The sequence below is a fragment of the Dendrobates tinctorius genome, unplaced genomic scaffold (genome assembly GCF_039654945.1).
Source record: "Dendrobates tinctorius isolate UK_male_01 unplaced genomic scaffold, ASM3965494v1 ptg000001l, whole genome shotgun sequence".
Lineage (NCBI taxonomy): Eukaryota > Metazoa > Chordata > Amphibia > Anura > Dendrobatidae > Dendrobates > Dendrobates tinctorius.
In genome coordinates, this window is record NW_027361669.1 from 11748776 (window position 1) to 11981065 (window position 232290).

Here is a 232290-nt window from a genome sequence, read left to right on the forward strand (position 1 = left end):
CACTGGCTTCCGCTCCTCCTTCTGGGGGCGGCGTCTTCTTCCAACTCCTCCATACCAAGCCAGTATACGAACCCCTCGGGGGGTGGGCCATGTTGCTGTCGCATACAAGTTCAGACAGGTGAGGCCCAGGACAGTCCGCGCTCTTTTCTTAGGACCACCCATTGTGTCACGCCCTTCTTCACCGCGCTGGCGGCCATTTTTAGCATTCATTTTACAGTCTATTAAATTACGTCTTCTGCACATTTCCAAAGGTTTTAAGTCCAACAAATCTCAGGCACACAGAACCCGATGGCATCGGGTCTCGTCATCCTGTTCGTGACGCGAAGTTGGAGCGCCCTCACTCACCAGGGCCGTGGGGTACTCGGTACCGGGCCGGTTGATCTTCTCAACTGGGGGTCGTCACGGCAGCGGTGACCCGGTCCGTGGCCCTGGGGCTCCATTTCAAAGGGGGGTTGTTTCAGTGTGCTTATGGTGGTGAAAGTTTATAAGTGATTCATGACGCCACCTGTGGTGTTCGGCAATGAAGGTGTTAAGCCGACGCTGCAGACAAATCCTCTGGGACAGATGGTGTGGTGCAGCAGTGATGTTATAGCCCTCCACAGGCAGGGCTGTAGTCCCAGGGCAGTGTAGGTGAAGTGACACGTAGTTAGTTTAGTGTCAGGCGCACGGGATGCAGCAGTGCTGGGCAAGTTGGTGCCGGAATAAGTGGAGGACACCAGGGCATGTAGTTCCAAAGCTTTACTCACAGTCTGTTGCAGGTACAGGTGCCCGCCTCCGTGCCGTGTCCTCCGGGTCAGGAGCTCAGCCAACTTCTATGCAAGATGAAGTACTCCTTTCCAACACTCCGCCAACATATGTGTAAGGATTCCCAAGGGTGAACCCACTGGACCGCGGCAAGCGAACCTCCCCTGGGCGAGCGGACCAGGTGGACCACCCCCTATACAGGGAGCGTTTGGGACAGGCCCAGGGGAAACTACTCACCACGGCAGCTGGTACCCGAGGACGGAGGTGCACAGTAGAGGGTGCAGCGGGCAGGCGGAAGGATGAGCTGGACTGGAACCGGCAGGACTGGAGGCCAGGAACAGAGGCTGAAGGATACAGGCAGGCAAGGCTGGAACGGCAAGACATGGGTCAGACGCAGGGCACAGGCTGAACACGGAGACGAGATGGCGGGCACTGGGAGGAACACAAGGAACGGTTAGACTGGGAGGACGAGGAAAGGGTAAGAGCAGCAGGGAAAAAGGCAGGCAGGCTGGAGCCAGAGTCACAGAGAGAGGAAGTGACGATCAGGCGGTGAGCTGGAGGAAGAGGCTGCCTCTTATAGAGGCAGGAGTCTCCGGGTCAGGTCAGCAGGGTCAGGAGGGCGGGGAGAAGGCCTGGCTAGGCCTGTAGTGTGAGCTGGAGCGCAGGGTGCGCATGCGCCCCGGGCCGAATGCCGGGACAGAGCGCGGGGTGGAGGACAGGCGTGCAGGTGGGCGCGCGCCCGCCACGGGAGCACGCCGGAGGCGGCGGGCGCACCCAGCGCGGGGAGAGGCGGCAGCAGGAGCCGAGGACGCGGCGGGAGCGGCGAGCGTGGAGCCGGCGGTGAGCGTGACAGTACCCCCCCTTTTACGCCCCCTCTTCCCACGGCCGGAAAGAAACTTAGCTAAAATCTGGGGAGCTTGAATGTTCTCCCGGGGTTCCCAGGATCTCTCCTCAGGGCCAAAACCTTTCCAGTCAATTAAAAAGAAAGTTTTACCTCTAGATCGTTTCATAGCAAGAATTTCCTTAACCTCAAAGACATCCTGTGCGGAAACGGGCGCGGGAGCGCTGCCAGTAGAAGCATGAAACTGGTTGAGTATGACCGGTTTTAAGAGGGAAACGTGAAACGAATTAGGAATCCGCAGTGAAGCGGGGAGTTTTAGCTTGTAGGCAACGTCATTGATACGGGCTAGAACCTCAAAGGGACCGATGTAGCGGGGACCCAGTTTGTAGGAGGGAATTTTGAGACGAACAAATTTTGAGGATAGCCAAACTTTATCCCCAGGGTGGTACAGCGGAGAATCTAGGCGTTTCTTATCGGCGTGCTTCTTGAACCCGTCTCGTGCTCGCTTAAGTGCGGTTTTGGTCTCCTGCCAGACCCTGGAGAACTCCTTGGTCAGAAGATCGGCCGCCGGCACACCCGAGGTCGGGAGTACCGGCAGAGGTATATCAGGATGTTGACCGTAGACCGTAAAGAAAGGCGACTTGGCGGAGGATTCGCTGGTATGGTTGTTGAAAGCGAATTCGGCCCAAGGAAGCAAGTTGGACCAATTGTCTTGATGGCCGTTGGAAAAATGTCGGAGGTATGCTACGAGGATCTGGTTCGTGCGTTCCGCTTGACCGTTGGACTGAGGGTGATAAGCAGAGGAAAAGTCCAACGTTACCTCCATCAGCTTACATAGAGCCCTCCAGAAACGCGAGGTAAACTGAACCCCTCTGTCCGAGACAATGTGCTTGGGGAAGCCATGAATCCGGAAGACATGAGATATAAAAATTCTCGCCAGGTCAGGAGCGGAAGGAAGACCGGGCAGAGGGATGAAGTGGGCCATCTTGGAGAAGCGGTCCACGACCACCAGAATGACCGTGTGACCTGAGGAACGCGGTAGATCCGTAATAAAATCCATCGCGATATGCTGCCACGGAGCCGAGGGAACCGGAAGTGGATGCAGAAAACCGGAGGGTGGCTGACGTGGGACCTTGTTCTTGGCACACGATGGGCAGGAGAGGATGAAACTTCGGACATCTTGAGACAAAGAAGGCCACCAATAAAAACGAGAGATGAGGGAGAATGTCTTCTTGAGGCCGGCATGACCCGCTAACTTGGTAGCATGACCCCAATGTAGAACTCGCCTCCTGTCATCATCTTGGACAAAAGTCTTGCCGGGGGGCACGGAAGTCAGGTTAACAGGCGCGACTACGATGAGCTTGCTTGGCTCCACAATGTGTGAAAGCTCCTCCTCGTTGTCGGTGACCTGAGTAACGGACTCCCGCAGGGGTTGACCGTCGACCGAGCAATCTGCCGAGGGGTCTCCAGGGATCTGACAGGAATTCCAAGTCTCCTAACCGCCTCAAGTTGGATGAAGTTACCGGCCGCCCCAGAATCTATATAGGCCCATTCTGAAAAACGTTTAGAATCCAGGTGCAAAAGGACAGATAGGGTCAAGGGTAGAGAGGAGTCAAAATTACCTAGGAAGACCTCTCTTACCTGTCCTAGGCGGAGGCGTTTCCCGGACGAGTGGGGCAGGCACGAAGAAAGTGGGACGCACTCCCACAGTAGAAACAGAGCCCCTGTTCGACCCTCTCTCCGACGCTCCTCCACCGGTTTGAGGCGATCCACTTGCATGGGTTCCGGTAGCGGGAGCGTGGAGGCTGGAGTCGAGCGGGCTCGAGGTGGACTCCGAGCGGCCGGAGGAGCGCGGAGAGGTCTCCTGTCCCTAGCGAGCTCTCGGGAACGTTCTTGAAAGCGGAGGTCGATGCAGGTGGCCAAAGAGATTAAATCCTCCAAGGAGGTGGGGGTATCCCGTCCCGCCAGCTCGTCCTTGATCCGCCCCGAAAGGCCCCGCCAAAAGGCTCCCACCAAGGCCTCATTGTTCCAACCCAACTCTGAGGACAGGGTGCGAAACCGAATGGCGTACTGACCTACTGAAAGCGTGCCCTGATGCAGATTGAATAGTGCCTCGGTAGCGGAGGCAAGGCGACCGGGTTCATCAAACACCTTACGAAAGGTGTCTAGAAAAAAGGAGAGTTGAGTGACCACGGGATCGTCTTTCTCCCAGAGGGGGTTAACCCACGCTAGAGCCTCTCCTTCTAAGTGGGACACAATGAAGGCCACCTTGGCACGGTCAGTGGGGTACTGATGTGGCAGCAACTCAAAATGTAACTGGCATTGATTTAAAAACCCTCTACACATCTTGGGGTCGCCACTATAACGCGGGGGTTTAGCCAGCCGAGGGGAGGGGAGCGGAACCGCAGGCTGTGCCGGGGCTGCGGCCGCGGTCTGGAGGGCCAGCAGGCGGTTGTCCACCGAGGCCATGTAGTTCAGGATATGAGCCTGAGTGTCGCGCTGCTGGGCTAGCTCCTGTTGGAGGCCGGCGATCTGGGTGGTACTCCCTGGATCCGAGGCCTGTAGTGACGAGAGACGAGACTCCATGGATTTGAGGAACGACATGATCCTCGCTTGATTTTCCCGCAGGAACAGAAGTTCCTTTTGGGTCGGGGTAGAAGTACCAGCGGGGTCCATGGCCTGATCGTTCTGTAAGGATTCCCAAGGGTGAACCCACTGGACCGCGGCAAGCGAACCTCCCCTGGGCGAGCGGACCAGGTGGACCACCCCCTATACAGGGAGCGTTTGGGACAGGCCCAGGGGAAACTACTCACCACGGCAGCTGGTACCCGAGGACGGAGGTGCACAGTAGAGGGTGCAGCGGGCAGGCGGAAGGATGAGCTGGACTGGAACCGGCAGGACTGGAGGCCAGGAACGGAGGCTGAAGGATACAGGCAGGCAAGGCTGGAACGGCAAGACACGGGTCAGACGCAGGGCACAGGCTGAACACGGAGACGAGATGGCGGGCACTGGGAGGAACACAAGGAACGGTTAGACTGGGAGGACGAGGAAAGGGTAAGAGCAGCAGGGAAAAAGGCAGGCAGGCTGGAGCCAGAGTCACAGAGAGAGGAAGTGACGATCAGGCGGTGAGCTGGAGGAAGAGGCTGCCTCTTATAGAGGCAGGAGTCTCCGGGTCAGGTCAGCAGGGTCAGGAGGGCGGGGAGAAGGCCTGGCTAGCCCTGTAGTGTGAGCTGGAGCGCAGGGTGCGCATGCGCCCCGGGCCGAATGCCGGGACAGAGCGCGGGGTGGAGGACAGGCGTGCAGGTGGGCGCGCGCCCGCCACGGGAGCACGCCGGAGGCGGCGGGCGCACCCAGCGCGGGGAGAGGCGGCAGCAGGAGCCGAGGACGCGGCGGGAGCGGCGAGCGTGGAGCCGGCGGTGAGCGTGACAATATGTGCCTTTTCTGAACGTCTCCTCTTACAGCGCCTTTGAGTGAAGTACTCTCAGTACTGAGTTACACTGGAGTGCCTCCTGTCAGATGTTCCTATGAACTCTACTTGTACGGCAGACAGCTGTAACCTGCTTCGGGGACTCCTTGCTACTAAGTCCCGGCTCACTAATATGTTGCTGTTGTGCCCCCAAGTCTTGTGTGGGAATAAAGTGGTCACTACTTCCATTCCTCCGGTGTCTGCTGCAGGACCATTAGTATCCGTACAACCTCGGGGACCAGACCCCGGCCTTGCGCTTAGAACTTGAAAAGGGTTATCCTCTAACCCTGGTCCTTGTTCTCTTATTCTCCTCACGTTCCGTGCTAATCCTTCTTTCCAATGGAGAATCAAGCTTCCTTTCTCTGTCTCTTTCCTGTGCCAGCAGATCCAGATCACTGTGGCCTGCTGCAGCACTTCCTTTTTCCATCCCTCTCCCGGGGATCTTCTCTGTCTCACACTCCGTCAGTCTACATCCTCACTCTCTGACTGAGTGACTGGACTCACTGACTGAACTCAACTCTTCCCGCTCTTTTAGTTGAACTAAACTCCACCCACCTCCCAGCACGTTTCGTGTTCCAAGCAGGGAGCCACCAAGGGGTGCTATGCTACACTCCAAGCAGGGAGCCGCCGAAGGTGCTTTGCTACACTACTTTGTGGTGTGGGGTGCAGGTGTTGGAGCGTGGTCAGGAGTCTCCACCTTACCTGGATGGTGGGGTACCACACCTCAGGAGGAGGTGCAGTACCTCTGTGGCGACTGAACCCTCAGGGGCGCCATAGATACACTAGTGCTATTCGTATATTGATATTGCTTGCACAGGGCGGTGTGCCAGGCCGGGAGATGCTCTGTGAAGAATAACACATTGGTTTTCCTTTTATCTTCCTCACTAGATGTGAAGTCAGCATAGAGCGCCTCTGGGTTTTCTCTAATTGTGGCAGTTTTTATGGCTTTCTTTGTATGACTGCTCTTCTGCCCTTCAGGGTGTGTTATCTCCAGGATCTTAGACCCCCTGCTGCCTTGTGTCTCGGCTCTCTATCAGCATTTACTTTGTCCAGTTTCCCTTGTTCCAAATTAACATTTTCCATTTTTATAATTCTAATTCTAATTCTTTTTTCTGATAGTTTTAAGTTCTAGCAAGATTATGAGTGTGGTGAGGCTGAGGATGGTACTACCTGAGGGTGCTTGCTGTCCTCTGGATGTCAGACCTGGTGCTACCTGGTGGGTGCTGGCTGTCCCCCAGGAAATTCTTGTTTTGTCCTTTAGAACTTATTTTTCCTCCTTTTTCATAAAAGCTTTAGTCCGGCTCCGTCCTGCTCCGTCCTATATCTACAATAACATATACCTGACAGGAACCCATACAGTCTATATCTACAATAATATATACCTGACAGGAGCCCATACAGTCTATATCTACAATAATATATACCTGACAGGAGCCCATACAGTCTATATCTACAATAATATATACCTGACAGGAGCCCATACAGTCTATATCTACAATAATATATACCAGACAGGAGCCCATACAGTTTATATATACAATAATATATACCTGACAGGAGCCCATACAGTCTATATCTACAATAATATATACCTGACAGCAGCCCATACAGTCTGTATCTATAATAATATATACCTGACAGGAGACAGTCCAGTCTGTAACTACAATAATATATACCTGACAGGAGTCCATACAGTCTGTATCTACAGCAATATACACCTGACAGGAGCCCGTACAGTCTATATCTACAATAATATATACCTGACAGGAGCCTGTATAGTCTATATCTACAGTAATATGTACCTGACAGGAGCCCATACAGTCTGTATCTACAGTAATATATACCTGACAGGAGCCCATACAGTCTATATCTACAATAATATATACCTGACAGGAGCCCATACAGTCTGTATCTACAGTAATATATACCTGACAGGAGCCCATACAGTCTATATCTACAATAATATATACCTGACAGGAGCCTATACAGTCTATATCTAGAGTAATATATACCTGACAGGAGCCCGTAGAGTCTATATCTACAATAATATATACCTGACAGGAGCCCATACAGTCTATATCTACAATAACATATACCTGACAGGATCCCATACAGTCTATATCTACAATAATATATACCTGACAGGAGCCCATACAGTCTATATCTACAATAATATATACTGTACCTGACAGGAGCCCGTACAGTCTGTATCTACAATAATATATACCTGACAGGAGCCCATACAGTCTGTATCTACAATAATATATACCTGACAGGAGTCCATACAGTCTGTATCTACAATAATATATACCTGACAGGAGCCCATACAGTCTATATCTACAATAATATATACCTGACAGGAGCCCATACAGTCTATATCTACAATAATATATACCTGACAGGAGCCCGTACAGTCTGTATCTACAATAATATAAACCTGACAGGAGCCCGTACAGTCTATATCTACAATAATATATACCTGACAGGAGCACGTACAGTCTATATCTACAATAATATATACCTGACAGGCACGTACAGTCTATATCTACAATAATATGTACCTGGCAGGAGCCCATACAGTCTGTATCTACAATAATATATACCTGACATGAGCACGTACAGTCTATATCTACAATAATATATACCTGACAGGAGCCCATACAGTCTGTATCTACAATAATATATACCTGACAGGAGCCCATACGGTCTATATCTACAATAATATATACCTGACAGGAGCCCATACCGTCTATATCTACAATAATATATACCTGACAGGAGCCATACAGCCTATATCTACAATATTATATACCTGACAGGAGCCCATGCAGTCTATATCTACAAAAATATATACCTGACAGGAGCCCGTACAGTCTGTATCTACAATAATATATACCTGACAGGAGCCCGTACAGTCTGTATCTACAATAATATATACCTGACAGGAGCCCGTACAGTCTGTATCTACAATAATATATACCTGACAGGAGCCCGTACAGTCTGTATCTACAATAATATATACCTGACAGGAGTCCGTACAGTCTATATCTACAATAATATATACCTGACAGGAGCACGTACAGTCTATATCTACAATAATATATACCTGACAGGAGCCCGTACAGTCTGTATCTACAATAATATATACCTGACAGGAGCCGGTACAGTCTATATCTACAATAATATATACCTGTCAGGAGCCCATACAGTCTATATCTACAATAATATATACCTGACAGGAGCCCATACAGTCTATATCTACAATAATATAAACCTGACAGGAGCCATACAGCCTATATCTACAATAATATATACCTGACAGGAGCCCATGCAGTCTATATCTTCAAAAATATATACCTGACAAGAGCCCGTACAGTCTGTATCTACAATAATATATACCTGACAGGAGCCCGTACAGTCTGTATCTACAATAATATATACCTGACAGGAGCCCGTACAGTCTGTATCTACAATAATATATACCTGACAGGAGCCCGTACAGTCTATATCTACAATAATATATACCTGACAGGAGCACATACAGTCTATATCTACAATAATATATACTTGACAGGAGCCTGTACAGTCTATATCTACAATAATATATACCTGACAGGAGCCCATACAGTCTATATCTACAATAATATATACCTGACAGGAGCCCATACAGTCTATATCTACAATAATATATACCTGACAGGAGCCATACAGCCTATATCTACAATAATATATACCTGACAGGAGCCCATGCAGTCTATATCTTCAAAAATATATACCTGACAGGAGCCCGTACAGTCTGTATCTACAATAATATATACCTGACAGGAGCCCGTACAGTCTGTATCTACAATAATATATACCTGACAGGAGCCCGTACAGTCTGTATCTACAATAATATATACCTGACAGGAGCCCGTACAGTCTGTATCTACAATAATATATACCTGACAGGAGCCCGTACAGTCTATATCTACAATAATATATACCTGACAGGAGCACATACAGTCTATATCTACAATAATATGTACCTGACAGGAGCCCATATAGTCTATATCTACAATAATATATACCTGACAGGAGCCCATATAGTCTATATCTACAATAATATATACCTGACAGGAGCCCATACAGTCTGTATCTACAATAATATATACCTGACAGGAGCCCGTACAGTCTGTATCTACAATAATATATACCTGACAGGAGCCCATATAGTCTAAATCTACAATAATATATACTGTACCTGACAGGAGCCCGTACAGTCTGTATCTACAATAATATATACCTGACAGGACCCCATATAGTCTATATCTACAATAATATATACCTGACAGGAGCCATACGGTCTATATCTACTATAATATATACCTGACAGGAGCCCATACAGTCTATATCTACAGTAATATATACCTGACAGCAGCCCGTACAGTCTGTAGCTACAATAAATTCAAATTCAAAGAAGCTTTATTGGCCGGACCACATAAACATTAGTTTTGCCAAAGCATGTGTACAGTAGGGAATAGGGAGATGGGACGGTGGGGATAATGGGTGGGGACTGAGGGAATGATGGATGGGTCTCATCCTCCTGGGCCTCCAGGTCACAGTGTAGGCACAGTCTGTCTTCCCTGGGTTTGTAGCTCTGTCTGTGCTGGCCGAACTCGATGGCCAGATTGTGGGCACTGAGTCTATACAGCTCAGGATCTATCAGTCTCTGGGGTCTGAGAGTTTCTCCAGATACGGAGCCAGTCTGTAGTCTCTCTGTAGACTCTAGTACATGGTCAGTTTCTGAGAGCTGCTGATCTCGTTTTTCCAAACACTGACGTACCTCTCCTGCCCCTCATCTACTATCTTCCCGATTCTGGCTTTTGTCAGGTTGCTTTGGTTGACGGTTCGGTCAGGTTGGATTTGGGTGAACTGTTGCAGGGGTCCTGGTTTGTGGGGACCACCTACATGTAGCACGGCTTTGTGGTGATGGGAGTTTGGGTTGGTACTCTTTAGGTGAACCTAGAAGGACAGCGCCCTCTTCAGGACCGCTCGGTGCAGTGGGAATCTGCCCAGCTCAGCACGCCAGGCAAGCACTATTGGTGGTGCTCCGACGTACCTGGAGAAGTTGTTTACAGAAATCCAGGTGGAAGATTTCTGTTGGACTGGAATCCCACTTTGACCAGTCTGGGTATGCGTGAGGGCCTCAGACTTCACTGCCGTACAGGAGGATTGGGGTGATTATAGCACTGAAAATTTTTAGCCAGACCCTCACTGGCGGCTTCAGATAGTTGAGTTTCCTTTGGAATGCGTAGAAGGTTTTGCAGGCCTTGTACTTCAGGGTATCTATGGCTTGTTTGATGCTCCCTGACTGGTGAATTTCCAGGCGCAGGTAGATGTATTTGTCTGTTTCTGTAAGAACGCAGTTGTTTAGAACAAATGGAGGGTGCTAGTTTGATCTTGGCTTTCTCCTCTGGAACACCATGATGTTGGTTTTCTTTGCATTGATTGGTAGTGCCCATGAGGAGCTGAATTTCTCCAAGATTTTCAGGTTTTCTTGGAGACCTTTCTTAGTTGGTGACTGCAGCAGTAGGTTATCTGCATACAGCAGAAATTTCACCTTGGCGTCATGGAGTGTGAGACCTGGTGCTGTGGAAGATTCCAGAGCAGTGGCTAGCTCATTGATGTAAATATTGAAGAGTGTTGGGCTTAGGGTGCAGCCCTGTCTTACTCCGCAACCCTGCTGGAAATCAGCCGTTTTTCTACCACTCATGCTGCAGCGGTTCTCGGTGTAGGAGCTTTTGATGACATCATAGGTCTTTCCGCCTATTCTGCCCTCCAGCAGTTTCACTAACAGACCCGGGTGCCCCACTGAGTCAAAAGCTTTTATAAATGCCACAAAAAAAGCGTACTTCTTCCCGTGCTTTATGTTGTAGACGTGGCTCTGAATGAGGCTGTGCAAGGTGTAGAAGTGGTCGGTAGTGCGGTGGTTTGGCATGAACCCAGCTTGACTTTTGCTGAGGACGTTATGCTCAGTGAGGAAACTGAGGATCCTTTTGTTCAGGATGCTGTTGAACAGTTTCCCCAAGTTGCTACTAACACATATGCCTCTGTAGTTGGCAGGGTCGTACCTGTCCCCACTCTTGTGAATGGGTGAGTTGAGGCCTTGATTCCAGGTATGAGGGAAGTAGCCAGCACTCAGCGCAATATTGAACAGTTTAATTATTGCTGCCTGTATTTCCGGTGGGCTGTATTTCAGCATTTCTGGTGGGATTCCATCCGGGCCACTGGTTTTTCTACACCTTATGGAACAGATTCTCTCTGTAACTTCCTGTAGAGTGATTGGTGTATCTAGTGGGTTTTGGAAATGTTTGACTTTTTCCTCCATTGCTTTTAGTTTTTCCATTATGTTTTTCTGTTCTTGGTTTAGTTCTTCCTTCGGGATGTCTTTGTAGAGGTCTCCGAAGTACTGAAGCCAGATATTGCCATTTTAGATATGGATGTTGTTTTTCTTGTGTTTTGTGCCCATGTGGTTCCATAGTTCCCTGAAGGAGTTGTCTTGGTGGGCGTCTTGGAGTTGGTTAAGTTTGGTGGAGATGTAACTCTGCTTCTTCCTCTTGATGGTTTTGTATTGCCTTTGTATGGTGTTGTAGGCATCCCTCAGACCCGAATGGTTGGGGTCTCTGTGTTTCTTGTTTGAGGCTCTTCTCAGGGTCTTCTACACGGCTTTACTGTCACGGTCACGCGTGGCTGGACACAGCGCCTCCAGCAGGGCGGATTTAGAAGACATGCGTGACCCTGGATACACCGCCTCCAGTTGGGCGAATTTAAATAATAAAATGTGCAGCTGGATACGCCACCTCCAACAGGCGAATTTCGGAAATACACGTATGTCTGGAAACCCCGCCTCCAGTAAGGCAAATTTAAACAATGAAAGGGAAAACCTGGGTAACAATAACAATGGTGGACCTGCGATAGGGAAACGGGGAAGTGGAGACCTCCTGCACTCCCCTGAGTCAGTGTCTCTACACTCCTAACTTTCCCTAGTCCAGTTCTGCACCGGGCGCTGATCAGGAACCTAAAAACCCTGACTCGCCCTGCACCTAAACCCTCACTAGTGAAGTGGACGGTGCGGAAACTAATCCCACCACTGCACTAAAACACACATAAGGAAAAGAGACAAAACTGGGGAACACCACTTAGATTTGCTCTGTTGCTTACGCTCCCAGCAACAGAGCCCACCACCGGCGTGCATCTTTTCCTCCGACTGGATCCAACACCATAGTGCAGCCTTAGAGCAAACAGAGTCCACCACCTGCGTGCAGCTGTCCAGAAACATAGTCCAGCATATGAGCCCAGCTTTCCAGCAAAAAGAGTCCAGCATCTTGAGTCCAGCTTTCCAGCAACCGAGTCCAACATCATGAGTGCAGCTCTACAGCATAGCTGCCACTCCACCAAGCCATGCAAGAACTCCTTGCTGACACCATAGCTGCAACTCCACCAAGCCATGCCAGCCGTCCTCGCAGACAACATAGCTGCCACTCCAGGACTCTCACTGAGCTGCCCGGGACTCTCCTTCAGCTCCATCCTTCACCCAGGCTTGCTTGTAACTGAGGACTAATCACCAACAGTGATTACCACACCTGACACTCTTTTATAGAGCAATCACACCTGTTTTATAATTACGTGCACAAAACTAAAGTAACCAAAGTGCAATGACCCTAATGGCCACCGGGGGGAAACTAAAACTGAAACCACCACAGTGCAATGACCCTAATGGCCACCGGGGGCAAAAACCAAACCTTTGCACACAGCTAAAGGAAAAAAAAGGTTACTTGTGCATTTTCTCTGTCATATCCAACCTGGATCATGACAGTACCCTCCCCTTAATGAGGGGCCTCTGGACCCTCAAGACCGCTCCTCATTAGGGAACCACCTACAGCGGGCTTGCCCAGATCCAGAGTTCACTCCAACCACTATCTGACACTTCAGGTTAATGACAAACGCACCGCTGGTATGTTCGGTATGAGCTGGTAAGACTCCGCAACACACTTCCACGGGATGTTTTTTGGTGGCCACCCATACATGCTCGTTCACACACAGGTCCGGACCTGAACGTTTATTGCCACACATTCGTTTGTCATAATTCGGTGAGCTCATTCTGGGATCGACAACAGAGGCGTCCCCCTGTGTCACCACACTCACACCCCCGCTAATCAACAAGGGAACACCACCCTCCAACCCTTTACACCACGAGGTTTGCGCCTCCCAGGGTTGGCTAATGGCGAGGGTTGAGATTTGCCCCTACTCCCCCGCAGCGCACCTGCTGCTCACGCTGGAGAGGAAGGGGCCTGGGATATGGAGGAAAAATACACTCACTGTTCGCCTTCCTCCACACGACCAGGAGGGGGCGGCTTCTTCGGTGGTATGGAAGATTTGGTGTGAGCCCCACGGACTATAACACCAGTCTGCTCACTACCGGGACGTACCACTTCACCTTGGGGAACCCCAGACAGCACCATGGGGACACCAACTCCACCCACCTGTCTGGGTGCGTCCGCCAGTATGAGCAAGTCCCGCTCCCCAGCAGCGACTCTAGGGGGCTTCATTGCCAGCCGCTATGATTTCCTGGTTGAGCCAAACGTGAGGCCCCAGACCCTCATAATTGCTGCTTAACTTCTTCAACACCCCATGCAGCTCCTGTAGGGTTGGAGATAATGTCACGGTCATGCATGGCTGGACACAGCGCCTCCAGCAGGGCGGATTTAGATGACACGCGTGACCCTGGATACACCACCTCCAATTGGGCGAATTTAAATAATAAAACGTGCAGCTGGATATGCCGCCTCCAACAGGCGAATTTCGGAAATACACGTATGTCTGGAAACCCCACCTCCAGTAAGACGAATTTAAACAATAAAAGGGAGAACCTGGGTAACAATAACAATGGTGGCCCTGCGATAGGGAAATGGGGAAGTGGAGACCTCCTGCACTCCCCTGAGTCAGTGTCTCTACACTCCTAACGTTCCCTAGGCCGGTTCCGCACCGGGGGCGCTGATCAGGAACCTAAAAACCCTGACTCACCCTGCACCTAAACCCTCACTAGTGAAGTGGACGGTGCGGAAACTAATCCCACCACTGCACTAAAACACACATAAGGAAAAGAGACAAAACAGGGGAACACCACTTAGCTTTGCTCTGTTGCTTACGCTCCCAGCAACAGAGCCCACCACCTGCGTGCATCTTTTCCTCCGACCGGATCCAACACCATAGTGCAGCCTTAGAGCAAACAGAGTCCACCACCTGCGTGCAGCTGTCCAGAAGCAGAGTCCAGCATATAAGTCCAGCTTTCCAGCAAAAGAATCCAGCATTTTGAGTCCAGCTTTCCAGCAACCGAGTCCAGCATAATGAGTGCAGTGCTACACCATAGCTGCCACTCCACCAAGCCATGCAAGAACTCCTTGCTGACACCATAGCTGCAACTCCACCAAGCCATGCCAGCCCTCCTCGCAGACAACATAGCTGTCACTCCAGGACTCTCACTGTGCTGCCGGAGACTCTCCTTCAGCTCCATCCTTCACCCAGGCTTGCTTGTAACTGAGGACTAATCACCAATTGATTACTACACCTGACACTCTTTTTATAGAGCAATCACACCTGTTTTATAATTATGTGCACAAAACTAAAGTATCCAAAGTGCAATGACCCTAATGGCCACCGGGGGGAAGCTAAAACTGAAACCACCACAGTGCAATGACCCTAATGGCCACCGGGGGCAAAAACCAAACCTTTGCACACAGCTAAAGGAGAAAAAGGTTACTTGTGCATTTTCTCTGTCATATCCAACCTGGATCATGGCATTTACATTCTCTGTCAAACCAACCATTGGTCTGTTTTTCTTTTGGTCTTTTATAGTTCACTTTTTTAAGGTCGGACGATTCGGCCATGATGTAGAATATATCACTGAGGTCTTTTGTAGCTTGGTTCACTCCTTCTGGGTGAGGCTTGTACTCGTAGTTGTAGAAGTAGTTGAGCATCTCCTGTATTCTGGGTTTGCTGGGAGCCTCTTGATATTTTATTGATGACGTCTTGGACCATTTATAGGATGGAGGCAGGTTGAAGAGGCCACTCTGCTGAGGCTTTTGTGCCGATGGTTTTTTTGTAGATTTCATGTATAGGAGAAGTTGGCTGTGATCTGACAGGTGTGTTTGTGGGGTGACTATGAAGTCGCCGACATTTACCATGTCCATATCTGTAATAGCGTAGTCTACTACACTCCTTCCTACATGGAAAGCCATTAAGAATATGAAGTCCTAAACTTCTACGTAGGTTCAGGATCTTTTTGCCACTTTTGTTGACAGTACTGTCATAGCTGTTTCTCTCCATGTGTACTGAGTCAAAGTCTTTTTTTCTCCCAGTTCGTGCATTGAGGTCTCCAAAGATGAGAACTTTGCCCAGGGCTTGATAATGGGTGGCTTCTCCTAGTAAGATCTCAAAGCTCTCTGGATTGAAGTAGGGTGACTCTGGTGGTGGTATATAGGTGGCACAGATACAGACATCAGACTGAGCAGTGAGGATGGAGCTGCTGATTCTAAACCATATGTGGCTGTCTCCTCTCTTCATGGGTTTGATGTACTGGGGAAGCTCTTCTTTATGCCAGATCAATATTCCTCCTGAGCAGCGTCCCTGTTTAATGTTTTTATTTTTAGGGCAGGGACACAGATTTCCCTGTATCCGATGGGTACCAGGGATTCGTTTTCGGCCCTGGTCCATTTTTTGAGGATAATCTGAATGTTTAAGTTTTTCAGTCTTTGTATAAAATCTGGGTCATTTGTTTTACATCCAAAGGCTGAGGTGTTCAGGCCTTGGATGTTCCAGCTGCTTATAAGTGAAGTCATTTTTGTATATCACTTGTGTGTGTATACCTTGTAATGAGAGGGTCTGTGTAGGACACACCGGATCTCTGACTGGTTTATTAATGATGTTGGTTCCATCCAGTTGTATTAGTTTACTGCACACTGTGTTGAGTAGAGTCTTTATCTCCTCCTTATCTCTGCTCTGCGTATCTCTGCTCTGGATGCCCCTGTTTTTCATGTCTCTGTGTGAGGTCAGTGGTCTCCTCCATGGTGGTCTCCTCCTCTGATGGTCCAATTTTGGGTGAGGGTGTATGTTTCCTACTTCCTTTGATATAATTGTTTCTTGCATCTCATTGTTAGGGGTCTTTTCATGGGATTCTGGTTGGTGTTGGATCCAGGCCTAGGGTCCCTGTTTAGCACAATGTCCTTCAGATCTTTGGCCAGAAGGCTGACCCCTAGTTTGTTCAGGTGCTTACTGTCATAGAGGTGATGGTGAGTTATGGAGGGGTGTTGTGCCAGAATCGCTCCTGGCACAGATTTAATTCTTGTGGTTAGGTCCATATTGATTTTCTGGATGGTGTGGTTGGATATATCCTTTCTTGGGAGCAGAGATGACAGAAAGATTTTGCTGTCAGGGAATTTTAGTTGTGCTGTCTTTGCTAGTTGGGCCAGTTGTCCAGAGATCTGCTGGTGCAGGTCTGGCACATTGTTTGTGCTTGTGTGTATAATGATATGGTTCGGGTTGGTAAACTGTGGATTATTGATGACCGCTGTCACCTGTTCAATAGTTGCACAGCAGATTTTATTGACCCTTTTTCCTGGGATTAGCCGCCATGTATTCAGGTATTTGGGACACCCTCGTGCCAGGGCCGTGGGATACTCGGAGCCAGGCCCGGTGGGTTTCAATGGGAGATGTCACTGTAGCTGTAACCCGGTCCGTGGCCCTGGGCGTCCATTGTAAAAGGGGGTTTAAGGGTGATGGAATAAAGTTTATAAATTAAATTATTCGTGACGCCACCTGTGGTGTTCGGCAATGAAGATGTTAAGCCGACGCTGCAGACAGATCCTCTGGGACACATGGTGTGGTGCAGCAATGATGGTGTAGCCCTCCACAGGTAGGGCTGTAGTCCCAGGGTAGAGTAGATGAAGAAGATAGGTGTTAAGGAAGAGAGTGTAGTGTCCGGCACCGAGAAGTAGCAGTGCTGTGTGGGTTGGCGCAGTAATAAGCGGAGGACACCAGGGCTTGTAGTTCCAAAGCTTTACTCACAGTCTGCTGAGCATACAGGTGCCCGCCTCGGTGCCGTGTCCTCCAGGTCAGGGGCTCAGCCAACTTCCAGGCAAGATGAAGTACTCCATTCCAACACTCCGCCAACATATGTGCCTTTTCTGAACGTCTCCCTTTTGCGCCTATAGTGAAGTACTCTCAGTACTGAGTTACATTGGAGTTCCTCCTGTCAGATGTTCCTATGAACTCTACTTGTACGGCAGACAGCTGTAGCCTGCTTCGGGGACTCCTTACTACCAAGTCCCGGCTCACTATTGTTGCTGTTGTGCCCCCAAGTCTTGTGTGGGAATAAAGTGGTGACAACTTCTATTCCTCCGGTATCTGCTGCAGGACCATTAGTATCCATACAACCTCGGGGACCGGACCCCGGCCTTGCGCTGTGAACTTTGGGAAGGGTTCTGCTCTAACCCTAATCCTTAGTCCTCCTCTCCTTAGGTTCCGTACTAATCCTTCCTTCTTATGGAGAGAGTCATCAATGTCTCTTTCCTGTGCCAGCAGACCCAGGTCACTGAGGTCGGCTGCAGCACTTCCTTCATCCATCCCATTCAGGGGATCTTCACTCCTCCACTGACTCTGTCAGACTGACTAAATCCTAAACTCTTCCCACTCTTTTGGTGCCAACTAACTCCACCCGCCTCCCAGCACCCTTCGAGTTCCAAGCAGGGAGCCACCAAAGGGTGCTTTGCTACACTACTATGTTGTGTGGGATGCAGGTGTTGGAGTGTTGTCAGGTGTCTCCACCTTACCTGAATGGTGGTGTGGCGCCCCTGAGGCTCAGTCGCCACAGAGATACTGCACCTTCTCCTAAGGTGTAGTTCCCCACCAACTAGGTAAGTTGGGAACTCCATTCCACACTCCAACACCTGCACCCCACACACAGGATAGTTCAACACTGACCACATTGCGGCTCCATGCTTAGAGGGTAGCAGAGCATCATTCGTGGGTCCTTGCTTCGTAACACGATATGTGCTGGGAGGTGGGTGGAGTTGAGATATATGAAAGGTTGGGAAGGTTTAGAATTACAGGTTTAGTCTGACAGAGGGTCAGAGAGGAAGGAAGTCACTGAGATAGGAGTGAGGATCACTGGAAGAGGGATGGAGGAAGGAGTGCTGCAGCTGCCTCAGTGACCTGAGCCAGCTGGCACGGGAAAGGAACAGAAGGAGAAAGACATAGAACTGCAACCTAAGCTTCCATAAGAGAGAGAAGGAACAGCGCGGAATGAAGGAGTAGGAGAACAGAGAGGAGTTGTGGGTTGGAAGAGGAACCCTGCCTATAGGTTCTCAGTGCAAGGCCGGGGCCCGGTCCCCGAGGTTGTATGGACACTTATGGTTCTGCAGCAGACACCAGTGGAGTAGTTGGCTGTAAATGCACTACACCCATCCAAGACTTGGGGCACAGCAGAAACTGAATAGAGAGCCAGGATTCCGGAGAAGGGAGTCCCCGAGAGAGGCTACAGCTGTCTGTCATACAAGTAGAGTTGTTAGGAACAGCTGACAGGAGGAACTTCACAGTACCACGGTACTGGAGCTCTTCACACTAAAAGGCACAATAGAGGAGTCGTTCGGGAAAGGTACATGTTGGCGGAGTGTTGGAGAGGAGAACCCTGACTTGCCCGGGAGGTTGATTGAGTCTCTGCCCCGGAGGACACGGCACGGAGGCAGGCACCAGTGTGTACCACGAACTGTGAGTAAAGCTTTGGAACTGCAAGCCCTGGGGTCTTTCATTCCTTTGTGCGCCAACACCGTCAGCACTGCTACATCTGGGTACCAACATTCCTCACATCACCTGTGCCTATACACTGCCCTGGGGTTACAGCTTCACCTGTGGGGAGCTACACCATCTATGCTGCAACAGACCATCAGCCCCAGAGGATCTGCACTCAGCATTGGCTTAACATCTTGCTTGCCTAACACCACAGGTGGCGTCACAAACTATTCCATTCCACTTAAACTACATCACATCCCCGCCATCACTTGGGCGCCCAGGGCCACGGACCGGGTCACCGCTGCTGTGACACATTCCCCTGACACCGGCCCGGTAAGTACCCCACAGCCCTGGGAGGGCGACCCAGTGGGGTACCACACCTCAGAAGGAGGTGCAGTACCTCTGTAGCGACTGAACCCTCAGGGGCGCCACATATTTCCCATTTGAGTCCATTATGAGGACGGTATCAGGACTTTGTGACGCTGTTGGGATGTGGCTGCTGATGGGGGTCTGTGCTGGAGATTACGCTGTGGGGCAGGTTTTCTTCTCTCTTCTATGGATCTTATTTATGGCTCACCTTTATTAGGCTAGGTTCATACTGTGTTAAAGCAGCCCGTTCAACGCATAGCCTTGACGGGCTGCGTTAACGCTCTAGCATAACGCGATCGCGTTATGCTATACCGCTAGAGCAGATGCTTCGCGTCTGAGGCGCCATCACTGAATGACGGCACATCGCTAGCGCATGCCGCTTTATGGCATGCGTTGCGATGCGCCCGATAATGGGAGGGAATGGCAGCGTTAACTGTTATGAGCTCATTTTCTCCTTCACCTTTGATGTCCAATGAACTCCCTCTGCTGGTGAAAGGAGGTAGTGAAATTGATTTGGATGCGAAAAACCTGTCATCTGAACAGGTGGAGTGTGATTGGACATCCGGAGTCTCTGAGTGGATATAAGGCCGCCGATGCCCTGCTGGGTTGCTGGTGATCCTCTCTGCTCTGAGCTCTGGCCTCCAGTTTAATCCTGTCTACTAAAGCTAAGTTTTAGCTCTGCTATTGTTCCATGAGATTTTGTCTGGTTTACTTAGTGTTTGTGTTCAGCCAGCCCTGGTTGGGACTGGCTGAACTCCATTTTTGTCTCTGATCAGTTGATCTCTTTGCTCTGTTTTCAGAATATACCTGAGTGCTGATATAGTGATTTTGAAGTCTAGTGACTTCAGGGCTTTTTCTATCAGACGTGTTGGACATTATTTTTTGGCAGGGTTTTTGCGTGATTACAGACAGTTGCTTTTCTTTCCTGTCCTATCTAGTTATTGAGGGCCCCATAGTTTGTGCAGCCTGTCTTTCTGTCTGTGTTTGTGTTTTCATCTGTTTTCACCGTCAATACATGTTGGGGGCTGTCTATTGCTTTGGGGTCTGCTCTGGGGCAGTTTAAATTTCCCCTTTCTTTCTTTAGGTTTATTTAGCTCTCCGGCTGTGAACGAGGTGTCTAGGACCACCGTAGGAACACCCCACGGCTACTGTTAGTTGTTGTGAATAGGATCAGGGGTCTGCAATCCGCTAGCTACCAACCTCTCCGGTTTTCTGGACTTAGCTTGTATTATTGTTTTTTCCTCCTCCGGTGACTCATTCATAACAGAATCACCAGCCATACCGCAGATTCTAGGGTACTCAATAGCAGGAAAGAATTGTAAAAAAAAAAAGTGTCAGCATTTTTTTTTATGTATATTTTTTCCTCTTTTTCTCTGCGGCCGTAGGAGGAATTTTCTTAATGGAGATTAAGCAATTTTCTGATCGTGTGGAGCAGCTGGCTGCTGAAGTGCGGGGAATTTCAGCCTATCTTGCTGATTCACATGCTGCTGAACCAAAGATTCCTACTCCTGATGTGTTTTTTGGGGATCGGTCTAAATTTTTGAATTTTAAGAATAATTGTAAATTATTTCTTGCCTTGAAGCCTAACTCATCGGGGAGCAATCCCCAGGATTGGGGGTTTTCTTTGACACCTGATGATCCTATTCTAACTAATGTGAACGCATTTTTTCAAGCCTTGGGGTTGTTGTATGATGAACCTAATGCTATTGATCAAGCTGAGAAAGCCCTGTTGGCATTGACCCAGGGTCAAGATTCTGCAGAGTTATACTGTCAAAAATTCCGAAAGTGGGCGGTCCTTACTACCTGAAATGATGGTGTCTTGGCAGCTCTCTTTCGAAAGTGTTTGTCAGAAACCGTAAAAGATACTATGGTGGGATTCCCTGTTCCCTCTGGTCTTGACGATTCTATGCCATTAGCCAATCAAGTTGATCGGCGTTTACGTGAACGTAAAAGTACACGAGAAATGTTGCCACCTGTTGAACAAATGTCTGAACCTATGCAATGTGATAGAGTTTTGTCTAGGGCGCAACGTCAGGAGTTCAGAAGGCGCAATAAGCTGTGTTTTTTCTGTGGCGATGCCTCTCATATGATTTCTGTCTGCCCTAAATGAGAGAAACGTTTTGCACACACATTTGCTGTGGGTGGTGTTCAACCTAAGTTTCTTCTGGCAATTTCTCTGATCTGCTCCCTGTCCACATTTTCCGCTAAGGCTTTTGTGGATTCGGGAGCGGCTCTGAACCTGATGGACTTGGATTTTGCTAAACGTTGTGGGTTTCCTATGACACCTCTGCGGATGCCTATCCCTTTGAGGGGTATTGATGCTACTCCTTTGGTGAACAATAAACCTCAGTTTTGGACCCAGGTGGTAATGCGGGTCGCCCCAGACCATGAAGAAAATTGCAGATTTTTGATGTTGCATAATTTGCATGATACCATTGTTCTGGGATTTCCCTGGTTGCAAATCCATAATCCAGTTTTGGATTGGAAATCTGTGTCTGTGGTGAGTTGGGGTTGTCAGTGTGCTTTTAGTGACGCTCCTGTTTTCTCCACCTCTCTCCAGTCGCATGATGTTCCTGACTATTTGGCTGATTTTTATGATGTATTTAGTGAGAATAAGTCTGCGTCTTTGCCTCCTCATAGGAGTTATGACTGTGCAATTGAGTTGAGCCCTGGGTGTAAATTTCCCAAGGGTCGACTTTTCAATTTACCTGTACCCGAGCACGAGGCTATGCGATCTTATATTAAGGAGTCGTTGGAGAAGGGTCATATTAGACCATCCTCTTCACCCTTCGGTGCTGGGTTTTTTTTCGTGGCCAAGAAAGATGGTTCATTAAGGCCTTGTATTGACTATCGTTCCCTCAACAAAATTACTGTTAAATATCAGTATCCGTTACCCCTGATTTCTGATCTATTTTCCAGAGTTAAAGGTGCTTGCTGGTTTACCAAGCTTGACCTCAGGGGGCGTATAATCTTATTCGCATTAAGCATGGGGATGAATGGAAAACGGCGTTTAATACTCCGGAGGGACATTTTGAGTACCTGGTGATGCCTTTTGGGCTCACTAATGCCCCTTCTGTCTTCCAGTGCTTCATGAATGATATTTTACGGGACTTTGTGGATAAATTTTTGATCATCTATCTGGATGATATTTTGATCTCTTCCAGGGATTGGGACTCTCATGTGGAACTGTGTTCCGGATTTTGAGGGAGAATTCCCTGTATGTCAAGGGATCGAAATGCCTTTTTGGTGTACAGAGGATTTCATTTTTGGGATTTATTTTGTCTCCGTCAACTATTGAAATGGACCCGGCCAAGGTACAGGCCATTTATGATTGGGTTCAGCCCACTTCTTTGAAGGCCCTCCAGAAGTTTTTGGGTTTTGCTAATTTTTATCGTAAATTTATAGCTAATTTTTCTGGTATTGCCAAACCATTGACTGATTTGACTAAGAAGGGTGCTGATGTGCTGAATTGGTCTCCAGAGGCTGTTTCTTCCTTTCAGGAGCTGAAGAGGAGGTTCACTTCTGCTCCGGTTTTGCGGCAACCTGATGTCTCACTCCCGTTTCAGGTAGAGGTGGACACTTCTGAGATTGGTGCAGGAGCTGTTTTGTCCCAAAAAGATCGGGTAACATCTAAAATGAATCCCTGTGCTTTCTTTTCCCGAAAGTTCTCCCCATCCGAACACAACTATGATGTGAGGAATCGGGAACTGTTAGCCATGAAATGGGCATTTGAGGAGTGGAGACATTGGTTGGAGGGAGCTAAACATCAAGTCGTGGTCCTTGCTGACCACAAGAATTTGATTTACCTTGAGTCGGCCAAACGCTTGAATCCTAGACAGGCTAGGTGCGCCTTGTTTTTCACACGTTTTGATTTTGTGGTCTCTTTTCTTCCGGGCACTAAGAATGTCAAGGCAGACGCCGTCTCTAGGAGTTTCTTTGCTGATTCTCCTATTGTGAACAAGCCTGCTACCATCTTAGGTAAGGGGGTAGTTCTTTCTGCCATCTTGCCCGATTTGAGTCGTGCTCTGGAAGAGTTTCAGGAGGACAAACCTGAGCGTTGTCCCATTGGAAAATTGTATGTTCCTGACCAGTGGAGGAAGAGAGTAATGTCTGAAGTTCATTTCTTCGCATTGGATGGTCATCCAGGTATTTTTGGTACTAGAGATTTGGTGAGTCGGCCTTTTGGTGGCCCGCCTTGTCTCGTGATGTCAGGAATTTTGTGCAGTCCTGTGGGACTTGCTCCCGGTCTAAACCTTGTTCCCGCTCTAGTGGATTGTTGATGCCTTTGCCGGTGCCCAGGAGGCCATGGACCCATATTTCAATGGATTTTATTTCTGATATGCCTGTCTCTCAGAGAATGACTGTTATTTGGGTGATTTGTGATAGATTCTCTACGATGGTCCATCTTGTACCACTCCCTAAGTTGCCATCTTCCTCAGAGTTGGTGCCCTTGTTTTTGCAACAGGTGATTCGCTTGCATGGGATTCCTGAGAGCATTGTGTCTGACAGAGGAGTTCAGTTTGTTTCTAGATTTTGGAGGACTTTCTGTTCCAAGCTGGGAATTCAGTTGTCCTTCTCCTCTGCGTTTCACCCTCAGACCAATGGGCAGACGAAGAGAACAAACCAGACTTTGGAGTCTTATTTGAGATGTTTTATTTCTGCTGATCAGGATGATTGGGTTTCATTTTTGCCCTTGGCCGAATTTGCTTTAAATAATAGAGCTAGTTCTGCCACTTTGATGTCACCTTTTTTTTGTAACTTTGAGTTTCATCTTCGATTCTCTTCAGGGCAGGTGGAGTCTTTTGCCTGCCCAGGTGTTGACACTGTGGTGGAGAGAATGCACCAGATCTGGGACCAAGTGGTGGATAAATTGTCTCTCTCCCAGGAAAAGGCCCAGCGGTTTTTCAACCGGCATAGGACCATTGGTCCCCAGTTTAAGGTGGGTGATATGGTTTGGTTGTCATCAAAGAATATCTCTATGAAGGTGGCTTCTCCAAAGTTTAAACCTAGATTTATTGGACCTTACAAGATTTTGGAGATTCTTAATCCGGTCTCTTTTCGATTGGCTCTTCCTGTTACATTCAAGATCCATAACGTGTTTCATAAGTCTATGTTAAAGAGGTTTGTTGAGCCAGTAGTTCCTGTGGTGGCACCTCCTGACCCTGCATTGGTTGAAGGTAATGTGGAATATGAGGTTGAGAAGATACTGGATTCTCGTCTGGCTAGACGGAGACTCCAGTATTTGGTTAAGTGGAAGGGTTATGGCCAGGAGGATAATTCTTGGTCTCTGCATCCGATATTCATGCCGAAAGATTGGTTCGTGCTTTTCATCGGGCCCATCCTGATAGCCCTGGTGGAGTGGATGAGGGTTCGGTGACCCCTCCTCAAGGGGGAGGTACTGTTATGAGCTCATTTTCTCCTTCACCTTTGATGTCCGATGAACTCCCTCTGCTGGTGAAAGGAGGTAGTGAAATCGATTTGGATGGTAAAAACCTGTCATCTGAACAGGTGGAGTGTGATTGGACATCCGGAGTCTCTGAGTGGATATAAGGCCGCCGACGCCCTGCTGGGTTGCTGGTGATCCTCTCTGCTCTGAGCTCTGGCCTCCTGTTTAGTCCTGTCTACTAAAGCTAAGTTTTAGCTCTGCTATTGTTCCATGAGATTTTGTCTGGTTTACTTAGTGTTTGTGTTCAGCCAGCCCTGGTTGGGACTGGCTGAACTCCATTTTTGTGTCTGATCAGTTGATCTCTTTGCTCTGTTTTCAGAATATACCTGAGTGCTGATATAGTGATTTTGAAGTCTAGTGACTTCAGGGCTTTTTCTATCAGACGTGTTGGACATTATTTTTTGTCAGGGTTTTTGCGTGATTGCAGACAGTTGCTTTTCTTTCCTGTCCTATCTAGTTATTGAGGGCCCAATCATTTGCTCAGCCTGTCTTTCTGTCTGTGTTTGTGTTTTCATCTGTTTTCACTGTCAATACATGTTGGGGGCTGTCTATTGCTTTGGGGTCTGCTCTGGGGAAGTTTAGATTTCCCCTTTCATTCTTTAGGTTTATTTAGTTCTCCGGCTGTGAACGAGGTGTCTAGGACCACCGTAGGAACACCCCACGGCTACTGTTAGTTGTTGTGAATAGGATCAGGGGTCTGCAATCCGCTAGCTACCAACCTCTCCGGTTTTCTGGACTTAGCTTGTATTTTGGTTTTTTCCACCTCTGGTGACTCATTCATAACAGTTAACGGACTGCGTTACACCGCGTTATGCCTTTGTGTAACGCAATCCATCTAATGGACTGCCATAACGCAGTGTGACCCCAGCCTTATACTCTGGTTCCTCCAAATTGGGGTTTGGCCTCTCAGCCTCCTGGCCAGTGGAGGTCATGTCCTCTGCACACCTCATTTCCATGGCCCCCTCCTGGCTCAGATGTCCAGGTGTTGGTGGTTTCAGCTTTTCTATCTCCTGTCTCAGCCTGGCATTTTCTTTCTGCAGTTCACACATTGCGGCTCTTATTTCCTGCAGGGATGACCTGTATTCACATTTCAGTTTGCTTATCTCATTAATTGTGTTGTCATTAGCATTTCTGTCACCAGTGTTTCTCAGATGTTCTCCCTTAAATTGTACAAAGTCTCTTTCTAGTTTAGATTGACAGTCTCTGAGTGTCTGGGGTGAGGGGTGAGAAGCATTTGGGGCAGTGGTGTCTCTGGAGGTCTCTGTAGGGGTGCGGACATCAGAGGTGACTGGGGTTTGTTGTTGTTTGTGAGATTGGGCCTTGAGCTTAATATGAGGGAATGTGTCTTCAAATTGCCCCAGATTGTCCTCAGTCCCTTGCACCAGGACGGTGCCACTGTTGTACAGAGTGATGGTAAGTGAGCTGCACTCATCATCTTCATGGTTTCTGATTCTGATTTGCCGGCCATTATTGATATCAGACTTGGTTGTATATTTATATTGCTTGCACAGGGCGGTGTGCCGGGCCAGGAGATGCTCTGTGGAGAATAAGGCCGGGGTCACACTAACCGACGCAAAATACGGTTCGTAGTTTACATGCGTAATACGGATGAATGACCCCCAAATAGTGCTCCGTATATAATCCGTAAGCAAGGTGTGGTCGCGTATTTTGCGCATGTCAGCATCCATATGTAATCCGTATGGAATCCGTATTGCGAGATTTTCTCACAGGCTTGCAAAATGGACATTTAACGTTTTGAGGCCTGCAAACTATTTAAATCATTAGCCTGCATCCTATTTATTGCCTCAGGAACAGGTGGCAGCCTCCATTCTGTCCATTTGTGACCTTGCCTTCACTAGGTGTGTTGGTGTTGTATGTGCAACATGGCAGACAGTCTGAGTTTCAACATAATTGAGCAGGTTCTCTTCAACTGGCTTTTGTCACGTCGCTTTGGTCAACCATACCCAGTGATAGTGGATCCGCGGAGGAGGAGACGCATGTGGGTACATCCACTTTTGAGGCAACGACTCACAAGAGGTCATTTTCACTGCCTCTATTCTTCTCTGCGGAAGCATCCTGCAAAATTCTACCAATACTGTCGCATGAGCCTTGCAACATTTGATCGACTCTTGGAGACAGTGCGCCCTGGGATAACCTATCAGGACACAAGGATGCGCAAAGCTATATCTGCAGAGGAGCGACTTCTACTCACATATACTACACAACCACATTCTCTATGTTCATGATGTGTTGCCCAAAGTATGTATTTATTGCTTCATGGACTAATTTTAATGCCCTCATCTTATTCCAGATATGTTGAAACTTACAGACCAGAATGTTATGTGTAATATGTACTGAATATCACTTAGTCATTGTGCGACCAAATATGTGTGTGTTAGTAGATCTGAAATCCTAACAAGTTTGGTATGTAGGTACCTGTTTTTTGGTTAATTTGTGCATTCTAAAATGTTCATTTTCTGTTGTTCTTCAGCTTCCTGTCCACTGGCCTGTCTTATGCCGCCCTCCACCCTGAGTTTCTGATAGGAAGATCTACCATTTATGGCATAGTCAGGTCGACATGTAGTGAAATATGGTCAAGACTACATCAACTAATCATGCCCGAGCCCAGGATGGAAGACTGGTTGAGGATATCAAGGGACTTTGAGGAGGAATGCCAGTTTCCTAATTGTATTGGGGCCCTTGATGGCAAACATATCCGGGTGCGTAAGCCGCCGAACTCTGGCTCCCAATTCTTCAATTATAAACAATACTTTTCTGTTGTATTGTTGGCTCTGGTCGACCCTCAATACAAGTTTATAATTGTTGACATTGGGGCCTAAGGAAGGACGGGAGACTCTCGAGTCTTCAATACTTCCAATATGGTGCGGCGGCCACGCACCAACCAGTTGGATCTACCACCACCACGCCAGCTACCAGGCTCCACTCAAGAATCTGTCCCTTATGTCCTTGTGGCAGATGAGGCGTTTCAGTTAGTGTCATGGGAAGCCTAGGTAACTTTAGGCTGAAACCCCGGGGCCCCTGCTGTGTCCCTCAGACTAGGGGAAACCCTGTCTGTCCCTCAACCCAGGGTTTACACTGAAGGTGTGCCTGCCTGGGCCTCCACCCTGTCCTTGTCTCCTGTCCAGCCCTAAGCTGAACCCACCACCCTCCACCCAGTGAGGAGACCAAGCACCAAACCCCACAAATAAGTATGGACAGGGATAACGGAAATGCACCACACCGCGTACACACAGGGGAATACAGTAATGTGCAAGGGCAACCAAATAATACAACACAGGGAGACAAAATGGCAACAATGGAATATACTACACCAGCAACCGTATGCTCCTTAGACCACCACTCCAGACCGGTATCGCTTAGCACAAGGCAAGAGCTATAGTCGGCAACGCCCATAGTCACACAGGGCAATTTAAAGACAGAGGGCGTGGCTAAGCCCTCAGCCAGAATGACAGCCTGGTTAACCCAATCCAAGCTGGATCAGAAGACCAACCAGCGCCGCTGAGAACCATGTGGTAGGATGGGGTATTACCGCTGTCTGCCGGACACCCTGGTGCAAACAGTGTCCGACATGACAGTTAGCGCGCAATGCCATATCCCTGGCGCAACCTTGACCACCAGCGCAGAATTTTTAACTTGCGCCTATCACATGCTCGGCGACAGGTGGAGTGTTCCTTTGGCATTCTTTGTGCCAAATGGCGGGTACTCCAGTCTGCCATTCAGCTGAGTGAACAAAATGTTAATGAAGTAGTTAAAGCCTGTGTGGTTCTTCATAACTTCACCAGGATACATAATTGTTCCTCCTCTGCTGGTGTTGTGCGTGGGTTGGACAATGTGCGTAAGGCGAGACCACCTATCAACCCTCAACGTAGACCGCTCTCTGGCCTCAAAATGCGCGATATTTTCACAAATTACTTTATGTCACCTGAGGGTGAAACTTCTTGGCAAAAGCATGCTTTGTCTATGTTATAATTTTTTGGTTTATATGTGTCTAAATATATATATTTCTACCCCATCTGATTCTATGAGTGTTTAATTGCATTGGTAAGCGTATGTTAGTATGCTGATGTGGCGCCCCTGAGGCTTCAGTCGCCACATAGGTACTGCACCTTCTCCTAAGTTGTTGTTTCCCACCATCCAGGTAAGGTGGGAACTGCTGACCACATTCCAACACCTGCATCCCACACACAGCATAGTTCAGTGGGGCCACCTAACAGCTTCAGGCTGGGGGTTAGCAGAGCACCCCTCGTGGAACCCTGCTTCGTAACACGAGATGTGCTGGGAGGCGGGTGGAGTTAGATATAAAAGAGAGGGAAGGTGTAGAGTTGGAGAGTTAGTCAGAGAGGAGAGAAGAGAGAAGATGGGTGTCTGAAGGACGTGCTGCAGCAGGTCCCAGTGATCTGGGCTGCTGGCACAAGAAAGACAGAGAAAGAGACTGATAAGATTGATAACCTAACCTTCCATAAGAGAGATAGAACAGATTGGAATGAAGGAGAATAGAAGGACGGTGGGAAGCTGGTTGAAGAAAGATAGAGAACCCTTCCAGTCCAGAGCGCAAAGGCCGGGGCCCAGTCCCCGAGGTTGATTGGATCTTTATGTCCGGCAACAGACACCGGAGGAGTAGTGAGCCACTAACGCCTTGCTCCCATCATAGACTTGGGACACAACAGCAACCGATTTGCGAGCCAGGACTTTGAGAGGAGCCTGTAATGATTGAGTCACCGTAGGAGGCAAAAACAGAAATGCTAGCTAAGTCCAGAAAACCAGAGAAGTTGGCAGCTATCGGATTGCAGACCCCTGAACCTATCAACACAACTAGCAGTAGCCATGGGGGGTTCCTACGATGCCCTAGACCCCTCGATCACAGCCGGAGAAATAAATAGGCCTAAAGAAAGAAAGGGGAAATCTAAACTGCCCCAGAGCAGACCCCAAAGCAATAGGTAGCCCCCAACATATAATGACGGTGAAGCAAGATGAAAACACTAACACAGACAGAAAGATAGACTGAGCAAAGACGGGGCCCAAGCTAACTAGGTAGAAAAGGACAGGAAGGCTGCTGTCTGCAATCCGTGAAAAACCCTATGAAAATAAGAGCCAACAGACTGACAGTGAAAAAGGCCCTGAAGATGCTAGGCTTCAAAAAAGCTATGTCAGTACTCAGGAATATTCTGAAGACAGAGCTACAGGCAAAAGGAGATTCAGCTCACCCCAGCAGGGAATGGCAGAATACAGAAAAGCAAGGAAAACAAAAACAAAACACAAATGCTAACAGGCAAAGCAGAAAACTTAGCTTTAGAGGAGCAGGAAGCAGACTGGTGTCCTAGAAGTCCACAGAGAAATCACCCGCAGGGCAGAAGGGCGTCGGCAGCCTTATATCCAGTCCGTGACTCCACTCAGCCAGTCATCCTCATTAGGCTCAGGTGCCTGATAATCAGGCTCATTACCTTCCTTTACCAGAATAGGGAGTTCACCAGACCTCAGTGACGAAGGGGAAAATGAACTCACAACAGGAGTCCCCGATAGAGGCTACAGCTGTCTGTCATACAAGTAGAGACTAGGAACACCTAGAGAGAGGCATTCCAGGGTAACTAAGTACTAGAGTGCTTCGCACCTAAAGGTGCATTGGAGGAGTCGTTCAGGAAGGTACATGTTGGCGGAGTGTGGAAGGGAGAATCCTATCTGGCCTGGAGGTTGGCTGGAGCCCTGACCTGGAGAACACAGTATGGAGGCAGGCGTGTGTGTGAACTGCAAACAGTGAGTAAAGCCTTGGAACCGCACACCCTGGTGTCCTCCAGTTATTCCGCACCGTTACACCTGAGTACCTGTACCTACATCATCTACGCCTCCCCGCCATTACTTCATCTACACTGCGCTGGGACTACAGCTCCGCCTGTGGGGAGCTTTACCATCTAAGCTGCGTATACCATCAGTCCCAGAGGATCTGCCCGCAGCGTCGGCCTAACATCATACTTGCCGAGCACCACAGGTGGCGTCACGAACTATTCAAATAAACTTTAACACCATTAACATCACCACTATTGATATTGGGGCCCAGGGCCACGGACCGGGTCACCGCTGCTGTGACACATTCCCTTGACACCGTCCCGGTACCGAGTACCCCGCTGCCCTGGGTGTGAGAGGGCGACCCACTTCACTGTTTTTTAGAATTTTTGACAGAGACGTAAAATGTAGTAGACAAATGTTTACGTTTGCCTTTTTTTTTTGTTTTTTTAAAGCAAAACATATTATTGCCATATGAGAGCTGTGGCAATGGACCAAATTGGCCTTTTTGCAGTTGTGAACATTTTTTCCAAATAACATTTTCACACATACAAAAAAAAAAAAACATTATGCAATACCAAAATGGCTACATTATAAATTTTGGTAAGTTGGGGAAGGAGAAGGCGGAAGACCAGCCTGTGGTTGCTGCTGGCTACTTTGCCCAACATCGCCCTGTGTGGGGGCATACTGTTGCCCATGATGTGGGTAGTGTACTGCCTCCTGGGATTGTTGTGGGTACTGGCCAGAGTGAAAATGAAGAGGGGCATCTTGCTGGGTCTGGTAGGCCCGTGTCTCATACCCACCAATATATCCATGTCGTCCCCAACCAGGTTGGGACCAGCCTCCAACACTGGGTGGGAACAAGAGCCATATTGGTGAGGTTGGCTAGAGCCAGACATATGTGGCTGCTGTTGGGAAAGTTGGGTAGGGGGAGGAAGGGGGTGAGGTGTAGGCACACGTATTTGAGGATCCTCAGAGCCTGCTTGAGCAAGCTTGTGTGTGGGGTGTCTAAGGCGCATTAGATTCCTGGGTGAAAGCTGCCACCTTTCCAGATATTCAAATAGTTCATATGGGGTATTGTGGTGTGTGCAAGCATCAAGCAGGATCTGAAAACATCCTCGAATACGGAGCCTCACCTCACAGGAAAGGGCATGAAGATAAAGGGCCAGGCTGCGCGAGTATGCCTTCTCGCCATCATCATTATTGACTCTAGCCAAATAGTTGAGGACCCCAGTGTCCACATTTGTACGTGTGTCTTGGGCAGGGATCTGGCGCCTTCTTCTTCCTCGCCGGGATGGTCCAGCAGGCTGTGGGGAGCCCCGGATATGGGCAGTTGGGCTACTGCTCATGTTGCCCTGCTCCTCCTGTATGGCTGATGATGCAGCAGCAGACGGTCCTGGTTGTGGATGTGGTCCTGGTGGTGGGGTTTGTTGCGCAGGCACTGGGTTTTCCTGAGAGGATTCTTCACCCATGCTTCTTGTAGGGGGAGAAGATGGGTCAATGATGAGCTCTGTATCTGAGCCAGTTCCTCTCTCCGTAAGGTTGGACTGAGTTCTGTTATGAAATAGAACAGAGTCAAAAATAAATCAATATTTTTGTCCATGTAAAGTATCTGTGTAATGTGGTGTGAGGTATCTACTTACGGTCTCAGATCCAGAACAGAGGCGAGGAAGGAGAGGCGGTCATAATAGATGTATTTCCTCTTTAGGTGGCCCGCACCACCACTCCTGGACCGCTGCTGATGTTCGCGGATGCTGCGCCAGCGTCTCATCACATCTTCCACTGCAATGTGACAGGAAATTTTCTCAATTTCACATATTTGATATGTCAAATTTGCTACCAGTATCCTAGGCATGTGGCCTTCTGGGGTGTGCTTTCTACCCAGGGTGGCATATATAATTGGGGCATCCAGGCCAGGTACACAGGGTCACAGTAGATCATGTATCAAGTAGCTACACTTACTAACTTGGTAGGCTTAGAGGATGAGGAGCTTGTGGCCTGGGCCAAATGATGGCAGTGTAAAACCATGGGTCACATCAAAATCTACCCGCCTCATGATGAAAAAAGTACAAGCACAGGAAGGGGGGGGGGGGGCTGATTCTATATGCATTTTTTGATGTGAGGTAATTTTAAACAGTTTTTGGGTTGTACTTACTCAGTTGCTGCTGCTCCTCACGTGGCCGATCACCAAAATCGTGGAACATCTGGCGACATATGCGCCTCCATGATGCCTCCTTTCTCCCAGATTTCCGGTCGCTCCTGCACTAGTACAATCAACATCTCCACATTGAGGAAATATGGCGCCATGATGCTGCAGAACTCCGTGGAGGCGTACTTCCTGGATGTCTGGAGCGCTTTTTGAGCTCATTTGCATGTTTAAGCTTCCTGATGATGGATTGGCCCATTTCCTGTCACCTGCCAAAAGACCTGCGTATTTCTCGCAAGTCACACGTGTGTTCCGTGTGTAATCCGTATTTTTTGCGCACCCATAGACTTGCATTGGCGTACTACGGGCGTAGTACGCTGACAATCGCAGCATGCTGCGATTGGCACGGACCGTAGAATACGGGCGAGAATTATACGGCTGTTGGGAGCTGCCCCATAGAGAATCATTTGTTCGTGTGTAATGCGTGCTTTTTACGTCTCTCACTCGTCCGTATTCCTCTCTAGTGTGACCCTGGCCTAACACATTGTTTTTTCTTTTATCTTCCTCACTAGATGTAAAGTCAGCATAGAGGGTCTCTGGTTTTCTCTAATTGTGACAGTTTTTTTGCTTTATGGCTTTCTTTGCATGACTGTTCTTCTGCCCTTCAGGGTATGTGATCTCCAGGATCTTTGACCCCCTGCTGTCTTGTGTCTCCAGCTCTCTATCAGCATTTACTTTCTTCTGTTTTCTTGTTGCAAGTTTAAACTTTCCATTTTTATAATTCTAATTCTTATTTCTAGTAGTTTTAAGTTATAGCAAAACTATGAGTGTGGTGAGGCTGAGGATGGTCCTACCTGATGGTGCTTGCTGTCCTCTGTAAGTCAGACCTGGTGCTGCCTGGTGGTTGCTGTCTGTACTCCAGGAGATTCTTGTTTTGTCCTTTAAAACTTTAAAACTTATTTTTTCCCCTTTTTCATAAAAATCTTTAATCTTTATAATATATACCAGACAGCAACCCATACAGTCTATATCTACAATAATATATACCTGACAGCAGCCCATACAGTCTGTATCTACAATAATATATACCTGACATGAGCTCATACATTCTATATCTACAATAATATATACCTGACAGGAGCCCATACAGTCAAATTCAAATTCAAAGAAGCTTTATTGGCAGGACTAAAGTTTTGCCAAAGCAAGTGCACAGAAGGGAATAGGGATAGGATGTCTATATCTACAGTAATATATACCTGACAGCAGCCCATACAGTCTATATCTACAGTAATATACACCTGACAGGTGATGCACTGTCCCCATTGCTGTTCCGCATAGGCTTGAAGCCCCTCAGTCAGATAATTACAGAGTCTGACTATGGTTACAAGTTCAAGAGTGGAAGCACCATCAGCCACCTCCTCTACATAGATGACATCAAGCTGTATGCGAAAAACTAACGAGACATCGATTCACTTATCCACCTGACAAGGATCTACAGTGAAGACATCGGGATGTCCTTTGACCTAGAGAAGTGCGGCCGGTTGGTAATAAAGAGAGGCAAGGTAGTCAAGACCGATGGAGAGGAATTACCAGCAGGGCACATAGCAGATGTACAGACATGCTACAAGTATCTCGGCATCCCCCCCACAGGGATATGGTAACAATGATGAGGAGGCAAGGAAAGCAGCAACATCCAAATACCATCAAAGGGTAAGACAGGTCCTGAAGAGCCAGCTCAATGGGAAGAATAAAATCTGCGCCATCAATACATATGCCCTGCCAGTTATCAGATACCCTGCTGGCATCGTGTGCTGGCCAAAATGAGAGATGAAAGTGGGTCGCCCTCCCAGGGCAGTGGGGTACTCGGTACTGGGCCGGTGTCGGCGGGATGTGTCACAGCAGCGGTTACCCGGTCCGTGGCCCTGGGTGCCCAATTAATAGGGGAAGTTTGAATGGTGGAATGTAGTTGATTAAATGAATAGTTCGTGACGCCACCTGTGGTGTTCGGCAAGTGAGATGTTAAGCCGACGCTGCATGCACATCCTCTGGGACTGATGGTATGGTGCAGCAAAGATGTAAAAGCTCCCCACAGGTGAAGCTGTAGTCCCAGGGCAGTGTAGATGTGGTTGGCACGGGGATGTAGCAGTACCGGAAGGGTAGGAAGCAGACAAAGACACAGGAGGGTGCAATTTCTGTACCTTTACTTGATAAATGCAGTCCAGGGTCCTGATTACAGATGGTACCGAAGCAGGCTAGCCTGGAAGCAGCTCAGGATTCTCTCTCAGCAGATGGGCTGTGCAGTCTCCTTTCCTAGCGCTTATTTGAGTGAAGTACTCCTAGTACTGAGTTACACTGAAGTTCCTCCTAATTCTCTTCTACTAGCACTCCTCGTATGGCAGACAGATGTAGCCGCTATTCCTCTCTTGGCTCACTCCGTGCTGTTGTGCCTCCGAGTCTTAGATGGGGGTAGGGCATTTACAGCCTCCTACTCCTCTGGTGTCTGTTGCAGGACCATTAGTATCCGTTCAACCGTGGAGACCAGGCTCCAGTTCATGCGCTCTCACTGGGAGGGAGCTTTCTCTTTCCTCAGCTCAACTTCCAGCTTCTCTCCACGCATCTACACACGTGGCCCTCCTCACACTAACTGACCACTCCTTCCTCTTGGTCCTCAGAGAGCACTCCTCCCTTCAAATCTGGTTCAGAGTCCGCCCTGCTGGCCTGGAGTGGAACTGTGTTGCATGTATAGGTTAGAGACCCTTCACTGCTTCCAAGCCTGGCATTACCCTCCCTGGAGGAAGGCAAAGCCACTGTGGTGGCCATACTCCTGGGGGCACCACATTCCCCCCTAGTGCAAGTCAGCACTCCTGGGCTGATGAAAAAAACATAAAAACATACAACAAATGATAAATAAACAATTATGGAGGTTACAAGATTTGAAAAAGGGAAACATTTACAAAAACCACAAGCTCCAAAAATAGTCCTATGATAACAAGTCCAAGCATCAATGTCCATGGTCCATTCCTGGGCAAATGGTGAACTAACTACAAAGAAAGTTTTCGACCACACACAGTCCTGTGGTTCAGTGTCCATAAAACAAGGTAAAAACTGGAAAATTCAAAGGAAACTCTTACAGATTACCTGTAGGCACAAAACTTGAAAACAGTTACATATATATATACAATTTCAACATTCACATAAACTTAGCTATATACAATATCTGATGGGTGGTATACCTTGTGTAGTACGGGTAGACCTGTGTAATACTGGTGTAGTGTGTAATGTACTGAATACACTACTGGTGGTTCTGCTTGGCACAGGGATACTAGATTGTCTGCGAACTCTTAGACTCACCAGGGGCATAACAGGTTCACCACTGGCAGGTCGAGGGTTCTCTGGCTCCACTGCTGGTGTGGCATCTGCAGCCTGATTTTCCTGACCTTCAGGATTTTCTTGAGTCACTTCTTCCTGTGCTATCAGCTGGGGAAAGGTCAACACTGGCACCACTATTGCATCATTTACTTTAGTCCAATTTGCAGGGAATTCTCCAAGTATGGTGCTGACCTTTTCTTCTTCTTCTATGGGTTGGATGTTATCTTGTTCTTCCATTCTTTCTCTTAACTGGTCAGGGCATAATTTCAAATGATCTCTTGATCTTGCAGTTGAGGTTTCTCCTCCATCTTTACTAATAAGGCACACCTTGGTATTGTCAAAGTTTGAGGGTAGAATGGTGTAGGGTTCAGCTTCCCATTGGTCATCCAATTTATGCAGTCTTCTTTTCCTCTTGAGGACTTGTTCTCCTGGTGACAAGGGAACTGCAGGTGCATACTGATTGTAGTTCCTTTCTTGCTTTTGTCTTGCCTGAGCTAAACTCTTTTCCACACACTCTTGTACTCTTCTGTACTGCTGCTGCCTCTCTGTGTCCCAGTCAGCATCTGGTGACGTCACTTCAGGTGTAAGTACTCCCATGTCCAAATCAATAGGCAGCTTACCAGGCCTTGCTCTCATTAGGTAGGCTGGAGTGCTGTTGGTGGAATTCACAGGAATGTGGTTGTAGAGGTCTACCAGATCTGGCAACTTTTCTGTCCACAGATTCCTCTCCTCCAAAGCCAAGGTCTTCAGCAGGTCGATCACCACCTGGTTCATCTTCTCACATGCCATTGGTCTGTGGGTGGTACAGTGTTGTCCTGATCTTCTTACAACCATACAAGTTACAGAATTCCTGGAACACTTCTGCCTCAAAAGCGGGAACTTGATCTGTAAGCACTCACTCAGGATATCCATGTGGTCTACAGAAGTGCTGTTGAAAGGCTCTGGCTGCTGTCCTGGCTGTTTGATCTTTGACAGGCACAACTACCAGGAATCTTGAGTAGTGGTCCACGATGGTAAGAGCATAGATGTAGTCTGACCGGCTGGGAACCAGCTTCACATGGTCCAGGGCTACCAACTCGAGTGGCTGTTTGGTTACTATTGGCTGCAGAAGAGCTCTCTGGCTGTTTCGATCCTTTCTGCGCAGGTTACATTGTCCACACTCCCGGCATCACCTTTCAATGGCTTTCCTCATACCAGCCCAGTAGAACCTCTCCCAGAGCAAGGCTTCCAACTTTTTCCATCCGAAGTGGCCAGCTCCATTGTGGTATGCTTCCAGGACCATTGATGCCTCTCTCTTTGGGACTATCACCTGCCAAAGCAGCTCATGAGTGCGGGCATTGATACTCCTCCGACACAGCTTCCTTCATAAATGAACAGCCGGCCTCTTTCCTTCCACAACTGCTGGGTTTCTTCAGGAGCATCTGACTCTGAGCGTGAGTCAGCTTGTGACAGTAGCTCTTTCACCAGGCGAACTGCAGGGTCACTATCCTGAGTTTCTGCCCAGTCATGATGGGGCAATGGATTAAGGGTGACCTCTTTCAAGCCAGACCGTCTGTTTCTCACTCCTTGGGCACGTTGGGCCAGAAGTGGCCGATGGAAGGGAGGCAACTCTATTTCTTCAAGAGCCTCAGGGTCTTCTCCTGCATCTGGCAGATTAGGCATTCTGGACAGCGCATCAGCATTGGCATTCTTGTGCCCTGCCCGGTACTTGATGGTAAACTCATAGTTAGACAGCTGAGCCATCCATCGCTGTTCCAGTGCACCTAGTTTTGCAGTGTCCAAGTGAGTCAACGGGTTGTTGTCTGTGAAGATGGTAAACATGGCTGAAGCTAGGTAATGCTTGAATCTTTCAGTCACAGCCCAGACTATGGCGAGGAACTCCAGCTTGAAAGAACTGTAGTTGTCAGGGTTCCTTTCAGTGGGACGAACCTTCCTGCTGGTGTAGGAGATCACTCTTTCTTTGCCATTCTGTACCTGCGACAGTACTGCTCTCAGTCCCACGTTGATGGCATCCGTATACAACACAAACCATAATCTGGGTAGGCCAGAACTTCATCTCCTGTGAGAGCCATCTTCAGCCAGGTGAAGGACCTCTCCAACTCCTCAGTCCATTCAAATGTGGAACTCTTCTGTTTGGTTTTCTTGGACTGCCCCACCAGAAGATTTTGCATAGGAGTGGCTATTTCGGTGAAGCCTTTGATGAACCTTCGGTAGTAGCCTACCAACCCGAGGAATTGGCGGACTTCATGGAGGTTGTTGGGCTTTGGCCAGTCCCGGATGACTGTGACTTTGTCCAGATCTGGTGCCACACCTTCTGCACTCACTACATGACCGAGGTACTGTACCTTGGGCTTCAGGAGGTGGCATTTGGAAGGCTTCACCTTTAGGCCAAAATTGGACAAGGCTTCAAACACCTCAGCCAGGTGCTCCAGATGTTCTTCATAAGTCTTGGAGAAAACAATGACATCATCAAGGTACAACAGGACTGTCTCAAAGTTCATGTGTCCCAGGCAGCACTCCATCAGCCGTTGAAATGTTCCTGGGGCAGTGCAGAGCCCGAATGGCATATAGTTGAACTCACAGAGACCCATTGGATTGGTAAATGCTGTTTTCTCCTTGTCTGCCTCTGCCACGGGAACCTGCCAATACCCACTAGTGAGATCCAAGGTGGAAAAGTAGTTAGCAGTTTTAAGTGCAGCTAATGACTCTTCAATTCTGGGTAATGGGTAGGCATCTTTATGTGTAATGCTGTTAATTTTCCTGTAATCAACACACATTCTCATGGTACCATCTTTTTTCTTTACAAAAACTATTGGAGCTGCCCAGGGGCTACAACTGTCTCTGATGACCCCTGCTTCCTTCATCTCTCTCAATATACCTTTGGCATATTGGTACTGTGTTGGGGGTATACCTTTCTTTAATGGGTCGATGATCCCCTGTTGGGATATGATGTTGAACCCCTTTTGCCTGCCCAAAATCTAGTGGGTGTTAACTGAATATTCTTGTGTCACTCAGTAAACCCCAATTTTCTGGTATGAAGGTGTAGAGTCAGTCCCCACCTGCAGTTGCTGGCACCATTCCTCCATGTGCTTCACAGAGCCATTGTCCTCCACCTGCTCGGATGAGACCAAGGGCTCTGCTGTCTGCAAAGAGTTGTTATTAACAGTGAGCAGCTTAACTGTGGCATACCGAGGTATTGTGGCCTCTTCCTCCCCACAATTCAAAAGGCGTACAGGTACTCTCCCTTTAAGTACATCAACCACCCCCTGGCTGTCAGGACAGTGGGCCTGCTATCAGAATATACTGGTTCTACCAATGCCTGGTAATCCTTCCCTCTGAGGCCTATGGCTGCTCGACACCAAATCAACATTTCACATCTGGGGGGTATTGCAATGGGGAAAGCATCACTCACTCTGACACTACCAATTTCTCCGCCAGAGAGTTCTACCTGCAGTCTTTGCATCAGGGCCTTGATCTCCTTCTGCAGGACTCGTTCACTGGAACCAGCAGTCTCAGCCACCTGTTGCAACAAGACAATAACCTCGGAAAGACAATTTTCAATTACATTTGTACCAAGAGTCATCATGGGATTACATTCACTTCGATCAATATCCACAACTATCAGACCTTGAGATTTTAACTCCACCCTCCCCACTTTAACAGTAATTTCTTTACATCCCACTTGTGGTAAAGACTGACCATTACTGGCAACTACTGTTAATTCATCAGTTAAGCCCCCGTTACACACTGCGATATCGCTAGCAATATCGCTGTAAAGTCACCGATTTTGTGACGTTACAGCAATATTACTAGCGATATCGCTGCATGTGATACTTACCTCCGACCGGCTCCCCCGCTGGTTATCGCTGATCGTGCGAGAAGCTGCTGGATCATTCCTTGTCGTCCACTTCCTGCGGCGCTTCCTGCTGTGACGACGAGCGACGCGTGGAGCCAGGCGGGAGGACATCAGGATCGCCGTGTCTGACAGGTAAGTAGCGATCCCTGTCCCCAGCAATGTCGCTGGTGAGATCTGCCTGAGTGGCAGCTCACTAGCGACCACCCAGCGATTCACCAGCGATCCTGACCGCGTCATATCGCTGGTCGGGATCGCTGGTGAGTCGCTAGGTGTAACGGTACCCATAGGCCACGGGTGAGTTCAGAGTCAGTCCAATACCGCTTGTAGAGGATATAGGGAATAGTGGTCACCTGGGAGCCAGTGTCCAGCAAAGCGTTCATGGGGATGCCGTCAATCACCACAGGAAGGACCGGTCTCCCTCCGACATACTCGGATCGCAAGTTCCTTGGGCCTTGTAGTCCTACTCCTGGGGGTTGGCCCTCTGCCCCAGGGGTTGCTCGTTTAAAGGACAAAATCTTGCAAGATGACCTGCCTTGCAGCAGCGACGACAGATGGGACGTCCGTCCTGGTCATAGCGGTCGTTGTTCCTTCCTCGGAGTGGCGGGGTTCTCCTCCTCCGGAGCCACGGGACATCCTCTGGACTGGAAGCAAGCTGGATCTTCTCTTTGAAGGACACCTGCAGGGACTGCACGGTTTTAGTAAGTGCAGCCATACCCCTGGTCAATTCCTGGACATGAAGACGCAGCTTCTCAGTTGGATCTTTATCCAGAGTCTGTGCATCAGCCTCCACAGGGATGGAAGGAAAAGATGTTGCTTCCTGATGGTAGGTGATCGCTGGGCGCCTAGGGGGGCTTGACGGCTGTCAGTTGATTCCTGCAGGACCCGAATAGCCCTGTCCTTAAAATCAGCAAAGTCAAGATCAGGGTTTTGCAGGGTTATGATGCGCAACTGCCCCCTGTGGGTACTGGATAGGAGTCCTTCAATGAACTGCGCCTTTAACAGTTTATCTTCCTCCTTCACACTGTCAGGATCAACTTGCTTAACTGCTCGCAGCGCCTCCTGCAGGTTAAGAGCATAGTCCCTTATACTGTCCTGCGTTCTCTGCTTACATCCAAAGAATCGCATCTTGATTTCAGCTGCAGTGCGTGTGTCAAAGGTGCTTCTCAGCTTGGCTAGAATCTTTTTTACAGTCTCTTTGTCAGTGTCCTGTCAGGCTTTCACCTCTCTCTGTCCTGCACCCGTTAGCTGTCCAATAAGGGTGTTCACTTTCTGGCTTTCAGACAGAGGGTATACTTTAAACAAACTGCACAGTCTCTCTTTAAATTCACTCAGGGTATGTGACTCACCCAAGTTCTGCGGTAGCCAGACCGCTCCCGGGAGGTAGGGCATAGACAGCGGCATTATGGGGACCGCTGCGGCGGGTGCTACTCCTCGCGGCGCTGAGGGGTTGGCGACGGCGTCCGCCGCTGCATTGCTGCTTGGCACAGACATTCTCTTCCCCCCTACTTAACGTTAGCCAGGGCCGGGGGTTGAGTGAACTTACCGGTGGCCGCATTGCAGGCCCGATGCTCCGGGCTGTAGGCCTCAGCCCCTCTCCTTCCCGCGCGCTGTCCTCTCTTCCCACGCGGCACTTCACTTCCTCACGCTCTGCGGCAGGCTCCGCCCACGAAGGCTTGCCTCTTTTGGGTTCCCGTGCGCGCCAAGCAGCGCGGCAATGGTGGCAAATGGCGCCAACACAGTCTTTTACACAAACACAGTCTATGGCACACAGGACCCGGGGATACTGGGCTCCGTAATCCTGTTCGTGACACCAAGTTTGGGTCGCCCTCCCAGGGATGTGGTGTACTCGGTACCGGGCCGGTGTCGGCAGGATGTGTCACAGCAGCGGTGACCCGGTCCGTGGCCCTGAGCGCCCAATTAATAGGGGAAGTTTGAATGGTGGAATATAGTTGATTAAATGAATAGTTCGTGACTCCCCCTGTGGTGTTCGGCAAGTGAGATGTTAAGCCGACGCTGCATGCACATCCTCTGGGACTGATGGTAAGGTGCAGCAAAGATGTAAAAGCTCCCCACAGGTGAAGCTGTAGTACCAGGGCAGTGTAGATGTGGTTGGCACGGGGATGTAGCAGTGCCGGAAGGGTAGGAAGCAGACAAAGACACAGCAGGGTGCAATTTCTGTACCTTTACTTGATAAATGCAGTCGAGGGTCCTGATTACAGATGGTACCGGAGCAGGCTAGCCTGGAAGCAGCTCAGGATTCTCTCTCAGCAGAAGGGCTGTGCAGTCTCCTTTCCTAGCGCTTATTTGAGTGAAGTACTCCTAGTACTGAGTTACACTGAAGTTCCTCCTAATTCTCTTCTACTAGCACTCCTCGTATGGCAGACAGCTGTAGCTGCTATTCCTCTCTTGGCTCGCTCCGTGCTGTTGGGCCTCCGAGTCTTAGATGGGGGTAGGGCATTTACAGCCTCCTACTCCTCTGGTGTCTGTTGCAGGACCATTAGTATCCGTACAACTGTGGAGACCAGGCTCCAGTTCATGCGCTCTCACTGGGAGGGAGCGCTCTCTTTCCTCAACTCAACCTCCAGCTTCTCTCCACACGTCTACACACGTGGCCCTCCTCACACTAACTGACCACTCCTTCCTCTTGGCCCTCAGAGAGCACTCCTCCCTTCAAATCCGGTTCAGAGTCCCCCCTGCTGGCCTGGAGTGGAACAGTGTTGCATGTATAGGTTAACTGCGAGAGAGACCTTTAACTGCTTCCAAGCCTGGCATTACCATCCCTGGAGGAAGGCAAAGCCACTGTGGCGGCCATACTCCTGGGGGCGCCACAGAAGCTGCAGATGTGAAGACACGAAAGCTCCTCACAATGCATGGAGGTCTCCACCCTAAGGGCCCCGTCACACATAGCGACTCACCAGCAATCCCGACAACGATATGAACTTGTCAGGATCGCTGGTGTGTCACTACATGATCGCTGGTGAGCTGCCAAACAGGCAGCTTCACCTGCGATCAGCACCAGCGACGACGAGCGCGCGTGTCGCTGTGTACCTTAGTTACCAGCGCGCTGGTGCAGGGAGCTGGTAACCAAGCTGGTAACCAGCTCCTGCTCGCTGATCGCTGGTCTCCCGCCTGTGACACGCAGCGATGCGTGCTGGCCAGCGGGAGACCAGCAACCAAAAAAATGTCCAGAGGTTTCAACAACGATCAGCGATACCCGGCAGGAGGGCCGGTCGCTGATAGGTGTCACACACAGCGATCTTGCTGGTGAGATCGCTGTTGCATCACAAAACTTGTGACTCAACAGCGATCTCGCTAGTGAGATCGCTGTGTGTGATGGGGGCTTAAGTCTAGTACCCAAATATTGTATACCAACAGAAAGGAGGGTGGTCGAGGCTTGATAAACATCTAAGCCACCATCACGGATGAAATAAGGAGTATCCAGGAATACATCAGAAAAATGGCGCCAAAAGATGAGATGCTGAGAGAAAGCCTAAGGCAGCAACAACAACAGATCTGGAAGAAGAACAGGAAAGTGAAGTGCCATGGCAAGACAAGCCACTGCATTGGATGTACCATCGACAGATAATGGAGGTGGCCGACATGGAGAAATTCTACTAATGGCTGGAGAATGGACTCTGAGACAGCAAAGAGGCACTAATCATAGCACCACAAGAGCAAGAACTAAGTACCAGATCCATAGAAGCACGAATCTACCACACAAGACAACACATAGTGGCAGGATGCAAAATGCAAGCGGGAACAGCGTATACTGAACGCCACAACCAAGTAGCGGGATTTGTATACAGGAACATCTGCACAGCATATGGGCTAAATCCCCCTAAAGGCCCCGTTACACACAAAGATATTGTGAACGATATCATTGCAACGTCACCAGTTTGGTGAAGTTGCAGCGATATCGAAACGACATCGTTGCGTGTGACATGTAGCAACGATCAACGATCAGTTAGCTGATCGTTAATCGTTGCCTAATGGTCTGGGCCATAATTCTATCATTGGCCTCCCGCTGGGCAGCACACTTCGCTGCGTGTAACAGCGAGAGACCAACGATCAGCGACGCTGGGAGCTGGTATCCAGAGTAAACAGTGAGTAACTAAGAGCCACGCAGCTCTTAGTTACCCGCTGTTTACCTTGGATACGAGCTTGCTCGCTGGTCCTGATTGCTGGTGAGTCTGTCTATATGACAGCTCACCAGTAGTCTTGAGCATTCCGATACCGCAAGTATCGGGTATCGGCCGATATTAGCTGTATCGGAATTCCGATACTTAGTTCCGATACTTTTTTCATATCGAATACCGGAATCGGAAGTTCCCATAATGCTAGGAGCCCGCTCGATTTGATTCAGCCAATGGGGATCCTCAGAAGTGTGGGCACATCCTGTTAGGCATGTAGGCATGTTAACTACTGGCATGGCTGTGATTGGCTGCTGAAATGATGTCATGATGCACTATAAAAACCGCTGCAGCCGCCATTTCTGGTCACTCTGCTGTGAATTCAGTTAGGGACAGGCTGCTGTTGAAGACTGTGAGGGACAGTTAGAAATAGCGATTCTAAAAACAATATTGTGCTTTATCCAGGCTACATAAACCACCACTGTAGCTTTCTTTTGCCTAGCAGCAGTGTTCACAGCTGTCTGCAAGGGCTGTGTGAGTGCAGACCCAAGCTGTGTAGTGTGTCCTGCAGGCACATCTGCTTGTAGGCCGCCTAGCGTGTGTCTCTGCCTCATACACATTTTTCTTTTATTGCTGCTTTTTTTTCTCCTGTATAGTGTGCTTCCATACGTATCCATATACGTTGGTTGCAAACACTAAAGGAGTGGACAGCGGAGCCTTTCAGCAGCCTTTCAGTGCTATAGCCCATTTCTCTGCACTGTTTTTGGCTGTCTGATAGGTCTCTCTGTGTGTGAGTGCAGCTCACGTTGCAGTGTGTTCTACAGCCACTGCTAGCTGTAGTCCGCTCAGCGTGCGTCACTGCCTCATACATAGTCCTTTTTTTGCAGCTAATTTAGCCAGATTTTTGCTCCTATATTAGTGTGCTTCCAACCGCATCCATTGTCATTGGTTGGTTGCAAACACTATATAGGATTAGATAGAGGAGCCTTTTTGCTGGCTTGTGCCCTTCAGGGCCAGCCAGACTAGTATCACCCTATTTTTTGGAGCCTCATCAATTGCATTGTAGGTTAGCTTCCTGCATTGTAATCGCTACAAAAAGTTTGTGATACTATAGCTTTCAAACTTTGGTCACATCCTTTTCTTTTCCCCCCCCCAAAAAAAAAAGGAAATAAAGTTCACCAAACACTCCACTTTACAGTTGTCTAGGCCACATTAGATCATATTAAAGTGTAGTACACACACTCTTAGCCAAATTAGTGTTTCTTATACTGGTTAGCAGGTGTTCAGGAATAAGAACACTAAGCCACCCCTTTTTTACTTTTCTGCCTATCTTTATCAGTCTACCAAGATGAAGAAGGCAGGGAGTAAGGCACGTGGTCGTGGCCGTGGAGTTTCAGCAGGGAGAGGACGGGGGGATTCAGCAGGGAGAGGACGTGGGGATTTGGTGTCTGCTGCGGCCACCAGTGACCCGGCATCCCCCACTTTTACCAGGCAACAGTCCTTCATGCGCAGCTTTGTAGGACCTCGCCGTACCCCACTGCTGCGTGATGAACAAATTGAAGCCGATGTCGGATGGATGGCAGCTAACGCATCCACTTCAATGACTTCCGCATCCTCCCAAGGCCAGAGCACTGAAGAGCAGCCATCTGTCTCTTCACCACCTGCCAAATTGCCCAGGCAGTCTGAGAGCCCTGGACAGGAGCCATCTCAATCTTTACTTCTGTTCTCAGAATCTGTTGGCTTGGAAAGAGGTGGCCAGCCAAGCAGCATTCTAGAGCGTGAAGAAGAGGGAGTATGCAGTGATGCGCAACTGCTTTGTCCCTCTGAATCTGAAGAGGCGGGTGGGCCAGTGCCTATTGTCAGCACACCTCAGTGCTCATCTGATGATGATGAGACTCAGTTGCCAATTTCTGGTGCGTACGGTGCTGGCGAGACAACCCAGGACCAGCCGGTGCTTGAAGAGGGGAGTGGAGATGATGAGGTCCTTGACCCATCATGGCGTCAGCCACAGGAAGGTGGTGGGAGCAGCTCTGAGGAAGAGATTCCCCGAACGGCCAAAAGAGGAGGGAGAGGGCGGGGGCAGACTTGGTTGCCTGTAGCCTCCACTTTGGCACCCGTGAGGAGCAATCCTCTTCCAAAACACAAAACGGGCGCTCCCAGGACTTGCAGTGCGTGGTCTTTTTTGCAGTTGCAGATGACATTTGCTTTGTCAAATGCAAGCTGTGTCATCAGAAAGTGAAACGAGGGGAAAATGTGAGCAACCTCAATACCACAAATATGTGGAAACATGTGCGTACCAAGCACGAGGTGGAGTTACACAGACACACTGAAGATGTAGGCCAACCTTCAGCAGCACCTACCACCTCTTCAGCTCGTGTTGGGGCCTCTTCCTCCAGCTCACACACAGCTGGTTCGGCTTCCTCACTGGAACGCCATGGAAGAACCACTGCCACTGTTGTCCAGAGACCCAGTGAAATTCCACCCACTGAACCACATTCGCAGTCATCAGCACACTCCCAGGCCACTCACCAGCAATCGGTAGCACAGGCATGGGAGAAAAAGCGGCCATACTCGGCAAACCATCCCCGAGCACTGGCTCTGAATGCCGGCATTGCCAAACTACGGGCCCTTGAGATGCTGTCATTCAGGCTGGTGGAGACTGACACCTTCCGGAACTTTATGTCATTGGCAGTTCCACAATACAATGTGCCCAGCCGCTTTTATTTCAGCAGGCAAGCCGTCCCTGCCCTGCAAAAGCATGTGGAGGGAAAAATTAAAAATGTGCTACTAAATGCCGTCAGTAGCAAGGTCCACCTGACCACCGATGCGTGGACCAGTAGCCATGGACAGGGACGATACCTTTCCCTCACTGCCCATTGGGTCAATGTTGTGGAGCCGGGTACAGATCTGGAGAGTGGCTCTGTACGTATTCTGCCAACTCCAAGGATTGCAGGAATGCAGTCTGTACATATTGAGTCCTCCTCCTACTCTAGTTCCTCGGAATCAGCACTGCGTGAGCCTGTTAGGCCAGATATGAGCACAGGTGTGGCCAAACATCAACAGGCCGTCCTTAAATTAATTTCTTTGGGGAATCGGAGCCACACAGCACAGGAGCTCTGGAATGCCATCAAGCAGGAGAGCGATGTGTGGTTTGTGCCAGCGAATCTCCAGCCAGGTTTGGTAGTGAGTGACAATGGCCGAAATCTAGTGGCAGCTCTGGGCCTAGGCAACCTCACTCACATACCATGTCTGGCGCACGTGCTCAATTTGGTCGTGCAGAGCTTTCTGAGGGACTATCCGGATCTTGATGCACTGCTGCACAAGGTTCGCCTAGAGTGTGCTCACTTGCGGCGTTCCAGCATGGCAAGATCGAGCATTGCATCTCTGCAACGACGATTCCGCCTGCCAGAACATCGCATCATATGTGACCTCCCCACCAGGTGGAATTCAACGTTACATATGTTGGAGCGGTTGTGTGAGCAGCAGGCAGCAGTAATGGAGTACCAGCTGCATCAGGCGCAAACAAGTCGCACTGTGCGCCGGACACACTTCACCACCACTGAGTGGGCCACTATGAGGGACATCTGCCAAGTTTTGCGTGCCTTCGATGACTCCACGCGGATGGCCAGTGCAGATGATGCACTAATCAGCATGACTGTCCCCCTCATCTGTCTGCTTCAAAAAACCTTACAAGCACTAAGTGAGGAGGTTTTTGAAGAGGTCGAGGATGAGCAGTCAGAAATGCCATCTGCTTCTGGCAAATCTGCGCAACATGCTTCCACACAAAGGCCCAGGCAGGGGACACTTAGTGAGGAGGATGACGAGGAGTCAATGGAGGAGGAGGAACACATCTCTCCAGAGGAGGGAGGTACACAAGGCTCTAGTAGTCAGTGTGTACAGCGAGGGTGGGGTGATGCTGAGCAGGCAGAGATGCTGCCTCAAGCTGGGGACAGCGTTTCCGGTCCAGTTGGCAGTCTGCAGCACATGGTTGATTTCATGCTGCAGTGCTTGCTAAATGACCGCCGCATCGCCAACATTCTCCACACGGCTGATTATTGGGTGTACACCCTCCTAGATCCTCGCTACCGGGACAACTTACAAAGCCTCATACCACAGTTGAACCGGGAGCGAAAAATGCGGGAGTACCAAGAAACACTTGTGCAGGCCATTATGTTCTCCATTCCCCCCGCAAGTGTTGCTGGTAGTGCTTTTCAAAGCAGCCATGTGGGTAGAGGCAGTGGAGGAAGCTCTGCACAAAGAGGTAGCAGAGGCAGTGCCGCAGGACAAGGCAAGGCCAGTATGGCCCAAATGTGGAAAAGTTTTGTGGGACCGCCACAAACGGCTACACCATCACAGACGGCTCCAGTCAGCAGGAGGCAACGTTTCCGTCAGATGGTGACAGACTACTTGTCGTGCCCTGTTAGTGTTCTCCCAGACGGCTCTTCCCCGTTCAAGTATTGGGTCTCTAAGCTGGATACATGGCCAGAGCTTAGCCAGTATGCATTGGAGGTGCTGGCTTGCCCTGCTGCCAGTGTATTATCGGAACGTGTCTTTAGTGCTGCAGGTGGTGTGGTAACAGACAGTCGCACGCGACTATCCGCCGATAATGTTGACCGGCTTACTTTTGTGAAAATGAACAAGGCCTGGATCTCACCTGAATTTGCCAGTCCTCTTCCAGAATAATTGGCTGGCAACAGGATCCAGGTCTCCTGTTGTGTTCATGTTTCTATGACCTGAACTTTATTTCCTGGGCTACAGCAACGCCCGTTGTTGCTCAGAAGTGCTGTCCGCACAGACAAAACACTCGCTCATGTGTAAGTGGGGTTCGGTAACGTCAGCTGATCCCCTGCTGTGTGTATGGCAAAGTGTCCTGCTCCCTCCACAGTCAAACAACCTCAGATTTACACCTGGCTCCAAGTAGGCCTCGGCCTACTACCTGATTTTCCCTGGGCTCCGACACCGCCAGTTGGTGCTCAGAAGTGCTGTGCGCACAGACAAAACACTCGTTCATGTGTAAGTGGGGTTCGGTAACGTCAGCTGATCCCCTGCTGTGTGTACGGCAAACTCTCCTGCTGCCTACAACTTCTGACTACCTCTGATTTAATATGTTCTCTGATTTGCCTTCTGTCTCCACTCTGTTTTGAGTATTTCCTCCGGCCTACAACACCGCCTGTTTCTGCTCTCAAGTGCCGTCTGCACAATCCACACTTGTTCCTGTGTTACCTGGGTCCTGTAACATCTGCTCATCTCCAGAGGTGAGCACGGAAATGTCTCCTGCTTTGTCTACATTCCCACTACTTGTAGTGGAAATGTGGACAGAGCAGGAGACATTGCCTGACTCACCTCTAGGGAGAAGCTGGTGTTACAGAACCCCAGTAACACAGGAACAAGTGTGGGTTGTGCAGACGGCATTTCAGAGCAGCAACTGGCGTGGTTGGAAGCCAGAGGAAATACTCGAAACAGAGTGAAGACAGAGGCCTAATTGGAGTACGTTGACAGTTAGTAGTAGTCTAGAAACAATCGCAAACTGCCACCAAGTAGGCCTCGGCCTACTACCTGATTTTCCCTGGGCTCCGACACCGCCAGTTGGGCTCAGAAGTGCTGTCCGCACAGACAAAACACTCGCTCATGTGTAAGTGAGGTTCGGTAACGTCAGCTGATCCCCTGCTGTGTGGAGGGCAAACTGCTGCTGACTCCCAATTGTAACTAGTTCAGATTTAAACATTCTCTGATTTGGCCTCTGTCTCCACTCTGTCTCTAGTATTTCCCCTGACCTCCAACACCGCCAGTTCCTGCTCACAGTTGCCGTCCACGCATTCCACATGTGTTCCTGTGTTACTGGGGTTCTGTAACGTCAGCAGATCCCCCAATATGTGTCCGCCACTGTCTCCTGCGCTGTCCACCTTCCCACTGCAAGTGGTGGGAATGTGGACAGAGCAGGAGACAGTGGCAGACACACATCAGGGGATCTGCTGACATTACAGAACCCCAGTGACCCAGGAACACGTGTGGATTGGGCAGACGGCTGCTGTACGCATAAACTGGCGGTGTTGGTGGTCACGTGAAATCCTGGAAACAGAGTGGAGACAGATGCCTAATTGGAGCACGTTGACAGTCTGTTGTAGCCTACAAACAATCTAAAACTGCCACCAAGTAGGCCTCGGCCTACACCATAATTCTCCCTCGGCTCCAACAACGCTAGTTGGTGCTCGGAAGTGCTGTCCACACAGAAAAACACACTTGTTCATGTGAAAGTGGGGGTCGGTAACGTTGGCTGATCCCTTGCTGTGTGGAGGGCAAAGTGTCCTGCTCCCTCCAAAGTCAAAATACCTCAGCTTTACACCTGGCTCCTAGTAGGCCTCAGCCTGCACCCTGATTGTCCCTGGGTTCCAACAACGCTAGTTGGTGCTTGGAAGTGCTGTCCACACAGAAAAAAAACACTTGTTCATGTGAAAGTGGGGGTCGGTAACGTCGGCTGATCCCCTGCTGTGTGGAGGGCAAAGTGTCCTGCTCCCTCCAAAGTCAAACAACGTCTTATCTTAAACTGCCTCCAAGTAGGCCTCAGCCTACAAAATGACTATCCCTGGGCTCCAACATCGTCAGTTGTTGCTCGGAAGTGCTGTCCACACAGAAAAACACACTCGTTCATGTGAAAGTGGGGGTCGGTAACGTCAGCTGATCCCCTGCTGTGCGGAGGGCAAACTGCTGCTGACTCCAAATTCAAACAACGTCTGATCTTAAACTGCCTCCAAGTAGGCCTCAGCCTACAAAATGACTATCCCTGGGCTCCAACATCGTCAGTTGTTGCTCGGAAGTGCTGTCCACACAGAAAAAAACACTTGTTCATGTGAAAGTGGGGGTCGGTAACGTCGGCTGATCCCCTGCTGTGTGTATGGCAAAGTGTCCTGCTCCCTCCAAAGTCAAAATACCTCAGCTTTACACCTGGCTCCTAGTAGGCCTCGGCCTGCACCATGATTGTCCCTGGGCTCCAACAACGCCAGTTGGTGCTCGGAAGTGCTGTCCACACAGAAAAACACACTCGATCATGTGAAAGTGGGGTTCGGTAACGTCAGCTGATCCCCTGCTGTGTGGAGGGCAAACTGCTGCTGCCTCCAAATTGTAACTACTTCAGATTTAAACATTCTCTGATTTGGCCTCTGTCTCCACTCTGTCTCTAGTATTTCCCCTGACCTCCAACACCGCCAGTTCCTGCTCACAGTTGCCGTCCACGCATTCCACACTTGTTCCTGTGTTCCTGGTGTTCTGTAACGTGAGCTGATCCCCCAATGTGTGTCCGGCACTGTCTCCTGCGCTGTCCACCTTCCCACTGCAAGTGGTGGGAATGTGGACAGAGCAGGAGACATTGGCAGACAAACATCAGGGGATCTGCTGACATTACAGAACACCAGTAACACAGGAACACGTGTGGATTGGGCAGACGGCTACTGTACGCATAAACTGGCGGTGTTGGTGGTCACGTGAAATCCTGGAAACAGAGTGGAGACAGATGCCTAATTGGAGCACATTGACAGTCTGTTGTAGCCTACAAACAATCTAAAACTACCACCAAGTAGGCCTCGGCCTACACCATGATTGTCCCTGGGCTCCAACAGTGCCAGTTGGTGCTCGGCAGTGTCTTTGGCACGGGGACTCCCTGTTGCCCAGCCTGGTTCCAGCACGCCTGCTGTTTCCGGGTAGTGTCAAGGTCACTATGCCACCAATCCGTTGTCCCGTCGTCTTGCGGCCGGTTAGCCGACTCTACGGTGCCTGCAGTTTAGGTGACTCCTATGTGGGCTGCGGGAACTGGCACTGAAGGCAGGATCCGTAGTGCCAATGGGACATGGACCCCCTGTAGGACTGTGGGTTTTGGTAACTGCGCCTGGCTTGTGGCCTGGCTACTTTGCTTTGAATGGGTACCTTCTGCTACCCACCCGGGTTCCAGCACTGTCTGCTGGTTCTCGCCAGAGCCTTTGGCCTAGGTGCCTCCATCTCGGTATCCGAAGTCCAGCACCGTCAGCTGGTCCTTGGTAGTGCTTTCTAGCACAGGTACCTCCTGCCTAGTAACCGTGGTCCAGCACCGTCAGCTGTTCCTCGGTAGTGCCATTGGCTCTTGTAGCTTTTGCTACCCATCTGGGTTCCAGCACCGTCAGCTGGTTCTCAGCAGTGTCTTTGGCACGGGTACTCCCTGTTGCCCAGCCTGTTTTCAGCACGCCTGCTGTTTCCGGGTAGTGTCAAGGTCACTATGCCACCAATCCGTTGTCCTGTCATCTTGCGGCCGGGTTAGCCGACTCTACGGTGCCTGCAGTTTAGGTGACTCCTATGTGGGCTGCGGGAACTGGCACTGAAGGCTGGATCCGTAGTGCCAATGGGACATGGACCCCCTGTAGGACTGTGGGTTTCGGTAACTGTGGCCGGCTTGCGGCCTGGCTACTTTGCTTTGAATGGGTACCTTCTGCTACCAACCCGGGTTCCAGCACTGCCTGCTGGTTCTCGCCAGAGCCTTTGGCCTAGGTGCCTCCATCTCGGTATCCGAAGTCCAGCACCGTCAGCTGGTCCTTGGTAGTGCTTTTTAGCACAGGTACCTTCTGCTTAGTAACCGTGGTCCAGCACCGTCAGTTGGTCCTCGGTAGTGCCATTGGCTCTTGTTCCTTCTGCTACCCATCCGGGTGCCAGCACTGTCTGCTGGTTCTCGCCACAGCCTTTGGCCTAGGTGCCTCCATCTCGGTATCCGAGGTCCAGCACCGTCAGCTGGTCCTTGGTAGTGCTTTTTAGCACAGGTACCTTCTGCTTAGTAACCGTGGTCCAGCACCGTCAGTTGGTCCTCGGTAGTGCCATTGGCTCTTGTTCCTTCTGCTACCCATCCGGGTGCCAGCACTGTCTGCTGGTTCTCGCCACAGCCTTTGGCCTAGGTGCCTCCATCTCGGTATCCGAGGTCCAGCACCGTCAGCTGGTCCTTGGTAGTGCTTTTTAGCACAGGTACCTTCTGCTTAGTAACCGTGGTCCAGCACCGTCAGTTGGTCCTCGGTAGTGCCATTGGCTCTTGTTCCTTCTGCTACCCATCCGGGTGCCAGCACTGTCTGCTGGTTCTCGCCACAGCCTTTGGCCTAGGTGCCTCCATCTCGGTATCCGAGGTCCAGCACCGTCAGCTGGTCCTTGGTAGTGCTTTTTAGCACAGGTACCTTCTGCTTAGTAACCGTGGTCCAGCACCGTCAGTTGGTCCTCGGTAGTGCCATTGGCTCTTGTTCCTTCTGCTACCCATCCGGGTGCCAGCACTGTCTGCTGGTTCTCGCCAGTTTCTCAGCCTTCTTGTACCTTCTGCTACATTTCCAAGATCAAGCTTTTTGAAATTGTCTTTGGTAATCCTTATTGATCTCCATGACGACGACCCTGATGATGACGACCCTGAAGACCACACCAAAGAAGACCAGAAATATGACCCTAAATAATAAGACCAAGAGGACAAAGAACATGAAGACAACCACCAAGATACAGAACAAAAGACAGAAGAACAAGAAGCAGAAGAAGCAAAAGCAGAAGAACAGAAAGCAGAAGAACATTAAGCATAAGACTAAAAATCAGCATAGAAGAAATCAAAATTCTTAGCAGAAGAAGACTAAGCAGTAAATGGGGGTGAGTCCGTTCCTCCTCGTGGTGCCCCTGGAAAATGCCTGCTGCTGCAGGCCAAACTGAACGCGGACAAATCCTGTTGTAAATCTTTTGTGACAGGCAGAACGTAAGGTGTAATCTTATAACTTTTATAGATAAGTACTACAGGAATGCCTGTCACCATAAGAAAATGAAGACAAAGAAGAATAGGAAGAAGATGAAGAAATAGCATATTAAAATTAATAATAGCTGAATAAGAAGAATATGAAGAATGGAAAAAAAAATTAATGGGGAGAAGATGAAGAAGAAGAAGATGAATAAGGTGAAGAAAAAGTTGATGAAAAAAATGCTACTGCTGCGGATCATGAAGGAGAAAGTGTGGGAGAAGTACAAAAGGTGAAGAGCATGGAAGTTGTGAAACATACAGTACATATCTGACAAAATATAAAAAAGGTTAACATAGTCAATATCTTTTTAACTCCGAACGTATTGAAAAAAAAAATTGGAATTAATGCTATGCCATGTGATTTGAATAAACCACTATGCTTTTAATGTCTCCTCCACCTCCCACAATACATTCTACATGATTCTTATTTGTTTTCAATTATGTAGAATTAGCCAACAAGGAAATAAAGGGCTTTTTTTAATTCCGATACCGGAAGTCCCATTGACTTGAATGGGACTTCCGGTATCGGAATCGGCGATACCCGATATTTTTTTCATATCGGGCGATAACATCCGATACGATATTTTTGGGTATCGAACGGTATCGCTCAACACTACTCACCAGCGATCAGCTATGTCCCAGCGATCCCATTCACGTCGGATCGTTGGTGGGATCGCTGGGACATTGAAGCGTGTAACGGGCCCTAAGTCCAGGTGGGAGACCCCAGAGAAAGTGGTGGAGAATGAAAGGGCTAAAATCCTGTGGGACTTCAAGATCTAGACAGATAAGCAGGTGTTGGCTAACCAACCATTGTGATAGTAGAAAACGATCAGAAGACAGCATTGATAATTGATGTGGCAGTGCCAAGTGACAGCAACATCAGAAAGAAGAAATATGAGAAGCTGGAGAAATACCAGGGCCTCAAAGGAGAACTGGAGAAGATATGGAAGGTGAAGACAACAGTGATTCCAGTGGTGATAGGAGCACTTGGAGCAGTGACCCCTAAATTGGAAAAATGGCTACAACAGATCCCAGGAGCAACATCTGAGCTCTCTATCCAGAAAAGCGCAATGCTGGGAACAAATATGATCCTGCGCAGAACCCTCAAACCCCCAGGACCCGAGAATGAGAAAGGACAACAAAGACCACCCTCATGGGGGGGGGGTGAGAAGGAAGTTTTTAATATATATATGAAGAGATTGCCTTGGATAACTATGGTTAAATGACATAGAGAATTACTGTATGTAAAAGCTGACATTAAAATCGCATTGCAATCAGATGCTAGGTGATAGCAATCATGACACTCGTTCCACTTTTCAGGAACAATATTGGTCCTTTTTTTATAGTGATGAGTGTGAGCCCTAATGTGTAGACTGGGACCATGTCGTGGTAACTGGGGATACCGAACACAAATGGTGCATGTTTAAAGAGAAGATGCTACAATTTTTGTTTTGCATTAATAATTATTGATTGATTTTTACTTTAGCCACTGGGGGCTGCCATACTTTTGGGGGTATGTGAAAGTGTCTGAGCAGGACATTTACACACCTCACTTACGACAGACCATGGACATAAGAGACTGCAGTCCTAAAATGACCGCATCTTTTGCATTGAGGCTGCACCTCCTACCTCTAGCTGTGACCTGAGCTACCCAGGTCAAAGCTGTGGGAGGAGATTACAGCCATTTTGTAATTTTCCCCCAGTCATCGCACACATGACCTGTGACCTGGGCTGCTTAGTGTGTGCGATGATAGGAGCAGCTGGGGATAGAAAGTGTAGGGGAGTGGAAGACCCAGGTGAGTATCTTCGGCAGCGGGGAGCTGTGGTTACAGCCTGTCAATATTACTCTGCAGGCTGCGTTCACCACCCACCGCCGACCAGTTGAGACCACATTCATCGGGTGTGCTCTGAACAGACTGACAGAAGTGGACGCAGTGCTGTGTAGGAGCACAGGGAAGGTAAGTACAAGTGTTTATCTTTTTTTATGCATTGAATGGATGGAGGACATATACCAGGATGGGGAAGACATATACCAGGAGGGAGGGGCCATTTACCAGAAAGGGAGCATATAGCTGGATGGGGGAAACATATACAAGGATGAAGGGGCCATATACCAGGATGCACTATATGGGGCCATTATTCTGTGTAGTAATATGTGGGTAACATATAGTGTGGTGCATTATATGGGGCTATTATATTGTGGTGCACGATATGGGGTCATTATACTGTGGAGCACTATATGGGGCCATCATACTGTGGAGCACTATATGAGGCCATTATACTGTGGAGCACTATATGGGACATTATACTGTGTATTTAAGTTATAACCCAAACAAAAACAGACCTAAAAAATAGCTTTTATTTTATACCTCTAAAAAAGCTTAAAATCACACATATACACTCACTGGCCACTTTATTAGGTACACCTGTCCAACTGTGTGTTAAGACTTAATTTCTAATCAGCCAATCACATGGCGGCAACTCAGTGCATTTAGGCATGTAGACATGGTCAAGACAATCTCCTGCAGTTCAAACCGAGCATCAGTATGGGGAAGAAAGGTGATTTGAGTGCCTTTGAACGTGGCATGATTGTTGGTGCCAGAAGGGCTGGTCTGAGTATTTCAGAAACTGCTGATCTACTGGGATTTTCACGCACAACCATCTCTAGGGTTTACAGAGAATGGTCCGAAAAAGAAAAAAAATCCAGTGAGCGGCAGTTCTGTGGCCGGAAATGCCTTGTTGATGCCAGAGGTCAGAGGAGAATGGGCATACTGGTTCGAGCTGATAGAAAGGCAACAGTGACTCAAATTGCCACCCGTTACAACCAAGGTAGGCAGAAGAGCATCTCTGAACGCACAGTGCGTCGAACTTTGAGGCAGATGGGCTACAGCAGCAGAAGACCACACTGGGTACCACTCCTCTCAGCTAAGAACAGGCATCTGATGGCTACTTTCAGCAGGATAATGCGCCATGTCATAAAGCTCGAATCATCTCAGATTGGTTTCTTGAACATGACAATGAGTTCACTGTACTCAAATGGCCTCCTCAGTCACCAGATCTCAATCCAATAGAGCATCTTTGGGATGTGGTGGAACGGGAGATTCGCATCAGGGATGTGCAGCCGACAAATCTGCTCCAACTGTGTGATGCCATCATGTCAATATGGTCCAAAATCTCTGAGGAATGCTTCCAGCACCTTGTTGAATCTCTGCCACGAAGAATTGAGGCAGTTCTGAAGGCAAAAGGGGGTCCAACCCGTTACTAGCATGGTGTACCTAATAAAGTGGCCAGTGAGTGTATATTGATGAGTGGATCAAATATGGGTGTTATATATTGCAGAACCAGGTCAAAATATAGTAATTGTGAAGATAGTCTAGGCAGGGGAACAGAATACTGATACTCCATCTCCCTACCTGGCAGCGGAGGTTGGCACTCTAGTGGAAAGCGTTGTGGCGCCCCCACTCAACGTTGGCTAACCCTGTCAGACCCTAAAAGGAAATCCCTCACAAACCTATTACTATCACCCATATAGTGCTTAAGTGTTTTATAATAATGAACCTACTGTAATTGTAGTACTCATAGATAGCAATACTATACGTAAAGCAATGTTGTATTGTTTTATGCTCACTACTGCAGAGCATGGCAGATAATCAATAGAATGTGTCTGTATTGATTGGCTAGCGTGCATTAATCAATATCTATATATTTTTACATGGAATATACTCTTGATAGATCCCATCATATCCAATAGCAATCTGACAAAAAAATATACACAAAGAACACCTCTAACGAGAATGTAATGGACAGCCCGATTTGGGTGTTAAACCAAAAATTTATCAAATGCAAATAGACATCAGATAATTGGCTGGGGACATATCATCCCTCAATATCAACTTAGCCATACAGTTGCATAACAGGTTCAGCATCAGACTATCTTCACAATTACTATAGTTGTCCTGGCTCTGCAATATATTTAAACCCCATGTTTGATCCACTCACCGATATACACTCACTGGCCACTTTATTAGGTACACCATGCTAGTAACGGGTTGGACCCCCTTTTGCCTTCAGAACTGCCTCAATTCTTCGTGGCAGAGATTCAACAAGGTGCTGGAAGCATTCCTCAGAGATTTTGGACCATATTGACATGATGGCATCACACAGTTGGCGCAGATTTGTCGGCTGCACATCCCTGATGCGAATCTCCCGTTCCACCACATCCCAAAGATGCTCTATTGGATTGAGATCTGGTGACTGAGGAGGCCATTTGAGTACAGTGAACTCATTGTCATGTTCAAGAAACCAATCTGAGATGAATCGAGCTTTATGACATGGCGCATTATCCTGCTGAAAGTAGCCATCAGATGCCTGTTCTTAGCTGAGAGGAGTGGTACCCAGTGTGGTCTTCTGCTGCTGTAGCCCATCTGCCTCAAAGTTCGACGCACTGTGCGTTCAGAGATGCTCTTCTGCCTACCTTGGTTGTAACGGGTGGCAATTTGAGTCACTGTTGCCTTTCTATCAGCTCGAACCAGTATGCCCATTCTCCTCTGACCTCTGGCATCAACAAGGCATTTCCGGCCACAGAACTGCCGCTCACTGGATTTTTTTTCTTTTTCGGACCATTCTCTGTAAACCCTAGAGATGGTTGTGCGTGAAAATCCCAGTAGATCAGCAGTTTCTGAAATACTCAGACCAGCCCTTCTGGCACCAACAATCATGCCACGTTCAAAGGCACTCAAATCACCTTTCTTCCCCATACTGATGCTCGGTTTGAACTGCAGGAGATTGTCTTGACCATGTCTACATGCCTAAATGCACTGAGTTGCCGCCATGTGATTGGCTGATTAGAAATTAAGTCTTAACACACAGTTGGACAGGTGTACCTAATAAAGTGGCCAGTGAGTGTATATGTGTGATTTTAAGCTTTTTTTTAGCTGTATAAAATAAAAGCTATTTTTTAGTCTGTTTTTGTTTCGTTTATAACTTTGATACCAGACCAAGATTCATCTATTTGGCTTTCCGACATTATGCTGTGGAATAATATATAGGGCCATTATACTGTGGAGCACTATATGGGGCATTATACTGTGGAGAACTATGTGAGGCCATTATACTGTGGAGCACTATATGGGGCCATTATACTGTGGAGAACTATGTGAGGCCACTATACTGTGGAGCACTATATGGGGCCACTATACTGTGGAGAACTATGTGAGGCCATTATACTATGGAGCACTATATGGGGACATTATACTGTGGAGCACTATATGGGGCCACTATACTGTGGAGAACTATGTGAGGCCATTATACTGTGGAGCACTATATGGGGACATTATACTGTGGAGCACTATATGGGGACATTATACTGTGGAGCACTATATGGGGCCACTATACTGTGGAGAACCATGTGAGGCCATTATACTGTGGAGCACTATATGGGGACATTATACTGTGGATCACTATATGGGGCCACTATACTATGGAGAACTATGTGAGGCCATTATACTGTGGAGCACTATATGGGGCCATTATACTATGGTGCACTAGATGAGGCCTGGGGAGGAAGGGCTGGCTTCTTGGAGACGCTGCTAATAACTATCACCGCTTACCATCAACAGGTAATTATTATTACATCTATGCACTTTATTTATATGCTGGACATGTTCTTTATTAACATAGCTTTATTTATAAGTTATTAAATAGAAAATGGCAGCACACCAAATATGAAATATGTGAAATACGAATAGCAAAATGGCTTTAGTAATACATTTCATAATGGCTTTTATAAGGCATATCAAATATGAAATAAGTGAAATATGAATAGCATAATGGCTTTTGCAATCTTGAAAAACATATATGAGATACTTAGCACAAAATTTGGCCAAAAGATGTGAGCCCATTCACCAGCGACAAGGTGATCTCAGATTGAATGGGTCCCTATACTGACTGCCTGGTGTGAACTGACCTCTGGCTAGTAACATGATAAAGCCTGTATATATAGGACGATAGGAACCAAACATGTGATTGAATGCGATTAAAATCACCACTGGATGAAGGGCGGAGTGCTCAGTCAGAAAAATAGTATACAAGTAATAAAACAAACTGACGGCACGTCTAGAACTAGTCTGAATAGGTGCATACCAAAAGGCAACTTACATATTAAATAGAAAATGGCAGCACACCAAATATGAAATATGTGAAATACGAATAGCAAAATGGCTTTAGTAATACATTTCATAATGGCTTTTATAAGGCATATCAAATATGAAATAAGTGAAATATGAATAGCATAATGGCTTTTGCAATCTTGAAAAACATATGAGATACTTAGCACAAAATTTGGCCAAATTTGGTATGCACCTATTCAGACTAGTTCTAGATGTGCCGTCAGTTTGTTTTATTACTTTTATTTATAAGCGCATATATTCTCTCCCTGATTTATAGAGATATAAATGTATGCAGTGATTGCTCTCCTTTCTTTTGGCTGATACAGCCGGGCCCTGTGTAATATGAATCAGTGCCCATGAGTGCCCTTGTCTGCTCTGTGTAGGGTAGAATTGTATATCCACTAATGTTTTAACCCTCTATGTCCTTGTCTGCTTTTTCTGATTAATAAAGTATATGTTGTACAATACATGGACTTTGTTGATTGCAAGTTTGTTGGTTTCCTTCCCCTCTTTGTATGATTATTGACAATCTGTCCTATTAGTTCTATATTGGTAGTGGGGAACCAGAGCCATTATTTCTATTCAAATTCTTTGATACTCTGTTTTGGATTATATTGATGTATATCTATTTATTTATTTTGGCCAATGGTACCCCAGCTATTCTAATGTCTTTCATATATTACCTTATGGTGCACTAGATGAGGCCATTATACTGTGTGGGACATTATACTGTGGGATACTAAATGAGGCCATTATACGGTGGGGCATTATATGAGGCCATTATACTGTAGGGTACTGTATGAAGTAATTATACTTTGGGGGCATTATACTGTGGAGCACTTTATGGGGCTATTAAACTGTGGAGCACTATATGAGGGTATTATACTGTGGGGGCCATTATACAGTGGAGCACTGTATTGGTCCATTATACTGTGGAGTACTATATGGGGCCATTAAACTGTGGAGTACTATGTGAGGACATTATACTGTGGTGCACTAAATGAAGCCATTATACAGTGGAGCACTATACGTGGACATTATACTGTATGGAGCACTATATGGGGACATCATACTGTGGGGAACAACATGAGGCCATTATACTGTGGAGCACTATGTGAGGTCATTATACTGTGGAGCATTATAGACTATGTGTCACGCACAGTGTAGGACAGACTAATTGCAAGAATAAGGAAAGGGGAACCAAACACTAGGGAAGGGGGAAGTGGAGACCCCTAGACTGCTCTAACGTCACCCTGTCTGTCCTACCATGCCTATATAGGTTCAGCACCTATCACGGAACAGGATACCTAGTCTATGTGTGACCCTGGAGAAAAAGCCGTGCAACGGGAAGGACACGATAAACGCTAGTCAATCCCACTAACACTAATGATAGTAAAGATAAATGAAACCAGGTGGACACTTAGCTTGAGTAGAATCAGATAGAAACTCCGACGCTCTCCAAACTCAAAGAGGACGCTAGCAGATTGCTACAGCTCCAAGCTTCAACAGACAAGTGCAAACAGAAAAAAAAACATCCGCAATTCCCAACAGGAAGTTGGGAGTTATAAACACCCATATCCAGGTGACACCATTAGCACCGGGAAGGTGGCCATTAGTCTGCAAAGCAAATAACTGAGACCTTCTGCAGACTGATGCTGTGCAACGGTCTGCAGCCTCTGACACATCAGTGACAATATGGGGCTATTATACTGTGATACACTATATGGGGCAACTATACTATGGTGCACTAGATGAGGCCTGTAATAATTATAATGGATGACTCAGGAGTCTTTTTGTGTGGAGCAAGACACTACAGAACACAGTTTATAGGTGGTAAAGTCTATATTATCACACACGGTGTTTCAAACAAGTGCAGGGAAAACATCAAAGTCTATAAATACACAGTGTAGATATTGAATGCAACTTAATAAAGTTTGTAGGTAACCTCAGAGGAAAATGTACTCAATGGAGCAGTCTGTGAAGCACAGTTACACTTGAGGATGCTTGAAAACAAGTAGGATATATATCTTTGTACCGTGTTAGCCAGTAGATAGAAGAATATTTAGAATTGAGAGTCCTCAGTGGTTGATACCTTTTAATGGCTAACTGAAAAGATGGTAACAAATTGCAAGCTTTCGAGACTACGCAGGTCTCTTCATCAGGCTTGACAACAGTAGTACAAAATCTGAAGAATCACATATTTATACACAAGACAGCACAGAAATAACTCAATGGATAAGACAAGTGATGTGAAGCGGAATAGTCATTATGGGGGAGAGATAAGCATAAATATTGGAGCAGTTCATAGATAAGCAGTGTGAAGGTTTTATTGCCCTCTGATTGCCAGTCTGGTTCTGTGTTGTGATGACCCCAGAAAGTCTGAGGAGCAAATTCCTTAATTGATGTAAAAAGACATAAATCCATGCGACACATTAATACCTACACTGAATGTGTCGAAAGTTTTCATAAATTTGTACTCAGAGATTCTTCTCTCTCTCTGAGACTTGAAGTTACCTTTTAATACAAGTAATTTAATGTCCATCATGCTATGACCAGGGATACAAAAATGTTTTGCCACAGGTAGATCCATTCTTTTTTCTCTTATTGTGTGGCGATGAGAATTCATCCTTGTTCTCAGTTTTTGCCCGGTCTCCCCCACATACAGACCCCCAGTTGGACATTTAGTACACCACATTAGATGTGATGCAGCTGAACGTACCTGGGATCTTGTAGTCCTGATGTGAGTTGTGGATCTTTATCTTGTCCGTGGTCATTATAAATGGACAAGTTTTACATTTTTTCTGGTTGCAGGGAGGGCAGGGAGCTTCTGACAATTATGCTTCTTAAATTTGGGGGCTGCCTAAAACACAGCAGTTGGGGGGGTCTGGAAATATGGATTGTAATCAGGCATCTTTTTGCAGTAAAGGTTGTAATTTCCGTGCAGCTCCCCTTAGCACCTCCGGATTTGGATTGTAGGTGACCACTAGAGGCACCCAGTTATTCTCTTCTTTAGCTTTGTAATGTAGCAGGAGTTTCCTTGATATTCTGGTTGCCCTTGTACATTAATTTGGTTTTAAATCGTTCTTGGATGGTAGCCCTGATTCAAAAAGGTTTTTCTGAGGGGACCAAGGGGTTCATCTCTATCCATGGGGTTGGAACATATACGATTGTATCTGATGGCTTGGCTGTAGATAATAGAGTTCTTTATGTGTTTTGGATGGAAATTGTCCCATTTAAGGTATGTTGGACAGTCGATTGGCTTCTGATACAGGGATGTCTCTATTTCAGTTAATTTCAGTGTTGGAGTAGTTGAGTGTTAAGTTGATGGTGGAATGAAATTGATTAAACTGTTCGTGGAGCGTCTTTAGCTGTTGCTCAGACTCCGTCCAGATCAGGGGTGTAACTAGAACTGACTGGGCCCCATAGCAAACTTTTAAACGGGGCCCCCTCAAAGACACCCCCCCTCAAAGGCACACCCCCTTCAAGTCGCACCCCCTTCAAGTCGCACCCTCTTCAAGACGCACCCCCTTCAAGACGCACCCTCTTACCGATAATGCATACTAGAGTCACATTAAGTTAAAGAATTAGAATTCTGAGGGCGAGGCAAGAAATCATCAGGCTGTCTGAGTGGCTGGCATTAACTAAGCTGAGACAGTGAGGGCTGCCTGCCTTCCTCCGCACAAACCGACCTCCAGGAACTACATTTCCCAAAGGACCATGCGGCAGGCAGCTCTGCAGAGAGCTAATAGACAGTGAGGGCTCAGGGAGGGGGCGAGACTGAACTAGTCTGAAGCAATACACTGGCTGCAGGCAGGGAGGCGGGCCCAATATGTGCTTTGCTCCGCACAGCAGGCACAGAAATGCAGCGTAGGCTGCAAAATCATAGTGTACATTTTTTTCCGCCGGGGCCCCGGATCCCCTACACTACACGCACCAGGCCGGCGGGCCCCCAAGACAGCGTTTGACAAAGCACCCGCCGGAGCGCCGCAGTAATGTAACATATATACTCGTGTATAAGCCGACCCGTGTATAAGCCGACTCCCCTAATTTTGTCACAAAAAACTGGGAAAACTTATTGACTCGCGTATAAGCCTAGGGTGGAAAATGCCGAAGCTACTGGTAAATTTCAAAAATAAATTGGGCCCCATAAGATGCTCCATAAAGTTCATGATGGCCCCATATAATGCTCCATAAAGTTCATGATGGGTTCCATAAGATGCTCCATACAAAAATATGCCTAATAATGCTGCACAGTGAATAATAATGGCCCTATAACATGATCCATAATAACATATGCCCCATATAATGCTGCACAGTGATTGGTGGCCCCTTATAATGCTGCACAGTGATTTGTGGCCCCTTATAATGCTGCGCAGTGATTGGTGGCCCCTTATAATGCTGCAGTGATTGGTGGCCCCTTAAAATGCTGCACAGTGATTGGTGGCCCCTTGTAATGCTGCACAGTGATTTGTGGCCCCTTACAATGCTGCACAGTGATTAGTGGCCCCATATAATGCTGCACAGTGATTAGTGGCCCCTTGTAATGCTGCACAGTGATTATTGGCCCCTTGTAATGCTGCAGTGATTGGTGGCCCCTTATAATGCTGCACAGTGATTGGGCGAGGCCCTGGCCCTTGTAATGCTGCACAGTGATTAGTGGCCCCTTGTAATGCTGCACAGTGATTAGTGGCCCGGGCCCCTTACAATGCTGCTGCCGCTGCCTCAAAGAAAAAAAATATATACTCACCTCGGCTCGTCCCTGCTGCTGCAGCTGCTTCTCCTCAGCGTTGCCGGCTCTGCACAGTGACTGTTCAGGCAGAGGGTGCCTGCTAACTACGTCATGGCGCCCTCTGACCTGAACGTCATTGCCAGAGGAAGCAAGACAGCAGAGCGATGCGCAGCGGTGGAACGGGGGACAGGTGAATATGGTTCCCCTGAGCAGGGTCGGACTGGGGTGTCTGGGGCCCACCAGGGGAATGGACTCTAGGGGCCCACCCTACAGTTATATGCAAATATCTGTCAGTCGTTATCCCCATTATAGTGGAGCATCAGCTGTAAAACACAGGCGGCTCCTGCACATCTACTGTGAGCCCCTGGGATGTATAATTACAGTAGCTTACATTAATGGGGTTCTTTGGTTAAAACAAGTTATCACCGATCCATGGGCTCCACAGGATAGGTGATCGCTTTGGTCCGACCATTAGACACTGCACCGATTGGAAGAGTGAGGAAGTTTAATCCCTGCTAGGACACTTATCCCCATTTTAAAATGGAGTGGCAGGTGGGATATCTGACTGAAGCTCCATTCATTCTCTTTGGGGCTTTTATAAAAAAAACAAGTTCCGCCACTGAGGGAATGAATGGATCAGTGATCAAGTCAGACATGCCACTCCAGTCTAATGGGGATAAAAGCTCCACATTCTGCCGACTGGGCCCACATAGTCCGCCATACAATATTATGGGCAACCACATAGTCCACCATACAATATTATGGGCAACCACATAGTCCGCCATACAGTATTATGGTCACCACATAGTCCGTCATACAGTATTATGGGCACCTCATAGTCCAGTATACAGTATTATGGGCACCACATAGTCCACCATAGAGTATTATGGGAAATCACATAGTCTTCCATACAGTATTATGAGCACCCACATAGTCTGCCATACAGTATTATGTGCAACCACATAGTCCGCCATACAGTATTATTGGCACCTCATAGTCCACCATACAGTATTATCTGCCCCATATAATGCTCCTCCATACAGTATTATGGGGCACCTGCTCCTACATACAGTATTATGGGCCCCCTGCTCCTCCATGCAGCACATTATGGCCCCCCTGCTCCTCATGGCAGCACATTATGGCCCCCCAGCTCCTCCATGCAGCACATTATGGCCTCCCCTGCTCCTCCATGGAGCACATTATGGCCCCCCGTGCTCCTCCATGCAGAATACTATGGCCTCCTCTGCTCTGGCACAGCTTCCAGCGAGCATGGTGATGAGAATGATATACTATTAAACTGCGTAGGCGACAACCATGGACCCCCAGAAAGCTATTTTTCCTCTCAGTGGGACCCCATCAGGTAGCCGGCACTTCCAGGGAGGATGGTGACGTAGTATTAGCACAGCATAGGGGCGACCACCGTTGCGTGGGGCCCCAGAAACCTATTTTTCCTCTCATTGGGGCCCCATCCCCAGGGAGGGTGCAGAGACAGCAGAGCAGCTCACCACACCAGGCTAGCCAGCTCTGCACAGGGCAGGCCACAGGGCAGGAGTCAGACAGAGGGAGCCCGGCAGAGAGCACACAATCACACACCACCACAGAGCGGGGCCCGGGCCGGCACTGCAGGACAGTGGGAGTCGGGAGCCGGCAGAGCTGCATGACCGAGGAGGAGGACACTGGACACACTGAGCAGGCCGCAGGGCTGCAGGAGTCAGACAGGGAGCTTGGCAGAGAGCACACAACAGCACCACCACCACACAGCCGGGCCAGCACTGTAGGACAGCGGTAGTCGGGAGTCGGCAGAGCTGTATGACCGAGGAGGAGGACACTGGACACACTGAGCAGGTTGCAGGGCTGCAGGAGTCAGACAGGGAGCCTGGCAGAGTGCACACAACAGCACCACCACAACACAGCCGGGCCAGCACTGTAGGACAGCGGTAGTCGGGAGCCGGCAGAGCTGCATGACCGAGGAAGAGGACACTGGACGCACTGAGCAGGCCGCAGGGTTGCAGGAGTCAGACGTGGAGCCCGGCAGAGAGCACACAACACCACCGCCACACAGTCGGGCCGGCACTCTCCGGCACTGCAGGACAGCGGTAGTCGGGAGCCGGCAGAGCTGCATGACCGAGGAGGACGACACTGGACGCACTGAGCAGGCCGCAGGGCTGCCTGTAGGAGTCAGACAGGGAGCCCGGCAGAGAGTCCACCTCCACCACCACCACACAGCCGGCAGAGCAGAGAGAGTCCCCCACCCACCACCACACAGACACGGCCATCAGCCGAGGACATTGGACTAGTCTGTGTCACTGTGTGACTGTCTCCCGAGTCCCGGCCCTAGTGTTCCCTGCTGGACCCTTTCCCCTGCTATTTTATAGATTGATCGACTGACTAGTCACTAGTGTGACTCACTCACCGGACCCGCTGACAGGACGGCTCAGGGATTGCGGCAACACTACAGTCAGACAGACACGAGCGGGAGCAGCAGCACAGGATGAGCGCCGACAACGTCCTCTGCTCTGTGTGCTGGCGCTGGAGAGGAAAGAAACGCGGGACGGTGACTCACCGCCCGCACGAACCACTGCAGACAGCAGAAGGACCAGGTCAGGCGGCGGTCAGGGCCCAGGAGAGTGACTCACCGTCACGTGACCAGACACAAACAGTGACTGTCAGGAGCCGCCGCCGCTGGAGACAGCCAGCCAGGGAGCCGCCACCCGACCGCTCGCACAACCTAAAAAGTAAAGTGCACGCGCGCTCTTACATTTAAAGGGGCAGGATTCAGAAATCTAAAGGGCCCCCCGCGACCCTCAGGGCCCACTGGCACCGGGCATTTACCAGGTAGCCCGCCAGGCCAGACCGATCCTGCCCCTGAGCCTCCCTCCCCTCCGTTATACTCAGTCACCTCTCTCCAGTCTTTGTCTCTTGCAGCCCCCGGCCGGTGCTTGTTTCATCTTCTCAATCCATTCTCATCTCAGTGCTGTTCTACTTCTTCTTGCTTTCAGCATCCACGTGGTGCCGCTCATTACATATTAGCATATGTAATGAGCCGCTCATTACTTATGTGCATAGGTAATGAGCGGACGCTGAAAGCAGGAAGAACTGCGCTGAGAACTGAAGATGGAATAATCACGGGGCCCGGGGCTGCCTGCAAGTGCAAGAGACATGCTAGGGGAGGAGTTGTAGTTAATTGCACTACCCGGGTAGCGCCGATAGGAGCCGGGGACCCGGACCCCTATATGGGCCGGGCCCCAAAGCAACCGCTTTGGCTGCTACCCCGGTAGTTACGCCACTGGTCCAGATGATTAAAATATCATCAATGAAGCGGTAGTAGGCCAGAGGCCTGATGGAACATGAGGACAAAAAGTCACTTTCAAGCTTTTACAGGAGACTGGCACAGCTATGGGAAGTAAAATGGCTCCACAGTAGGCAAATTGTTGTGAGTTCATTTTCCCCTTCACCATTGAGGTCTGAGGAACTCCCTCTTCTGGTGAAGGAAGGTAGTGAGGCTGATTACCAAGCACCTGGGCAGGATGATGATGACTGGGTGACGGGAATTACTGACTGGATATAAGGCAGCCGACGCCCTTCTGCCTTGCTGGTGATCTCTCTGAGGGATTCTAGGAGACCAGTCTGATTCCTGCTCCTCAAAAGCTAAGTTTTCTGCTCTACTTTTTGCATTTGCGTTTTGGTTTTGTTTTGCACTTTGTTCCTTGATTTCTGCCATTCCCTGCTGGGGTGAGCTGAATTCCTTTTTGCTCTGTCTTCAGAAAATACCTGAGTACTGATATAGTCTTTTTGAAGCCTAGCGTCTTCAGGGCTTTTTTCCCTATCAGCTGTTGGCTGTTGTTTTGAGAGGGTTTTGGCGGATTACAGACAGCAGCTTGTCTATCCTGTCCTATCTAGTTAACTTGGGCCCCATCATTTGCTCAGCCTATCTTTCTATCTGTGTGAGTGTTTTTTCATCTTGCTTCACCGTCATTATATGTTGGGGGCTGCCTATTGCTTTGGGGTCTGCTCTGGGGCAGTTTAGATTTCCCTTTCTGTCTTTAGTCTATGTAGTTCTCCGGCTGTGATCGAGGGGTCTAGGGCACCGTAGGAACCCCCCACGGCTAATGCTAGTTGTTGTTGATAGGTTCAGGGGTCTGCAATCCAATAGCTGCCAACTTCTCTGGTTTTCTGGACTTAGCTAGTATTTCTGTTTTTGCCTCCTACGGTGACTCATTCATAACAGCAAATCTTTTCATGGCCAAGCTTGAAATTACAAGGGCAACCAGAATATCAAGGAATCACCTGCTACATTACAAAGCTAAAGAAGAGAATAACCGGGTGCCTCTAGTGGTCACCTACAATCCAAGTCTGGAGGTGCTAAGGGGAGCTGCACGGAAATTACTACCTTTACTGCTGAAAGATGCCCGATTACAATCCATATTTCCAGCCCCCCCCACTGCTGTGTTTTAGGCAGCCCCCAAATTTAAGAAGCATAATTGTCAGAAGCTCCCTGTCCTCTCCAACAGCTGCAGGAACCTTTCCTTGCAACCAGAAAAAATGTAAAACCTCTCCATTTATAATGACCATGGACAAGATAAAGATCCCCAACTCACATCAGGACTACATGATACCAGGTACGTTCAGCTGCATCACATCTAATGTGGTGGACTTAATTATTTGTACTAAATGTCCAACTGGGAGTCTGTATGTGGGGGAGACCGGGCAAAAACTGAGAACAAGGATGAATTCTCATCTCCACACAATAAGAGAAAAAAGAATGGATCTACCTGTGGCAAAACATTTTTGCATCCCTGGTCATAGCATGATGGACATTAAATTACTTGTATTAAAAGATAACTTCAAGTCTCAGAGAGAGCGAAGAATCTCTGAGTACAAATTTATGAAAACTTTCGACACATTCAGTGCAGGCATTAATGTGTCACATGGATTTATGTCTTTTTACATCAATTAAGGAATTTGCTCCTCAGACCTTCTGGGGTCATCACAACACAGAACCAGACCGACAATGAGAGGGCAATAAAACCTTCACACTGCTTATCTATGAACTGCTTCAATATTTATGCTTATCTCTCTCCCATAATGACTATTCCGCTTCACATCACTTGTCTAAGGGTACCGTTACACCTAGCGATGCACCAGCGATCCCGACCAGCGATATGACGCGGTCAGGATCGCTGGTGCATCGCTAGGTGGTCGCTAGTGAGCTGCCACACAGGCAGATCTCACCAGCGACATCGCTGGGGACGGGGATCGCTACTTACCTGTCAGACGCAGCGATCCTGCGTCCTCCCACCCGCGTCCACGCGTCGCTCGTCGGCGCCACAGGAAGCGCCGCAGGAAGTGACCGACGAGGAATGGTCCAGGAGCTTCTCGCGCGATCAGCGATAACCAGCGGGGGAGCCGGTCGGAGGTAAGTATCACATGCAGCGATATCGCTAGCAATATCGCTGCAACGTCACAAAATCGGTGACTTTACACGATATTGCTAGCAATATCGCAGTGTGTAACGGGGGCTTTAGCTATTGGGTTATTTCTGTGCTCTTATCAACCCCAACTACCATTACCTCGATTGACACCGCACAAGGGCAATAGGGAAGAGCGAAGGCAAAGCATCAGAATTGGCGCATCTAATGTTATTCGCCAATTCTGGAGCGGCTGCAGGCTGCTATTTTTAAGCTGGAAAGGGCCCAATAATTAGGGACCTTCCTATTCTGACGTAATAAGCAACCAGCTGTCTGTTTTACCTTGGCTGGATACCAATAATAGGGGAGAGTCCAAGTTGTTTTTTTTTTCATTTATTAGGGTAAACAAAGCTAAACAACCTTTAGTGCCACATGAAAGGTACTAAAGGGTCCAAGTTTATATGTAGAGTGCTTGTGATATAGCTACAGGCTATCTATCTATTCTATTTATCTCTTATTACACCACTGCTGCCATAGAAGTGGACAGCGCAGGTTTACACAGGTGTAAGGCAGCAGTGGTGTAATGTGTGACACTACTCAGTCCACTTATATCGGAGTAGTGGTGTAATGTGTGATCCCGTTCTGTCTACTTCTGTGGGAGTAGTAATATAGTGGACAGGGCAGGGTCCCACATTACACCACTGCTCCCATAGAAGTGGAGGGACTGCTGTCACCATAAGTGTAGCTAGGGTTTTGGTTCAGGGGGGCCAAAATTCTGACTGGGCCCATAACTAGGTAACCCTGAATACAACTACAGTGGCGCAGCCTAATAGTGGATATAGTAGAACCTCAGCAGATGACCATGCTGTTACTAAAAAAAAAATCGATACAAAGACCAACATTGATGTTACCGCCATACAGTGACCATATTGTGGTAGATACCAGTGATGCAGAAGATATGGTAGATTACAGTACAGTTATAGTGACCTACAGCTGATGTTCTTTCTGATGGAATTGTTCACTTTTCATGTCTTTTCCAGCCTCCATATAGTATGATGCACTCCCTTTATGCCTCCATACAGTATAATGCACTCCCCATAGGCCTCCATACAGTATAATGCACTCCCAATAGGCCTCTATATAGCATAATGCACTCCCCATATGCCTCTATATAGTATAATGCATTCCCTATAGGCCTCCATATAGTATAATGCACTCCCCATAGGTTTCCATATAGTATAATGCACTCCCAATAATACTTCATGCAGTAGAATGCACTTCCCATAAACTTCCATACAATATAATGCACTCCCCAAAGGGAGTGCCATAAGTGCCATTATTCACAGGAGCTCTGTACACAACATACAGTGCCAGTTTACAGGTAATACAGTGATCATCAGTGACTTTATACAGAGGAGCTCTGTGTATAGTGTACAGGTAATGCAATCATATTATTCACAGGAGCTCTGTATATAGTGTATACTATACAGGAAATATGTGGATCACCAGTGACATATACAAAAGCTCTGTATATTGTGTATAGTTTACAGGTAGTACAGGAATCACCAGTGACATTATACACAGGAGCTCTGTATATAGTGTACAGGTAATAGAGTGATCACCAGTGACATTATACACAAGAGCTATGTATATACTATATTCATTGATTGACCAGTTATGTCCCTAGTTGAAGTCTTTCATCTTTTCTACTTCATCCAGTTCAGTCCACCATCATTCCTTCCAACCATGAATCGTCTCTGCAGAAATAAACACAGTTATCTAGACTAGCGCTTGCAGAGCACATTACTATTTTCCCAACTTCTACAATACACCAGATTAAGAAAAAAAGGGGACCTAGTGCCACCCTGCACAGTAACAGGACCCCTCACATTGAAAATAGTAGCCTCAAAAATAAAATACATCACAGAAGTAATAATAGCACTTAATTAGTCCCTATAGTAATAATATCCCCCATCCTGGCCCCCATGTATCTCATTCCGGGCTCCAGCCATATGTTCTTCCATCCTGGACCAATGTGTCTCCATTCTGACCCCAGGTGATGTCCCATCCTACCCCATCTGTCTCCATCCTGCCCCATATGATCTCCCATTCTGCCCCATGATCCTGCCCAATGTGTCCCATGATCCTGCCCCATCTCACCCATGATCCTGTCCCATCTCTCCCATTATTCAACACCATCTGTCCCATGATTCTGCCTCATCTGTCCCATGATCCTGTCTCATCTGTCTCCATCCTGCCCCATGTGTCCCATGAATCTGCCCCATGTGTCCCATGATGCTCCATCATCTTTCTCAATCCTGCCCAATGTGTCCCATGATCCTGCCCCATGTTAGTTTGTGGCTAATATATATTAATGGTGTGGTACATATTTGTACTCAGTGGCGCAGTATGGGGGAAACAAATGTATGTATACAATATATGAGACCTTTTTATATTTATGGTTGCGGTGATCACTGTGACAAGATGGGTTGTGGCTGGAAGATGTCGACATGAAAGTCTGACCAGATAGAGAAGAAACAACAGAAAAAGGCTCTGATCAGATGAGACATCAGCTGTCTCTGGATGTAATTAATCTTTATACTGTGTGACTTGGAGAAATACTGTTCCTTGTAAGGGTAAGTGCACACGTAGTTTTTAGGTTGTGCGGATTTTGTTGAAAAATCCGCAGGACAAAAGTCCTGCGCTGTGGTTTACCTGCGGATTAGCCTGCGGTTTTGCCCTGCGGTTTCTCACCTCACAATGGTGAAGGTAGGAAACCACAGCGAAATCCGCACAAAGAATTGACATGCTGCGGATTGCAACCCGCAGCAAATCCGCGCGGAAAAATCCGCAGCATGTGCACTGCGTTTCTTGAATTTCCATAGGAAATAAAGGTACTGTACAACGCAGCAGAATCTGCTGTGGACCCGCAGAGCCAAATCCGCTGCGGATCCGCAGCAGAATCCGCAGCGTGTGCACATGCCCTAAAACAGCTTCCCTTAGGTCACATTCTTACACTACATTCATTTGAAAATTCCATGTGCTTCCTATTTTTTTTATTTAGCAGTACATGGACTCAGAGTTTCACAGATCCATTCTCATATCCGTGAAAATCACATATCTGAGAATGAGATCTGTGAGACTTAGAGCATGTCTCTTTCTGGTATAATTTTGAGGAACAGAATAGGACATACTCTTTTGGTGTGTGTACTGTCCAAGAAAAAAAATTGTGCAGCACACTGACACTTCACACAGATACAGGAATGTAGCCTTATTATGTATAGTACAGTCCCTTAGTATATAGTGTACTTTCTTGTTATGTATAGCGCGATCTTTTAGTATATACGTAGTGTACATTCTTGTTATACATTCCGCCGTCCAGGGCCGGAGTAACTGCCTAGGGCCCCCACTACCCCAGGGGTCCCAGTGGAATGGCATTAATAGTGGCAGACCACGCAGCCGCTATGGGGCCCATGAGTCAGAGGGCATGGTGCCAGCGCCCACATTCCATTCAATTGTATTGGCATCATAGATACTGATACAGTTGAAAGCAATGATGGAGGAGAGAGCGTCATGTGAAGTTCACTCTCTCATCACCCCCCTCTGCCTCTGAGAAAGCGGGTGTGATGACATCATCATGCACCACACTGTTCCGGGCAGTGGAGCTGCTGAGGTGAAGAGATGTGCTGCAGTGGGGAACAAGTACAGGTGCGTATTGTATTTATTTATGTGGGCTGCATTACAATCTACGGGGGGGCTGCATTACATTCTATGGAGGTTGCCTGCATTGCATTCTTTGAAAGGTACGGTGCAGTACATAGCGAGAGGGAGATAGTGTTGTACATAACAAGAGAGGGCACAGTGTAAAAAGGGACCGTGTTGTATACAAAAAGAGAGGGCATTGTGTAATAAGGGATGGGGCTGTATAACAAGAGAGAGCACTGTGTAATAAGGGATGGCACTGTATATAACAAGAGAGCACTGTGTAATAAGGGATGGCGCTGTATTTAATGAGAGAGCACGGTGTAAAAAGGGACTTTGCTGTATTTAACAAGAGAGGGCACTGTGTAATATGGGATAGTGCTGTATATCACAAGAGAGGGCACTGTGTAATAAGGGCCAGAACTGTGTAATAAGGGACAGTGCAGTATATAACAAGAAAGGGCACTGTGTAATAAGGTACAGCGCTGTGTATAACAAGGGAGGGCACTGTGTAATAAGGGACGGTGCTGTATTTAACAAGAGATGGCACTGTGTAATAAGGGAAGCTGCTGTACATAACAAGAGAGGGCACTATGCAATAAGGGACAATGCTTTATCTTACAACAGAGGGCACTGTGTAATAAGGGACAGTGCTATATATAACAAGAGCCAGCACTGTGTAATTAGGGATTGCGCGGTATATAGCGAGAGTGCACTGTGAAATAAGGGGTAGCTATATACATAATGAGAGGAGACTATGATATATATATATCATAGCTCCCAAGCCTCCCGTTTTCCGTGGGACAGTCCCGTTTTTGCTCCACCCATGCGCTGTCCCGCACAGGAGTCTATTTGTCCCTCACTGCAGGGAGATAAGCCGCAGCCCCCCAACCATGCAGCCCATCCTCGCCCTCCCGTAGACCCACCGCAGCCCTCACAGCCTGCAACAACATTGCTAGGCTGGCTGCTCTCTTCTGTGGCCCAGGACCTGTGATGAGGTCACAGGAGGGGAGGAGTCTGCAGGACTTTGCTGTGCTGGTTGTCATGGAGGCCATGGAGGCACTGCTGGATGAGGGAAGTTTCTGTGTGGGGTCGGGGGGGTTTATAGTGTGGATGTAGCAGAGCCGTGTGTATGAGGTGTACGGAGCAGAGACGTATATGTACAAGGTGTACAGAGCGCAGCTGTGTGTGTACGAGGTGTGCGGAGCGGAGCCGTGTGTGTATGAGGTGTATGGAGCGGAGCCGTGTGTGTACGAGATGTACGGAGCGGAGCCGTGTGTGTACGAGGTGTACGGATCGGAGCCATGTGTACAAGGTGTAAGGAGCGGAGCATCGTGTGTACGAGGTGTATGGAACAAAGCCACATGTGTACAAAGTTTACGGAGTGGAGCCATGTGTGTATGTTTACAGAGCGTGGCTGTGTGTGTACAAGGTGTACGGAGCAGAGCCGCATGTGTACGAGGTGTACGGAGCGGAGCCGTGTGTGTACGAGGCATACAAAGCCGAACCCTGTGTGTATGAGGTGTGCGGAGCCATGCATGTACAAGGTGTATGGTGGGGAGCATTCATGCCTCCCAACCATCCTGGATCCAGCAGGACAGTCCCGATTTTGAGTCTGCCCCACTGCCCTGGCCGGGAGGTTACTCGGACACAGGAGTACACGGCGGAGCACATTAAAATTCGCATGTGACACTCCACCGGAAGTGACGTGCTGGAAGCTGACCGGAAATGAGGTAATTTCGGGAGGAGATTGTGACGGAACCATGGAGGCACTTCAGGGAATACTTCAGATCCATCACAGTGTCCTCCTCCGACAGCGTAGACAGCGGGATCACCTTGGACTCGGGGATGTTGGCCATGTGAGCGGATCATGATATGTCCTGCATCAGGAGGCTCAGGTGGGCACTACAATGTGAGCCGGGCTGCTATAGTATCTTTATAGAATCTTTATTTCTTTTTCTATTTCTCTCTCTTCTTTCTTTCCCCTCTTCCTTTCTCTCTGTTTTCTTTCGCTGTTCTTTCTTTTCCCTCTTTATTTCTGTCTCTAATCTATCTTTCTCTCTGTTCTTCCTTTCTCTCTCTGTTCTTTCTTTCTGTTCTCTTTCTTTCTCTCTCCCTTTGTTCTTTCTTTCCCCTTTCTTTTTTCTGTCCTCTTTCTTTCTGTCTGTTGTTTCTTTCCCCTCTTTCTCTCTCTCTGTTCTTTCTTTCCCCTCTTTCTCTCTCTTCTCTCTCTGTTCTTTCTTTCCCCTCTTTCTCTCTCTAATCTTTCTTTCTTTCTGTTCTTTCTCGCTCTCTCTGTTCTTTCTTTCCCCCTCTTTTTTTCTCTCTCTATTCTTTTTTCCCTTTCTCTCTCTCTCTCTGTTCTTTCCCCTCTTTCTTTCTCTGTTCTTTATTTCTTTCCCCTCTTTCTTTCTCTCTCCCTCTCTGTTCTTTCCCCTTTGTTTTTTCTCTTTCTCTGTTCTTTCTTTCTCTCTCTGTTCTTTTTTTCTCTCTGTTCTTTCTTTCCTTTTTTTTTTCTCTTTTTTCTGTCCCCTCTTGTTATCTGTTATTTCTTTCTCTTTTCTTTCTTTCCCCTCTTTCTCTCTCTGTTCTTTTTCTCTCTCTGTTCTTTCTTTCTTTCTCTATGTTCTTTCTTTCCCCGCTTTCTCTCTCTGATCTTTCTTTCTCCTCTTTTTTTCTCTTTATCTCTCTGTTCTTTCCCCTTTCTTTCTCTCTCCCTCTCTGTTTTTTCCCCTTTGTTTTTTCTCTTTCTCTGTTCTTTCTTTCTCTCTGTTCTTTCTCTCTCCCTCTCTGTTCTTTCTTTCCTTTCTTTTTTTCTGTCCCCTTTTTATCTGTTCTTTCTTTCTCTGTTTCTTCCCCTCTGTTCTTTCTTTCCCCTCTTTCTCTAATCTTTCTCCTCTTTTTTCTCTCTATCTCTTTTCTTTCTTTCCCATCTTTCTTTCTTTAATCTTTTTCTTTCGCGCTCTCTGTTCATCCTTTTCCTCAGTACTAGTCAATGTGCCAACAGTACCAGCCACTGTGCCCATAATGCCAGCCACTGTGCCCTCAGTACCAGTCAGTGTGATCAGCAGTGCTAAATGGGTGCAGTTGGGGTGTGGACATGGGTGTGACTAGTTACTAAATGGACGTGTTCAGGGGTGAGGCGCAGAATTTGCTTTGTCCCTCTTTCCCTTCTTCAAAAGTTGGAAGGTATGTATATATATATAGATATCTGTAGCTTGGTCACCATAAAAGGAGGGGGGCACAAACACATTTCTTGCACAGGGGCCCCCTGCTGTGTTCGCCCCTCTCTAATGGTAAATGACTCAGGTACCGGCCCCCTTCTTTTCCACTTAGTGCAGATGCTTCTGCTGACTCTATGACAGAGCAAAACATTCAGCAGCTGATCCCCCTCCTGTGGGGCCCTGTGTACACGATGTATTATCCCCTGTGGAGCTATGTATGGGCTCCTCCCGCCTGGTAGCTCTTCCGCCCATTAGAGGTAGTTCTGTCACCGCTGGCACTTGGGAGGCGTGGCTACAAGTAGAGTTACCCAATCAGCGCGCAGCTCTCCTCCTACTACCACTATATCACGGCTGCTCGCGGTGCCGCTCTGTTTACGTTTTGGCTGTGCCGAGCGCCGCCTTGTACCGGGCAGAGGGAGCTTAGTATGGACGAGGTCATAGTCTTAAGCTTCTCGGATGAGTCGGAAGAAGACTCGCCCACATCGAGGAGGCGGCAGCGGATGCCTGCACAGGTGCGTACTCTGAGGCGGCGGTGCCCGGGGCTGCTGCCACTCCTTATGGGAAACGAAAGTGAAAGTAGCTGCGGCTGCTCAGCGAGGAGCATGTCCCACACTGGGTATGGCTGTCCGGCGGAGGGCTCCGCTCCGCTGGTGGTCGCTGTCCTGGTCACTGCATGGGTCTTGCACCAGGGTGCGATGTATTCGCCCTCCGGAGCCAGCACTGTATCTGCTGCTGGGACACCTGAGGACGGGTTTATCGTACTTTACAACGAGTGGGGAAAATGGGGCAAGGTGGAGGAGAGAACATTTCACCATACGTTGTTTTTCAATAACTATTGATGTGACTTGTGTTGTATGATACAGCGTCACACCCACTGCCCTTCCTGATTGTGGCCACATACCATGATCCATAGTAATACTGCTATTAGCAGCACGTAAGGAGAGCTTGCGCTGAAGGGATCGTTGCGGACGGGGTAGGGTGAATGGCACATCCCTTATGCTGCAGCCTGCAACTCATTCCAAAGCCCCTTCTCAGGGCTAATGATGTGTTTCCTCTTAATCCTGAAATTGCTCTGATTACACCATTTTTACTGCAGCAGTTGTGCATCAAGATCATAGTCAGACTTGGTTGGGCCTCGGTCTCATTTCCGTAGTGCTCCTGCAGTGTAATACATGTGAGGTGGGCAAATTTTCCTGCAATCCGAATACTGCAAGTTTTTTCAGCAGTGAAATTTTATACTGCATTTATTGTGCTCCAGTTGTGCCTCAAAGCAAAAAACTTGTTTAATTAGAACTAGCATCTCTGATACTGCAGCTTAAGAAGCTTATCTGAGGTGGGCCAGTCTTCCTGGCAAGTTCCTGCCATTGTTGAACTGCAGCGCTTTCTCAATCGGGATATATTATATGTAATGTAAATTGGGCAAGGCGTATGGTAAAGGACGGGTAAGTGGATGTGATGATGACCACAGAGGCCTAGGCCATGGGCAATGTCAACCTGTGCCTTCTGCAGGAGCTCAACACACATGTTGATTTTGCTTTCTGCCCCACTTTGTAGGGCAGTGCAGAACATCGCTCTTTAACCCCTAAACAACCCATGACGCCCCCGTAGGCATCATGCTATAAATAGCGTTCCTGCGGGTTGGGTGACCGGGGTCACTGAAAAGTCACCTGACCCGCACACAGAGGACACTCTATGGTTAATCCCAGGGGGCGTGGCTTAGCCCCCTTGTGCCTACAATCGCTCTGATTGGCTGTTTCACTTTTAACAGCCAACCAGAGCGATTTGTAATATTTCACCAATGAAATTAGGTGAAATATTACAATCCAGCCATGGCCGATACTGCAATAGCATCGGTCATGGCTGGACACCGACCCCTCCCACTGACTAGCGGGGCCCATCGGCCACCGATCGGCGGCGATCGGTCGCCGCCATCATCTGCTCCCCCTTCCCTTCCTATCGCTCCCCCCCACCTTCAGATTCCCCCCCCCCTTCCTATCGCTCCCCCCCCTTCAGATTCCCCCCCCCCCCCCCCCCCCCCCCGGTACCACCGATATCCTGCTGTGGCTCCCAGTGTCCCGCCGTCCGGAATCCGGAACATGGGAGCCGCCATCTTGCAAAATGGCGGACGCATGCGCAGTGCGCCTGCCATTGTCCAAGATAGCGGCACCCATGAATTTGCCGGCTGTCCATTCATTTTGATCACTGTGATAAGCTCTCAGTGATCAAAATGAAGAAAACGTAAATACACCCCCCGTTTATCACCCCCATAGCCTGGCGCAAATAATAAAATAAAAAAATATATATTTTTTTCCGGTTAGGGCTGGAATTAGGGTTAGGGCTGGAATTAGGGTTAGGGCTGGAATTAGGGTTAGGGCTGGAATTAGGGTTAGGGCTGGAATTAGGGTTAGGGCTGGGTTGGGATTAGGGGTAGGCTTGTGGTTAGGGTTAGAGTTGGGATTAGGTTTAGGGGTGTGTTGGGGTTAGAGTTGGGATTAGGTTTAGGGGTGTGTTGGGGTTAGAGTTGTGGTTAGGGTTATGATTAGGGTTGGGTTAGTTAGCGGTGTGTTGGGGTTAGAGTTGGAGTTAGAATTGAGGGGTTTTGACTGTTTAGGCACATCACGGGGTCTCCGAACGCGACATGGCGCTACGATTTATTCCAGCCAATTTTGCGTTCAAAATGTCAAACAGCACTCCCTCCATTGCAAGCCCCGACGTGTGCCCAAACAGTTGTTTACACCCACATATGGGGTATCAGCGTACTCAGGAAAAATTGCAAAACAACATTACATCACTGTTTCTATAAAAGTGGACAGAGCGGGGTCGCGCGTTAAATCATTGCTCCCATAGAAGTGGACAGAACTGCGTGGGAGCAGTGCTGAATGCACGACCCTGCTGTCTCCTTTTATGGGAGGAGTGGTGTAATGTGATGGCAATTAGATGAACATCTCTGGGGCATATCACACATGATGGGCATTAGATAGTGTTCTTAGTTTAACGCTCCTGCAGAGACACTGATATAGCAGAGCTGAGTCAATAATCAGAGTGGAGCAGTGTGATTACTGTGCTTTGAACATGGTGGCAGGGGGCAGTGATAAGCAGCCTTCTGGTGGTCTACTACCATAAAGGCCCCGTCACACTAAGCGACTCACCAGCGATCCCGACACCGATATGAAGGTGTCAGGATCGCTAGTAAGTCGCTATGTGATCGCTGGTGAGCTGTCACACAGACAGCTTCACCAGCGATCAGCACAGCGATGCCGAGCGCCCGGCATCGCTGGCTATCGCTGTAGAAAATAGAATCAAAATAAAAAATAGTTATTCTCACCTTCCGACGTTCCGTTCAGCCATCCTGCCTCTCTCCACGCTCCAGTCCCAGTGATCCTTTGCACGAATGACCGCGAGATGTCACGGTCTCGAGGGATAAGTCTCGCGGTCATTCATGCAAAGGATCACTGGGACCGGAGCGTGGAGAGAGGCAGGATGGCTGAACGGGACATCGGAAGGTGAGAATAACTCTATTTTTTATTTTTATTATTTTTTTACTCCTGATCGCTGGTCTCCTGCTGTCACACACAGCGATGCGTGCTGGCCAGCGGGAGACCAGCGACAAAAGAAATGTCCAGAGATTTCTTGCAGCGATCAGCGATACCGGCAGGGGGGCCGCTCGCTGATCGCTGTAACACACAGCAATCTCGCTGGTGAGATCGCTGTTACGTCACTAAAGTTGTGACTCGGCAGCGATCTCGCTACCGAGATTGCTTAGTGAGACGGGGCCTTAAGGCTTCAAAAACAGCTCATTGCTGCCGATACGCTCCTCTGCCCAGATCTCTGCATTCCAGCACCACCTATCATGTTGTGCTAGATTGGAGTGGCTTCTGTGAGGCTCCTTCCAACAGCTCCACTGAAGATGTCTCACTGGTAAGTGACTATAATGGAGCAGCTGTAGTGAGGATCTTGCCTTAGCCTCCACACTAGACAGGTCATTGCTGAGGTGACAGGAGCTGCTGGAGTGGGGTCCTCACAGGACTTGGTATCTAGACAGGTCATCACTGACAGGACCCTAAAGGAGGTGATTCCAGGAGCTCCTCATACACACTCCTATCTAATCATGATTGAACTGGCTAGAATGTAGTTACTGGAGTGAGGAGCTCAAGTTATAATTATGTGCAGGAAGTAATGATTAAATCATACCAGCTTTATAAATTTAATGACTTTTTAATGTTCTTGGGGGGGGGGGGGGGGGGCGCTCAAGTTTTAGTTTACTCCATTAAATTGTACATTAATTTTCTTTTCAAATTATTTTTTTATTTAACTTGCACATTTCTTATCGCTTTTTGTAATATAAAAAAAATCACTCAGTGCTGATTGTTCGGTTTGCTAGAATGTGATTTTTCCCATGTGTACACAAGTCTTGGCACCACCAACATTTTGAGGAGTGGGAGCTTTGCCAGGAGGTGTGTGACAGCACAGCTGACAGTCACCATAAATTACATCACAAAAATGACCTAAATTTTGACAGAATAGTACAAGGTCACGGAAGGAAGCTTGTTGTAATTTAGGCCACTTTTGTGCTGTAAATTGATGACTTGTCAGCTGCACTGTCACTGTCTCACCATTTTCTGCAATGCCTTACCCACTCTAAAGGTACTGTCACACTTAGCGATGTACCAGCGATCCCGACTAGCGATATGACGCGGTCAGGATCGCTGGTACATCGCTAAGTGGTCGCTAGTGAGCTGCCACATAGGCAGATCTCACTAGCGACATCGCTGGGGACGGGGATCGCTACTTACCTGTCAGACGAGGCGATCCTGCGTCCTCCCGCCCGGCTCCACGCGTCGCTCGTCCTCACAGCAGGAAGCGCCACAGGAAGCTGACGACGAGAAACAGTCCTGAACGTTCTCGCGCGATCAGCGATAACCAGCGGGGGAGCCGGTCGCTGGTAAGTATCAGACACAGAGATATCGCTAGCAATATCGCTATAACGTCACTAGTTATAGCGATATTGCTAGCGATATCTCTTAGTGTGACATGCCCTTTAAAAATGGCGGTGTTGAGACTTTTCTACATATGGGGAGAGTCGAATTCCATTAAATCTGAATACTCAGGGCTATGTGTAACTCATTGTATCATGAAAAGCGATAAAAATGCAAAGAGCTTTCCTCACGCATCTCCCCACTGTCCCCACACAGTCCCAAAGGCTTCAGTCACACAAGACCAACATTATCCCCTTCCACCTGCAGCCACCCAACACGCAGCCCCACACAAGGAACATCACCCCCTTTTACCGAACAGTCCCCAGCATGCAGACTCATGCAAGTAACATGCCCACTTAACTGCACAGACCCCCCAGCATGCAGCGTCTTTATCATTGCCTTCTCCATGCAGCCCCAAAGCATGTAGCCCCACACAAGGAACACCAACTCCTTTCCTATGAAAGCCCCATACAAGTAGCCGCCCCATCCCTGAGCAAGTCTCCAACATGCATCCCTGGAAGAGTCACATCTCCATAGTGCAGCCCCCCATTCCTCTCTGGCCCACACAGCTTGCCTCCTCTCCAGCAGCCTCTGCATAACGCTGCTTCCTTGTGGAGGAGGGGCCCCTCACCCTCCTGTGATATCATCCCCATTGACAGGAGGAAACTGGGGCTCACAACATAGCTGTGGGTTTAAAAAAAAATGGTGCCAATCTCCTCGCATAGGTGTGACCTGGACAGCCCAAGTTAGCGTGCCGTATTTGAGGTAGCTGTTACATACCAGCAAATTGCAGCCCCCAGTTGAATAAAAATTTAAAGTGAATTTAATTTTGTATTAAAAGTAATTTATTATACAGTATAATCAATAATTATTAATACAAAAAATAAAAAATCATGGCACTTTCCTTTAAGTGAAAAAGAAGTGAAAGTGGTGTCCACATGATCACAAGTATGGAAATATGAGCGGTTTAGTGACAACGGCCACTTACTGACACACTGGAATCCTAACTGGGTACATTACAGTTCAGCATGTTACTGCCATATGATATGAATGTCAAAGATGGGCAAAATATATAAAGTTTTTGGTTTTTTTGCATCATTAAATGCCAGGCTAAAGGAGTTTAATAGTTTTCTGTAATTGTCTAAAACTTGTACCATTCTGCTGAAACAATCATGCCAGCAGTCCTTCATAGAATGGATTAGTAAATCCCCATAACATGTCCTGTTAATGGTAATTTGTTTTCCAGGATGTCATTGACTTGACTGGTGATGGCGAAGTATTTTCATATTTTTCAAGCTCAGATGATGTCATAGACTTGACTGGCCATGAAGAAGATTCATCGCATGGCTTTCTGCAGAATGCCATATCTGATTCTCCATGCACTAGCAGTTCTCTGTCTGAACATGGAAGGTCGGACCTTGGAAGGGAAGAGGTCAATAGCTCCTCTATGACCAAGTCTCGCAACAGAGAGAGTTGGGACTCTGATAACGAGTCAAGTGCGTGCAGCAGCATGTGCTCCTCCAAAAGTATGAGGAGCGGTCTACCCTATGATGACCTTCCTGAATCTATGGATGCAGACCTACCTTTGACTAGCAGCACGAACCATACAACTGTAAACTCTTCACATTTACAAGACAGTGCAGAAACCAATACCCAAGTACAACCAGTAAAGAGCTCCATCCCTGCTCCATTTGTGGCAATGCTGGAAGCTGCTGGAGGAGCCTCAGACTGCGAATCTGACCTGGTCAACAAGTCCCCCTTGCACTACGAAGAAGCCTCGAAAAGCAAATCCGACCTGGTCAACAAGTCACTGTTGTACAAACTTCGATACTTCAAGAAGCCTCCAGTTACTCATCATTTCTTTCCCCATAAGGTAATCACTATTTAATATGGGGTGCAGTATCTCGGCTTGTCAGTGGATTGAAATATTTCAGCTCATAACAGTGCATGGCATGAGTTTTTCTGGTGCTTTGCTTCGTATACCAGCACCAGTTTTTACTTCCTTTCAATGACAGCAGATAAACATTTTATGCTTCATGTCAAATGGACATGTTTATAACTGTTAATTACACACGAGGCTTTATTTACATACAACTGAAAAACTCTTGCACTTTGTATCAGTGTTTGTTTTTCATTGCAGAACTCGCAGCCAGCTCCAGTGCCGCTAACTCGTGTGAATCTGGTAAACAGCACCATAGAAGAAAGCTTCCACCCGGGCACCTTGTATTTCCTGTCGGAGTTTGTATCTGAAGCTCACTACCCCCCTAGAGACTTAATCAGTCATGTCATCAATTCTATTCTCCTGGGAGCAGAGGAACAAACAATCCGCCGTGAAGCTTATGAAATCCTCATGAAAGTTCAAAGGTCAGCGAAAGAACATGCTTTTAGAATTGAGATGTAGTTTCTGAATAAGTTCAAAAACCAAGTTTTGACAAGATATGGTCCTGTAGAAAGCCCTGAGGTGTAGGGAGGGACTGCTGGATATGTATTATAGCCCTTATACACATTAGACATTATTGGGTCTGTCCACCTTTAACTATTTCAAGACCACCCATTGACTTTAAACGTTTGCGCCATCTGTTCTATTCTGCATTGTAGAGCCGCTGAACATTTTTGGGGGCAAAGATTCGGCAGTTAAACAGACTCCCAACAGAAAAGGAGTATATAATTATCATGTCTACCTTCTTGATCACTGTATACACAGCGCTGAACAAGTGCTGTGTATAAAGAATAGGAAGCACTTACTGTACTTCCTCCTCCAGACCCAGCAATCATATCATCTTTAGGGCATCAGTAGAGATAGAAGCTGCAGGGTCCTGGAAGCAGTCAGCGTTACTGAACATAGAAAAGAGGGCTTTTCTCCTGTAACATGTTAATACACTAGCACCAGTTACAGTGGAAATCTGCAGTAAAACAAGTGTATTGTGCTCAAAGGTCCCATCTCTCCCCCTCCCCCCCCCCCCCCCCCCCCAAATGTCTTAGAAGACCTTATGGGGGCACAGTGTAAAAAAAGAGGAAAAAAACTGAAAGTATGGTGAATAATCAAAATATTAAGTTGAAATTGCTGTTTCTAACCATGACCACATTAAAGAAGGCCAATATATATAAAAAATAAGTTCTATGGTAAAGGGAAAATCTTTTTAAAATCGTTGGTTGTGTAGTTAATTTTTTTTTTTATAATTAATAGTGATTGGGGGGTGTGCTCGATAATATGTTCAAGTCCCTGCAGCTGCATGTCTCGTGGCTGTTAGACGCAACACATCTAGGGATAGCTTAACAAATGGGCAATCCCCACATGTGTTCTGATTGTTGAACAGCTGCGAGACTTGTAGCCATGGGGAATCAAACATAGTATTCAAGCACATGGAAGACACTCGGTTAGCACACCAGCAGGATCAGATAACACGTTATTAGAGCATGTTTGCGCATCATGAAGTGTATTGGTTTTTTCTTTTCCCTAATCTGCAACAAAAAAGAACTATGTAAAAATCAAGCCCTGTGTACCATGAAAGAGGCAAAAATTGTGGTAATATCTGAAATATTTTTTTTTTTTTTTTTTTAAAAGCCGTTAAAAGTGGATGTACAATAAAAGATGCCTGGTCGGGAATGTGAGAAAATGGCCTGCTGTGTATTATATTTAAATGCATGTATTTTGTGCTAAAAATCATTCTGAAATTAGATTTCATCACGAATTTTGCAGTTTTGCCTTAACAGACTGTCTTCCTGCACATTCAACTCTAATAGTCTGTGACTGAAGATCAGAGGTGTATCTAGGCTTTCTGGCACCCGGGGCAAGAATTCGGTCCGGCGCCCCCCCACACACACGCGATTTGCACACTTAGTCCTGTACCCATGAGCTGCTCTTCCTAATGTTCAGTGAAAAACTGAGAGAAGCAGGAAAAGAAGCTCGTTGTCACAGGACCATAAGTATGAAAGTCTCATATGAGTGAAGTGTCCATGTGATGACTGTTGGAACCTGCAGAGCTGAATCCTGACATTGCAGCTTCTGAATTCTCACAACAAATGCACTGCACACATTTAGGATTCTCCTGTACCGGTGGCAAGAGTACACGGTCATATATTAGCACATGTATGTAATTTTATATACTTCTGGCCACATTCCGACTAGATGTGCCCTGCCTCGCTCCGTTCATTTTCATTGAGTGAGGCCACGCATGTCTAGTCAGCATGTGACCGCATGTATGTAAATTACCGGCACGAGAGAATCCTAACAGCGATCAGTGAGCACTGTGAGAATTCAGAAGTCTGCAGTCACAAGGAATGACTGCAGACTCCGTACAAACCTGGAGAACCCCTTTAATGTTCCTAACAAATAAAAACATGAGAATTAGTCAGTATCACAAATAATATTTACATCCAGGTACCTTATAGATGACGTCATCTCTGGAGTCGTTCTTCTTTTCTTCTTCTTGTCCAGACCCCATGATGAGTTTTTTTTATCCACATCTCGTCTCTGCAGACTTCCATCTTCTCCTGTCTTCTGCAGCAAATCTCCACACGATGCCCTTAAAGATAGAAGTGTCATTATAATGCTCCTAAATAAAAATGTCTGCAATACACTGTCGCTTCACACTATTCCCCTCCCTCCTCATACTGTCTCCTCTAACATCTCTATGTTCACCATACTGTCTCCTCATATATTTACCCCCTCACTCTCTATACCAGTGATGGCGAACCTATGGCACGCGGCCTCGCCTCACTGATCCGGAGCTGCACTTCCTGCTTCTCACACGGTGCGCGGAGAGGTGTGTGGCCGCTGATGTGTGTTTGGCGAGTGTGGCCGCTGTGGTGTGTGTTTGTGTGTGGTGAGTGTGGTGTGTGTGTTTGTCAGTGATGTGGAGAGGACCAATGATGGGAGGGGGGGGGCCAGTGATGGGGAGAGGGACAATGATGGGGTGATGGGGTGGAGGAAATGATGGAGGTGGTGGAATGGGCAATTTCTACATGAAGGGGGTCATGATGAGGCATATTTCTACATGAAGGGGACAATGATGGGGCATTTGACATGTGTTGGCACTTCGTCATAAATAATTGGGTTTTAGGTTGCAGTTTGGGCACTCTGTCTCAAAGGTTTGCCGTCACTGCTCTATACTGTCTGCTCACACATACTCCTGACTCCCCATACTGTGTCTGCACATATCCCATCACCCTCACTCCCCCATACATTTTTTCCCATTGCTACTAACTGTGCCCACATACATTTACCCGTTCGCTCCCCATACTGTCTGCACCCATCCCCCATACTGTTTCCTCATACATACTATTCGTTGTGTCCTCAAATCTCCCCACACATTAAATCCCCCATCCCCACGCCAAATTAACCACATCCTTAAAGTACCCCCTCATCTCCACTCCAAATCTCCCCACACATAAAATACCCCTTTATCTCCACGCCAAATCTCCCCACACAAAAAGTACCCCCTCATCTCCACTCCAAATCTCCCCACACAAAAAGTACCCCCTCATCTCCACTCCAAATCCCTCCACACATAAAGTACCCCCTCACCTCCACTCCAAATCCCCCCTCACATAAAGTATCCCCTCTATAATGTCCTCAGATTTCTGTCCCCTTCTCCCCATATGTTTCTACACCACATGCATCTGTCTGCACCCATCCACCCATGCACTTCATATAGCGTCCCCGACCCCAACCATCCCTTCCTAGCCCCCAGAGCATGTCCTTACATTTCCACCATTGATCTTCGGTGTCTTCAGATCCATTACCCCGTCTGGAGCTGGAGTACTTACCACCAACCGCAACGCTGCCTGTGCCCTGTGTCTTTGCCTGTGAAGAGCCGGCGTGTGATCTCAGCAGCGTGATCATGTGACCTGATCACGCTGCTGACGCTTCATTCATGCAGAAGTGCTGGCGCCCAGCGGCGGTCAGAGTTTACAGCAACAAGTGAGTCACGTGTACTAGCTTCTGACACCTGAAGACGCTTGTACACAGTCACCGTCCGACGCGCAGCACTTTCTCTGAGCCGGCTGTCAGTTTGACAGCCCGCTCAGAGAACGGGAGAATCTGTGTGGGGGCGGCAGAATGCCGCCGACTGGGAGCCTCCTCCCTGGACCGCCGCATCAGGAGGCCCGATGGCGCCCCTCTGTCGGCTGCGCCCGGGGCAAATGCCCCGGCTGCCCCCCCCTGGATACGCCTCTGCTGTAGATCAGCTGAGAAAAGGGAAGAAAGTTGCTGTTAAACTGTCAGAATGAGCTCGCTGACAGAGGTCGGCCACAGTCTGTTAGTACACACTGATTAGCACGTCTGTCTATGTAATGGCGGCTGGTGGGGGAACAAGTGACCAATCAGCCTCCTCCATTTGTAAAAGACCTCACACGGGAAAGGTGCTGTGCGCTGTTGACATGCCCCTCCAGCAGTATCTAACATAAAAAAATTAAAAAAAATTCATACCATAAGATACGGCCTTCCCAAAACCCCGTCTGATGACAAATGCACAACAGCCACCCCCACACCTACCAGATTATGGAGGGGTTGGCTGCCTAGTAGAAAAAATTGCACATTGATATGGCTTGTGTAGGATGCCAGTCACATAGGTAAGTGTGATGCAATGTGTCTGGCTAGCAACCTATTGATGATACCCATTAATAGCAGGCGTGCTGCCCAGCACTATAATATGCACCACACAGGGACAGATGCCCTAATAGACCAAACCAACAGAGGCCTAGCTGCATCCTGCAAAAGATAAAGTGCAAAAAATTAATGCATATGATAAATACATTAAATGAGGTATTGTTTAATATTTTGGCCAAAATAGATATGCTTGCAAAGCACGTCAAGGATCCTCATGCTTGCGAGTCCTAACACTAATATCAAAAACTGCTAACATTAAAGAATTCAAAAAAGCACAACATGAGACGCGGCTTTCCCAAAACCCTGTCTGACAAACGTACATCTAGCAGGATGCAGCAGGCCTACACTAATATAGGCAAGGGGCGGCACAGGTGCAAACTACTGATAAACAGTCACCCCCACACCTACCTGCTGATAATACTATTGGTGTCATTAATAGGCTGCGAGCCAGACACAGTGCATCACACTTACCTGTGACTGGTGTCCTACTCAAGCCATATCAATGTGCAATTTTTTCTACTAGCCAGCAACCCCTCCATAATCTGGTAGGTGTAAGGGGTGGCTGTTTTTCAGTAGTTTGCACCTGTGCTGCCCCTTGCCTTTGTGGAGGATTGCTGCATCCTGCTAGATGTGCATTTGTTCATCAGACAGGGTTTTTTGGAGTTCGTATCTTATGGGATGTGGTGTGTTGTTTTTTTTTTTTTTTTGTTTTTTTTTTTTTTTTTTCCTCCAGAAGGAAATCAAAGCCTGTAAACTGAGATTTGGAGTGAAACTCAAATTGAGAATTTGTTTTTAGCCCAGATACATGCACTTAAAGTCTCCAAATGTGGCCAACCCTGTAATGGTGCTAAATACATAATTTATCACATAAGATTACTGGACATTTGGGTTACCAAGTCAAAATAACAACCTTTTGACCCTTGTTAAATCTACATTTTCCACGAATATTTATACAGCTCTGGCAAAAATTAAGACCACTACATAGTTTTATAAAAATCAGCTTCTCTACATGTCTGACAGCCATTCCAGTGTCAGTTGAATTCCAACCAGAGTACACCTCATTCTATTTAATGTGCTTCTGATTAGGTGATCACCTGAACCAAATCTTATTTAAGGAAGGAAAGTATAAAAAACCCTGCTGTAGTGTTCACAGTCCTCTTGCAATAGAACAAGCTGGATGGTAAAACAAGTGCTAGTAATAAACAAAAAGTAATAGGAATGAAAAAATAACTTTTAACCATGCCAAAGGAGTTGAAAAGTCTTGAGTGAGGCAAAGAAGGGCTCAATTCTGGCTTTACTAGCAGAGGGATACAGTGAGCGTCATGTTACCTCCATCCTTAAAATTTCTAAGACGGCAGTCCATTACAACAAGGTCAAGCAGCAGACATTGGGGACAATAAAGCCACAGACCGGCAAAGTGTGAAAACAACTCTCCACTGACTGGGATGACGTCATCTTATTCGAATGTCACTCGGCAACTGCATGATGACATCAAGTGACCTACAAAAGGAATGGCAAATGGCATGTGGGGGTGAAGTGCACAGCAAGAATAGTTTGTAACAGGCTCCTAGAGGCAGGGCTCAAGTCATATAGAAAGCTAGAAAAAAGCCTTTCATCAATGAGAGGCAAAAGAGAGGCAGGTATGAAGTTTGCCGAAGACCATAAGAATTGGACCATAGAGGACTGGAGTAAGGTAATCTTCTCGGAGTCTAATTTTCATTTTTGCTCAACACCTGGTCGTATAAGGGTTATATGCATTTCCAGGTCTCCGTCTAAGCCAGTGTCTTGCACCCACTGTGAACTTTGGTGGATCAGTGGTGATCTGGGGATGCTTCAGCAAGGCTGGAATTGGGCAGGTTAATCTTTGTGAAGGACATATGATTCAAGCCACATACAAGGTTATCCTGGAAAAACAGTTGATTCCTTCTGCTCAGGCAATGTTCCCCAACTCTGTTTTTTCCAGCAGAACAATGCTCCATGCCACACAGGTCCATCAGTGTGTGGATGAAGGACCACCACATCAAATCCCTGTCATGGCCAGCCCAATCTCCAGACCTGAACCCCATTGAAAACCTCTGGAATGTAATCAAGAGGAAGATGGATAGTCACAAGCTATCAAAGAACTGCTTAAATTTTTGTACCAGGAGTGACTTAAGGTCACCCAAAAGCAGTGTGAAAGTCTGGTGGAAAGCATGCCAAGACGCATGAAAGCTGTGATTAAAAATCATGGTTATTCCACAAAATATTGATTTCTGAACTCTTCCTGAGTTAAAACATTAGTATTGTTTCTAAATGATTATGAACTTGTTTTCTTAGCATTATTTGAGGTCAGCAAGCACTGCATTTTATTTTGATAATTTATCACTTTCTGAAAATAAATACAAAGTTTAGTGCTTGGAAATTCGGAGACATGGTGTCAGTAGTTTATAGAATAAAAGAGCAATTTACATTTTACTCAAATATACCTATAAAGAGAAGAATCAGACAAACTGAAAATTTTGCAGTGGTCTCTCAATTTTTGCCATAGCTGTATATTCAGGACGACTTACAAGATGCAGTACGCCAAAGAAAATGTCATGATTATTTGTATAAAATAATGTAGTTGGTTATTGGAGTGTCCATCCCAAAAAATATTGTAGGAAAATACAGAATATATTAAGTAATTACAAAGAAATCGTCCAGTTGTCGATAATTAGCTGAACTATGTTCACCCATCTCTCCCTGGACGGAAGTTTGTGTCTGTCTGTTTCAATGTCATGGCCCAAAATGCTATATTGACAGCAGCACTTGTCAGCTCCTGAACATAGACCTCCTGAGTAGAGTGATGAGTGACCCCTCTTCCCTGTCATGTGGCAGTATGATGTCACCTAGTTTGTCAAACTATAGAATTTTTAAAGGGAGGAGCCATCAAAGTTTTTTCAACAATTGAAAAAATATAAAGTATTAATTTCTTTCAATTGTTTTAATGAAGTGAAATAATGTAAATGGGTTTATTTCCACTTTAAAACACTACAGGGGAACAGCTGCTAAAAATTGCCATGAAAACCTAATATACAACTTATTTCACATTTTGACTGCAGTAAATATGGGCAGGGTCTGCTCACATGTGTGTGTGATGTCTCATCCCCTCCCCTTCTGGGTGCTTGTGAAAGGATGACGTTTAGATCAGCGTGGAGACCTTTTTTAGTGACTGCCAGTGATGCTGACCGAGGATGGTGGGCAGCACTGATTCTTAGTTGGTGCTGCTCACGGTATCATAAGCTGTGGTTAGATACGTGGAGGGTATCACGTGCCCGATTGGATATGTTTAGCGTAACACACGCTGGAATTGGATACAGGGCAAAGTATATCACATGATGGGATTAGATATTGAGCTCAGCAGAGTGTATCATACATTAGATACTGCGCATCTAATCCTATTTTTGCATGTGAGATGTGACCTCCGTTCTGTCCACTTCCATGGGAGCAATGGTGTAACGTGACCCCCGCTTAATCCACTATTACTAATCGCATAGAAACACAGAGCAGGGTCACACATTACACCACTGATCCCATAGAAGTGGATAGAGCAGGGTCACGCATTACACCACTGATCCCATAAAAGTGGATAGAGCAGGGTCATGCATTAAACCACTGATCCCATAGAAGTGGATAGAGCAGGGTCATGCATTACCCCACTGATCCCATTGAAGTGGATAGAGCAGGGTCACGCATTACACCACTGTTCCCATAGAAGTGGATAGAGCAGGGTCACATTAATTGCCCCACTCTCACCCTCCAAAAAAAAAATATTTGCGTAAGGTCCACGGAAGAGCAGACTGCAGCCTTTACAAAGTAATTTTCATCCTATTCCCCTAGATTCACCATAGTCCTCCATATAGTATATAGGGCCCCACATAAATAGATGGATGTCCTGTAGATATATAATTTCACATGCCCCTTACATATAATAAAGTTGCACCTTTTTAGTGCCTTTGATTTGGCATTAAAGGGTTTTTAACCTTTACCCTGATAAATGGCGCAAACTGGGTCTCCCCTATTGGTAATCAGGCTAGGAAGGTCCCCGATTATTGGGCCCTTCCCAGCCTAAAAATGCCAACCCGTAGCTTCCTCAGAAGTGGAATCCGCTGTTGTCCAGGGAATTGGCCGTAGTTCACAAAATGGAAACCTGAAAAACCTAAAAAGAAATAATGAGAAGACACTGTCCTTCGTTCACCAATTTATTAGCAAACAAAGTTCCCACGCAGTTCTGACATAGTCCTTGGCGTTCTCATGATCCCTGAATCTGACATCCAAAAGCTGTAGTCTTGTTCAGAGAGCCAAGCTTCATAGGCTGAAGCAACTACCACTCCGGATCCCACTGCGCATTGCAAGACCCGACAGGTCTGATTGTTGACATCAGTAACTATACCGATCGCCAGTCGCAGTCACACTTTTTCCTCTGTATATCTTGTAATGCCCCACAGTAGAATAGGTCCCACATAGTGCATCCTCCTTTGTTCCTCCCACCCTGGTATACAGTATGTTCCACCATTCTGCCAGCAACACTGTTCAATGTATAGAAGAAAACCTCCCCTGCAGCTGTGTCTGTGAGTTCAAAGCACGGCAGTGGGATTTCCCTGCTGGGCTCTAAATAGGTCAGTGGTGAGCTTGTACTGTAATACTGATGACAGGCTGTGATCACCGCTCCCCTGACCCTGATGCTCTCCTCACCCTGGACTTCCGCTCCCCGGCATCTCCTGTTTTCACTTGGCTCTCGCTGAGCTATGATGGGATAAGTGCTACAGATGGTGCCAATCTCCTCCAAAGCTGTGACCTGGATGGACAGCCCAGGGGTGTGCCCAGGTCACAGGTAAGGCAGCCTCAGTACAAATGATGTGGTCGGATGGCTGCTGTTTTTGAGTTGTGTTCTCATACACATACAGGATATATATCTTTGTACTGTGTTAGCCATTAAAAGGTATTAACCACTGAGGACTCTCAATTCTAAATATTCTTCTACTGGCTAACTGAAAAGATGGTAACAAAGTGCAAGCTTTCGAGACTACTCTGGTCTCATCAGGAACCATCCTGGCCACCATGGATGTGGAATCTTCATGGGAAAACACCAGGAATGATGCAAATTCTGTGGTGACACTCACAAAAATCTATCCTCACCCACAATTACTTTGAACTTGACAACAAGATCTATCTACAGCAGACTGGCACAGCTATGCGAAGTAAAATGGCTCCACAGTATGCAAATCTTTTCATGGCCAAGCTTGAAAGCGACTTTTCCAGGACATCCACCTGACAGCACCATGGAGGACATCCTCCTCCTTACAGGGCCAGGAAAGCACACGAGAGGTTAAAAAGTCCCTTTCCCTCATTGTTTATCCTGTCCCTGCTTGGAGGGACACGAGAGATCGCTGCGCAGAGCTTACTGGAGTGCTCGGGGATCGTGCGGCCAGTTCAATCCTTCCCCCTGTCAAGACGCCCAGGGCCAAAACTTCCCGGTGGGGAGTCCCTCTGCCCCAAAGGCTAGTGAGCAGGACTACGCTCCTGGAGGGAGCCGCTCCTCCTGGTGGGAGGCTCTCAGCTCCAGACATCAGAACGTAGTGAAGGCAGTATGGAGCACGGTCCCTGCAGGCAGCTGGGCTTCCGGGTGGGGGCCGATGTCATGAGCAGGCTCCGTCAGGTGCGCAGGCGGTGACTAAACGCGAAAGTGGCCGGTGTGCGGGTTCCTGGCCTCTCGCGAGAAGAAGCGCGTCACTTCCAGTGACATCACGGATGCCGGGTTTGAACTTTCAGCGTGTGCTCCGTGGCAGAGAGTGGCTGCAATCGCAGAAGACGCAGCGGCAATGGAATCAGAGGCTCCAGCAGACTGAAGGGTAAGTGCGCCTAGCGCAGACCACCTTCCCCACAGCCAGCCCCGCAGCCACTTACAGGGCTCGGACCGACCTGACTATCCCTATCTTATGCCATTAGGATAAGGGAACCCCAGCAGCGCCCCTGACCGACTAAAGACTCCGGCAAGGCCTCAGCAAAATCTATCAGATGCCTTGTATGTCGCGTAAAGCTACCCAGACACCCATGGCAAAACCCTCTGTGGAACCTCTACATCAAGGGTCATAAAAGAGCAGCCATCCCTCCTCTCAGAGATGAGATCCCTGATATGCGAGGAAGTTCAGGCCTCCATGTCCAGCCTCTCATGACAGCAGCCTCCCAGCCCAGGGCCTAGCCGCAAGCACGCAAGGTGGGAGGCAGAGCCTGGGGAGTCCGAACCAATCTCTGACGAGGGGTCCTACTTGCGGGACTCCGATCCTGAAGACGAAGGAGAGATCCCAGCAGACAGCCATGACCGGGGCAGGAAGTACCTGTTTCAGTCGGAGGACACCGACTAGTTGGTCCAGGCCGTAAGAAACACTATGCAGATTGCAGAAGTCCCTAAGCCACAATCCAGACAGGACCTGATGGTCGGGGGACTCGCATCACAGAGGCAGATGGTGTTCCCTGTAAGCGAACACATCAGGGCTATGGTCCTAGAGGAATGGAAGGATGCAGAATGTTGAATGGTACTGTCTCGTGACGTTAAGGGTCGTTTACCTTTCGATCCAGAGGAAACAAGGCTATGGGAGGAGATTCCTAAGATTGACGTCCCAGTAACAAAGGTCACCAAGAAGACCGCCATTCCATTCGAAGACTTATCAAGCCTCCGTGACCCAATGTACAGAAAGGCGGACATTCTCTTGAAAAGGACATGGGAGACTTCTGCAGCTCTTAGAGCTAACATAGCAGCCACCTCGGTGGCCAGATCTATGTTCTTATGGATGGGTCAGTTGGCGGAACACCTTGCCAACAAGAACCCTTGAGCTGACATCCTGGCCTCCCTTCCTCTCATGAAATCAGCCACGGCGTTCCTGTCAGACACGTCGGCCGAATCGGTAAGATTTGCGGCCAGGAACGGCTCCCTGTCTAATGCAGCACGGAGAGCTGTCTGGCTTAAGTCCTGGTTGGGGATAACGCTTCAAAGTCCAAATTATGCTCCATCCTCTTCTTGGGCCTAAGAGTATTCAGGCTAGCCCTAGACAACATCTTAGAGCTGGCTTTGGACAAAAACAAAGGATTTCCCGAGGATAAGCCTAAACGGCCCCAGTCCTTTCGGAAAGGATTCTTCTCCAGGAGACATCCTGACTTTAGGAGCCAGGGCAGGTCAAACAGAGGCTCCTACAGGAGCTCCCACAGTCAGGGTGGCGTCAACCTCCAGATCCAAGAGGCAATGACGCCATTGGCATCAGGGGAAGACTCTGCCACTTCGTGGAAAACTGGGCCTAGATTACCCAAAACCAATGGGTCCTCAGAACCATTGTGGAGGGCTACAGCATAGAGCTCTACTCCCCCAGAAAGATTGATTTCCCCCACCGTAGTCCCAGCGGACTCTGCCATGTGGACAGACCTACAAGATATGGTCAGTTCGGCTGTTATAGCACCAGTTCCCCTGACAGACGTGAGAAAGGGGCACTATTCCTTACTATTTTCCATCACAAAACCATCCGGCGAGGCCTGCACTATTATAAAGTTAAAACCTTTAAACGCCTGGGTCAGGTACAAAAGGTTCCGAATGGAGTCGATTCGGTTAGCAATCCACCTCATAGACTGGGATGCTGTCATGTGCATCCTCGACCTGAAAGAGTGCTCACTATCAAGTCCCGATCCATCCCTCATCCCAGAAGCTAAGGTTCGCAGTCTAACTACCAACCCAGACTTGCCAGTCCCTGAATATTCACAAAGCTGGTAGCGGAGGTAGTGGCCTACCTGAGAAGCCAAGGAATCATGATTATACCATACCTAGACGATTTCCTCCTGGTAGCAGGATCAGAAGGTAGCAGGATCAGAAGAAACGCTCATCAGACACAGAAACCGGACGATCACAGTAATGGAGTTTCTGGGCTGGACTATCAACTGGCAGAAGTCAGACCTGGTACCAGAGAACAGATTTTCCTCTGAGTACTCCTAGACTCAATGTGCAGAATCTCTCCTACCAGAAGAAAAGCTGGAGGCAGTACAAAACAGTTGATCTCCTGAAGCACCGTGCCATCATAAAGGCTGCCATGAAGGTTCTGGGCCTTATGACAGCATGCATTCCATGCGTCAGATGGGCTCAGTTCAATTTGAGACTCTTACAAAGGAGATCCTCTTGATATGGGACAGTCAGTCCTCACTGGACAGACCCATGAATCTACCAGGGCCTCTAAGGAGGTCACTTCGATGGTGGACACAGCCCAAGAACCTGCAGGTGGGCGTACTATGGACCAACTCTCCAGCAGCATGTGACGCCAGCACGTGGGGATGGGGAGCCCATGTAGAAGGGAAAATCTTTCAGGGCAGATGGCCAGAAGACATCAGACAGATCCTCCAATTTCAGGGAACTTTATGTGGTCTGGAAAATTCTAAGACTAAACCAGACTACCCTAAAGAATCAACATGTCTGAATATTGTCTGACAATGTGACAGCAGTTTCGTTCTTGAAGCACCAGGGAGGTCCCAGATATCGACCACTTCAGGACCTTGTGGAGAAAATATTTTCCTGGGCAGAAGGCGTAGTCCTCTCTGTAACCGCAATACACCTGGAGGTTTCCCAGAACGCGGTAGTGGACTATCTGAGCAGACAGCAGGTTTGCCCAACAGAGTGGGAGCTGAATCAGGAGATATTCCACCAACTGTGTCAGCGCTGGGGGACCCCCGGAATAGATCTATTCGCAAGCCGAAGAAACTCTAAGGTCTCCAGATCCTACTCCCTGAACCCTGCAGACCATCCGGAAGGCATTGATGCCCTGAGCCAGGTCTGGGAAGAACCTCTCTCATACGCGTTTCCACTGCTGGCACTCATCTCAGCGGTACTCGGGAAGATCCGGGAGGACCGTGCAAAGGTGACTATGGTCGTCCCATACTGGCTGAGAAGAAGCTGGTTTCCCCTGCTGGGGGCCATGGCAGTAGAAAGCCCAATCAAGCTCCCTCTAAAGAAAGATGTCATCTGCCACCTGAATCCAGCAAGACTTCACCTCTTGGCCTGGATCCTGAAAGGGACATCCTGAGGGCAAATGGCTTATCAGATCAGGTCATAGCTACTCTACAGGCCAGCAGAAAACTGGTCACATCTGCAGTATACCTAAAAATATGGAAGAGGTTGTCTGGAGGGTGGCAGGTCTGACTTCATGGCAGGTACCCCTGACCACCCTAGCGTCCTAAACTTCCTGCAGCCTGGATTTAGCGAAGGCCTTAAGCCCAGCACTTTAAAGGTTCAGATTTCAGCCCTGAGCTCCTTCTTTGATTACGCCCTGGCTTCACACCCTTGGATAATAAGGTTCATTAGGGCCACACAACAGCTACACCCTACAATCAGGCAGCTCACCCTGTCTTGGGACCTTAATTTCGTCCTCAGATCCCTATGTAAAGATCCATATGTCCCCAGTGAGAAGATGCCCATCTTGACTCTCACTAGGAAGACTGCATTTCTCGTAGCCATCACCACAGCTAAGAGTTGGTGAGATCCAGGCCCTGTCCACCAGAGACCCATATCTCCAAATCAGAGAAGACCGTATAATCCGGAGACTAGACCCGGCATTTATACCAAAGGTATCCTCTAGTCAAAATTTAACCCAGGAGTTAGTGTTACCATCCTTCTGTGACAACCCTCACAATGAGAAGGAACAGAGTCTCCACTCTCTGGATGTGAGACGTGCCGTGATAACTATCTAGGGGCCACTAACAGTTGGTGTATCGACCCTAACATATTTATCCTTTTTTGGGGGAAAAAAATGAGGGGAAAAAAACCTAAGGCATCCATCGCAAGATGGGTTACTTCGGTAATCTCAAACTCCTACCAATCTGAAGGCGTTAACCTGCCAGATACCCCCTGGCAGAGTGGGCCCTTAGGCCATCTGCCTCTTGGGCTGAGCGAGCAGGCGCCTCGGAGCAAATCTGGAGGGCAGCAACCTGGGCCAGACTTGACACATTCAGCAAGCACTACAAGCTTGACGTGCTATCTGGTCATCAGACCGCATATGGGAGAAAGGTTCTCCAGGCAGTAATCCCACCCTGAGGAGGTGCTTTGGTACTCTCCATGGTGCTGTCAGGTGGACGTCCTGGAAATTAGGTATTAGACCTACCGGTAATGATGTTTCCAGGAGTCCATCCTGACAGCACGGGTAGTTCCCTCCCTGTTTGTCATATGCTGTAATATGATTTTGTCATTAAAGTGTTATTTGCATTATCCACGCTGTGGAACTCATTAAATCACTGAGGCAAAGGGGGTGGGACAAGACCTTTTAACCTCTCGTGTGCTTTCCTGTCCCTATAAGGAGGAGGATGACATCCTCCATGGTGCTGTCAGGATGGACTCCTGGAAACATAATTACCGGTAGGTCTAATACCTGTTTTTGTCCTCATGTCCCATCAGGCCTCTGGCCTACTACTGCTACATTGATATTTTAATCATCTGGACTGAGTCTGAGCAACAGCTAAAGACATTCCACGAACAGTTTAATCACTTTCATTCCACCATCAACTTAACAGTCAACTACTCCAACACTGAAATTAACTTCTTAGACGCCATCATTAAGCTAAAGAATAATGAAATAGACATCCCTGTATCAGAAGCCAATCGACCGTCCAACATACAAATGGGACAGTTTCCATCCAAAACGCATAAAACTATTGTCTACAGCCAAGCCATCAGATACAATTGTATATGTTCCAACCCCATGGATGGACAAACACCTTGGTCGCCTCAAAGACCTTTTTGAATCGGGGCTACCATCCAAGAACAACTCAAAACCAAACTACAAGAGCCACCAGAATGTCAAGGAATCACCTGCTACATTACAAAGCTAAAGATGAAAATAACTGGGTGCTTCCAGTGGTCACCTACAATCCAAATCTGGAGGTGCTAACGGGAGCTGCATGGAAATTACAACCTTTACTACAAAAACATGCCTGATTACAATTCATATTTCCAGACCCCACCACTACTGTGTTTTAGGCAGCCCTCAAATTTAAGAAGCATCATTGTCAGAAGCTCCCTTTCCTTGCAACCAGAAAAAATGTAAAACCTGTCCATTTAGAATGACCACGGACAAGCTAAAGATCCCCAACTCACATCAGGACTACAAGATCCCAGGTAATTAGAGCTGCATCACATCTAATGTGGTGTACTTATTTGTACTAAATGTCCAACTGGGGGTCTGTATGTGGGGGAGACAGGGCAAAAACTGAGAACAAGGATGAATTCGCATCGCCACACTAAGAAGAAAGAATGGATCTACCTGTGGCAAAACATTTTTGTATTCCCAGTCATAGCATGCTGGACATTAAATTACTTGTATTAAAAGGGAACTTCAAGTCTCAGACAAGAGTCTGGGAGTATAAATTTATGACAACCTTTGACACACAGTGCAGGAATGAATGTGTCGCATGGAATTGTCTTTTTACATCAATTAAGGAATTTGCTCTTTAGACCTTCTGGGGTCATCACAACACAGAACCAGACTCCAATCAGAAGACAATAAAACTTTCACTCCTTATCTATGAACTGTTCCAGTATTTGTTCATCCCTCTCCCATAATGATGTCACTTGTCTTATCTATTGCATTATTTCTGTGTGGTGTTGGGCATAAAAATGTGATTCTTCAGATATTGTATTGGTCAATGCCTAATGAAGAGACCTGAATAGTCTTGAAAGCTTGCAATGTGTTACTTTTTAATGGCTAACCGAACAGACTCTATCAACCACTGAGGACTCTCAATTCTAAATATTCTTGTGGTGTTCTCAGACACTTGCACATCCCCAAATGCCAGCGGCAGCCCCCAGTGGCTGAAGTTAAAATACAAAATTAAATATACTTTAACAGTTTATATAATCAATTTTAATTAAAAAAATCAACAATTCATAGAAAAATAAAATTTCTGGCACCTTCTCTTAAGCTTACTGTACGGCGCACAGTAGCCACTTGTGTAAATGTCGTCTGATGTATGTACCCAGTACAGAGTGGAGAGAAATGTACTTACTGTAAATTTGGCTTCTTGCATTTTTAGACTACATCCAGCGACCTCCGAGTCGGTGGCCTGGCAGTGGAATCTGCTGTCTGATGTGATGACATCAAAGCAGGTATGGTGAAATTGTATTTTGCCTTTTAATTCCCTATCCATTCACATTTCTTGTAGATCATAATTGTGCTCATCCATTTCCATCATGCAGCATAAATGTAAAGGTGGCTGAACAAGTCATTTATTTCTGGTTGGTGTTTCCAGGGCAAGGGGGTACGTGTGTACAAATGACACTACAACTGCCTATGGAGGGTCTGCTACTACTGCTAATCTTTTGTATTTAATGGGTTGTCAGAAGTTTGAACCTTTTTTTTTTTATTTTGGAAAAACCCATGCCTGAGGCAGACATGTGGCTCTTGCACCAATCAGGTAATTAGGAGAGCATGTCATCAGTCACATTATGCCCCTTTTGAGAGCAACATGAAGTAAATGTAGGTTTTGATCTCACTGTCACTTAATGGGCTGCTTCCTGCAGTTTTGGGTAAAACACTGAATTATCTGCTAATCAGTGGTGACTAGCGGCGGACGGAAGTTCTTGGATGTTTCCAGAGCACGGCAGCTCGGTCACAACTACAGTGTCCAGCCACAGCCATTAAAGAAATGTAGCTATCGTTCTGACCGGTATCAAAAACTTCCATCCACCCCCAATGATCAGATATTGATCACCTAGGAAAAGGATAGGCCATCATTAAAGTGGTAGCTCACCGCTTTAAGACTTTATTTTTCTCCTTATTCCTGTGTAGGAGTACCAGTCCGTGGAGCTTTTCCTCCAGTACGTAGCACAAACCTTGGATGACGACTTCCACCTCTGCCTACAACGCCGAGCTTTACATAAATCTCTATGTAAGCTCATGCTGTCTTGTGACAAGACTTTCTGTAATGTCAAGTAAGTGTCAGCCACCTAGACTGTGGGAGTGAGCAGGGATGGTCCTATTGTGTATGACCCCTCTAAGATGTAGCTTGCATTCTGATGTGCTACAGAGTGCAGACTCTTACAAATGGGTAATCTACTTGGGGTACCATTTATACTCGTATATAAGCCAACCTGTGTATAAGCCGACCCCCCCCCAATTTTGCCACACAAAACTGGGAAAACTTATTGACTCTTGTATAAGCCTAGGGTGGAAAATGCAGCAGCTACTGGTAAATGTCAAAAATAGATACCAATAAAAGTAAAATTAATTGAGACATCAGTAGGTTAAATGTTTTCGAATATCCATATTGAATCAGGAGCCCCATATAATGCTCCATACAGTTCATGATGGGCTCCATACAAAATACACCCCATATAATGCTGCACAAAGGTTAATAATGCCCCCATAAGCTGCTCCATAGAATATGCCCCATATAGTGCTCCATAAAGGTTATGCTCCCATAAGATGCGCCGTAGATTATGCCCCCATATGCTGCTCCATAGAATATTCCCCCATATGCTGCCCCCATATGCTGCTGCAAAAAAGCCATACTCTCCTCTCCTGCTCAGGACCTGGCACCTGAGATATTCTCCTGTCCCCTGGCCCATGCTGCTCAGATGTCTGCCATGTCGTCTGTCAGTGACGTTCAGTAGAAAAAGTCTGAAAATCTCAGCTTATTCGCAAGTATATACGGTAGCTTATTTCAGTAGCTGGCAAGTCAACCTAAGTGTTCTGTATCTGCACCTCCGGAAGGACTTCCTTTGCGCCCCCCCCCCCCATTGTCTGTAGATGGCATATATCTACTACCATGCGACCATCCATCTTCTATTTTTGTGATGGATCTGTAATGTGTTGCAGACAAGTAATTGACTGGCTGATAGATGTTGTGAATCGGATTTCTGAGACTGGTCAGGAGGATCCCTCACAGTGTAACCTACAAAGGTAATGAGAATGTATACTTTTATGTATTGCCTACTTTCCATTAATAAGAAAATTAAAGCAAACTGTGCATATTTTTTTTTTTTTTTTTTTTCCATGGCCCAGGACTGTTTTTCTTCTACAACGTATGGTCTCCATAGCGGTAGATGTGGATAATTCTCCTACAATGAGCTCAAACAAAATGTCAGAATACATTTTTCCGCATGTGCTGGTCCTAAAAACAAGACAACAGAGGTATGTTTTATGTTAGATTGCATCCATGTAAAGACGTTTATATCCATGTTAACCAAAACCTCAATATATACTGCTGACATGATCGTAGTTTGTCATCTGTGATGCACGGCTCAGGTGACTTTACTAAATAGACCGGTGTAATGTGTACATCTGCGACCAATATGACTAGGATCCTCCATTCAGTGTATGGAATTATCTTCTCTGGTTTTCCCCTCTGCAGTCTCTAGTCATTGGCAGCTGCAGCAGTTTTTGTGTTTTTCCTCTTCTCTCTAAAAAGTGTCAAACAACTCTTAATACCTCACTGAAGACAATGATTAGTGCAGAAGACACAAGTCAGACTGGAAAAGACCTTTCTCCAAGGTGGATTACAAAAATGAAGTTGTAATTACTAGTACAATGCTATATAATGACTGCAATATATTAAATGGATAAAAACTATGATGAGAGCTTCTTTAAGGAGTTGTGGCTTTATATGTTCTGAAGCTAGCATCCAGGACTTAAGCTGTAAATGGTCAGTCAGTTTAATAGTTTTTCCTTAGATCAAGAGAAAATAAAAAAGTTTAGTAATATATCTTGTCAGACAAATATGCTTCCTCCACTCCTCTCCTGCCTGCTGATCTCACTGAAGGCAGTATGGAGGTTGAGTAGTTAGTACTGTTGCTCTGCTATGTTTGGGTCTAGTGTGAGATGCCACCAAGGACAACAGCTGTATGGAGTTGGTGGGTTTCCTCTCACACTCGAGCACATGCTGGGAGTCTTAGATAGTCACCACTATCCACATTTGAGCTCATAATGTCAGTAAAACGTTAATCCTACAGTGTATCTTCATAATGAATATGATCACGCCTGACTACAAGGCTGAGGAGTCGGTAAGTCAAACCTCCGACTCCTCAAATTCCATGACACTGACCCTGACTCCACACACACCAAGGTGCCAGATTGAATCTGCCTATTAGTCTGTACATTGGAGAATAACTTTTTTGATGGGGGTTTTTTGTTCTCCTATCCTCCAGACACCCAGGACAGCTTCCAGACAGCATTTAGCAAATAGAGCCTCAGAGGCTCTGTGCCTGTCCTTTCACCAATGATTCAATTAAAATTTTGTTACTAAAATTTGGCATTACTCCTTTTGTGCAACAAATTTTGGGCGTTTCAGAAGCAGGGGAGGAATATAATTAAATGCCATTCTACATAACATAGATTCCAGTTTTCCACGCAAAAAAGATCTCCCCCTCTTAATGGCGGCACAAAGCATAAAATCTATATCCTTGTGTGTCAGAACACAAAGATCATGTAAGTAGGCTAAATGTAGTAAATTAAATTCTTGTTTCACTGAGCAGTTCTAAAATCAATTATAAATGATCCTTAACCCCTTAACAGTCGCAGATATGCCTTTTAACAGCATCAGTTAGGGGGCTTAAATCAGCACTGAGAAGTGAGCGAATTGCACCCCCCGTGGGGTAGCTGACACCCTGGAAAATATGATCAGGGCCTGTTTTTATGCTGATCACGTGATCCACTTTTTTGTTCAATGAATAATGGCAGAATCCCATTTAAAAAATTTCTCCTCTTCCGTGATTTACTATGTCAGAGGAGAGTGAAATGGTGTCCCCAGGCCCCCTATGTACCTTAATACTGGAACCGCCATCTCCTTTCCCCCCCTCCTGTTCACAAATTAAAAATGTGGGTGCATGCACTGTGTGCGTGCCGAGATCTGCCAGCAGGCAGTGTCTGAAACCAAATTCATTGGTTCCTGAGTCCTGACATTTGATCAATGTAAAAGATTCTCATTGATCAGAATTCGCAAATATTTATAGAGCAGGACAACACTTGGGCTGTGCCTCTCTTCTTCCCCAGAGAGAAACTACATCCAAAGTGCTGTCCTGTCAGTGAAGGAAAAAAAACAATGTGGAAAGATTTATTGGAATTGTATATAGCTGTCGGGGTAGCTTTTTAGGGAGGGCTAAATTAACCCTTCACGGTTGAGCCAGTGATTTCCAAATTATTCCAGAGTGTTGCTAGCAACTCAAATGACCACACGGAGACGGGGGGTCTCTGTACGGGAGGATTGAGACAGATCACCAAGCCCCTTTATTTTAGTCACTTCTTTTAGAACATTTTGCTTAATTATGCAAAGTTCTCAACTACCAATAACATCATTTCACTTTATAAGCCAATAATATTGCAAGAAAACCAGACACTACATATATGTCCGTATCCAAATAGAAAGTAGTGTAATGGCATATTCTTCAGAGTTTTACACCCCCGCCTCCCTTATCTTGCACCTGATGGGAACAGTCTGGTTTCATGACAGTTTGAACTTTTACCTAATTACAAAATTTCTCTTACAGCAACGAAAACTGAGAAACGAAACCTTCAGAGAATGGATAAAACAAAACTTCAGCTTTGACTTTAGTTTTAACCCTTCACAATCCCCCCTAGATAAATTTTGTTAACACATATGCACCATCAGAGGTGCTATCCCAAGCAAACAGCTTGAGGGGTACTGGTCTTCACATGACTGATGCCGTGTTACCAGTCATGGCTGTCACGGCGCACCTGTCCCCCCTGTTTACCGCAGTTCACGAATAACAATTTTTGATGACGGTGGTGGAGATCTTTTGTAGGTAGCCATGTGCTTGGCTTCGACATCTTCATCAAGTAGCCTTTTAAGATTGGTGCAGAGAAGAGCAGGGGCAACGACGCCTTTGGTATCCTCATTAGCTGTCTTAGTGCAGAATTTCCTAATACATACAGAAATACACCAAAGAACAAGTTTTAGTATCACATATACCACAAGGATACAGGCAGCAATGTGTAACAAGCTCTGTAAGATCCCAGCTATCCAGCCCCCAATTCCCTTAAATCAATTGGCTGGATTGAGAAAGGAGAAGGTGTCTGACCACCAACTGTGTTTATTACGATCATTATCTTTATTGTATTGATCTCGGAGTCTCTGAACATCTTCTAACTTTAACTTTTAACTTCTACCAATAATATGAAAAATGCGGAAAACCAAAACATTATGCCCCCTTCATTTGCTGTTGGGTGATGAGGAGGACTTGATCGGGACCGTCGTACAAGGGTTCTAGTCTGCTTCCTGACATGCCTTTTCACGACTACCAAATCACCAGGCTTCAGGTTATAACAGGTGTCGGTTTCTGCTGAATCTGGAAAAGAAAACTAGGACATAGGTGTTAGCAAGATTTTTACTAAGCTGAATAACACATTGAACAACACTGTCAGTTTCTTCTGATAACTGCTGAGGCTGGAAATTTGCAACTGGGGGCCTAGTACCAAACAATATCTCATATGGGGACAGGCCATGTTTTGCAATAGGGGTAGTACGAATATGGTATAGTACAATGGGTAGGAGCTCTGGCCATGGAGCCGTAGTCTCCTGCATCATTTTGGTCAATTGTCCCCTTCAGTGTGCCGTTCAGCCTCTCAACTTTCCCACTGGATTGTGGGTGGTACGGAGTATGGAGGCCTACAGTGGATCCAAGCATTCAGAACTTCTTGGTACACATGAGAAGAAAAGGCCGGACCTTGATCACTTTCAACAACTTCTGGAACCCCATATCTGCATATAACTTACATCACCAGTTTCTTCGCTGTGGTCTTCGCAGTCATGTTGGTAACAGGGAATGCTTCCGGCCAACTGGAGAACCGGGGCCTAGAATTTTTGCACTAGTGCGAAGGCCTGATTTTTTTCCTCGATGTGTAGTTCATGTGCCCATGTGGCAATAGCAGGGTACATCCGCTTAGGGGGACACACAAGTTGGTCCATTTCCAGAGACCATTAACAATTCGTGTCCCATCAGTCTTCCATTGCTTCACCTCTTCCTTTGGAGACATTCTCTGCATCGTCATTAAGCGGTCTTGCGGGGTCCGACAGAAAACTTCAGTCTGTTGTAGATCATCAGGTTCTTGTAGGGTCAGTGCTTGTAACTGTGTACGCTGAGAGCGTGTGGTCACCATAGTTGGTATGGTTGGTTCAACAGGTAAAAGAGCGGCGGCTTTTGCTTGCATATCTGCAAATATGTTGCCAACAGTCTGTGGACTGGTCCTAGGACCGTGCGCCTTAACTTTGATAATAGCACCTGAGTAGGCAATTTGAGTCCATGAGGGTTTTAACAGCTTCAGCATTTTTCACTGGGGTTCAGGCAGTAGTAATAAACCCTCGATTGGCCCATAGAGCCCCAAAATCATGAGCAACACCAAATGCATACCGTGAGTCCGTGTATATATTAGCCCGTCTGTTCTTGGCCAAAGTACATGCAGTAGACAGAGCCTGGAGTTCTGCTTCTTCTGCTGACTGTGAGGGCGGGAGCGCAGCTGCGTGCACTACAGTGTCCTCTGTGGTAACAGCGTATCTCGTGTGGAATCTACCAAACTCATCAGCATCTCTTAAACCATCCGTGTATAACACCAGATCAGGATTTGGAAGTGAATTCTCACTGACATTTGGTGGAGTAGCTGTTTCTTCAGTCAGAAGTTGGGAACAATCATATTGGAGGTAATCCTAATCACTGTCATCTTTCCTTATAGTTCATTATACCGTCTTTCAAGTCATTGTAAAGGGGTTGCATTATGCTGGATGCATCCGGTATCCACTGACAACAATAAGTGCGTAGTCCAAGAAAATGCTGGAGTTCAGTTTCATCTTTTGGGAAAGGAAGGGAGCTGACAGCTATTTTTCTTTCTTATGCGAGGTGTCTGGCACCCTGAAGGAGACAGTGACCCAAGAATATCACTTGACCAAGGCAGAAATGAAGTCTCGAGGCCAAAACCCGACAGTTCAGTGCTGCCAGATGCTTGAGGAGACTAACAATGGCAGCAATGGCAAAAGACACCTGCTCATATTTATTTATTTTTTTATTTATTTATTTTTATTTATTTTTTTGCAAACTGGTTGGGACTGTTTTGGGCTCCTTGTGGCATAACTGTGGGAAAGGTATGCAAAATACAGATTTCCTCACTGTCTTCATCTACATAGGAATTATGTAACGTAAGAGCCATCTGACCATATTGGAATTGTATTTCGGAGCGGAAATGTGATAATAAATCTGCCCCTAGTAAATTTACTGGACATGTGGGAGAGATTACAAACTGAATAGTAACCTCGGGGAAGGGTTTTATGGGGTTTATAAAAGTATATTAATTGGGTCTGCCATCTACCCCAATTAAAACAGCAGCCTGTATGACAATCTCTCTGAAAGTGTCCGAATCGGGCACAGTGCCAGAATTGCTGACGAGAATTAGCAGGGTTCCCAGTCATAGGATTGGAAGAGTTATTGGAGCGCGGGAGCTGGAATTTGAGGGGGAACTGTGTCACAGCTGCAGTGGGGGCGATGGGAGGGGGCTGGAGCAGCTACGGCTGCTAGCTTGTGTTTTTTTGTTTTTGTTTTTTTCTCTGCTGAACAGAGCGGGTTAAAGTCTTCTGAAAACTTTTTTTTTTTTTGGATCTGGTAAATGGAAGGGGGTGGATACTCATAACCACTAGCAATATTAGGCATAACGGAGACTGAGGCTAGCGGTGGATGATAATAGGTACCGTCAGCAAAGGTGGGGGCTGCTACTCCCGGTCTCCTTGTACAATTGTCAATCAAGGACAGGAACCTACAGATAAAAAGGCAGCACCTCTCCGCCCCCAGTTGGGTTCCTGTCCTTGACGGGTGACCCGTGGAACCAGCAGCAGCGGCTGCAGCTTACCTGGGAAGAGGAGTCCAGGGCCGACTTGTCCGGTACACCGGCAGCGGGGAGGCCCCTGCCGCGGTGGGGTCAGTGCCTGAAGCCGCCACCGCTGTAGTCGAGGGGCTGTACAGGGTGAGCGGACGGGGAGGACCAAGCCGCCGCTCCAGAGAGATGGGGCTGGAGGGATGCCGGTACACGCGGGCGCTGCCCCGGAAATGGAGGAGACTACTTCTGGGTCCCTGAGGTCGGAGTATGCGCACTGCGCGCTCCCCATGGCACAGAGCGGTGCAGGCTGGGAGAGGAAGTGACGTCAAGGCCGGGAAAATTTGAGAACGCTGCAATTACTCCTTGCTGGAAGCGTCCTGTAAGTATGGGGGACAGTGACCAGCACAAGGAGCAGCCAATGCAGCAGCATAAGCAGCAGCAGCACAGGCAACACCACCATCGCCGACAAAAAGAAAAGGACTGCGAGGACGGGTCTGGTAGCCACGCAGCGGAGCAAGTCGTCTGCGAGGAGCAAGTCACTTTCTGTGGATCAGCTTGTGAGGGATCCCAATCCACCTCCCGAACCGGTACCTGCATCCGGGCACAACGGGGTAAGTGATCTACGTGAATGTCCCCCATTTTAAATAGACTTCTTTCCCTTAGGGAAAGAAGGAAAAAACAAAGAACCGGGAATGCCCCACCTGTAGCAGGCCCCTACCACCAGTTTGGGATAAAAAGCTCTGTGATTCCTACATACAGGAAGTTCTTTGCGATGAAACCCCGGATTACGCCTCGGATCTAAGAGCGATAATCCGTTTGGAGTTTCAAAGTGCCCTTTCATCCCTGAAACACAAAGGAAGGGGAAGGAAAAGGGACACAATAGTAGTCTCCCAGTCAGAGGCCTCGACGTCAGGGGAAGTTACATCACATACCTCATACACCAACGCTTCATCCTCAGATGAGGAAACAGAAGGTCGGCATTGCTTTCCTCTGGACGAGGTAGACCTGCTAGTAAAGGCAGTAAGATCTACCATGGGGGTAACAGACCCTTGGCCAGATAGATCAGTCCAGGACATAATGTTTGGGGGACTAGGCCAAAAGAGGCGCAGAGTATTTCTGCTGAACAAAAATGTACAGGGCCTGATAAAAAAAGAATGGGAGAGACCAGATAGGAAGAACTCCACCGTTCTTAAAAGAAAATACCCATTTGATGAGGAGGCGTCCACGTCTTGGGACAGAGCCCCGAAGTTAGACGTGGCGGTCGCCAAAGCCTCCAAAAAATTTGCGCTCCCCTTCGAGGATATGGGTACTTTAAGGCAGGGGTCCCCAACCGCCGGTCCGCGGCCCAGCACCGGGCCGTTGCAGTGCCCTTGCCGGTCCGCGGACACAAGGGGGGCGGTGCAGCAGCTGATACTCACCCTGCATCCCGCGGCGGCTTCATCCAGCGCTGAGCGGTCACGTGCTACCGCTCATTTAAGGTTATGAATATGGACGCCACTCATCTCCCATAGGCGTGGCGTCCATATTCATGGACCTTAATGAGCGGTATCACGTGACCGCTCCGCACAGGAAGAAGCTGAAGCGCCGCGAGATGCAGGGACGTGCAGCGACGGGAAGGAAGTTCAGCGACGTGAGGGTAAGTATGATGGGGAGGATGGGGGAGCCATAAGGGAGGGAGAATGGGAGCGGAGCCATATACACAGGGGAGGGAGAATGGGAGCGGAGCCATATATACAGGGGAGGGAGAGTGGGAGCGGAGCCATATATACAGGGGAGGGAGAGTGGGAGCGGAGCCATAAGGGAGGGAGAATGGGAGCGGAGCCATATACACAGGGGAGGGAGAATGGGAGCGGAGCCATATATACAGGGGAGGGAGAGTGGGAGCGGAACCATATATACAGGGGAGGGAGAGTGGGAGCGGAGCCATATATACAGGGGAGGGAGAATGGGAGCGGAGCCATATATACAGGGGAGGGAGAGTGGGAGCGGAGCCATATATACAGGGGAGGGAGAGTGGGAGCGGAGCCATATATACAGGGGAGGGAGAGTGGGAGCGGAGCCATATATACAGGGGAGGGAGAGTGGGAGCGGAGCCATATATACAGGGGAGGGAGAGTGGGAGTGGAGCCATATATACAGGGGATGGAGAATGGGAGTGGAGCCATATATACAGGGGAGGGAGAGTGGGAGTGGAGCCATATATACAGGGGAGGGAGAGTGGGAGCGGAGCCATATATACAGGGGAGGGAGAGTGGGAGCGGAGCCATATATACTGGGGAGGGAGAGTGGGAGCAGAGCCATATATACTGGGGAGGGAGAGTGGGAGCAGAGCCATATACACAGGGGAGGGAGAGTGGGAGCGGAGCCATATACACAGGGGAGGGAGAGTGGGAGTGGAGCCATATATACAAGGGAGGGAGAGTGGGAGTGGAGCCATATATACTAGGGAGGGAGAATGGGAGCGGAGCCATATATACAGGGGAGGGAGAGTGGGAGCGGAGCCATATATACAGGGGAGGGAGAGTGGGAGCGGAGCCATATATACAAGGGAGGGAGAGTGGGAGTGGAGCCATATATACAAGGGAGGCCGGGAGAGTGGGAGCGGAGCCATGCATACAGGATGGGACAGGGGAGCCATGTATACAGGATAGAAGAGTGGGAGCAGAGCCATGCATACAGGATGGGAGCGGAGCCATGTATACAGGATGGGAGAGTGGGAGCAGAGCCATGTATACAGGATGGGACAGGGGAGCCATGCATACAACAGGGGGAGCCACACAGAGCTGGACGGGGGGAACCACACATACATTTTCTGATGATTAGAAAATAATCAGCATGTACAGTACTCCAGTACAATTGTTCTTAAGTGCTCAATGCTCCATTTCCTTGTAGGTTCCAATCATCATTAGCAGTGATGGTCATCAGTAGAAGTAGCCCAGTGCTCCCACTGAAACAGAGAAACAAGCCAGGTGCTCCCACTCATTCAAAACCTATGGTGAGTTGAGTCACATTAAAAACGTTATAATTAAATGATAAATATGCACTGCTAAACTACAACCGCGTCCATAGCCCCGCCCCCTTATGACCAAAGCCCCGCCCCTGTCACACCTCCATCCCCGCCCTGCCGGGCCATGGAAGAATGGTCTTGGTTCAAGCCGGTCCCTGGTGCAAAAAAGGTTGGGGACCACTGCTTTAAGGGACCCATTAGACAAAAAAGCTGATACTTTCCTCAAGGGCACTTGGGAATCAGCAGGAGGAAATCTTAGGCCAGCAATAGCGGCAACTTGTACCTCCAGAGCCCTCATGGTGTGGGTGGACCGATTAGAGAATCAGCTAAGGGAAGGTACACCCAGGGAAAAGATCCTGGAATCCATTCCAGTGATAAGGGGAGCAGCGGCCTTCTTAGCCGACTCATCGGCTGATTCGGTAAGGTTGTCATCCAAAACTGCAGCCCTGTCAAACGCAGCCCGAAGAACACTGTGGCTTAAATGTTGGCCTGGGGATTTACAAACCAAGATGAAACTGTGCTATCCCTTGTGAAGGAAAATTCCTTTTTGGAGAGACTTTGGATGACATCCTCGAAAAGGCGGGGGACAAAAAGAAGGGATTCCCAAATTTAGGCCCTACAGGCCCCACAGGCTTTAAAAGGTCCTTTCGGAACAAAAAAATTTGAGGAGACCCCCGAGAACAGAAATGGGACGACAGAAGGAGACAGGGGGTTCTTTGGTAACTCGTCCTGAGACAAGAAACCCTCCAAGTGACTTTGCCCAGGGTGGGAGGGAGGCTAAGCTTTTTTTCTCGAATTCTTGCTAAAGGTTAGAACAGGGGCTGGCGACTAATACATTGAAGGTACAGGTAGTGGCTCTAGGTACCCTTTATAACCAGGATGTGGCGGGCAACCCTTGGGTAGCACGGTTTATGAGGGCCGCAGCCAGATCTAGACCAATAACCTCCCAGAAATTACCATCATGGGATCTAAACCTAGTGTTATCTGCCCTAACAGGGCCCCCATTCGAGCCCATCCAGTCAGCACCCCTGAAAACATTTGTCATTAAAGACCGTACTCTTAGTGGCCCTAACATCCGCTCGCAGAGTGAGCGATATTCAAGCCTTGTCAGCGATACCCCCGTTCACTAAAATCTTGGACGATAGTCATATCAAAACCTGACCCAGCATACCTACCTAAGGTGTCAACACACTTCCATAGGTCACAAGAAGTAGTCCTTCCTTCCTTCTACCCAAACCCTAAGAATAGGGGAGAGGAAAAATTTCACACCCTAGATGTGAAGAGGTGCCTAGTTCAGTACTTGGAGGCCACCAAGGGATGTAGGAAGGAATGGTCTTTGTGTGTTTCCAGGGACCTCGGAAGGGACTCAAGGCATCCAAGAGTACCCTAGTAAGGTGGATAAGGGATGTGATTGCCCTGGCATATTCATCCAGTGCGAATACCATCCCGGAGGGTCTAAAAGCTCACTCTACAAGAGCAATGGCGACCTCATGGGCAGAAAGATCAGAGGTATCAATAGAGCAGATCTGTAAGGCGGCCACCTGGTCAACACCTTCTATCTTTTTCAGGCACTATCGTTTAGATCTAGCCTCTACGTCTGACCTGACCTCGGGAGAAGGGTCCTTGAGGCGGTGGTCCCTCCCTAAGCTACCAATCTCTGAAATTCTCTGTGTTGCTGTCATGGGTGAGAGAATAGCTTAGTTACTCACCGATAACGGTGTTTCTCGGAACCCATGACAGCACCCGCTTATTCCCCCCCTTTTCACGTGTGCGGTGAGCACGAGTTAGTGTGTAAAGTGTTTTTTGTTAAGACACGGGGCTTCTCCATAATATGCAATATTATAATGTTATGTATATACTTTTGTTAACTAACCGGGAGACCCTCTGATGCACTGTAACCAACTGGGGGCGGAGGAGAGGTGCCGCCTTTTTATCTGTAGGTTCCTGTCATGATGGGCGGACCCCCTCTCTCCGTGGTGCTGTCATTTGTTCCGAGAAACAGTTATTGGTGAGTAAGCTATTTCAAATCATTCTTAACTATTTATCTGCCTGACACATTAGTATCTATCAGTTTCTTTAATCACTTCCTCAATTTTCACACCAGTCACTTTCTTGAACCACAATACATCCAGCCCTTGCCATAATAATAGACAATTTTTTCCTTCTTCAACATAGCAGTAACAGAAACAATCAGAATTCACTTCCTCTGTTCTTCCTAACACCTTCGTCACACAATTCATGTGCCAAGCCACAAAATTCTTCTTTTCCTTCCACGTATTCTCTCATTTAGAGCTAAATATCCTTACTTTAGTTGTGCACAGATCTGGAGCGGCTGTATCAGTCTGTTCCACCGGGTCAATAATCCCCCTCTGGGATTGCCCAAAATTCGCAGTACTCAGTGAAAGGAGGAGGGAGTCTCAGACTATCCCTCCGGACACCTCTGGATATATATATATATATATATATATATATATATATATATATATATATATATATATATATACCTGAGTTACGTATCCTACCCAGTCTTCGATCACATCACCACGCCTGACTCTAATAGTGATTTCAGGATATTTTGACTATAAAGAGCCACAATCACTGGTCAATCCGGGGTGTCCGTCCCTTATGAGGTTCGGTTCGAGCACTGGGCCCCCAACGGGACTGCACCTCTATATGATTCCACCCATGAATCACCCCACCACGGAGACAAACCTCAGATCCTCTTTGCAGTAACAAGCACAGGAAAACCACACCAACGGTCAGTCTGAACAGTATAACTGCCAGCTTACCGTGGTTGTTGTGGGGGATGATCAGTCCCAATTTTCCAGCACCTGTGTCCACTCTGAGGGTCCTTTGTCTTGCTGTCCTCCGGGGGCAGAGGCGTCCCTATTCGGGGGCCCCACTTTGGGCGCCAGCTGTCAGGGTAGCTATTTAGGGAGGGCTAAATTAACCCTTCACGGATGAGCCAGTGATTTCCAAACTATTCCAGAGTGTTGCTAGCAGCTCAAATGACCACACTGAGACGGGGGGTCTCTGTACGGGAGGATCGAGACAGATCACCAAGCCCCTTTATTTTAGTCACTACTTTTATAACATTTTGCTTAATTATGCAAAGTTCTCAACTACCAATAACATCATTTCACTTTATAAGCCAATAATATTGCAAGAAAACCGGAAACTACATATATGTCCATATCCAAATAGAAAGTAGTATAATCATATTCTTCAGAGTTTTACACCCCCGCCTCCCTTATCTTGCACCTGATGGGAACAGTCTGGTTTCATGACAGTTTGAACTTTTACCTAATTACAAAATTTATCTTACAGCAACAAAAACTGAGAAACAAAACCTTCAGAGAATGGATAAAACGAAACTTCAGCTTTGACTTTAGTTTTAACCCTTCACATAACAACAATCTCCTAATCACCCCATTAATAATCTCCCTAGTCATATTTAATGTTTGTTTTATTTCGTAATTTCTTTCCCTTTTTACAGTTGAGATTGGAACTTTTTAAAAAGTTCCCAAAAAATACCTTTTTTTCTGTATATGTATGTGTCGTTAGGTTTAGGTCTACTAGTGTGAGATTTAAATTTTTTTTTTTAGTTAGACAGGCAAAAAATAAAATGGCCTGCAGAACATTTACCACTGAGCAAGTGTACACCCTGCTTTGCTTCGGCAGGTCCTGGAGTGAAACAGAATGTGCCTGTGAAGCAAGAAAGATGTATATCTTTGTACCATGTTTACCAGTAGATGGAAGAATATTTAGAATTGAGAGTCCTCAGTGGTTGATACCTTTTAATGGCTAACTGAAAAGATGGTAACAAATTGCAAGCTTTCGAGACTACTCAGGTCTCCATCAGGCATACACTAAGGGTATGTGCACACGTTAAGGATTACCCTGCGGATTTTTCCACGCAGACTTTGCTAAATCTGCAGGTAAACTGACCTGTGTCTTCCTGTGGATTTAGTGCGGATTAGCCTGCAGATTTCCCCTGCGTTTTGACACATGTGGATTCCTATAATGTAGCAGGTGTCTAAACGCTGATACAAAAGAATTGACATGCTGCAGATTTAAATCTGCGGAAAAATCCGCAGCATGTGCCAGCGTTTTTCAATTCTCATAGACTTTAATGGTACTGTACAACGCAGCAGAATCAACTGCAGATCCACATGGCCAAATCCGCTGCTGATCTGCAGCAGAATCTGCAACATGTGCACAGACCCTAATACAACATCTGAAGGATCACATATTTGTACACAACTGCACAGAAATTATGCAATAGATAAGACAAGTGATGTGAAGAAGAAATGTCATTATGGGAGAGGGATAAACACAAATTTTGGAACTGTTCATAGATAAGGAGTGAAGTTTTATTGCCCTCTGATTGGGGTCTGGTTCTTTGTTGTGTGATGACCCCAGAAGGTCTGAAGGGCAGATTCCTTAATTCATGTAAAAAGACATAAATCCATGCGACACATTCATCCCTGCACTGAGTGTGTCAAAGTGTTAGGAACGGCGGAACACACTAAATAAAATAAAGTGCGTTCGCCGCTCGGGGTCCACTGTGCAGAAGGTGTCATAACTGCTGAGTAATGTCAAAACACCTCTAGCACTCAGAACAATATCAAAAACAAAGTTGCTTCCAGAAATATATTCATTTATTTCATCTTTTTATTTCATCTCTTTATGCACTGGGAATTCACAGCCAATATATAAACTTGTACAGCAGAGTATTAAAGCCCAACGTTTCGGCCCATCTGGCCTTTATCAAGGGTTAATTCTGCACCTTGCCATACGTGCATGTAGTGAATCCCAAAGAGCTCGTTTTTTATATTGTTCTGAGTGCTAGAGGTGTTTTGACATTATTCATTCTATTATTTTCCTCTGAGCACCACTCTCTGCTGTGCCCTTTTTTTACGAGTGCAAGTAGGACCTTGATTCCACATTTTTTGCTGCTGAGTAATGGCAGACGTGCTATATGGTGGCATAATGCGCACGGGGTCCCTTCAATGGGTCCGCTCTCCCCACATCAGCAACAGACGGGAACATGGGGTATCACCACCCCCCCAAGTACCCCCTTCTGGAGCCAGGTTCTTCAGCTGGACATGCCCTGCCTTGCCAATCCATGCAAGAAAGATTACCTCAGGTAACATGCAGATGCTCCATGTGTCCCCACTGCACCACCACTGTCCAAAAGTGGATGTTGACTGGAGGCAAACGAGACCTCCCTATCAAAGGGAAGGTTGATTGAGGATCTGTGCAGCCCACAATCCCAATCTGGGCCTACTACATTGACCACCTGGCTCTGCTTAATGCACCCGGCTCTGCTGCATCCCCTCTCAGCAGCGCAGCACCTGTGGTCGGCAGGGGGAGAAAGGGGCTCCTCCGATGGTCCTTTCAGATGTCCGGGTCCCCAGGGGGTGTTATGTGCACCAAGGGCTACTGCGTTCCAGCACCGTCACGCCATTGCCCACTGCCGCGGACCCAGCGCCGCCGCGGCCGAAAATTTAGCTCCCGGCTTCTGACCGGGATAGGTTAACCTTCACCCACCCGGCGGCTCCACCCACTTTTTAGGCGCCTCTTGCTCTGAGCGAGCAGCACTGCTCCCACATCCTGCCCTCTGGCCCTGACTCCGTCCCTTCACGAGAAGCGCCATCTTGTTCTCTGACCCTCTACTTCCACACCTGGGTCACACAGGCTGGGGGATGCCATCATACTTCACCGCACAACCCCTCGTGTGCAGTGTGACTACAGGATTTCACATCCACAGGCAGACTACCTTCTCTGGGGCGCACTCAGGACCTGAGTAAGCTGGTACACAGCGCTTAACCCCTTCCCTGCAGCAGCATCAAAATATGTGCAATATGTCTCATTCAAAGACATCTAAGACTGATAAAATAGTGGCGTATGCCTCATGTACTGCATGTAATGCCCACACTACCACGCAGACACTGCAAGGCAATCTGTGCAGCCTGTGACTCCTCATGCGTACAGGAGCCCCCTGCTAATGCTGACCCTAGTAGGCCTAGTCCACCCTAATGGACCAGGTCTCTGGCACAGTACATGGCCTCTCTCTGGCCAAGGCTATAGATCCTTCTGCCTCACGAGAGTCTTCCTCAGACAAAGGCTAGACTGCTGCAGAAGATAGGCGATCTTCTAGAAAACGTCCCTACAACTCATCCCCCAGTCACACTCGTGCCTTGGCATCCTCAGACTCTGCTTCATGCTTCCCCTCACCAGGGGTTTGCAGCCAACATGACTCAGAATACGAGTCTGATGTGGCCATAGATCCGGACTCGCTAGAGTACCAGGAGTCCCTAGATTCTCTCATTAATGCGGTTAATAAGGTCCTGAAAGTAGACTAAGCACCTGGTACTAGTCCGGATCACCGTGTCTTTCAAAAGGACCAAACATCCTCACAAGGTTTTTGCCCAATCACCCTGAGTTTACAGACATTGTTCAGAGGCATCGAAGTTGCCCAGACAAGCGATTCACAGGGCTAAAGCCGCTGGAAGCCAGGTACCCTTTTGCACCTATTCTAAGAAAGCAGTGGACTGAATCCCCTGCAGTGGATCCACCCATATCACTGCTTGCTTCCAATTCTCTCCTGTCTCTGCCTGATGACTCGTCCATTAGAAGCCCCACTGACCAACGGACAATCTTGCTCGGTCAGTCCTTGAGGCTGCCAGAGCAGCATTCTTCCCTTCCTTTGCTACCACCTAGTGGCCAGACTTATGGTAGCCCAGGCAGAGGCTCTAGCTAAGACCGGTCGAGACATTAACCTACCTCCCGAGGTGGTCAGGCTCGCTTACCAGATTGCCTTGGGCAGGGATTACGTTGTGCATGCCTCCCTAGATGCGTTTAACTGTGACGCACTTTAAGCCGCAAACGCCGTTACCATCAGGAGAGCCCTATGGCTCCGGGAGTGGCGAGCAGACTCCACTTCCAAGAAATCTCTAACCTCCCCACCTTATCAGAGCGGGTGCTTGTTTGGGGATAAACTTGACCAAATTATCTTGGATCCTACTGGAAGAACAAGCAAATTCCTCCCTTAGCAAAGGCCCAGTCAGCCTTTTCGGAACCTACACCAGGTTTGCTTCCGGCCTTTTCGCAGTACCTCAAGCTGGTCATCTGCAAAAGCTTCCTCTAGCTCTGCCCGTTCCAGGGAATAAGGAAGGGGAATGGTGTTACAAGATGGACCATAGCTAGGTGGATAAGGGATGTGCTTGGCTTACACCACTAGTAATAGGCTGGTTCCTGGAAACCTGAAAATCCGTTCCACCAGGGCTGTGGCGACCTCCTGAGCTGAAAGAGCGGAGGTGTCGATCGACCCCTCCGATATAGGGCAGCCACATGGTCTTCCCCTTCCACCTTCTATAGACACTTTCGCCTCAAACTGTCATCCTCTGTTGATCTGTCCTCTTGGAGGAAGGTATTGCAAGTGATGATCCCTCCTTAGGGTGCTTCTGATCTATTTAAATCTCTCAGGTGGTGCTGTCATGGGAGAAGGGGAAAAAATCTTACTACTTACTTATTACTTACGGTAATAGGATTTAGCAGAGCCCATGACAGCACCCTTATATTCCCTCCTTCGCTTTGTCAGTTGTGGTGTGCACTTTTAAGGGTGTTAAGAAACATATTTGACGGTTATATTACTGTCTGGAGGTCTGCTCGTTCTGAAACCCAAACTGATGCTGAGATATACCGCCTTCTTATTCAGTAGGTTTCTTTTCCTGGCGGGCAGATACCCTCTCTCAGGTGGTGCTGTCATGGGCTGTGTAAAATCCTGTTACCGGTAAGTAACTAAGATTTTTCTTCACTGCCTAATGGTATAAAAGTTTGGACATGCCAGTGGTGTCAATATAATCACTGCACCCGTAGATGTATTAATTGAGAGGATTAGTTTGTAAAATGGAGTCACTTATGGGGGGGTCTGCTGTTCTGGCACCTCAGGGGCTCTGCCAATGTGACATGGCACCTTCAAACAAGTGGAGCAAAATCTGCACTGTAATATAGCGCTACTTCTCTACTTGCCTTCTGAGCTTTGCACTGTGCCTCAAAAGTAGTTTTCAACCACATATGGGGTATTGGTGAACTCAGACGAAATTGCACAACAAACTTTGGGGTCAATTTTCTCCTTTTGCCCTTGTGAAAATACAAAATTTGTGGCTGAAGAATTTTGTGGGAAAAATGAATTTTTTTTCTTCTGCAGCTTAATGTTGTAAAATTCTGTGAAGCACCTAGGGGGTTCAATGTGCTCAATACACATCTAGATAAGGTCCCAAAGGGGTCTAGGTTGCAAAATTGTGTTGCTTGTGGTGGTTTCCACTGTTCAGGCACATCAGGAGCTCTTCAAACGTGATATGGAGTCCACTAAGTATTCCATCAAAGTTTTGCATTCCAAAAGTGAAATGGTGCTCCTTTACCCTTCCAAGCCCTGCCATGTACCCAAATAGTAGATTTCCCCCACATTTGGGGTATCTGCATGCTCAGGAGAAATTGCTCAACAAAATATAAGGTCCCTTTTCTCCTGTTACCCTTGAGAAAGTAAAAAAATTACTGTAGTTCTAAAAGAAAATTTTTGTGAAAGTAAAGAAAATATTTTTTTTTTTCCTTCGTCATTCCAAAAATTCCTGTAAAGCACCTGAAGGTTTAATAAACTTCTTGAATGTGGTTTTGAGTAATTTGAGGGGTGCAGTTTTTAGAATGGTGTCATTTTTGGGTATTTTCTGTCATAGGCCCCTCAGTCGCTTCAAATCTGAAGTGGTTCTTAAAATAAAAAAATGGTTTTCAAATTTTGTTCAGAAAGTTGACCAGCAATTTCTTATTTTTAACCCTTATAACTTTCTAACAAAAAAATTGTTTCCAAAATTGTTTTGATGTAAAGTAGACGTGGGAAATGTTACTATTTTGTGCGATATGACTGATTTAAGGGCATAAAAATTAAGTTTGAAAATTACGACATTTTCGCCAAATTTCTGTTTTTTCACAAACGTGTTATATCGAAGAAATGTTACGGATATCATAAATTACAATGTCACGAGAAAACCGTCTCAGAATCACCAGGATCCATTGAAGCGTTCCAGAGTTATCACCTCATAAAGTGACACTGGTCAGAATTGTAAAAATTGGCCTGGTCATTAATGTGAAAACAGGCTTCATGTCAAAGGGGTTAAGCATAATAAATGACTGCCTAAAGCAGGAGTTTCTCTCTACCCCTCAGGGGGTTCCTAATGACATCTGCCAGGAGGTCACAAAGAAGAGTTTGGCTTAAAAAGAAAGTTCTGAGTCTGGTCCAAAAGGCAGTCCTTGTAGAGATTCCCAAACAAGGCAGGGGGATTCTATTGCCCCCATCTTTGTAAAATAAATAAATACAGGACCTTCAGGACAATTATCAATTTAAAAATACTAAAACAGTTTTTTGATTCATCATCTCTTCAAGATGGAGTCAATAAAGACTGCTATGACTATTTCCAGATTCCTACATGGTGTGGATCTGAAGGATGCATGCTACAATGTTTCGATTCATGTACTCAATCAGAAGTATTAAAGAGTGGTTCTACCCATAGAAGCAAGCCTAAGACCTTTTCAATTCAAATTCCTACCCTTTGGCCTCTCTATGGCGCCAAGGGTGTTTACAAAAATAGCGGCAGAGATGATGGCTCATCACTGATTCCATAATACCTAGTTGATTGTTTTGATCATAGAAAGGTCAGTGGAGCACTGGGTGTCCATGTAGAATAGGTGGAATTAAGTTTGTGTAGATAAGTTCGTGACGCCACCTGTGGTATCTGGGCAGAAGGGGACCAGCACTGTAGTGCATATCCTCTGGGACAGATGGTGTAATAGCTCTCCACAGGCAGAGCTGTAGTCCCAGGGCAATGGTAGTAGATGTTGAGGTAAATGGTGTAGTGTTTAGGCACAAAGATGTAGCAGTGCTGAGTAGGTTGACTCAGGAAGGCGGCAGAGACACAGCTGAGTGCAGTTCCAAAGCTTTACTCACATTTGTCACACAGGTGCCTGCTTCAGTGCCGTGTCCTCCAGGAGAGGGGCTCAACCAACTCCCAGGCAGATGGAACACACCCTTCCAGCACTCCCTTCTGTATATGCCTTTGCTGAACGTCTCCTTACTAGCGCTAATCTGAAGTACTTGTAGTTATGAATTACACTCCCGTTCCTCTTTCTTGCTGTTACCTAGAACTCCACTCGCATGACAGGCAGCTGTAGCCTTCTTCAGGGACTCCATACCATCATGTCCCGGCTCACACACGTTGCTGCTGTGTCTTCGAGTGTTAGGTGGGAATAAAGTGGTCACAACTCCTATTCCTCCGGTTTCTGCTGTAGAACTATTAGTATTCACACAGCCTCGGATACCAGCGCCCAGCCTTTGGGGCATAAGCTTAGGAATGAGCTCTGCTCCTCACGTTCCGTCCTTTTCTATCTTTCTTCTGAAGAGCTGATCTTTCTCTTCCTTTCCTTGGCAGCAACTCCAGCTCACAGGAGGCTGCTGCATCTACTTCCTTTCACTCCATCCCTCTCTGGGGATATCGCCTAACTTCCTTTTAGCTTTCCCCTCTTTAGTGCAAACTAAGCTCCACCCACCTCCCAGCACCCTTCATGACCCAAGCTGGGGTCATCGAGGGTGCCCTGCTGTTCTAAGGTTTCTGTGCTGGGTGCAGGTGCTAGTCTGGTCAGGTGTCCCCATCTTACCTGAGGAGTGGGGTACTACACCTCAGGAGGAGGTGCAGTACCTCTGTGGCGACTGAACCCTCAGGGGCACCACAAAAGCGGAAGCTTTTTATGTCTCCTACTGGACTCTACAACACGTGTTTTCTTCGAGAAGAAAAACACAAGATAATGTCCTTGGTTTACTCAGCAGTGAACAAGCCAAACATGTCTCCCTGGAGGGCTATGTCCTTAGTGGGGTCCCTGACATGCATCCTCACAGTATTATGGGACCAGTTCCATTCCCAGGCACTATAGTGGGAAGTTTTGAGGACAAGAGTGATTAGTAATGCATTTGTCAGGAAGAATAAATATTTCCTTTTGCAACACGATTCCCTGCGGTGGTGGTTGGAGATTCACAATCTATCAGCAGGGGTCCCCTGGGTAACTCCGACAAACAATGTTATAACAGATACAAGCATGAATGGATGGAGCGGACATCTAATTTGTGTGGATGAACCAGGAATTGAAGGATTAATCCAACATGAAAGAACAGTTAGCCGTGAGAATGGGCATTAGAGATGATTCTCCCTATCCTTCAGGGCTGTCCTATTCAGGTATTGTCAGACAACTGAGTGATGGCATGTTTGAACCATCAGTTGTGAGTGAGATCTTGCTCCTGAATGAGGACAACAGGGGGACATCTTCTGTATAATAGAACGCCTCTTCCCTGGCGACACTGCACATAAAAGGTAAAGAAAATAAGGCAGCTTTCCTGAGTTGAAACCAGATAAGACAGGGGGAATGGTACCCAAGCCCTGCAGTATTCAAGCATGTGGTAGATTTGTGGGGGGTTCCAGAAATGGACTTGTTCACGAACAGGGGGAACAGAGATGGACATGTGGCGTGCCTTTCCAGACCGCAGCATGTTTATGCAGTGGAGATGCTCCGTCTCTGCTGCGTAAATTACCCATACACTTTCATTAGACGCAGTAAAACCGGATTATCTTCCTAGTTACATGTGTATTAAGTGCGGGAACGCAGCTTACTACACGTGTACTAATTTACATAATGGTGAGTCTTGTGACAGTCAGAAGTACATGACACAGGAAGTGGAGGAAAGCACAGAGACCCCCTCCTAAATAAAAAAATGTAAAAAAAAATGGCGTGGGATACCCCTATATTTGTTAACCAGCCAGAGTAAAGCAGACTACTGGGACTGGTATTTCAGGCTGGTAAGGATCCAATATCCATGAACCTTACCAGCCTGATAATACCAGGCCTCAGCAGTCTGCTTACCTTGAAAGGTTAGCAAAAATAGTGGGATCCCCTCCAAAAAAAAAAAAGCATGGGGTCCTCCTATTTGTTAACCAGCCAAGGAAAGACAGACAGCTGTGGCCTGGCATTCTCAGGCTGGCGAGGCTCATGGATTTTGGCTCTCACAGCCTAAAAATAGCAGTGTGCAGCTGCCCCACAACTGGTACATCCAAAGATGCGCCATTTGTGGCCCTTTACCTGGCTCTTCCCACTTGCCCTGTAGCGGTGGCAAATGGGGTAATATTTGTGGGGTTGATGTCACCTTAGTATTGTCCGGTGACATCAAGCTCACGGCTTGGTAATGAAGAAGCATCTATAAGACGCCTATCCATTACTAATCCAATAATTATATTTTAAATAAAGATACAGCCAAATTAAAGTTCTTTAATTGAAATGACACCAACACCTTTTTAATATTCTCAATTAAACCATACTTGCTGCATCTCTTAATTCCACCGAAGCCCTCAATCTCTGCAAAAGAAATAAAATAAAAAGCAACAGTATACCATACCTGTCTGCCAAAGATATACACTGTCTCACGACGAGACCAGCTCTACTACATCTGGATGCCTTTGGCTAAATGGTGGCATTATGCCACCATTCAGCCTGACATCCAGACACAGCGGAGCTTGTAGATGACCACCGGAGATAACTGTTTCTGGCAGTCACCTGCACTGCAGTTCTCACGATCAACTGACTGAGAACTTGCCTAGTGACCAGAGATGACCCCAGCAGTCATGTGCACGGCAGTTCTCGCGGTCAGCTCAGCTCATTGTGAGAACTGCAGTGGATGCAAACTTCCGGCTGTGCCACAAGGTAAGACATTATTTAAATTAGTTCACATGCGTAGTGAGCTGCATTCCCACACTTAATACGCATGTGACTATAAAGATAATGTGGTTTTACCGCATCGAATGATGGTCTATGGGAAATTTAAGCTGCGGAGACTGACCCGCCGCATGTCCGATTACACAGGGATGCCAGAGGCGTCTCTGAACGCTTAGTGGAGATGAGACTTCATGAAGTCTCATCCACTATGCTGTAACATCTGGACGCTGCAGATTTACGCAGCGTTCAACCTGCAGCTTTTACTGACCGTGGGAACATACCCTAAGGCCTGTTTCACACTTCCGTTTTTGTGTCCGCCAAACGGATCCGTTTCCGTTTTTTTGACTGAAACGGATGCTAACGGATCCGTTTTTTAAAACCCGGATCCGTTTTTTTGACGGATCCGCGGTAACCGCTATGGGACAAAAACGGATCCTGCAAAACAATTGGCGGATCCGTTTTTTAACGGAAACCAACGGATTTTGACGGATTTGAAAAAACGGAAGTGTGAAACAGGCCTAAGACTTTTTTTTCCCAAATGAAAGTTCATGTCAGGGCTTTGATTTTTGCTGGAGAAGTTTGTTTTTTGCTACCATTTGAGCACTTTTTTTTTTTTCATTCTATTCCAATTTTTGGGAGGCAGAATGAACAAAAACCAAATTCAGAAATGTATTAAACTTTATGGGTCAGTACGATTTACAGTGATACCACATTTATTTCACTTTTTATAGTTTTTGCTTTTACACAAACCATTTTTATAGATAAAATTGCTTGTGCATTGAAGCTGTATAGTGGCTTTTTTTTTTTTTTTGCACAAGATGCCATTTTCAGCTGTGTGACTTTTATTTACATTTATTTTTGATGTGTTTTTTATTATTTTTAGTTTGTACTGTAGGTATGATAAAGCTTAGTTTTTTGCCTTGTGTTTCTTTTCTTTTTTGTGTTCACTAAACGGGTTAACAAGTGGGACAGTTTTATAGGATTGTTCTGGATGTAGCGATACAAAATGTGTACTTTTTTTTTTTTTTTTGTTAACCTCTTTTGGGTAAGAGTTTTACATTTTTATTCACCATTTGTCCTGAGGGGTTTACTCTAAGAACTGTGGGATTACTTTTGTGGTACACAAGTGTTACAAAGACTGCTTGGGGACGGTTTATTTTTGATGGTTACATGGCAGCACATGTCGATTGGATGTGACCAAGTGTCAATCCTCTCAAAAGCGTGCTCTGCATCAAGTATTAGGCTCCGTGCACATGCTGCGGATTCCGCTGCGGATTAATCCGCACGGATTTTGCAAAAACCGCAGATAATCCGCAGGTCCAAAGACCTGCGGATTATCTGCGGTTTTGCCTGCGGTTTGGTCCTGCGGATTCACTATCTCCACAATGGTGGAGATAGGAACCCGCAGCAGTTTCCGCAGAAAGAATTGACATGCAATTCTTTCTGCGGATTCAAAACCGCAGCAAATCCGCGCGGATTTTTCCGCAGCGTCGGCACAGCGGTTTTTATTTCCCATTCATTAGAATGGTACTGTACACCGCAGCTAAAGCTGCTGCGGATCCGCTGCGGAAACGCTGCGGAATCCGCAGCGTGTGCACGTACCTTTAGATTAGAAGGAAATGCTCAATGAAGGAAATAAGGTGGAGAACTTGGTTGTCAGGAGTGAATAAGTACTATGTCTGGAAAGAATGGAAAAGAGACCTAACATTGTAGAGCTATACAACAGATATAACATAGGTACCAAATGATAAAGTGCCATATTGTAACAGTGTTCAGAATAAAGGTTTCGGTTTCACCCAACTTAGACAAGACCTAAATCCATGGAGCCCCCTGGGCAGTGGGTGAAGCAAGCAGAAAAAAAAATCTATCTAAGTCCACCTCATTTTCTATGCAGGTGGTGCAATACTCTGCACACCAGCCAGGGTTCACTTGTCACTACAGGACCCTTTAATCTTTTTTTTTTGTACATTTTTTGTTTCTGTAGTACTCATTGCTCAATCTATTCTCCTCCCACATGTAGTGTCCCCTGATGACTCTTCACTGTATACATAAGGGCCTTTAGCACATAGCGATATCGCTAAAGTGTCACCGATTTTGTGACGCAGCAGCGATATCGCTAGCGATCTCGCTTTGTGTGACACGTACCTGCAACCGCCCCCCCCCCCCCCGCTGGATATCGCTGATTGCGCTCGAATGTCCTGGGCCATTTTTTCCTCGGCGTCCCACTGACGCGGACTAGCGACGCATGGACGCAGGTGGAAGTCGTCATCACTGTGGTGTGACAGGTAAGAGCGACTGCCGGCGGATCGCTTAACGCTGCTGCGTTGCTGGTGAGATCTGCCTGTTTGGCAGCTCACTAGCAACCATTTAGCGATGCACCAGCGATCCTGACCAGGTCGTATCGTTGTCAGGATCACTGGTGCGTCTCTAAATGTAACGGGACCCATGGGTAGCGAGTCCGCAGGGAACTTTTCTGGGGTTACCATGACAAAGAACAGTTCTACACTTGGGTAATTGCACCATAGAATTTGTTGTACAATTTCTCCTGAGTATGCGGTTACCCCATATGTGGTCAAAAACTTCTTTTGAGGCACAGTGGAAAGCTCAGAAAGGAAGTGGTGCCATATTACAGTGCAGATTCTGCTGTACTGGATGGTGCCATGTCACATTGGCAGAGCCCCTGAGGTGTCAGAACAGCAGAACACCCCATAAGTGACCCCATTTTACAAACTGTACCTCTCAATGAATTCATCTAGGGGTGCAGTGATCATATTAACACCATGGTTGAGTGTCAGAATTTTATACCTTTTGGCAATGAAGAGAGAATTTTTTTTTTACCATCAATTTTGTTTTGTCTCCAGATTTTACATTTTCACACGGTGAGATGGGTAAAAATGGCACCAAAATTTGTTCAACTGCTGAATGTAGAAATACCAAAATGTGGCTGTACAGCAGTGGTCCCCAACCTTTTTTGCACCAGGGACCGGCTTGAACCAAGACCATTCTTCCATGGCCCGGCAGGGCGGGGATGGAGGTGTGACAGGGGCGGGGCTTTGGTCATAAGGGGGCGTGGCTATGGACGCGGTTGTAGTTTAGCAGTGCATATTTATCATTTAATTATAACATTTTTAATGTGACTCAACTCACCATAGGTTTTGAATGAGTGGGAGCACCTGGCTTGTTTCTCTGTTTCAGTGGGAGCACTGGGCTACTTCTACTGATGACCGTCACTGCTAATGATGATTGGAACCTACAAGGAAATGGAGCATTGAGCACTTAAGAACAATTGTACTGGAGTACTGTACATGCTGATTATTTTCTAATCATCAGAAAATGTATGTGTGGTTCCCCCCGTCCAGCTCTGTGTGGCTCCCCCTGTTGTATGCATGGCTCCCCTGTCCCATCCTGTATACATGGCTCTGCTCCCACTCTCCCATCCTGTATACATGGCTCCGCTCCCATCCTGTATGCATGGCTCTGCTCCCACTCTTCTATCCTGTATACATGGCTCCCCTGTCCCATCCTGTATGCATGGCTCCGCTCCCACTCTCCCGGCCTCCCTTGTATATATGGCTCCACTCCCACTCTCCCTCCCTTGTATATATGGCTCTGCTCCCACTCTCCCTCCCTTGTATATATGGCTCCGCTCCCACTCTCCCTCCCTTGTATATATGGCTCGGCTTCCACTCTCCCTCCCTTGTATATATGGCTCCGCTCCCACTCTCCCTCCCTTGTATATATGGCTCGGCTTCCACTCTCCCTCCCTTGTATATATGGCTCCGCTCCCACTCTCCCTCCCTTATATATATGGCTCCGCTCCCACTCTCCCTCCCCTGTATATATGGCTCCGCTCCCACTCTCCCTCCCCTGTATATATGGCTCCGCTCCCACTCTCCCTCCCCTGTATATATGGCTCCGCTCCCACTCTCCCTCCCTTGTATATATGGCTCCGCTCCCACTCTCCCTCCCTTGTATATATGGCTACGCTCCCACTCTCCCTCCCCTGTATATATGGCTCCGCTCCCATTCTCCCTCCCTTGTATATATGGCTCCGCTCACACTCTCCCTCCCTTGTATATATGGCTCTGCTCACACTCTCCCTCCCTTGTATATATGGCTACGCTCCCAATCTCCCTCCCCTGTATATATGGCTCCGCTCCCATTCTCCCTCCCTTGTATATATGGCTCCGCTCCCACTCTCCCTCCCTTGTATATATGGCTACGCTCCCACTCTCCCTCCCCTGTATATATGGCTCCGCTCCCATTCTCCCTCCCTTGTATATATGGCTCCGCTCCCACTCTCCCTCCCTTGTATATATGGCTACGCTCCCACTCTCCCTCCCTTGTATATATGGCTACGCTCCCACTCTCCCTCCCCTGTATATATGGCTCCGCTCCCATTCTCCCTCCCTTGTATATATGGCTCCGCTCACACTCTCCCTCCCCTGTATATATGGCTCCGCTCCCACTCTCCCTCCCCTGTATATATGGCTCCGCTCCCATTCTCCCTCCCCTGTGTATATGGCTCCGCTCCCATTCTCCCTCCCTTATGGCTCCGCTCGGCTCCCCCATCCTCCCCATCATACTTACCCTCACGTCGCTGAACTTCCTTCCCGTCGCTGCACGTCCCTGCATCTCGCGGCGCTTCAGCTTCTTCCTGTGCGGAGCGGTCACGTGATACCGCTCATTAAGGTCCATGAATATGGACGCCACGCCTATGGGAGATGAGTGGCGTCCATATTCATGACCTTAAATGAGCGGTAGCACGTGACCGCTCAGCGCTGGATGAAGCCGCCGCGGGATGAAGCCGCCGCGGGATGCAGGGTGAGTATCAGCTGCTGCACCACCCCCCAGCTCCCCTTGTGTCCGCGGACCGGCAAGGGCACTGCAACGGCCCGGTGCTGGGCCGCGGAACGGCGGTTGGGGACCCCTGCTGTACAGTACTGCTTAACCACACAGCAAGACTCAGACACAGATGCCCATCCCTCCCAAGTCTCGCTGTATGGCTAAGCAGAGCCCCTAAGAGCTAGAAGAGCAGAATTTCACCTCCAGTGAACCCCATTGTGGAAATTATACCCCTTTGGGAATTTACCTAGAGATGTACAGGGTGGGCCATTTATATGGATACACCTAAATAAAATGGGAATGCGGACAGTTTTCTTGCGTAGGGTATCTTGCATTGAAATCTGCAATGACCCGGGTACTGCGTTCACCAGACATCAACACAATTTCTATCCGCTCCTCACGTGTTAACCTTTGTGACATGTCAATGGCTGTAAACCAAGAGAAACTTGTAAATAACTTATGAAAGAATAGTTACTTTAAAACCAAGCCACCACTGTTTTTCTTTTGAAATTCTCAGTAAGTTTGATGTGTCACATGACCCTCTTCCCATTAAAAAAAAAAATATAGTTGGATCCAAAATGGCCGACTTCAAAATGACCACCATGGTTCCCCCTCCCATGTACTAATGTGCCACAAAAAGGAAGTTGATACCACCAACCATTCCCATTTCATTTAGGTGTATCCATATAAATGGCCCACCCTGTAGTGACGATTTTGACATGGAAAACATGGGTGTTTTCCAGAAACAGGCAGCAGTGGATGTTCCTGAGTGAAAATTGCAAACTGCCGTTGTAGTGACCAGTATGTTGTGCCCAGCTCATGCACCTTTTTTCAGAGGTGCACAGAACTGTGGCAGACGGCACTACTATACATTCCTAATAAAATGACGGCCACCACTGGATCACAGGTCCTCTATCTGCCTCATTGTAGGCAATCTTTATTCGGTCGTCCATGACAGCACCACCTGTTGTGAACTCATTTTCTGCTCCACCAGTTGAGTTCTCCTTCCGTTCTCCCTCTGGTGGTGACAGGAGGTAGTGAGGTTGGTTTAATTGGTAGTGATCTGCCACCTGATGAGGAGGATAACGATTGGATCTCAGGAGTATCAGACTGGATATAAGACAGCCGACACCCTATCCTGGTGCTGGTGATTCAGTCTGCTTCTCAGGTCTTGGACTTCAGCTCTGTTCCAGTCTTAAGTTAAGTTTGTTTTTGCTATTGTTCACACTTGCTCTTGTTGGTCAATTCAGTTTTTTGTGGTCAGCCAGCCCCTGCTGGGGTTGTGCTGAATTTCCACTCCTATTTATCTGTATTTGCCTTTTGGTCCCTTATTAGATTGGCCTCTTTTTGCTCTGTCTCAGAATATTTCAGAGTGCTGATATAGTGGGAGAAGTCTAGTGACTTCAGGGTTAATTTTGCTATCAGAAGTGTTGGACATTATTTTGGTAGAGTTTTTGGCAGATTGCAGACATTCTTTCCTTTCCTGTCCTTTCTAGTTAGTTGGGCCCCATCGTTTGCGCAGCCTATTTTTCTGCCTTTGTTTGTGTTTTCATCTTGTTTCACCGTCAATACTTGTGGGGGGCTGTCTTTCCTTTGGGGTCTGCTCTGGGGCAGTTAGTTTTCCTCTCTTCCTGCTTTAGGCTTATGTAGCTCTCCAGTTGTGATGAGGCGTCTAGGATCATCGTAGGTACGCTCCACGACTGTTGCTAGTTGTGTGGTAAGATCAGGGATCTGCATAGTTACCAACCTCTCTGGTTTTCTGCGACTTGGCTTGTGGTGTTTTTTCCTCCTCGGTGACCCATTCATAACAACCACCTGAGAGAGGGGATCCGCCCTTCAGGAACAAATCCTACAGATACATAAGGGCGGCACCTCTCCCACGCATCAGTTGGTTTCCTGTTCCTGGAGGACAGGATTCCCTACAGATCGTACCATCATGGAATCAATCCCCAGGCCGGCTGTCTGACTCAGGTAGCGGGGGGGTCTCCTACCTTGGGCAGTGCGGGGTCCCCTGGAAGTGCCACGGTGGGCCCGGGCAGGGCTCCACGACAGTGTGCGGAGCAAGTGGGAGTGGGGTCCGGCGGATGCCTGTCTCCAGGGCCAGCAAGTGAGTATGGATTCCCCCCCCCCCCGGACCCCGATCCCTGGTCCTCCTGGTGCGGTCTCCCCTCGGTCCGGTCGGGGGCTGGCGGCTGTGGCTCGGTGGCGTGCGGGGAGCGCCGTGTCGCTGGCCCCCGCGCGTTCACTGAGGCTGGAAGTGACGCGGGAGGCGGGGCCGGTAGGGCCGGAAGTCAGATGCCGGCCAGATTTCCTCCCCTGTGCGTCGCCGGGTGCAGCGGCTCGGGCGCCGTCATGGTGGGAGGCGAAGCGCAGGGAGGAGAGTCCATGGACGTCGGGAGGGGGGGGGGATTAGCCCCTGGCCATGACACCTGTTAACTCAGATTTCTGGGGGGAGGATAAAAAAGGCACAAACGCTGCAGAGCAGCTTTAGCTCATGTGCAGCAATGGACGAGCCAGAAGCTCCTGTGACCCAGCTGGACCGAGAGCAGGAATGTACCTCAGAGGTCCCAGGCCAGCTCCCAGCAAAAGAAAAAATTAACTGGACAATCCGGCCACAGAAGTTCCTCCAGGCCGAAGGATCCAGTTCGCCCCCCCTGTGATCCGGTACCTACGCCTTCTGCACAGGGTAAGAGAGCTTCGTGAATGTGCCCTGATGCAGTGTTCCCCTTATGTTTTACTACTATAGGGGAAGGAGTGCGCTGATAAAGCAAAAAATAGGGAGTGCGCCCTTTGCAAATGCCCCTTGCCGGACGCCTACCCTAAAAAACTGCCAGTCATGTATACAGCAGACGGTAAAAAAAAAGAGGGAGTAGTCCCAAAAATTACCATACATACTTCCTTACCCTTTCCCCACTCCTACAGGTGGCGGAAGAAACCCCTGACTTCGCTACGAGTCTAAGGGAAATTATCAGGACGGAATTTAAAGCCCTAAAGTCCGTATCCCAGGGGGAGTCATCTAGGAAAAGAGAGCAAGTTTCTCAGGCTCGGGCTCCTCAGCTGACCCTAGAGGAAATGAAGATTTCTCAGAGCCCTCGACCTCCTCGTCAGCATCCTCTTCAGAGGAAGACGCCAGTTTCTGCCTGGGCCTAGAACAAGTGGACAAACTAGTCAAGGCAGTTAAGGCTACCATGGGGGTAACAGACACAAAACCAGAACGGTCAGCGCAGGACCTAATGTTTGGCGGTTTAGACCCCAGGAAACGTAAGTTGTTCCCGTTAAACGACAAGGTCCAAAACCTGATCAATAGGGAATGGAAGAAACCAGAAAGGAAAGGCTCTCTACCACCAGCTTTTAAGCGGCGATATCCCTTTGAGGACCCCGTGGTGAACAAATGGGACAAAGCCCCGAAATTGGACGCAGCAGTGGCTAAAGCATCCAAAAAATCTGCTATTCCCTTTGACATGGTTTCTTTAAAAGATCCACTAGATAAGAAGGCAGACTCCTACCTGAAAGGGACATGGGAAATGTCAGCTGGCGCCGTGAGACCAGCAGTAGCAGCTACCTGCACAGCCAGATCTATGATGGTCTGGCTGGACCAGCTGGAATCACAATTAGATTCTCTCGAGGCTCTGTCCTCTATCTTGAAGACCCTACCTACCATCCAGAATGCGGCAGCCTTTTTAGCCGACGCTTCGGCAGATTCGGCAAAAATGGTGGCCAAAGCCGTGGCTAAAGTGCTGGCCCGGGGATATCCAGGCCAGATCCCAACTGCTCCATCCCGTGTGAGGGGGAATATCTATTCGGACCAATCCTAGATGAACTCCTGGAGAAAGCCGGCGACGATAAAAAGAAATTCCCTTCCCTGCCCACCCCTTCCTATAGACGTCCCTTTGCTAGGAAGAGATTTTTTCATAGAAGATCATCCAGAGACCGGGGCAGATGGGAAGATAAAAAGAAAAAAGGTACCGGGTTTATGTTTGGAAGGGGACGCCAGGAAGCATCCCGTGAGGCCAAGAAACCTCCCCAAGGACTAGTGGCTCCAGTGGGAGGTAGACTATCGTCCTTCTACCAAGCCTGGTCACGGATCTCAAACAGTAACTGGATTCTGCGGTTGGTAGCCTCAGGTCTAAGGCTAGAATTTGCCTATGCCCCCCCGGAACAGTTTTAAGGTCACCCCGCTCAGGTCTTCCCTGTCAGAACAGGCTGCCCTAGAGACCGAAATCCATGACCTATGCCATAAAGGAGTACTGATAAAGGTACCAGAGGCGGAGAAAGGCGAAGGCTTTTACTCCCCCCTATTTTTGGTCCGTAAACCGGATAATTATTACAGGACCATAATCAACCTGAAGGCACTCAACAAATACCAGGTCATTCGGACATTTAAAATGGAAACTATCAATTTCACAATAAAGTTACTGTTTGAAAACTGCTTTATGGTGGTGTTGGATTTAAGACTCCTACTACCATATACCCATCCATGCGTCTCATCAGCGTTTCCTTAGAGTGGCGATTCATTTAGAGGGGTCGTTGCAGCATTTCCAATGTCGCCCCTCCCTTTGGTATAGCAGTCGCCCCCCGGGTGTTCACTAAAGTTATAGCGGAGGTCATGGCCCATCTACGAGAAGCCGACATCCTGGTAATCCCCTACCTGGATGACTTCCTTATTGTAGGCAGAACAGCAGACCACTGTCGGGATCAATTGCAAAAAGCAAAATCAGCTCTGGAACGGTTAGGGTGGCTAATAAACATTAAGAAGTCCTGTCTACAGCCCTTGAGAGTTCAGCAGTTCTTGGGCCTAACCCTAGATTTGCGGAATCAGGAGTGTCGTCTTCCACCCGAAAAAATTAGTTTGCCTATGTTATCAGGTCTCGAATGCCTCCAATAACCCCACCATGTCTCTTAGGAAGGTGATGTCCCTCCTAAGTTCTCTCTCTCGTCCTGCATCCCTGCGGTCCGGAGGGCCCAGTTTGATACAAGGGTGCTACAGGGCGAGGTTTTACGTCATCAAAAAATCCTGGGCGGTTATCTAGAAAACCAGTTGACCTTGTCCCAACATACTTTGAAGTCCCTTGATTGGTGGCTAGAGGAAAGCAATCTAGCCAGAGGGGTGCCCTGGGAATATAACGTAATCTGGGTAGTCACCACAGATGCAAGTCCTACTGGTTGGGGGGGCCCACATGGGGGGAGGTCTTAATCCAGGACCTATGGAAGTACCATCAGTTGGAAATGTCCTCCAACCTGAAAGAGCTAACAGCCGTAGAGCAGGCAGTTAAAAACCTTATGTATCTACAGTGTCACCATGGTGGGACTTGTTCCAGACCCCCTGATGAAGGTAGCAGAGCGGTTGTTTCAATGGGCGGAGCTACATCTCCTGTCCTTAACAGCTCTGCACATAAAAGGAAAAGAAAACATCACAGCAGACTTCCTAAGCCGCAACCTTCTAAGGCAAGGGGAATGGTCCTTAAAAGCCTCCATCTTCGACCTGATCGTACAAAAATGGGGGCAGCCAGATGTGGACCTCTTTGCCACCAGAGAGAACAGGAAAGTGCCTCAGTTCTGCATGCTAAATCCCAGAGAGCCCTCTGGCGGTAGATGCTCTTCTAGTCAAATGGGACTTCGGGCTAGCATATGCCTTCCCTCCCCTGTCCCTACTACCACTGGTGATGAGGAAAGTCAGGAAGGACAAGGCGAGGATTATAGTGATCGCCCCATTTTGGCCCAGGAGGGCCTATCCCAGGGCCCAGTTTACCATCCTCCGATGGCTGGCCTACATCTGACGGCGAGGATTTTGAACGGACACTGCTAAAGGAGAGAGGTTTCTCCCCAGCCCAAATCAACACCCTGCTGAAAAGCAGAAAGCCAATTACAACCAAAATCTACGTTAGGATCTGGAAAAGATTCCTTCAGGGTTCAGGGGTAGTAGCTGGGCAGTCCACTCCCATAGTGCAGATCCTAGAGTTCTTACAAAGAGGTCTGGACATGGGGCTCTCCACCAGCACCCTTAAAGTACAGGTATCGGCCTTAGGGGTGCTTTTTAACTGCAACATTGCCAGTAACTATTGGATCAATAGATCTATTAAGGCAACAGACAGGTCCAGACCGGTGGTAACAAATAAATTTATGCCATGGGATCTAAACCTAGTCCTCACGGCCATGACTGAGGCCCCGTTTGAGCCTCTCATCAGCCTCCACCAAAAACCTGTCACTTAAAGTGACTCTTCTGGTAGCATTGACATCAGCCCGTAGAGTAAGTGACATCCAGGCGTTATCTAGACTTCCTCCTTACATACAATTTAGGGACGACAGGGTAATTCTTACATCCAATCCAGCATACCTGCCTAAAGTAGCCTCCAGTTTCCATAGAACTCAGGAGATAGTCCTTCCATCCTTCCTCCCTAATCCCATGAACGATAAGAAAAGGAAATTACACACTCTAGACGTTAGATGTCTCCTAGAGTATCTGGCAGTTATCGACCCCTGGAAAAAAAGATAATGCCTTGTTTATCTCTCAGGGCACTAGGAAGGGCCTTAGGGCTTCAAAAAGCTCGCTAGCGAGGTGGATTAGGGAGGCCATTTCATTAGCATACACCTCAAAGGGCAAACCGGCTCCTGGCAAGCTGAGGGCGCATTCCACCAGGGCCATGGCAACCTCGTGGGCAGAGATCTGAGGTCTCTATCAACCAGCTACTTGGTCTTCTCTGAGCACCTTTTACAACCATTATAGACTAGACCTGGTTGCTTCCTCAGACCTCTCCTTTGGTGTCGGGGTTCTGCAGGCTGTAGTCCCTCCCTAAAGTAATTATTACTCTCTGTAATTCTCAGGTGGTGCTGTCATGGACGACCGAATAAAGTCGTAGTTACTCACTGGTTAACTGTATTTTTCGGCGTCCATAACAGCACCTGTATATTCCCTCCCTTTAGTTTAATTTGGGTGTGCACTTCTTCCTCTTATATGTACACTGGTAATTAGTAGTTGTGTAAAGTATTGTACATAATTTATGCTATTAACCTCGGTGGTCCTCTTGTGCTCTGTAAACCAACTGATGCGTGGGAGAGGTGCCGCCCTTATGTATCTGTAGGATTTCCTGTTCCTGAAGGGCGGATCCCCTCTCTCAGGTGATGCTGTCATGGACTCCGAAAAATACCGTTAACCGGTGAGTAACTACGACTTTCGCCTGGGGTTCTGTCTGAATTGTGTATTCCAGAGATTTACACGGAAACCCCAGTGTAGGCACTCGGCGCAGAGCGCAGGATAAATGTGTGCCGAGCTTTACTGCGATCTTTGGGAGGCATAATGAAAACATCAACATCATGTGTAAAATTAGTTTTATGCATTTTTTTTTTTTTTTTATGCCATTCCTTGTGCAGTATAAGTGATTAGGCGACTTTATTGCTCGGGTCTGTGCGATTACAGCGATACCAGATTTATATTGGGTTTTTATGTTTGGCAGCTGTCACACACTAAGACTCTTTTCTTTGTTTTCAAAAACTATTTTTTCCAGGATCTCCCTCCTGATGGCACTACCGGAAGGTTGTCCTTCTTATCCTTGATAGGGACAGGAACACAGAAGAGGTTAAATAGCCTCTTCCCACTAACACCCTCCAGTGTTTTTCCTGTCCCTATCAGGGACAGACTCAGAGGAGCACAGAGATGCATTTAGGTACATGATTAGGCTGGCATTGGAGACGTCGGGACCCGGTGGAGCAGGAGCTCCCGGAAGAAGTGGTGCCCTCTCCAGAGGGTTCTCAGCAGAGGCGGCAGGAGCCAGAACCCACTCTGCATCAGTGCTGATACTGACGGAGGTCCCTCAGCGTGGGGCCGAGCTGGCTGCTCCCTATCCTGCTGCATCCCCTCAGAGGGCTCTGCGCAGCAGCTGCTGCTCCGGCTGCAGGACGCCGGTGCCTCGTGCCCTGGACTTCTATCATAAACCAGAAAAGAGGCATGTAAAGGAGGGATCACCAATAAGGTATAACAAAATACAAGATAATAAACTTTTTATTAATCATCCAAAACAAACAACATGCAGTGCAATAATAAAAACAGTTAAAACCGCACAATCGCGTTCATTTAACACAATAACCCCTGCACAAACCCTTCATGATGCTATTATTTGCAAATATGCTAACAAAGCACCTGGTATAAGTGTATAAAATCTTATCAACAGGTAATGAAAAACATACACTCCACCTTCCACCTTATATAATAATGGATGCAGGCTACCTAGTTTGTCTAACAAAATGTTAGGACAAAAAACCTGCTCAAATTAGCACAAAAAACCCCTAACAAATAAACAGTGTGTATGCACAAATGAGAGCATAGGGGTTGATAGGGTAAAAGGCTGATAATGCAGTATAAACCGGCCAAAAAACAAGGGTCCCAATTGCCAATGGCCCCCTCTATACAACCTGTTAAGAGCAAAATAATGCTGGCAGGTAAAGCCCTAATCCAGTAACCAGTGGAGGTAAGAGTGAGAAGTGGTGAGGCAGGGGCAGAGGAAACGCCCGACGTGTTACGCCAGAGCAACTGGCTTCATCAGGAGCAGTGTCATGTTGTGAGTGGATGGTGTATAAATACCCATAACATCAGCTTTCAGCCAGGGAACAGGTGTGAGAGCAAGGCTCAAGGGTTGCCATGACATAGTGCAATGATCACAAACCGGAAGGAAGGTGTCTAGTTTTGCACAGCCGCAATAGACTGAGATGAAGTCTTCATAATGGTGTACCAAAATGGCGCTGAGAAAACTCTAATGCGCATGCCCAAAGTAGCGCAACTTCCGGGACCACACCGGAAGTAGAATGTCCGGTGTTGCGCAGCCGTAATAGGCCAAAATAAAGCGTACAAAGTACACCAAGATGGCTTCTGGCGGGCTCCAGAGCGCATGCCTAGATACAAAAGACATTAATGAGCGGGTAAGGGTCACCAGCCATCTCCCACGTCCTATCAGAGACCGGAAGCCACGTCATCGGGGGCGCGTCGGTGACTACTTCCGGGCGGGGGGCCAAAAACATGGCTGCGCCCAGTGCAACGCGGCCCGAGGCAGGAAGGATTCCACCGAGGCTGGCGTAGTTTGGATTCTAGCGCCCCGTGCATTGGGAGGCGTCAATAGAGGCGGGGATACAGACCCAGACAGGTCGGCGCACGGGGAGCGTGCGCAGCAAGGCAGCCACGTCACCACAGCAGCAGCTGGGCTCGGAAGGAGGACAAATCAGATGTCTTGAAGCCGGGTAAGGCGGACTATTTAAAGACAGACGGACAGCACACTTGACTCTGTAAAGATGGAAAGTGGTAGCTGTCCAGACGTTCAATCCCCAGAGCTAGCCCCAGACCGTGTGAGTAAAGGGTTAGTGTCACGCCGCTCCGACATACTCACCCGGCCTCCGCTCCCACACCACAGCCCCTCGCCGCCCGACTGCCACTGTGGTCACCTCTGACAGGCTCGCGGCCGACGCAGTCTCTGCATGCAATGCGCCATAGGCCGTGGCCGCGCCTCCCTTCTGCTTCTTGTGCTCTGGCTGTGCCCTGACCCGGAAGCACCTTCGGACCAATGGCAGACCAGACAGGGCCATATCAGGCCGCTTCCCCCTGAGGGAGGCGCCTAATCGTTGTTAACTTGCACACTGGGCGTTGCTTCCTCCTGTGCTCTCTGCAGCCTTTCGGTTCCATCCTCGGTGTTTCCTGCAGCAGCCTCGCAGCCGTCATCAGTGTTCCCTTCAGTATTCTCCATCCTGCTCCAGTGTTCCTGTTCCCTCCTGCTCTGCTCCAGCGTTCCTGTTCCATCCTACTCCAGTCCTGTTCCTGTTCCATCCTACTCCAGTCCTGTCTCCTGTGTTCTGCCCCAGCCATCTCTCCACGTTCCAGCCTTACAGTCTACACTTCAGTCCCGCACTCCGACTCCAGTCCATCCTGAGCTGCCCCTCTCGGTACCGGCTACCGTGGTACTTGAACCCCTGGGCTTGCTCCTAACGGTCCCTGTATAGGGGTCGGTTCCACCTGGCAACTTGCCCAGGGCCCCTCGGTACCACGGTCCAGAGGGTCCACTCCTGGAGATTCTGGCTCCTGACCACCCATGCTAACAGTAGGGACCCTTACAGGTCTCCATACGCAGACATACAGGATCCTTATATATATATATATATATATATATATATATATATATATATATATAATATAATATAATTTATTTATTGCAGGCCAAGGAAGCGCCTTAGCAATCTACCTTGGCCACCAAGAGGAAACGTAATAAATGCCCCTATGCTCGGCCAGATTCCTGTCGGGACATACAAAAAAGCTGAGAAGACTGCATATCAGGACTCCTCAAAACAGGAGCAGTCCTCTCTTGGACAATATAAAGTCTATGATTCGAGAACAGGTGCAGACCACAGTCGCAGCGCTTGTACCATCACAGTCTCCGTGTCCTAAGAGGCCCAGATGGGAACTGGAGCAGAGTTCAGAGGAAGGAGAGTTGTCTGACTACTCTGATCCTGACTCCGGCGAATGTTCCTCGGCAGCTCCTCCAGAAGAAAGGAAGAGATACCTTTTTTCTGCGGAGGACACAGACACGCTCCTACAAACGGTCAGAAACACAATGAATGTAGAAGATTCTATAGAACCACGAACAACCCAAGATGAGATGTTCGGGGGGGGGTAAGAGCCCGCTGAAAGTGTTTCCTGTTAATAAACCTATATTGGAAGAATGAGAAGAATCGAAGAAACTGATAGTCCCAAAGGACTTCAGATACCGCTTTCCCTTTGAGAAGAGACAAAGGTGTGGGAGACAGTTCCAAAGATCGACATACCCATAGCCAGGGTGTCGAAGAGAACTGCTATTCCCTTCGAGGATTCGTCCGGCCTGAAAGATCCGATGGATAAGAGATCAGAAGACCAAGAAAGCCTGGGAAGCATCAGCAGCCGTTATGAAGGCTAACATGGCAGCCACCTCGGTAGCCAGATCAATGAGCTTATGGGTGAGCGAGCTAGAAGATCAAATTGGGGACAAAACCCCCAGAGAGGAAATCCTAAAATCACTACCTCTCCTGAGAATGGCTACCGATTTCATGGCAGATGCCTCGGCGGAATCACTCCTCTTTACCGCAAGAAATGTCCAGTCTAACGCAGCAAGACGAGCGCTGTGGCTGAGGTCCTGGACAGGAGACACTCAAAGAACAAACTGTGCTTTATACCATTCTCAGAACTTCATGTTTTCGGGCCAGTATTGGTCAAGCTACTTGAGAAAGCTTCTGACAAAAAGTGCTTTCTGGAGGAAAAGCCTAAGAGAATGCCTTTTTTCTTTTTCTTTTTTTTTTTTTTTTTGGAGGAGGACCCACTCCCATCCCAGACAGCACTACAAAGGGAAGGGAAAGTCCGGCAGGTGGAGTTACCCAAAAGGTGAAGAGGGAGAAGTTCTCGAGCAGAAGGCAAGACCTAACCGAGAATGACACCAGGAAGATAGGAGGGAGACTCCGTTACTTCCAAAAGAACTGGCAGGTCACTACCCAAAACCCAAGGATTCGGAATACGGTTGCAGAAGGGTACAAGATCAAGTTCACTGAGCAGCGACCTCCCAGGACATACTGCATAACCCGGACCCAGTCTCAGGTGACCCACCAAAGACTTTTAAAGGACGTACGAGAACTAATATAGATAGGGGCCATAACTCTGGTACCCCATGCTCAGAGGTTTCAAGGTCACTACTCTACCTTATTCTCCATAAAAAAAAAAAAAAAAACCCAGGAGGAGAATATCGAACTATAATAAATCTGAAACCACTAATTCGGTGGGTGACCTACAAAAGATTCAAGATGGAATCTCTAAAAGCAGTCATACTGTTAATAAAGAAGGACTCGGTGATGAGCACCCTAGATTTAAAGTGCCTACTAGCACGTGCCCATCCATATATCACACCAGAAATTCCTCAGGTTTGTGATTAAAGGATCACGGGAAGATATAACACTACCATTTCCATTGCTTACCATTCAGACTCTCCTCCGCGCCCGGGTCTTCACAAAACTAATAGCAGAGATCATGGCCTATCTAAGGGAAAGAAATACCCTTGTCATACCATACTTGGACGACTTGCTGCTAGTGTCAGACTCTCCACAACACATGGAGCAGGATCTTACATCCTCTGTATCAATCCTACAAAGTTTAGGATGGGTAATAAACTGGAAAGTCAAGCCTGAAGCCAGTGTTTCTTGGAGTCATCCTAAACTCGGGAATAGAATGTTCCTTCTTTCCCCTGCACAAACAGCAGACAATCAAACAAGAGGTCCAGAGGCACAAGTACGTCTCCTTAAGGAAGGCCATGAGAGTCCTGGGTCTCATGACTTTGTGCATATTCAGCGTACAGTGGAGCCAATTTCATTCAAGGCTCTTGCAAAAAAGTTTTGGTGGCCTGGGACTGCAAAGAATCATCACTAGACACACATGATTCTCCGAAGAAGGAAAGCAGTCCCTATCCTGGTGAACGGACACAGAAAACCTCGGGAAAGGAAGACCCTGGAGAGCGTTGCTGTGTATAAACATCACTACCGACGCCAGTCTGAGGTTGGGGGACTCACATGGAAGATCGATACCTCCAGGGGACCTGGGGCCCATCAATACGCAACCGGTCCTCGAATTAGAGAAATCAGGGCGGTCTGGGTCAGAATGTCAAAATCTTTGCAGACAATTCAACTACAGTTGCCTTCCTTCAACATCAAGGGGGGCCCAGACACCGTCACCTGCAGGACCTAGCTCACAAGATCTTTCTCTTGGCAGAACAGACGATAAAATCAATTACAGCAGTCCACCTGAAAGGATCCAAAAATCAGGTAACAGGCTTCCTAAGCAGAGAGGTCCAACCGTCAGAATGGTCACTAAAGTCTTCAGACAGCTATCCCAACTCTGGGGGACTGTTATGAATGGGTCACTGAGGAGGATGGCAGGAACAGGCTAAGCCACCAGAAAACCTGAGAAGTTGGTAACTAAGCGGATTGCAGACCCCTGATCCTATCCACACAGCTAGCAGTAGCCGTGGAGCGTACCTACGATGCCCTAGACTCCTTGGCACAGCCAGACAGCTAACTATGCCTAAAGCAAGAAAGGTGAAATCTAAACTGCTCCGGAGCAGACCCCAAAGGAATAGCCCCCAAACATATATATTGTCGGTGAGACAAGATGAAGCAAACGCAGGCAGAAAATAGACTGAGCAAATGATGGGGCCCAAACTGACTAGACAGTATAGGAAAGAAAAGACACTGCCTGCAATCACGCAAAAAACCCTGAAAAATCCAACACATCTGATGTACACAAACACTGAAGTCACACAACTTCGCCCCCACTATATCAGCATACCGGTATTAACTGGAAGCAAAGCAAAAGAGACCAATATAACAGGGGACTGAACAAACTGACACAAGCACTTAACATATGGAGAGGTGGTCCAGCACAGCCCCCAGCAGGAGCAAGCTGAACCTGCACAACAAGCAGATAGATAAAACCAGATCAGATGCAAAGGATTAGCAAATGAATCACTTAGCTGAACAATACAGGAACAGGGCAGGAGACATCAGACCTCTGAATGCACAGGAAAGCAATCACCAGCAGGGATTGCAGGAAGTCTTGAGACTTAAATACTCCAATCCGTAACCCCAGATCTCCAATCGTCATCAGGTGGCAAATCTGTCAATCTGGCCAGCTCCACTACCTCCAGTAACCACCGGAGGGAGCAGGGGAAGCTTCGGCTCAGAAGTCTGAGCCAGGGAATTCACAACAGGGGACACCAGAGATTGATTTATTCGCCTCAAAGAGGAACTCAAAAACAAGAAAATTCTTTTCTCTCAACCCAACACAGCCCAACAGGAGTAGATGCTTTGGCTCAGGAATGGAACATGGAGCTCACTTCCGCCGTCCCACCACTTGCTCTTATACCACGGGTCCTAAGGAACATCCAGGAAAGAGCATCAGTAATATTGATTGCTGCTTACTGGCCCAAAAGAAGCTGGTTCTCCCTACTAAAATGGATGGCACGGGAAGATCCAATATTACTACCAGCGAGACAGGACCTTTTAAGTCAGGGACCCCTAGTACATCAGAGACCAGAAATACTACAGCTATCGGCCTGGATCCTGAGGCGGAGATCCTAAAATCAAAGGGGCTCTCTGAACCAGTAATATCTACTATGCAAAATAGTAGGAAACCTCAGCCATATACTGGAAAAGATTCTATTCTCAATGTAAAGTGCCAGTCACTCGGGGTCCAGATATTCCCCATATTCTCGACTTCCTCCAGGCGGGCTTTGACAAGGGACTGAGGCCTAGTATGCTGAAAGTACAAGTGTCAGCCTTAAGTTCATATTTTGACTTTTCACTAGCCAATCATCCCTGGGTGATGAGGTTCATAAAAGCCACACAGCGTATGAGACTCACAATCCGAAGCTTGATACCACCTTGGGATCTCAGCTTGGTCCTAAATGAGCTACGCAAGGATCCATATGAACCACTAGAGCAGGCCCTCTTAAGACCAGTGACGTTCAAAGCCCTCTTTCTAGTAGCAATAACTACTGTGAGATGCATAGGCGAGATTCAGTTCCTGTCTATAAAACATCCATATTTAAAGATCCAGGAATCGGGCCTTACTTCCCAAAGTGGTTACGGGTTTCCACCTGAGTCAAGAAATAGTACTACCTGCTTTCTGCCAGAATTACAGCAACGAGAGAAAACGCTCTCTCCATCTCTTTGACGCTAAAAGAACCGTTCTCCAATACTTGGGAACTCAAGACTGGAGCGTAGACTCTAATCTCTTTATCCAAATGAAACACGAAGGTTATAAGGTTTACAGTAGTGTTCAAAATAACAGTCCAATATCACTAACCAAATTAATCACTGTTTTTGGTATAAATTATATTACCGCATGTCAGAATTTACCAGTTGGTGCAGTAAATTCTAAGAAAACCAACGCTCAGCATTCATGATCTGCAGGTTTGAGTCTGTGTATTAGACTAATTGAAAGGGGGTGATCATGATAATAGCAGTGTGGAGTTCAATTAGTGAGGTCAATTATTCTGTGAAGAAACAGGTGTGAATCAGGTGGTCCTTATTTAAAAGTGAAGCCAGGACATGTACATGCATTTCTCCTCAAAAGCCTGAAATATGGGTCGTTTGAGACATTGTTGAGAAGAACAGCATACTTTGATAACAAGATTTACCCTCTCCAATCAACTTTTTAAAGTGCAGACAATGATAAGCTGTTCAGCTAAAATAATCTCAAATGCTTTAAAATGGAAAGCCAAACCAGAGAGACATGGAAGTAGATGGGAGACTACCATTCAAATGTATGGAAGAATAGCCAGAATGGCAAAAGCTCAGCCAATGATCAGCTCCAGGATGATCAAAGACAGTCTCAAGTTACCGTATTTTTTTTGGACTATAAGACGCACCCCAATTTTTCAGAAGGAAAATAGGAAAAAAGTGTCAAATGGGGGTCCGTCTTACAGTCCGAATTCAGCTTACCTGGGGTGGGGGGGTTGGCACATGTGGAGGAGTGGTCACAGTGGTTGTTCGGTGGTCCAGGCTGGTGTGGTGGCCTCCGGGAAATCCCATCCCAAGCTGGTGTGGCAGTGATGCTCTGGAGTCCAGCAATGCTGTGGCGGGGCTCTGTCGGCATTTTGCGATAGGTGTGGCTGGGCTCCGGCTGTCCCGAGATCTCAATCTGAGCATGCGCCACCCCCTAGCAGCCATTTTCCCACAGGCCACCGCATCGCAGCAATGGATCTGCAGGGCCTTCGGGCTTTCATAAAATGCCGGTGGAGCCCCCTACACCACAGAGCACCACTGCCACAGCAGCCTGGGAAGATATGCTGTATCGCCCTGCAGCGTCGGACCGGGACTGTCACCGCGGTATTTTGTAAGTATATTCCAAATATGACGCACCCCTATTTTCCCCCCAAAATTTTTTACCAGGGGTCGTACCAGGTATACCAGGGATCATGGCCCAGTTTGCATATATTAAAATACTTGAAGAGGTCATGTTGCCTTAGCTGAAGAGGATATGCCTTTTGAAATGGGTGTTTCAACACAACCCTAAACTAACCAGAAAATGAACAAAATCTTGGTTCCAGTCCAACAAAAGTGAGGTAATGGAGCGGCCAGCCCAATCCCCAGACCTTAATCCAATAGAACACTTGTGGGGTGACATGAAAAATGCCTCTTCTGAGGCAAAGCCAACTATGCCAACAAGTTTTAGGATGTAGTCCAAGCATCCTGGGCTGGAATGACAGGTGTCAGAAGTTGGTTGACTCTATGCAACATAGATGTGAAGCAGTTCTAAAAAACTGTGGGTATACAACTAAATATTAGGTTGATTCACAGGAATGCTAAATCGTTCTAACGAATGGTACATGTTGTGAGTTTGTAAAGACAAATCCAGACACTATTTTTTAGAATAGCCCAGTGTCATTTTTTGTATTTTGTAAAGTATTTAAAAATTATATCCATTTCTCCATGTTTTGAATTAGTAAACAGTGTGCAATGTTCCCAATGCATGAAAATAGACTAGTATGAAAGCTTTGTGAGTAACTCATGTTTTTGAACACACTGCTATTATTTTGAACACTACTGTCGCAATGTAGGAGCTATACCTTATAGCCTGTCAGCCCTTCAGACACCTGTTAGCTAGATCATGCACTGCGTGTGATCTAACTAATTTCTTAGTGCCTGGATGTCGTCATGACATCGGGACCCCGTGACATAAGTTGTGGGGTCTCTGATCCAATGGCAGAGGGGCTTTCTTCCTACTGCCTGCTCACTAACTGCTGCATTCGCACTGATCGTAGCATGTAAAGGGGTTAAAGTAAAAGAAAAAGCCAGCTCACCAGTAAACTCTTGCAGATTCACGGAGCTCCATGCGGACCAACGTCAGGAAATGGGAAAGATTAGCTCCAGCTGCGTAAAAATTCTTCTTTATTATAAATCGTTAAAATGACATATGATGAAACTCTCCTTGTGACCAACCAGAGGAAGATGTGACAGAGGCTACGCGTTTCGACCTACATGGTCTTGATCAAAGCCATACCCAGTCCCCAGCCTAGCTCGGCTATATATATGAGACTAACCAATAGAAATCGGTATATACATCACATGATTCACAGGAAAGGTCCTGTGTATAAAAAACAAACATCACTTAATAATAACAATAATAAAAACATTAATGGTAGTATAACATTACATCATGTCTATTTAACCCCTTAGCGATCGCCGATACGCCTTTTAATGGCGTATTTAACTGTACTAAAACCACAGCGCCGCTAATTCACGGTGCTGTGGAGAAAGTGAATAGTGCCCCCCAGTGTCGGATGTTCTCCGGGGTCTTGGCTGCCGGTGGTAGCCGAGACCCCAGAGAAGATGAATCGGTTGGTTTTTACCGACCCCGCTTTTGCAATCGCCGTTATTAACCCTATAACGGTGACCACAAAAAAAGCAGCGATTTTACATTTAATTTCCTTCCTCTGATGTGATGGCACATCAGAGGAGAGAGAAAGAGGGTCCCCGATCTCCCCTCCCCCCCCCCCCCGGTACCTCTCCGTGGTCCTGCGTCCCGCCGACGTCCTCCGGTGGGCGCCGCCATCTTGGATCCGGGGAAAACTGCGGGCGCATGCGCAGTGCGCCCGCCGGGAATCTGCCGGCTCCGGCTGGCAGACTCCATTCGTTCATTTTGATCACGAATGTCTCTCCGGTACCTCCTATGTCCCGCTCTGCCTCCCAGTGTCCCGCCATCCCTCCTGCATGGGCGCCGCCATCTTGGAAGATGGCGGGCGCATGCGCAGTGCGCCCGCCGGCATTTCCCGGCTGCAGATTCAACTTTTTTTAATTTTGATCACCGTGATAAACTCAGTGATCAAAATAAAAAAAAGTAAATCACCGCCCCCCCCCCCCCCCATCACCCCCATAGGCAGGCACATGTAATAAAATAAAGAAAATATTTTTATTTTTCAGTTAGGGTTAGGGTTGGTATTAGGGTTAGGGTTGGAATTGGGGTTAGGGTTGGAATTAGGTATGGGATTAGGGTTAGGGTTGGAATTAGGGTTAGGAGTAGGTTTAGGGGTGGGTTGGGGTTGAAATTAGGGAAAGGCTTGTGGTTAGTTAGCGGTGTATTGGGGTTAGGGTTATGATTAGGGTTGGAATTAGGGTTAGGGGTGTGTTGGGGTTAGGATTGGAGCTAGAATTGAGGGGTTTCCACTGTTTAGGCACATCAGGGGGTCTCCAAACGTGACATGGAGCCACCATTTATTCCAGCCAATTTTGCGATCAAAAAGTCAAACAGTGCTCCCTCCATTCCGACCCCCGACGTGTGCCCAAACAGTGGTTTAGCCCCACATATTGGGTATCGGCGTACTCAGGAAAAATTGCTCAACTTTGGGGGTCTAAATTCTCCTGTTACCCTTGGGAAAATAAAAAATAGGGGGCTAAAAACATTATTTCTCTAGCAACCTTCCACGACAGCATAGGAGGTTGTCTCCACGCCCTAATGGGGGACAGGAAGTACGAGAGGTTAAAAGGTCCCACCCACCTCTCACCAGTGTCTTTCCTGTCCCTCATGGGGCATGGAGAGGTTTGGTATGCTGTGTGGTCGGCTGCTGCAGCGTACCTGGTATCTTAAACCGGGCAGTGGTGGTCTGTGGCACTGCCTCCCCTCCTCCAGACTGCTCCCGTCTTCTTAGAATTCGGGACCGTTCCTGGCCCACCCACGCTCTCCAAGGGGGAGTAAAGCGGGCCAGTGATCCACGACCAGAGGCCACCCGCACCTCTCCGGTCTCTCCTCCTGCTGTGCGGTGACCCGGAAGTGACGTCACACACGGTCACTTCCGGGGTATGTCTGACTTCCTATCATGGCAGCCCCCATTCAGCTGCCGGCGCGTGGAACTCGCCAGCACCCGCTGTGCCTGCTCCGGGACCCAGGGAGGGAGGAGGGGGAAAAAATGAGAAACTGCGCTGAGGGCAGGGTTAACCTCTTATTAACCCGACAGAAGATGCCGACAGGTAAGACGAAATCCCCTGTCAGCATGGACTGTTCTTCCTGCCCTGCGTCTGCAGAGCCCAGCGCTGCCCCAGCCACAGTGAGTGTTACCTGAGGTGGGTCCTAGTGGTGCGGTCCTTGGATAGAGGTCCTCAAAATGCTTCTCCCCCTTTTTTATAGGGAGAAAAGTGCCCACAAAAGCACCAATACCACCAGCAAGTCGGCCAAATGTGCCATATGCAGTGCAAAACTTCCCTCAAATTGGGTGAAAAAACTGTCAGGCTTGCACGGACAGGGTGGTCAGGGCTGAGCACCCGTCACTAATTGACGAAATCCGCAGCCTGGTTACTCATCAGGTCCAGACCTCTCTGGCTGCCCTGTCTCCCCCACCACCACCTCCTCCTCCGATTGTAGGCTCCCCATCCCCAAAAAAACGAAAAATACAGATGGAGGACTCGGAATCCGAATCAGAGAGGTCATATAATTCAGGCTCCGAGAGTTGGGAACAACCGGGAACTTCCAAATAAGCTGAAACTAGGAGATACCTCCTTTCTGCAGAATATGTGGAGGAGCTGGTCAATGCTGTGGGGGCCATCATGGGCCTAGAGGACGAACCCGTTACTCAGTCAGCACAGGATCGCATGTTCGGAGGATTTGAGGGACCCAGACAAACAGGTTTCCCAGTTCATAAGAGCATAGTAGACATGCTCTCTCAGGAATGGGAGTACCCAGAGAAACGCTACTCAGCCCCGTCGGAGCTCAGGCATAGATTCCCCCTGGAAGGAGAAGAGTTTAAATGGGACATCCCGAAGGTTAATGTCCAGGTGGCGAGAGTGGTGAAAAAGGCGGTCCTTCCATTTGATGATGTGTCCCAGCTTAGAGACCCAATGGACCGTAAGGCAGAAAGCCTCCTAAGAAAGGCCTGGGAAACCTCTGCCTTCTCCCTAAAATCAGGAATAGCGTCCACATGTGTCTCTAGGTCTCTCTTCCAATGGATAGAGAAACTAGTCATATTTCCCAGGGAACCTCAAGAGGTGACCTCCTTAACTCCCTTCCCATACTACAGAGAGCTACAGGCTTCTTGGCCGATGCATCAATGGAGATGATCCGCTCTTCCGCCAGAGCCATGGTCCAGTCCAATTCTGCAAGACGGGCCCTTTGGCTTAAAATGTGGAGCGGGGACGTGACTTCCAAGGTTAAACTCTGCTCTTTACCCTTCAAGGGTGAACATGTCTTTGGCCCGGCCTTAGATGAAATTCTTGAAAAGGCCACAGATAAGAAGGTGCTTCCTGAGCAGAGGACCACAAAAAAGCGGCTTTTTCGAGCCCCCCAGAATCGGCCATCCCAGCCGAGAGGCAAGGGAAAGACGGGAAGATGGAGTTATGCTAAGGGGAGAGGCAGGAACATCCTGGTCCCCCAGCAGCAGCAACAGCCACAAGAAAAACAATGACTTGACCCCGGTGGAGGGGAAGGCTTTCGAGGTTTATTCACTCTTGGCAGATGATTTCCAACAGCCCCTGGGTCCTCAACGTGATCAGGGAGGGCCTGCTGCTAGAACTCGAATCCTTCCCCCCGCGGGGTATAAGAGTTACCTCCCTACCACCTCGGGAGACTCCAGCTCTAAAAACCGGCATCCAGCTCCTGCTACAATCAAACGCCATCTCTCCGGTCCCTGTGGAGTAACGGGGAAGAGGGCATTATTCCAGACTGTTCCTAGTGAGAAAACCCACAGGAGAGGCAAGAATAATAAATCTGAAGGGCCTCAACCGACACATCGTATATCACAGATTCAAGATGGAGTCGGTGAAGACCGCCATTCCTCTGATAGGGCCATCTCACTTCATGGCAACCATAGACTTAAAGGATGCCTATTTTCACATCCCCATACATCCTTCTCACAGGAAGTATCTGAGGTTTGCGATCTGCCAGAGTACAGAACTCAGGCACTATCAGTACAACGTGCTTCCCTTTGGGATATCCTCTGCCCCTCGAGTATTTTCCAAGATTATGGCAGAAGCTGTGTCCCGCATCAGAGGGCAGGGCATATGCATTGTGCCCTACCTGGACGACCTGCTGATAATAGGAGCCTCCTACCAGATCCTGGAAAGCAAGGTGACCCAAACCCTGAGTATTCTTCAATCATTGGGATGGATCCCGAATATAAAGTCACAGATCCAACCCTCCCAGGAGATAAAATTCTTAGGAATCTCCTAGATTCAAGAAAACAAATAACCTTCCTCCCAGAGGAACATCAGAGGTCCATAAGATCAAGGATCTCAAGTTTCAGGGAACAAAGGCCCCCAACCCTCAGGTCAGCCATGTCCCTTCTAGGGTCAATGAAATCCTGCATCCAGCCAGTACCTTGGGCGCAGGCCCACTCTAGAGTACTCCAGTCCCACATCTTGGGGAGCTGGAACGAAGATCTTACCTGCCTGAACAAAAGAGTCCAGACCCCAGGAAATGTGAAAGCTTCACTCGTATGGTGGATGGACCGCAAGAATCTGTGCAAGGGAATCAATTGGTCCCTGATTCCCCTGGTCACGGTAACATCAGATGCCAGCAAAAAAGGCTGGGGAGCTGTGGTGTCCCGACAACCATTCGAGGGGTCGTGGAGCCAGAAAATGAGTGCAAAATCCTCAAACTTCAGGGAGCTGAAGGCCGTGGAGGAAGCTCTTCTGGCAGCAAGACAGCTAGTCCAGGGCCATCATATCAGTCTATTCAGACAACGTAGCAACAGTGGCCCATCTCAGACACCAGGGAGGCACGAGATCCAGCAGCCTAGAGGGCCTTTCAGGTCGAATATTTTGCTGGGCCGAAAGACACCTCCATTCTCTAACGGCAGTCCACCTAAAGGGTACCTCCAATCTTCAAGCAGATTTCTTGAGCAGGAAATGCATCCAGCCTGGAGAGTGGAGCCTAAACCAAAGAATCTTTCAGAGGCTGGTCAAGAGGTGGGGTCTTCCAGAGGTGGATCTACTGGCCTCAAGAGAAAATGCCCGAGTGAGAAACTACTCCCTGAACCCCAGAGACAGATCCCTGGGGGTAGATGCCTTCGCCCACAGGTGGAGGTTTTGTCTGGCTTATGCCTTCCCGCCAGTTCCAATCCTGGCCGCAACCCTGAGGAAAATCCGGGAGGATCGGACCCAAACCATTCTGGTAGCCCCGCTATGGCCAAAGAGGAGCTGGTACTCTCTAATTATGGAGCTACAGGTAGACGGGCCATTCCACCTACCCCTGGAAGATGACCTTCTCTTGCAGGGCCCTCTACATCACCCAAACCTCCGGGGAATGAAGTTGGCGGCCTGGTTACTGAGACAGATCCTGAGGGCCAGGGGACTGTCAGAAGCAGTAATAAAAACACTCCAGAAATCTCGGAAACCGGTCACCATTGCTATTTATAGCAAAATATGGAAAAAGTCTTCCTCGTGGTGTCTGCCAGATTTGTCTGACCCAGAAAACCCTAACATTTCCCGTATCCTGGATTTCCTACAGAGGGGGCTTGAGCTAGGTCTAAAACCCAGCACGCTTAAAGTTCAGATGTCAGCATTAAGCTCCAAGTTCGACTATGACTTGGCCAACCACAGGTGGATAAAAAGATTCATCACATCAGCCACTAGGCTACATCCAAAAAGGCTAGTCGCCATTCCACCTTGGGACTTGAATGTGGTACTTGCAGGACTCACTCAATCACCCTCTGAGCCCCTGCCATTTTGTACTCCTCAGCTCTTCTCCTGTAAAGTGGCCTTCCTTATAGCGATAACCTCGGCAAGGCGAATAGGAGAGCTCCAAGCTCTCTCAATCAGGGAACCCTTCCTAACAGTTAGGGACAATTCCATGGTTCTTTCCCTTGATCCATTGTTCCTACCAAAGGTGGTGTCTGATTTCCATAGATCGCAGGAAATAATTCCTCCCTCGTTTTGTCAAAACCCAGCGAACCCTAAGGAAAAGGTGTTTCATGCGCTGGACATGAGGCGCATAATTCTCTACTATAGAATTGACAACAACCTATTTATCCATACTTCTGGTCCAAACAAGGGAAAGAAGGTAGCAAAAAACACCATTGCCAATTGGATTAAGAAAGCCATCTCTGAAGCATACCTGGCGCAGAACATCACGCCCCCCTACGGGGATCAAAGCGCATTCAACACTATCTACTTCATAGGCTGAAAGGGCAGGTGCATCTTCAGAGCAGATTTGTAAAGCAGCAACCTGGTCCTCCTTACATACTTTCACTAAACACTACAGGTTGGACCTTGTGTCCAACAGGGAGCTAGTCTTTGGCCGAAAAGTTATTAAGGCCGTTGTCCCAGTGCAGTATAGGTTGTTATGCCTCCTATGCTGTCGTGGAAGGTTGCTAGAGAAAATAGAATTAGACTTACCGGTAATTCGGTTTCTAGAAACCTTCCACGACACCACTATTTCCCTCCCTGCATTCTTGGACAAAATTCTGAGAATCTTAAGGTAACCGGTGCTTTGGTAATCAGTTATAAGTCATTGGTGAGAGGGAGGTGGGTGTGACCTTTTAACCTCTCGTACTTCCTGTCCCCCATTAGGGTGTGGAGACAACCTCCTATGCTGTCGTGGAAAGTTTCTAGAAGCCGAATTACCGGTAAGTCTAATTCTATTTTTTGTGGAAAAAAAATTTTATTTTCACGCCTGGGCATTATAAAATTCTGTGAAGCACTTGGGGGTTCAAAGTGCTCACCACACCTCTAGATTAGTTCCTTGGGTGGTCTAGTTTCCAGAATGGGGTCACTTGTGGGGGGTTTCTACTGTTTAGGTACATCAGGGGCTCTGCAAACGTAACATGACGCCCGCAGACCATTCCATCAAGTCAGCATTTCAAAACGTCACTACTTCCCTTCCAATCCCTGACGTGTGCCCAAACAGTGGTGTCCCCCCCCCCCCCCCACATGGGGTACCACCGTACTCAGGACAAACTGGACAACAACTTTTGGGGTCCAGTTTCTCCTGTTACCATTGTGAAAATAAAAATTAGTGGGCTAAAAAAATCATTTTTTGAGGGGAAAATTTTTTATTTTTTACGACTCTGCGTTGTAAACTTCTGTGAAGCATCTGTAGGTTCAAAGTGCTCACTATGCATCTAGATAAGTTCCTTAGGGGGTCTAGTTTACAAAATGGTGTCATTTGTGGGGGAGCTCCAAAGCTTAGGCACACAGGGGCTCTCCGAACACGACATGGTGTCCGCTAACGATTGGAGCTAATTTTCCGTTAGTCAAATGGCGCTCCTTCCCTTCTGAGCCCTGCCGTGCACCCAAACAGTGGTTCCCCCCCCCACATATGGGGTACCAGTGTACTCCGGACAAACTGGACAACAACTTTGGTGGTCCAATTTATCCTGTTTCCGTTGGGAAAATAAAAATTAGCTTGCTAAAATATAATTTTTGAGGAAAAAAGATTTTTTTTTATTTTCTCTGCTTTGTGTTATAATCTTCTGTGAAGCACTTGGGGGTTCAAAGCGCTCACCACACATCTAGATAAGTTCCTTCGGGGGTCTAGTTTCCAAAATGGGGTCACTTGTGGAGGATCTCCAATGTTTAGGCACACAGGGACTCTCCAAACGCGACATGGCAACCTCTAAATATTCCAGCATATTTTCCATTCAAAAAGTCAAATGGTGCTCCTTCCATTCTGAGCCCTGCCGTGCACCCAAACAGTGGTTTATGACCACATATGAGGTATTGATGTACTCAGGAGAAATTGCCCAACAAATTTTATGTTCCATTTTACCCTGTGGCCCACGTGAAAATGAAAAAACTGAGGCTAAAAGAAAATTTTTGTGAAAAAAAGTACTTTTTTTTTTATTGCGGATCAATTTGTGAAGCACCTGGGGGTTCAAAGTGTTCACTATGCATCTAGATAAGTTCCTTGGAGGGTCTAGTCTCCATAATGGGGTCACTTGTGGGGAACCTCCAATGTGTAGGCACACATGGACTCTCCAAAGGCGACATGGCAACCGCTAAATAATCCAGCATATTTTCCATTCAAAAAGTCAAATGGTGATCCTACCATTCTGAGCTCTGCCGTGCGCCCAAACAGTGGTTTATGACCACATATGAGGTATCAGTGTACTCAGGAGAAATTGCCCAACAAATTTTAGGATCCATTTTATCCTGTTACCCATGTGAAAATGAAAAAATTGATGCTAAAAGAAAATTTTTGTTGGAAAAAATAAAATGTCCATTTTTTCCTTCCATGTTGCTTTAGTTCCTGTGAAACACCTGAAGGGTTAATAATCTTCTTGAATGTAGTTTTGAGTAGCTTGAGGGGTGCAGTTTTTAGAATGGTGTCACTTTGGGGTATTTTCTGCCATATAGACCCCTCAAAGTGACTTCAAATGTGAGGTGGTCCCTAAAAATAAAAATGGTTTTGTAAACTTTGTTGTAAAAATGAGAAATCGCTGGTCAACTTTTAACCCTTATAACGTCCTAACAAAAAAAAAAATTGTTTCCAAAATTGTGCTGATGTAAAGTAGACATGTGGGAAATGTTATTTATTAACTATTTTGTGTCACCTAACTCTCTGGTGTAACAGAATAAAAATTCAAAATTTGATAATTGTGGAATTTTCAAAATTTTCGCCAAATTTCCATTTTTTCACAAATAAACGCAAAAATTATTGACCTAAATTTACCACTAACATGAAGCCCAATATGTCACGAAAAAACAATCTCCGTATCGCTAGGATGTGTTGAAGTGTTCTAGAGTTATTACCTCATAAAGGGACACTGGTCAGAAATGCAAAAAATGGCCAGGTCATTAAGGTCAAAATAGGCTGGGTCATGAAGGGGTTAATGCTAACTGTTCCACAAAATCCATACTTTCAAATTCATTGCAAATATCCTTCGACTTTTTACAACTCGATTGAGAAGGATACACAGCTGCTACATCATCATTAAGAAAATGCTTTTTAACCGTTAAATTCCTCATAACTTTATTAATGTCCATAATGGTGGAAAAAAGGTCGAAGTCTTGATCCGGAACGAAATTAAGACCTAAAGACAAAATCTGTATTTGGTCTTCAGTCAAATTAATGGACGACAGATTAAGCACGTTTCTAATATCTTGTATCGGTACTAATGTTTGTTTCGGCGGGTAATTACTCCCTGTGCTCCTGCGGTGCTTTCTGCCCCCACGCCTTCGGCGTTTTTTGACTGTCGATGTTCATGTTTAGACTGACCTGAGGCATTTTCATTGAAGGAAATATCAGAAGCACTGGACAAGGTGATCTGAGGAGTCCGGATCCGATGAAGCAAAGGACACCTGAGATTTGAAGGGTTTCTTAAAAAAATCTGCGTTTACTGTGAGCATGACTATTTTTAAGAATGGACTTGGGGGTTCTGTTAATATTGACCCAATTACCCCATTCATAAACTTTATTTGTAGAATAGTCATTTAAGTTCCTTGCAAATTTTCTTTTTTTACGCTCCATAATATCTTCCAGTGCTGAAATTTTCTGATTCGTAGAAACCATGAGAGAATCGAATTGCTCCAAAGATTTATTATACTCCACCATAGAGGTATTGAGAGCATTCATTTCTTGCTGGACTTCCTTCAATTTCTCGACACGAAGCGGCGCCTTCTCACTCGAGAGGAGTTTTGGATTTATCAATTAAATACAAGACATCCAAGTGGTGTAAACAAGAGACATGATTTAATGTTACACTACCATTAATGTTTTTATTATTGTGTGTGATGCTTGTTTTTTATACACAGGACCGTTCCTGTGAATCATGTGATATATATATACAGCTTTCTATTGGTTCGAATATATATATATATATATATATATATATATATATATATATATATATGTGTGTGTGTTTTCTATCCGAGCTGGACTGGGTATGGCTTTGATAAAGACCATGTAGGTCGAAACGCGTAACCTCTGTCACATCTTCCTCTGGTTGGTCACAAGGAGAGTTTCATCATATGTAATTTTAACGGTTTATAATAAAGAAGAATTTTTACGCAGCTGGAGCTAATCTTCTTTCCCAAAGGGGTTAAAGTACCAGGAGTGGGGCGGGCGCCACTACTGACACTAAGAGCAGAGCATCAGCTAACACCCAGTCGCAATTGCCGGCACATAACCCCCTGTGCGCTTGTGATCACCATGACGTACATGTACTGTAAATGTCAGGAAGGGGTTATGGGTTCAGATTTTAAAAAATATGGATTCTATGCATTTTGAAGTGAGGGATGGGTGCACGCAGGAGAAAACTGACAGCATAATTTGTTGCACAGTTTCTATTAGCTGTCTGAAAATTAGAAACGAAGCTAAAAAAAACACCTTTGTATGGAAAAAATTTAATTTATGTATTCAGCCCAATATTATACAAATTGGTAAAATTCCTATGGTTTAAAATGCTCACCACATGACTAGATGAGTGCCTCAAGAGGTTTGGTTTCCAAAATGGGGGCACTTGTGAGGGGTTCCTGCTGTTTATCCTATCTCGGCGGCATTTAATGTGAAATGACATCCGCAATCTAATGTAGCAAAAAACTGAGGTATAAAAAGCGAATCTAAAAACGCCCCAGAAAGCTAGTGTGAAAATTGTAAGATTTTGGGGTTTTTTTTGGTCAAATAAGAAATGACAAACCTTTTGTAAGATACATTTAACACCTTTTTTTTCTGGAATAATGGCTAATTGTCTCTCTGATGAATTGATTTAATTTAAATCTTTTAAATAATTTAGAGGTTTGGGCTGTTGGACTGAAATCTAGTAAGTACACTGCTTAAAAAATAAAGGGAACGCAAATACCTCCTCCTAGAGATCACTGAATGAAATATTCTAGTTGCAAATCTTTATTCATTATAGTGGAATGTGTTGAGAACAATAAAACATAAGTTTGATTTACATTGATTATTTTAATATCCCATGGAAGTCTGGATTTGGAATGATACTCAAAATCAAAGTGGAAAATCAAATTACAAAACTCATCCAACTTCAGTGGAAATGTCTCAAGACAAGGAGATGCCTACATGTGTGTGTGTGTGGTGCCTCCGCGTGCCTGTATGACCTCCCTACACCTGTGCATGCACCAGATGAGGCAGTGGATGTTCTCCTGAGTGATCTCCTCCCAGACCTGATTTAAAGCATCACTTAACACCTGGACAGTCTGGTTGGAACGAGACATGATGTTCCAGACGTGCTTGATTGGATTCAGATCTGGGCAACTGGCAGACCAGTCCATATCATCAATGCATTCATCATGCAGTAACTGCTGACACACTCCAGCCACATGAGGCCTAGCATTGTCATGCATTAGAAGGAACCCAGGGCCCTCTGCACCTGCTTATGGTCTCACAATCTCATCCTGGTAACTAATGGCAGTTAGTGTACATGTACATGGAGTGCTGTGGCCCTCCAAAGAAATGACTCCCCACACCATTACTAATCCACTTCTAAACCAATCATGCTCAGCATTCTTGACGGCTTCTCTAGACTAAAAATTATAAGTTAAAAACCGCACCTCATATAGGCAGAGTCCTACAGGATGCTAAGTAAGACGCACATCACATCTTAAATACCTGCTTAAATACCTTTATCACTCTTAAGATTTATGGAAATCGCTGCGGTCTGGTCAGATGGGCGTAGCTTATTCTCCCCCCACCTTGGCTTGCTTGACGTAATTTCTTTTGTGAATCTAACAGATGGCGTAGTTTGCGCCTGCGCATTCATAAGGCCGCTTGCGAAGTATGCTTTGCCCAAATGTGAGCAAAGCATATAATCGCTACTGCACATGCGCCGGTATTTTTCCCTGCGTCTATGATCCGGAAGTCTTCATATGCATATGAAGTTGGGCAAAGCATACTGTGCAAGCGCGAACGGTCTTTTCAATGCGCAGCCGCTGTCGTACTACGTACATGAACGCAAGACTTACTATAACAAAATACGCAGAGCAAGACAAGGGGGGGGAATAAGTCATGCCCATCGGACCGAGTGATAACAAAGGTATTTATGCATCAAAGGTGTGGGGACGGGGGGCGAAATATAACTACAATAATTAGGTAACACACAATTGAATATCATTATATGATATCTCAAAAAAAGGGGTGACAGATTCCCTTTAACTAGTGGCATACGTGACCACTGGCAGCTGCAGGAAGGCTCCAGCTGACACTGCGCGCTACTGAAGAGCAATGAATACTCATTGCGCACTATCTCTATGCAACTTTTTCAATAATCACATCATTTAGTAGAAGAGTGGTGGGAAGCTATAGTTTGTGTTCATAGGAAAACTGTACTTTTGCTGTGTTTTCTGTTAATGAGGCTTTTTTCTCCACAGAGAGCTGTTCTTCAGTAGTACAGGAAATGTTCTGCTTCGAGCAAAGATCCTGGAGCTGATATTCCTCCATAGCTGTACAATACCTCCAACCCCACAGGTATCGCTTAGTTTTGATGAAATCATCTACTTCATCAGGAACTCTACCTTACAACTGGAGAATCAGGTGAGCACCAGTCCAATCTGCTGGAATAGGCTATTGTGCAGGCCTTGATGGCATCTGTGAATTTTCGTGTAAACTTGCTTATTTATGAAAATAAATGTGTATCTGAGAACAGAAGTGTTAAAATCTAACGAAATCACATTTTAAAATCAATTATCACATTAAGCTCAAATATCCAAAGGACCAATTAATGCAAAACCTTACTGTAGTTCTGACTTTCCAGTATTTTACAGGGTCCTGGGTTCAAATCACCAAGGAGTTTGAAGGTTCTTCCCGTATTTGCGTAGGTTTACCCTGGGTAGTCTGGTTTCCTTCCACACTCCAAAGACATACTGATGGGGACTAGATGGAGCCCCAATGGGGACAGTGTCAATGCTTGTTAAGTGCTGTGGAATTACTGGTGCCATATAAATGAGTAAAACAATAAATATATTAGATTGTCATGTAATGTCTTTAAAGGGTTCTCAAATGTGTTAAAATAAATTGCAAAAATGTTTAATATTTGAAAGTATTCAAATACTTTTATTTAACCAAAAGATATAACCTCTGATGGGGATGGGTGATGCCTGATCTATGGCAGCTGCTATCTTTAACCCTTTTGCGCTCGAGCCTGTTTTTGCCTTCATGACCAGGTCCATTTTTTTTCTGACTAGTGATGAGTGAAAATGCTCGCCACTAGTGGGTACTTGCCCGAGCATCTCACTGCTCGAGATGCTCTGAGCCCGCCGAGTATTTCCGGGGTCGCTCGGCGGGAGCTTGGGTCCCCTCCCTGCATGTTTGACGCTTTTTAAAGAGCCAATGAACATGCAGGGATTGCCTGCCACACACTGTAGTGCTGCAGCCATGTTGGTTGTGGCATTACAGTGATTGGCTAGCTGCACAGCGTCATCAGGTCTATATCAGACCTGGTATTGTCATGCTGGTCACTGTCTACTCCGGAATCAGGCAGTGTATGTAGAGTTGCTGCTGAGCTAGGGAGAGATTTGCTTGGCTCTTACTTAGTGTAGGTATACCATATATTATACACATACCCATCTCCACGAACAGTCCTTCAGAGGACTAATAAAGCTGCATAGATATCAGTGCTAGGCAGGCAGTGTATGTGGCAGACTGCAGTGCAAATAGCAAGAGGGCCCATTACAGTTCTGTCTGCTGCTGCTTTTACAGATATTTCTAGACATAGCCCCAGGTATCAGGGGCCAGGAATAATTTTTTGGGGATCTTAATCCTGATTATTTGCTTAAAAAGTAATCCAGAGAACAGTTTTTCTGCTCCATTTGCTTGTTGGCACTGCAGAATACAGCCAAATCCTTTCCATGTTGAAGCACTAAAAATCCATCTATTTACAATTGTGGTTTGTCCATCACACGGGTCACATATAAGTGCGCTCAAAATTCTGCCTTTTCTGGCCTCTGTTAAATTTTGTTGCGGTGTGTTAGGGGAAGTTATTGACACCAATTTGCTGGTAAAAAGTTACCTATAGGCCAGCTATTTAAAACTGTGGTTCTCCATCACACGGATCATATGTTCGCTCCAAAATCAGCCATTTGTAGTGAACGTGGAAAATATTGTCCTCCATTTAAAATGGGGAAGGCGCGTGGCAAGGGATGGGGAACTGGACGTGATGGTGCATGCAGAGGTTGAGGCCGTGGGCAAGCTGAAATTGTGCCACAACAAAAACCCACATCTTGCCCAGCCTTCCTGTCCCAATTACTAGGGGGCCGCAGCACACCACTACTGAACCCAGAGCAGTGTCAAAAGGTTGTTTTTCCAGTTCATCACCTGACAGCACCATGTAGGACTTCCTTCTTACCGTCAGTGGGACAGGACCAACGAGCGGTTAAAAGGATCCTCCCCTTACCACCCATCAGTGTTTTTCCTGTCTCACTGAGGATAGGAATGGCAAGCGTATCCTCTGGCGGTGCTATGCAGATGGTGAGGATCGAGGGGGCCCAGCCTTTCCCTTCCCACCACAAGAAGTCTGCGGCTGATACTTGCGATGGGGGGGTCTCTCAGCCAGCGCCAGTGTAGTGCTGCTCCTGGGTTCTGGTTCGCTTCCTCCTCCTTGGGGGCTGTCGGGCTGCACGCCAGGTCACTGGGTTGGTCCCAATCCCTCACGTCCGGCAGGCCGACTAATGAGCAATCCAGGCCGCAGGCGGTGCCCCCATCACTGAAGGTAACGGGCCCGTTGCTGACGGGAGATGCGACGGGTCTGGGGTGCATCAGCCGGCGGGAGGCCGGTAGTCCAGGACCCAGGTGGGTGCAGCGGCCGCGTCATTTCTGGGGACAGGGCTGCATCACTCACCAGGAACAGTGAGCATTCTGCTGGATCGCGGCAGAATGCAGCGACTGCGCAGGTGCCCAGAAAAGGGGGCCTTTTCAGCACGGCCGTCAAGGATGAGCAGGATCAACCAGGTAGGAAATAAAAGGGGGGGAGGGCTCAGTACCCACCGCCGGCCATCCTGAATAGGAACAATACTGGTAGCGTGAACTTACTATGGGGGGACACAGCCAAGCCTGAGGGACCGGAGATGAGCCAGGGGCATGTGAGTAGGCTACTAACAAAAACCGTACCACAATGCCACATTAATACCCTACACTCACTGAGAACGCCAGGATCTCTGTGTGTAGGGAGAGTTATCCACCCTGTCAGGGGAAAAAAAAGTCAGCGAAGAATAAGTGTCCCATCTGCGCCACAAAATTGCGAGAAAGCTGGCAGAAGCCACTCTGTAAGGCCTGTACCTTTAAAATTGTCGGAGAGGAGCAGACATCACTGATTACCAATATGAGGTCAATAATAAGGCAGGAAGTGCAGGCTTCCATATCGGGCCTAAACCTCCCTCATACCAGCTAACCAGAAACCCTGACGGAAAAGGCTGAGGGAAACTAGTCCTTCTTCGGACGAGGACGGCTCAGAGGATTCGGATCAGGAAGAAAAGGAGGATCTGATAAGAAGAGGGAAAGATGCCTCTTCTCTTCAGCAGACACTGATGAGCTCCTGCAGGCAGTACGGGACACGATGCAGTTACAGGACACCCCAGAAGAAGTATCCATACATGATGAAATGTTTGGCGGCCTACGTACCCAGGTCACTAGAGTGTTCCCAGTGAATAACCACATCCGATCCATGATCTTAGAGGAGTGGGAAGATGCGGAAAAAAGACTAGTGGTACCAAGGGATTTCAGGCTCCGTTTACCCTTCAACCCAGAGGATATAAAGACTTTGGACGCAACACCCAAAATAGATGTACCATTGGCCAAAGTGGCGAAAAAGACGGCAATCCTGTTTGAACAATCCTCCAGCCTGAAGGAGCCAATGGACTGTAAAGCAGATGGACTCCTAAAAAGATCCTGGGAGTCTTCAGCAGCCATAATTTGGGCCAACATTGCAGTGAGTTCTGTGGCCCGGTCGATGCATTTATGGGTGGACGATTTAAAGGAACATCTCAAACTCAAAGCAAAAACCCCCAGAGATGTACTCAAATCTCTGCCGTTACTGAATCTCGCAACGGGATTCATGGCAGATGTATCGTACGATTTGCCGCCAAGAGCGAGTGTTTGTCTATTGCAGCCAGAAGAGCAATCTGGCTAAAGACTTGGTCTGGGGATACCCAGTCCAAAAACAAACTCTGTGCCATTCCTTTTTCCGGGGGTAAAGTGTTTGGGCCCATTATAGATGACATACTAGAAAAGGCCTCAGACAAGAAAAAAGGGTTCCATGAGGATAAAACGATGAAGTACCAGCCCTTTTGTAGGTCCCGTCCTAATCAAAGGACAGACTACAGGGGGAAAGGGAAGACTGGGAGATGGCGCTTTCTCAGTGGGTAAGGGAAGAGACTCCATTTTCTCTGTCTCGGGTCACAAAGAAAATGACGCCATCAGAGTGGGAGGTCGGCTAAAAGAATTTCTAGGGGGTTGGCAGAAAATATCACAAAACCCTTGGATTCTATGTACAATCAGCCAGGGCTACAGGCTAGAATTCACCGGCCTTCCCCCAGAGAGGTTCATAGTAACCAAGTCCCAACCTCCGCTAGCCACCTCTGTGGACAGACATCAAGGATCTACTAAAAATAAACGTGGTCATCCCAGTTCCCACTCCAGAAAGACAGGGGTCACAATTCGAGTCTTTTCAATAAAAAAAAAACATTAGGACACTCTCGGACGATCATAAATCTCAAACCCCTGAACAAGTAGATAACTTACAAGAGATTCAAAATGGAGTCCATAAAATCTACGATTCCGCTAATAGACAGGGACATGGTGATGTGCACTTTGGACTTAAAGTGCATACTACAATGTCCCAATCCACACCGCCTACCAGAAATATTTTAGACTTGCCCTGAGTAACCACGGTACAATCCATCACTTTCAATTCCGGTGCCCACCCTTTGGCCTTGGCCCCCAGAATTTTTACCAAACTGATGTTAGTAGTCTGTTACTTGAGAAACCATGGCATGACCATAGTACCATATTTGGATGATTTTTTGCTAGTGGCAAGGTCTGTAGAGCAGCCTCACAACCTCCACGTTACAGGAGTTCGGGTGGGTCAAATTGGGAAACGTCAAATTTAATCCCTCAGCCCAGAATAAAATTTCTAGGAGTCGTACTAGATTCCCACATCAAAACATCTTTTTTACCAGAGGAAATACAGGTCACCCTAATAGAGAATGTCTGCCGGTTCTGAAGGAAACCATGCTCTATAAGGGAGGCAATGAAAATACTGGGCCTAAGGACTACTTGTATCCCTGGGGTGAAGTGGAGTCAGTTTCACTCACAGAAGTTACAGGAGCAGGTTATGCGGACCTGGGACAGAAGACAGAGTCAGAGTTCGTTGGACAAGCGGATGACACTCTCCCAATCAGTAAAGAAATCATTAGAGTGGTGGACCACCCTGGAAAACCTGAAGGTATGGGTACCATGGGTTCTCTGGCCCTCAGTCACCGTGACCACAGACGCCAGTCAGTTTGGATGAGGCGGACATATAGAGGGAGAATTCTATCAGGGACAATGGGACCCAGATATGAAGACCAGGTCATCGAATTTCCGGGAATTATACGCCATATGGAAAGTTCTATACCAGGCCAGAACAAAGATCAGAGGCAAACATGTGAAGGTTCTTTCTGACAATCTGACTGCAGTGGCGTTTTTAAGACACCAGGGAGGCCCAAAACATTCATCTTTACAACATCTGGTGAACCGGATCTTCAAGTGGGCAGAAAAATCGGTCGAATCCATCTCGGCGGTACACCTGGAGGGAGCCAGAAACCAGCTGAAAGATTACCTGAGCAGAACATTGATAAATCCCACAGAATGGGAATTAAACTCGTGAGATATTCAACATGCTGTGTCAGCGTTGGGGAACACCACAGGTGGATCTCTTTGCCTCCAGAACCAAGGTTAGAACCTTCTTTTCGCTAAATCCCCTAGAGGGGGCAGCAGGGGTTGACGCTCTGTCACAACCCTGGGGAGAAGGGCTCCTGTACGCCTTTCCACCCCTTCCACTGATTCCGAGAACACTCGGGAAGATACTAGATGACGGCGCAACAGCGATCGTAGTAGTTCCCTTTTGGATGAAGAGGAGCTGATTCTCCCTACTAAACAGAATGGCGGTGGAAAGACCCATCCTTTTACCAAAGAGACGGGATCTGCTGATCCAGAGGCCTGTCAGACCATGTCATCACCACACTCCAATCAAGTAGGAAGCCGGTAACATCGGCAACTTATAGTAAAATTTGGAAGCGGTTCTGTACCTTCTCAGGAGGAGCTCTAATAGATACTTCAAGTCTGGACATTCCCAGAATCCTTTACTTCCTCCAGCTAGGGTTTAGCAATGGTCTTCGGCCTAGTTCCTTAAAAGTACAGATATCGGCCCTTAGGGTTTTCTTTGATTTCTTTCTAGCCACCCATCCCTGGATAGCGAGGCTTTCTAGTGCCACACAGATTGAGGCCCCTCGCAAGGGAGTCATCTCCACCCTTGGACCTTAACCTAGTCCTTAATGTGCTGTGTAAATCCCCGTATCTCCTGTCAGAGAATATGGATATAGCCAAGCACTCCTTTAAAACCGCTTTTCTCATAGCCATTACATCGGCCAAAAGGTTGGGGGAAATGCAGGCCCTATCTATACAGGACCCGTACCTACAGATTTTTGATAGGTCAAGCCACAGGAATAACCTAACTTTTCTCCCCAAGGTGGTGGTATCTTCCAAGAATATAAACCAGGAAGTGGTTCTTCCCTCGTTCTGCCAACACCCTAGAAATCCAAAGGAGAGGGTCTTTCATAATTTAGACGTCAGAGACAGTGCTAAAATATGTGAAAGCAACCGAGGCTTGGAGGCGAGACAAATCTGTTGATCCAGTACGGGGGACCAAATAAGGGCTGTAAAGCGACAATCTCGAGTTGGATTAAGACTACGATAGACTTGGCCTATAGAGCTCAAGGGAAAGATTCCCTAGACAGTCTAAGAGCCCACTCAACTCGAGCCGTAGCTATGTCATGGGCAGAAAGGGAGGGAGCCTCAGCAGAACAAACTTGCAGGGCTGCAATGTGGACAAACCTTAGTACTTTCGCTAGACATTACAAACTAGATGTGGTGTCCGAACAGTTGGCCTTCGGCAGGAAGGTCTTACATGCAGTAGTCCCTCCCTAAGATTACCATTCTTTGGTACTTCTCCATAGTGCTGTCAGGTGGTGAACGGGAAAACTGTAATTAGACCTACCGGAAATTGTGTCTTCAGGAATCCATCCTGACAGCACTACTAGTTCCCTCCCTACTGCAAGTTTGTGTTTGCATACTGATGCGACGTATCATTTGTATAAGAATTGTTAATAAAGTTTCTATTTGCATCCATCCAGATGTGGTACTTTGGAAAATCACTGATGGGTGGTAAGGGGAGGGTCCTTTTAACCGCTCTTTGCTCCTGTCCCACTGAGGGTAGGAAGGACATCCTCCATGGTGCTGTCAGGATGGATTCCTGGAGACACAATTACCGGTAGGTCTAATTACCGTTTTTGGATAGCAGATAATGCTTCCAGTTACTTTGCCACCACCACACTGTCTTCCACACTGTCAAGTCTCAGTAGCAGTGAGTCTGGACCACATATTCCTGACCCTGATCCTCCTTCCTCCCACCATGCCAAGTGTCCATTTATAGATTCGGGACTCTCGCACGGTCTACTTGAAGCGGGGCAAGAGGAGATCGCATGTAGCCATGTCCAAATATTTGTGCAGCCGCAGTCACATGAAGGCAGTGGTGGGAACTTGTCACATGAGGTGGACGATGATGAGACACAATTGCCAGAAACTCAGGAGGAGGACCAGGGTGCTGAAGTGGAAGACGAGGTGGTGGATGATATAGTAACTGACCCAACCTGGCAGGAGGACATGCAGAGCGAAGACAGCAGCACACAGAGGCAGGGAGGCGTAGCACCCCAACAGGCAGGAAGCAGCAGTGTGATGGCCGCAGACAGAAGGCGGGCAACCGTTCCCCATAACACCAACACAACGGAAGTTGGCAGTACAACTGTTAGGTCTTCCCAAGCCTGATTGTGTTTTTAAACACTCTGCTGATAACCCCAAAAAGGCCATTTTGCACCACCTTCCAGGCCAGCATCAGCAGGTATGTATTTTTTGCAAAAAATGTGTCGACTAAATACCCTGTATTTGTTATACAGCACTTGCTGATTACTTTTATATGTTTTTTACTGCAGAGTATTTTTTCAAATTTTGCCATTTTGTGCTCTCTTGTTGTGGTTCAGCATCAGCAGGGGTAGCAAAACTACCAGCCTTACCACCAGCAAGCACGTCCACGTCCCAGCACAGCGTTCGGTTGTCCATACCCCAGTCCTTGGAATGCAAGTGCAATTAGGCAGCCAACACCCCACAGGCCACACTATTAAATTTCCACATTTCGCAACTGCTTGCGCTCAAAATGTTGTCTTTTTAGTCTCGGAGGTGGAAGCTTTCTCAGACCCTCCCATCGCACAGGCCCTGAGGTGCGGGGTAGTCTCACAAGGAGTGCAAAGTTTGAGAAGATGCTGAGGGAGTACCTTGCTGACCGTACAAACGTCTTCTGTGATTCCTCTGTGTTTTATAATTATTGGGTGTCCAAACTGAAAACGTGGCATGAATTGGCTCTCTACGCCTTGGAGGTCCTGGCCTGCCCTGCCACTAGCGTTTTGTCAGAACAGGTTTTTAGTGCCACTGGTGGAATTATAACGAAAGCACATCTGCCTGTCAACTGAAAATGCAGACAGGCTGACTCTTACAAAAATGAACAACGATTGGGCCAGGCTTCTCAACACCACCGAATGATAACAGCGTACCAAACTCTAATTTAGTGTCTTTTTTTTGGGAGGTATATTCCCATGCACCTCTTCACACCCACACATGGGTGTACGTTTCCTGATTTTGCCTATTTGCTATTGTCGTCCTTCTCCTCAGCCTCATCCTCCACCACATCACCAGGGTGACCATGGCCCATGATGCAACACCCATATAATTTATTTTTTTTTACAAGGTGTTTATTATGCCCGTAAAAAAAATTGGTTATACAGTATGTTCATGTATACCCTCTAGGGGTAAATGTTTGTCAGCCCATACACATAGTGCATGGGCATTACAAGTACAGGAGGACCCCCTCCTTTCTAACGAGAACATTTTTTGAGGCCCTCTTCCACGTCTCTTCAAGGGGCATTGGAGTGCCTCCAAATTTTTGGCAGCCTTGCAATCACTGCATAGGTAAACAGTATGGGAGACCCACTTCCTAATAATGGGAACATTTTCATGAGGCCCTCCTGTGCGTCTCTTCAAAGGGCTATTGGAGTTCGTCAAATGCTTTCAGGGGGTCTTCCCTCATACTTTTCCCATGTCATTTAAGCACTGTTCATCATTTTTTCACAATTTTTTTCTTCTAGTCTAGTCTGCAGACCGCCGGGGGGCCGCCAGAAAAATGCTCGAGTTTCCCATAGACTTACATTGGGCTTGTTCTGTCAGAGTACCCAAGCATTCCAATTTGCTCGACCTGAGGAAAGAGCACCTGAGCATTTTATTGCTCTCCCATCACTAGTGACATCTGATCATTCCCATCCCTTTTGTCTCCACGTAGTACAGATGCCATGAGATTCCAAGCACAGTGCTAGTCTCTGCAGACTTTCCTCTTCAGTCTTCAGCAGCATTTCCCAACATGTTACCCTTTAAAAAGGAAAAAAACTATACTACCCCATAAATAAGGATCTCCCATGATGTGTCCCTGAACAAATTGCCCTCAGTGTGCTTTCTGCTCAAAACATGATCCCCACACTGCCCCTCTGTAATGTAGCCCCCCCACACCATCTCTCCATTATATTCCCCCCCAACATAGCTCCTCTTATTCACCCCACTCTCGCACACAGCTCCTCTGTCTACACCCTACGTCTTTGCATACTGTCTCCTTCACAGTCCTCTCCTCCGTTGCCCCATAACGTTGCCTCATAGTAACAGCCATCCTCCCTATTATAGTAAAAGTAATCTTTAACTCCCCCAGGAGTGCTTTTTTTTTTCCTCCGGTGCGTCCTTTCCTCCGCTCTGCGGTGACAACAGCAGTGTGAGGTGACAGATCGGTGAGGAGGCTAACTAGTGCTCCTCTGCTCTGTCTGGGCTGTATGTTGGGCAGGCCTGTGCTAGTGCAAGCTCTGCTGGAGTACAGTGGTGACTGAACGCCAGGCTTCTGCTGTAACAGCTGGGATCAGAGCTACCCACACCACTTCATAATGGTACCTCTGTTCACATTAAAGGGGTGGCACGAAGGCAAAGTAATTTAAGTCTTTAATGCGATAACTATTTTGTATCATACTTGCATTAAAAATTCTCCATCCTTCCCTAACTACTTTCACTTTTTTTGATGATTCTTTGTCTAAGTATCCCAGTTCATGCTGGGGATTTTCAAAAAAGCGTCATCAGGGGGCAGGAGCAGCGGTCACTTCCACAGTCCCTACTCACTCAAAGCATTATCAGTGACTCTTGTTTCAGGGGCTGGGCTAGTACCTGTGCGTTGTGCACTGTAAGATGTGTACAATGGCAGTGCGCTCTCACTAGCTCAGATGAACGGTTACGAGCTATCCCTGCAAGGGACGTCCCTGGGGTCTGCACGCCGAGTATTTTGACATTGCTCTGTTGCCAAATCGTTACTGCTGATCTGATCCGACAGAGCGCGTTGTCATTGTGTACAGCGACTAGCGTGAAACGATTGGCATCATGACTGTTTCAGGGAGGAGCTGTGACTGCCCCTGATGACTCTGCCCTGGGATTCTTAAAGTATCAAAAAAGTAAATAAAGGGAAAAAATAGAATAGCAGTTAAATAGTGTAGTTACGGAAGGATAGGACATTTTTAATGCAAGTGTATTAGAATATAGCTAAGATTATGGCACTAAATAGTTGGAGATTTAGAATTAAAATTGTTTTGACCGTTGCACCACTCCTTTCAGGCCTGCTTGCCGAGGATGTAATATGGTCTAGTGAGTTCAGGTGGTAAAGGAACCATATAGCTTTTTACTTTCAGCACTATACTGATGACTTGTACGGCTTCCCATAGCAAGCGTAAAAATATTGAAACATTGAGACGTTTCCAAATGTACCAGTTTTAGGTGTTAATAAATTGGGTGTAATTCACGCATATTACGTCTCCCAATTCCAAGAGCCATTAAGAAGTTTCAGGATATTATTTATAGCAACCACCGACCTCAGAGAAAGCAATCCTTTGTTCCACATTAGTGTGTTGTAAATATATTCCGGAACTTCTAGAAACTTCTCAAGGTGGTTGCCGCATAATGTTCATAAAGTGTCGTTTCAAACTTTCAATAAGATATCGTAAAACTTATTTTAGCTTATGCAATTGACTCCCCAGACAAATAATAATCTTTCTCCACCTTACTGTTAAATTTGCCAATTGTAATACAATATTTTTCCCACTTTAATGACAACATATATTGCTTAAATATACAGGGTCCAGAGTGGCAAAAATGGGATGAAATACTTCATCATTTGACTGTGCTTTGTCTGAGTTTACAAACTATTATAACAGGTACGTGGTTCCATTGTAACCTTTTCCTTATTCACCTTGGCTGTTCTGGAGTGTTCTGAAACTTAAACAGAAAAAACTCTTTACGGGTTGTGGTAATCAAAAAAATGACCTATTGTATAAGTCAGTCATTTTCCCTGTGTATTTTTTAGATACTTTTGACATTTTTTTTTTTAACGTTTTTTAAATAGAGGATTTCTTGTTCACAGAATCCAATCTAAGACGTTCTAAAAAAAAGTAACTAAATATAAAAAGATGAAGCTAACTTATTAAAAAATTAGAGGTACGGTATATAAATAAAATAAGTCTATGGGAGGTGACAAGTTAACTGATATTTTTCCTGGTCAGAAAGAGTAGAAAGATATACCTAAATCTTATGCCAACCTCTAACCAAGAAAAAAGTGGATTTTAGTGGAAAGTAGAAGACCGTAGAATAAGAATTTTACTCTGGCTGAACATATGACCTTGTCAGCATGCAGGCCTTTAGAGCAGAAGGACTTTGTAACCTGAATGTCCCTGATATTAACTCAAGGGGATCCATTACCTGCCGAAAAAACAGGTGACACCACTGGCCAGTACCATTACTATAGCAAATAGGAGATGATAAAAGCCAGAACATTTGCCCTGAGATTTTTAGAAGGTGGTGTTATCACAACTTGGATGATAAAGCCACAGAGTCCAAATGAAGGTATCGCCATTGCACTGTCAAAAAGCTTTATTTAAAGTCATAATTAATCCTAAAAATGTCACATTTCACTGCCTATTAGTAGGTTTACTTGGGAGAGCCAAAATTGTCACCTCTATTTTAAATGTGGTGATTGCTACCAATAACTAAATGGCCTCAAAATAAAAAGATTAAAGTACGTAAGGCCATCCATTCCAGGAACTTAAAGATTGCGTTGCTTTAATAAAGGTACATATTTAAACAGAAAAGCGACAAGTGAGGTATTCCAATTAATACTCGCTGGCTTTAGGGACATGGATGGAGTCAAGTAGAAAGTTGCAAATATCAGGACCTTGAGGTTGTAGGCTAAAAGGGTCCAGAGCTAAGGTGTACAGATTAGAGTAGGTAGTATGCTGCCAATGCAAGAGATTCTAACTCTCCAGGTAAACCTTTCCACCACCGTTTGGAAAGTTAGTTACAGAAAGCCTGTCTGCCAGAGCAGGCAAATATACTTCAAGGAAAAAAAAACCTGGTTTCTGCGTTAATTTTTTTTATATAAGTTTATCCATATAAAACAAAATCATAGCAAGTCAACGATACTTGACGCATATCGTCTTGGCAGGCTTAATGATAACATTCTGATACGCTACTTGATCCCTTAAAAACCCTATAACAATACCCTTCCTGACATCATTGAATGAATTAAATTAATATACAACATGAGTTGCATACAGATAATGAATAATAGTATAGCCCAAAAAATGAGAGAATATAGCACATGCAATCAAACTAGCACAGCTTAAATCCACCTAGGGGGACTATTAACTGAAAAGTAAAAAAAGTTAAAATCGACCCCCTTTTTTTAAAAATAAAATTTAATACACACTTGGTATTGCTGTGTTCAGAAAAGCCTGATCTATCGAAATAGAAATACCGTTTAAGGAACGGTACCATGTGACTGCTGAAGGAAAGGAGATTGCGGAGAAGCTGGGGGCTGCAGTGACAGCGCCAGGACGGTACGTATGACCCGACACCCCCGCTCCCCCTCCGACCCCCTGGTGTATATGACTCGGAATATAAGCCGAGGGGGGTACTTTCAGCCCCAAAAAATGGGCTGAAAATCTCAGCTTGTATTCGAGTATATACGGTATATAACCCGATCGGTAAACCACGTAAAAGTAATAAATTAAAGTGCCCAAATTAAGAATTTCTTGGTCTCTGCAACCCCACAAAACGTCATCTGTATTCTTAAATGGCATCAATAAAAAGTTATTGTCACATAGCATAAGCCATCACGTATCTCGATCAACTGGGTTAGGGATCCTGGAAAATGGCAACAACCCCCAAAATTTGTTTGCAACTTTTTTTTTTTTCTTTCCAGAACTAAAATTGAAAGAAAAACTGATATTTGAGATCGTCTTAATTGTACTGACGAGCAGAATCATGTATGGCCGTTTTTACCACAAAATGTACACTTTATAAAACTATTCAAAAAAAGTCAATTTTTTTTCCCCCTCACAATTTCTCTAAAACTTGTAATATTATTTTGTTCCCGTTTTCCAGTTCACTGTGTGGTAAAATTGTTATTCAAAAGTACAACTAGTCCCACAAAAAAAGCCCTCATGTCTCTGTGGGACAGAAAGTTATAGCTCTGGGAAGGAGGAATAAACTAAACCTCAGTGATTGGCGTTAAAGGGTTAAATAAAAACAGTGACTGGTGCATTACAAAGCCAAGGATGTGTTAGTTTTTGCAAATATTAGGCCGGTTTCACACTTACGTTTAGGGCCGCAGTGTTGGCCTGCGCACAGCCGCCGCTAAGCCCCGCCCCCTGCCGCGCCTCCTCCGGTAGCTCCGCTTCTGGGCGCATGACGCTGCATGCGTCATGCGTCCCTTATCTTTATCGCTGAGGATGCAGGCCGTGCGCAGTATGCGTTTGGCGGCGCCTGCGTCCTTTTGACAAGTGCGCCGACCAGCGCCAAACGCAACCTGTTGCAATTTGGTTGCGCTCGGCGCACCGTCAAAAGGACGCAGGCGCCGCCAAACGCATACTGCGCACGGCCTGCGTCCTCAGTGATAAAGATGGGGGACGCATGCAGCGTCATGCGCCCGGAGGCGGAGCTACCGGAGGAGGCGGGGCTTAGCGGCGGCCGTGCACAGGCAGACGCTGCGGCCCTAAACGCAAGTGTGTAACCGGCCTTAGAAATGGTTCCAAATTTTAAATACCCGTTGCTTGAAAGGTGTTAATACATACTTATGCCTATGTTTGAGGTGAACCCTTGAGTTTAATATATCGAACTTGGTCATGACCAGGAGAATTTTCTCAAAATAAAAATTGTAATGCCTTGATTCCTTTTTAGATCTTCACTTTTAGAATTTAAAAATTGAAATTTTTTTTTTGTTACTCACCATAAAATAGTTTTCTCTTCACCTTCATTTGGATATATGGGGACCTTGTGTTAGTGTTGGCTTTAAGTTACATTTTTGCAACATCGCTCCTGCAGGCATGAATTGAATCCGTTTGTAGCAAGCAGAGAATGTTTGGTTCCCATAAATAAAGTGGAGCATCTGAGATTTATTGTGAAAAATGCCCTCCCCTTTGATATGATTTTTTTACATCCTGAAGTTGGTTACACGTCAAACCTCAGAAAAATAAAAGACCATTATTTTTGTAATACCACTGACATTTAATGTTTCCTTACAAGCCGGCAGCGTGGATTTGCACCACAAACTTTTTTTTTTTTTTTTTGTGAAATCACCTGTGGATCCACATCAGTCTTACAATCATGGATCAAATCCGCATATATTGATAAGATTTTTCTTGCTTCTCAACCAAATAAGACCCTATTCTTTGGCTTTTTTTTATACTCTGCCTTTTTGTTCCCTTTAAGAAGTGGATATGGCACCTTTTAAATGTAAAGAGGTAAAAAGATGGGTAGGTGCTCTGTCCCTCAATGGATGTGATAAATGGATTTTATGGTAAGAAAAATCCGTTTTCTTGTCCATGCCATTGGAGGACATAAACCCTGCAAAATTCAAAAGGACTTAATAATAATAATAATAAATTATTCTGCAGCACTTTACATTTCAGAGGGGACTTGTACAGACAATATACATTACAGCATAATAATCGCATAGATCATAACAGATACCAAGAGGCATGAGGGCCCTGCTCGCAAGCTTACAATCTATGAGGAAAAAAGGGGAGACACGAAAGGTGCGTGGTAACAGTTGCCCTGATTGTATGGACCAGCCATAATGTGTGTGTAACAGTACGGATGCAGAGGGCTAATGGATGCATAAAGCATGTGGGAACATGATGCGGGGAACCTGGTTATGGTAAAAAAAAAAAAACTTTTGGCTGTGCCACACAGGGATAGATTAGGTTAATATTTTGAGGCGATAGGCCAGTCTGAATAAATGCGTTTTCAGGGCACGCTTAAAATTGTGGGGATTGGGGACTAATCTTATTGACCTGGGTAGTGCATTCCAAAGAATTGGCGCAGCACGTGTATAGTCTTGAAGACGGGAGTGGGAGGTTCTGATTACTGAGGATGCTAACCTCAAGTCATCAGCAGAACGGAGGGTGCGGGTAGGCTGGTATACTGAAACAAGGGAGGAGATGTAGGGTGGTGCTGAGCCATGGAAGGCTTTGTGGGTGAGGGTAATAAGTTTGTACTGGATTCTGGAGTGGATAGGTAGCCAGTGTAATGACTGGCACAAGGTAGAGGCATCGGTGTAATGATTGGCGAGGAATATGATCCTGGCAGCTGCATTCAAGACAGATTGGAGGGGGGAGGGTTTGGTAAGAGGGAGACCGATTAGAAGGGAGTTACAATAGTCGAGACGAGAATGAATAAGAGAAACAAGTAAGAGTTTTTGCAGAGTCAAAAGTAAGAAAAGGTCGAATTCTAGAAGTGTTTTTTGAGGTGCAGATAAGAACGAGCCAGTGATCGGATGTGGAGGACAAAGGAAAGCTCAGAGTCAAGTATGACCCCAAGACAGCGGGCATGTTGCTGGGGAGTAATAGTAGAACCACACACGGAAATGGCAATGTCGGGTATAGGTACATTAGTAGCAGGCGTTCAGTTTCAGATATAGTGAGGACATGATGTTAGACACAGCGTTTAGACAATTGCTGGTGTTTTCTAGAAAGGCTGGCGTGATGTCAGGAGAAGAAGCGTATAATTGAGTGTCGTTAGCATAGTGATGGTACTGGAAACCAAATCTACTGATTGTTTGACCAATAGGGGCAGTATACAAAGAAGAGGAGGGTCCTAGGACTGATCCTTGAGGAACCCCAACAGTAAGGGGAAGATGAGGAGGAGGAGGAGCCAGCAAAAGATACAGTAAAGGAGCGGTCAGAGAGATAGGAGGAGAACCAGGAGAGAACGGTGTCCTTGTGGCCAATGGAACGGAGCATAGTGAGGAGGAGCTGATGATCCACAGTGTCGAATGCTGCAGAGAGATCCAAGAGAATTAGCATGGAGTAATGACCATTTGATTTAGCTGTTAGTAGATCATTAGAGACTTTAGTGAGGGCAGTTTCAGTAGAATGTAAAGAGCGGAAACCGGATTGGAGAGGGTCGAGAAGAGTTTTCTGAGAGATGGCGGATAAGACGGGAGTGGACCAGGCGTTCCAGGAGTTTAGAGATGAAGGGAAGATTAGAAACAAGTCTATAGTTAGCGGCACAGTTTTGGTCGAGGGATGGTTTTTTAAGTAGTGGATGTATGATGGCATGCTTAAATGAGGGAAAGATACCAGAAAAGAGAGGGAGGGGTTAAATATTTTAGTTAGGTGAGGGGTGACAGCAGGGGAAAGGGTCTGGAGTAGATGTGATGGAAATGGGTCACTGGTGCAAGTGGTTGGACGAGAAGATGCAAGGAGCCTGCTTACTTCTGTGACTGGTTCAAAGTCAGAGAGTGAGCTAGATGCAGTGGGGGAGGGAGGACCGTGCATGGTATGAGGTGATTGGGAGATAATTTTCTGTCGGATCTGGTCAATTTTTTCTTTGAAGTAATTGGCCAGATCGTCAGCTCGAAGCATACAGACTTTGGGTCTGTATGAGAGGGCAGGCCTGGAGAAAGGCTGCTTTTCCTCAAGCATGCAATGTGCAAGACATTGCATGATGAAAGTACAGCCTAACAAATTCTATAAGAAAATTGATCAATAGCTGTACATAAATCTATTTAAGCCGATTACCAGAAAAAAATTATTTGCGCTCCAGTGGAATAAACCATTCCATGAAGGAATACATTTACTTTTAGAAGTGGGTTTAAAACGTTAGACAGAGACTAAAGAAACTTGAGAGAATAAGACAATGACCCTGCAAACTGGAGGCCAAAAACCTCATGAAAGAAAAAAGGTGACAAGACACGAGTTGCCTTGTCCTGTAGAATCCTGAAAGAGTGAAAGATCAAATACCAGATCAAACCAATAAGGCATCTGGCGGGGAAAACGGGGCTGATGGAAGAGAAGTCTTAAGGACCACTCAATGGAAAGTATCGCGTGATTGCTTGTTGTCACATCTTCAATTTGGCAACGTACGTCATTCACATTATCACATTATAGTGTTCTAAAAAAAACGCAGGGGAAATTGCTTTCCGGATTAAATCCTTTCTTTGGAAGATCTTTACCGAACAAGTGTTCTGTTTTTTTTTCCTTTCTCTAAAGTTGCAGTACTAAGAACAAGGATGTTATAGTTTTAGATGGTAAACCTGGATGTGGGAATTAATTCTGGACGAGTTTTTCAGTTAAAGCTAACACCAAAAATTGTTGTCAGTTGAGTGAACAGGTAGGATACCTATCTAAGAAATGCAGAGCCGGAAGAAACCCTAGGAATCCCTCTAAGTGTGAATTGGTGTTTAGAAGTTATAGATGCCTTGATTACTCTTATGTTGAGTTTGAGACTAGATCTATGGCATTTTGCTGCTTGACGCAGATGTGGAAAAATTTCTTTGGAGGAAAAGTTTTACATGGCTACGTACAAGGAGACTTAAGTGATAAAGTGGCTTGGCATTGTTAACCTCACCAGGAAACAGGCTGGAGGTTGGGCCCGTGCAGATGGATCAATAAGAACTGAACTATGATTAAGCCGCTAGGTTGAAAATAACTCCACTAGTATCTGAAATGGAAAGTGCCAGAGTTGCAATAGAATTAACTGATTATTCCCTATGAGGGCTTTAGCCAATCATTGTGGCCACACCTCTACTAGAGCGGAATAGCGATGTGGTCCAGAATGTTTTGTGGGCCTGTATCCGAGTAGGAAGAAATCTTAAACACAGAGCTGGGTTAAGGGAATCTTTACAATTTTTATATACATCCACGTGAGTTGTGAGCTTCGATGATCCTTCAGTAAAGTGTGCTGGAACAACTGGACACTTGCAATGAAAGTGGACCCTTTAGGACTGAAATGTGACTAGGCCTGCTTTTCTCATTAAAGGGGTTGTCCGGGCATTTCACATAATCTCAGTACATATCTAGGCTGCAGAATTATGACAATAAGTAATTTACTGAACAGTGATCTATGGAAAGTGAAACTAGTGAGGAGGGAAAATTGTCCTGTATTCTGGGACAGGCTGCTCCCATCAGTATTTTGTCATTAGAGACACAGTGCTCACACATACTGCACCAAATCTGCTGCTGTGTGAAGACATCAGTGACAAAGAGCTGTCTCATTCACACAGCAGAAGCTTTGTCACACAACAGATTACATCAGTGACTGCCATCCCCTGTGCAGATTAGAAGCTGCAGACCCCCAATCACTGGCCATCACAGTTCTCACTTCTGCCAGCAGCCTGGGACAGTGAGGGAAAGAATTACTGATGAGTTATGTTTTGTAATCATGGAGTGGCCCAGAATACAGGACGATTTTCCCTCCTCACTAGTTTAACTTTACATAGATCACTGTTCAGCATGTGTCTGGGGGGAAGAGCAGCTGGGTGGTCTGCTCTCTGCAGTGAGGCTGCTAGAGGGGGAGGATTTGTTACTGTGTGATGAGGGCTTCTTCATGTGGACGGGGAGGGCCTGTAGCTATGGAGGGTGGTGTTGCTATAGAGGGCATGTTTGGAGTACAGTAGGAGGTTACGACCAGTTCTCATTTCAATGCCATAACACCCCCCCCTGGCCGTTCTGTTCAGAATATCTAGAAAACCGTTCAAACTAGTGACAAAGTAAATTACCTATTGTCATAATTCTGCTGCCCAGATATGTACTGAGATTATGTGAAAAGCTCGGAGAACCCCTTAAAGGTAGGTGGTAAGGACCATCTGAAAACTTCTCCTTAGAGAAACCTGGAAGATGCTATAGCAAAGCTAAACAATGGGAAAAGTTTAAGTGTACTCTCTTGTAAATGTACTTCTTGGTGGGACTGCACTTGCAAGAAGGCCAACTGTAGATTGAAGTGATTACCGTATATACTCGAGTATAAGCTGAGGCCGCTAATTTTGCCACAAACTGGGAAAACTTATTGACTCATGTATAAGCCTAGGGTGAAAAATTCAGCAGCTACTGGTAAATTTAAATAAAAATAGATGCCAATAAAAGTAAAATTAATTGAGACATCAGTAGGTTAAATGTTTTTGAATATCCATATTGAATCAGGAGACCCATAGAATTCTCAATACAGTTCATGATGGCCCCATAAGATGCTCCATACAAAATACGCCCCATATAATGCTGCACAAAGGTTAATAATGACCACAAAAGGCGCTCCATAGACCATGCCCCATATGCTGCTGCGAACAAAAGACATGCGCACCTCTCGTCGCTGGGGGACAGGTGCCGGTGTCCTATGCAGGCAGGGACACCGGCGAGTTATGGGGGACAGGTGTCTGTGTCACCGCTGGCTCTGGGCCCCGGCACCACTCTGTCTTCCGGGTCCTCTGTCAGTGCCTGTTCAGGCAGAGGGCGCGCACTAACTACGTCAACGCATCCTCTGACCTGAACATCACAGCCAGAGGACACGGAAGACAGAGCGGCGCGCGGCAGTGGAACGGGGACAGGTGAATATGGCATGTCTCCCCCCCCGTCATACTCACCCCCTCCTGGTTTGTCTCTGCAGCCCCTGCTTCTCCCATGCTCTCTGGCTCTGCAGCTCTTCCTTGCTTCAGTGGTCACATGGTACAGCTCATTAAAGTCATGAATATGTGCATATTCATGACTATGAGCGGTACCACGTGACCGCTGAGCACAGGTGCCAGAGACCATGGGAGAAGCAGGGGGGCTGCAGAGACCACGCCAGGAGGTGGTGATTATATGTGACAGCTGTGCTCACCCTCCCCACCTACCCCCCTGGCGTTTGACTCTAGTATAAGCGGAGAGGGGGCACTTTCAGCCTTAAAAAATGGGCTGAAAATCTTGGCTTATACTAGAGTATATACAGTAGATTACAAGGCAAAGGCAGAGACCAGGTTTGTTCACTTGTTCCTTGGCAGGAGAAGGATCCAGGTAAGAAATTTAATATTTTACAAGAAGATGAACAACACCAACAATCAAGTGTGAGGGAAGGATTGGTTGAAAAATGCAATGACCCTATTCCTAAGGAAGGGCTGAGTCTCAAACACTTTAGTGAGAACAGCAACTTTTTGCACAAATCCCCAACAAAAAGCTAATACTAAGGGGAAATTGAATCTTGCAGCCAATAGAAAATATGTCACGAACCCAGGGATTAAAAGGAAAAAGGAATGCATGTCCCAAAGGGAAAAAAGGCTCCCATCTTCTACTTGAGCAGCTTTGGAGGGCAGCTCATTGTGACAATGGCTCACATTAATGTATGTTAACATGAACTGGTACACTGAGCTGTGGTGTAGAAGAGAGCATTTTGTGATAAGCTGTGCCTTCTGAGGTATGCAGGCTAAAGGACTGAGTTAAACAGGATGTCTGTTTTGGGGGAGATGAGAAGGAAAAAGGGCTATATCAAAACGAATGTTAAACCTCTTCTTGAAGAGGAGATCCCAGCGAGGGGATAAGCTAGGAAGGTAAGAATCTGATTTGTGACTAGCACTTGGCCATAGTCATTTGATTCGGCAGTAACCCAACACATTGAAGTGAGGGTGCAAACATCTTTGCTGGATGGCTCATTCAGTTGTAGCTATCCCATCTGTTACAGGCAGAGCTAATGACTGTTCCCAAAGTAGATCTAGGTAAAGGAATTTTGATATCATAGTCCTTGAAGTGCAAGATATAATATGTAGGGCACATTTCAAAAACTGACGGTCACATCCAAGCAAAAGCATAGTGTGAACAGGTGCTTAACCTAGAGTCACCAACTCATATACATTTAAGCAAAAAAAAGGAAGCACACTGTAGCTCCAAACCATGCAAACATGAAAAATGAATAATGAATTGCATTACTGCATTAGAAGTATGAAAAATTGAGAAAGTTTAGCGCATAAAATGGCCAAGTTGTCTCCATCTGAATGGGAACCTATGAAAAATCCTCTGTTAGGACTGAAGTCTATATCTCTGTGGAGGGGAAAACAAGAACGGGACCTGGAAAACGAGAAATGCCTTAATGTGGCTTCCAGGTACACACAACTTGGCCATTTTATGCGCTAAACTTATGCGCTAAAAGCCACGTTTCCATATAGACGAGCATTGTAAAGGATGTGCTCCACAGTTACTGTTCTGCTTCACGGGGTCCACTGCAGATGTAACTAGACTAGCTTTGCATCCTGCCTGGTTTGACAGGTTTCACCTGTGCACTTAAGGTTTGACAACATTGAATAAGAGGGTATGCCAAGTTGGTGTTGACCCTTGGGAAGACCAGGCTTTGGATGAGCTGTGTAGAGAATCATTGATAAGTTACTTTTGGGATGGTGCAGTTGACTAGTTCATACTTGCCTAGGGACAATTAGATTATACAAATTCTATGCAGCTGTTGCCATGGTGTATAGAACATTCTGATTACATGCAGTTGTCCTTTTGTGCAGTACATAAATGTTCTACCCAGACATCATTCTAGGGAACATACAGATTGTAGGTGGCTGTCAATCTGGAGGGCAACATACAGGTTCTATTAGAGCTGGATCCTAATTGCACTTAAAATTGTAGCCTTTCACCCCGGGAGAGGCATGTTAGGTTAGGGTCCCCAACAAAAGGGTAGGCCTGGTCGCTGGCTGTTGGACTTTCAAGAAATGTTTAATTGGTGCATTAAGTAACTTTTATTTTTAATGGAAAAGAAAAAAGAGCAAGGCAGTACGGTGAGCTGGATTATTTTCTCTTTTTTTCTACCATTTTATTTTTAATGTATTTTCTGTAACAGTAATGCAGTTACAATTTCATATATTCAATATCTGCATATTATAGCATTTCAGAGTGCGGGTGTTTTTTCTTAGCTTTGACTTGGTTCTATGCAGATGTCACCTTGGTGGGAATATAATAGATTTTATGGGGATGTTTCCCAAAATGGCAGATTCTAAGCAGACTGTGCCTGGTTGGCATAACATGCATATTCCATGCTGATTAGTCTGACCCCAGGCCTGTGGCTGCAAATATGGCTCTGAGATGCTGGATCTCTTCACCTTACTTACAATTGGCGACAGTCGCAGATAGCTTAAGTCAGCTGCCGCCACACGTTATGAAGCATCCAGAAGAGATTTTGATTTCTTTAAGAATTCTTGTTGAATGCATACACAGCAGCAGGTAAAAGACTTCAGACAAGCTGAAAGCACATGTGCCTCTAATGAAGCCAAGATGGAGACTTAGACACAGGGAGAAGGAAGTGACGTCACATGCAGAAGAGGGAGACAGAAGAGACAAACTTGATGGAAGGGGATAATTTCAGCTATGCAAAACACAGGAACACATAGCAACAATAAACAATGAGAGACTGCAATACGGCATGTAAAATGTACAGGTCAGTCTGTAAAATGTCTCATTCATGAGACATAACACTCCCCGTTTGAAATCTTTAGATTTCATAATTCTTATGTCCTCTGGAGATGTCACTGTAAACCTGAAAAACAAAGGGGAAAAAAGCATGCAAGTAATAACAGTTGTAGTCCAATTGGCATGGTCCATTCTTCAGTTGGAGGTATGAAGTCCTCAACAGCGGAATAGACCAAGTCCAAACGTAAACCTATCTTCAGATTGGGGAAGCCGCAACGTGCAAACGCTTCTGCCAACCCAATAATCCGCTGGAGAATCTTCAGTGTTAGAATGTTCCAACACAGCTGAAGGAATACATGGCGGTTGGCTCCCTGCCGTGAGCTGTGTCCAAAAACAACAACTTTCATGTGATGTCCTCCTTCAGCAATCCGTGATGATCGATCACTGGGTCCAATTCAAACAGAGAACTGTTCTTAGGCTAGTACCCCTTGTGATACTGTAAATCTCGTGACCATATTCTTGTTGCACACATCGGATGATGAATTGCTCGGCATGTCTGATATCCGCAACGGTAGGGTATCCTCTACACATATGCCAGCCACAACATTCTGATGTCTTGTTACCGACAAAGGCCTGGGTGATGTGAATAAGACGTGCTATGGCCCGCACGACAGCTGACCATCTTGAGAAGTGCTCAAAGCGGAGAGATCTCAGTTTCAATTTTGGCAACACAGAAGTGTAGTGAGTAGAAATGATTGGTCTGATCTTTATCAGACTCTGGTTCCACCAGCTCGTAAATGTTGTTGGAAGTCCCTTGAACTGGAATCCTCGTACAGGAGCCTTGGAGATGACACCCACATGTTGTCATTGAGTTTAGACATGGCTGTGAGTCTCGTCCCTCGGTCAGCTGGATTCATGTCAGTAGGGACGTAGTACCACTGGTCAGGGGTAGAAAAGCCTATCTACCCTGCTGGACCTCTCTGACCTTTCCCTGTGCACTGCAGTACTTTACTCTGCCCTCAACATGGCAGATAAAGTACGCCTGAGTCGGAGCCTCAGCAAAAGTAAGGAGGACGGCATCGTATTAATGGGAGGACCCGGACCGTGACACCCACCGGACCCGACCCTGCCCCCCGGTAAGTATAATCTAACTTGTTCTTCTTATCTTTCAGGTTACATTGGGGGGCTTATCTACAGCATTATACACTGCTCAAAAAAATAAAGGGAACACTCAAATAACACATCCAAGATCTAAATGAATGTAATATCCTCATTGAATACTTTGTTCTGTACAAAGTTGAATGTGCTGTCAATATAATGACATAAAAATCATCAATGGAAATCAAGTTTTTGAACAAATGGAGGCCTGGATTTGGAGAGACCCCCAAAATGAAAGTGGAAACAAGTCAAAATGATGCTCAGTATTGTGTGTGTGTGTGGCATCCACGTGCCTGTATGACCTCCCTACAACGCCTGGGCAGGGCATGCTCCTGATGAGGTTGCTGATGTTCTCCTGAGGCGTCTCCTCCCAGAACTGGACTAAAGCATCAGTCAACTCCTGGACAGTCTGTGGTGCAACGTGACGTTGGTGGATGGAGTGAGACATGCTGTTCCAGATGTGCTCAATCAACAGGCAGGCCAGTCCATAGCTTCAATGCCTTCATCTTGCAGGAACTGCTGACACACTCCAGCTACATGAGGTCTGGCATTGTCCTGCATTAGGAGGAACCCAGGGCCAACCGCACCAGCATATGGTCTCAAGGGGTCTGAGGCTCTCATCTCGGTACCTAATGGCAGTAAGGCTTCCTCTAGTGAGCACATGGAGGGCTGTGTGGCCCTCCAAAGAAATGCCATCCCACACCATTACTGACCCACTGCCAAACTGGTCATGCTGAAGGACCTTGCAGCTTCACCAGCGAGGACGCTGGTCTCTAAGGTAAATATCAGGTTACTAAGCGGCGCACGTCACTTAGTTACCCGATGTGTACCTTAGAAACCTGCGTGCTCGTGCCGGGAGCTGCCAGCATGCAGGTTTCTAAGGTACACATCAGGTAACTAAGTGACGCGCGCCGCTTCGTAACCCGATATTTACCTTAGAGGCCAACTCCCTTATCGTATAAGGGAAATTTCCTGTTTTGGACAGGTATTGGATGACGTATTAGGGAAAGTCGACAACAAAATTTCCCAAAAAACAGCCGTTTTGGGCCTTTTCAGTGCTCCTTTCAGAAGGGCCGGAAATCCAGGAGACTACAAGATAAGGATCAAGACAAACTGCTCTGACAAGCGATCCAGAGGTGGGAGAGGCTTCTACTTCGGCAAGCCCACCAAAAACACCAAAAAACCCTATCAGTAACAGGCCTTCTCAGGTGCACTTCCTCCCAGCTTGGGAGCGGATCTTATCAATCACCTAGATCCGACAAATTGTGAGAGCCAATCTGGAGTTAAGGTTCCACCACTGGCCTCCACGAGGATATATGCAGTCCTTTAAAGAAAAACAGTCTGGAAGGTGAAACAATCTCACTGCTAGACAAACATGTCCTAAAAGAGATTCCGGTAGAAGGATAGAGTTTTACTCCCCCCTATTTAAAAAAACAAAAAAAAACAAAACTCCCAGACAATCCCTGAAGGACAACTATAAATCAGAGAAGACCTCAACAGGTATCTGATAATCCAGTCTTCCAAGATTAAGACTATAAGGTCAGCAGTAGAACTCCTCCTCCTTTCGCAGTGCTATATAGCAGTCCTTGACCTCAAGAACGCTCATCACCACATCCTTATCCAGCAATAAGGCTGCAAATGTCAGAGTGGCAGTCCAGATGGGATTTCAGTGGCGTCACTTTCAATACGGGGCTCTGCCCTTTGGAGTAGCGCTAGCCCTAGAGTTTTCACAAAGATTAATTGCAGAAGTCACAGCGCACCTCCGAGGAAAAGATACTCTGATACCATATTTGGTCAACTTCTTGATAGTGGGAAGTGTCTGTCGAGAACAAGTCAGAATAGTGATGGGAACACTACAGACGCTGGGGTGGCAGTTGAACCTCAAAAAAAATCAAAACTGGAACCGGAAAAAAGAGCCAGAAATGGCTCTGTGAAGGACCATGTCTGTATTGGGGTCCCTCACCTCCTGCATAACAGCAGTGAAATGAGCCCAGTTCCACACAACGGAACCGTAAGGGTGTGTGCTGCAGAACAACCGGGAACTTCAGGTATGGTTAGAGCAGAAGCTCACCCTCCAGACACTCAGGTGGCGGTTACAGATAGTCATCTCCGAGAGGAGTACCCTGCACACACACACAACCTCCAAGGTGGTCACAACGGAAGCCAGTACTTGGGGGTCGGAAGCCCACCTAGACACATTATGGCTCCAGGATCCCTAGGCCAAGGAGGAAAGAAAACTATCCTCAAATGATTAAGAACTTCTAACAAATCAAAAAGACGCTAAAGAAATTGGTACCACACTTGGAGGACAGCATGTGAGAGTCCTATCAGACAACCAAGCAGGGGTTGCATATGTAAACCACCAGGGAGACACCCATTTGTCAGTCCTTGATGCAGATAGTCACCGGTCCTTTTAGGCTGAAGGTGACTACTCTTGTCAAAGGGCCTCCAGTAAGCAGCTTGAGGCCGAATCATGACTCTGGCGGAACACCAGTTCCTCTCATTACTGGCCCTGCATATCCAATGTATCGATGACCTGAAGGCAGACTGTCTGAGTAGGAACCACTGGAGCCAAGGAGAATGGTACCTAAAAGAATCCATTTTTCAACTGATAATGCACATGTCGGAAAAACCCAGTATAGATCTCTCCGCCTCAAAAAAGCCAACAGGAAGGTTCAGAAATTTTGCTCCCAAAATCAATCAGACCATTTTGCAGTAGACTCCTTCAGGATAGAGTGGACATCAGGTCTTCCGTACGCTGTCCCTCCAATATGCCTCATACCAGCGGTTTTGAGGAAGATCAGGGAGGACAGAGCCAGAGTGATTATGATGGCTCCCTTTTGGCCGAAAAGACCATGGTTTTACTGGCTGAGTGATGTCAGTGACAGAGGTCTAGGGCCTTCTAACAGAGTCCCTTCAATCACCCTCAGAGATCCAGGCTGCAGTTGACAGCCTAAAATTTAAAAGGTCACTACTAGAGAAAAAGGGATTCTCAGCAGCATTAATATCCACCTTACTCAGTAGCAGAAAACCAGTGACTACAAAGAATTTGGAGGAGGATATGTAAAAAAAAAAATCTTATCTACCTCAAACCAAATACGGGAAGGGAAAGACCCGATAGTGGCAATACTGGAATTTCTGCAGAAGGGTTTAGGATTGGGGTTAGCTGTCAGTACCCTCAAAATATACGCCCTGGCAGCCTTATTCAACTGTGACCTAGCAAACAATAGGTGGGTGGCCAGGTTTATCCAGGCCTGTACTAGAGCTGACTGTCCCATCCCCTACTCCTCCTCCTTGGGATCTAAATTTAGTCCTATCATCTGACAAAGTCCGTTTGAACCACTAAACACAACATCAGATAAAGTGTTAACTGTAAAGACAGCCTTATTAGTAATGCTCACTTTGGCCCGTAGGTTGAGGACTTACTCGCATTATCAACAGACCCTCCCTACACTCAGGCCATGGGCAATAGAGTTGTGTTGAAACTAGATTCAGCACACCTTCCCAAGGTGGTATAAAAATTCCATGGGCCGGCTCAGGAGATAATTTTGTCATCCCTTTGTTCTAACCCTAACTACCAGAAGGCGGAGAGGCTTCATTACCTAGATGTGAGGAGATCTCTCCTGCAGTATTTAGAAGTAACGAGACCTTGTGGAAAACAGTGGGCCTTATTTGTCTCATTCAAAGGAGCAAGGAAGGGCCTTAAAAGCATATAAACAGACTATAGCTAGATGAGTGAGAAAGGCCATTATGCCAGCATATAGCAGTACAGGCAGGGCTATACCAGAAGGATAAAAGCCCACTCCAATGGGGCCTTGGCGATGTCCTGGACAGAGAGCAGACGCTCCCAATGACCAAATCTGTAAGGCGGCCTCTTGGTCCACTCCATCTACCTTTGTCAAACACTATAGGTTAGACCTATTTGCTATCTCTGATCTCGCATTCGGGAGAAGAGTGTTACAAGCAGAGATCCCTCCCTAAGAGAATACAAATCTCTAACTCTTGTGGTGCCGTCATGTAGAATGGAAAAACACAGGTATTACATACCTGGTATTATTTTTTTTTTCATGAGACTTGGACGGCACCCTTATATTCCCTCCCTATTGATCACATCATTAGTTGGGTGCATTATACACTTTCTTGGGTGTTGGAAATTTAGTAGTGTAAAGGATGTATTTATATGTACACTAACCTGCGGAGTTCCTCTCGTGCTCTGTAAAACAACTGATGCGGAGAGAGGAGCCGCCCCTTTTATCTTGAAGGTTTCCTGTCCTTGTTGGGCGGATCCCCTCTCGTGGTGGTCATGTCTCATGAAAAACACATGACCAGGTATGTAATACCCGTGTATTTGTCATAGAATCAAAAATTCATTAAAATTCACAAGTAATGATTCCTCCTGTCAAACGGATCAAAATGGTCCCCAAAATGTAGGCTATTAGCATACAAATAATTGTATAGCCTTAGTAATGCCACTCATAGAAAATGCATAGATCACATAGAAAGGTCCTAAAATCCACAGAAGTAAAGTGCAAAAATGCAATTGAAATAAGACTGTCCTGAATTCTGTGTCTAGCTTTAAAGAAAGCAAAGTGCCTGAGTGCGTGTAAACATTACTGATCCTAACAAAGCTTAATAAAGTGCTGATCAAATAACATTACCTCAATGAGAACAAGTGAGACCAGCTTCTCTTGGGGTAGGAAGAGAAGCAGGTCTCACTCTGGGTAGGAAGAGAAGCAGGTCTCACTCTGGGTAGGAAGAGAAGCAGGTCTCACTCTGGGTAGGAAGAGAAGCAGGTCTCACTCTGGGTAGGAAGAGAAGCAGGTCTCACATATGTTTAAACGATACATTCTTTGCCTGTCAATCATTGGGGGAGGCGTGTTCTTGTAGTTGTCTATGGAATGTGTTATCTGAAAATTTAATGGACTAAAAATGTATACACTATAAAAAGCAGAAACAATACATCAGAGAGAATATAAGTAGTAACAAGACTCTGTTTCCTTTGTTGTCCTAAACCGGACTTTCTTTCCCTTATGTCCTCCTAACTAGAGAGCAGGGGTGTGAACAGTTATCCATTCCCGGCTCAAGGAATAACCACTCACTGAATCTGTGGAGTAGGACATGGCGAAGGCCAGAAGAATACAATGTAGCCCAGTGCTGCAGTTAAGGCATTCTGAAAGTTGTGGTAGACACAGGGCAAGAGTGAAATGCACCCGATCTCTCGCAGCTTCAGAAAGCTAGAGGTTGCAACTTAAAGGGAATTTGTCACCTCATTTTTGGCCTATAAAGGGTATGTGCACACTGTGCGGATTGTCCTGCGGATTTGGCTAAATCCGCAGGTAAAATGACCTGCATTTTACCTGTGGATTTAGTGCAGATTAGCCTGTGGATTTCCCCTGCATTTTGACACCTGCTGATTTCTGTAATGGAGCAGTTGTCAAAACGCTGCGGATTCCGCACAAAGAACTTACATGCTGCGGATTTCAATCCGCATGGAAAAATCTGCAGCATGTGCACAGCGTTTTTGATTTTCCATTGACTTTTAAGGTACTGTACAACGCAGCAGAATCTGCTGTGGATCCGCAGTAGAATCCGCAACGTGTGCACACACCCTCAGATGCGGCCACCGCCATCAGGGGCTTATCTACAGCATTCTGTATGTCCGATGTAATCTGAAAGATGAGAAAAACGAGTTAGATTATAGTCACTGGGGGTCTGGTCCGGTGGGTGTCGCGGTCCGGTCCGTCGCTTCCCATCTTCTAGCGATGACGTCCTCCTCCTTAAGGCCCCGTCTCACATAGTGAAGCGTCACCGATTTTGTGACACAACAGCGACCTCACCAGCGATCTCGCTACGTGTGACACGTAGCGGCAACCAGGCCCCCCGCTGCGATCTCGCTGATCATGCTCGAATGTCCTAGGGCTCTTTTTCATCGCTGGCGTCCCGCTGGCCAGCATGCATCGCTGTTTGACACAGACGAGCGACCTTGTTAGCGACTCAGAAATCATGGACGCAGGCGTGAGTCATCAGAATCGCTGCTGTGTGACAAGGTCCCAACGACCACCGAGGTCGTTATACGGATCGCTGGATCTTTGCAGCTTTGGGTAAATCTGACTGTTTGACAGCTTACTAGCGACATTACAGCGATCCTTACCAGGTCGTATCATTGTCAGGATCGCTGGTGCGTCGCTAAGTGTAACTGTACCCTTCTGCCGCGGCTCCTGCGCAGGAGTACTTTATCTGCCCAGTTGAGGACAGAGTAAAGTACTGCAGGGCCTCTCTGACCTTTCCCTTTGTCTGCGCACTGCAGTACTTTATCTGCCCTGTTGAGGGCAGAGTAAAGTACGCCTGCACAGGAGCCACGGCAGAAGTAAGGAGCAGGACATCATCGCTAGAAGATGGGAGGCACCGGACCCCGACACCCATCGGACCGGACCCCCAGGTAAGTATAATCTCTTTTTTTCTCATCTTTCAGGTTACATCGGTGAGTTATCTACAGCATTATAGAAATATTAAGGAAATTTCCTTAATATTGCGTTGATCCAGGAAGCTTGTCTGATTGCCGTATGTGGAGTCGGGAAGGAATTTTTTTTCCCCAATGTGAAACTTACTGTTTGCCACATGGTGTTTTTTTGCCTTCCTCTGGATCAACATGTTAGGGCAAGTTAGGATAGGATCATGGGTTGAACTAAATGGACTTAAAGTCTCCCTTCAACCTTAATAACTGTTACTATGGTGGTGGCCGCATCTTATATGCCAAAAATGAGGTGATTTCCCTTTAAGATGGCAAGAAGACAAGGCACTGTGTGTGTATCAGCAGTGTCAAACCCTTCTGTGATTATTCATGGGTCAGGAGAGTATGCAGGATTAGTGGAAGAAGCAGGCAGGATCCACGGGTGACCTCAATGACTAGCATGAAACATTTACTTCTGGTAGGAAAGAATAATTCAGCAGTTTTTCTTTCTTCACTTAAGGATAAATGGGGATGTTTATGCCTCCCTATTTCTTAACTTCAGAGGAAAAAAGCTAAAATAAGAGCAGAGAAAGGAGTTTTGCACACTTGAAAAAAATAAGCTTAAAATGACTTTGGCTCAGTGCCTTCAAGGAGGGGGTGTAGTTTGGTTTGAAACAAGTGTTTGCCATTCCCACCAACTAATTTCTCACCAACTCCGGGACCTGCACCCATTGTCAGAATTGGGGAATTTTTATCCTTTATAACAGAGCAGCAGGTTGGATACCTGACCACCACTTAAAGGGAACCTTTCACCAGGTTTAGCAGATCCAAGATACGGCCACCACCTTTCAGGGCTCATCTACAGCATTCTGTAATGCTGTAGATGAGCCCCCAGTTCGACCTGAAAGATAACAAAAATAAGTTACTATACTCAGTCCGGTCCGATGGGTGTCACATGCCTGGGTCCAGTGCCTCCCATCTTCTTGCGATGCTGCCCTCCTGCTTGCGTCATGGCTCCCCGGCATCGCGCTCCTGCGCAGGCGTACTTATCTGCCCTGTTGAGGGCAGAGAAAAGTACTGCAGTGCGCAGGTGCTTAAAAAGGTCAGAGAGGCCCTGCGCACTGCAGGAATTGGCATTTACATTTACTCACATCGGTCGCTGATGCGTGTCAGGCTGCTTTGCGGTTTTTAACACGCGATTTTGCCGTGAAAATGCAAAAAAACAGCATCCCATGCAATCCTATGGGATTCCACAATGCTGTGCTAATGCAGCGGATTTTCCCGCGGCGGAATCGCATCGCGGAAAAATCCGCAGCATGCTCATTTTGCGGAATCGTGGCAATTCCGCCCACATAGGAATGCATTGTTCTGCTTACTTTCCGCATGTGGCGGTGCCCACCATGCGAAAAGTAAACAGAACATTTGCGGATGGTACCCACTGTCTGGAGGAGAAGAGACTGTCTTCCAGGCTCTGGGTACCATATCCCTGTAAAAAATAGAATTAAAATTAAAAAAATCGGGTTATATTCATCTTCCGATGTCCCACGCAGCGTCCCCAGGCTTCAGCGATACATGCGGCAGGTCCCGTTCCCAGTAATGCATTGCAATAATGACCTTTGACGTCGCTGTCTCGCGATACTGTAGCGGTCTCGCGAGACCGCGACGTCATCAAAGGTCATTGCTGCAATGCATCACTGGGAACGGGTCCTGCTGGAGCATCGCGGATGCCTGGGGACGCTGTGAGGGACATCGGAAGGTGAATATAACCTGATTTTTTTAACTTTTTTTTATTTTTAACAGATTTTTTTTTACTGCTGATGCTGCATAGGCAGCCTCAATAGTAAAAAGTTGGTCACACTCGTCAAACACTGTCAGTTTTCCAAGCGATGCTACAGATCGCTTGGAAAACGCTAGCATTCTGCAAGCTAATTATGCTTGCAAATCGCTAGTTTTTCTGCTGGAAAATCGCGGGAATTTAAAATGCGATTTTCCCACGGAATGGAATTCCGGAATTCTCGCGGTAACTTCCGCAGGAGTTCTGCTACTTGTGAACCCAGCCTCTCACAGCGAGATCGCTGTTGCATCACAAAATAAGCGATCTCGCTGTGTGTGACGGGGCCTTTAGATCGGCCAAAACTGCTGACTGCTTCACTTTAAATCTGCATGGGGCTGCTGGTAAAAGGCATGCACAGTACTTCTCCAGTGCTGTAGGGAGCTGTGGTTGAGCATGCACACTGCGCTCCATTCTAAAGGGGATAAAAGTGCAATGTTCTGCCCATTGGTGCATATCTGTTCTTTGGATAAGTGGCATCTTGTTTTCACAGGCCCAACCCTTTAACTACTTGGTAATTGCCTCCTAGTGGCAGCAGCTATAACCTGATGTCTCAGTCACACGCACGCACGTGCGCACACACACACGACACGAGAAATGGGAGTATCAATTTCTGGAATAGATTGAATTGTTTGGCCTGTGGGAGACCCCATGCACTTTGCAAAAAGTTTTACAGAACAAGAAAAGTCTCAAACTTTGCCATACTTCAACATTTTCTTTTGCCAGAAAACTGGTGTATAGAACAAAATTCAATAAGCCCCTGACTATGTTGTCAGTCTCAGCTGAACAGTTTTAATATAAATTTTTTCAAGAGCTTATAAAAAAAAGTAGGAAATTACATCTCCAATTGTTTTGAAGATACACAAATCTACGGTGTCATTTTCTGGGTATGTCGTACCTTTGCTTTGGCGGTCATGGCTTGTTCTGGGTGGATTCAAATATACAGTACATTTCAACAGCTTCTGCCAGCATGCCCCATCATTACAAGGTGTAAGTTAGTGCATAAACTGTTATCATACACCTGTTATTCACTAGATATTATGCAATGTCACTCTAGTAGACCACCTGGCTAAGCTTTTACCCAGCATATGAGACCGTATTCCTCACAGAAAGAGGGGCAAAAAAGTGGCATGCAGTGTACCAGACTCTGCAACCTATTCATTCCCTGGACATATGTAAATTGTTCATAAATTTGAACTATTTTCTACAGTTTGAATAAGGTCTAGAACTTGGTAATCACTCATAGAATAGTGTCTTCTACCAGAATATGCACTATATGCCCACGTATGCAGAAAATTTCTGCTTCAGAAACTGACTCCTTCCCAGAAAAGCGCACTTGATTTCCGTGCGGTTTCTGTGTGTTTTTGCTAAAAAAACGCACGTTTTTGATGCTGTTTTTTTTTAGCGCGTTTTCTGGACTCGTAAGAAATAGCTAAAAACCGGGACTTATCCACAAAATTAATGAGCATTCTGCGTTTTTAACCGCTAAGCGTTTCCTATGCGGAAAAAAACGCATCCATTGGCACAAAGGCCAAAATGCATTAAAATGAATGGGATGCTTATTTTAAGCGTTTTTGAAGCGGTTTGACCCCGAAAAACGCTTACACGGGCACACAGCCTTACTGTCTTCAACAGTATTGACTTTTAGGATTGCTACTTCCACTAGAGTTCTAGTCATCTTCCTCTCTGAAGAGGACTTGCATATTTAATTTCTCAGAGGAGCATGCATTACATAGAAGTCTTCTCACTCTGACATGCCAGGACTGGCTGGTCACAGGTAGAGAAGTTACCCCTTAGATCCCAGTGTTAAGCCTCTCACCTAGCCAAAGCAGATCTCATACTTTTAAAATTGAGATTTTGGTGTTTCAGGTTGTTGCCCCTCATTAGTGCAAAGTATGAGATCTGATTTGGCTAGGCAAGAGGTTTAACACTTACAGCTCTGGCAATTTGAGACCACTGCATTTGCAGTTTGTCTGATTTTCTCTTTATAGGTATACTTGAGTAAAATGTAAATTGCTCTTTTATTCTATAAACTACTGATAACATGTCTCCGAATTTCCAAGCACTAAACTTTGTATTTATTTTCAGAAAATGAGAAATGTTCAAAATAACAAATGCAGTGCTTGCAGACTTCAAATAATGCTAAGAAAACAAGTTTAGAAACAACAATATTAATGTTTTAACTCTGAGTTTATAAATAAATATTTTGTGGAATAACCATGAATTTTAATCAAAGCTTCCATGTGTCAGGGCATGTTTTCCACCAGTCTTTCACACTGCTTTTGGGTGACCTTATGCCACTCCTGATACAAAAATTTAAGCAGTTCTTCTTTGATAGATGGCTTGTGACTATTCATCTTCGTTTTGATTACATTCCAGAGGTTTTCAATGGGGTTCAGGTCTGGCGATTGGGCTGGCCATGACAGGGATTTGATGTGGTGGTCCTTCATCCACACACTGATTGACCTAGCTGTGTGGCATGGCGCATTGTCCTGCTGGAAAACCCAGTTCTCAGATTTGGTGGAACATTGCCTGAGCAGAAGGAATCAACTTTTTCCAGGATAACCTTGTATGCGGCTTGATTCATACAACCTTCGCAAAGATTAACCTGCCCAATTCCAGCCTTGCTGAAGCATCCCCAGATCACCACCAATTCTCCACCAAATTTCACAGTGGGTACAAGACACTGTGGCTTGTACGCCTCTCCAGGTTTCTAACCATTAGTCGACCAGGTGTTGGACAAAGCCGAAAATTAGACTGAGATTACCTTACTCCAGTCCTCTATGGTCCAAGCCTTATGTTCTTTGGCAAACTTCAGCTTGGCTCTCCTTTGCTTCTCCTTAATGAAAGGTTTTTTTTCTAGCTTTACATGACTTGAACCCTGCCTCTAGGAGCCTGTTATGAAAAGTTCTTGCCTGCACTTCACCCCAGCTGCCATTCCTTTTGTAGGCCACTTGATGTCATCCTTCGGTTGCTGAGTGACATTCGAATAAGATGACTGTCATCCCGGTCAGCGGAGTAGTTTTCGCACTCTGACGGTCTGCTGCTTGACCTTGTGGTAATGGACTGTCATCTTAGAAATTTTGAGGATGGCAGCAACAAAACGCTCACTGTATCCCTGTGCTAGTAAAGCCAGAATTGAGCCCTTCTTTTCCTCACTCAAGACGTTTCTTTTCCACTCCTTTGGCATGGTTAAGTTATTTTTTCATTCCTATTACTTTTGGGATATTACTAGCACTTGTTTTGTCATCCAGCTTGTCCTGTTGCAAGAGGATGGTGAACACCACAGCACAGCAGGGTTTTTTTTATACTTCGTTAAATAACATTTGGCTCAGGTGATCACCTAATCAGAAGCACATTAAGTAGAATGAGGTGTACTCTAGTTGGAATTCAACTGACACTGGAATGGAATGGCTGTTAGACATGTAGAGAAGCTGATTTTTATGAGTGTGCAGTGGTCTCAATTTTTGCCAGAGTTGTATATAATGCATGCTCCTCTGGGAAATTAAACATGCAAATTATCTTCAGACAGGAAGAGGGCTAGAATTCTAGTGCCACCTACTGGAGGCAGTAATCCTAATATTCAATATCAACACAAAGCATAGCTACCGTATATACTCGAGTATAAGCAGACCCCCCTAATTTTGCCACAAAAAACTGGGAAAACTTATTGACTCGAGTATAAGCCTAGGGTGGGAAAGTCTTAGTTACTCACCGGTTAACGGTATTTTTCGGAGTCCATGACAGCACCACCTGAGAGAGGGGATCCGCCCTTTAGGAACAGGAAACCTACAGATACAAAAAGGGCGGCACCTCTCCCACGCATCAGTTGGCTTACAGAGCACAGAGGACCACCATGGTTAATAGCATAACTTATCCATAATACTATACACAATTTAAATTACCTGTGTACGTATATAAGAGGAAGAAGTGCACACCCAAATTAAACTAAAGGGAGGGAATATACGGGTGCTGTCATGGACTCCGAAAAATACCGTTAACCGGTGAGTAACTAAGACTTTATTCGGTCGTCCATGACAGCACCACCTGAGAGAATTACAGAGAGTAATAACTACTTTAGGGAGGGACTACAGCCTGCAGCACCCTTATCCCAAAAGAGAGGTCTGTGGAAGCACCCAAGTCTAGCCTATAATGACTATAAAAGGTGTTCGGAGAGGACCAAGTAGCCGCCTTACATATCTGGTCGATGGAGACTTCTGATCTCTCGGCCCACGAGGTCGCCATGGCTCTGGTGGAATGTGCCCTCAGCTTCCCGGGTGGCGACCTGCCTTTTGAGGTGTATGCTAAGGCAATCGCTTCTCTAATCCACCTGGCTAGTGTATTCTTTGATACTCTATAACCTTTCCTAGGGCCTTGGTAGGAAATAAACAGGGCATCATCTTTCTTCCAAGGATCGGTAGCTGCCACATATTCTATAAGGCACTTCCTAACATCCAGGGTATGTAGTTTCTCTTCCTTCTTATTAGCCGGATTAGGGAGGAAGGATGGAAGGACTACTTCCTGAGTCCTATGAAAGTTAGAAACCACCTTAGGTAAATACGCTGGATCAGGTGTGAGTATTACCCTATCATTTTTAATCTGTATATAAGGAGGACGCCTAGATAATGCCTGGATGTCGCTAACTCTGCGAGCTGAGGTTAGAGCTACCAGGAAAGCTACTTTGAGGGACAGGTTTTTTATGGAAGCTGATGAAATAGGTTCGAATGGAGCTTCCGTCATGGCCATGAGGACTAGATTCAAGTCCCATGGCATGAATCTATCCTTCACTACCGGCCTGGATCTTCCTGCTGCTTTAATGAACCTACTGATCCAGTAATTACCCGCGATGTTGCAGCTAAAGAGGGCCCCTAAGGCTGCTACTTGTACTTTAAGGGTACTAGTGGAAAGCCCCATGTCCAGACCTTTCTGAAGAAATTCTAAGATCTGATTTATAGGTGTTGAACCCCCAGCGATTATTCCCGAGCTCTGAAGGAATTTCTTCCAAATTCTAACATAGATTTTGGTAGTAATGGCCTTTCTACTTTTAAGAAGGGTATTAATTAAGTCTGGGGAGAAGCCTTTATCTTTTAAGAGTGCCCGCTCAAACTCCACACCGTCAGATGTAGGCCAGCCACCTGAGGATGGAAGACTGGGCCCTGGGATAGGAGATCCGGGATGTCCGGAAGAACCCAAGGATCGGATACCGACATGGTCCTGAGGCAAGAAAACCAAGCCCTCCTGGGCCAAAATGGGGCGATGACTATAACCCTTGCTCTCTTTCCTGATCTTTCTCAACACCAAGGGTAGTAGCGATAGGGGAGGGAAGGCGTATGCTAGCCTGAAGTCCCACTTTATCAGAAAGGCATCTACCGCCAGGGGGTTCTCTCTGGGATTTAGGGAGCAGAATAGTCTAAATTTTCTGTTTTCTTTGGTGGCGAAGAGGTCTAGCTGTCCCCACCTTTGCACAATCAGGTGGAAGATCGAGATGTTTAGGGACCATTCTCCTTGCCTTAGCAGATTGCGGCTTAAGAAATCTGCCATAATGTTTTCTTTCCCTTTTATGTGTAGCGCTGTCAAAGATAGAAAATGCTGCTCTGCTAGTTGGAACAACCGTTCTGCCACATTCATCAGGGGTTTGGAACGAGTCCCGCCTTGGTGGTTGATATAAGCCACGGTGACCTGATTGTCGGAGAGCACTCGGACATGATGGCCCTGCAGATACATAAGTAGCTTCTTAGCTGCCTGTTCAACTGCTGACAATTCTTTCAAATTAGATGACATATTTATCTGGTGCTGGTCCCATAGGCCCTGGACCACGACCTCACCCATATGAGCCCCCCAGCCAGAAGGGCTAGCATCCGTAGTGTCTATGCGGGATATGTCGAATTCCCAGGGAACTCCTCTGGATAAATTAGGCCAGTTAGCTGGCCTTCTAAGTAGCCTCTGAGGATTCTTTGATGCAGTAAAACCTCGCCCTGAAGTGTTCTTGAATGAAACTGGGCCCACTGCACTGCTGGGATACAGGAGGAAAGGGAACCCAGAAGGGACATGGCTTTCCTGAGGGACATGGTGGGGTTATTGGAAGCATTTAGGACCCGATAGTGTAAGCGAACAAGCTTCTCCGGAGGCAGACGGCATTCCTGTTTCTCAGAATCTAGAATCAGGCCTAAAAACTGCTGGATTTTCATCGGCTGTAACCGAGATTTTTTGATATTCAGCAGCCATCCTAACCGCTCCAGGGCAGACATTGCTCTCTGTAGCTGTTCCGTACAATGTTTTGCCGTTTTTCTTATAATCAGGAAGTCATCTAAGTAGGGTACTACTAGAATGTCAGATTCACGTAGATGGGCCATAACTTCCGCTACTACTTTGGTAAACACACGGGGAGCGACTGCCACCCCAAAGGGGAGGGCCGCATATTGGAAATGTTCAACTGACCCATTTAACTGAACCGCCACTCTGAGGAAGCGCTGATGAGCTGCATGAATGGGTATATGGTAGTAAGCATCTTTTAAATCCAACACCACCATAAAGCAGTTTTGAAACAACAATTTTATTGTTGAATTGTTTCCATTTTAAACGGGCGTATAACCAAGAATTCATTGAGGGACTTAAGATTAATTATAGTCCTAAAGGAACTGTCTGGCTTGCGGACCAGGAACAGAGGGGAGTAGAAACCTTTCCCCCTTTCTCCTTCTGGAACCACAGTTAGGACCTTCTTGAGGCAAAGATCATGAACCTCGGCCTCCAGGGCAGCTTGTTCTGATGTGGAGGACCTGATTGGGGTGACCCTAAATCGATCATGGGGAACCCGGGTGAATTCCAGTTGTAGACCTGTAGCTATCACCCCCCGTATCCAATTACTATCCGAAATCATGGACCAGGCTGGGTAGAAGGCAGCTAGTCTCCCCCCTACCGGGGCCTCTAGTCATTGGGGCGGCTTTTTAGTGTCCCGTGCTGGACCTTCCTGGCGCCCCCCTCCTCCGAACATGAAACCTGTACCTCTCCTTTTATCATCCCATCTGCCCTGATCTCTGGACGACCTTCTACGGAAATATCCTCTCCTGGTAAAGGGGCGTCTATAAGAAGGATTCGGGAGGCTCGGAAACTTCTTTTTATCATCCCCGGCGTTCTCTAACAGTTCATCCAGGGCAGAGCCAAATAGATATTCCCCCTCGCAAGGGATGGAGCAGAGTCGTGACCTGGCCTGGATGTCCCCTGGCCAGCATTTTAACCAGAGAGCCCTTCGAGCTGCGTTAGATAACCATGCGGATCTAGCCGCCATCCTTTCAGAGTCTGCTGAGGCATCAGCCAGGAAAGCAGCGGCACTCTGGATGATTGGTAGGGTTTTCCGAATGGATGCTCTCGAGGCTCCGTCTCTCAGATGGGAATCCAGTTGATCTAGCCAGACCATCATGGATCTGGCTGTACAAGTGGCAGCTATCGCTGGTCTTAGGGCACCTGCTGACATCTCCCATGTTCCTTTTAGAAAGGAATCCGCTTTTTTTATCCAGCGGGTCTTTTAGGGAAGCTATGTCATCGAAAGGGATGGAAGATTTTCTGGAGGCTTTGGCTACTGCCGCGTCCAGCTTAGGGGCCTTATCCCATCTGTTCACCACTGGGTCATCAAATGGGTACCTTCGTTTGAAGGTCGGTGGCAAGGAGCCTCTTTTTTCGGGTTTTTTCCACTCCCTATCTATTAAGCTCTGGACCTTATCATTTAAAGGGAAGGCCCTGCGCTTCCTGGGATCTAGACCTCCGAACATCACGTCCTGTGCTGAAAGTTCTGGTTTTGAGTCTGTTACTCCCATGGTGGACCTTATTGTTTTAACTAGTTTGTCCATCTGGTTTAACGGGAAGCAGAAACGGCTCGAATCTTCCTCTGAAGAAGACGAAGTGGAGGCCGGGGAATCCGAGGAGTCATTGTTCCTAGGAGCAACCGAGGACTCCGAACCTGAGAAGCTAACTTCTCTCCCCCTAGAAGAATCCCTTTTTGACAGGGCTTTCATTTCTGTCCTGATTATTTCTCTCAGGCTTGTGGTGAAATCCGGCGTTTCTTCCGCTACCTGTAAGGACGGGGGAGAATGTAAGGGCCTGTCAGTCTATCCCTGGCCCTCGTTCCCTTCCAACCCCTACCGTTTGTCGCACACATGGCTGACATAATCTTTTGGGGTGGCCGTCTGGCAAGGGGCAACTACAGAGGGCACACATTCCCTGTGCTTCTGTTTTCCCTTAACTTTCCTCCCCTGCGAAAAAAATACATAAGGGAACACTGCATCAGGGTACATTCACGAAGATCTCTTACCCATGCAGATGAGGCAGGTACCGGATCACAGAGGGAGGCAGGAGGGTCCTTTAGCCGGGAGGAATTTCCGCGGCTCTGTTCACTCGATCGTTTTTTCTTCCGGGCCGGGAGCGCGCGGAACGGAGCCGGCAGGGCGCCCCCGGCTCCGGTGTGCCCGCCGCCCCCATATGCGCCCGCCGACCCGGACGCGGGAGGATGACCGGACCCCGGGGGGAGACTCAGGAGGGGCCTGCATACGTACCTGGTGCCCGCACTTTGGAGACGGCTGTCCACCGGACCCTATGCTCCACCTGCTCCAACCACAGCCGTGGTGACCTACCCGGCCCCACCGTGGTGCTTCCAGGGACCCCGAACTGGACCGAGGTAGGAGATCCCCCCCCCCCCGCTACCTGAGTCGGTCAGCCGGCCTGGGAATCCCTCGTCGACTCCATGACGGACGATCTGTAGGGAGTCCTGTCCTCTAGGAACAGGAAACCAACTGATGCGTGGGAGAGGTGCCGCCCTTTTTGTATCTGTAGGTTTCCTGTTCCTAAAGGGCGGATCCCCTCTCTCAGGTGGTGCTGTCATGGACGACCGAATAAATGCTCCATAGATTGTTCCCCCATATGCTGACCCCAGAAGAAGCTCCATATTATTCGCCCATATGCTGCCCCCATTAGAAGCTCCATTTTGTTCCCCCATATACTGCCCCCATTAGAAGCTCCATAGATCATACTCCCATGTGCTGCCCCCATTAGAAGCTCCTTAAGATTATTTCCCCATGTGCTGCCGCTGCTGCAGCATGTAAAAATAAAAAAAATGACATACTCACCTCTCCGTCTCTGGGTGTCAGATACTCACCTGTCCTGCGTCCATGGCTGCTCACCGCTATCTGCCACGTCATCAGACAGTGATGTTCAGACTGCAGGGGGCGGGGCGCGCCCCGCCCTAACACGTCACTGCGCCCTCTGCTGTCTGAAGTCACTGACCGATGACAGACAGCAGCAAGCAGCCATGGACGCAGGACAGGTGAGTATCGCTATACTTACCCGTCCTGACGCTGTCACTTGAGCCCCAAGCTTCTCCGCGCTCTCTTCCTGCCTTCAGCGGTCATGTGATACCGCTCATTAAAACTCATGAATATGTTTTAATGAGCGGTACCACGTGACCGCTGAAGGCAGGAACAGAGAGCGTGGAGAAGCTGGGGGCTCAAGAGACAGCGTCAGGACAGGTAAGTATGACCTGACACCCCCGCCCCCTCTGACCCCCCGGTGTATATGACTCGAATATAAGCCGAGAGGGGGACTTTCAGCCCAAAAAAACGGGCTGAAAATCTCGGCTTATATTCGAGTATATACGGTAGTTAAATTACTTAATGTCTGCAATTTGAGGTTTTGGTGTTTCAGGGTGTTGCCCCTCATCAGTGCAGACAGTCATAAAGCAAAGCTCGTTTAAAGGGTTGATATTGAATTTTAGGATTGCTACCTCCAATAGGTGGTGCTATAGAGTTCAAGTCCACTTCCTCTCTGAAGAGGCAACTTGCATGTTTCATGTCCTTAACAACGCATGAACCTTGTAGTAAATAGTGAGTATAGTAGTTGACTGCAACCCAACCACATGTACAATGTCTTGAGAAAGTATTTATACCCCATGAACTTTTCCCTTTTTTCACACAACCCCCACAAATTTTATTTGCCAAGTTAGCTACAGACTGTTGCCAACCTGACGCTTTCTACTAATTACAATGATACCTGGGATGAAAATATCTTTCTTGTGGTTGTTTAAGCTTTATTTTCAGTTCTGAGTTATTGATATGTTCGTGCTCTGGGGCGGCCTGTGGGGGGTCTTCATGTGGTGCTCTGTTTACATATGCATCTTCATGGGCTTATGAAAGGTCACTGAACCTTCATTCACCTGCATCCTATTTTACATAATGCATATATTATTGTGGGTTTAGAAAAAAAATGTACATCCAGCAAAATCTGTGCAGTAGCATCTTTCTCTTACGGATAGATACTATAGCACAAGCCCTGGTGCTATTTAGCTGCAGCCATTTTTTTTTTCTTGGAGCAAAATGGCATGTGCAGTAGCTTTCATCTCTTCCTGCTAGATGCTAGTGCGCAAGTGCCACCACCAGTTTGCTGAAGGAAAAAAGTGTGACTATGTAAGCAGAGCACCACAAAGCCCCCACAGGTTGCCCTGGAACAATATCAACAGAAAAGTACAAATACAGACTAAACAACCACAAGACTGATTATAATCAACCCAGGTATCATTGTAATCAGTATAAAGGCGCCAAACTGACACTGCCTGTAGGTTACTGTGCACAATCCTGCTGACAGGTTTGCTTTAAATGCATTTTGTGATATACCAACAGAAAGTGGCAAAGTATATGAAGTATAAACGAAATGATACATGGTGTTCTAATTTTAAAATCTAAATTTGAAAATTTGTGACGTGCATTTCTATTTAGTCTCCCCGAGTCAGTACTTTGTAGGACTTTAGCTGCAATTAGTGCTGCAAATTTTTTGAGGTATAGCTCCATCATATTTGTACTGAGGCTGACATTTTTGCCCATTCTTCTTTGCAAATTAACTAGCTCAGTGACATTGAACATCATCAATTTAAGTCTTGTCACAGATTCTCAATAGGATTAAGGTCTGGACTGTGACAGGGCCATTCAAATACATACATTTACCTAAAACATTCCATTGTAGCTCTGCAAGTATATTTATGGTAGTTGGTATGCTTGAAGGTGAACCTACAGTACATCCCAGTCTCAAGTCTTTTGCAACCTCTAACAGGTTTTCTCTCCAGGATTGCCCTGTATTTAGCTTTATTCATCTTCCCATCAACTCTGACCAACTTTCCTGTTGATGAAAAGTATCCCCACAGTATGAGGCTGACAACATGTTTGACAGTGGGGATGCTGTTTTCAGGGTCGTGTAGTTAGTTTTCCACTACACATAGCATTTTGGCTTTAGCCCAAAAAGTTCAACTTTGGTTGCATCTAATCGGAGCACCTTCTTCCACATGTTAGCTGCAGCCCCTGCATGGATTTTTACAAACACGACATCTTATGGCTTACTTTAAAAAAAAAAAATGGTGCTCTTCTTGCCAGTCTCCTAAAATGGCCAGATTTTTTGAGTCTACAAATGGTAGTCCTGCTGACAGATTCTACCACCTGAGCTGTGGATCTCTGCAGCTCCTCCAGAGAACCCATGGACCTCTTGGCAGATGCTTTACTTGGTGATGTTGCTTGGATTGTCCATGTAGGTGGACAGTCATGTCTCATTGGGTCTTCAGTTGAGTCATACTCAATCCATTTTTGGATGATGGATTAAATGGCGCTCTGACATGTTCAGATTTTTTTTCTTATGTAACCTAACCACTTACTGATGAACGAATGTGCTCGGATATAGTGTTATCTGAGCATCTTGGGTGTGCGCTGATATGTTCCAGTCGAGTCCCTGTGGCTGCATGTTTTGCAGTTGTTAGACTGTCACAAAACATGCAGCCACAGTTACTCAAACATATCCAAGCACGTCCAAGATACTTAGATAACATCAGAGCACATTTGCTCATCACTACTAGCCATGCTTTACTTTATCCATAACCTGTTATGTGTTCCCATGTCTTCATGATGCTGTTTGATCCCTAATGTTTTCAGGCATCTCTCAGGCCTTCAAAGAACAGCTGTAGTTAAAGAAAAATTCCAGCCAGGTGGACCCAATTTACTGATTGACTTGTGGAGGCAGTTGGTCACTCAGGATTGTATTTAGGGGTGTCAAACTACTTGGCGCTGAATACAAATGCGTGTCACAATTTTCAGATTCATGTTTTTAAAATGATTAGAAATGCACATTTCCATTACACTTCACAAATACTGGCTAGTTTTTGTTGGCATATCGCATAAAATCCCAATAAAATACACTTAATTGTGGGTGTAGTGTGAAAAACTGGAAAAGTTCACAGGGTATGGATACTTTTTGAAGGCACTGTTTTGCCTCTAATACACCGCTTTCATACAAATGTTTGAATGCAGCTATAAGCCATAAAAGACCTTTTCTTGCAGATCACTTACGAACCCCTGTTACAGACCGCACAGATGACATTTTGAAAAGACTACAGAGTCGATTAGTTCTTTCCGGGGGCATCACTGAATCAGAAGTGGATCATTCACTCACCATCTTCAAGCAACGGACTTGCCTAGGAGCCGAGCCTCCTGCCGCTATTCTGAGTAGACTGTTTCTCTTGCGATCGTTGCTATGTACCGCTGTTAAAAGGTATAGTTAGAAAAATATCCTAGCCATTCGTTTTTATTGGAGGTTCCCAAACTGAAGGTAAATGTTCTCTGTTTTAATAAATTTTAGAGGTTTTCAGGTTGTTTTAATCTGTAGTGGCTGCAGGATTCGGCACTTTATGTAAATAGGTTATGCTTTGTATACAAGTTTTACATGTATCTGTAAGAATTATTTGCTTATAAAGAATACATCTTGTAATGAGATATTTGGATTTTGAGTACCATTGTGCCCTCATTCTTTACTAGAACAATAATGTGATATTCAGTCTTATTTACATCTAATTAATCTGCAGTTTGTGGCAGAGGCATAACGTAATGCTTGGAATTATGTAGAAATCATTTTTTTTGTTGAAAAACTGGTCATTGAATGGATCACTTCCCACCTATCGAGCAGCCACAAGAAATCAAGTCTCCTCGTAGTGTTGGCTACGGAAGTAGAGATCTGAGCTACTGCACTTGTTGTAGACACCGACGAGCCTAATATTACAGTGCCAGTTAACAATCTGTCCTTTTATAATGTCTACAAAAACAAAGTATCATCATGTGACATTTAGTAAATTCCTAAAAAGCAGATTTTAGCAAAACTTGCTGTTTTTGCCCACATTTGTTGGTCCTGTTGCGGCTTGCATCAGATTCCACCCTCCTACAAAATGGGTTTTGGACAGTATACTACGTCCTGGTGTCCGTTTCCAGTAAAGCGTATACGCCCAAAAATGATGCCCGTGGGCAATAATGTCGTGTGAAAACACCCTTAGGCTATGTGCACACGATGCGTTTTCACTGCTTTTTTCCACGCGGAAATGGTCCAAAAACACAATGAAATCCTTATGCACAGAAATTCAATGACAATCCTGAAGTGTTGTGCACACAATCAGTAAACTTCCATGCGTATTTGCAGTGCATTTTTTTCTGCAGCTTGTCAATTCTTTTTGCGTTTCTGCACCCATTGACATCAAGTCAGGCAAAACCGCCAAGTATAAAAATGTTTGCGGATTTGCTGAGTTTTTGTATTGCCTTTTACAGTCTTTTAATTGTGTTTCCCACGCTGTCATCTGTGTGACACACCAGCGCAGTGATTCTTATCAGCGCTAACACTACCACCGCTAAGAGAGCGCTGCGGGGTCATGCCGTCAGAGATTCCGCAGCTGTGACTATCACCTGGCAGACTGTTGGTCAGAGCGCTGCAGGATCATGCTGATAGATGTCAGCGTAATCTTGCAGCTGACTGTGACCTGCAGTAAACTGGCATGGGCCAATGAGACCACTGCTCCCATCAGGCTAGGTCTGCTGTCACTGATAAGTGACAGCAGGTGCTGCTGATGGGTGAAGTATATACTGGCACCTGTACTCTGAAATATGTAATGTTTTTTAACCATTTATACTTTCCTAATACCAAATCCCCAATGCCCTCGTTCCCTAGAAAAAATTTTAAAATAAGCAAACATATACTCACCTGTCTGCCATAATCTGAGTGTCCCACGGCGATCTCACGTGTAGAACAGTCACATCAGGAGATGTGACTGCTGTACCTGGCGATACACTGACAGGAGGTAATCGTTCCTGCAGAGTATCACTGCGCTCCCGTTTGAGTTCACCGGAGTTCATGAGATTTGGTGCTCTCACTTATGGCAACGCTGCATGAGAACTTTCCCACGCAGTAGTGCTGTAGGTGAGATCACCGGAGCTGATCAGCTGATGAACTCCGCTGAACTCGCTCGGCAGCTCAGTGACACATACACTGAGAGAGCGATTACCTCTTGTCAGTGAGCAGTCACATCACTGATGTGACTGCTTTCAAAGTGAACAGGATTGTCGTGGGCCATTATGGAATACCTTCTCTGCGGACAGGTGAGGAATATTCTGGTTTATTTTATTTTTGTTGCAGGAGATGTTGGCTTCGATGATGTAAGCATTGAGCGAGTATGGTTTAATTACGATTATTAATCTGTTATTTCAAATAAGACTTTTCTGGGTAGCCGTTTTTGTACAATTTTACTATGGGGTTACTAATGGATAGGTGTCATGGAGAGGAGTCTATATTACTAACCTGTGGGGGCTTGATGACACCTGACAATACAAAGGTGACATCAATTCCACTTGCCACCACTACAGGCCAAGTGAGAAGAGCGAGGCTAAGCTCCAGGATTTGGCACATCTTATAGATGTGCCTTTTTCTGGGGAGGCGGAGAGCTGATGTTTAGTCTGGGAGGGGCCAATATCCATAGCCCCTTCCTAGGCTATATCAGCCTGCAGCTGTCTGCACAGCCTTTGCTGGTTAATTATAGGGATACCCCATGTACTAGCCAGTAAAGGCTACGTATACAGCTGTGAGCTGATATTAATAGCCTGGGAAGCTCCATGGGTATTATCCCCCTTTCCAGGCTTTCCCCTTGCTGGTTATTAAAATTTACATGGGAGCCAACTTAATTTTAAAGAAAAAAAATTAACAGTTGCTGTCTGGTTAAAGCCCATATATGTTCATTCTGTCAACGGCTGGTGACTGTGTGTGTATGTTTACTTATCAACTTAGTAATGAGGGTCAATGTGCGCACATAGCCTTACAGAAATCCAAGTGCTTGCTATTAGTGAAATTCCATTCAAAAATCTGCTACAAATAAGCCGGATTACTTACCGGTAATGCTCTTTTAATGAGTCCACGACAGCACCCACTTGGAGAGAGGGATCCGCCCATAGGAACAGGAAACCTACAGAGATAAGAGGGTGGTCCGCCTCTCCTCCTCAGTTGGATTTCGGAGTACCCGGAGGACCGCCAATTAGGCCGTTATATTATTCAATATTTTAAATGTATCAATTTTACATCTAAGAAGGTGTATATACACTCACTGGCCACTTTATTAGGTACACCTGTCCAACTGTGTGTTAAGACTTAATTTCTAATCAGCCAATCACATGGCGGCAACTCAGTGCATTTAGGCATGTAGACATGGTCAAGACAATCTCCTGCAGTTCAAACCGAGCATCAGTATGGGGAAGAAAGGTGATTTGAGTGCCTTTGAACGTGGCAAGATTGTTGGTGCCAGAAGGGCTGGTCTGAGTATTTCATAAACTGCTGATCTACTGGGATTTTCACGCACAACCATCTCTAGGGTTTACAGAGAATGGTCCGAAAAAGAAAAAAAATCCAGTGAGCGGCAGTTCTGTGGCCGGAAATGCCTTGTTGATGCCAGAGGTCAGAGGAGAATGGGCATACTGGTTCGAGCTGATAGAAAGGCAACAGTGACTCAAATTACCACCCGTTACAACCAAGGTAGGCAGAAGAGCATCTCTGAACGCACAGTGCGTCGAACTTTGAGGCAGATGGGCTACAGCAGCAGAAGACCACACTGGGTACCACTCCTCTCAGCTAAGAACAGGCATCTGATGGCTACTTTCAGCAGGATAATGCGCCATGTCATAAAGCTCGAATCATCTCAGATTGGTTTCTTGAACATGACAATGAGTTCACTGTACTCAAATGGCCTCCTCAGTCACCAGATCTCAATCCAATAGAGCATCTTTGGGATGTGGTGGCACGGGAGATTCGCATCAGGGATGTGCAGCCGACAAATCTGCGCCAACTGTGTGATGCCATCATGTCAATATGGTCCAAAATCTCTGAGGAATGCTTCCAGCACCTTGTTGAATCTCTGCCACGAAGAATTGAGGCAGTTCTGAAGGCAAAAGGGGGTCCAACCCGTTACTAGCATGGTGTACCTAATAAAGTGGCCAGTGAGTGTACATTAACTTCAGGGAGGGTAGTGAGCAGGTGCTGTCGTGGACTCATTAAAAGAGCATTATCGGTAAGTAATCCGGTTTTTTACTCTTTGCCACGACAGCACCCGCTTGGAGAGACTTTCAGAGACCTTCACCTGGGAGGGACCACCGTGCCAAGGACCGCTCAACCAAAGGCCAGGTCAGATGAGCATGATAAATCAAGCCTATAGTGGTTATAAAAGGTAGAGGGCATTGACCAAGTTGCAGCCTTACATATAGACTCGATTGCGACGTCTCCCCTCTCTGCCCATGAGGAAGCCATAGCTCTGGCGGAATGTGCCCTGATACCCTCCGGAGGATCTTCATTGCTCACAGAGTATGCCAGACCGATAGTGTCTCTGATCCACCGAGACAGGGTACCCCTTGTGACCTCATATCCTTTCTTTAGGCCCTGGAAGGAAATAGAGCCCTACTCTTCCTCCAGCTGCTAGACCTCTCGATGTATTGTAATACTGCTCTTCTAACGTCTAGTGTATGGAATTTTTCTTCCTCTGGAGTAGAAGGGGTTACTAAAAAATGAAGGGAGGTAGGTCGCAAGAGATCTACCTCCCTATGAAACTTTCCTGCTACTTTTGGTAGGTATGAGGGGTCTGGTTTTAATATTAGCTGATCCTGGAATGTTAACAGGAAAGGGGGTTCTATTGAGAGTGCTTGTATGTCGCTAACTCTTCTGGCTGAAGTAAGTGCAACTGGTAGTACTGTCTTGAGAGAGATACGCAATATCCCTTAAGCACCTAACGGTTCAAAGGGGGAACGTGTTAGGGCCTCTAGTACCAAATTCAGGTCCCAAGGAGGAACTCTGGGTATGTGTACCGGTTCGCTCTGCTCACAGGCAGAGATGAACCTGGCTATCCATCTATTGCCTGCCACGTTATAACTATAGAGGGCCCCTAGAGCAGACACCTGGACTTTGTGTGTTAACAGTCCTAAATCTTTCCCTTTTTGTAGAAACTCTAGGATCGATGTTATCGGGATTTCTCTAGAGTCGGGAGCTGTGTGAAACTCTAGGAACTTCCTCCATACCCTGGTATAAATTTTTGTAGTAGCCAATTTTCGACTCTGCAGGATTCCGTGAATCCTCTTGCTCTCAAGATTTCCCTTTCAAGTTCCAAGCCGTCAAGTGCAGATTGTCCACTTGAGGATGGAAGAATGGCCCCTGCGAGAGGAGCTTGGGGGTTGAAGGAAGCACCCAAGGGTCTGTCATTGACATTGCTTGCAGGCATGAAAGCCATGGCCTCCTGGGCCAGAATGGCGCTATTATTATTTGTGCCTTCTCCGCCCTGATCTTCCTGATGCAGTAGTAGTATGATTGGGGGAAATGCATATGCTAGTTTGAACTGCCATGGGGCTTGGAGGGCATCCAGAATTTACGGACGGTCTGTCACGTTCAAAGAGGCGAACCTTTGCACCTGCCTGTTCTCCCTGGTGGCGAAGAGATCTATTTGGGGAAGACCCCATAGTGACACAATGCATGTGAATATTTTCCAGCTCAGACACCACATTCCTTGCCGTAGTGTATGGCGGCTTAGAAAATCTGCTTCCGAATTGTCTCTTCCTCTTATGTGGAGGGCCGAGAGAGACAAAAATTGTTTTTCGGCTAAGGACAAGATCATTCTTGCGGAAGACATTAAGGCGACTGATCGAGTCCCGCCTTGCCTGTTCAGATATGCGACCACTGTGGTGTTGCCTGACAGTAGTCTCATGTTTTCTCCTTGTAACTGCGGAAGAAAATGATATAATGCATGACTAACCACATTTAGGTCTTTCAAGTTTGAAGAATCCTGATACTCGCTTATATCCCACAGGCCTTGGGAGAAGGTGCCTCCCATATGAGCCCCCATCGTGTGGGGCTGGCGTCTGTAGTAATTATACGGGAAGGCGTTATCACCCATGGTACTCCTCCCGATAGATTATCATCCTCTAGCCACCACGCTAGGGAGGTTAGGACCGTCTGGGATAAAGTCATTATCTTTGTCAAATTCCCTCGGTCATGGGTTTCCTCTAAGAGAATTTGATGTTGTAGCTCCCTCGTGTGGAACTGGGTCCAGTGAACTGCCGGGATGCACGAAGTAAGGGACCCCAGGAGAGACTTTGCATCTCTCAAGGACATGCACGGCCTGTCTATTGCTAACCCGACCTTCATTTTAATCGTTGCAATCTTTACCTGTGGCAGTAGGCATTTTTGGATTATGGAGTCTAGTTGGAGACGCAGGAAGGACTGGACGGATTGTGGCTCGATTCTGGATTTCTTGAAGATTATCATCCAACCTAGAGCCTGTAGAGACAAGATTGCGTCAGCAACTCGTCTATTACATTGTGGAGTTCCCTATTAAAAAGTCATCCAGATAGGGTATTATCAGTGTGTCCTTCTGGCGTAAGAAGATCATCACTTCCAGCATCACCTTTGTAAAGACTCGTGGTGCGATGGAAAGGTCGAATGGCATGGCTGTGAACTGGAGATGCTGTATGGTGCCATCGAGGGAGACCGCCACTCTGAGGTATTTCTGATATCTGTAACGGATGGGAAGATAAGAATCTTTCAGATCCAATCCTGCCATCATACAATTGGGGAAGAGGAGCTTAATTGCAGATCTAATAGATTCCATTTTAAATTTATGATTTATTATAAATGAATTTAGCTTCCTCAGGTTGATAGTCCTGCATGAGCCATCTGGTTTAGGCACCAGGAAAAGAGGGGAGTAAAATCCTCTCCCTTCCTGTTCTTTAGGCACATGGACCAATACTTTTTTGTCCAGCAGACTCAGAATCTCAGTTTCTAGGGCCCGCTGTTGGACTGTCGAGCTGAGAGATGTTATGATCACGGAGTTACGGGGAACGTGGTGGAACTATTTTTAACCCTTCTCTAACAATGCCCAGAACGCAAGGGCTGGCTGTGACTTTTTCCCATTCCTGAAGAAAAAAATTTGTCTTCCTCCTACCGGAGGGACTGGCTCCTTAGCTCCTGTCCCTGCGGAAGGAGGATCCTCTAAACATGGCACCTTTGCCCTTTTCTTCCTTTGTGGCCCAGCAATTTTGATTTTCCGCTGGTCTTCCTCTGCCAAATGGTCGTCTCCTAAACGCCCTCCTATAAAATGGGAGAGGGGTTAGGGAACCCTTTTTTCCTTTCCTGTGCCTTGGTAAGGATTTCATCTAAGGTTTTTCCGAATACTCACCCTCACAAGGAATGGCACAAAGCTTTGCCTTGGATTGGGTGTCACCTCTCCAGCTTTTAAGCCACAGGCTATGTCTGGCGTTATTAAGTAAGCCTGCTGTTCTGGCTGCCATACGCAATGAATCAGCAGTAGCATCCGCTATATACGCAACCGCGCCACGGATCAACGGGATAGCGGCTCGTAGTTTGTCTCTGGAGATTTTTTTTGGTCTATTTGCTGGTCTAGTTGATCAATCCAGACCAGCATAGAACGAGCTGTGCAAGTACTAGCTATTGCCGGTTTAAACGTGCCGGTAGCTGCCTCCCAAGCCCTTTTTAGTGAGGCATCAGCTTTTCAGTCATATGGGTCTTTTAGAACCCCTGCGTCCTCCACTGGTAAGGCCGATTGTTTTGAGGAGGAGACGTAGCGAAGGAGAGAGGGAGAAAGAGAAAGGTATTGATCAGCTTGATAGGCAGAGAGTCGTCCACTCACCCAGAGAAGCTGTAGGTACCGGATCAGGAGGCTTGTTGGCGTGGCTTCTGTGGCTCCTATCTGAGGAACCTCGGCGCGAGTGATCCTTGGCTGCCGCTGTATCACCTGCCTGGGGATGCGAGTCTTGTCCTGGGGAAGACATGTTTGCGCCAAAAAACATATTCCCGAGGTCTTTTGTAAGCCCCTTCATTATGCCGGTACCTCCCCTTCCAGGTGTGCCCGCTTGTCTTAGGCGCGGCTAATTAGTATGCGCGCAGCCTGGAATACAGCTGCCGGCCCGCTGTGTAAATTAACATCGTCTTTTTTTTTTTTTTCTTCTTCTTCTTTAGGAGGGGGTGGGGAGCGCTCCTACATGCCGCGCGTGGTCTCGCGATACTTCCCTGAAGCCGTGCGTGCGCCCTGTGCTGAGGAACCTCCGGTAACCCGGAAGTTCCTCACCATTTCCTGTCTGCGCTGCATGTGCGTCCCCTCCTGGACGCTGAAGCCTTTTAGGAACGCCGGAGGCTATCACCATCTCCTCCGGTTCCACGCTCCCACACGGACCGGGATGGTTATTCCCCAAATCCCGGTGGCGTGTAGCTCTGCAGGGAAATCCCGGTCGGCCTCACCTGGCGTTTCTGCCCGCGCTGCTGCGGCATCAGTCAAGGAGGGAGCCGGATCACAGCACTCCCCCGTCGCTGCTTTCGGACCGGAACCCCTGCCGTTTCCGCAGACACTGCACAGGCGGTTCCTTGGCCCAGGTATGTTGTAGGAGAATCCTGCGGTTTCCCATAGAAACAGGAAACCAACTGAGGAGGAAAGGCGGACCGCCCTCTTATCTCTGTAGGTTTCCTGTTCCTATGGGCGGATCCCTCTCTCCAAGAGGGTGCTGTCGTGGCGAAGAGTAAAATACTGTACACTGTTCCAAATTATGCAAAAAATATTTCCTCATTTTCTCTAAATTACCTATATGAATTGCAGTCAGTTATTTTCCAGTCATCTACTATTCTAGTATAATTGCAATGTTTTTGAACAAACTGCCTATGAACACAGTATATTTTTCAAAATAAACACTCAAAATGCATGTTCCAAATTATGCACAGCAGAGTTCTCAACCTTTTTTATTTTGAACAAAAAAAATGGTCAATTGTGAAATTATAAGCATTATCAGCTTATTACAAAATGAAATCAAACAGTTTAAGTCAAAACTTTATTCTAGATGTTACATTTGCACATAGGACCCCTTGTTCGAAAGAAGCTTCTGAACTCTCTTGTCCTTTGAATTTGTCAGTTTTTGGAGGGTTTGTGCTTCAATTGTTTTGCATGTGGACAGAATACCCTCCCAGAGCTGTTGCTTAGATGTGAACTGCCTCCCGCCATCATCGACACTCCTTTTGATGATGCTCCAGAGGTTCTCAATGGGGTTGAGGTCAGGGGAAGATGGTGGCCACTAGGGTGACCGCAAAAAAATCGATGTTGGAATTTTGTCCGTCTGGACCCCACAAAACGATTCCCCTTTCCAGATATTGAGAGAGCCAAAATTTGAGCTCGATCAAACGACGTTAACCCGTGCCGCTTGTCGCTCAAAGTTTGAAAAAATCCAAATTGAGGTATTTTAAGATTTAAGTATTTTGCATAGTCTGTTAGACTATAAAGAATGTGACAACATTGCAGAAATAGCCCTGACCAAATTTTCGAACCATTTGTGGTATTTGAATGCAGAGTTGGTGGGATTATCGTTTTTTGATCCCACCATTACAGACAATGAAAAGTTGTTAATGGCTAATAAATTGCTCAGTAGCACAGATGAACCATCAGAGCACGCTAGGGTTGTAAATCCAAAAGTTAGGAAAGAAAAATTAAGAGGTAGGAAGTAACCGACTTTAACGACCTTCTGACAAAAGATGAAGAACAAGAGCAATATGTCCTGCAAGTTGTAAGCAAATGCCGAGCATTATATTCTGACGTTTCAAAAACTACTTTAACAAAAGCTCTAGAATAGATTAGATAACTATGTAAAATTATCAACTCATGTAGGTTAGCGTGCTCTGATGGTTCATCTGTGCTACTGAGCAATTTATTAGCCATTAACAACTTTTCATTGTCTGTAATGGTGGGATCAAAAAACGATAATCCCACCAACTCTGCATTCAAATACCACAAATGGTTCGAAAATTTGGTCAGGGCTATTTCTGCAATGTTGTTGTCACCTTCTTTATAGTCTAACAGACTATGCAAAATACCTAAATCTTAAAATACCTCAATTTGGATATTTTCAAACTTTGAGCGACGAGCGGCACGGGTTAACGTCGTTTGATCGAGCTCAAATTTTGGCTCTCTCAATATCTGGAAAGGGGAATCGTTTTGTGGGGTCCAGACGAACAAGATTCTGACTTTTTTTCCCCCCCATATGAGATTCGGTCACCCTAGTGGCCACACCATAAGTTTGTCCTCTTTTATGCCCATAGCAGCCAGAGATGCAGATGTGTTATTTGCAGCATGAGATGGTGCATTATCATGCATGAAAATGATCTTGCTGCGGAAAGCATGGTTGTTCCTCTTGAACCATGGGCAGGAAGTGCTGATTTAGAAACTCCACATAGATTATGGAGTTCATCTTTACCCCTTCAGGGATCCTAAAGGGGCCGACAATCTCTCTCCCCATGATTCCAGCCCAAAACATTACTCCACCTCCTCCTTGTTGGCGCCTTAGCTGTGTTTTCATGGGGTGTCCATCAACCAGCCATCCTCCACTCCATCCATCTGGACCATCGCGCGTTGCACGGCACTCATCGGTGAACAAAACAGTTTGGAAGTCAGTCTTCATGTATCGTTTGGCCCACTGGAGCCGTTTCTGCTTGTGTGCAGTGGATAGAGGTGGTCGACAGGATGGCTTACGCACAGCTGCAAACTTCTGAAGGACCCTGTATCTTGTTGTTCGGGGGACGTTGGAGGCACCAGCAGCTTCAAAATCTTGTCTGTTGCTATGACAAGGCATTTTTGCAGCTGCTCTTTTAATCTGACGCATTTGCCTGTTGGAAAGAGTCCTCAATTTTTCCTTAGCACGCACACGTGTGTGCTGGGAATCAGCTACATACTTCATCGTGATCATCGCACAATCAAGAAGTGTCTTGACAATGTTGATTGTAGTCATGCCTTGACCTAAATACTCCACAATTTGTTGCTTCTCAGCAGCTGACACATCCTTTTTCTTTCCCATTTTGGCAAAAAATGTAGGCTGCTTAATAATGTGGAACAGCCTTCTTAAGTAGTCTTGCCTTTATTTGGACACACCTGCCAAACTAATTTGCACAGGTATCTGCAATTGCTTTCGGTGATATAAAGAGCCCTGACACACATCACCATCAATGAGTTTAAATGACAAACAAAAAAATTCTAACCTTATCACTCCTAAACTCGTTTTGCATAATAATTTGGAACACTGTTAATTTTAGTATATCCATAAGCCAGATCTTTATAGTTCCATGTTAACCCATCTGAGGGTATAGGGGAGGTTGCAGAATACAGACATATATTGTGACTAGTGTTGTCCTGATGCACTATAAAAGCCGCCGCCATTTCTGGTTCACTCTGCTGTGAGTTCATTTAGGGACAGGCTGCTGTTCAAGACTGTGAGGGACAGTTAGAGATAGCGATTTTCACAATCATAGTGTGCTTTACCCAGGCTACATAATCCACCACTGTAGCTTTCTTTTGCCTTGCAGCAGTGTTCACAGCTGTCTGCAAGGTCTGTGTGAGTGCAGCTCACGCTGAGTAGTGTGTCCTGCAGCCACGTCTGGTTGTAGGCCGCTCAGCGTGTGTTACTGCCTCATACGTTTTTTTTTTTGCTGCTCATTTTTCATTTTCCTATTAGTGTGCACTGTGCATCCATCCGTATCCATATACGGTGGTTGCAAACACTATAGGAGTAGACAGCTGAGCCTCTCTGCAGCCTTTCAGTGCTAGTGCCCAGTTTGCTGCACTGTTCACGGCTGTCTGAGAGGTCTCTGTGTGTGAGTGCAGCTCACGCTGAGTAGTGTGTCCTGCAGCTATGTCTGGTTGTAGGCCGCTCAGCGTGAGTCACTGGCTCACACATTTTTCTTTTATTGCAGCTCATTTTTTCTCCTATTAGTGTGCATCCATCTATATTGGTTGGTTGCAAACACTATATAGGAGTAGATAGAGGAGCCTTTTTTCTGGCTTGTGCCCTTCAGCTGCAGTCAGATTAGTATTACCCTATTTTTTGGAGCCTCATCTTTTGCATTGTAGGTTACCTTCCTGCATTGTAATAGCTCCAAAAAGTTTGTGTTACTATCGCTTTCAAATCTTTGGTTACATCCTTTTTAGTTTTTTTGAAAAAAACAAAAAGTTCACCAAACACTCCATTTGACAGTTGTGTAGGCCACATTAGCTCATAGTAAAGTGTAGTCCACACACACACTTCATAAAATTAGTGTTTCTTATACCTGTTACCAGCTGTTCAGGAATAAGCACACTAAGCCCCCCCCCTTGTACTTTTCTGCCTATCTTTATCAGTCTACCAAGATGAAGAAGGCAGGGAGTAAGGCACGTGGGCGTGGAGTTGCAGCAGGGAGAGGACGTGGGGATTCTGTGCCTGTGCGGGCACCAGTGAGTTAGCATCCCCCAGTTTTAGCAGGCAACGGTCCTTTATGCGCAGCTTTGTAGGACCTCGCCTTACCCCACTGCTGTGGGAGGAACAAATTGAAGCCGTTGTCGGATGGATGGCAGCTAACGCATCGACTTCAATTACTTCCACGTCCTCTCAGGGCCAGAGCACTGAAGAGCAACTGTCTCTTCACCACCTGCCAAAGTGCCCAGGCAGTCAGAGAGCCCTGGACAGGAGCCATCACAGTCTCTACTTTTCTCGGAATCTGTTGGTTTGGAAAGAGGGGGCCAGCCAAGCAGCATTCAAGAATGTGAAGAGGGAGTATGCAGTGATGCGCAACTTCTTTGTCCCTCTGAATCTGAAGAGGCGGGTGGGCCAGTGCCTATGGTCATCACACATCAGTATGCATCAGGTAATGACGAGACTCAGGTGCCACTTTCTGGTGCGTACGGTGCTGGCGAGACAACCCAGGAGAAGCAGGTGTGTAGATGAGGTCCTTGACCCTTCATGGCGTGAGGAACAGGAAGGTGGTGGGAGCAGCTCTGAGGAAGAGATTCCCCGAACGGCCAAAACAGGAGGGAGAGGGCGGGGGCAGACTTTGTTGCCTGTAGCCTCCACTTCGGCACCAGTTAGGAGCATTCCTCTTCCAAAACGGGCGCTCCCAAGACTTGCAGTGCGTGGTCCTTTTTTGACACAGTTACAGATGACATTTGCTTTGTCAAATGCAAGCGGTGTCATCAGAAAGTCAAAAGAGGGAAAAATGTCAGCAACCTCAATACCACTAATATGTGGAAACATGTGCGGACCAAGCACGAGCTGGAGTTACACAGACACACTGAAGACGTAGGCCAACGTACAGCACCACCTACCACCTCTTCAGCTCGTGTTGGAGCCTCTTCCTCCAGCTCACACAGCTGGTTCGGCTTCCTCACAGGATCGCCAGGGAAGAACCTCTGGCACTGTTGTCCGGAGACCCTGTGACATTCCACCCACAGCACCACGTTCCCAGTCATCCTCACACTCCCAGGCCACTCTACAGCCATCGGTAGCACAGGCCTGGGATAAAAGGCGGCCATACTCTGCAAACCATCCCCGAGCACAGGCTCTGAATGCTGGCATTGCCAAACTACTGGCCCTTGAAATGCTTTCATTCAGGCTGGTGGAGACTGACATCTTCCAGAACTTCATGGCATTGGCAGTCCCACAATACACCGTGCCCAGCCGCTTTTATTTCAGCAGGCAAGCCGTCCCTGCCCTGCAAAAGCATGTGGAGGGAAAAACCATGCGCTACTAAACGCCATCAGTAGCAAGGTCCACCTGACCACCGATGCTTGGACCAGTAACCATGGACAGGGACAATACCTTTCCCTCACTGCCCATTGGGTCAATGTTGTGGAGCCGGGTACAGATCTGGAGAGTGGCGCTGTGCGTGTTCTGCCAACTCCACGCATTGCAGGAATCCAGTCTGTACACTGACTCCTCCTCCTACTCAAGTTCCTCAGAATCAGCGCTGCAGGAGCCTGTTACGACCGATATGAGCACAGCCATGGCCAAACGTCAACAGGTCGTACTGAAATTAATTTCTTTGGGGGATCGAAGCCACACAGCGCAGGAGCTCTGGAATGCCATCAAGCAGGAGAGCGACGTGTGGTTTGTGCCAGCGAATCTACAGCCAGGCTTGGTAGTGTGTGACAATGGCCGAAATCTGGTGGCAGCTCTGGGCCTAGGCAACCTCACTCACATACCATGTCTGGAACATGTGCTCAACTTGGTCATGCAGAGCTTTCTGAGGGACTATCCAGATCTTGATGCACTACTGCACAAGGTCCGCATAGAGTGCGCTCACTTGCGGCGTTCCAGCACGGCAAGATCGCGCCTTGCTGCTCTGCAGCGCCGATTACGCCTTCCGGAATATCGCATCATATGTGACCTACCCACCAGGTGGAATTCAACGTTACATATGTTGGAGTGGTTGTGTGAGCAGCAGGCAGCAGTCATGGAGTACCAGCTGCATCAGGCGCAAACAAGTCGCACTGTGCGCCGGTCACACTAAAGCACCACCGAGTGGGCCTCCATGAAGGACATCTGCCTCGTTTTTCGTGCCTTCGATGATTCCACGTGGATGGCGAGTGCAGATGATGCACTAGTCAGCTTGACTGTCCCCCTTATCTGCCTGCTTCAAAAAACACTGCAAGCACTAAGGGAGGAGGTTTTGGAAGAGGTGGAGGATGAGGAGTCACAAATGCCATCTGCTTCTGGACAGTCTGCGCTACGTGGTTCCTCACAAAGGCCTAGGCAGGGGACACTTTGTGAGGAGGATGAGGAGTCAATGGAGGAGGAAGACATCTCTCCAGAGGAGGGAGGTACACAATGCTCTAGTCAGTATGTACAGCGAGGGTGGGGTGAGGCAGAGCAGGCAGAGATGACTCAAGCAGGGGACAGCATTTCTTTGGCAGTTGGAAGTCTGCAGCACATGGTTGATTTCATGCAGCAGTGCCTGAGAAACGACCGCCGCATTGCCCACATTCTCAACCCGGCTGATTGGGTGTACACCCTCCTAGATCCTCGCTACCGAGACAACTTACAATGCCTCATACCACCGTTGAACCGGGAGCGTAAAATGCGGGAGTACCAAGACACACTGGTGCAGGCCATCATGTTCTCCATTCCCCCCGACAGCAGTGCTGCTAGTGCTTTACAAAGCAGCTCTGTGCGTCGAGGCAGTGGAGGAAGCTCTGCACAAAGAGGGAGCAGAGGCAGCGCCTCAGCGCAAGGCAAGACCATTATGGCCCAAATGTGGCAAAGTTTTGTGTGTCCGCCACAAATGTCTACACCATCACCGACGGCTCAAGTCAGCAGGAGGCAACGTTTCCGTCAGATGGTGACAGACTACATGTCTTGCTCTGTCAGTGTACTCCCAGATGGCTCTTCCCCCTTAAATTTTTGGGTCTCTAAGCTGGATACATGGCCAGAGCTTAGCCAGTATGCATTGGAGGTGCTGCCAATGTATTATCGGAACGAGTCTTTAGTGCTGCAGGTGGTGTACTAACAGACCGTCGCACGCGACTATCCTCAGATAACGTTGACCGGCTTACTTTTCTGAAATTGAACACGGCCTGGATCTTGCCAGAATTTGCCAGTCCTCTTCCAGAATAAATAATTGGTTGGCAACAGTATCCAGGTCTCCTGTTGTGTTCATGTTTCTACCACTTGAACTGTAATCCCTGGGCTTCAACACAGCCAGTTGTCGCTCAGAAGTGCCGTCTGCACAGAGAAAAACACACTAGCTCCTGTGTTTGTAGGGTTCAGTAACGTCAGCTGTTCCCCTGCTGTGTGGATGGCAATATCTCCTGCTCCCTCCAAAATCACACTACATTTTATTTACTACTTGCTCCAAGTAGGCCTCAGCCTGCTCCATGATTGATCCTGGGCTTCAACACAGCCAGTTGTTGCTCGGAAGTGCCGTCTGCACAGAGAAAAACACATGCTCCAGTGTTAGTGGGGTTCAGTAACGCCAGCTGCTCCCCTGCTGTGTGGATAGCAAAGTCTCATGCTGCCTACAGTCACACTACTACTGATTTTTAACCGTGCTCCACTTAGGCCTCTGGCTCCACTGTCTCTAGTATTTCCCCTGGCCTCCAACCCCTCCAGTTGCTGCTCAGAAGTGGCGTCTGCACAATCCACACTTGTTCCTGGGGCCCATTCACGTCAGTTGATCCCCTGATGTGTGTCCGGCTATGTCTCCTGCTCTGTCCACATTCCCACAAATAGTAGTGGGAATGTGGACAGAGCAGGAGACCTTGCCGGACACACATCAGGGGATGAACTGACGTGGCTGAGCCCCAGTAACACAGGAACAAGTGTGGATTGTGCAGACGCCACTTCTGAGCAGTAACTGGCAGGGTTGGAGGCCAGGGGAAATACTAGAGACAGTGGAGCCAGGTTACAATCAGTAGTAGTCTACAACCTATATAAAACTTGCTGCAAGTTGGCCTCCGCCTGCTGCATGATTGATCCTGGGCTTCAACACAGCCAGTTGTCGCTCGGAAGTGCTGTCCGCACAGAGAAAAACACATGCTCCAGTGTTAGTGGGGTTCAGTAACGCCAGCTGCTCTCCTGCTGTGTGGACGGCAAAGTCTCCTGCTCCCTCCACATTGACACAACATCCGATTTTCTACTTGTTCCAAATAGGCCTCCGCCTGCTGCATGATTGATCCTGGGCTTCAACAAAGCCTGTTGTCGCTCGGAAGTGCTGTCCACACAGAGAAAAACACTAGCTCCTTTGTTAGTGGGGTTCAGTAACGCCAGCTGCTCCCCTGCTGTGTGGACGGCAATGTCTCCTGCCTCCACATTCAAAAAACATCAGGCCTCAGCCTGCTCCATGCTTGATCCTGGGCTCCAACAACGCCAGTTGGTGTCAAGTGCCGTCTTCACAGAGAAAAACACACTAGCTCCTGTGTTTGTGGGGTTCAGTAACGTCAGCTGTTCCCCTTCTGTGTGGACGGCAATATCTCCTGCTCCCTCCAAAATCACACTACATCTTATTTACTACTTGCTCCAAGTAGGCCTCAGCCTGCTGCATGATTGACCCTGGGCTCCAACATCGCCAGTTGCTGCTCAGAAGTGTCTTTGACACGGGTACTCCCTCCTGCCCAGCCTGGTTCCAGCAACGTCTGCTGGTCCTTGGTAGTGCTTTGTAGCACAGGTACCTCCTGCTTAGTAACAGTGTTCCAGCATTGTCAGCTGGTCCACAGTTGTGCCATTGGCTCTTGTTCCTTCTGCTACCCATCTGGGTTCCAGCACCGTCAGCTGGTTCTCGGCAGTGTCTTTGGCACGGGTACTCCCTCCTGCCCAGCCTGGTTCCAGCACACCTGCTGTTTCCGGGGAGTGTCAACGTCACTTTGCCACCAATACATTGTCCTGTCGTGTTGCGGTCGGGTTAGCCGAGTCTATGGTGCCTGCAGTTTAGGTGCTTCCTATGTGGGCTGCGGGTTCTGGTAATAAAGGCTGGTGCCGTAGTGCCAACAGGACAAGCACCCCCTGTTGGACTGTGGGTTTCGGTAACTGCGGCCTTGCAACTTTGTTTTTCATGGGTACCTTCTGCTACCCATCCGGGTTCCAGCAGTCAGCTGGTTCTCAGCAGTGCCTTTGGCCTAGGTGCCTCCTTCTCGGTATCAGAGTTCCAGCAACGTCTCCTGGTCCTTGGTAGTGCTTTGTAGCACAGGTACCTCCTGCTTAGTAAAAGTGTTCCAGCACAGTCAGCTGGTCCACAGTTCTGCCATTGGCTCTTGTGCCTTCTGCTGCCCCTCCGGGTTCCAGCACAGTCAGCTGGTCCTCGCTAGTTCCATTTGCTCTTGCAGCTTCTGCTACCCATCCGGGTTCCAGCACCGTCAGCTGGTTCTCGGCAGTGCCTTTGACCTAGATGCCTCCTTCTCGGTATCAGAGTTCCAGCAATGTATGCTGGTCTTTGGTAGTGCTTTGTAGCACAGGTACCTCCTGCTTAGTAACAGTGTTCCAGCACCTTCAGCTGGTCCACAGTTTTTCCATTGGTTCTTGTTCATTATTCTGCCCCTCCTGGTTCCAGCACAGTCAGCTGGTCCTCGCTAGTTCCATTTGCTCTTGTTCCTTCTGCTAACCATCTGGGTTCCAGTACCGTCAGCTGGTGCTCAGCAGTTCCTCAGCCTTCTTGTACCTTCTGCTACTTTTCCAAGTTCGAGCTTGTGGAAATGGTTTTTGGTTCTCACTCTGGATCTCCCTGACGACGATCCTGAAGACCACACCGAAGAAGACCAAAAAGATGACCCACAAGAAGATGACCAAAAGAACATGAAGACAACCACCAAGATGCAGAACAACGAGAGACAGAAGACCAAGAAGGAGAAGAACATTAAGCATAAGACTAAAAATCAGAGCAAATGATATTATCTAAATTATAAGCATTAGAAGACTAAGGCCTCTTTCACACTTCAGTTTTTTACAATCAGTCACAATCCGCCAGGTTTTGAAAAAAACGGATCCTCAATTTTCTTTTGAGGAACCGTTTTTTTCCCCCATTGACTTCCATTAATGGCGGATTGTGACGGATTGCCGTCCGTTGCATCCGTTTTTTTTTTGAGGATCCGCCAAAAGTTGCTGTCTGTCACCATCCTCAAAGATTTCAAAACGGAGCTTGCAAGGTTTTTTTCTCTGGCGGATCCTCCACACACTCATTTAACCCGAAATTCTTTCTGGGTGCCGGACAAAAAAAAAATCTCTCTCAAAAAAACGGACAGGTGGCATCCGTTGTCATCGGTACTAAAACTGATCCGCCATCCGTCCTTTTGGCGGATTTTGACTGATGCAAAAAAAACTGAAGTGTGAAAGAGGCCTAAGCAGTGTATGGGGGTGAGTCCGTTCCTCCCCGTGGTGCCCCTGGAAAATGCCTGTTGCTGCAGGCCAAACTGAACGCGGACAAATCCTGTTGTAAATCTTTTGTGACAGGCAGAACGGAAGGTGTAATCTTCAAACTTTTATAGATAACTACAGGAATGTCTGTCACAAATAAGAATATGATGAAGAAGAAGACTAGGAAGAAGATGAAGAAGTAGAATATGAAGAATAATAGTTGAATAAGAAGAATATGAAGAATGTAAAAAAAAAAAAAAAATAGGAAGAAGGTGAAGAAGTTGATTAAAAAGATGCTGCTGCTGAGGATGATGAAGAAGAAAGTGTGGGAGAAGTAAAAAAGCTGAAGAGCATGGAAGTAGTGAAACATACATATCTGACAATATAAGAGGTTAACAGTCAATATCTTTGTAACTCCGAACGTCTTTAAAATAAAAAAATAATTCCTGCTATTCCATTTGATTGGGCTAAACCTCTATGGCTTTAATGTCTCCGACACCTCCCACAATACATTCTACATTATTATTAGTTTTTCTTCATGTAGAATTAACCTACAAGGAAAGAAAGGGTTTTTTTTAATTCTGATATTTCTGTTCCATTGACTTGAATGGGACTTCCGGGATTGGAATCGGCGATACCCGATATTTTTTGGATATCGGCCGATCCAATCCAAACCGATATTTTTCAATATCGGGTGGTATTGCTCAACACTAATTGTGACCTTTTGTAGGGGGTTATAGTATTGGCAGGAGCATATCTCTTCCCTGCCTCCTAGTTTTCTGCAGTTCTGATTGACTACTCAGATAATCAACTTGTCTGAGCCTCTTACCAGAACTGTTTGCTCTTTTATGTTGCAGCATCAGAGGTGGTCAGTGGCCAGTTACTCAGGCCAGCTTTAGAGAAAGGCAACAGGCCACCTCTGCTAGACTGCAGTGGTGGCTGCTGCCCCAGCAAAAAACTGTAAACTAGAAATTTAAAACTTTTTTTTAATGGGGTTATCCAGCCATAGGGTACATTTCTCAGAACTGTCCTCTTAGTTGAAAATTGAACTTCCAGCAGGTTTTTATTAGCAACTTCTATTTCCAGGTTTAACCTCCTTCCCACTTTTTTAGATGTAAATTTAGACATTTAGGCAGGACATTTTTCCCCCCAATTAAAGTGGAAAATTAACATTTAACTTCTGTTGTGTTCTATTATGAATAACATGGCTAGAGATTTCAAGTCATTGTATTATTTTTTACATGGCTTTCCATAAAGGGTTAAACAGCATAATTGTGTAAAAAAAAAAAAAAAAAGTAAAGTTAGGCATTAGGTTGCATGTACCCAAAAAAGTGTCAGTTTAATGCAACTCAACCTGCAACACAATCCCTCATGCAGCAATGTCAACGAAAAAAAGTGTAAAAAATTTAAGCCCAAAGTTGGCCTGGGTTTTAAGCGTCACTTACATATACAAGCAGTAAATAATAAATTTAGCGATAAAGAGGTAGTTTAAGAACAAGGAAATCGCAAGTTTTTTCATTAAAGTAGTTTTCCCAGCGTTTAAGCGTTTTTGATGCGTTTTTCGGGGTCAAACCGCATCAAAAACGCTTAGAAGCATTCCATTCATTTTAATTCATTTTGGCCTTATTGTGCCAATGGATGCATTTTTTACCACTAACGCTTAGCGGTAAAAAACGCAGCATGTTCATTAATTTCTGCTTAGGTCCGCGTTTTTGGCTATTTCCAATAGTCCAAAAGAGGCGCGGAAACAAACGTGCAAAAACGCGCGTTTTCTGGGAAGGAGACCCGTTTCCTGAGCGTTTAAAAATGCTACTGTGGGCACATAGCCTAAGAGGGGTTATCCTGGGTTTGAGTCCTCGTTCTTTAAAAGTTTTATAAGACTTTGGCAGTCACATTTCTACCATTCTGCCACCCAGTTTAAAAAGTCTCAAACTGGGCCATTAAAGGGGTTTGTAAGTCATTCCTTAAGTGAGGACATTATCGGTTTTTGCACTTCACTGTCCTATTAAGGGAATAGAAGAATCCAGGATATCTATAAACAGAAAGATAGTGAGGAAACACTTAGCTAACCTAAATGTATTCAAGTCTCCAGGTCCAGATGAATTACACCCCAGAGTACTGAAGGAGATAGCAGAAGAAATTTTTGAACCCCTCTCCATAATCTTTGAAAATTCTTGGAGAACAGGAGAAGTGCCAGAAGACTGGAGAAGAGCAAATGTTGTTCCTATCTTCAAAAAGGGGAAGAAGGTGGACCCAGGCAACTATAGGCCGGTGAGTCTGACTTCTATACCAGGAAAGATCTTTGAACAAATTATTAAACAACATGTAAATACCTGGATAAGAATGAAGTGATTAAACAGAGTCAGCATGGGTTTGTAACTAATAAGTCATGTCAGACTAACTTAATTTCCTTCTATGATGGTATTACTGATTGGGTGGATCAAGGAAATGCTGTAGATATAGTATATCTTGACTTCAGCAAAGCATTTGACAAAGTCTCTCATACAATCTTTATTGAAAAAATGACTAAGTATGGAATGGACAAGGCAACTGTTAGGTGGATTCATAACTGGCTTAGTGATCGGACCCAAAGAGTGGTCGTAAATGGCTGCACATCCAGTTGGAAGAATGTCTCAAGTGGGGTACCACAGGGCTCTGTCCTGGGCCCTGTATTGTTCAACATCTTTATCAACGATTTAGATGAAGGAATTGAGGGTAAACTGTTTAAATTTGCTGATGACACAAAGCTAGGAGGGATAGCTAATACTAGAGAAGAGAGAGAGAGGATTCAAAAAGATTTAAATAAACTGGAGAAGTGGGCAGCAACTAACAATGGTTTTTAACAGGGAGAAATGCAAAGTACTACATCTGGGCAATAAAAATGAAAAAAGCATATATAGAATGGGAGGAATAGGGCTAAGTGACAGCACATGTGAAAAAGACTTGGGTATACTAATAGATCACAGACTGAATATGAGTCAACAGTGTGATGCAGCAGCAAAAAAGGCAAATGCAATTCTAGGATGTATTAACAGAAGCATACAGTCTAGATCACGTGAAGTAATTATTTCCCTCTACTCCTCTTTGGTCAGACCTCATCTGGAATATTGTGTCCAATTTTGGGCACCACATTTTAAAAAAGACATCAACAAACTGGAGCAAGTTCAGAAAAGAGCGACCAGAATGGTGACCGGTCTGCAAACCCTGTCTTATGAGGAAAGGTTGCAGGATTTGGGAATGTTTAGTTTGCAAAAGAGAAGACTGAGAGGAGACTTAATAGCTGTCTACAAATATCTAAAGGGCTGTCACATTGTAGAAGGATCAACTTTATTCTCATTTGCACAAGGAAAGACTAGAAGCAATGGGATGAAGCTGAATGGGAGGAGACACAGATTAGATATTAGAAAAAACTTTTTGACAGTTAGAGTGATCAATGAGTGGAACAGGCTGCCACGAGAAGTGGTGAGTTCTCCTTCAATGGAAGTCTTCAAACAGAGGCTGGACAGACATCTAACTGGGATGATTTAGCGAATCCTGCTTTGAGCAGGGGGTTGGACCAGATGGCCCAGGAGGTCCCTTCCAACTCTACGATTCTATGATTCTATGATTCTCATACAGCTTGCTTATTATTGCATGGAGATTATAGGGGTATACCATTTGCAAAATGAGGGCTTGTCACGCCATACATTCAGATCAGCGTTCCTTGTGACCTTAAATACTCCTGAAACCTGCACCTTGGTGGTCTGGAGAAACCGCAGCACTGGGCCATTCAAGCTGCAGTTCCCTGTGCCACTTAGTGCTCTGCCCTACTCGGGGTATTCCCATCTCCAAGATCCTATACCTACTACATATTGTGATAATAGCAAAGACCTCCAATTAAAAATGTACTATAGTTCTGATTTGCATTCTCCATACAGGGCATTGCAATAGCTTGGGTATCCATGACCACTCGTACTGACAGTTGGCTCTTGGATATCCATGGTTACAACCACAAAGTTACTGCAATGCCCTGCACATGGGGTAAGCAACATAGCTAATCTAAAGAACTGTACTATTCTAATTAAAGGTATTTACTATTACACCTCCTACATATTGTGATAGGGTCTTTGAGATGGGAATACACCTTTTTAAAGTGGTTTTCCAGTCCAAACAATAAGTCCTGTGTGTGCTGCAGGAATTCACTGCTTTCTTACAGAGACAAGAGGGTATGTATGAGTTATACATATTGAGCGAGGTCATGCACACTGTCTGGGAGTATGTATAACTCATACATACCTTCCAGCCCGGGTCTGAAACTGACAAATCCCCACAGTACGTGAGCAGGCGGGATTCATAAGTCTGCAGTTACCCAGCGTGACAGCAAGCTTACCAGCTTGGACTGGACAACCCCTTTAAGGTTACACAGCTCAGGTTCCATGGCTATTATAAAGACATTCTGTTGAACACCTTATCTACTAAAAAGGTTCCCTTTACCTGCTAAACAAGTCTTGTTGAATTCATTGTTATATGGGTCTGTTTCTTTCCCCCTTAGTGTTTGTTATTGGTGATCTTTTACAAAAAAAAAAAAAGCAAAAAGCATAATTTAGTGAGGACCATTGACTAATCCATGCATGTATGGTCTTCCTAATAGATATAGGCCATTGGATTGCACTATAGCACTTTGTTATTGGTGATGGCTTTTTGTTAGTTTGTCTGTTTACGGTCATAAGGAATAGGGGAAATTGAGTGGGAGCGCCGTGTCGAACTAAGGGTGCCTACCTGCACGGTAAGGAAGGGAGAGCACAGATACCACCACCTCTAGAGAATCTTTACTATTAAGGTTATATTAAGATTTGTCTACTATTTCTCTTTGATCCTAATATATGGGTAGTTTTACCATAAAACTACTTGATATTTTAGAGGTATTTTTTTTTCTTTGGATATATATTCCGCTTTAAAATTAAGTTTGGGTTTTAAATGCTTTCTAAAGGTGACTTTCCTGCCTGTTTTATCACAGGAGTGAGTTTTTCTGCTGCATCTCTAGCCTTCTGAACTTATCATAAAGTCTGACATAAAAGCTCAGAAGCAACTGACCTTATGTCACAGACTTTATGATCTCAGAGAGAAGTGTCAAACACTCATTGTGATATAACGGGCGGGGAAATTTGTCACTTCAGAAAAAAGCAGGGCCTTGCAACTGCTGCTATCTCTCTACTTTCGTCATAAGTGACTTGTATTTCTCACATCAATATCTGTCCATGAGTGGGAGTGCACTGAGCAGTCAGGGAGCCAAGCAGGTTGCACACACCAGATTTTAGAATTATTTGGACAACTTATCCTTCCTACTAATCTGAAATTTCTGCCAATGTATTGTTAAAGGAAGCCTAGCACTAGAACAAAAAAAGCCGTTAATCTGCAGACTAATAGCGCTACTAACCTGCCTGGAACCCTCACTTAGCCTTTAATGTGATCTTCTCCTTGCAGTGTTCAGCTAAGTGCCCATGTAGCAGAAATGCTGCGGAATTGTCCACAGCATTTCCACAACTCCTGCCGCGGGAAAAATGCATATGGAATTTGCATGCTTTTTCCCGCAAAACAAGCGTTTTGCAGGCGTTTTTAGCTTGCAGAACGCTTGCGCTTTTTCAAGCGATTTGAAGCATCGCTTGTAAGTCATTGACAGGTTGGTCACACTGGTCAAGCATAGTGCTTGACCAGTGTGACCAACTTTTTACTACGGATGCTGCCTATGCAGCATCAATAGTAAATGACAATGTTAAATAAAAAAGGGATATCCTTACCCTCTGTTGGCCCCCGGAGTCCTCCCAGTCCTGCCGGCAACTTCCATTCCCAGGGATGCATTGCGCGAATGACCTCTGATGACGTAGCGGTCACGCGAGACAGCCATGTCAGAGGTCATTCGCACAAAGCATCCCTGGGAGCGGAAGCTGCCGGCAGCGCCAATGAGGACTGGGAGGACTCCAGGGGCCAACAGAGGGCAAGTAGTATATCCCTATATCTTAATTCTATTTTTTACAGGAATATGGTACCCCACATGAAGCGCTCACTTTACACATGGTGGGCATAGCCACATGCGCAAAGTGAGCGTTTCAATGCAATCCTATGTTGGCGGAATCGCCACGATTCTGCAGGATTAATGGATATGCTGCAAATTTTACCACTATGCAATTCCGCAGCAGAAAAATCCGCAGCATGGGCACAGAAACTGCGGAATCCCATAGGATTGCATGGGATGCATTTTGTTAGCGGCTTAAGCATTTCCGCAGCGGCAAAAACGTGGTGGAAACGCTTAAAATAACGCAACGTAGGCACACAGCCTTACTCTTCCTAGCAGCGTTCCAGTTTCAGTCACTGCTCTGAGTATATAGAGTGGTGGCTGTACCAGCACCCGTAGCCCTGACTGACACTCACTCTGGAACGGGGTCTGTCAGGGTACGGGTGAGTTTACAGTTGCCACCCTCTATAGACAAGATTATATAGTTCATTTTCTCCCCATAGCGTTTGGCTAAGTATGGGCGGGTTAATAACGCTATTAACCTGCAGCTATGGGGTTCTCATGACAGGTTTCCGTTACCATATTGAACTGAAGGTAGATCTAGAGATGCATAGGCCAGATCTATCCTGGAAAATGCCCGATTAGAGCTGTATGTAAGAAATGACCTGTCTTTTTCCTGCATACTTCCAATGCACTAATTCCGTTAATTGAAGAGCTGACTGCCAGGTATTTGCATGTATGGGAGACATATCTTGACCACCCTATCTGGTCAATAGTGGCTTCACGGACTGCATTAAAGTCACACACTTAGTATGAGGCTAACTGCAAATGACGCAACCTTATGGGAGATCAATTTCAAAAAGGCAAAGTAAAATCAATCGGTGGGGGCACGTAGATGTCAACCAGTAAGAGAAACTGCCTAGCATGGAGTGTATAACAAACAACTATGAGAAATAACCACAACCCAAATACAGATGTATTAGAGGATTTACGTACCTGGAAATACGAAAGTGTCTGGAACTCGACCTTGGAGTGAATCGGGTCCTTGGTATCCACAGCCCGCAATAGGATCTTGGGTGTGAAGAGAGGCAATTCCCTATAGGTATAAGCTGATGGAGTGTAGTCAATCTAAAAATCAATGCACTACAGTAAATTTCATAAGCGCCAAGAAAAATCAATGCCAAAATTGCTGGTTTTCGGTTATCACACCTATCCTAAAAAAATGCAATAAAAAGCAATCAAACCAACATATATACCCGTGTATAAGCCGAGAGTTTCAACCGCGCCAGGAGGGGGTAAGTATATTCAATATTCACCTGTCTGGGGTCCATCGCTGCTCACCGCTGTGACGTTTAGGCAGCAGAGGACATGGTTACTGCGCGCCGCGCCCTCTGCTGGCTGAACAGTCACTGACACAGGAAGCGGCAGACAGCGGTGAGCAGCAATGGACCCCAGACAGGTGAATAACTCAGGTGCCGGGTCCTGAGCAGGAGAGGTATGGCTTTTTGTTTTTTTTTGCAGCAGCATATGGAGGCATATTCTATGGAGCAGCATATGAGGGCATAGTCTATGGAGCATCTTATGGGGGCATTATTAACCTTTGTGCAGCATTATATGGGGTGTATTTTGTATGGAGCATCTTATGGGGCCCATCATGAACTGTATGGTGCACTATATGGGGCTCCTGATTCAATATGGATATTCAAAAACATTTATCCTACTGATGTCTCAATTATACTTTTATTGGTATCTATTTTTATTTTTGAAATATAACAGTAGCTGCTGCATTTTTCACCCTAGGCTTATATGCGAGTCAATATGTTTTCCCAATTTTTTGTGGCAAAATTGGGGGGGGGGCGCACCTTATACTCGGGTCGGCCTATACACGAGTATATACGGTACTTCAAATTGGCATCAATAAAAAAAAAAAGAAAAATTAGCTCACCAAGCAAAACACATCTTCAGTGGAAAAATGACTCTGGGTCTCAAAAAATGGTGCCATAAACTTTGAGAACACTGTCCACACATCAGTATCACATTGCAGGTACCAAACAAAATAGTACTGCAATATGATTGTTCACCTTCTATTACAAATACACACAAGGGGAGGGGACAAGTGACAGCCACATCTAAGGCCTCTTTTACACTTCAGTTTTTTGTGTCAGTTAAAATCCGCCGAAAAGGCGGAAAAGCGGATCCGTTGCTAACTGATGTGAACGGATGCCACAGGATCCGTTTTGTGACGGAACCGCAGAATGAAGAATTTTAAAGGAACCGCTGGCCGGGAGAGAGAGAATTTTTTTTCTTTCGCCAGAAAGGATTTGAGGGTTAATTTTCTCCCTGACTTCCTTTCTCCGGGCATGCGCAACGGAAAATGTGGATCCAACAACAAAAAAAACGTTGCAAGGTCCGTCCAGGCATGCCGGCGGACGCAAAAAAATTGGCGGATCCTCACAAAAACGGATCCAACGGATGGCCATCCGTCAAGATCCGCCAGTAATGCAACTCAATGGGGAAAAAAAACGGATCCGCAAAAAAAAAAAAAAAAATTGCGGATCCGTTTTTTTTCAAAACCTGCCGGATTTTGACTGATGGTCAAAAACGGAAGTGTGAAAGAGGCCTAAGCAAATCCTGCAGTCATGTGAGCTAGCTGTACTATTTGTGACAAAAGTAAGCAGCTGCTCCTCCTAGTGTTTAAAAGTTGTATATATCAAACACTAATAATTTTTCATACTACTGTATATACACACACCATTAAAAACAAGTTAAATTACAGGGATGTCCACTTATCAAACAGTCGCTATATTTCTCTCCTTCCGTCATAAACAACTATAGTTCCCTCCAGTGCCATTCCATTGGTGTGGGTCCTTGGTCTCCTGGGGCACGTGGGACATTGGCCACGTGAGACTTCAGGCATTCTACTCTACCTTCCTTCGGACAAGACTGAAATCCAGAGGAAGTTAGCGTAGCACCACCTCACATGTTCTGGGTGTGTTTCATCTGAAGAACGTTGAGAGTGAAGCGAAGATTAGCTGAATGTCACATGCCCTTGAAGACCATACACCAACATTGCTGAACAATAGCGGAGGGGAATATAGCAACTGAAAAAGGGTTGTCTGAGAGTACTGGTCAATCCCTTTAAACACTTAAAGTATAAAAAAAAAAAAAAAAAAAAAAAAAATACAAAATTTGCAAGGTCCTTGACGAGCAACACAAGACCATTTTCCTGTTCCGATTAGGCACATTTTCTATTTTTGTACCCATTTTAAGTTTCATTTTTCACAAATTGTCTCAAGTTCCCATGTAACTGGGGCTGACATTTACAATGGAAATTCAACCTCCTGCCCGCAAAGTAGAAATGACTGAGTTTCCTAGCACCCAGCAGCTCCCATGCTCTCCCTTCATACATGATCACTGGGTCAGCAGGCAGATGGGCTGAAAGCGCTTCCCATTACTGTACATCTATACACCAGACAGCTGGCTACACACAATCCCAGTGGTAGCATTTCCCTCTCAATAGTTGTAATCTAATCCTTGACTGTCTCACTAACCATACAGGCAGATGTAGTATTTTTGAATGAATAAGTTTAGAAGGAGAGAGGAAATCAATAGCACAAGGACCTATGGTAATGACCAACTCGCAGACCGGCCATAGGCTAGAGCGGTCCATTTCTGACCCCATCACCTGTGATCTTTGCTCACCCAGTCATTGTTAGTTCATAGCTAGCCATTTTATTGCAGTGCCAATAAAATAAGATTTAGGCTTGTTCCACCACTTTAAAACCTATAACTTTATTTTTCCATCAAAAGGATCTGTATGAGGGCTTGGCTTTTATGTGCTGCACTTAGATTTTTATGTATATTTTGGTGTACATACATCTGTTTTTTGTTGGTAGCACAGAAACCATAAAATGCCATTTTGTTTCTATGTTCTCTAAGCGAAAAAAAGAAAACTGGAATATAAGTTAGTATACACATGTAGGTGCATGTTCACATTGGCCACTAAAACGGATAAACCTAAGAAAGAAAATGAGCAAATACCCTACAGTAAGGCTACTTTCACATTAGCGTTTCTTAGCGCTGCACTTCGTGCGCAATAGAAACGCATGTAAAAAACGCATCATGCGTTTTTAGGCACATGCGTTTTAACCAGTTTCTAGCCATGTTAACTTTTAAAACGCATACCATTTCAAACGCAGGCGTGTGCATGTCCATGCGCACGACTGCATTCTCATACTGTTATTTTGGCGCATTCCGTGCGCAAGCGTTTGATGCCGTTGGACGGACCCAAAAATGCAACAGGTTTTGTCTGGCGCACCTAGGTGCACACGACAAAAAAACAAGAAACAAACGCATGCGCATGAAAACACACGGACACATGCAAACGCTAGACCATGCGCCTAGCAAATTAAACATAGGGGCGCATGGACGCTCACGAAGCGCTAAAAAACGCTAATATGAAACCAGCCTAAGTGAATTGGTGGGAATAGTGCAGGAAAAGTGTGTTTTTTTTTTTTTGTTTTTTTTTTCTTTAAGAACAAAGTACCAATGCGCTAGGTTGCTAAGAAAAAACAAGCCCTTATACAGTTCTGTAAATAGAATGTTCAGTAAATTCTTTAAGACAAAACAAATCCCTGTAAGGCCTCTTTCACACATCAGTTTTTCGCCGTCAGGCGCGATCCGGCTTTTTTTTGTAAAACCGGATCCAGTTTTTCCCCATTGACTTGCATTAGCGCCGGATGGCATTGCGTTT

General features: G+C 46.8%; 1 protein-coding gene across 6 annotated transcripts; it reads left to right on the plus strand.

The window, feature by feature from the left end:
- Nucleotides 1-77351: 77351 nt before the first annotated feature.
- Nucleotides 77352-203355, plus strand: SIMC1 (SUMO interacting motifs containing 1). 6 transcript variants are annotated; one of them, XM_073566077.1, is made up of 10 exons: nucleotides 77352-77507; nucleotides 83218-83844; nucleotides 84112-84335; nucleotides 100654-100726; nucleotides 101409-101551; nucleotides 102438-102521; nucleotides 102624-102752; nucleotides 158401-158563; nucleotides 169542-169620; nucleotides 202910-203355. In XM_073566077.1, the coding sequence occupies exons 1-10, from the start codon at nucleotides 77421-77423 to the stop codon at nucleotides 203128-203130; spliced, it is 1830 nt and encodes a 609-aa protein (XP_073422178.1). In that variant the 5' UTR covers nucleotides 77352-77420; the 3' UTR covers nucleotides 203131-203355. The 6 variants fall into 6 exon arrangements, with proteins under 6 accessions (XP_073422178.1, XP_073422180.1, XP_073422187.1 ...); XM_073566079.1 differs by having other exon boundaries at nucleotides 202896-203101; XM_073566086.1 differs by lacking the exon at nucleotides 169542-169620 and having other exon boundaries at nucleotides 202896-203080.
- The last annotated feature ends 28935 nt before the right edge of the window (nucleotides 203356-232290 follow it).

What these genes read in the sequence shown, in the direction of transcription:
- SIMC1 (XM_073566077.1), top strand. Translation starts at nt 77,421, where the DNA reads ATGGACGAGGTCATAGTCTTAAGCTTCTCGGATGAGTCGGAAGAAGAC. An exon ending in ATCCTCATGAAAGTTCAAAG is followed by an intron (nt 84,336 to 100,653) that starts GTCAGCGAAAGA and finishes TTGCATTTTTAG; the next exon opens with ACTACATCCAGCGACCTCCG. An exon ending in AAGACTTTCTGTAATGTCAA is followed by an intron (nt 101,552 to 102,437) that starts GTAAGTGTCAGC and finishes AATGTGTTGCAG; the next exon opens with ACAAGTAATTGACTGGCTGA.